At 41.8% G+C, this 245,113-nt stretch overlaps 9 protein-coding genes across 11 annotated transcripts; 3 read left to right on the plus strand and 6 right to left on the minus strand.

Annotated features, from left to right (window-relative positions):
• Nucleotides 1-601: 601 nt before the first annotated feature.
• On the minus strand, nt 602-10,351 carry PARP3 (poly(ADP-ribose) polymerase family member 3). Its single transcript, XM_053469799.1, is given in 12 exon segments — nt 602-1,092; nt 2,632-2,778; nt 2,926-3,103; nt 4,987-5,073; nt 5,166-5,324; nt 5,675-5,898; nt 6,455-6,581; nt 7,072-7,224; nt 7,226-7,276; nt 7,428-7,553; nt 8,052-8,284; nt 10,055-10,351. Coding segments are annotated over 11 exon segments (1,641 nt in total). The 5' UTR covers nt 8,271-8,284; nt 10,055-10,351; the 3' UTR covers nt 602-922.
• Nucleotides 10,352-12,324: 1,973 nt separating this feature from the next.
• RRP9 (ribosomal RNA processing 9, U3 small nucleolar RNA binding protein) lies at nt 12,325-18,262 on the plus strand. Its single transcript, XM_053469466.1, has 15 exons — nt 12,325-12,488; nt 13,146-13,237; nt 13,314-13,423; nt 13,516-13,577; nt 13,687-13,728; nt 13,818-13,944; nt 14,152-14,276; nt 14,440-14,532; nt 14,623-14,723; nt 14,901-15,035; nt 16,381-16,443; nt 16,598-16,743; nt 17,607-17,686; nt 17,867-17,940; nt 18,047-18,262. The coding sequence occupies exons 1-15, from the start codon at nt 12,429-12,431 to the stop codon at nt 18,135-18,137; spliced, it is 1,401 nt and encodes a 466-aa protein (XP_053325441.1). The 5' UTR covers nt 12,325-12,428; the 3' UTR covers nt 18,138-18,262.
• Nucleotides 18,263-18,333: 71 nt separating this feature from the next.
• On the minus strand, nt 18,334-26,694 carry GRM2 (glutamate metabotropic receptor 2). Its single transcript, XM_053469465.1, has 5 exons — nt 26,179-26,694; nt 23,233-24,070; nt 20,922-21,982; nt 20,255-20,420; nt 18,334-18,973 (listed from the first exon to the last, which is right to left on the minus strand). Exons 1-5 carry the CDS (start codon nt 26,629-26,631, stop codon nt 18,900-18,902), a joined length of 2,592 nt encoding a protein of 863 aa, XP_053325440.1. The 5' UTR covers nt 26,632-26,694; the 3' UTR covers nt 18,334-18,899.
• Nucleotides 26,695-54,439: 27,745 nt separating this feature from the next.
• TEX264 (testis expressed 264, ER-phagy receptor) lies at nt 54,440-67,333 on the minus strand. Its single transcript, XM_053469181.1, has 4 exons — nt 66,360-67,333; nt 65,031-65,252; nt 58,543-58,696; nt 54,440-55,010 (listed from the first exon to the last, which is right to left on the minus strand). Exons 1-4 carry the CDS (start codon nt 66,624-66,626, stop codon nt 54,751-54,753), a joined length of 903 nt encoding a protein of 300 aa, XP_053325156.1. The 5' UTR covers nt 66,627-67,333; the 3' UTR covers nt 54,440-54,750.
• A 2,224-nt stretch (nt 67,334-69,557) lies between these two features.
• Nucleotides 69,558-75,275, minus strand: NPRL2 (NPR2 like, GATOR1 complex subunit). Of its 2 annotated transcripts, none has more exons than XM_053469731.1 (12): nt 75,149-75,275; nt 74,583-74,659; nt 73,146-73,237; nt 72,868-73,036; nt 72,131-72,239; nt 71,917-72,053; nt 71,741-71,838; nt 71,013-71,049; nt 70,791-70,884; nt 70,581-70,698; nt 70,313-70,455; nt 69,558-69,756 (listed from the first exon to the last, which is right to left on the minus strand). In XM_053469731.1, exons 1-12 carry the CDS (start codon nt 75,150-75,152, stop codon nt 69,689-69,691), a joined length of 1,146 nt encoding a protein of 381 aa, XP_053325706.1. In that variant the 5' UTR covers nt 75,153-75,275; the 3' UTR covers nt 69,558-69,688. The 2 variants fall into 2 exon arrangements, with proteins under 2 accessions (XP_053325706.1, XP_053325707.1); XM_053469732.1 differs by having other exon boundaries at nt 75,182-75,252.
• A 176-nt stretch (nt 75,276-75,451) lies between these two features.
• LOC128500555 (transmembrane reductase CYB561D2) lies at nt 75,452-79,808 on the plus strand. The gene is made up of 4 exons (XM_053469733.1): nt 75,452-75,636; nt 76,273-76,407; nt 77,214-77,251; nt 79,008-79,808. The coding sequence occupies exons 2-4, from the start codon at nt 76,281-76,283 to the stop codon at nt 79,509-79,511; spliced, it is 669 nt and encodes a 222-aa protein (XP_053325708.1). The 5' UTR covers nt 75,452-75,636; nt 76,273-76,280; the 3' UTR covers nt 79,512-79,808.
• A 4,175-nt stretch (nt 79,809-83,983) lies between these two features.
• Nucleotides 83,984-86,811, minus strand: TMEM115 (transmembrane protein 115). The gene is made up of 2 exons (XM_053469592.1): nt 85,481-86,811; nt 83,984-84,753 (listed from the first exon to the last, which is right to left on the minus strand). The coding sequence occupies exons 1-2, from the start codon at nt 86,320-86,322 to the stop codon at nt 84,573-84,575; spliced, it is 1,023 nt and encodes a 340-aa protein (XP_053325567.1). The 5' UTR covers nt 86,323-86,811; the 3' UTR covers nt 83,984-84,572.
• An 8,211-nt stretch (nt 86,812-95,022) lies between these two features.
• Nucleotides 95,023-96,339, plus strand: LOC128499964 (caveolin-3-like). The gene is made up of 2 exons (XM_053468964.1): nt 95,023-95,167; nt 95,740-96,339. Exons 1-2 carry the CDS (start codon nt 95,081-95,083, stop codon nt 96,076-96,078), a joined length of 426 nt encoding a protein of 141 aa, XP_053324939.1. The 5' UTR covers nt 95,023-95,080; the 3' UTR covers nt 96,079-96,339.
• A 3,703-nt stretch (nt 96,340-100,042) lies between these two features.
• On the minus strand, nt 100,043-221,594 carry CACNA2D2 (calcium voltage-gated channel auxiliary subunit alpha2delta 2). Of its 2 annotated transcripts, XM_053470378.1 has the most exons (39): nt 221,431-221,594; nt 198,913-198,994; nt 166,666-166,782; nt 142,767-142,826; nt 128,852-128,896; nt 128,460-128,598; nt 127,636-127,767; nt 127,498-127,555; nt 123,360-123,410; nt 122,647-122,746; nt 122,242-122,400; nt 121,832-121,939; nt 121,103-121,181; nt 120,469-120,518; nt 120,029-120,118; nt 119,108-119,176; nt 118,109-118,183; nt 117,856-117,930; nt 117,500-117,571; nt 117,155-117,226; nt 116,998-117,059; nt 115,603-115,679; nt 113,137-113,154; nt 109,896-109,956; nt 109,483-109,580; nt 109,305-109,395; nt 108,967-109,029; nt 108,232-108,335; nt 107,882-107,980; nt 107,110-107,204; nt 106,148-106,195; nt 105,689-105,760; nt 104,781-104,933; nt 104,325-104,377; nt 103,940-103,995; nt 103,294-103,417; nt 103,084-103,193; nt 102,345-102,427; nt 100,043-102,066 (listed from the first exon to the last, which is right to left on the minus strand). In XM_053470378.1, the coding sequence occupies exons 1-39, from the start codon at nt 221,538-221,540 to the stop codon at nt 101,938-101,940; spliced, it is 3,339 nt and encodes a 1,112-aa protein (XP_053326353.1). In that variant the 5' UTR covers nt 221,541-221,594; the 3' UTR covers nt 100,043-101,937. The 2 variants fall into 2 exon arrangements, with proteins under 2 accessions (XP_053326353.1, XP_053326354.1); XM_053470379.1 differs by lacking the exon at nt 113,137-113,154.
• Nucleotides 221,595-245,113: the final 23,519 nt, after the last annotated feature.

Here is a 245,113-nt window from a genome sequence, read left to right on the forward strand (position 1 = left end):
ATTGATTGGTAAGATAGATTTTCTGAGAAAATATCTTAAAATGGGCTTACAAGGATCCAAGAAATGAATGCCGTAGAAGGAATACATTGTTTCGCAATTGTATTGCTACAAGTTCATTTTATATGGAGTTTGGTAAATATGCTTTCAAAGCATCAATCGTAGTTACCCCAAAATAATATAACCAGATACAGAATTAGCTCACATTAGTTCACAAGTTATAACTTCTTCATGGATAATACACCATCTAACCTGTTATTGGAAGAGACAATGAGACAAAGGCTCACCAAAATAAACTTAGATGGGTGCTGTCACCACCACAGCTTTTATTATAACTAAATTAATGTGTTACAAAAAAAATAGCTTGTGTCATTACCTATTCAATGTCATGCCTTTTGTTCTTTCCCTTCTTACTACCCTGCCTGATCAACAACAACATGATAACTTAATGGGGAGGATTTATCATACAGATCGAGAGGTTATTGTTTTGGCATATGGCATGGCATATGGAGAAAGTGGGTTTAAGTACATATATTGCCCATTAAATGTTCTGTATATTTTATAAATTGCGTTTACATCTGGAATGAAACATGCAAGGAAAAAATGCAAGCAAATCTATTTATTGAATTATTTATACATAATTATAGGCAATAGCGCAAACAAAATATTAGATCTGGCTGGACTTTCTTTATATTATTTATAGTAATAAGCTTTGTATGTATACATTATAAGGAGGGGCTATGTTTAGTAATCTTTACAGCAACAAACAGGTTTCCCAATATAATGCACATAATTGTCATTACCGCTTGCAAGACGACATGAGCCAACGCATACAGTTCTTGCTGTGCATACATGCGTACGGTCATACAGTATGTGTAATAAAGCGCCTAAAAGGATCTGTCACAGATAACAGATGTAACCGGGCTCAGAACTGCAGCAGTAGGAGATAACGGAGACGCGCCTGACTCTCCTTATACACCAAGTACTCACTCTGGGTGAAACATGAATTTTGAAATTTGGACATTTGGATGGGTTGTCCTAGTGGAACTACAATCTTCCGCCCGTTCAAAATCAGTTCACGATCCTTAGACGGATCTGCAATAGAGAAATGGAGACAAAACCCGTGAGAAAGGTTCAATGGCGAAAGACACAATTTATTTATATTCAAAATGTCCATGTTTAAAACGTTTTGATTGTTTCAAAAGTATTTCCGCTTACAATATTATATAAATGTGACGGAGCGTGTGATGGAACCGGAGAGGACTGAAAGCAAGCCTGCTACCCACAGATTATGGACCCTGTCTCCCTGCCCTGGTGAGTGGGTCTGTTGTCCTCGCCTGGGACCGGACTCCCCAGTCTTCAAGTGCACCCCAGTACTGGCCCCAGTTCAGTCTTCTTTTTAAAGGGAAGATATGTGATGGAATTACATTGCTAGGCCAGACAGAGACCCCCCTTGAACTATGCAATCTCGTGGGCACTTGCCCACATTCAGCCTGGGCATTTGGGCCGTGGTTCCTCCTGTGGGGGGTAACTTGTAAAAATGCAGGTTGAAATGTACAAAGACTATCTGCTCACATCATGGGGAGCCCCTTCCATAGTCATTGTTTCCCTGCATCTTAAGTTAGTTTTTAAATTGTTCTAGTTTAATCTTGTTTATCTTCTGTGATGTAATTCAATTATGTACTGATGCGATTGAGCCCTTTTGTTCTGTTGGTTAAAACCTAGTTGTTGTCTTGGTGTTTCTCTGTATAAATATTCTATATTCTGTTCAATAAAATGTTCATTCTTGCTGTACTCAATTGAAGGTAGTTGTGTCTATTTATTGGGTACACATGATTGTAAGCTTGCGAGCCGGGCTCTCTCCTCCTAATGTATCGGTTTGTCTTAGTCTGTCAATTCTTGTCTTGTCAGACCCCTTGAATATATGGATTGTATTAAGTGCTGCGTAAATTGTTGGCGCTATATAAATAAAAGATAATAAAAATAATAATAATGGCAGGGTTCCAAGGTGCGCATGCTGACTGGTGCTGAAAGTGATCTCGGCGAGTGACTACAGCTCTCTTGGTGAACCCCTTACAATAACCAAATAGTCTTTTGGGCCACTAACCTTAACTTCGGCTAAAGGGGAAGTGTAACCAACACAGCTTTCAGCCAAACTAGATCCAATTAACAAACCTTTTGTTTGTCAGTGTAATTGTTTTGAAGACATTTAATAGAAGTTACGGTCTTTGTCTCAGTATATGGCACAACTACCATAATCTAGTGAACTCATCATTCTGCCCTTGTGAAGATTGCTGTAACCAATTAACAATCATTAACAACTTCACAATGGGAAGGAATAATCATTTACGATACATTTCTCCAAGGTCTACACAAAATGTAGGGTTATAAATATATTTTTTTCCATCTGTATACCATTACTTGGCTTCATTTAGGGCATAAAATGGACAATTAGGAAAACGTGACTTCTTCCTTGAAATGTCGAGCTATACCACTGACAACCGTAAACATTTTTTTATTTTAAAATATATTTTTGCTACTTTGCGCAGTACTGTAGTGGTGAACTATGTTCTTATATTTAAATCAGAGAATAGATTTATTTCCCTTTATTCTATTTTTCCCTGTAGCTCTTACCTGGTTCGGTAAGTCCACGCGCCACTACGCTGTCGTAGCCCTTAGGGGGGGCACGTAGAGAGGGGTTATTTTGGGTGATGTAATGCTCCTTACCCAGGGCCACTTCATTTAAAAACATGATCCCCAGGTTCTTAGACGTCCGTCCAACTGTAAGGCAACAAAATTCACATCAATGCCTTTAAGATAAGAAACCGCACAGCACACAGTTTACAGTAGCAGAGGCTACATTTCCACATTCACATCTCACATTTCAACCCAAATCCCCAAATAAGTACCCCGCAGCGATAACCTTACCATAACCTGCTGATTTACTGTTCTCCGAGGCGAAGTATATACCCCGTCCCACACGGCCTCCTGAATGGGGCATTATGCGGAGGCCAGTTTTCAGAATTGCAGCTACCACCGCTATGTTTGTGCCGTGCCAGAGAAGACGACGGTTGTCAATTTCTCGATGAGCGCTTATTCTCTCTTCCTGTGGAGAAAGGGCCAGGATTTACAGTAGCGCAATAATAGTATTACCATTGAGTTATATGATGGTTATTAACTGAATAGGAAGCTGGCGGAGTGACGTAGTTTCCTCACTCATTTCATTTTACAGTATGAAGGGCCAATCCATTCTTCTGCTCCAAGAACAGCTTGGACAGCCTGTATGTAGCATACTTTAACCAGCGAGAGATCTTAAAAGTTACATTACTGATTCAACTATGCATTATGCAGGGCCAGTTTAACCCTTCTTGCAGATACATGTGCCAGGGATGTCCCTTTGTAATGCATAATTTGTTCAGAGCATTGAGTCTATTGTGGACAATATAATGAACAGGAGATCAGCATTACGAGAGAGTACAATGGGGAGCAAAGCTTAAAATATAGTATGGGATGGGGCATCTAGTGTTTCATCTGGGCATAGCATCAGTGTGTGTGGGAAGAGACCTTAAAGGTATGTTAAATCTGTATAAGCCAAAATAAAGATGAGCTGTATTCCGTGATGATACAGTTTATATAATTAGACACCACTATACGATATGAGAAGATATAACATCACAGAGTGACATCAGAATGATGCAAGGCAGCAAACCCTAACAGATCTGGTTATTATAGAGTCGCCCCAGACTGGTCTCAGGGGTGGTCTACACAGCAGCATATTGGGGATAGCGGTTTAACTTCATTGCAACTGGGATAGCAAAATATCAGGCCACTAATCTACCCGTCAGGACTTTCTTGGTAAACCTGGACAAAAGGTATAAACCATATGCAATAAGCCTAAATCACCCTGTGAGTATGTAAAACTATATGGTTGCTTAATTTGTATACAGATTGTTGCCATGACTACCATGCTTTAGCATAGAAGCCTGTTTCCAGGTTACCTTTGATCATAAAGACATCGTAGCAAAGACGCGAGATGTGAAACAAGCTTCTTGTCAGTCGTATTCAGCTATCATATAATAATTTATGCAAAAAAATAATCATTAATTATGTAAAAAAAAGTGGGGGGATCATGAAAAAAAACTGCTCTGTAACCAAAGTGCATCATTAAAAGTAGTATCTATAAAGGCTGCTAATTACGCGATACATTAATGGTACCTTTATATTCAGGGTCAGAAAGAAGTAAAATATGATAAACTGATTTTAATGGGGACAAACCTCAGGCCCCAGGCTACCGCTGTGTTGAAATACAACTATAGAACAATTTAGGAATACAACTATATTCGTCTGGGTCTGAGATTGAAATAAAAGCTGGACAAGAATGCAGGAATGAAATGATCATCTTGTGACCATGAAAATAAATTTAGCATCTTGAACCATCCTAACCCTAAGGGAATTATTTAAGCAAGAGAGCTGCGATTTCACAACCCTCCGAATGTATTATACAGGACCAAACCCAGAGATCCTTTCTTGCAACGAGAGCTTGGCAGCAAAATATTTTGAGCCCTCACTTATTAAACTATTCATTATGCAGGGCCAGCTCAGGTAATACACACAAGGGTCGGCCCTATTATAGGGAAATCATTGGGTAGAAACTGCTGCTCACTTGCAAACTAAAACTGTGATCTCACACATCAGCGAATAAAAACCTGAAAACCTGTTTAAAATGGCCTGCCTATATTACCACTGTATAGGCTCATATGGAATATTTCACCAAATATATATTTTCTCAGGATTAATTCATTTTATGAAAATATATATTTGGCAAAATGTACCGTGATTATAAAGCAGAAGATCAAACAAATATGACATGTTTCCTGCAAATTAAGCATGTAACGTTGTTTAATTATATATGAGGGGTGATTAAAATACAGAAACACAAATTGCCTTCTAAGTAAGGGAAGAAGTATATAAAGGAGTCGTACTGCTCACCTCAGTCTCTCTGTTAACACACCACACATTCAGAATCTTCAGCCGATAATAACTGCAGCTCGTATTCTCCACATAGGTTTGAATGATCTAATGGAGACACAAGAAACAGTGTATATACACATAATATTCATCTGCACACATCCCGGCATAGACTTTTGCTAATGGGGCTTAAGTTTCACCTTGTATTCCTCCACTGATGGATCCAGGAGACTGAGTTCGCATTTCAGGAGCTGGTAGTCAACGTCCAAAGGATGTGGGACTTCAGTGATCTCTGCTTCCTGTTCCTGCTTTAATTTATCTGCCTGCAAAGTCTGAGCCAACTCAATGTCTGCAAGGACCTGCCAGAAAAAAAAACCGAGGAAATAGAGAGAATGAAAGGGAGATCCGGTCTGCATAAAACTGGAAGGCAGAAAACATTAATGTGACATTAATGGGGCTTTGTAAGAAGGTATAGGTTGAAACTTGGAGAAGCATGTCCAGCAATTAGTGGACTACTAACATTAAGCCAGGCTCCTTTTTCCTCCCTAAAAAGCACCCCATAAAGCAAATGATTTGCCTGGCTTTACGGGAGACCCAGCAGTGAGGACTGGCATAAAAAAATACATGTGAAAAAGTTATGGAGAGTAAATAAGATGCACAGAAACAAAGAACATATAGCAGGTATTCACTTAGAACAAAGATATGGTACCAGTAGCATGTCCTTCTTGGCCTGTAGCACATCCAGGCTGTCAATGACTGGTGGAGTCTTCCTTCCGAAGTTATGTGGTATGATGGTGTAGAATTTGGAGGTCAGCTCGCTCAGCTTTTGTTTGCTTTCATTTCTATCCAATGCCGCCTGGAGCTCTTCCAGAGCCTCAAAGCCCTTGGCTATCTGTGCCTTACTCAGCTTGCCCAATGGCATCTTCTTTATATCTGCAAGAATTAGCAGTCTCATTTGGCCCTGGGTCATACTGTCATTCTATATATATATCTCAATTAATTCTTCAATCCACTACTCTTTATCTTGGTCCCGTGTGAATGTGGACAGTGTTATTCCAAGACATATTACTGATTAAACTAAACACAACACAAGGCCTGAACAAACCTTGCAAGAAACTCTCACTGGGTTTGACCCTTCATATTGCATGTCGACATGTTCAGCTCCGAGGTTACTGATTCATGTTGTTTTCTAACATCCTTCTGTTGTCTTATATTACTGTTTCTTTACATACTCTCATTGTGTCCTGAGTAACCCTACCTAAAGGTTGTAACTTGTCCTTCAATGTGTACAGAAAGACTCTTTATGTTGCATCTCAAACTGTCTTATCTCCTGTTAATCCTCTCATATAAATTCTCAATTCTCTTCAGATTCATTGTATTGTCACTGCCCTTTAATCCATAAAATCTATTTGTTTAATATTATTGGTCCCCCCTCATCATCTTCTGGTCTCTCTGGCTAACTTGTTTTTTCCTCAACCATCGTCTGTACCTAGATTCATAGTCTGCATGGCATCCTTGAACATGTCAGAGCTAAAAATCAGTGTCATCAGGTCTTGAGTTGGCTTGTCCAGGGAGCAGGGTTTCACTTTCTTACATACTCCATCCACTATGTCAACCTGTCGAGTAGATGCAAGCAAAAAAGAAAGTGAGAGGGCCGAGGTTAAATTGGGATTCACAATATTTGCGTGTATAAAATATCCTTTAACCCTGAATGAATTGATATGTAATTATTACGATGGTTCTGTTGACTATTCCATATCTAGAAATGTTACAAATAATCTAAATTGAAGATAACCTCCTTTTCTAATAAATATATTCATCAACACCAGGAAACCTCATGCTGCTTTCATCTATCATTGGGCCATAACTCAGAATGTATTCTGGATTTAGATATCAGAACAAGTCATTGTGCATGTGTTAGATCACTACACATGTGAAGTTATAATAATATCATGGAACAAACACCGGGGTTTTTTAATCAAAAGTTATAATAATGTAAATCAAAAAGTGGCATAACTACTCTGGCTGGTCCCCTAAAACATCATTATTCCACAGGTGGCCTTCATCAGTAAATCCAATGATCTGCTTAAGGTCCAACCATGGTACCTCCTGTGCTCTGACAACAGCTTCCCCTGCCTCAGTATCGTCATCAGGCTCCACCTCGATCATTGTGTACTTCCCAGGGTGGGGCGTAAAATCCCCTCGCTGTGACCACAAATTCTTTGTTTTGTCCTTAAACTTCTTCTCAAAATCTTTTTTTAGCATCATCCAGGTTTGCGAATGAAGTCAACTTGGACTGACCAACCTCTCCCTAAAGATAACATAGAAAAATAAACATTAAAATTTAAGACATTCAGTACAAGATCAGATCCTCCTGAAACCTGGTGGAACAGTTCCAGTATCAGTTAATTCAGTAAGTAGAAGTATATGTATATAGAGTATAAATGCTAAGAAATACTTACAACGCGACCCCAGCGAGTCCAGCAATGGTAATTTCCATTCTGAGCGATGAGTTGGATTATGTAAAATTTGTTGTTATTGCTTCCGATATTAGTCTGGTTCAACATACAATCATAATCCTCAAACACCTGTTGTATAGAACATTGTATTTAGACAACAGTACATTGTGAGAGACAGCAATAGAGACAGCACTATTTATGCCTCTCGTTACATGTTTACATACATGATTAGCCTTTGATGACTATGTTATGGAGTTACATCTTTTCCACTTTCTGGCCAGCATCATGGTTTTAATACAACCGCCTCAGCTCTGTTATCTAGGTACCTCTGCAAAAAGTCGGTTGGGGAGGAGGTGCCGCTGATCTGAGGTCTGAATAAATGACGACCTCAAATATATGATGAGGTGGTTTTTTCAGATGACCTTTTCTTAAAAAAAATCTCTTCTTATAGTCGAGCAAATAGGGTATATCTTGTATACGTTGCGAATAACCTCGCATTAGGTAAAATATTGTACTGTCTGAGTCTTTCCTAACAGTTTGATGTCAACATAAACAAACACATTTCTCCTACCGCTGGTCTAGTATACACTGGATCTGTGCGTAGGCACCACTGGTTTCCATACCTACCTGGCAGTCACCAACATGGCTTAAAGAACAGGCTGAGTCAACCTTGGCCTTTGCTTTCTTCCCAGAGGAGGCCTTCAAGGCGTGAATGGTACTTTGAAAGCGATCTGGGGCCTGGATGACTTCTTCATTCACCTCCTCCTTAACCTCTGCTTTCACCTTGGCTTTCTTGTTTTTTCCTGCACTTTGGGTCTTGGCTGCTGCTTTTCTTTTAGGAGCCATTCGGTGCCCTTATTCTGGAGATGGTGAAATCAGGTATTATTAAAATAAGAGAGGGGTGCATCAACACCTATATATCACCTATCCAGAAGTAAACAGGTACACATGGCAGGACAGTCAGTATAGATGATTCTGTATAGAGTGTTGTAAAGCTGTTACAGAATAAAAAAACATAAATGTGAATTGATGATGAGGGAACACATGCTTGGACCTTGGAGCTTTGAAGAGCACATGTGTTGTATGTATTCCCCAGCTTACATTTCATTCCAGGTGAACACGCCATCCCGTCACTGAACCGTCTTGATTGCCTGACAAAGGAGCTGTGGCTCAAAGACATCAATGCAACTAACTTGTTGACATGGTAACTGAGCAGGTTGTAAGTGTTTTGAACAAACATTCAAAGAAGCTACCTTCTTGGAAGTCAGATTGTACAAAATCTACTATGATACTCTAATATCAATGTGATGTAGCCATATAGACATAAAAGGGTCCGCAGCTTGGGAAACTGATTGGGCAGATCACCGCACACCAATTATAATTGTAAATCAAGTTAATGATGGCAAGGTGGTAGAAATGACTCTATGGCCAATAATGATCCTATAGAACCCTGTTAACCAGTAACGTCCCATTCAACCACTCTTGACACAGTAATGTGCCTGGTACCCTAGGTGTTGCCCTGGCACTATTTATGCCCTCTCATCTTTGTGATGCTGAATCCTCAAAGCATGTTTGCTAATTTTTTTGTCAGCTTTTAAGGAATGGCTTCCGTTAGGTTACCACTTGGGCCATTCTGTCACTAGATCAGGTGCCACTAAAAAAACCTTCACACACAAAATATTGATATTTTGGACTATGGCTGTCAATGGGGAAAGGGAGGCATAGCTCAGGTACCTGATGAAGGCTGTGTACCTGGGCCATTGGGTACCTGGGTTTCACATTAACGGGTGTATTTCGACCTTTTTCAATCCATTTTTTTTTCTTGTTATTTATTGTAGGCCAGGGGTGTCCAACCTGTGGCCCTCCAGCTGCTGCAGGGCTACATCTCCCATAATGCTCTTTTAGCTAAGAATCTGGCAGAGGAGTATAGGAGATGTAGTCCTGCAACAGCTGGAGGGCCGCAGGTTGGACACCCCTGTTGTAGGGTCTATTGTCTACAATGGTGAAAATGTTTACCAGCTTGAATATAAGACACCTTAGGTTAACAGGGTCAACACAAAACTTCCTGAGCTTAGCTCTCTAAAAGTCATTATACTTCTCTGCGTCTGTTTTACACGAGACTGAACGAGATTGTCCAGAGGTAGACCCTGTTTAGTCTCACCAATTGGTGGTCTAGCCACAGCAACAGAAGGTGGTGGAACATGTATCCTACTAACACCTGAAGTGTCCAAGGTGGCTGTTGTTGGATACACTATACAGACCTGCAAGGCACTACGGTTCACCATGTACACACAAATTAACACTATTCTTTCTCATGCCCTGTGGTTGCTTATGAGATCATCCATATATTTGCATCTCTGGCCTTAGTCTGTTAGTTTGTGCAGAACAGTGAGTCAGATCATTAACATCTCTAACATTCTCAATTCCCAACTTAACCTAACTCCCAGCACATGCAAGTAATGTACGCCAAACTTCCCAAGCACAGAAAAGCCTCTTTACTGCCAAGTTTCCATAACGCACTTCTCTTTCAGACCTTCAGACAGAGGGGGGTTGGGACGATACGACACAGAAAAAGATCGCTTCTATTACACTCGCAGTGCAATTATAATGTGTGATCACTGATCTGTTACCATATAATCTGTGCCAGGGATCCTCCGGTACAATGTAATTCTGTTCTGCAAATCCTTGTTCTCTGTTTTTTTTTCCATCTGCTCATATCTCATTCTGCTTGAGATTGTTTGTGTTCTATTTCAGAAGACAGGCAACCAATACTCACCTGCCTCTGTGTCAGTGCAAAGTCCCCGGCTTCTGTGGCGGTGACACACAGGCCCTACGGCACAATGTTCTATAAGGAACAGAACAAGCCACAGCAAGTCTAACGCCTGATCGCCACTCCTCCAAACCCCTCCCTGTGTCCAGCTCTGCCTCCTACATGACTGTGAATTACACCCATCCCAGGCAAAGATGTACAACAAATGGTTTTAAAGGGATATTGTCACGCATACATACTGTATTTATATATGAGAACAAAACATTGACATAATAAACTGTATTTTACTTCATTAATCTTGTTGTGAAATCCCACAGGCCCGCTTTTCGATTTATTTGTATTGTTAGCCTTTGTAGCACCAGTGTACTGAGATACAAGGTGGGTTTTCAGAGAGCTTTTGAAATTTGCAGATAAGGGAGAATTTTCTGTACTGTTTGACCTGGCTTTGTGCCCACTCACACTCATACCTGGGAACTTCTGAGTTCCGGCTACCCGGAGCCTTCCCTTGCGGGACGCAGGCAAGACTGTCCGCTGACGTCAGCGGGCAGTCCCGATATCGTCCGTGGGCGGTCCCACTGATGTCGCTGGGTGTTCCCGCTGACGTTGATGGGTGTTCCCACTGACATCAGCGGGAAACAACCCCCAAGTAAAGGGAAAATGGGCGGAGGATTTGGGTCCTGACCCGGAGAACTGGTGAGGCGGTGCTTCACCTGGAGATCTCTGGGTCAAACCAGACATGCTCACACTGCTTGCGTTTTGTGGCCTGTAAGACTGTGTTTAAAAGTGTTTGCATTCCCTGCAAGTGGACTCCACTAACAGACTGTGGACAGGGCCGGCGCCACCTACAGGCAAAGTAGGCCCCTATTCAGTAAGCTCGCGGTCACTATGGGGCTTGTGGGGGTGGAGCCAGGGGGCGACAAAATAATGTTTTGCCTAGGGTGGCAAAAATCCTTGCACCAGCCTTGACTGTGGGACCCTGACTGCTTTTGAGTCCTTGTCTCTGTGTCTCCTGCAGCTCCGCTTCTTCTCTTACCTCTTCTTCTTCTGTCTTCTTTCTTTGTCCGCTTCTCCCTGGTATCAGCTCTGTTGATAGCTCTTCTCGGAGCACTTCTGCAAAAGGGTGCAGCCTCTGTGCACCGCGTGGACTGCCTCTCCCCCGTTTTAATAAATGAGGTAGAGTCTGCCCACGTGGTGCGTGCCATGGCTTTGCCCCTTTGAAGAAGTACTTTGAGAAGCATGGTCAATGGAGCTGATACCGGGGAGAAGCAGATGAAGAAAGACGAGACAAGAGAAGAAGCAGAACTGTGGGAGAGGAGACAGGGACACGAAAGTGGCTGGTGGAGAAAGTTGGGAGACATTGTGAGGGAATTTGTGGGAGACTTGAGACCTCTGTGCGCCAGTGTATCATCGGGGAGGAGGGGGGACTAGTCCCTTTTTGGCTTGTACATGAATCGCACATTTAATGTGTAGCATTTCCAAGGTAAAAATAATGAGCCTGAAAAAGCTGTTTTGTCTCATTGCTCCAAGTATGCAGCAGCAGCGGTTACATACCTCCCAAATGCTGCTGTTTAAGAGGGTCCAAATCCATATGTCCATTTTTCCTCCTCCGATGCTAGAAACTCAGAATGATTGCTGGTCATAAGGATGGGATACACTAAAAATAGAGGGTCAGAGGCTTAGATGTCATGTAAGGACATTTTACTTTACTTAGAGGCTTTATAGATAAGTGGAATAGCCTCCCAGCTGAAGTGGTAGAGGTTACTGTATGGGATTTGCATGTGGCTATCCCAAATATAAAGCAAGACTGAGGACTGATTAGGGTCTGACACCCGGAAAAAAGGGCAGCCTAGATGAGCTGAATGTCTTATCCGCCATCAAATTCTTTTTTTAAATGACGTACTTTAATTCCATAAACATTCTTGGTTATATTCTTGGAATATGTGGCACAGGTGTTTTCACACAGCGATGCTGTTGCCTAGAAACCAGCAGCAAGCAACACGGGCCTTTTATTACCATGGAAACGCAACCTTCCATCCGACGAAGTGACGACAGCAGCGGGCGGTCCATTCGAATTATTCCTGTCCAATAGCGAAATACGTACTAGAACAGCGGTAACATCCAATAGGCTTTCATGGGGCGGGCACTTTGAAGCAGCAGCAGCTAATGGGTGTACGGTGGGGTTGACCGGAAGGAACTTGAATATCTACACGTGGGTCCGGTGCTGTCTGCCGAGCATGTCTGGCCTGTTTATTAAGAAAGGAACGGAGGGTCCCGGGAGGAGACGTCGTGCGGAGGTTAGAAGGATATTATGAATGAATGTTGAATACGTGCCCTAGTAGAGAGGGATCATGCGCGATCTCGTCACTTTACGAAAGTTAATGTTATCCCCGTTATACAGTAAGGGGTCCGTGGTCCGTGACCATGCAGGGGTTAATATTCCGTTAATTGGGTTATAATAGATTGCACAATATGTACTAGGGAGTTAAACTCGTTTTGGGCTAGTTGAGTTGATTATCCTATTCCTGGCCGATGAGTAGAGGTGTGTGAATGAGAGGGTCTAACTTAGTGCCTTGGGATCTGGCTCTGGGCCTTCTGTGGTGTCGCTTTGTGGTGTTTATGTATCTCTAAATCCGCCCTTAGACGAGTCTATATTTACAGTCCACTCTAGAGTTTAAAATGTTAGTTAATTCAACACTATGCTGTAAAGCAGTCTATGGTGCTTTAATTAGACTAACCCATTGATAAAAGTTGCCACAGACGCCTATGTTAGGGTTATATTGCTTTAGTGGAAATAAGGAAACTTTAACTTCATGGATTTGCATGATTTCGCCAAAATAAATAGTTGCTGGAGTTGAAATAAGAATTTTAAGCAGTCTTCCCAATGTTTGGATCTGAGTAGAGTGTTTTTTATTTGAGCTTAAGTACACTCTTGACATATGTCTCCATTACAGGCTGGGGATACAGAAGCCGCATCCCAAAAGAGAAAGAAGAGGAAAGGAGTAAACTTAAGAGAAGAGATAGAGAGTGACTCTGATACTGAGAGGTATGTTCTCTCCGCTTCGTTCCAACATCCAAAATCTGTTTTTATCATGATCTAAATATTTTCCGTTCCTACTTAGTGCACCAGTGCGAGCAAAGCCTCACGAAGATGAAGAAGATCTGGAGGAGACCGCTCAGGAGAAAAAGTTACGGCTAGCCAAAGAATATTTGCAGCAATTGCAGGAACAAGGTTAGATATAGTTGGCAGCGTGGTTGTGGTTTCATGCATATGTCACGTGTGTCTGATGTTTCTGTTTTAATTAAATGCTTTGTGTTCTTCAGAGGAGGAGCAGCTAGAAGATGAGAGCCAAGATGTCATTGCAAGTAGACTTCAGGAGGATGTGGTACGTTGGCAATGAAGAAGAAGAAAAAGCTTTTGTGGCCCTCGTGGTCACTGGAGGGGTGTCTTTATACAATCTTTGCAGCTAATGATATTTTCTTTTCTTTCGTTAGTTGGAGCAACGTGGGAAACTTCAGCGTCCCTTAGCCAAAGAGGTATTACGTTTTGTTTTCGCCTCTCCTCCATCCCACTGACTTTTCAGTCTGTGCTTCAGTTTATTATATTATCATTTTTTGTCTCCCAGTTAATACCCCCAGAACCATCAGAGATTCGCCTATTCCGTGGCCACCAAGGACCCATCACCTGCCTTGTGATTACTCCTGATGACAGATACGTGTTTTCTGGCTCTAAAGACTGTTCCATCATCAAATGTGAGCGATGAAAGTGGGGTGTAACGTGGGTTCAATCTTGTGCTGCATGTTAAGTCGGTTTGATTTCTCATAAATGACCAGTTCCATATAAAGCACGTTAAGCATTATTCTTTGGTCTTCATGCACCTTGTCAGTCTCAAGAATAACATGCGTAGTCTATTCTGTTTTCTCCTATGTGCTAAATCATGCGTGTTTGTTTATATCCAGGGTCTGTGTGTGATGGGAAGAAGGTCCACAAGATCCCAGGTGGTAGAAAGGGTTGTGAAGACAAACATGTTGGACACACTAGACATATTCTGTGCATGGCAGTGTCCTCGGATGGAAAATATTTGGTAAGGAGACGGGTTGTCTTTACATATCCAAGCTCTGTACTTACGGAAATTGACATATATAGGCATACACCGAGGGTACATAAGCATTGTTCTCCATATCCCCCAGGCTTGATGGTGCTTTGTGAATGATGACATTACTGATCGCTTTTTTTTATCTACACAGGCATCGGGTGACCAGAACAAACTTATCTTTATTTGGAACGCTGAAACATGTCAAAACCTTCATAAATTTCAAGGACACAGAGATGCAATATCTGTACGTGATTTACCTCCCTCCTTATCTTTCCCTTTTTATCTTTCCTTCCACCGTTTTTCTAATTTGTTCCTTCTCCCACCCACATTATAGGGGCTTTCTTTTCAGAAAGGAACTCACCAGCTGTTCAGTGCTTCACACGATCGCTCTGTCAAAGTCTGGAATGTATCAGAGAATTCCTACATTGAAACATTGTGAGTTGTGTGTTGTTTGACTAAGCTGAATTGGCTCAGGTTGTAATAACGTAATATATTTATGTACAGATTATTTTACCAAGCACTTTCAAACTATATATGGTACTAAAACCCCTAACCATAACTAAAAATGTAAGTAAACTTCATAATGATAAATGCTAAATATTATTTTTCCAGGTTTGGCCACCAGGATACAATCACAGGCCTGGACAGCTTGAGCAGGGAGAGATGTGTGACCTCAGGTGGTAGAGATGGGACTGTAAGAGTTTGGAAGATTGCCGAGGAGACCCAACTTGTGTTCAGTGGCCATGAGTGAGTAGGGGCCTAAAAGAAAGGCTATATAGAATTTTTGTTTAAAAAAAAAAAAAAGCATAAGGATCTATTGCTCAATTTCCCCAGGGCTGTATAAATTTATATAGAAGTAAGGAGCCAGATTGATATTTCTTTATGAGCCAGCAGAAGGTACGGCAATAGAGATAACTATACAATGGCTGCTGTCTCATGGTAAACTATTCGAGCCCTGAGTTAGCCATATTCATTACTGGAAATCTGTATGCATTTAAGTTATTCTAATATGTGCTGGGTTTGTGCGGCTTTACGTCTTTGACCCAAGTGCGCTGAAAGCTTATGCTAGTTTCTCATTTTTGAGTATAGACGAGTGTTAAGTTTTTCTTCAGAAATGAAGATGGATTCTAAATCTCTCGCAAATTTTGGGGGTTTTAAATACACAGTGTCCTGAAGAGCCACACATAAATGTATACTTGTAACCAATTGAAATGCAAAACCTTGCTACAGAACCAAAAAAGTACACGAAGCTTAAGAGAGGCACAGGCAAATTGACATTGGGTTGTCCAAAAGTATTTGTTCATGAAAATAAGTTTGAGAACTTGATTTTAACATCTCTGGTATGATGGCACCAGTCATCACTAGTATTCATATTGCACAACTAGAGCTGTAGGTCTTGGTGCAGAGAAGATCCAGCTAATTCTGAGAGCGGTATAAACCAATGGAGGCCATAATATAAAAAATACAATTTACAATGTCAGGGAAATACTGGGAATTACAATGCTTGGTTAAGTTGAAGGAGACTCTACAATCTACCTAAAATAAGACTTTCGATGCCTGCATCAGCCTCAAATGTGTTCTTATTTACTAACCGTTAACTAGACTTGGCCTAATGGTATCTACCTTAAGACTTAAACATCAAAATGTACATGACATCCTAGAAGGTCTACTGTTATACCAAGGATCCTACTTGGCAAGGAAATAAGCTTTCTAGGCTATTGCGCGTTGGAAGACAAAGCAGGTTGCATTACTTCTGATTGCAAGCAGGTGTCTCACTTTCACCACTTTAAGATGTCCAGCACAGAGCTTTCCCAACCTTGGTGTGAACGACTGCTTTCTAATCTCAGATTGTGTAGTGAGCACTAATCTATGATCTGCGAACTAGAGGGTGCACTTAGGGTTTTGTCTGAAGGCTACTTGGCGGATGCTGGAATCTGCTTAAGCTCCTGCCCCCACCTTGATATTCTACAGAAGGTTCTAAGCAGATCAACATTTAAATCTCCCAGTTGATAGAAGAGGAGGGGGGGGGGTCACTCTGGAAAGGCTTTGATATAAAAAAAAAACACCTCAATTTACCTTGTTTTGTTTTTAGAGGATCAATTGACTGCATAAGGCTAATAAATGAGGAACACATGGTTTCCGGAGCTGATGATGGGTGAGTAGTTTCACTCTATGCCTAGGTCAGGTATGGCATTCTCGCTGTCATGTGACATGTCACCCGCAAATTCCACGTGCCCTTTATTATGTACAATATACATACTTGCTTGCTAGCTACACTTAATACAACATACTATTCTGTTATCCTCCAGATCCTTGGCTCTATGGAGTGTATCCAAGAAGAAGCCACTTACAAGGGTGAGGTGTGCTCATGGTCAACATGGAGATACTGGTCTGGAGCAACCATACTGGATTTCTGCAGTGTCTGCTGCTCTCAACAGTGATGTGGTTGCCTCTGGTATGTGTCTAAGTTTGTGTGTTTGGTGGATGTGACTGACTGAATAAATGTAAGGGCCACCAGCTCTACTATTCTGTTCCTCAGTCATGATCTAACCCTTCTGTATCATTTGAAGAGATTTGTGAGGTTTTTTTCTTCCTTTCTTCTCTCTTTAGCTCTTCTTGTCCAATAATTTCCCTCTTCTGTCTTCTATATTCTACCTTAAATAGAATTTGAAAAGCTCTCCATTGTTCTGGGGCTTTTGTTTGTCCAAGCAAGGACAAATTTTACATTGCTGCTAGAATCTACATATTTTAACATAACTTCTTGTCTTTGTCTTAGTGTATTGCTTAATGAAGTCTGTCATTGCAAGCTATTCCTAGAATGCCGGGTTTGTGTCTTCATAAGATGTGCAGAAGGAGTCTTAGTTTCCTTTGCTGTTAGGCCCGATGGGCAATGGTATACTTTGGTGATACAAGCAGTGTACCTTAGGCAAGAAGCAAGCATCCTTATATGCATTTTTCAGATGCCTAAGGAAGTAAACATACCACCGAAGCAGCAGTTACAAGAGAAATCCAGAAAAAAGCAAAAAATGGACTTGTATTAAATGTACTGGTTAATTCAGGATACCGGGAACAAAAGAACAGCCTAGGGGTGTAAAATTACTTAAAGATATTGGCAATTTTAAGAGGGCTGTAGAGTGCGGCTCGGATGCAGAATGGGATTCTAGCAGATTTTAGACTTAAGAAATGCAGCTTTTATTTTTTTTATCACATTTAATTTTAAAAATGTATATAGGCTTTTTTTTGTTTTTTCATCTGTTAAGAATTTTAATTTTTTATTTATTACATTTTTTTAAAAAATATGTTTTGGTTTTGCTCCAGGTTCTAATGATGGCTTCTTGCGACTTTGGCGTTGTGGAGAAGGGTTCAGAGGCCTGCATCCTCTATTTACCGTTCCCCTGGTGAGTGTTAGATTTTCCATCAATAGGGAGGGAGTCCTTTTTGTTTTTTTATCCTTCTACTTTTTATTTTTATATATATATATATATATATATATATATATATATATATATATATATATATATTGTATTATATTATATTATATTATATTATGTATGTATATAATGTTCCTCATGTTTCAGATTGGGTCTGTGAACAGCCTGCAGTTTTCCAGCACAGCTGATTTCCTGGTGGCTGGAGTAGGACAGGAACACCGGTGAGTACAATGAAAATATATACACCCCTGTTCCTATTGTAAGCATCACCTCCTAGCATAAAGTGGAATTAATAATTGTTTTGATCAAATATTCCTTTTATTTTAGGCTTGGGCGCTGGTGGAGGATAAAGGAAGCCAAGAATGGCCTGTATATAATTCCTTTCAAGAGGAAATTGCCTCTCAGCGATGGATCATGATCCTGCATTGATTCTTTTTTTTCCACCCCTTTCGTACATCAGTACCGCAGTTCTCCTGTATTTGCGCCCCCCCAATGTTTCAGAAACTAAATATAAACATTTAATTATATAAACGTTTTGTTTCACGGCTTGTGTTTTTTTTGTAGGAACTAGCTTTTCCAAAAGGCTTAATTCAAAATGGGTTTGTTCGGAAAAATCAAACTACAAACAGATGTTTTATTTACATAATACCACTGTTAGCAGTTCTTATCACAGTAATGGTAATTGCTGCCCAGTAACATCTACTAATCTAAAGAAAATACTGTTTGCAGTGATGGCCCTCAGCTGTGCCTTTATTTTTTCTTCTAATGAAGCTTGCGCTGTTCGTCCTGGGCTAGCACCACATTCCAGGTCTACCTACTTCTGAATGAGATGGAACAGCCTAATTTAACCCTCTCATAGTCCCCCTCTCCACCCTGTAACCGATAAACTCAAAGTATCTCTTGATTGTGCTCTTTGTCAACAAAGTCCTGGAGTCAGATTACCCACAATCCACCTTCCTCCGATAGCTGTCTCATGGATTGTTCATCATATGTTGTGCTGGATCCTGGTCTTGTCAATCTTCTGTTTCCTGGAGCTGGGTGATGGACATCACCATCACTTGTAGTCTCTTCCCCTCAGCTGGACACAATGTGACATTTGTGGTCATTGTGCTTGCTTTGCTTTGCGGTGGGGAAGTGTCATCCTATATGTCCCATCCCACCCACTTGGAGCTAGGCTTTATCAGAGGGATGAGGTTGTAGAGTCCACGACTTCACGCCCGTTACACACAGTCGGCACATACTGCACAGCTGTCCCTGGAAAGAGAATTTGTTATATGTTGGAATTAATTGCACCGACAATGTCTTCTATACATTGGTAGCTTTATGACGAGCACCATGGATGATCAGCAGTAGGGGGTGATATGTTCTTGGAGGAATGGGTGATGTCTCTGTGTTTTGTATAACAGTAGGAGGGTGTATTAATGAGACGTTTGTTAACTCCCTTGTTAGTAAGATTGTTGATTCTGTGCAGGTTAATGGGCAGCCGGAGGCTCCTGTAGGGACATGAATTTCAATCAACCCATTAAAATAATCCCTGGGGCATCACGGGCAGGGGGTTAAAACGGAGATGACAAAAGGAATGGCGTGTGGAGGGGAGAGCATTCAAACTGCATTTCTTCACATTAAGTGCAGCAGATGCTTCGTTTTAATGTATGCGATTCCATTCCTCTCTTTTTAGGCTTTTTTTTTTTTTTATAGCTTAACCCTTTCAGTACCTGCTGGATTGCAAAATATTTGCAGATGTGTGGTTTATCAAGGTGACCATGTGTTATGAAGTTGGCCAACTTCAAGTTTCTATTACCCCTAGAATTAAACCTGCGTACCTCGGTTACTACCCGTAATGATTCATGTCCAAGTCCAATTTGTCGTTTCCGAAACTGTGCTAGACATGAAAAGCATCTTTGGCAATCCAAATTCTTCTATGCTTTGTGTGACGCCGCATTAATGTAGGGAAGGATTACGGAAGAACGTGAATAAACATTTGGTTGGGATCGATTGATGTCTACAGCAGTCTGACGCATCCAGCTAATTAAAGTTCCTGAAAACCTGCATGGGTAGCTTTTGAGAGGAGGATTGGAACGAAGAGTAGGATATTAAGCAGCTTGAACCATGGCTTAAGGGGTTTCTAATCATCCCTTTTTAGGAAAGAATGAATCAGACCAAGATTTGCTTCCCTCTCTCCGCTCTGCTCCTGTCCGGTCTTATGATCGTACCTTCAGTGAATGAATGTGGTCGGTCGGGCAAACTGAGTATGTGCGCATGCATCACAGCCTCAGCCGTGTGTAGTGCATTCACCCTTGCGGCTACAGCCATAAATTAAGCATGTGAGCTTGTTTTACTGTGCCTCATAAATGTGAAATATAGTCCTGGGATTGTTGGAGAACTATTGAAATGCATTACTTTGTAATATTTCACTTATCCATCAACACGGAATTCTCTGTTCCTTTAATTTGCTTTACCTACGGGTCTTTGCTAAACACATTCATGTGTAATATAGATCTGTATATTGCTGGGTTGCATTATCTTGTGACTAACCTTGTGACCCTGCTCCGGTGGCGCTGAATCGGTTGGTGGCAGTGCGATGGCTGGTGACGTTTTTCTGTGGCTGAAATATAATGATGTGCAGTTTTGGAGTGAACAGGCAACCAAGGACCACGGAGCCGCTGAGACTGACAGAGACGCATAGTGTGGTAGTCTGAACCTGGAACGGGAAAGAGAGTGTGAAGTAAGACTATGGGATTATGTAAAGATAAATGCATTTTCTGGAAGACGGACATTCGGGAGATAAACTTGTATATCTACCCTGAACAGATTATTAGTATTTATGAAAACTGTATTCACTATGCGTGAAAGCGTTCTCGGTGGAATCCTACGGCATAATTGAAAGTGATTTGGATGGGCTTCCAATATGGGCCAGACCTGAACTGCTTTATAACACTCAAGCTGAAACACACCAACAAAATTATCCTAAAACAAAACGACTGCAGGGCTGTTATAAAACCCTTGCGTTGGCTGAATTCATGATGCAAATCAGAATTGACGATCATACTGCATTTTCGACATTGGCTGTGGCACACAATGTGGTGGGCCGTGTACCACGAGATAAATATTTATATTGTGTAATGAACAGATATGTTAATGATGACCATCATAGTCAGGGCTCCAGACCTAGTGGCTAATGACAAAGCATAATGGCTCTCACCCGGTAATCGCTCGAGGTCACGTAGAAGATGGGCAGGAATGCCAGCCAGATGATACACGTAGTATACATGGTGAAGCCAATGAATTTGGCTTCGTTAAAATTCTCAGGGCATTTGCGAGTCTTAAATGCATAGAGCGTGCAGAGCAGGACAAGCAGTACATTGTACGATAGGGATACCAGCATGCTGCCATCACCGCTGTTACACTTCAAGGTCACTATGTATCGCTTGTCTGGGGCAGTGTCCTTTCGGGTCCCTGGTGGCTCCATAAGCAGCCAGACTACCACCACAATCAGCTGGAAGGAGATGAGTGCCAGGCAGATGCCCACTTGCGATGCAGGGCTGATAAAACGAGGCCGTTGGACCCCCTCTCGCGCCCCGCTAAAGATGCGCGCAATACGATTGGTCTTTGTAAGCAAGGCTGAGTAGCAAATGGCAAAAGAGGTGCCAAGGCCAAGGCGGCGAAGCGTGCAGACAGAAGGTGACGGCTTGGCAATGAAAATGAAAGTCATGGCATAGCAGAGGAGTACTCCGCTCAACAAGATGTAGCAGAGTTCACGTCCCGAAGCTTTTACAATTGGTGTGTTGTTGTGTTGCACAAACACCACAAATATAAAGAGGGTAGAAAGTAGCCCCAGGCAGGACAGGCACACCGGCCCCAGTGCCCAAGCATCTCTCCAGCGTATATACTCCTGGGGGAGATCATAACAGCCGTTCAGCTCCTCGTTCGGCCATTGTCCCAGTTCACAAGCCATGCATGTGAACTCATCTAGCAGAAACTCGTATGGCTGACAAGGGATGCAGATCCAACAGCACACATCTCCCGGCTGCATGCTCTTTACCTCGTTCTTCTTACAAGGGTCGCTGCACTGAGACACGGGTACTGCACTACGCGCCCACGGGATCAGGTTGGTGTTGAGCGTCAGCTCTTCACCCCAGTAGCCCACTTTCTTGTAGTGAAACCCATCGGTGTTCTGAAAGTTGAAGATATTATAACGTCCTATTCCATCACCAAATTTGTCAAATCGCACTATGCTATGAGTGTCCGGAGGTGGAAATGGAGCTACAAAAAAAGAGAAAAAAAATATTCAAAATAAATACATCATGCATAGGCCTACCCTAAACATATTTGGCATCGTGGGTATGAAAACTTGGTATAAAACGGTTCCAATTGTTATATGTCTCTATTACTTGACATATAAGTGATGATCCCAGTGTAAAACCTGCCACTGGCCACTAGCCACTGGCCACTAGAATAACATAAACATATTTGTGCGCATGTTGAGCTGTCTTTGTTGCGGCTGTGTTTTTGTGTGTACTCTGTTTTTGCGTCTACCTCGTTGCTTCTACATCTCCCTCTCAACCAGCATTCCAATTGAGTGTCAAAATTCCAAATGGTAATATCTTCACAGCGGGAAATAATATGCCGCGAGGTAAAACCTACTAAATTTTCATTCATGGCAATAAAACGCATTGTATATTTTCCCCGTGAAAGTTTTATTATAGGGTAAGTAGTGCCACTACAATAAGCTTATGATATTGGGGCAAAGTTTAAATGCAGAGAATAAAGCCGACTTCAAAAAGCCTCTCGGATTTAAATGAAATGTTACTAATTCCAAAATTACTAAACCGTGAGAGCACAAATACATTAATCCAATTGGTTAGGATATTCTATGTGCAGTATGACCTCAAAATACTAAAGATGCTGTTCCACGTAAACATTAAATGCACTCTCTAGTATTGTGCTTGACAGACACAACTAAAGCAGAATGCATGTTAATGCAAATAAAAGACATATCTGGGGTCAAAACTGCAGCCTTGCAGCTGTAGCTGCCATCCTCCTCCATGGTCTAGCCATGCCAATCCAATCAGTGACAAGGACACATGGCAGTAAGAATATCATAAGCTTTAAGACACAGAATGTCGGGACATGATGTCATATCCCGGCATTCTGTTTATTAAAGGGGTACAGTGCTATTACCGGGCCTGGACCCTAACCATGGAGAGAGAGGCCAATGGGAGAGCTGCCCTTGGTCGGCCCCAAAGGTAATTACATCACTGATGACATCAAAGTGCTCCCAGTAGTTACAGGGCACGTTTTTTTGTACAAGTGCACTTTACTAAGTTTCAGAACTACCCATTTTATCTTCTTGAGATGTTTCTTAACACGTTTGGCAACTGGGGGTTTGGCACAGGAGATTGCACCCCCCATAGAATGAACAAGGGTCAAGTAGGGCCTACAAGAGCAAATTCGATTGAGTCAGAGCTCTGCATGTTAGAAAAGTCCCCATAGATGAACTTCTCAATACTTACCGTTGAATTTTACATTGAGGATGTAGTCACGGTAGAAGCGGCGCCCATTTATTGGATTCATGGCAGGACATGGTTGAGAGGTATTGGGGCAGAGGGCCTGGTACATATTGTGCATTGCATGAGCCATAGCATACACTGCATTCACCACAAACATGATCTTGGACTCCTGTTCAAATTTCACATTTTTCAAAGAATGCTCAGCACATCCTGGCGATGTTAGGCGACACTGGAACTTGTTCTCCCAGAATTCTCGGAACCAAGGGTTGCGTGTATTATTGTCAGGGTGCAACGACTGGAAATAATTGGAAAATTCCCACAATGGGTAAGATGCCAGTTCCATGGTGATGGCACCTTCAGCCACATCTTCACTGCCAAGCACCACACTCTCCAAAGCTCCCCAGCCATCACTGGCCACCCACATAAAGGAAACATTGAGTCTTTGAGCCGCAGCTAAAAGTTCCCTAGCATCCTCGATTTTCGTGAACAGAACAACCACTCGAGCACTAGGTTTCTGCTGCAGTGCTCGGATGACACCCTCGAAGGTCTTTTTGTTCATGGACCGTCCAACCTTCTCCGAGGTGGCAATGCAGATGTTACGAGCTCGTGCCTCCTGCTCAAAGGCTTCAATCCCTGTTTCGCCATAGTCACCCTCAGATGCCACGGTAGATACATATGTCCAGTTGAAGAATCTCAGGATCTCTGCCATGGCTTTGGCTTGGTAAAAGTCCGGGGGCACAGTTCGGGCAAAGAAGTCATAACGAGACTTGTCACTTAATTTGGCACTTGTTGAGGCGTAACTGATTTGTGGAATCTGGAAGAGCCTTAAAAGGTTGGCAACCTGTTTTAGATAGAAATAAATCAATAATTTTAGAGATGATATTATAAACATGATGGGGAAGAACAGAACAAGAAGTTGGAAGACAAACGTGTATTGCATAAGGAGATCTAACATGGAACTGCCATAAAGGTCTGCTCAGAGGATGGGCGTTGTGGTCCTACAACATTGTTCATAGATGTATGAACCTATGCAGGATACAATATGCAAAAGCCCATAACGGAGCACAGGAAATGTCCCATCAGAGAGTAAATGCCATAAAAAATCTTTGTTACTCAACATTCATACTGGCTGTAAGTGGAAATGCAAACAAGAGACCCAGAAAGGTTTCTGGCAGTGGTACAAAATCTATGGAGGATCTCAGAATCTTAATTGCCCCCTTTCCAACTCTCCATATAGATGCAACTGGATTCTGGAGGTTCAAATGGGAAGTAGGCCCAAAAGTTCTTGGGACATGGAGTTGTGCAACCCTTCATTATGCCACCTAAAAGCATGGATTGTCATAGTAATGTCGGGTGACATTGTCCCAACTTTCTTGAGGTTGAAGGGGAATTGTCTTGAAGTGCTATGCTAAAAGTATTGAAATAAATGTGCGATAGAGCTGGATCCTAAACCAGTGAATGGGGTCAGTTTCCTTCATTGTAAAGAGTGCTACAGCTTAAGCCCATATGTTGATTGGCTTTGCAGTAGCTTAGCACTTAGCATTATTAGAGGATCCCTTTATATATACCTCTTTAATACGCTGAGCAGATTTTTACAATTAAATCTGTGATTTTATTTATAATGGTAAGAGACGGGGTGGAGGTCACGAAATGCAAGAAGATTACAACCATATGTTTTACATTGAGAGATCTAACTCTAATTCTCACATTTTAAGTAACTGATATTGTATGTAACTAAGGAGAAAACCAATAAAAATGATTAAATAATAAAAATAGTATAGATTTGTATAACGGCACAGGTTTTAGCTGAAGGAGTTATACTGGTGGAACCATTCCATTCCATGAAAAGAACATTTTATATTATGGAAACAAAGGTCTTAAAGGGACAGTTCTGTGAAAATGACTTTTCCATAGCCATCTATTCATATATAAATATATATATATATACACATATATATGTACAAAAATTACAAATACAGCTGCCTAGTGCACTACCAACATAAATATGTGAGCCCATGGTGCCCTGTGCAGAACCAAAATAAATTTACACAATCAGACAGTATTGTGGGGACATCCTGGACCCGGAAGTTGTGCCGTTTCTATCAACAGGCTAAGCTATCTGTTACCTTTTTTGGGCCAGAGTGCCGGGATATGATGTTGTATGTTGTCTCTCCACAATCAGGGAGATTAAAGTTAATGGGATCCCAGTCAAGCATCTGCTTGTGGAGCCCCTATCACATCTCCAAACACCCAGTCTCTAGACTCTCCTTCCACCGTTCTCTCTCTATCTAGGTAGTTCTCCATCAGAACACCCCTTCCTTTTTCTCCCATAAAGCAGATTTGTCTGTTTCAAATTATGTAAACATGTTGCATTGATTTAAACAAAACACATCAATCAAGAATAAGGAATATACGTAACATCGGCTGCTCCTGTAAATTACCTAATCCCTTGCAAACTAAATAAAAATGTTTAGTAACTATTTCTCGTACTGATTTTTTTCACTTGACATATTTTCAGACCGGTAATCTAATGCCAATGAGTATTGGAGAAAATACTATACATTGGTCACCATTCGTTGAACAGGAATTTCTCCAATGGTTTACTATTGGGAATAGCAACTAGTGAAAGATATGAAAAAGGCACTATCCTCTAGATTGTAAACTCATTTGGGCAGGGCCCTCCTCACCTGTTTTCTCTTTAAGTCAAATTGTTATGTAACATACTACTTGTTATGTCCTGTCTACCCATTGTACAGAGCTACGGAATTTGATGGCGCTATATAAAACAATAAATAATAATATTAATGCTGTCTGGAATGAATCAGTATATGAGCAAATGTTACCAAAAGTAATTTTTTCAAGAAGGTGATAGATTATGGTAGCATAGAATGGTAGCATAAAAAACATTCTACTCCAACCCACATAAAATATTAATTCTTCCAAAATCACCTGGATAGACACGTCACTATAGGATCCCCCGATGACACCACTGATGGCCGTTGGGGCTTCCTCATGAATAGCATATGATCCATCGGGACACAGATGTTGGGGTCCATCTCCTCGTGTTAGGGAACCTCTGACCAACTCTAGGGCCTGCTCCAGAGCATATGTGTCTTTGGAACATGTATCAAGTATGTGTGCCCCCAGCCGTAGTCCAGGAAGCAGTTTGGGGTCTCTATTTATTGAATCCAATGCAAAAAGCATGGCTTCCAGGCGCTGCAGGCCACGGTGCTCATTCATCCTCCCGCACTCAGCTCCAGGACCCCCTTTCTCGTGCACTGGGAAGAGGCCCCCAATAACCAGATCTCCATCCACTCGTATCTCTGGTCTAGGGGGTGATCCACTTCCAGTTCCACTGGTCAAGACCGGGAATAGAAGAAAGGTCCAAAGCATAGTAGCCATCAGAGCAGACTGTCAGCGGAAATCCAATCCAAAGTAGGTAGCCACCAGTTACACAAAAGGCAACTAACAGAAGAAGTGGGGAGAACTAGAACCAAGTCACTTTCATAAAGTGGCCTCCACTCTTGGACAATGAAAATGCTGGGGGTCCTGCACTGAAACGAGAGGGTACAAAAAGGTCATGTCACAAACCAGTGTAACACAAACAGATAACAAAAAAGAGGAAAGATTCTGGAGAAGAGAAAGTATGGAAAAATATGAACATGAGGGGACTGAAGATAGTGAGATGGGTAGAAATGCTCTTACTAGTCTGCCATATGCAAAACTGTACACTCACAATAATATATTAATGGACAACCTGCCATCGAATGTTGACTATTCCACCCAAACAAAAGTGTTATTCCTTGCTACGAAAGAACACGCTCTCATGGTGCATATAAAAAGATTACGCAATTGCTTAGGGTTCCCACTGGGTTCCCAATGGTCTATGTGGCTCTCTACAGGATGAATGGTGATACCTATACAAGGATATATTTAATTCCCTTGTTATTGTCTTAAAGATGTGGCCGCTAATACATTTTTACAATTAGGAACCCCAAAATCCAGAACTGCCCCTGCACATTCACACAATACATAGTGTGGAATACTAATTTTTAGAACCATAGATACTGTACCTATATACACACACAGAAGACATACATATCTGGAGGCATATATATAATTCATGCAACAATTGTAATCATGATGATGACATTGGAAAATATAAAACGTACATCATTTTATAAACAAAGTGAATATAAACATTACCAATTTGCAGAAGTTGTTACATTATTGACAAATTGTGACAATTACAACTTCAAAATAATATACTTAGAAATTCACATAATTTCCTTTTTACTGCATAATCACAAAAAAATTGTTAGCATGATAATTCTCTCGAATGCTATATTCATGCTTTACTCTTTCACAGGAGTTATCACAGGGAGGTCTGGAAAGAGAGATTGATGGGTCCACACTGCACATCCTTCTCCGGGGGCTTCGGGGCAGGGGGGGCAATTGCCCCCCTACGGGGTCCAAATTCTTCAAAAAGGGGCAGTCTGCCTGTCCACAGAGACAGGGCTCAATGGAGTCACTGCGTGTGCTTGTTACAGTGGGGGTAATTAGCTTTACATTTCCCCAAGGCCAAAAGATGACAGCCCTCCCCTGTCCCATGTTTTATTCCTCCATTACTGGATTCATTTAGGTGTTGGACTGGATTATATACTAGTATTAAGTGTACTGTCTGCCAAGTGTGTTTTAGCACCACCATATCCATTAGACTGGGTATGGCGCCCGTGCTGAAAGCTGTTAGCCCTCATCTGCTTTATCGGGTCCCAACAATGAGCTGCTTAAAACCTAAAATACCGACCCACTGGTGATGAAGCTTCAATCAACAGCATTACCCAGATCTACCAACACATCGGCAGCATAGTAAAGGCTGTACATGATTAAAGTTTTTAAGAGTTATTTACTCTTCCCTTTCAATGGTTCTCAGTCTCACTATGTAGAGTAGAGAGCGAAGGTTCTCATTCAATGCCATAATGTTCTCTACTTTTTGCCATACATGCTGAGCTGACGTCAGGCTTGCCAACTAGACCAGAAAGCTAGACACATTCCACAGCGCTGTATTTTATCTGCAGTAACACCTGAGCAATGATCCCAAATAGGGCCCATTTCACCCAATCTAGGGCTACTGTTGTATGCATCATAGCCAAGGGCTAAATCCATTCCGAAAGAATAAGTGATGAAGGCGATGTAGAAGAAGAAAATGTAGAAGAAGGAGATGTAGAAGAAGAAAAAAACATGTTTTTATGTCCCTGAAACAGTGCATATTATAGGAAACGCTAACATGATTAAAGGGCTATGTTCACTAAATGGAAAGTGCAGTTAGGATGGCCCCATATAAATCAAATTTAAAGTCAACGAGACTCACCTCACTGACTGAACCATACATTTTGCAGGGCTAGCTCAGCTCTTGTTATAAAGAAATTTGCCAGGGATGTCCCTTTTGTCAATCACAAAATTCTAAAAATGACCCCAGTGCAAAATTTGCATATTAATACCTTGAAGCAAAATGTTAAGTTCTTTTTTTATGTATCCACTGATGTATCAAACGCAGAACAAATGCTAAAATCAGAAACAGCTTTTAAAATAGTTTGAAAACAGCTACAGATGACCTTTATTTTCTTCATTCTTCATTGTATTCATTATATTTCGAAATATTACAATTTTAAAGTGCACAAAATATTTTTGTAGTAATATTCTATCTATTAAGATGGTGGTATACTAATAAGCCACCGGCAACTGGTGTGAAAAATCAAACTTGCGCGAAGAAGAAACAGCTTCACATATGGCCCGCATTAAATGATGTACAGGTTGCTGAATGATGCCTATAATTCTTTCACTCACAAGGCTTTGAGCGAATTACGTGGACTGTGAATTTTCCAGACATGATCGGTCAAACATGTAATGCGCTCATTAATGAGAAATCTTGCGCGGATGAAGGAAGTGAAGTACAGAACCATTATTTATTTAAATTAACCCTTTCCGTGGGTTAATACAAAATAAATGATGTGTGTAATTATAAATATGATCTGCCCGCCACTAATCATCCTTACTTTTACAAAGCGTAATGGGTTAATTCTGTTATACGTTTGGCGTTAATAGATTAAAAGGATGTGGGATCTTGGGGCAACATTTCTCCAATAAATTAATGTGTATTTACATAAAAACCTGGCTGGACAAATCCTAGAACCCATATAGCCATGCAGGTCCGTATTTGACGCTAATGGGACCCTAGACCAGAATCCTCCTAGGGCCCCCCAGCCTTATGGTGTTTGCTACACTGTCTTGTATATTAATTTTTGTATTAAGTTGCCCTTTTATTGCATCTACCTGCATCTTTTGTATTGTATTGTACTATAGGAGTTCACCAACAACACCTTTAACTCACCCCTTGATTCATAAAGTTGTTTCCGAACGATATCGCCTTTCAATTTGTTATAACGGCTTTATAAATGTAGCTAGGGGCCTCGTAAAACTCAGCTCTGAATATCAAACAGGTTTTATGCGTCTTTTTTTTGTCTTTTATTGAAACGCATTTAATAGCCAGCTTTTTACTTTCCATTAGCAGCAAATGCTTGCATCCACTTTCATTAAAACAGAATCAGTTTTTTTTCACACTAGTGATTTATTTGCAATACGTCAGTATTATTTCACAGCACCCGTACACATTAGGACTATCTGAAGCATTTTTTAGTAATACTTTTAATGAGTGGCTTTTCATTATAGAATCAATTCTAGCTCAAAAACCGAATACAATTGTGTTTCTTTGCTTTAACAAAGTCAAAGATTAAAATACTTAAAACAGGCCAATGAAAATCAAACGGGGTGGATATAATTTCAGTAAATTCACGGAATTGAATGGCAACAGTTTAACATTGATAAATATAAGCTAACGCACTTGGGGTTTGGTTGTAAAACTAGGAGCTTGGGTGTAAGGTGAGAATGTGCTGCCTCACTAATGTTGGTTACATGGAATAGCCTTCCAGCTAATAGTGGTGGTTACAAGGAACATCCATCCAGTAGAAGAGTCTAAAACCTATCCATGTCCCATGACAAGGGCCAAGGGATAAGTAAGGCTTGAGGATTTACAACGGGTTGAAAAGACAGTCTTTACAGTTTACAGATAGTATATAGGCTTTATAGTTCTTCTCCATTATCAAACTCTTAGAGTCAATAAAAACAAAGAACAAAGTCTTATTTATAAATTGCAGTCTCTATGGAAACCAATGGCTTATTCCTGTTGATTGCTCCACATTAGTTCTGTATCAGTGTGAAACTACGTTTCCATGGAATATGTTCAACATTCTGAAGTTTTCAGGTTTAAAATACAAATGTTCTGACTAATGTAAGAGGAAACCATTTAATTGAGAGAAAAATAAATGAAATGTTGTTACCTGGTTACATTAAAGGTGCTGTTTCACTTAGACATAACTTTATGTGCGCTTGAATATTTTATGCAAAAGTCTTTCCTCGGAAGGTTTAATCACAAAAACAACTCTTCTTAACACTTTATTTTCAGTTTCTATGGCAACAACCTATGTGTGGGGCTGGTTTTGTGTCACATGGCAATTTTCCCCAGCAAAATTCTGAATAAACCAGAATTTCATCTCCCAACTCCCTTCGCCCCGCTAACCCTAAGCTCACCCCTGGCACACTTTACCACCATACACTTACACACACACATGCACATTCTAACACCATACACACTCACTCACTCTTTCTTTCCACCACTATCCCTGCAACTCACACAGTTCTCCCTCCCTGTGCTTCCCCTCCCTTTTATCTCACATGGAGCCTATGATCACTGCAGCTGCCTCCCTACTACCGCAGGGTCATGTAAGACATGACCCCACTGGATGCCTTGGTTACCGGGCCCCTGGGTGCCATGCATTAGTGCGTCCCCGGGTCTGGACATTCAATGGTACCAGGAATAACATTTCAAAATACGCATTCATTTACAAAAGGGTTAAATTTAGTAGGTGGACCAGCGACGCTCAGGAAAATAAAGTGTTGAGCAAGAAAGTGATCTCTTCGGACACAAGTCCACAAATGGTAACATGCAATTCAGCCATCACTGGAGATTGTCTAGAACACACAGGCCTTCTTCACCGTAATATCGAGAACCCATTTTGTTTCGAGGCAGTAAAGGCTGACGGTTTATGCGTGCTGGTTTCATAACATGTAATCATACGTTCCCTGATATTTATTTCCCCCGTCCGCATTGTGGCAAGAAATTTCTCATTAAACTGCACATTACATGTTTGACCGACCATGTTGTCTTCACGATTTATGTCCACACAGCTTGTTTATATCTTCAAGACCCATCTCTCCTTGAAATAAAGAATTGGGTGATATTGTTCAGCAAACCGTACAATTACATATCGCCATTTTTTTTTTTATATATAAATGTGGGGGAATCAGACTATTTAAATATATCCGTCAAATGTGTGCCGTTTTTTCCAATGAATTATGGCTTGGAGATATTTAAATTAACACTTTGAAAAGTGGAATGCTTGATAAGAACATTTATATAATAATTCTTCAAATACTTAAATCATTTGCTCCTTTGGTTTAAGTATTGTTGAGGCAATGATGCTTTGGTTCATTTAAGATTCACAGATACTGAATTCTCTGAGAAATCATCAAATCTCTGGTCTGAATGGTAAGTACACTTGGGTCAAGATATGTGTAATATCTTTGTATGCATATTTTTTAGGAATATTTCCCAATAACAATTACAAAGAAAGAATGCGACAACAGGTAAGACCCATTAGGCTCATCTAGCTTGCCAATTATTTCGCTATAAAAATAATAACCATATTGCATGTTAATATTATTGAGATGCCCGAAGCCATCAACATCATTGTGGGGCATAACTCCTGACCATGCCAATGGTTCCAAGACCCCCAGTTACGGCAACTGTAGATCTCTGTGGAAGCCGGCCATGTGGAGAAGGGTTCCAGATCCCTTGGGAAATTTACAGGTGCATAATAGGCATACTATATCATTACTATATCATTACAAGGGGCCGCTTTCCATCACATGGACCTCTATGCACAAACATAAGGCTGTGCGGGCAGTATAAACCAGATTTTATAGTCACACCAACGACACGGATCGATCTACATACCCGGATATGTAACTAGTATATATATTAACACCTAGTTAATATATATCTAAAACTGTCCTAACATTTGTACAGCAACCCAGGGGTCCTTACGGTGGTCTAGCTATGCTACACACTTTCATAGAACAACATCCTTATAGGCACTAAGGGCCTAAACTATATATATATATATATATATATATATATATATATATATATCATGGAATAGCTATGTTAGTCCACGCTCTTGAAAGCTTATCCTTAAAATGGAATTTTAGTCCAATAAACAGGGTATTATTTCATATGGCCATAATCATTTATTTTTCATATATATGTATATATATATATATATATATATATATATATATACATACCCCTACAAATACACTAAACACATACTATATATGCACGAGCGCATCAAATGATTTAGTAAGTCTAGCACCACCTCTGCATGTACAGTTGTATATGTGTGTATGTATACATTTTTTATACATCTACACACATGGCTTGGATAACTGTCTAAAGAAAGGGGGGGTAGAAATCACAGGGTAACCATGGAAACCAGATCATAAGAGCAACAGGCAAGGGGGTGCAGCAGGCGCTTCTCTGCTCCAGTGAAAGACAACCAAGGGGTCAGGAAGGGTTGCTGGAATCTATAATATATACATATATAAATATACATATGGGACTTCATCAACTCACAGCATGAAGACAAGTGACGTCGCCACTACATAGCTATACATAGATATACGGCAAGGGTATGATATGTGAGAGAGAAAGCGAGGAATCATAGATGTAACTCATACCGCATACACACAATCACACCACATACACACAATCACACCACATACACACAATCACACCAACATTGTGTCTGGCAAGTGACAATGACAGATGAGGGGGAAACGGTCGCTTACAAGCCAACAATAAAAGGGAGAGACAGGACTACTGATCATTTTAGTTTTTGTAGAGCAAAGTTCTGAATAGTGTGAGCAATGCTAGTTAAATCAACTGAGCCACGTTACATGCAGCAAGTGTTGCCTTTAATTTACGAGTGACCAGAGACCCACATTACATAATTAATAAAGGACCTGTGTAATGTAGTAACATAACTGGGCCACATTATCAATCTATCTATCTATCTATCCATCCATCCATCCATCCATCTATCAGTATCTATCTATCTATCTATCTATCTATCTATCCATCCATCTATCTATCTATCTATCTATCTATCTATCTATCCACCCATCTATCTATCAATCTATCTATCTATCTATCCATCTATCAGTATCGATCTATCTATCCATCCATCCATCTCAGTATCTATCTATCTATCTATCTATCTATCTATCTATCTATCTATCTATCTATCTATCTATCTATCTGTATCCATCTATCTGTATCTATCTCTATCTATCTATCTATCTATCTACCCATCTATCAGTATCTATCTATCTATCTATCTATCTATCTATCTATCTATCTATCTATCTATCTATCTATCTATCTATCTATCTCTCTATTTATCCACCTATCTATCAGTATCTATGTATCTAGATATATATATATGAATGTGTGATGACTAAAACATAAAATATGTATGAGCCTCTGCACTCGCGTTACCTTAGTCAGTCGTACAATAAAAACCAAACCGTAGTTAAACACTAGTAATTCTGGTATAGAGAAGGAATCAAAGTACCAATTGTTCCAAGAAGCTTCTAATGGTTCTGATAACCACAGAGATGCGCTTAGTTACTAATTTCTTTATTTAACAAGAGACCAGAAGTAGTTAACCCCAGTTACACCAACTCCCCATCATACTCACATGGGAAATGTAATGCTGGACTACCCCAACTTCCACTGAACCCAAAGCCACCTGTCTGGGTATAATGAGACAACCAGGAGACCTTCCTAGTCTCTCAGCCTACAGGGAACAGGGGGCAAGAGATTACCCGATACAGCGTGAAGGAATCATTTCTAACAGGGTACGACAGACACATCTTCTCTATGGGAAAGAGAGTAATTAATAGCACATACTATTTGACAGCAGACAGAATTAATGGGCCGTTTACCCTGACCTTCTCTAATAGAGGAGTAGGTGCAACACAGAGATAAAAAGGCAAAGTTGGATAATAGAGAAAGTCGGAGGCTGGATAATAAGGCGACTGAAATATGATTCTAATATGGTGATTAAAATTATTCTAACGGACAGAAACAGCCATTGTCTCTTCTAATAAAGAGATATGAGCAACCCCCTCCCAAAAGCTAGAGCCCTAACACTGGGGTAAAAGAGTTGATCAAGGCTCCTCTTTTGTTATAATCCTTCTGAAATACAAAGATATGGTAAACAGATTTATTTCAAATAGACAGATATAGCAGCATAGCCTCCTTAGAGAGATTCTAGGGTTTATTCACTACAGTGAAAGCAGCCTGGCTAGCCCTTATGAATGCTTAATTATCACTAATAACTCCATATTGCATGATCTATTATGCACGGCCAGGTAGGCAATATTCAGAGGGAGAATTAGGAGGGATGGATCCTCGAAATGCATTATTATTGCAGTGACTTAAAGCTTCCACTCCTTTCCATTCACCTGCAGTTTAAATTTAAGTGACTAAACCCCATGGTAACCGATGATTGAATAGAGAGAGGTAACAAGAGTTTTAACGATAATAATAACTAGTGTGGTGTCTTTTAATACAGGAAGATCGTAGCACAATCTCTGTGATAGTCAGGGATAGCGATACACTGAACCACGGTATGAATATGTAGAGATCATGCGTTGTTATTCATAAAGAGGCCATTCTTTGCAAATCCCATTAACATACAAGTCAATAAGTGCAAGAAGAAGACATAGAATGATCTTTTCCTTCCAGTATTAGGACAGAATGAGTGTCTCTTATATGAGTCAGACATAGATGAAAATATAAGGCAATACGGTACATTTCTTCATTACAGTTAGATATGGCGGCAAACGTAATATACAAATTAAAAACAAAGGCGATAGACCACGTCTGTAAGCTTATACGGCTCACAGCATACATTTTATACTGGGTCACTAACAAAATGAAATGCCCTGTGGGGACTGTAAACAGTGCCTGATGTGTGGTTTGGGAGCATTCCTACTGGGAACAGACCAGTCCTGGGTTTGTATGTTGTCCTCATATGACACATAATTAGTAGACCCAATCCAAATTACTTCTGTCCTACTTCCCTTCAACCATTAAGTCCATCCATTCCACTCAAAACATGGTCCCTGCACAGTATAACTGCATTTTACCCACGACCACTCTACACATTATCCACATACCATGAGATTTAGTTGTTGGTCTATATAGTATTGCACACCTCCAGTCAAAAGCTGCAAAAACACGCCAGGAATTCTGTGTGTTATTGCCTAGAAACCAGTATTTTAAGCAAATTTTCATTGCGATGCCTGTACTAAAGCTGGGTGGCCTATTTGCAGCCCTGATCTACACCCCTCTGTCTCTCAAGTTCCTTTGCACGTCTTAAACATGACAAGTTGACATAATGAATGTTCTTACAAGAAGCTATAGAAGTCTGTAAGGTGAAAGGCTGGCAAAGAGAATAAAATTAGAAAATCACACAATAGGTGATATATGTACCTTTCTTTCTCCTATAATAGTATACCCCGCTCCAGGCTTTATCTAATAGCCCCAAACAATCTATACATAACGTTTACTCCAAACAATCTGAATTCTGCTTGTATTCTTCTCCTTGCTTTAGCCAACAAATCCATGTACACAATACACATACATTGTATGCATAAACACCCATACAACATACACACAAACTCACCAGAGAATTGTTAGTGTGTCTTTAATCTCTTTACTCCTCAGTACTTTCTTAATCCTCCAAATAACCTCCATTCCCACCCTGCTCATCCTCAGCTCTAATTACTCTTCCCATGTATCTATGTATCTGCCCCACTTTCTCCCCTCTCATTTTCCATCTTTATCTATTTCCCCAACCTATTCTAAGTATCTAAACCTTTCTTATCTATCCCCTTTATTAAACCATATTTCCATTTTAACCATTTCCATTTGTTTTTCTGCATTACTCTTTTCTAAACAAATACCCCATCTCTTTTCCTCTTGTACCTCTTCTTCTCCTTCTCTTCTGCAAGTCTTTCCTTCTGCCCCAGACCCTCTCTTTCTCCGATGCTCCTCACCTTGATGCTGCTGTCCAGGGTGCTGAAGATGATTCCTTTTCTTTTTTTATATGAAGCAGAGAGGAGGTGCGAGTCTAAGTATGGACAGGGGGTCTCTGTCTCATTAGGCAGTCTAATATGGAGTGGGGGGGGGCTCAGGATAACAAGTACTCTGTCATATAGGGGTATCTGTAATTCCTTTGTTTATAAGTGTAAGACAAGCCCGAATCTCTCCCTATATTATCACCCTATTCGATATTAGAACGATCTATATGTGATGTATCTATTGTAAGTGTCTCTGTGTTGGGGTAGATGGATTCAGTGCATCTCTTGTCTTTGTTCTGTGTCTGCACCTTCTGTCTAGGAATCCCTGCACTCTAAGTGTGATGATCTTACTCTGTAAGGGTTCAGGGCAGTTTAATGTCTCATACTTTGTAGAATGCTCTGCACAGCTTTATATAGGGGTATGTTCTCTCTTTGAAAGAATCCATGCTCTGCTCTCTATATTGGACGTTAGCTCTCTGGATTGGGCTACCTACAATAGACTGGCTGTCTCTTTCTAAACGTGGGTCTCTTGCTCTGGATTTAATGCCCGTGCTGTGAAAGTGTATATGCTTTGAGTTGCCCCACAGTGCATGCAGGGGGGTATATTGGTAAGTGCAGTTGTACTCTGTATAGAGTGAGTGTAACTGTTGTAGGAATAATGTGATTCTCTCTCTCTGATGTGTGTTGGTATGGGGGTCCTTGCAGGGCACTAATGGTGTAAGGGTCCGTGGAGTGCAGTCCTCAAGCTCCAGGCATTAGGTGGTTGGGCTGCCAGTCGATGCCCCCTGCCTCAGCTCCCTGCCAGCTCTCCTCTTCTCCGTGATACATCTCCGGAATGTAGATGCTTCTGTACGAATCTCTGTCTCAGGCTGGGCTTCCATGGGAAGTTTCTTCCTCCGCCCCCGTCTCACTCCTTCTCAAACCGCTTCAGAGTCTGCCCCTAGGTTTCCTCCTTACAAATATCCTCGGAATATTTTCCTTCTCTCCCCCCTCTTTCTTTATATAATGCCCATTTCTCCACCCCCCTCTCTTTATATAATTCCCATTTCTCCCCCTTTCTTTACATATTTCTCTTCTCCCCTTTCTTTACAGATGTCCCTTCTCTCTCCCCTCTTTCTTTACATATTTCTCTTTTCCCCTTTTTTCCATATGTCCCTTCTCTCCCCCTCTTTCTTTACAGATTTCCTTTCTCTCCCCCCTCTTTCTTTATATATTTCCCTTCTCTCCCCCCACCCACTTTATATATTTTCCTGTCTCTGCCTTTCATCTTACTCTGTTCCACACTTTCCTGCTTCTCTGCAATCCCCCTCCTTCCAAATCATCTTCCTTTTCACTATATTCATTCCCCCTTTTTCTACCACATTCTTCAATATGATACAAAGTTGTATTCTTTCTAAGCCATTTTCTTTTCCCTCTCTTATTCTATTTTTCTTGACTCTCCCTTTTTGTAACTTTTCCTTTTTACATATCTTTCTTAATGTATTCACGCCATGACTTCTTTCTTTTCAATAAATTGCAATATCTATATATTTGCACCTCTCTGCCATAGCAGGATTTCCATCTCTAGCTGTGCCCCTTCATCTATCTTACCTTTTGTCGACGTGTCTCTTCCCATCCATCTGTCCATCACTCAGCTGCACATCTCTGTGTCTCCTGCTGTCCCCTCTGTCACAGCTTTAGTGACAGGATGTCCTCAGCTCCCTAGCTGGGAGATTGGGGCTCTTGTTATATTTAGCTCCCTGTACTAAGTGTTAATGAATTTGGGAATTACTGAAGCCCAAAGCTATGGGGTGTTGGGGGCCAGGAGCTGGGACAGGCCAGGACATGGTGTCTATGGCGTACGAGTGGTAGATAATTGTTGTGGCTCGTCAAGTGGAAAGCCCCTGCAGTGGCTTCAAATCAGGAATTAATATTTGCCCATGACTGTGAAAATATGTCGCCTTTTGGTGCAGCAATTTAGATCATTTAAGCCTCAAGCCGAGACCATTAGTGTCTTAAAATGTACATTTTCCCCCATTTAAGAAAATGGGGATTTTTAACATTCTTTCTTACAAAAGTTTTAGCGTTATCAGCCAAAACCTTAATAATGTGAAGAAATTGAAAATTAAACTAAATTATGACAGTCTGTACATAATAAAATGATATTATATAATTCATAAGGTCGGAATCCTAATAACATTATTAGGTAGAGACCCAAGGCATTATTAGATGAGTTACCCCAGTGCAAACCAACTCAGTTTTAAGGACTAGCCAGTAGGTTTTGGGTTTTTTTCCATTCCAACCAGGAATTAATTTCTTCCTCAATATATTTATATATGCAGGTTTTTTGGGAGAAAAAAACTGAAAATGGCAAGTGATACTCTCCAATCTTTCTCCTAAAGTTCCATGAAGTATGGATATATAATAATAATAATAATCAGTAAAAATCAGTAGCCAAATCATGTAATTTCCATACTTTTTATGGTACCACTGTCCAAAGTAAGGTTGACGAATGGAAAAAATATCTGCAACAACCCAGCAGTCCAAGAAACATAGACTTCTTAGAACACCAAGAGACATTGGCCTGGACCTTATTTTAAGTCCAAAACAAAGATAATTATGGCAGAACCATTTCAGCATTATGACATTGCACGAAGGGCCACTTTGACATCTCATACTTCTCCAAGCATAGAACCTTCAGCAACCCTTTCATCTTCTTTACCTGTAATAGACCCCTAAACGCAAGTCTTATAGGCTCATACCAATATATGGTTGGCAAATTGGTAGATGGGAAACACTTTCATCATATTTGACAGTTTACAAATGGGTCGCACAATTAGTATAATTAACACTGATCATTTCCACTCCATTTTTTCAAGAGCTTGGTGCAATAGCATTTCAATAATATTGACTCAGATTTTGATTCTGTTGCAGACAAAAACATTTTTCAAACACAACTCTATCTAAGGCAGGCGGCTTTTCCGCTACACCTACTCAATGAGCTGTAGTGTCTGTCTGTTCTAGCTTCATGATGGATAACATTAGTGGGAACATCTTATTACAACTGAAGTTATAAGCATACTATGCTGAAATATACAGTACTGATAGAAGGATAATGCATTACCTGCATGGACACATTTGGCAGAGTTGGGCAGATGGCATTACTAGGTCATATCCCCTTATGTTCTCCTTTTTCTCCTCCCTCCTTCCAATTTTTGCTTGGATTTACAGTATTGTTTCCAAGACTCAGGGGACACCATGATGTATAAGAGGCTGCACATTTAGCCACGTAAAAAGCCATTGAGCTTGTGTAATCCTGTAAAAGTAAATGAAATATAGCCATTGCTGTAAGCGGCCCCGTTGTAATTTGTATACAGAAAATTGAGCACAAAATAAGCATACAAGGATCTGAGCACCTCGGTAACAGGACAAGTGAGACAGGTGAGCCCATCGCAAGGAGTAGTAGTACATTATGGCAAAAGAGGCAATTGCCTTACTGCGGCCTTTGACCTTGGAGACACCTCATATGTAGACACAGCATTATTGAGGAGAAATGCAAACCAAGAGATCACCTACACAGATACAAATCATTCTTATGTATAAGTTCAATGTTACATTCCAATTTCTGCCTATTGTATTATCTGAGATTTAAACCTTAATAGTTCTACATGCACACCTCTAATCTACAAAGATGAATTCACATCCACATGGAGAGTTCTATGTTGGAACAACCATGGATCCAGCTCAGGTCCTATAGGTCCAAATATTCCCCAAGATAAAAATCCCCTATATTGTTACCCCAGTACACTTCATGACATATTTTATTATTTTAGAATACCGGCATTGACAGATCTCTTGTGTATGTCTCCCACACATGTTCATCGCTGACTTCTACGTATTGTCTGGGATGACCGTTGGTGTCCTCCTGGTCCAGGCACTCCACGCGTCTGTCACTAAGACTACAGATTGTGGAAAAATCTTGACATTATTTATATTACTACTACCTTAACCAGATCCAATTCTCACCCCATGGGCTTCACACTCATCTTTTAAAAGTCAAAACACATACACGGGGAGACTTATGGGCTGTGAAGCCGACATAGTTATACTAACACATGCAATATTTTCAGCATATTTTTGCATTATTTTTTTCTACGCATGAGTCAGAGAAGTATCACTGTGTAGGTTTTACACATTTTGGATGTAAGAACAGAATCATAGGTGAAATACTAAATGTGAATGGATTAGACAGAGAAAAATAAATTATATAAAAGAGTATTCTATTTACCGGTATTTATTGGAATACATACAAAATATGTATATATATATATATATATATATATATATATAATAGTCCAATTCTCCTGCGCTCCAACACAGCATAAATAACTGCCTGTGAGCCATTTCACCAATATATAGAAGTCTATATAGAAAAAACACGCTCGCCATTTCTAATGGCAGATATGAAACCATCAATTTTTCAGACCTTACCAAGATCATTTGTCAATATGTTTTAATACTTACCATTGAAATGTGATATTGTGATTTTATATCCAAGACCTGTGAGTGTGTTTTTTCTATATCGACCAAGCATATCCAGTCATTGGCTGCACCTAAATCATCAGACAGCCACTGATTTAAAGTACCAGGACCTACTCATCACAAGCCCTGATATATATATATATATATATATATATACAGTATCTCACAAAAGTAGACCCCTCACATTTTTGTGTGGCCACCATTATTTTCCAGCACTGCCTTAACCCTCTTGGGCATGGAGTTCACCAGAGCTTCACAGGTTGCCACTGGAGTCCTCTTCCACTCCTCCATGATGACATCGCGGAGACCTTGCGCTCCCCCACCTTCCATTGGAGGATGCTCCACAGATGCTCAGTAGGGTTAAGGTCTGGAGACATGCTTGGTCAGTCCATCACCTTTACCCTCAGCTTCTTTAGCAAGGCAGTGGTCGTCTTTGAGTTGTGTTTGGGGTTGTTATGTTGGAATACTGCCATGCGGCCCAGTCTCAGAAGGGAGGGGATCATGCTCTGCTTCAGTATGTCACAGTACATGTTGGCATTCATGGTTCCCTCAATGAACTGTAGCTCCCCAGTGCCGGCAGCACTCATGCAGGCCCAGACCATGACGCTCCCACTACCATGCTTGACTGTAGGCAAGGCACACTTGTCTTTGTACTCTTCACCTGGTTGCCGCCACAAACACTTGACACCATCTGAACCAAATAAGTTTATCTTGGTCTCATCGGACCACAGGACATGGTTCCAGTAATCCATGTCCTTAGTCTGCTTGTCTTCAGCAAACTGTTTGCAGGCTTTCTTGTGCATCATCTTTAGAAGAGGCTTCCTTCTGGACATGACGCTGAGCATGTGCACTCAAGTTCTTTGGTCGACCATGGCGAGGCCTGTTCTGAGTGGAGCCTGTCCTGTGAAACCGCTGTATGGTTTTGCCCACCGTGCTGCAGCTCAGTTACAGGGTCTTGGCAATCTTCTTATAGCCTAGGCCATCTTTATGTAGAGCAACAATTTTTTTTCCAGATCCTCAGAGAGTTCTTTGCCATGAGGTGCCATGTTGAGCTTCCAGTGACCAGTATGAGAGAGTGTGAGAGCGATAACACCAAATGTAACACACCTGCTCCCCATTCACGCCTGAGACCTTGTAACACTAACGAGTCACATGACACAGGGGAGGGGAAATGGCTAATTGGGCCCAATTTGGACATTTCCACTTAGGGGTATACTCACTTTTGTTGCCAAGGTTTAGACATTAATGGCTGTGTGTTTACTTATTTACACTGTTATACAGGCTGTACACTCACTACTACACATTGTAGCAGAGTGTCATTTCTTCAGTGTTATCACATGAAAAGATATAATAAAATATTTACAAAAATGTGAGGGGTGTACTCACTTTTGTGAGATACTGTATTTATATTCATACATATGTACACACGCACAGCGAATGCTAATTTGAAACAATTGCAATGACCTACCAAAGCAGATTTTTGTTAGAAAAACAAAGCATGAAATAATAAACATTACAGATGTATCATACCCAAGGGCAAGTTATTGCTAAAAACAGCCCCATGAGGGTTCCCAGAGACAGACAATATAGCTCACGCGTACAAGGATTTGTTCAAGGGTCATTTCAGGCCTGAAACATTTCAACACAGAGAAAGCATTAAAGAACAAATGTTATGGCATTCCGTATCGGCAGGTAGGTATATTTTATTTTTCGTGAGGGCGAGCGTTATTAAGTGCAATAGTTATCTAACGTAAGGGGTTATGCAGAAATATGGCACCATTGTGAGACTAGTGGACCTCCCAGCATATGTAATAGCAGAAGAGCAGCCATTTTTGTTTAGGGGGTGTGGTCAGAGGCCTGGCTGGGGGCAGGGCTTAGTCGAGAGTATTTTTATGCAGCTGTAGAAAACATTCATAACCTACAAACATCCTTTGATGTCCTTGAGGGACTTAGGTGCTAAAGAAGGGCACTTGGGAGGTAAATGCCTAATATATTCCCACCAATTGTTTCCTTATTTATGTATAGGGTTCTATAGCAGGGTCATATAGTTTATGTAGGATTTTTTTTTTTTAAAGTAGAGGCAGCCATGTGTATGAAAGCATTACCACCAGAAAAAAAGTTGCTTTGCATCATTGGCGCCAAAATGTTGCCTGTTTTTTCAGTGACCTCATTGCACTAGAAATCTCAGTTTGGTCTATGTTCTATAGATCTCATCACAGCAACTAGTAAAATAGTCCAGTCGGAAGGTATATAGTTGCAAGATCAGTTTCCTATGAGTCCCAGGGACCCCCCTGAACCATAAATCCAATAACTGAAATAAATGAAATAACTCTGTAATAAGAAGGACCCCTACATGGTCCCATTTTTCTTGGCATTGATCAGATTGAAATCAATAGGAGTGCTTTTGGCGCATGGGGTCTCATTACGTTATGGAGCTGACTGATGGTAAGTATATTGTACGTCCTTCAAATAGCTGCGAAGTGGGGAAAGGAGCAAATACAGTTGGGAGAATTCTGCAGAACCTCCAACGAATTTGCAAGAAGAACTCCACAGAAATGTAAAGAGACTTTTCAGCTACAATATGGACTGAAGTGCGTACGATGGCTGGCGTGTCCCTTTAAAAAAGGTTTGACTAGGAGATTGGCGAAGTGTATGTAAGGATGTAGCGTGAGCTCATAGAGGTCTGGCACCAAGATGGCTGAAGAAGCTGACTTGGACCTCAGTGAGCCCAACTATTGGGAGGTGAAGGAATGTATGGCACTTTATTTTAGTCTCAGTATGTTTATATTTGTGGTAATTTGATTAATTAAAAAAAGCCTTGACTATAGAAAACATCCAACCCAATGATCTTCTTTATGAAATTTATTTTCTTGTCTATAACCCATTCTCCGCAAGGCAGGGTGATCAATGCAATGATGGACAATGTGCTCATTACCAGTCTGCTACCGAAACAAGATTGAAAGAAAGGTTGTAAAGACAGGAAGGCCGGTTCGTTTTAACTACACTCTGTTCTTTCTACCACGCTGTTATCTTATCAATTATTACTCTGCGGCACTTGCACAGAAAGGGCATTGTAAGAAATGCAGAGGAAGTGTCTCAGTGGTCTCTAATGGTTAGCTGTGCATATTAGCTGCTGTACATCATTTTGTAAGTGATAGTAAATCGCATAATTTATTAGATTAATTTGCTTTGTTATCAGTCCTGTTAATACTTAAGTATAACTGCTCTTCTATATTACAGATCATCCCCTTCTTTGTGAATCTTTGTGCGGTGGTTTCGCTTCCCTGTTTTCTCCTGGCGATACTTTATGCTGCTCAGCAGGCAAGCAGGTTTCTACCCTGGGATGACGAGGCAGCTCTGGCACTTTAAGGCCAGCAGTCGCCAAATGCAGAACCCCATCTCCCGCAGGAGCAGCAGTACGGGTGAGTATGTGGCCCTATCAGCAAGTGCCAGGTGACCAGTCCAGGTGTACTCTGAGCCCTTCCATCAGGGGCTACTAAAATGGGAGCATCCAAATACACACCCAAAACGCTACATTATTGTATAAAGTAGATAAAGCACTACTGCCTGGCTGGAGACGCAGAGCAGCCAACAAAAGTGGGGCATCAGGAAACAGACTGTTTGTTGGTGGGGCCAATTACCATTCAAAATAGTTTTTGTCCCAGTCCTGCTGTACTCATGAACAGCTGTGAGAAACCCAAAAACGGGACACGTCTTAGCATCAGGCACCTGTCTGGCATGCCAGGAACCGGGGGACACCAGTAATGACCCCAGAAAATGCCTCTACTGATACCAACATAAATCGGACAGGTACTTGACAGGGGTGCATCACAAAACCCCACAATGTGTGAGGCACGTGCACAAGAGATATATGCCGACATCTACATGTATATATAAAAAAGACATGGTGTGCGTGGGGTGACAAGGAGGGTTCTTGCCTGAGGCAGGGCCGGCCCGACAATGGAGCCGAGTGGGGCAACCGCTCCAGGCGGCACTTTTGAAGGGGCGGCACTTTGGAGGGAGAGGAAGGGTAGATATGGGGGGGGGCCTGAGGCTCTATCTAGTTAAGGCCGACCATTCCTATACATTTCAGATACTGGAGCATTTGCCATTGAATGCGTATGTTTATATAATTATTATTAAAGAGCTTTATATCATTGAGTGGGGCACTGAATGAAAGAGGTGTGAACTCTTACTACGCCAAATGGGTGCAGTGTGTTGATAGCTGTATCACAGAACGATATCTGTACATTATCACCATACAACACATTGGGGATTTTCACGATAAGTACAATAAAGAACAAGTTACTGCATGTCTGCAGCATCCTAAATCTGTGCGGGTTACAGGGAGCCTTAAAATATTCCATCTGTGTTCATTTGATAAATGCGAGCTGCAATGAAGATGAGCCACATACAGTAAGAGGAACAGTCTCCCAGCAGAAGTGGTAGAGGCTAATACAGTAAGAGAATTTAAACATGGATACACAGATGGCTATCCTACATCTACGAGATCAAGGACTTAATACGGTCTAAATCTATACAGTGAGAAAATTGGGGAGACTAGATGGGTCGCAGGGTTCTTATCTGTTGTCAAGTTCTATGTTTCTATATCTCCACTCCTTGCATTATTTTTTTCTTTGTCTTTCCAAAGCTTCTCACTCCACATCAAAAGGAAGAAAGAAAATAGTGTTTCCTAGGAACTTCCATTTAAATACACGCCTATCGTGTTGGAGAATATGGGGGGCAGGAGTATTAGCCTCTTAGAATATTCAGTATTTTGAGGAAGGTCGAGTAGATGAAGGAATAGGCTTTATCTTGCGGTAGGCATGCAATAAACCACCAATTATTAGAATCAGATCATGCATTTTCCTGAAAATGCTGATATGGAACATTATTTGTGGGGTAAACATAATTAAAGAGTGCTTGAGTTTAAAAATTCAAGGGTGATCAGCAGACGAGACAGAAATGTTTTTGAGAACACAAGATTAGAGGTGTTATGGAAATAGGATGGTCGGTACAATGTAAGATGGCCTGGGTAGTGACATGGATTAAGAAGATTACATTGGAAATAAATAATGCTTTTGTATGATGATCTAGGTGGGGGCAGAAGCTGATTCCAAAGGCAGCTTAAGGGAACAGCAGTTCTTGGTGTGAAAGGCCAAAGGGGAGGATTAACATGGTGGTCGCTTTGCGCTGTCTGCGTGCGTTTCTCTATCGAACGTTTAGCTCTATTGCTCTATATGTCATCCACACCAGGATCTGTATTTATCGCTTTGGCTTTTTACTAGTGCTCTATCATATGAGCCTCAGGGCTCAGGGTTTACAAATCTGCAGGCCAGGACTGGTCAACTGGCATACCGGCCAAAGAAGCAGATCGGGGGGGTTCCGGGGCGCAGGCAGCGGCTGGATATTCCTGGCATAAGAAGCGTAGTGAGCGGCCGTCCATATCCAGCACATGCGGTTGCTGGATTTAAAGAGCCAAGGCCGACTCATCATTGCCAATCCAGCCCTGGCATATTTCAGTCAAAATGCCAGTTTCCCCACATTTGTGGTCATGTCACGAAGCAACGTTAAAAGGAGTTAAGAAAACAGGTGCGTAATAAAGGATGCATCTCATAGCTCTTATTGTAGAAACAGTTTATTTCCCAATCCCCCATCGTTTTCACAGCCCCCTTGCATTTTCCTCCGTCCCGCTCTGTTATGGCTGCCCGCACCCTCTGCACCGCCTCATTGTATTTTCAATATGTGAAATATTGCTTTATTTGTCGCCCACTACAAATTCTCTCCTGCTTCGCTAATACTTCAGTAGTACAAAATTAATTAACACAAGCTTTCTTCTACTCACTAAGCATCTGGACATCTATATATACACGCCAGTAAAGTAGTTAGAGTCTAGAACATACTGCATACTGCTAAAATGTTCTGTATATGAAATATACAGTGCTGTGCAAAGGTTGTAGGCAGGTGTGAAAAAATGCTGTAAGAATGCCTTCAAAAATAGACATGCTAATAGTTAATTTTTATAATTTAACAAAATGCAATGTAAGTGAACAGAAGAAACATCTAAATCAAATCAGTATTTGGTGAGACCACCCTTTGCCTTCAAAACATCATCAGTTCTAGGTACACTTGCAGAAAGTCAGGGATTTTGCAGGCATATAGTTAGGTTTATGATTAAACAATTATACCCAACAGGTGCTAATGATCATCCACCTAATATGTAGGTTAAAACACAATCATTAACTGAAACAGACACAGCTGTGTATGAGGGATAAAACTGGCGAGGTTGCTGAAGACAATTTAATGTCAAAAGCCATAGACCATGGCAAGACTGATCACTTCAACAAGACACCAGGTAGTTATACTCATCAGCAATGTCTCTCACAGGCAGATGGGGATTTTCCAGATGCTCTGTTTAAACTCTTTTGAAGAAGCACAAAGAAACGGGCAATACTGAGAACTATAGAGGCAGCGGTTGGCCAAGGAAACTGGAAGGAACTGCAGCAGATGAAAAACACATCATGCCTACTTCCTTTCACAATCGGAACACGTTCAGCAGTGCAATCAGCTCAGTTTTCAGCACTGACAGAAAACAGTGGGACCCCGGGACACCCATCTACTGTCCAGAGAAGTCTGGTTAGAAGTGGTCCTCATTCAAGACTTGCATCCAAAAACCCATACCTCTGACAAGGCCAAGCGACTCAACTATTCATGAAAACAAAGGAACTGGGGTGCAGCAGGTGCTCTGGACTGATGAGTCAAAACTGAAATATTTGGCTGTGGCAAAAGGCAGTTTGTTCGCTGAAAGGCTAAAAGGCGGTACAACAATGAAGGAGGATCCTTGCAAGTTTGGGACAGCCTTTCTCCAAACTGAGTTGGTCTCTTCAATGCTGAGAGGTACAGGCAGATACTTAACCATCATTCAATACCATCAGGAAGGCGTCTGATTGACCCCAAATGACCCCTAAAATACAGCCAAAGTCACTAAGAACTATCTGCAGCGTAAGGAAGAACAAGGAGTCCTGGAAGTGATGGTGTGGCCTCCACAGATCCCTGATCTCAACATTACAGAGTCTGACTGTCATTACACGAAGATAGAGAAGCAACTGGCGCTGCCTAAATCCACATAAAAGCTGTGATAAGTTCTCCAAGATGTTTGGAACAACTTACCTTCAGAGTTCCTTAATTTGTGTGTGAGTGTACCTAGAAGAATTGATGCTGTTTTGAAGGCAAAGGGTGGCCACACCAAGTATTGATTTGATTTATTTATATTTTTTCTTCACGCATTTTGGTAAATGATAAAAAAATGAATTCTTACTTTACAGCATTTTTCCCCACCTGCCTGAAACTTTTGCAGAGTACTGTACATCTGCAGGCTTGAAAGACTGCTCTATAACAGAAAAGGACAGCCGTACATGCTGGGTGTGATGGATTGTAACTCTAATTTTTGCCACAAGTTCGGCTAAGCATCATAGGAGTTTAGTTCACATCAACTGGAGGTTCCCATTCCTCTACTCTACACTAGTCTAAGAAATATCAAACTGCTTTATTACAGAGATCACCTTCATTCAGTCGTAATTGGTGACATCATCAATAATACATTATGTCATATGTGGAGGAGTAGGAGAGAGTAACACATGGTTGCTATGGTAACGGGGACCCACACTATAGAAGAATTTCATGAATTAAAAAAAAAGGCTGTTGGAAAAGATGCTGGGTTATTTGAAAATGATTGAAAGCAAAGGGAATAAAGAAGACAAGTTTCAAATCACACAAAACTCAATATTCCGCAACCCGATCTTTGACATATAAAGGATAAAAGATATAGTCATATGTCATGGCATTCACAGCAAAATGACATTGGATTTCAAGTCCATATGATTAACAGTAGAGACCATATACAGGACCAATGATCAGTGTATACGGGATAAACTCAGAAGTACCAATGGGAGGCCATGCTAATTTCCATAGGTTTGTTATAGTTTATATATTTAGGTGACAACTTTATAGACATGTCACAAATTACCAAGAGAAGACTATTTATATACATATATTTTAAGACAAGTAAAGCACAGTATAAGGTAAGCCATGCATCATCCTACATGATCCTATTACAAATGCAATAATAAATAAAAGTAAACCATTTTTATTATATGCCATGAGACCCTCATCCTTTTTAAGTTTGTCATATGTGTGCAGTTGTACATACATGTAGATTTTACACAAAGTGTATGCAGAGGGCAGTATTTAGCAATAGATTCAGTCAGAATGATTTACAGTAAGCTGGAAACCTGCAGCTATTTGAAGTAGTCTGTGCCATACACACTTGTCAGCTGCATGTAGGTAGGGATTGGATCTCCTTGGGTTTTACCAGATCATGCTAATTAGTCATTGACCAGGGTTCCTTCTTCGCCGACTGTCCCTTTGTGTTGGATCTAAAACACAAGGCTAAAGTATCACGTCTCAGGTGAGAGATCAAACCACATGAGACCATCAAGGGACATAGAGAGTTCCCACTCAACAATAGAAGCTTAGATGGAAACTGTTTTTTTGACATGTTAAAGATTGATGACGTACATGGTTGATATCAAGATGGTCCTTTTCAGTTTTGATGTAGCAAATCTTTGTAGAGCGCCTAATTACACAAGCATGAGTATCGTTGGAGCATCCGTTTAGTTCATTAGTAGTTGCACACTGACCAAAAGCCTTACGTGGGGGTAATTAATCCGGTAAGGTAATTATTCATTCTGCCAGAGCTGCTTGGGAAAGATTTTGACAGAAGAGATGTCCAATGAATGGTCTTTTAAGGTCTGTAGCCTTTGATAAAGAACCGGGCCCAATATACAATGAGCCAGGCACAAAACAACAATGAGGTCTGGGCTTAGACAACATCTTAACGAGCTTATGAGGCCCAGGTGTGATCATTAGAAACTCATGTAAGCTGATGTTCTCAAATAGCCAGGCAACAGCAATCAAGTGGTTTGCCAACAGATCAGTAGAGAAGGTGCTAACCCATAGCATTCAACCCTGGATTCAACCCACAGAGCATGTCAAAGGACGGAGAAGAGGTAATGATTGTGATAGACAAAGGCAATGAAGCCCATGGGGCTCAGAATGGTCCAGAGCGGGCCCTTGATTGGGTGCTGGGTAGGGCTAGGCCTGGCGGCATTTGTTGACAAGTTAGGGGCAGGGTTAATGGAGGGTATTTAAGGGGTGAATGCCACTAGGTTTGGCGCGTTTTTCCCGCCCTCCATCCCTGTTGTGCTGGGTTTTCATGGGGAATGTGTTTTTTGTAACGGTCGTTTGGAAGCTTACCAGGTATCTGGTGGGTTAATGCTGCTGGGAGAGTATTTGGTGGTACTTGTGGTGGGAGGTTTCCTGGCAGGTGGAGCTGGGAACCTCAGGTCTGGGTTTGGACATCCCAGTATGTCCTTCCCTGTGCGGTGTGGTACCTGGATAACCTGGTAAGCGTAGGGTGGTTTCCGTTCTGTTAAATGGTTAATTATTTATGTCATTTATTGGTTTCCGTGTGTTGGTCAATGTCCTGTTAACGCACCTATTTTGGTTTAGGTCTGCGTGGCAATGGTTAGCGTTAAAATAAAACGGCTGTGGCCTTTTCTAACCCAACCTTGGTTGTTGTGTCTTTCTTGGGTTATGCGGTTCTTGGAAGGCCTAGCATGGGAGTCGAGGCTACTACGGTCATAATTGGCAAGAATTCATCTTTTGTTTGCAAGGAAAATGGACACTGGACATAAAAATACAAAGTCGAACATCATGAAAAGCTGCATTAACGAGCATTGCCAGAGAGGAAGCAAAAAGTTTGGCAAGTAAGCATTATCGAGGTGCATCAGAGACCCAAAGATGCAAAAATAATAGAGAAATACTGAAACAAGGCATAAATGTAACCTTTATTACCCCTGGGATCTTGCATTTACTAGAAGGGTATCTACCATTATTTGAAAAGTATCGCATTCCGCATCTTAACTGTCCTGACTGTAAAATGAAAAAAAAACTTTCCTTGTGAAATCTGAAATGTATTTTCCTTTCACTTTAAGTAATGCCCCCCCGTTGCCTCTAAAGTTCTTCGAGTGAAAAGATCCCCAGAGTTTATTTTTATATTGTCCTTGCACGTAATTGTATATGGTAATCTAACCCCCACACAGATGCCTTTTCTCTACAGTAATCAAGCTGAATTTGGAAAGTCCGCCTTCATGGCTAGTTCAGGACTTATAAATATGGGAGAATATCACGACTGTCGGATAGTATTGTGCCTTTAAGGTCCCATTAAGGCAGATGACAAAATCATTAAATGCTGTAAGGGCTGGAGGGCAGCTTGAGATCATCACACATCCTATAAATTTAATTCTAGAATATAATTACTCTGCCATGGTACGCAGTGCGGAGGGGACAATTATTTTTGTGATATCCGTATCAGAATCTTCGTCCTTTGGACACAGCAGAGAGGACAGACTTTCTGGTAGATCTGGTCTTTCAGAAGCCGTGTCGAGTTCTATCCAGACTATCATTTGTCATCGGGTTCATAGATGTTTCAGGGACACGGGTCTGGCAGATGTGACATTTAAACGACCAACACAAAAGCAATCTTTGGATTATAGAACGCTAACAAATTAATAAAGGGGGCAGATCTGGATAGAGGTTCATTGCTTGCTTATATTACTGGGCAACCGGATGGGGTTTCTTATGAATTTATACGTTTAGACGACTATTTATTTACACTGTATATCTAAGATCTGTCTCATCAACCTCTATGAAAAGTCTCTACCAGAAAATAGAAACGGTTCTCATAGCTAGAGAACAAGGAATAGAACATAGAACTTTAATTTCACTACCTAATACATAACTGTATTTTATTGTTTTTATATGTTATCGCAATGCTTTTTAAAGGTACAACTAATGGGTAGGATCCAACACTTTAAACTTTTCAAATGCCAAAATGTGAATAATTGCATTTTCACGCAGAGCAATTTTACTTCTACTTTGAGTTAAAGTAAGAATAATTTTGCCGAAAAATCTTCAGCAAGCGTGCCATGGGGATTTTATTCCTGTTAGTAAGTGTGAAATGTGGAACTAGTGATGCAAGCGATGTACGGAAATAACATAACTTAATATATGTGGTGCTGTGAGCAACAAGAAATCCGTCTGACCTGTTTTGCAAAACCCAGAGCTGCTGTAACGTATTGAATCCCGAGCAGATATTCATCTTTTCCAATAATCAATCTATTTAGCATTTGTTGTTTTTGGTAATTTGAGTCTGAATGAACTTAGCGGAAACTCTTCTTCACCTGGGTCCCTGCAGAGTGGCCGAGGCTTGAACAACAAAAATAAATTAGCGTAGGTTCAGCCACTGAAGTCAGCAGGGCGATATACATATATATATACATATATATATATATATATATTACGCACTCAGTGGCCACTTTATTAGGTACACCCGTTCAATTGCTTGTTTACATAAATAGCTAATCAGCCAATCACATGGCAGCAACTCAATGTATTTAGGCATGTAGATGTGGTCAAGACAACTTGCTGAAGTTCAAACCGAGCATCAGAATGGGGAAGAAAGGGGGTTTAAGTGACTTTGAACGTGGCATGGTTGTTGGTGGCTGACAGGCTGGTCTGAGTATTTCAGAAACTGCTTATCTACTGGGATTTTCACAGACAACCATCTCTAGGATTTACAGAGAATGGCCCGAAAAAGAGAACATATCCAGTGAGTATATCCATATCAGAGGTTAGACTAAAATGGGCAGACTGGTCGAAATGACAGAAAGGCAACAGTAACTCAAATAACCGCTCGTTACAACCAAGGTATGCAGAATACCATCTCTGAACGCACAACACATCGAACCTTGGAGCAGATGGGCTACAGCAGCAGAAGACCACACCGGGTGCCACTCCTGTCAGCTAAGAACCGGAACCTGAGGCTACAATTCGCACAGGCTCACCAAACATGGACAATGGAAGATTGGACGAACGTTGCCCGGTCTGATGAGTCTCGATTCCAGCTGCAATATTCAGTTTAGCCTAAACATGAAAGCATGGATCTATCCTGCCTTGTATCGGTTCAGGGTGGTGGTGTAATGGCATGGGGGACATTTTCTTGGCACACTTTTATGGATGTTGTATAAAAGTATGCACTAAATAGGCAAATAGAAAAAAAAAGTTTTCTAGATTTTCAGTATGTTTAGAATGGGCTAGTAAGTTAGCCCCGACTAGTAAAGCTCAGAGCTATTTTTAAAAGGACTGTATAGAGATCCCCCTCCCTTTCTAACAGCTCCAGTAGCTAAACAGAAATAATTATGGTAGTCAGTCTCATCTCTCAACATATCTGCCTTCCACCTACTTCTTTTTTTCTCCTAGCAGTAAATATACTAAAATAGCGGATTCTCCCTTCCCCCCCCCATCGGCTGGGGTTGCTTTAGATTTGGATGCTCATACATTTGATTATATGCTCAGCTTGCTTGCTTAATCTTATTTATGCAATTTTTCTCAATTTAAGGAGAGCTCTAAACCCATAAGCTGTCCCTTCGTTTTCGTCCTTAATACCTTCCCCCTCCCCCGAGAACCATATTGCCTTTTCTTCCTATTAGCAGTGAGTTTGATGGAAAGGTCTCCGGCTTTTAAAATTGTCCTAGTTGGTCCCACATCTCCCGATCTCCACTCAGCAACATCCACCTTGCAAAATAACCTTTTAAACGTTTTCCCTTAGGAGAAAAAAAGAAGGACCTTCTAAAGTCCAATAAGCTTTTGTGGTGATCCCCGTGATGGAAAATGCTGCCCAAAATGTTTAATTGAACGTATGTTTATTCTTATTATAAATATTTCCAGTCAGCTGTACCTAGGGTCACCTTACAGTGGTATACATGTATTGAGGGTAAAAGTCATTTTAATTCATTGTTGTGTCTAATAACATTTGTATTTCTTCACGGCATTAATTTTAAATCTTTTGAAATGGTCAAAAAGGTTTGTATCATGTTAGCCACGGAGAGACAGGAAAAAAATAAGTAAGAGTTATAATGATACTATTTATTGGCAAACAGAGTTTGATTGCAAGCTTTTGAGACCTTCAGGTCTCTCCCTCGGGCATTAGTGAGGCTAAATTGGTTGAATTTTATAATTCACGTGGCACATGTTTTAGCCTAAATAATGCCTGGGGAAGGGACCTAACAACTTGATCTTGAAAGCTCACAATTAAACTCTTACTGAATCAAGGATTTCTGGAAAAAGTATGATATGCTGGGGTGTTTATCTAAAATGCTGATATGCATAAAGTAAAAAAAAAAAAAAAACACATTTAAATGTTCTAGCTTAATCGACAAGATGCAAAATAAAGAATCTATTCAATTTTCAAGTATTTATTTATAAATACCAGGCCTATTTACCAGATTGCACAGAACCTTATTGTAGACCATTATTCAAGTAAGTGGCAGTGTTTCTAGAAAGATGAAAACATAAAAATGTTATAAACACGAGAACGGGTTAAAATAAGGCGACTAACGCGGGACACATAGGCAAAAGAGACATGAAAGGAAGAGCTGGAAAATACAACACGTAGCAGAAATAAAGCGCTGGGTGGATAAAGACAGATCTGTGCATTAACTCTACTGCACAGTATTAAGGAGATGAGACCCAAGGGACAAGAGTGACCCGTCACTTCTCATCTGTGGTCTTTTCCCATGACTCGTGCGCTTCACTCCATTTGCTTTTAGCGTCTGTCTGACCCTGTGCCCCCGACCCACTGCCATCCAACTCCAGTTCTTCAAAAGAGGAAGCGCTTGCGCCAGACTCGCTGGGACTCTTCTCGCTATCGGGGTGCTCTTTCTTCTGGGAACTTTCTCCTTCAATCTCTTCGGGGCTCTCAGACACCATCTCCAAGCTCATTAATTCCTCTGGCAAGAGGGGGTCAAGCTCTGCATAGAAAAAGGTGAAATCATGAGGGAGAAGAATGGTAATACAATAACATTACATAGAACATCACATGCATATGAATAAACCAAATGGTACAAATGTCCATATGTGGATGGACAGGGATCACATAATCAGTTGAAATCAATGGAAATAATTGTATAAAGCAGGAAGAGGAAAGCCTCATCCATTCTTGTACACCTTTGATCAGATCATACTCATGGATCTACCCGGTTTGCCATGAAGAAAAGCCTACGGCCATATTTCTACACAACTTTGTATCGTGAACATTTCTTGCTCTCCTCTTCATTCTTTAGTCTTCTCTTAAGCACCTCTTACAACTACCATCTTCAATTCTAATCTGCTGGCAACGAGCCACGGTCACAACACAAAGATTAAAGGACCTTTCGGGCCAACCTTCTTTTTAATGGTCAGAGAAATGCTTTGTTTTTGCTGTGTAGCAATCTTGACAATATATCGGCCAAATGTATTGCACACGCAATCACTGCCGGTCAGCTCCGGTGTTGGCACGTGCATTCATTTTAGGGGTTCTAATCCTCCCGCAGCTCTTGAGGGACAGTGTTCATTCACCAGGTAAGTGTTTTATTTATTTCTGACAGGTAAAGAAACAATATTTATTGAAATGCTTAGAAAATGGGGCATTATATTGCCTTTAAGGTAAAACGATGCATTAAGAAGATTTATTGTGTGAAAAACACAAACATAGGTAATGTAATATGACCAGCAGTGTATATGGAGTTTTCCTGTATTTGCATGAGAAAATATTTTAAACCTCCGTAATCAAAAAAGGAGAACGGGCCACAGAGACCTAATTAAAATTTTTACTCACAAAAGTTGAACAGAAGTGGCAGAGGAAAATTACATAAGGGGATCCCAAACCATACTTAAATAGTAGAGCGTTTATATTTAGGCACTTGGTAGCCATGGTGGCTATGATTTGGTTGGGTTTTACTTGTTTAACATTAATTAACTTTATACAGAGAAAGGCTGTCTATTCAGCTGGCTTTCTGGCTTTCTACGCACAGCTGGGAGATGGAAGCTCAGCAGGGTCACATGACAAGTCACATGACAGACTCCCCTTTCCTGCTATTAATGCCTCTCGCTATACAACTCGGCACCATGAGTGCTTTTTCCAATGTTTTATTGCATGGTCTGCTTACATTTAAGTCATCAGGATTAATTACTCCCAAGTCCCTCTCTTCCAGGGTCACTGACAAAACAGTGTGCCCAAAGCTATATTATTCCCTGGGATTCTTTATGTCCCAAGTGCATCATTTTACATTTATCAACAATAAACTGCAGCTGCCGCGCTCGCCATTCTTCTGATTTAGTTGTCATTTGAATTGTGCAAATCGGAAAGTCTACCTTGAGGTACACCTTTCTATCATCTGCAAAAAAGACATGCCATACCATTAAGACTCCTGTCATATTACGTAAAAAAATTAAATTAAAATGCACGGGTCCCGATACCTTATGTATCCCACTAACAAGTACTTTCTCTAAATACACCATTAAATACAACCTTCTGCCTCTTGTCACACTATGGGACAATGTCAAAAACCTTACTGAACTATATATTTGATTGATGTTACTAAAAGTATTCGAGGGTCCGTTATTCATTTCAAGGGACCAGGAAGGGTCAGCAGAGCCCCCCTGATACCACTGTTTTTTTTTTTTTTTGGCATTGTGGGCAACTATTCTAAGGCGAGTGCACCACTGATATATACACCACTCTTTATACAATTGTTTTTTTAAAATCCATGCCAATAATTTCTTCATTCCAGATGTCTTATTCCGTGTGCCTCCTCCAGTCTGTGTATATTTATCTGTCCTTGTCCAATTTCTCTGTTTAATCTGCCGAGTTCTTTCCTCCCTTTCTCCAACCAGCCTGTTAACTGGTGTCGTTCTGTCTCAGACATCCCCCCCTTAATTATAACAGTCTTTTAACGTCCTCCTCCTTTTGTACATCTCAGTTTTCTGTCTCTTTTTCGCACACCCACTTTCTCACAGGTGTGCCCCCTGCCCAGCAGATTATAACATGCCATTTATTTTGTGGGCCCCCCCAGCGCTCATGGCGTGCGTCAGCTCCCAGCTGCTTAATAACACACAAAGATAATAATATAGGGAGAGGAAGAGGGGCGGCAGATCACTGTCCTGCCCTCCGCCTGCAAGTTTGAGCAAATATAGGCCTCACGCTCTCCGTCACTATAAGGACACGTATCGACCTTGGCTGCCAATGAGTGCCCGGAGCTGGGGGCAGAGGGCATCATCACACGACGAGGTGATAGTGACAGCTGGTGGTGCCCATGGCTGGTGAGGAAGCTCCAGGGAATCATTAACTGCAAAATAATGTTAATTGTGGCTGACACAGCTTGAGGATGGGGTCACCCGGCCTGCCAGTGCCATGTCCCAGACCTCTCGTCACGAGGGCAAGCGATGCTTCTCAGCATACACTCTGGAAAGCAGAGAAATGTTCCAACTTGCACTGTGGGAGACATGGAGAAATTCAGCTCCCTGTATATAGTGTGAGAGCCAGACCACAAATGAGCCTTAGGTGGAAGGAGAACTGTCAATTTTGCAGCGTGCGCGAAGAGGTAGGGACGTGATGCTAAACAGCATGCAATTCTTTAAACAGAACCCCACGGTCCTAATAAGGCCAGTAGCCAAACAAGATGGAAGTGGGTGCAGGGGTGTGGAATTTTTTTTATTAAAAATCTACTTGTCCAAGGGACCAAAATGGTAGCCCAATATACTTGTCCCTCATGACAATATTCGTCTTAATACAAAAAATAATGGCCTATGGTGTTCACCCAAATAAAGCACATATACATGGGCTCTGTATACGCAGCGATAAATAACTAAGTCATCTGAAAGAGAAGCTTGCAGAATGCAATGCTGGCTGCAAAGGTAATAGCGTGAAGTATGTGCTACCGGTGGAGATACCTGAGGAGGCTCTCACACTGCTCTATGGGAAGATAAAAAGACCTCTGAGTAGTAAAATTAAAAAAGGTTTTAAGATCTGGAATCCTGATTTTTTTTAACCATCTTAAACATGTCTGCCATAGAGTATTTACTCAACATAAAGACTACCATTATCGATGCAGGATCACAAACCGTTCACCAGGCATCATGAGACCTATTCACAAAACTGTGAGTTTGAAGCAGAAAGCTTCCACGAGTTGGAGAAAGTCCAAACTGCTAATTCAATTACAACTCGTATACCCTCCCAGGAGCTGAGGGGATTATAGTAAAAAAAAAACCCCAAGAAACAAGATTTGAACTCATGGGTTTAAGACTTAAGAGTCGGAGCTAAGGTCCAACTCGCCAACATCACTTCGAGGTGACTTATGAGTCCACCACCACCCCAGGAAAAACACAAGGATCAGGGGCGACAAGTTATGCCTTAACTCGACTGATCTCTTTACTTCGTAGCAACGTTTTTCAATGGCAGAACGTAGGTTTTAGGATGCCTGGAAGAGGATCAAGAGCAAAACTTTTACTGCTGGGAAGCCATACCTGACTCTGGCAGACTCGGCTGTCCTTTCTCTTTCCTTATAAGTTCTTTCATCTCAGGAACATAGAAGTCATCCTGGCGAGACAGTGGGCACATGAAGATAATCTTATCCCCTTTGTAAATCTCTACATAGGGATGAGCGCACAGTTTTCTTTCCTGCAAGAAAAAACACAATTTCCATTATACAAAAAAATGTAAAAAAAATAAAAAAATCTAACAAATATACAACATACTTCCAGCCTGTTTTGGGAGAAAATGTTGTGTGGGGTTAGAAGTCTAATGCAGACTAATATGAGATTCCAGAACATGAGTACTCCTTGTGGCCAAGAAGTAGGGATCATATTAAATATCAGATTTGTTGGTGAGGAAAAATAATCTGATTTCAAGAAGGTCTAATTAATAGAGTCGGCTATCCTGCTGACTCACCACAGGAGAGCTCTTCCCATCTGAAGCCCCCCTCCAATCTCTCATAAACTGTAATAAAAAGTAAGGTATTCTTTAAATATAACATCAGATGGGACCTTTAAGGGAAAGTCACTTGGGGTAAAAAAATATATATATTTCTCCTTGAGCATAGAATAAGGAGCTATATGCAATAATGTAGGTCAGCATGGAAGCAGTCATTGTTGTCAATCATGCAATATTTTGGGTGTCTCTCCCTCCGTAAACACCACCCTTCATAATGCATTGTTAATGCAGTGAAATACGCTAAATCCAGGGTTCAGGATGACCTCATATTTCTGTACCTGTGCAAAAGTAGAATTTATTGGTCGTATGTGCAGTAAATTCTTGTAAAGATGTACGCTAAAGAGGTTGGAATTGGGAAATCCAATGAATGTGTGTGTATGTGAGAATGGATTTCACATCTTTAGTGGTTCACACTACTGTAGTATTGTAATACATAATTTACACAATTAGTGTGTAGAATTCCTTTTTTTTTTTTTTAAACACATGCACACTTAACATGTTTAATCCAGACGAAAATGGGTGGTGGTGGGGGGTCAGGCTGCAGCTGTTCTCCCCTTGGTGCCAGAGACACCACAACTCACAGCAAACTCATTAAAATTTCATTCCCAGCTGGATCTGACTCATTAAAATACATGTTGGATCCTGACAGTCTGAGGGGAGGCGCGGAGAGTCCGGTGCTGCCTGGGGGGAGTGTGGAGGAAGCCTCTGGAAGAGATGGGTGGGGGGCAAAGAGAGGAGCTGCAGACAACATATTGAGATGTAGTGTAGAATATGGAGGGGGTAGTGTGGAAGTAACCCACCAAGTGGAGTGAAAAGAGCAGGAAGAGGTGTTATGCAGAGCAGAAAATTGAAAAGTTGAGACACATTGCACGCATCATATACGCTTTAGAGACTGATGACATCATACGTCTGGTAGCACATGCTGCACATGAGTTCTTGTCCCAAACACCTGCTGCGGAGAAGCGGCAGAAGTAATAAGAAGAGGAAAGGTGGAAAAAAAACATTCCTTTGGAGAGTGGAGGCAGCTTATCTTCAGAAAAGCCAGTGAAGAGGAGAATGGAAATGAAGGAATATAAAGAGGAAAAGGGGATATGCATCAAAAAAGAGCGATGGGGTTCCAGCTTGCAATGGAGACAGCATGGTATAGACTCCCCCAGAAGGCAGAGCATTGCTGGCAAGAGAGTCATGTGATGCTTCGCTGGACTCTATCAGGAACAGAACATTAAGTACTGAACTTGTCCAGAACGTCCCCTAAAGGAAAGTGAGAGGGATTTAAAAAGACCCCCCTTCCCCTTTTCCCTTGAGGAGAGCTCCTCAAACATAACCTCCTCCCGCTCTCTATCCATGGAGAGGAAAAGAGTAAAACACAGACATGGAGAGAGGAGAAAGAAGATTTAAAAGACAAGAAAAAGAAAATAATCTGGGCAAACACAGGGGGCAAAGACGAGGGGGATAACGGTGCACGAAAAAAAAAGATAGGGGGGGCTGGATTGCCTGAGAAGATTATGTGTATCTGTGAAAGTCAGAGGAACAAAGAGAATGACGTGAAGAAGAGAAATAAAAAAATGACAAAGAGGAATATATAAAGAGGAAGGAGATAATTATGAGATGAAAGGCTGATCAGACTGCTGGACAACCCAGCTCCCTCAATAAAGTCTCCTCCACCCCACGTGCCTCTCATAAGACTGCTGGATAACCCCCATACATTTTTGATGCCCCCCCCAACATGGTCATCTTCTCCTGCACCCCCACACTCTTTTCCCTTTCCTGATGAGAATGCTGGACAGCCCCCATACAGAACCGATTGTCGGCCCAGACGCAATCCTTTTTCCTGCACCCCCTCCTTGTTTTTCTGTTCCCCTGGCTTGTCTTTCATTCTCCGTCTCAGATCTCATTTTCGCCTGACTACAAACAACAGGCACCAATTTACACTTCCCTCACCAGAGCCGGCAAGCGGAAAAGGGGGGAAAAAAAAAATACAAAAAACAAAAAAAAACAACATATACACAAACAGCCATTATTAAATAAACGACAACCTCACAGAATCATTGAAATATTATACAGGGCAAAACTTCACCCTATTTACAGGAGACGCTCCCTGCGATTAGCCTTTCAAAATGCACCAATAAACCAGGGAGATGAAAAGTTTCATCACACCTCAATTCATCCACTACCCTTGGTTCAGTGAACTAAGCCACTGCTTGAATAAAAGGTTTGATGCAGCATAAACGGTAGTCCTAGGTAATGTTTCTGTTTCCCTTGCATTTCAGTAGTTTATATTAAGCCGGTAACTTTAGCTTTTTAATTACAATTAAATATACAGATGGGCAATAATGAGATGGGGCCGGGGAAATGCGTTGGGAAAGATCACAATAAGAGCTCTCATTATTTTGGTCAGGCTCATCACAGACAGCTTGGGTATGATTATTATTATGCCGCATACTACCAGCGTAATGCTGTTTAATGTATTTTCCTAAAGCAAGCCCAAGAAAAAGAAGGAAGGTATTTAACAGAATACAGAACAAGCAGTAAGTGCTTGCATTGGTAGGGGACAAGCAGTCACTCTGGTGTCCGGAGGCTGCTTGCTTGGGACGGCTGCAAGGTACAGCTGCGGACAGTAAGCTTAAACCAACCCTACAAGATCAAATCACTACAGAATGTGACAGAAATGTTATGGAAAGTCAGTATCGCCCTCAGGTCTGCCATTCATACAGCAGAGCTAAAATGCCAAGCTTAACCGCTGACCGTTACCATCCTTTTATTGCCTATACACATGCCTGCCGTGTACGAGACACACGGGCTGAGAAGGGAGCAACAAAGTTAGTGGCGGGTATGGAAACAGCCCTGTGTACCGTATGGATTTCTTTAAAAAAAATAAAAAATAAAAGCTATGGAAGGGAGGATGGTGGAATATAACGGCCTGGGAGCTCATTTAAAAACTGATGCGTTAGCCGATACAAAACATTTGCTGTAAATGCGCCCGAGATTGTCTCACTCGTGATGACCCTGCCATATGTTTCTCTCCTTTCATAACAAGCCCCTAATAACCAGCCCTTATGTTCACACCTCCCCTGCTGATAATAAAAGCCAGGCCGGGACAAATGTCCTGGGGTAAAGGCTTTAAGGAAGGCTTTAAACAACAGGTTAAACCGACAATCTGCGTCACATGCTTATATTGATTCCGAGACCATCGTTCCTTTCAGTAGGGGTCTCTCTTTACCTGTTATACGGTGCTGCGGGATAAGGCGGCGCTATATAATGCAATAAGTAATAATGTGGAAGGCTGCACAGCTTTGCTTGGCATATCTTAACAACCAGGGCGTCCTTAAGAAGAGCAAATACCGTATTTGCTCGATTATAAGACGAGGTTTTTTCCAGAGCAAATGCTCTGAAAAATACCCCTCGTCTTATAATCGGGGTCGTCTTCTAATCAGACCCCAAAAAAATGCTGGCGCCATGCTGCTTACCGGTCGCGAGCAGCGTCTCTTCTGTTAGAAGCAGGGCAGGAAGCTTGCAGCGTCCTCACAGAACTCTATCTCCCCCCTCCCTCCTCTGAGGGCGGGGCCAGAGAAGTTGCTACAGCCGGTCCCCTGCAGAAGTCTGCGAGTTGGAGATCTGCAGTTCAGGTGAGGGGGTGGGGGAGGGTTTTTTGAGTATGTGTGAAGTGTGTGTGATTAAGGGAATGAATGAGTATTTAAATGTTTGTGAATGAGTGTGAGTGTGTGTGTGATAGCATGGATGTGTAAGGGGGGTGGGGGTTGTAGCATGGCATATGGAGGCTGTAATCCCACTGCTATCATCCCCAGGTTCCAGCATGTACTGGCTGCCTTGGCTTGATAGGAGTGTGATTGCTGTTAGCAGTTTGATATATATATATATATATCAAACTGCTAACAGCAATCACACTCCTATCAAGCCAAGGCAGCCAGTACATGCTGGGTTAAAAGGCATATCATGGGGCTGAGTGGCATATAGGGGGTTAAAATGCATTTCTGGACCTCCAGAAATGCATTTTAACCCCCTATATGCCACTCAGCCCCATGATATGCCTATATACCTCCAGAAATGCTTTATACCCCCCTATATGCCACTCAGCCCCATGATATGCCTTTTAACCCCCTATATGCCAGAGTGGCATACAGGGGTATAAGGCATATCATGGGGCAGAGTGGCAAATAGGGGGGTATAAAGCATTTCTGGGGGCAGAGTGGCATAACTGGGGGGGGGCAGGTTGGCAAATAAAAGGAAATTTAAAAAATATATTTTTCTCAATCATAGCTTTTATTAAACATGAAAATAATTTACATTAATTAATATTTACTGGTAAAACTTTTTCCCTATAGGGTAGTCTTATATTCAGGCTTTTTGTTTTTTTCCTAAATTAATATTTTGATTTTGGGGGGTCGTCTTATAATCGGGGTCGTCTTATAATCGAGCAAATACGGTATGTAACAATAAGTGTTCATTTTTGGAGAAACTGGTGGGATCATCCCATGGTTTCAAATTTGTCACTTTGTCTTAGAACCGGGCTGTACAAATCTGACGTAAAATAAGTGCAGTCGCAGAGAAATGCTCTTTAAACATAAACATTAATGCGCATCTCCATCATGTGGGATCTCTACAAATTCCTACGGAACATAGACCTATAGATAGTTAAAAGTGCTCGGCCATATAATGTAATGCAAAACCATTTGCGCCTGGAACAGGATGGGTAGTTACAACGCAACGCCTTTCTAGCGAACGTTTGGAAGATTGTGCATAGTTACTAACTTATACTGGCGTAGCGAGCATTCTGAGATATATATATATATATATATATATATATAATATATGTATTTGAATACAAAGCCTTCTTCGCAGCACTCCTTTCTCCTCTCAGTGTGGCCACGCAAGGCTGGGAAACCGTTCTCGCTGCTGGTTTTCTTCTTGCTATATTACTAAAATCCCAGCGTGGGCCGAATCACTGGTGTATCGCTCTGTAACAGCAATATAACTATAGGAGCTGCTGTGGCTACAAGCAAAACCGAGCTACATGTTGGAATAGACACAATGCAGACCCATGCTATCGGTGGCCGGGGGGCTTATTCGCTAAACTGCGAACTGCAGGCAAGTAGAGGTCAGATTAAATATTTACAATTAGCAATTTAAAGAGGAACCGTCACCTATCACTTCTTTTAGGGAGACTAAATTCATTCCAACTTCTTACTGTCTTTTGGTTTCCAATCAATTAAATCCCTTTTCTGGATATTTAGTTTAGCTGTGATCTGTGGCAAAAAACTTGGAATAAATATATTGTCTCAAAGGTCTCATCTACCGGTAAGCAACTGCCAGAGCCAATCGGATTCCACCAAAGGGAGGTAATGTCTTAACAAAAGGGAAAATAACTGGCTGACTGGTTACACTGGTCCATTGTAGCATACCAGGAACCGATTGCGCAATGGGGCAATCTACACTCAGTAATGCCGCAGAGGGGTGTAGGACAGAATACGCCGCTGTTAATAGCATATACGGTACTTAAATCAGGGAGAAGGAAGGTTTCAACCAAATATCTCCTAAAGTTCACCGTTTTGTGAATAAACCATTAACATATCCCAGCAGATAAATATGAAGATGAAAGAATAAAAAAATCTATGTGACTGATGCCAGTCATGTTGGGCCACCAAGGGCTGATTATCTGTATCACTCATGACAAGCTTGGAAACAGGGCCCCAGGTGGCCCAACACAAGGCATCAGTTACGCCGATCATTCATGTTGGGACATCAAGGGCTGATGATATGCATCTGTCAGGACAAGTATGGAAACAGCATAGCATAGCACATACACAGAGGGGTATTGGCAGCCAGGTTATGCTGCTCCTTAATAGGTTCTGGATAAACTTTCTGCTGTTTATGGTTTGTTGGAAGAAAAAAAATGTGGCCCTTTTGCAGCTCTGTTACATCCCCCCAGATGGAGGAAAACACACTTACACATACTCTTTGTCCTGCTTCGCAAACTAAAGTATACTTGGATGACGTTTTTTACCTTGACGTATTTCTCCAGCGCTGGGTGAACTCTGGTGGTCGCCAGCTGTATTGAGAAAGGGGTGGTATAAGGAAAGGTGGCCATAACAGCATGGTTCACTTCAGGCAGGACACAGAACTTGAAGCCGTGTTTCCGAAATATTCTGACGTGATCAGGTACAGGCTTTTCATCTCCCTCGCTGAGTATACTGCCCACCATGTACCTACAAAACTCCACCGGTACCTGTGAACAGACAGTTGACATATGAACTACAAAGAACTTGTAATATTGCAGCAAAAACAACACTCTAAAGAATCTGTTTATCCCACAACGCTTGACAAAGCAATGCAAATAAACAAACATGCGTATATGTATACGCCACTTACTATTTATATATAAATACTACCAAAGAGCCTTGGAGTTTTAAAAAAAAGACTAAAATGACCTTTTAATGTAACTAAAAGCATGTGGAGCTAAAATGATTCTAAAGTTCTGAAAATACGTACAGTTATATGTAAACGTATAAAAAGCCCAGAAAGTTGGCCACCAGCAGTCACAATTTCCTGGTTTCAGAGGCTTACCAACTCTGGTAACCAGAAATATAACATATATACACACACACATAAATATATTATGCTTTCTTATGCACCTGGGCTCCAGTACCAAAGTACCTAACCCATTCCTTTGGGATGCCCTACCTGCTTCTCGAGGGCAACTTTGCTGCTATAAGCAAGTCTCTTTCCCCAGAGAAGGTGCTGCTATATTTATCCATACCTCCTGCTCCGTACACTCAATATACTTAAATCTCCCACTTTACTTACCAAATACATTTGTGGTTTCAAACATGATTCATTTTGGGCACTTTACCGTAAAGTGCCTGCTTCTGTCAAGTTAACCATATAATGCTTCATTTCTTTCATAACTTCCTAAAGGTGCCCCTTTTACTTACACAATGTTTCCCCATATGACACAGTGAGATGCCCCTCGCTTTTTGGATTTTAAGAGTCCTTGGATACATTTCCAAAAGAAACAACAAAGACTGTGTGTGGTGAGTGGCCGCTTATTTTAAACCGTGCGATTCTCAACCCAGATTCAATAACTTGATGACATTCCCATCTTGTTACCTTTATTGCGCATTATATGTATTTATCATATACCTACAGCTTGCCTTTTAGCAACCGTTATATCTCTGTGGGCCCTGAGTAGTATAGTAACCCTAAGATCAGGCGATGAGATCACCCAGTTGTGGTCATCGTTATATATACAAATTTTAATGAAATTTATTTCAGCATCTGGTAAAAAAAACATTGCTTTGTCCCCGTAAGGCAGCTCAGCATTTTTCAGACTCACCTTCATCGGATTGTCATAGTAAACACCAATGGAAACCAACTTCGGCGCAAGACTGACGCTCTCTGTGTACAAGTTCCCACTCTCATCATACGGTCCAATGCGAAACTTATAAGCCACGACCACACCGCGGATGGGCGGTGGTCCGGCTCGTACCTCCACCTCTGTAAGCAAACCTGAGTATACAGCCACTCCAAACAAAGTAAGAAGTAAAAGTGCAATCAAAGCAGCAATCAAGGACAACAGCACCCAGTCTGGGATAGAACTCATCTTAATAAAATAGAAGGTATTACTGGCTGTGGCGCAATGGGTTCACGACACTGGAAAGGGTCAAGTCAAATGTCCAGTTTAGAAGAATTGCGCGTCCGGTTCTTTAATCTCAACCAGTATATATAAAAAAAATCCCTACCTAGTAGATAATATAATAAAAAATATGAACTAAACAAACCGTCTCTCTTCCACTCCAAGGAGAATGCAGTCTTAAGCTGATGGATGACACACAGCTCTCCCTACTGAGCTCTTAGTCTCATAGACTTCTACATTAACATTACAGCAGGATGGTCTCTTCCGGGTACGATGGGCGATACCAAGCTTAAGGCAACACGGGGAGAACACGAAAGGTTGGCTGAGATTCAGTAGCGTTACTCCTGGAAAAAAAATACTCAAAATATCAATAAAACGCGGGCTCTATTTATTCATTATGAAAAGTGACCCTTAAACAACCCAGTAGGTGATGTAATTAAAAACGTGTAATTCTTCGCTGTGTACTTGGTGCGCTCCGACCAGGATGAGAGTCTCTGGTTACCATGGAAACGTGATACTCGGTTTTTCTATTAGCGCTGGCTGTTTAGTGAAGGGGAATATCGTCAGTCTCTGAGATGGCTTCTCTCTTCTGCTAGCGATCTCCCATCGGCCCGCTAGAGCTTCGTACATAGCCGCTTTCTAAGCTTATCCAGTTGAAACAGCGTTGCGTGTCACACGGAGAGCAGGTATCGGGAATGGGCGGGCCTAAAGGTGCAGTCTTATGATTGGCTGGCGATATTGAGCGGGAAACCCAAGGGAATGTCACCTTGAGGGAAAAGATGCAGGTTACAGCTGATGACATTTCACATCAACATAGTGTAATATTCATAGCAAATGACAACACTCCAGCCCAAAGTACCAGGGTAATTTAGTTATATGCAGCATGATGGAAAAAAAAAGTCAAAAGGAATTTGTTGTTACTTATTTACTTATTTGTAAGGCATTAAATTTGAATACAATAGCAATCACTGATATTATATAATAAAAGAATACCAAAACTAATGACAGATATCCAATGTAGATAGAAATGAATTGTGAAAAATGTGCACTACAACCAAATACTTGTTATGGTGCATAACAAATTTTAAGTGGCTATATTTGTGATATGTGGTGGGTGAGCAAACCAGCTGGTCTGCCTCCAACCCACCTGAAGTAGAGGAGCTCAGATTGTTCCCTGGGTACGCACCACGGCTTTTGGCCGGCTGATGGTGGTTCCATTTCTGTAATATCAGCCACGGACTGGGCCCATAGACTGCCTGCACCGAAAATGCCACAGTGGAACTGTGTCGGTGAAGACTTGGCTCTTTGACGGGGGAAATGGGTTGACCTTGTGGCTCCCACTTCGACTTAAATAATTCAGCACTAAGAAGATCCTGCCCTCCCTTGGCTTTACCAGGGAGGGAAGTTAAGTGGCTACATATCCCTTGAAGAAGTGTGGCCCCAGAAGAAGATTGGGGAACCAGTTTCCGCGGCCTTACCCCAGTACAGGCACCTTCCCCATCTTCAGCGATGTGGTCAAAGCATGGCACCTCTTTGAGGTTCTACAGTCCTAAAAGTAACCATAACGTGCTTATAAATCCAAAGCTGTACTCAGTTAAAAGATATTAACGGGTAAGAAGGCTACATAAATAGTCTTGGTTAAGCTCCACCCCTTGACAATTTTGTAGCCACACCCCTTAAAAGAAATCTATTCAGTTTATATGTTGGGAGATATTTTTTAGTCGTGTGATGAGCCATAGCTAGTGGGCAGCCCACCCCAAAAACAAAACAAAATCCCAGATAAAATACATTAAAAACACTGCAGTGAGAAACTCAAAGAATGTGCCGTGATACAAAGAGGTTAATGCACAAACGCAGCTTCTTGTTTCATTTCTAAAACGTGATTTCTAAGGTATAAATCCCATCAGCTGCCGAGATGTTTTACAACAAGATATCTAGGGATATTTGCCTAATTCCCTTAAGTCAGAGAACTTCAGCTACCTGCAGACTTCACACCCCAAGTGAAAATTATTTTGGATAATACTCAGCCCGTCTCACACCGCTCCTTGCATCTTGTTCTCCCCAGGCGTTGATACCTAGGTGATCACAAACACTACAAACCCAAAAAGCTTAAAGTGAGACTACAAGCCAAATGCATTTTCAGTATTGTTGGAGGTTGAGACATGGCTGACTTGGCTGAGTTTGTGTTGGCTTTAGTCAAACCTTACTCATCAGGAGTGATCAAGACCTCAACACACTAAAAACTGCCCTTTCTTGTTTCATTTTTGAATCTTGGGGTCTATTCACTAAAAAGATAGTTGTGTCTCAACCCTTTAACTATACATTATAGAGGAACCAACCCAGTAAGCTTCTGCTGCAGGAAGACCAAAAAAGTTCTTGAAAGTCTTAAAGTGTCGGAAAGGATGCTTGTGGGGATCTGGGTGTCCCAGGGCAAGTAGAGCTCAGACTGTGGGAGGGTTGCCAAGATGCCGTGAAGTTTCGCTTGTATTCTGTCATATAAGTATAAGCCACCTCTTCTGCAAAGGGGCATTTGGCGAACAAAGTTAGCAACATTCTAAAACATGGAAAAACTTGTTTTGTCTTTTCCCAGGAAAAATAATTATAAAGCGGATCTGATTTAAGGTCAGCCTAGGTTTGTTTTCAAAGTATTCTAAGGGTCTTGTACAAGAAAAGTATGTTTATTTTGTGATATTTTTTCAGATCCATGCTTTGGAGAAGGTACAAACTTTGGGATGGTCAGAGATGTCTGCTCTTTCATCACTTATTCAATTGGTTTGTGATTTTCTATTGACATATATAGATTGCTTTGACTTTACATGCAGCAGGTATAAACATAAAGAGGTAGCGACAATTCAAAAAATTGTGGAATACAAAACAAAGATCTCGGCATACAACAAATGGTTGTTACAATTTTAATTGTATTTTATGTACATAAAGAATTTTCATAAACCATATTTATTTCTTTTCCATCAAAAAAGGCGTAACTGAACATGTCACGCTTCCCTGAGCAGATCAATGTCCTCAGATCATCACTTCAAACATACAATGATATTAGGATCGCTGTCCAGCCTCTCATCGAGTTCCCGATAACTCATCCCTGTGAAAAGCATGTAAAAGTCACTGTACGACTCCCAGCACCACCCCCCCGCTCCAAAACATGCGCAGGAACAATGCAGTAAAGTGTTTACAGGGTAACAAAGGATGCAGATATACAGCACTTAAGGAATTGATCACAAAAGATTAAATAATTTGTGCTCTGGACCACTGAACCAAATACGAACAGGATTCATGTGTGTGAGTTTCACACAATTGGCCCCTATTATCAATGGATTCTGCATGGGACCATAAGCTCTAAGCCGTCAGCTTATGGCAAGAAATCTACAGCTTTTGGTCAGTGACCATTTACCTTGGGCCTTACCTTGACCCCCCCCCCCGAGATCTCCCTTTGTGCAGTGGGACACCAGGAGGACCTGATTGCCCAAGAGGGAGATTTGCCCCTGATTTTGCCTAGTCCAGAATATGTCACTGGTCTTGGTTGGTGAAATAACCCCCTTTAAAACCTCACTGAACTTGACTGTAAGGGACAACTCATGCATTCAAGTAGAATAAATACACAAAATAGAATGAACAGTGGGTTACAAATGATCCCTCACCTGTTTTGCAGCAGATCTCATCATAGCTATGGCTTCCAGTGTAGAGACGGGCCGGTGGGCTGCGCTCGTCACGCGACACCTTCACTGGGTATTTCTGTAGCCGTCTGATGAGCTTCTTCATCAGTCCAAACTGGATCAGCTTCCTATTTTGACAGAAATAGCAGCAGTTCTACATATTATAGCAGGCAGAAAACAAGGCGGTCTTAAAGTTGAATTATTATACACAAGCTTTACAACGGCAACAGAAAAGGATTAGGTGATCTCTGACCTTTCATCCACCCTCTGAAGCTGCTGGCCGTATCTGGCAATAAGGTCTCTCACTGTAGTTCCCGGGCTTAGGCCACAATACAACTGGAATACATCACGGAGACTAGGCCGCTTGTGCCCTGCGCAGAGGAAGCAAAACTCCTTGGTTTCTATAAAACGATCGAGATCTTTGTCAACCGGTTGTACGGCAAACAGTGTCAGGGAACTCTACCTGGTTTGCAGATATAAGACATGCATTCCTCCTGTAAAGCTTTGTCATGTATCAGTTCCTGGACGCGGGGGGTGGTGCAGTACACGTTGGAATACTATAGGTAAGATAGAGGGGTTTGCTATCATTGATCTGGGAGATAACAACAATGAGGCAGTAGACAATCACTGTACACTGTCAAACACACCATCTACTTCGGAGAAACAGAACAAAGAGTGACCTTACCTGAAATATCGAAACCAAAGTTACTACACCATAGTACCTACAGAGAAGGAACATTAAATACCAATGAGAAGGAAGATTAAGAACTGATCTGGTCAAGGACCAAGCAGCACAAACACATGACCTTAAACAAGGTCATCATCATCACCCTGATCACTGCTTTTAGCATGAATCCACTAAATGTATTGAAACTACCTATAGGTTGTGCATTTTGCTTGCCAATCATGGGTTGTGTTTTTTATATACATAGGTTAAAGGTTCATCTCATAGAAGTTGAGACTGGTGGCAGCATGTGGCAGGAGCAGCATTATCTAATCAATTACCTGCACAGACGTCCTCTTACCTATCCTTACAAAGGCTGCCTGAACCAGTCAACAATAAATTAACAATGGGGGATATACAGTATATAATAATTGGAAGGAATAACCATGTAGATACTCAGAAAAGAAAAGGATACCTTTCAAAAAAAAAACTAATATATAGATAGTGACTTGCTTATTTTCATCATCATCATCACATTGGCTTTTTTTAATGTCTAGAATGGTATATATAGTACTTGGCTTGGCACAGCTTGTCAAAAACGGCCAGGCGCAAGCCTGGGTTAAGGTGGCTCGAAGTGTCTGTATGGACTACGGTGTCACCTCTCGCCCATGCCCGCTTACCCACTTATCTCACATGCTTTCCTATGATACGCTTATTTACTTTAGAGATTTCCTTTCCCACACACTCACATCAAGTTCTGGATTGCGATCCGCACGAGATTCAGCTCCACGTCTGCCTCCGCAGAGATCTTCTGGATGTGCCGAAACCCATCGATGTAGGGGAGTATCTGAAGAGCAGTAAGAGAGGTTAGCATCTAAGACGCCTGAGGCGCTCAGTCGGTAGCGATACAGCATTCCCTCGTCACCTGCTGCGTTGTCAAGTCCCACTGTTCATTACAGAAATCATCCTTATCTTCTGTGAAGACCGGAACGTCATATTCCTGCGCGGCAGGCGGTTCTGGACGCAGATCGATCACCTTCAAGTGCATGGTGTTACTTTCGTCTGCGAAAAAACATAAGCTAATCACAAAGAGTTGCTGATAAACCTGTGCTTAAAAAAACAGATTTAGTTCGGAATACCTATGCGAAGAGAACATTCTCCTGTAGAGTTCAGTTCTTCCAGCAAGGTGCTCATTATAGGCACCAGTCTCTGCTTGCTATCCTCATTCGAGATAAAGCCCGATTCCAACTACACGGGAATAAAACACAATATTTATCAGCGTATGAGCCTTAAATACAGACAAGGACGCACAAAGGAGGAACTTTTTCTATAGTACTAGAACACATCTATATATTGTACTAGATTGTAAGATCTTGATTATATCACAGTTCCAGATATATTTTTATTATATACCAGATATATATATTATATACATTAACCATTTTTGTAACTAAATATTTGTGTACAAATTCCCTCTATTAAAGAAATATTATAAGACCTGCGGTACATGGTGTGGAACGGTGACAGTTCCCATAAAGCTCTCATGGTTCAACATATCAGATCATTTTAATACTTGTGTACCTGCACGTTAACACTAATTCAAGGATCACTTGGCAACGAAATCATCTAATTTGCACAATATACCCTAGAGATCTGGAAATAACCAAAAATAAGGGTAATTCTGTAAAAATTACAGCTGGTATTGAGCAGTTCTTGTTATTAAAGATGAGCGTCCTAAAATGTATACTAATAACCTGATGTTTAACCCACATGATATGGGGGAAAATGCTTGTTTTGCAGTAAATGGCCAGCTACACCAGAGAGAAGACTAGATTGCGATCTAAGTGTCAGGATTCTGTCTGCTATCAGAAGTAACCTCTAATGTGGTGAGATATCCCGCCAGCTTCTTCACGATGGGCTCCAAAGCACACGTCTTGGCCCGAGCGTCGCACACAAACCCCAGGTTAAAAAGCAGAGCGTTGCGACTGTACTTCTTGTTTTCAATGCAGACAGGGCAGCCGATCAGCTTCTTGTCCATAGCAGTGCTGCAAAACGCAGAGATCAGTAGGTGATGTTAGGGTGGGTAGTAGATTCAGAAAGCGTAATACTTCCCTGTCATTAGGAATACGTAGTAGGACATTCCTGTATACTCACACAGTGATCAGCTTGTTCTGTAGCTCAGGCTTGGTTATGATATACACCTGCACGGTATCAAAGAGCTCCCGAGAAATGTACTCCTCCGGCACCTGAGAATATAGATCACAGTCATATAACTTACCGCAGGAGTACGGCGCAGACCACTGACGCGCGGCAAAACCACTAGAAATTCCGTAAGTTACGTCCCACATTCCCTTTGCTCCAAAGAAGACCATCCCCTGATCCCACAGACTTTACCAAAGGTTAGAAATTTATATAGACAAAAAAACCCTCTAAGCTCTGGATATGTTAGTGTGTGTGACTATGTGTATCTGCAGGGTATGTGTGTGCATGTTAGTATTTGTACGTTAGTGTTTGGGTATGTTAATGTGAGTGTATAGACGTGTGTTAGTATGGATTTCTGTATGCACGTCTGGGGCTGTCTGGTGCGAGTGCCTGGGGCTGTCTGGTGCGAGTGCCTGGGGCTGTCTGGTGCGAGTGCCTGGGGCTGTCTGGTGCGAGTGCCTGGGGCTGTCTGGTGCGAGTGCCTGGGGCTGTCTGGTGCGAGTGCCTGGGGCTGTCTGGTGCGAGTGCCTGGGGCTGTCTGGGGCGAGTGCCTGGGGCTGTCTGGGGCGAGTGCCTGGGGCTGTCTGGGGCGAGTGCCTGGGGCTGTCTGGGGCGAGTGCCTGGGGCTGTCTGGGGCGAGTGCCTGGGGCTGTCTGGGGCGAGTGCCTGGGGCTGTCTGGGGCGAGTGCCTGGGGCTGTCTGGGGCGAGTGCCTGGGGCTGTCTGGCGCGAGTGCCTGGGGCTGCCTGGGGCGAGTGCCTGGGGCTGCCTGGGGCGAGTGCCTGGGGCTGCCTGGGGCGAGTGCCTGGGGCTGCCTGGGGCGAGTGCCTGGGGCTGCCTGGGGCGAGTGCCTGGGGCTGTCTGGGGCGAGTGCCTGGGGCTGCCTGGGGCGAGTGCCTGGGGCTGTCTGGGGCGAGTGCCTGGGGCTGCCTGGGGCGAGTGCCTGGGGCTGCCTGGGGCGAGTGCCTGGGGCTGCCTGGGGCGAGTGCCTGGGGCTGCCTGGGGCGAGTGCCTGGGGCTGCCTGGGGCGAGTGCCTGGGGCTGCCTGGCGCGAGTGCCTGGGGCTGCCTGGCGCGAGTGCCTGGGGCTGCCTGGCGCGAGTGCCTGGGGCTGCCTGGCGCGAGTGCCTGGGGCTGCCTGGCGCGAGTGCCTGGGGCTGTGTCCCCTGAGAACGAGCTCTAGATCTGCCCCAGACTCCAATCTGTTATTTGAATTTTGTGAATGATTAAAGAACTCCTAATAGATATATATTGTTTATGTTAATGTCATTTATACGGAATATAGAATTTTAAAAGAAATTCATTCTAAACCACATCCAGTGATAAAACACAGATAATAATGAAATTATGAGCCACCTTCTATTCCCAATAAGAACACAGAGGCTTCTCACCTGGTAACTTATCTTGGGCCCAAGGGTTGGGTGGAACTCGCTGAAAAAAATACACTCAATCCTGCGACTAGACATCACTGCAAAACCACAAACATAACAACAACGTGTCTTTTACAGAAGCGATATGGGTTCTACATATTCCAGGGCAGCACCATCGATATGGATACACAAGGCAACCGAGTACAGACACCAAGCTATAACAAGTCTGTCATTCTGCTTTTAGCATTTTAAATATTAACTTACCATTCTGCCAGCTGACAGCTCGTTTAATTATTGTTTTAATTATAATAATTATGTATAAAATAATATAATTTTAGCATGTAAAATCTATAGGTGTCTAGTTTTGCTAGCTTACCTTAGATCACAACCTAATTAGAACACATAATACATGCAAACATACACTATACATATCCATCCATGTATGTATGTATGTATATATATATATATATATATATATATATATATATATATATATATATATATATATATATATATATATATATATATATATATATATATATATATATAGTATATACAGTATACAGTCATATCCCAGATCCACTTACTCATGATAAATCTTCCTGTTCAAAGATTCTCACCCTATACATATACTGGGCCACCTATAACGCATCCCACTGTTTATTGTCAACCAGAACGACCATGTGAGCGTTCCAAGCCTCTCTCCCGTGCAATACCCCGCCCTCATCTATAGATTCCAAAGTTCATTGGCTGATGCCCCAGCTATTTCAAAACTATGAGCTGCGAAGTCTCAAAGCCACAAACCCGGAAATAGCTGCCACAGAGCGAGCCCGATAGTGATTGACAGGGGTTTTGTCCAATGATCGTAGCTTAGAGGGCTGGTTGGTAATTCATGGGCAGAAGAAGGAAAGCTGTATAGATATAGACAGGAAGAGTATATATGTATATGTATATATGGTGAGATATCAGGAGGAAGTAAACACATACATTATAACAGGAAGTTGCTAGACGGGAAGGGGGGCTTTCAAAGTGACAGCATATAGACACCTACAGCCAGAGAGGACCCTCGCCTCAGGTCTGTGTCACAGTGTGGGACACTCTGCGTGGGTAATTTGCGTGGAACCAAATGACACTATTTTCTGTTACTGTGTATTGAGGCTGTGCTGCTTCCTCTGGTAATGAATGGGTCTTACCTTTTAGAGATACTGGGTTTCAATAGCAATGGAGCAAATGCTGTGTGTTGCTTTGTGTGATTATTGTCGGTTCTGTGTGTGGGTTGTGTTAGTAGAATTCCTAGAATGTAAAAATCTGTGTTCATTAATACCGTTTGATGTTTGTGGAGCTGTTACTTTTTCTGGTTAAAACCAAATATTTAATATTTCAATTTGATTTTATTATTAGATACCAAAGTTCAGTAGTTTATAATAATGCAATGTAATAATATTTAGAGGTTTTAGAGCTGTAGGTGAAAAAAGTATTATTTATGATTATCTCACAAGAGGAAAACAAGCGTTAGAGACTCAGGGGTTGTGATGATGATGATGACGGTTGTACCGTATTGTCCCTGGGATATAACCTTCCGAAATAAGTCTGGCAATTGTATTAATTGTAAAGTAATTAATATGAAACAATATAATGTGTTCTAATTAATATGATTGGGTTGTGTAAGTGTTTTGCCTGGAGCTATAATGTATGCATTTTTTTTGGGCAGGTATTATCATGTCTCAGAGCTCTGACAGTGACTCGCGTGTACATCGCACTCTGCGTACGTTATCAGGGGCCGCAGCTCATCTGGCTACTATTACCTTCACGGTGTACGTGATTTGCGTGTCCCAGCCCGGCACAAGTGAGTATTCCTTCAGACGGAAGGGTGTGATGTCTCCTACAAGAATGGCTTTGGTTGGTCCATCATAACGCATAACTATACATTCTTGAGTCTTCTCATTGATTTAATTCTGCATTAAGCAGGGTAAACTCACCCCTTCTTGCTGTAGAACCTTGCCAGTGTTGGCTCTTCATAAAGATCTTCAAAGTCAGTGAATGAAACGGCAAACACCTCCAAAATCTTGCTTTGGTGAATAAACCCCAAAGAATAATGCATATTAAAGTACTTTTTGAGTACTTTAATGTGAATAACTGTGAAAAAAGAAAAAAAAAGTACTTGCCTTAGGTAGAAACTGCATCTCCCCACGTCCTCCATGGTCCAGTGATTTTTGGCACTGATTGGTTGCTTCAAGCAACCAATCAGTGGCTGGAGAGTGTGCAGAGGTTCTTTAGAACCATTGCTTGAGGTTTTGCGCAACTATTAGCCACATTGAATGTCCCATATGGAAAATATCTTTGGGTGGGAAAAGGGGCAAATGAATATGGGGATTCTGAATTTGCAAGTGGCAAAACCATGAAAATATATAATATAAAGGGACTTTTCAGTTAAGTGTAATGCAGAAATAGTCATAAACCTCCAAAATATTTGTATATTTAATTTGTATTTCTAAAAACAATGCTCGGTGCACTGAATTGCCCTGAACAATTAATTTGTGTTTGTGGGGCGTTGTTCTATAGCATAATACTGGCGTTTGGGTGACATCCCAGTGTTTACCCAAATCTCATGATGTCTTGTATTATTCATAATATTATTTTTTTTCCCCCCAGCTCTTTTCTCATGGCACCCGTTCCTTATGACTCTCGCAGTGAGTATTGGAAACAAGGCAGAATTAAGTGCTTATGTTCTGTATACTGTTTTTGCGGTGGGGTGATTGTGGTTCCAACCTCAATGCTGTTGCGCTATTAAGCAGAGAGAATATGCTGCTGAGTAAATGTTAATTATGAATATGATTCTCCAAGGAGTACTGTATTTGCTCGATTGTAAGACGAGGTTTTTTTTAGAGCAAATGCTCTGAAAAATACCCCTCGTCTCAAATAGGTCTGACTATGAGACTAAGATCCAGATGCCCCGCAGCGCAGCAGGGGACCTGGATCCTCCTGTCCCCCCCCCCCAACTTACCGGTGCTTCTGAGTCCCAGGTGTGTAGCCGGGGCAGCGTGCAGACATCTGCGCGATTCACGTAGACAACTTCCGCTGCAACCGCAAGAAGGTGCGGTTAGCAGTGGGGGTTGTCTGCTTCGCGCAGATCTTCCCTGGCTGTCAGAGATCAGAGTTCCCTTCCCCGGGGAATTCTCTCTGACAGCCGGGGAAGGTCTGCGCGATGGACGCACCTCCTTCCGGCTGCAGCGGAAGTTGCCTACACGCTGCCCGGACAACACATCGGGAGTCAGAAGCACCAGTAAGTTTTTTTTTTGTTTTGGGGGGGGTTAAATGGGGGCCATAAGGCATTTCTGTAGGCAGAGTGCTCTGCCTGTTAACCCCCATAATGCCACTCTGCCTCCAGGAATGCCTTTTAACCCTCTGTATGCCACTCTGCCTCCTGAAATGCTTTATACCTCCCTGGGGCACAGTGGCATTTAGAGGGTTAAAAGGCATATCATGGGCCACAGTGGCATATAGGGGGTTTAAGGCATTTATGGGGCAGAGTGGCAAGCCTGGGGCAGATGTGCATAACTGCGGGGCAGGTTGGAAAATAAAAGGAATTAAAAACAAAATGTTTTTCTCAATCATAGCTTTCATTAAAAAAATAGTTTACATAGTTTACTTGAATTAACATTTACTGGTAAAACTTTTTTCCTATAGGGCCGTCTTATATTCAGGCTTTTTTTTTTTCTTTCCTAATTAATATTCAGATTTTGGGGGGGGTCGTCTTATAATGGAGCAAATATGGTAATTGTCAAGTTGTAGGGAGGGCTCTATTCAGTTGAATATATTGGTTAATATCTTGATTAAGAGATCCTTCTTGACAGTAGTGAGCATTAGAGATATGTTTCTATGAAACATTATTTTCTGCTGTTTTGTTAGCGAAACCTTCATGCATCTGGGTGTAATCAACAGCGAGCCCACCCAACCATAAAGAGACAAATAAGGTCTATTTACTAAAACTAAGTTGGCATTAGAAATGCCTCACCATGACGTGCCAGTGTACGGACCCACCTGGCCCTTCTCGCATGGGAGATTCATGTTGTCATCCCAGGGATGCAGGTCCATTCCACGTACTCATCCTATTATAACAGCAGGGGACACACAGCTAACAGTAATATAAGGACAGATTCTACTGAAAATCTACATGGGCCATTGTAAACCATTCTGCTTTCACAGATTTGATAGTTTGTGCTATAATAGGGAACATAAATGTTCTTTTATTTTTAGATATTGCAAGCAGTGTTCCTTCTAAGCAGTGCAGTCCGGAGCTGAAAGTGTTAAGCTGGGGTTTGTTGTAAAAGCCACAGCCCCCAGCACAATGGATTTTAATATGGAGTATTTTTATTGATAACTGTCTCCATACCGTTACTTTGTAATTGAATGTGTGAAGTATTTCTCATATACGTGTCTCCGCAGTTCTCCTTCCTGATGACAGAGGCGATCCTGGTTTTCTCTCCAGACACTTCTCTCTTCCGTTCCTTCTCTCGCAAAGCTAAAGTGCGAGTGCACTGGGCTCTTCAACTACTGTCTGTGCTCTGTGCATTGCTAGGCTTTGGAATCATTTATGCCAACAAAGTTCTACAGGACAAGCCGCACTTCTCAACGTGGCATGGGCTTCTAGGAGGTCTGACCGTGCTGTGGGCTTTGGTTCAGAGCCTTGGAGGGGTGTCTTTACTCTATCCCAAGCTGCTGCAACGTTGGACTTTGGCCACCCGCAAGCTCTATCATGCCACAGCTGGCCTGCTGGGCTATCAACTTGGCTGTGCTAGTCTCCTTTTGGGCATGTGCTCTCTATGGTTCACGGCTTCAGTAACTGGTTTGTCCTGGTATTTATGTGCCTTGTGTCCCATTTTTACTGGTTTGGTGATTATGAGCCAGGTAAGCAATGCGTATCTCTATCGCAAGAGAAGCCAGCCTTAAGAACAGACGGCAGAGCATTCATCAGCTACCCCCCCTCATGACATTGCTGGAGATCAGACATGGCTGTCTTTTATGAACAAACATACATAGTATAAGGTCCAATACTATCCTATGTATGCTATCCGATGACTGGCACGCAAGAACTTATGGAGAGTGGAGTTACTGTGGGTAAAAGTAACATTTTTGTGTTTTGTTGGTTGAAATACGCAGCCTGGCCATGCCTCACTCGTTACAGAATTTTACTGGATTTTATTGTATTATCCGTGGTTTAAAATAAAATATTTTTTTATATTTAAATTGGCTTGTTGTGAACTGTATTAATATGTTCTATATGTTCTTTGCTATTATGAGATTAGTTTAATACCAATAATGTTGAAAGGCGCCTCAGTATGTTTTCTCTCCTATAGGGGATTTATACTGCTAATCTCAGCATTCTCGGACATTTTGCCGAGTTTACTGGGATTTAAAGCCCACAATAGTAGCTGGGTTACAACTGTTGTCCGAGGACAGCTACTATCAGTGGCGGTGTTTTCCACAGGTGAAAGAAGGGCTGCTTCAGATTGTGGCTCCCATGATTCTCAGCCAAAGCCTTCACTGACTGATGATGCTGGCATTGTTACTGAAGAGTCTGTAGAGTTCATGGTTAATCTGGTGAGTGTGCCTGGTTCTACTTATCAAAAGCAAAAATAAAGCTTGGATCATAAAAACCCATTGCCTTCCTACGTATCTCTTTTACCCTTAGTCATGTTAAATTCTGCACAGCAGCAGCCACGACGCTGAGCCAGAACCTTATAAAGTGTCCATTAAACTTTTTAAAATTTATTTATATACTTGTCAATGTGTAACACAAAAGGTAGGCCTAATAACATAATTCCACTTGTACATTTTCAGATTCTCACTGTATGTTGTGGAAGAGAGCTTCTTTGTTAGAACTTGGGAGAACATGTTATACCTTATCTAGGTCTGAATTTATTCTGGATACGATTGCATGTCTACACTGGCTCTTTCACGCCGTGGTTCACGCTACAGTCCACAATTTAGAATATGTGTTAAAAGCACAAAACATATCACTAATGCTGTATGTAATCCTGTTTATGATAACCTACTTTTTTTTATATACTATGTCCATTTTTAGAGGTTCCTGACGCATCTTTAAGTATACAGTTTGTATTAGGCCAGTCCCAATACACACAGTAAATGGAAATCAAATCACATGATTATTAATTCCTAGAGACAGACCCGGACCACCGCTCTCCCTGACGTAGGTACATAGACTGCTTTAAAATGTTCGAGTGCTGCTGGCGTTGATCCTTCTTGCTGGGTGTAGAACCTGACCACACCAGAGCATGAGTTTGGAGTTGCTCCCGTTAATCATTATACCTTGGGGTCTTTTACTGCAATTAATAAGGTAGAAGTCTAAGATACGATCTCAGATCCCATGCCAAGCAGGAGAGCGCTCTATGAAGACTGGCTGAAGCACTCATCTAAGCCACAGGTGGGTTAAAGGGATGGTTTCCCAAAAATGTAATGATGTGGATGTTAGAGAAAAGGGTACGGGGGGCTCCTGCCACCTGGTGCAGTAGTATCACATATATACCATGTACCGTATGCACATGTAACATACACGCATGTTTACAGAAGAGGGCAGCTAAGTAGCCCAGTAACACAGTGGTGTCTGAAGCACATGAGGAATATGATTTTTGTATTTCATATATAAATTATAGTGTCTAATGTTACTTTACATTATAAATATATGCAGGGCCAATATAGCGAGCTCTTCAGTGACCCTCTGAGACTGGAAGAGCGGATATTTCATAGACGACAAAGGAAGGGATTCTTTACAGTGAGGACAATAAAGGTATGAAATTCACTGCCAAGGGAGGTGGTGTTATCAAATACATTAGATGCCTTCAAAAGGGGTCTGGATATTTTTTTTTAGAAAGGCATGACATACAGGGCTATAAGTAGAATAAAATTAATATTTTAGAGCTTCTTGATCCAAGGAGAAATCCGATTGCCTCTTGGAGTCAAGAAGGAATTTTTTTTCCCCCTGATGGCAGAATTTGAAGTACGGTAGCTTAATTACCGTATTTGCTCGATTATAAGACGACCCTGATTATAAGACGACCCCCCAAAATCTGAATATTAACTTAGGAAAAAAAGAAAAAGCCTGAATATAAGACGACCCCAAAGGAAAAAAGTTTTACCAGTAAATGTTAATTCATGTAAACTATTTTTTTTAATAAAAGCTATGATTGAGAAAAAGATTTTTTTTGTTTTTATTTCTTGTATTTTCCAACCTGTCCCCCAGTTACGCACATCTGCCCCCAGGCTTGCCACTCCAATATGGCACTGTGGCCCATGATATGCCTTTTAACCCTCTATATGCCACTGTGCCCCATGGTATGCCTTTTGACCCCCTATGTGCCACTCTGCCTCCAGAAATGCCTTATACCCCTATATCCCATTCTGGCATTTAGGGGGTTAAAATGCATATTATGGGGCAGAGTGGCATATAGGGAGGTATAAGGCATTTCAGGAGGCAGAGTGACATTATGGGAGTTAAAAGGCATTGTATAGAGCACTCTGCCTCCAGAAATGCCTTATACCCCTATATGCCACTCTGCCATTTAGGGGGTTAAAAGGCATATTATGGGGCAGAGTGGCATATAGGGAGGTATAAGGCATTTCAGGAGGCAGAGTGCGCTATTAAATCCCCCCTTAACGCCACTCCAGAAATGCCCTATGCCCCCATTTAACACACACACACACCCTATACCCCCATTTAACTAACTAACACACACACACACACACACACTCTCTCTCTCTCTCTCTCTCTATCCCCCCCTCTCTCACCCCCCTTCCCCCGCTCCCCCCCCTCTCTCACCCCCCTTCCCCCGCTCTCCCCCCTCTCTTACCGGTGCTTCCAGCCGGGGCAGCGGGTTGACGTCGCCTTCTGCTGCAGCCGGAAGGATGTGTGGCTAGCAGCGGGGGTTTGTATGCGTCCGTCGCGTATACTTTCCCCGGCTGTCAGAGATCAAAGTTCCCCGCACCGGTGCGGGGAACTCTAATCTCTGACAGTCGGGGAAGGTCTATGCGACGGACGCAGACAACCCCCGCTGCTAGCCACACCTCCTTCCGGCTGCAGCGGACGTTGTCTACGCGGATCGCGTAGACGTCAACCCGCTGCCCCGGCAACGCAGTAGGAAGCAAGGAAGCACCGGTAAGTGTGTGTATGATGGGGGGGGGGGGTGAGACAGGAGGATCCAGGTCCCCTGCAGCAGTGCGGGGGATCTGGATCTTAGTCTCCTAATCAGACCTCTATTTGAGGTCTGATTAGAAGACGACCCCGATTAGAAGACGAGGGGTATTTTTCAGAGCATTTGCTCTGAAAAAAACCTCGTCTTATAATCGAGCAAATACGGTAGTTTCTTTTGGATCAAGAATAGGAAGGTTAGGTAGAAGGGTTGAACTTGACGGACTTAGGTCTTTTTTCAACCGTATGAACTATGCAACTATTATACGTCAAGCTGCTCTTCCCATTGGTTGGCCCAATTAAACGCATAGTTATCACAGGTAAATACAACTTTAGATTTCTTTAGTGAATAAATCCTAGAGACTTTATATGAGGAATGACATCTGATCACTTACCTACAATTTAATCAAAGTGTGCAACAAATCTTTTATATACCGTAGTTTAAATTCACACTTTATTGCTATTTTGAATATTCAACAACTTTATTTGCCTGCTACACTAATTGCTGGGTAATAAAAGATATGAAGAATTGGGAATTTGTATAAAAAAAAAATTCTCATGCAACATTTGTAAGGTTTTTTTTTTTTTTAATCACTACAACAATAACCAGAATGGTCCTTTAGATCACTTCACTGGCTGCTAGGGTGATAAGGACAATTTCTCAATTCGGCTAGTTTTTTGATACATCGCCCACCCGCATGTGTCTTCTTTTCCAGTTCTAAAAGCACAAAGCATGGTTTTACCTTATACCAGAGAACCGAATGAAGTGTGATACTGTGGTCTGGCTCAATATACAAACTTATGTATGACTGCTGGGGGGGGGCAATCCCCAATGTGTATCTTATATTTAAAAAAAGTAATAACCTATAAAATATTAGACTGATAATATGATGAAACTTATAACAACGCCATATAAATAAGCCACTAGAATACTATTATAGGCCATTCATTGCAAAACCAGACTCGTCAAGTAATTGACCCATAATGTGTTACGTTGGTGGTTGTGCTGTAATAAACCAGTGGGACGCATAAACATAACACTGCTTAATACGCTATGTTTGTGCATTCTGGGGGCTGATCGGAATATGCAACATTTGAAATTATTTTCACAGGTCACACCAATACAATAGTAGCCAATCTCAAAAAGGTTTAATTCAGACAGTAAAATCAACATTTAGAATTCCCCTTTCCCCTCTTCAAGAAAAATATACTAAAACAGAAGAAAAGACCCTTTTATTTCCACTCCCAGCTGCCTCCCACTCCCATGCAGTGCAGCTTGAGAACTCAAATCACAAGAACCTCACAGATACTTTTTTAATGAGAAAGACCCCAGTACTGGTAGCCGGTAAAAGAACCAGCTGTCCACTTTGGGCGCTGGGCACACGTTGCCACCGAGGGGCATTTAACTGTTCTCCTTTCTGAACGTTACTGTCCACGTGTAGGTGTTTTGCAGATGGAGAGTTTCCAGTTGCGGTTACAGAGTGCTAAAAAGCAGAAAGCGACAGACATGAGCAGTGGGGAAGCTCATTTTGTGGACAGACTGTAGCAGAAGCCTTCACTAAATCGAAGGGGAGTGTTGGTGAGCACAGATTATGCCTTTCTGGAAGAGCGTGGTCCCCACTTGTAACAGATCCACTGTGCAAATGTGTTAATATGAGTCGACAGGGAGATGAAGGGACCCTGTGAGGTGTAGTCTTTACATGGGAGAGCACCTCCATACCAAGCACAGATCTGTGAGAACCATCAACCACTTGCGCTGTGGCTGGACAAGGCTGGTCAATAGCACAACGGTGCCTGGTGGGACATTACACTGGGGGTGATGCTGTTACGTTTGGCTCTTGACTTGAAGTATCTGGGGTACCCACGCTAAAGAAGGAGCTTTCCTTTTGACTACCATCTTCATCCTCCTCATCCTCCATACTTGGCCAAGAGGTTTGATCTTCTACTTTTTTCAATCGTTCATTCAGAGCCTTGAGCGCCAGTTGTCTGTAGAAACAGAATGAGGATATGGTAACATTTTTACTGCATGTATTGTTAAATATGTACTAATGTGACAGAATTTAACTGCTTAACAAAAAATATGAAATCTTGTAACAACAAACTTGCCAGTAAACACAACATATATGACCCATTTGCAGTAAAGCTTCTTGAAAGTGGGGGGATGGTAGGGGAAGTGTTTGGATGCATATGTGCAGGGGTAATGGAGCTATGATGAGTTATAAACAGCCCAAGGCCGGTGCTTTTCTTCCACTGCTTTTCCTCCTTCCTTTCAAGGTCCCTTTCATTCTTCTGTCCAGCGGGTGTTTAGCTGATGAGAAGCTGTCTCCCCTCCCCTGACAGGCTGCTCTCTGACTGGGACACTCTAACAGAGCACAGTCTGCCACAGGGGACAATGCCAAAACATATTAACATCTCCACAACGGCATTATGAACAAGAAAAGATCAGTCGGACCGTGAACCAGAGAACTCCAGGGCTTCCAGAATGGCAATAGCTTGACGTCATCTCGTACTCACACAAAAATACACACCAGCTATACCGAGGCACGCTTCATCGTCAACATACATGTTATTAATTTTGTGTAGGTTAAAAGCAATTGAGTGTTTTTCACCGTCAACACACAAGCAAAAGAGAAAATTACCCTAAAACACAAAATTATTTAATAGAGGTACTCAGTATCAGTTCTTAGAAGTATAGTTCTTCCTGGAAAGTTACCTTCTCCTCTCTGCATCCTGAGGGTCTGTACCCGGTAAGCTGATGGTAATGGAAGAAGGAGCTCCCACGTCGTATCTCTTGACCGCACGCGGGCACAAACGCAGCTTCACCAGGGCAGCATGCGTGAGATTGCCAAGCAGCGCAGTAGCTGGTTGAATGGGACCCGGGAAGAAGCTGGTGAACGAGAAATGTTCAGACATGTCTCCTCTGCCCCGGCTGTGTCGTTGGTAGAAGCGCAGGTACACCCAGCCTGACAGCATTCCGATAGTGTATCCCACCAGCATTCGGCTTGGGACCAGACCAACCGCACTCAAAACTGTTACTGCCAGTAGGACAATTTGGGGCATCGCACGCACCCAGCGCCGTGGCTCCAGTTGCCCGTCTCCAACTGTCTGCTTATGGGCCACCAGAACAGCTCCTGCAAATCCTGGGAATCCATGGATGCGAGCCGAGAAAAGGAAATGCAGGTCCGACGTTGCAGCGTATGCCAGTAGAAACCAGAGTGCACTCAGGACCCCCACAGCTACACTCACCACACCATAAAACAGAAGCAGTTCAGGAGCCCCCCAAAGCGGCTCCAGACGACGGCCGGCTCCTAGTGTCAGGAGAAGGTTGGCAATGACATCCCAAACGTGCACTTCCACGAGTCCATGGGTGACCACAGTCCAAAGCCACAGATTAGGGGGCAAAAGCAAACCAGGGGTGACAGCAAGTACCCGCGCGGTGTCAACCCAAAACGAAATGAGGTAAAGAAGCAACACAGCTCCCCACAGGCACTTCACCAGCACACTGCTTCCAGAGAGGGCAGAAACTAGGCGAGTGGTAGGGAAGGAGCGCAGCATGGCAGCAAAAGGGGGGGTAACCTCACCGGCCTCTGATTCTGGGGCAACCCTGGACACCGGCCTCTAAGCACCCTACTATTACCTGTACTAGGCCCCAGTGGATACTGTTTTGGCAAAAAAAATATAAAAAAGAGCCTTTCCCTATCAGGCTGAATGGCCAACAGACCCCTGAGATCTCACTGTCATCCAGCTCCAGCAGACTGTGACCCTTGACCCCAGCTGTCACTCACCCCCCCTCTAACTCGATTGATCAATAAATGTCCAATCCCCTTCACCTCCCAACTTTAAACATACACTGATCTCTTTACATACAGCGACATAAGCGAACCCCCCCCTGATGCCGCCACTCTGCCAATGCCTCCTCCGCTCACAAAGTTCAAGGCAGGCCGCAGCCTCGGCCTTTCCCACAGTGTATGTGGGCACTAGGGCCGCGTCTTCCGGAAAAGGCCTGGCACTTCCACCCATCAACGTCAACGCCAGCGAAACGACACACACATAGAGCGCATGCGCCTCAGCACAATGTATCCTGGGAGATGCAGTTCAGGTCTGGTTTATCCGGCTGATCTGCGTTTTCTCGCACAGACTTCTGGGAGAAGTAGTCCTCCGTGTGTGGCGAATACACACTCTCCAACAAGCTTAAGTTTTTAGGGACGGTTCCTGCGTTTCGTTCTGTTTTGTTCGATGTTCTGTAACAAACACTTGGAATAGTAAAAATTAAAAAAAAAGCTATTTAGCTTTAAAATAATAGTTGATACTATGAAAGGCTCTTATATGGTGGTTAGTAGTAATTTGAAACGTATAATAGAGTAACAATTAGTCTTTGTCTCTGGAAAACCTTAAGATATCTTATGACAAAAAATTGTTTAAAACATGTTTTATTTGCGAACAGCGCCAGTACAGCACCGAGAATTCTGGCAGCGCACCTGACTGACCGGCTTTGGTCCCCGCAGAATATTATGATCTCAGATGATCTCAGGCCTCTCTCCACGCGTAATATCCTTCTAACACATACGCTATATCAGCATGCATGGTGCAGTCTGCCGCCACATTTTCTATGGCACATTATGACCACTAAATCTAAAGTAGCATTCAAGCTAAAAATAAAGCTAACAAAATCATAACCGTAACAAAATCATAACCGTAACAAAACAAAATCGTACCTAACAAAATCATAACGCTAACAAAATAATAACTAACAAAATCATAACCGTAACAAAATCATAACCCTAACAAAATAATAACTAACAAAATCATAACCCTAACAAAATCATAACCCTAACAAAATAATAACTAACAAAATTATAACCGTAACAAAATCATAACCCTGACAAAATAATAACAAAATCATAACGCTAACAAAATGATAACTAACAAAATCATAACCCTAACAAAATAATAACTAACAAAATCATAACCCTAACAAAATAATAACTAACAAAATCATAACTAACAAAATCGTAACGCTAACAAAATCAGAACTCTAACAAAATTGTAACTAACAAAATCATAACCCTTACTAAATCATAACGCTAACAAAATCGTAACACTATTGCTATTCCAAGTTCTGTATTGCCATAATTATAAGCATACCTGGGAAGTCTCTGAGTTTTGGCGGGAGACTCCGGGAAAGTCTGTTGTTCAATGGATTCAGCAGCAGGGGGCGCTGCGTGAATATAACTTCACTGTTGTAAATACTTTTTTGTACCTACTATACAGCGTGTTTGGTGAATTTAGTTGCTATAAGTTAAAGGCTGTTAAAGGTTGATGTCATGCATATGTTAACGGTAACCATCTGGGTGCAAATGATTAGAAGAACAGAGAAAAATAGCTAGGTTAATGCAATGTGAAATAACACAAATCAGAGCTCCACTAATGTATGTGAGGTGCAGTGAAACATTTCTCCCACTTACGTCACTATGCATTATGAAGGGTCTACCCGAGAGTAGGGCTGATTTTGGCTAGAGTGTATGCCCCTCTCCAACATACACGCTGGCACATAAATATAAAACACACAAATTTATACATGCTAACACACACTTACCCATACTCACTAACACATGTGCACACTCATTCTGACACACACACACTACCTCACACCACTCACGTTAACACACACTTCATCTTACACTCCTTACACATCCATGCTCACACACAAACACTTATACATACACATCCATGCTCACACACAAACACTTATACATACACATCCATGCTCACACACAGTTATGCATTACATAGTTACATAATTACAAGACATTAATGCTCACAAACACTAATACATACACATCCATGCTCACACACAAACACTTATACATACACATCCATGCTCACACACAAACACTTATACATACACATCCATGCTCACACACAAACACTTATACATACACATCCATGCTCACACACAAGCACTTATACATACACATCCATGCTCACACATATATATAAGTTGCATGAGGAGACAGGAATGCAGCAGCATCACATTATGTTACGTGACCCCACAGTTGTTGATTAGTATATCGCGCATGCGCTTCTATAAGTGAAGGTGCTGAGAGTGTCTCCAAAAGCCAGAATATTGCAGAGGGATTCACAAAGAAAACGTTAAAACTCAGAGGTGTTTTAAAAAATAAAATTTGGTGAAAAAGTGAAGAAGAAAAAAAAACACCTTTTCTGACTTATTTGAAAAATCCTTTACTCATCTACAAAAGCTAATAAAAAACATACCAGAAAGGTTCTAATATTTGTCCTGAGTTTAGAAATGTAAAAAAGCTTGTGTTTTTTTTGTTTTTTTCCAAGTTATAGGTCAATAAGCACACATAGCTTATTGCTATTTTATGTGGATGTAAAATGCCCACTTTTTTAATGTATATTTCTATTTTTTTTTGTATTTGTAGATGTGATATTTACAGGGCTCCATTACCCTGCATTGCACTGTGTTCAACCAGTAGGTGGAGCTCAGAGGTCTCAGGAGGGTCCGGACAGACCCTCTTCGAACCTTTTCACTTTCGTTGTCTTTTGCCAGCGAAAGGGCGCCGCTTCTCTGGTTCTCCAAATTAACGCCCCAATTCCTCCGGGTTGCAGGAGCAGGGTCTTAACACGTACCACTCCCCACCAATTTCACATTTAAATGGGGGTGATGACCAAGGTCAGCGGGACCACCCACTGATGTCAGCGGGACCACCCACTGCTTTGGTGCGGGCACACCCAGGAGGAACAACCTGGGTGAAAAAAGAGTTTCCTTGCACAGTGTGCCAGCTACACAGTAGTAAGCTGCGGGCCCCCCTTAGGCAGCCATCCTGGTAGGTGGCACCCCCCTGATAGTTGCACCTGGGACAGACCGCAGCCCCCTGCCCCCCATTAGGTACGCTATCGCCAATCCCGTGCATGTTTAAATTCCTTTACTGTGCTATCCTCTACCACTTCTGCTGGGAGGCAGTTTTAGATTGTGACCTCCTGTCCTTTGTTAAATCCATTTATGTATTGAAACGTTCCTCTCCTCCAAGCTATACGCATGCAGGTATAATCTACTTTTATATCAGAAGTAGGTTTTAAGTGCGTTGTTTCCCCAGCGACACCTCGATGGTTAATAGGCGTGACTTTAAAGCCACAATTCAAACGTATCACTGATGGCTTGTTTTTCTTCCCTCTCTGTTTGCCGTTGTGACGCTCCAGGAATGCGCGGCTTCAATTCCTGTGTTTATTCTGTCTAACAAGCACCTTGGAAAGGTAGATTGTAAACAAATTGCTGGAAGGCGATAATGGGAGTCAGAGTGTAACAGAATCCAGCACTTTCCTACACCGGGCTCCGTTCTATTACCGGTAATAAAATGTATCACTGACTTTATCTTCACATTCTCCCATGGACCGTAATGGAAAATGGGTAGATAACAACGAACGATAACGTTTTCAGGGGTATTACAATCTAGCTGAATATAAAGTCTCAGTTGTTAGCTTTGTTCCTCGATATCGGAAGCGTCGAATGACGAGTAAAACACTCAACCTTTCGGAAAACTCTATTCATTAAAGACACAATATAGACTTTTTAGTCATTGCCTCTAAAATATGGATTTTTTTCTTCTCCTCCCTGTAGCTAAGTGCAGTGTTTCTATGCAGAACCCTACGCGCATGTTTAAAGGTGCTGTTCCACTTACTCGAAGAATTGCACTCTCTAGTGTGTTGAGCAGGTAAACCGTAACAGATCTGTCATTTTATTCTAACTTCTTAAAGCTTAGACACAGAGACGTTTAATAAGTCTATTCGGTTTCTATGGCAACAGCCTATCAGCGTCACATGACAACCTGGCAAAATAATGAATGAGTCAAATGTTTACCTGATTAAAGCATTATTTCTGGTAAAGAATGGGGAATTCAACATTACTAGAGTTGATGTTTGTAACGATTTAGTTACAAAAGTGCAGCAACCTTACTGCTTCCACTGCCACCCCGAGCCTTTCCAGCTGTGTAGTGCGCCGATGGCACAGAAGGGGGAGCCACTGAGCTCAGATAGATGTCAGCCACTAATAAAAGCACCAGCTGCCTGGGCACAGCGACGAAAGGCAGCCGCCCTGTGAGTAACCCAACATTAGTAACTTAATGTTCGGAATGGAAGATGGCAAAGACAGGGGAGCAAGCAAAGTTTGAAAAGTGGTCTTACAACTGTGGCAACCAATGTAATGGTCCTGTCCAGTACATTAATGGCTACAGAGGTCATATCTCTTTTCCATCTATGCACCGGTATCAATGTTTATACATAATTGTAATGATTTTGTTTGATGGATCATGTTTGAGTGAAACCCATAAGGTGTGAGGAATGACTGCAGTTGAGCCCGAATCACAGGGAGTTTTGGTGTTTTGTACTCCTTGTGTCCTGGTGGATTAATGCACGGGGGCAAAGAAACCTGTGTCCCTCTCCATGGTGGCCGGAAGTAATGCAACCTAGAATGAGAGATAGTGTCTCATATCAGTGACCTCTGCTAGCTCCAAACCAGATCTTTGGGAACACCAATCTATGAGACCCCCCTGCTAAGACCAACAAGGCAGTGGTGCATTTACCTTGGGCACTGCCCTAGGCTCGACCCAGGGCAGCACCCCCAGCCGCCGCTCTACAGTCGACATCCTGAATGCATTGAAAGGCCATTCACGGCACACTGGGATATGATCTTATATCCTGGCACGCCATGTTTTAGAGGCATGCAGGGCCTTTCAATGCAATTTATGGAGGCTGTGCTGAGCTGGCATACATTCCATAGCATATGTAGGCTAGTTGGTGAGCCCATTGTATGGTGGGACAATGGGGGCTTTATTGCCCATTTTGTAGCAGCGGGACTGAATCCCCCCTAGGCTTGGATTCATCACTTCACCAAGAACTGCAATCAATCCCATATCTCTATTTTTTTAAAAAAAGATGCCAAATGTTATTTTAATGTTTACTTTAATGTCACTTTAAAGACTGGAATGTCCCTTAAAGTTTTACATACATATGTTTAAGCACTTAGTGGTGATTCATACAATTCATTCCACGAGCCTGCATGCCATGCACAGTTTCTCTCTAACCTCTGCTCTATTTGTTTTTGACTGTTGCTACCTGTGTTAGCGTGTGTCTCCGACTAATTGTCTTAGCAACAGGGGACAATACCTGCTTCTCTCCTGCCGCCACGACCAACCCATCCATTCACCCAACCTTTAACTTATACTAATAAACACAATATAACAGAACCTCAGGGCCATCAACAACACTAGTGAAGGGGATGGAAAAACAAGATTTTCCTGATAAGATTTTAAAATGTCAACATCATGGACAATGTTAGAGGGGGGACAGGGGTTCCAAATATCTTGATTTTCTTCATTATGAAAAGCCATAAATCAGGGAGAATCAAGAGATATCTATGATCATATGTGCACGTAACATATGAAACACTTAAAGGACACCGTAGATATCATTAACTTTAATGCATATAATAGCTGAGTGGCCTCTTAAAGTTTTTATGTGGTCTCTGTTGCAAATGGATTGGAGGGTTCTGCAGGATCTCATTCGCGTTTGCCCCTTTCCCTGTATCCAGCTATTTGCTCAGGAGACACGTTAAGCCGAAGACATCGCTCAACTCCAGCGCTGCCACAGTGGGCATTCTGGGGGGTCTGACAAGTGCACATACGCAGAAAGCATCCCCATAGGTTTCAATAGGAGTGCCAAGCTGCCAGGCTTCCGGCAAAGTACTTTGATATTTATTCTTTGTTGATGATCCTGTCTGGGACACTGGATAGTCCCCTTGGCTTCCAGTGAAGCGATATGGTCTAAAGCCCCAGGTATTATTTACCAATAACCCCTGGTTAAGCTTTTCACTTCTTTGGGGTTAAAATGGGTGGTGGACAAGCAGTTAATGCAGTGAAAAAAGGAAGCATGAATGGGATAAGCACCAAACGAAGCTTAACATAAGACAAGGCCTCGAGAACACATTAGGAAGTGTTGGACTGCAATATGTTATGCACCATAATAGTTTCAATCAGTATTCGCTGGCTGAAGAGGAATCTAATTATATTGCATACGGTTTCTAAAACATTATCAAATACCTTTATATGAAAGTGTGCGTGATATTTCACAGATGTGACAGATGTGTGAATGGTCAGTGGAATGGTTTCAAATATCCTAAATAGAATTCTGAGATATTGGAAACTTAACAGGTCACTGTCCACCGTCCTTAATTGTCAGCGGTGTGTGCAATATACTGTAACGGGGTCTTATGGGAATATAAACCTTCTGGGCACCACGGCAAATGCTGAACTTTTTACAAATCCAACTTTTCTTAGAAAGTTCCGCAATATCTACTTATATTCTCATCCCAATGATAAAGTAGGTTGGAGGAAGATATGCAAGAGTGCATCATTTTAGGTTTGTCTTATAAACATACCTGGGAACTTTCCAAATGAACCAACCCTGAGACTCACCAGACGGGTCTAATACCTATCCTCACTCATACATTACTTTGTCATTATTTCAAGATACACTGAAGTCACCTGCTTTCAAGCAGGGATATCAACCTGTTAGGAAATTGGAACCAATTGGGAGTCTTATATATGATCACAGTGGTGTATAGGAAGGAGTCAGCTTCAGACTGTGTGACCCTGAAAATCTGCCCCTTCACCCTGAGACCCAAGGTTTGGGGCAAAAACCCCGATACTTGGGGTAAAACCCTGAGAGTTCCCAGGCATTCCTATAACAAGAGTTTTGTTAAGAAACTCATTTATACATTCAACTTCACAACAATTTATTTTCTTTTTAGGAGAACTAAGTTCTTACATTTCACAGAGCTTTCTTGACTCTCTTTACTGTTTCTAAGTGTGTGACTTGCATGTATCGTGTTTCTATGTCTCATTATGAGGCGTGGATTGATCCTATAATGACTGATGAGTACCTGTCATTAGCGATGTATGTGAACGCGTCTGCACTACAGCCACATACCAATAAGAACAATATAGGTGTGTGAGGCTGTCTGTGTACCGTCGCTCGTTACCATGTCCACAGCACTAAAACTAAAGGTTAGTTAAGGTTTATGGTTACTGGTCACATTGCAACTAACAGGAATCACCATTGAGAATTTCTGCTTCTATACTTGGAATCAGAGGCAATTTTTATTTTGTTTTATCTTACCTACTCGCTCTTCAATGCTTTCTATGCATTGAGACTGTTTAATCATCACCCCCTCCATGCAATAATAAAGCGATCAGAGGACTCCCCACTTTTGAATTTTTTCTGGGTGCAGTTTATATCAACAACCGCAACTACACATATATCCATCTGTACGTAAATGTATACGTAAATGTATCCTGACATGTTGTCCACGAGTTACATTCCAAATCTAGCAGCAAATCTATACAGTACAATTACGGCAGCATTGTAAAGGGAGATTGTGCGTGTATAATAATTATTGATCTCTTTGCACCAATATTTGCTGTACTGATAGCACCCAAATCTACTTGTGGCTTATAAAGCTACTTATAGCGTTTACTCTTGGTAAGTTGATAATTGTGATTGTTTTGGAGATACTTATCTCTGAGACCTTTTGTGAGGATGAGGTGCTCAGAGAACTAAGAAAGGGAACTAATTCGACACACCAGTTGGCCACCTTATGCCACCGATCCAAGTTGGCTAATGTAATATATTTTCTTACTTTAATGAAAGTGTGCATGATATTTCACAGATGTGACTGATGTGTGAATGGTCAGTGGAATGGTTTCAAATATCTTACATAGAATTATGAGATGTTGGAACCTTAGCAGGTCACTGTCCACCTTCCCTTATTGTCAGCGGTGTGTGCAATATACTGTAACGGGGTCTTATGGGAATATAAACCTTCTGGGTACATAACAAAGTGTTACAGTTAAGGAACATTTGAGGCAAATGTTACAAAAAGGTCCAATCATCACAAACATTTCATTGGTTGCTTGGGTGGGAAAACAACTTTTTATTTTTGATCTGCACCAAAATCACTTTTCATAGCAGATTCCATTTTGCATTCCTTGGTAGACTGCCGACCCACGGTGTAAAGCTTGCAACTCTGTGTCCAACATGGAAACTTTCTAATTCTGCCTGTACTCACAATGGTTTCCATAACACAATGGAGAAGAGTAACTATGGGCTGGAGGCTGTGATGTTTGATGCTTCGTCCCATGGAAACCTTGAGACACCAGGTATAAATATGATGCTGAGAGGCAAGTAGAAGCAGAGACAGGCCTTGCTTGACCACAGGACATCGCTCCCCTACACCATGGCTGAACCAAGATCCATGCACAGTGAACCCATGCCATTGGACATGGAGAACCGTGACCCCAACAACATGAATGAGCATGTCAGGGTGAGTAATGAACAAAAGGGGATCAGATATAATATAACCGTGTTTTTAACATATAATTTTATAGAATGTTTGATCTTTCGTAAATGTGTAGCACATTCCTACATTTTAAAATAATTAAAAGTATTTGAACCTAGATTTCCAGTTCTCCATCCTGACTGGAGACACCAGTAACATCCACTGCAAAGAACCCTCACTGAACGTTTTAATATACATTTAATATAATGTATTTGGACAGTGTTCCATGCGTATGGTGTGTGTTGCAGAATGTCCTTTCATGTATCATTTTTCTTTTTTTAAAGGATGTTCACGATTGCAACTGCTGAGTGTTAGAAATCTGTGCGATGGTTACTTTACATGCACCGTATACTTGGATTGTTAAGTTAAGAATATCGTAACAGATACAGTCTGTATCCGCAAATTAGGTGTCACCCATTCACATTACAAAAATGGGGCACTAAAAAAACACCTAAAGGTGACAATACAACTTTAAACCCCATTATTTTGCATTATTGTATAAAATCTGTGTGTTTAGTCGAGCAGAGCCCCTTCATACCCTCTCGCTGTCTCACCAGGTGCTGTTTGAAGATGCTTTTGGTGAGCCTGAAGGGTCTCATAGCATCCCTGGAGTATGGGGGATGTCCTTCAAGACCTTCAATGGGGTGAAGAACTGCTGCTACCTAGTGCTGTCCATACTGTGTGGATGTCCCCTGGCCTTCTGCTGGGCTCTGGATTTCGCTTGCATTCAGTGCTGTCACATCTGGATGGTGGGACCCTGCGTGCACATGTGGAAGATGAACGTGTCCTGCTTGAAGATGTTCTGGAGCTCCTGCGTACACTGCCTCTGTGACCCATGTTGGGAAGCCTGTGGCCTGTGCCTAAGCCTCATCCGTGTGCAAAACAAGAATGGATAATAAGCAGATGCCCTGCTCTATACATCCCCTTAAGTGCCAGCGAAACTCTTCTCATAGACATTTCTGAGTTCCCTCAGAAACCAGAACCAGTGCACTAGCGCAAGTAAAATACCTCATCAACCATGTTAACCTCATCAACCTAGGACCAGCCACTAGCATAAGCAACTATGTGGCTGCTACATGCTTCGTATACTTAATGTAAACTCTATATTATACCATCGTGTCTTTATTTCTAATAAAGAGTTTTCTGTGCCAGCCTCAGACTTACATCATAATTACATGCATATGTATTTTCTTAAAGATAAAAACAGAGGTCTTGGGGGTGCAAAAACGAATTCTTTGGTACCAGGCCCAAATGGGTCAGATCACAAAACGCAATGACATCATCACACCACACAGACACACACATTCTTAAACCTGCACTTCTACCAATATTCAACATCTAATAACTAAAAAACTACAGCGTGTAACTTGACCCACAATATAACCGGGTGCCATCGCATGTTCCTTCAGTTTTATGTTACCGCATGTAACCTTATCAGTGAACCTTATCAGAACTGTCAGTTTATTCTTTTGCCAAAAAGGCAAAATTTTACTTAACTGATTATTGCCGAGGAAGGCTCTGTATATTAAATAATCATAGGATTGATGTTTCTCTTGCTGGATTTAGATATAATATCTGCAGAGTAAATGGAACAGCAGTTTTAATCCTCTTTTCCTCTTGTTTCTATAAGTCAAATTGTTATGTTATATGCTACATGTGTCCTGTTTACTCATTGTACAGAGCTACGGAATATGATGGTGCTATATAAAATAATAATTAATAATAATTAATAATAATAAAAATAATGTAGACTGGGGAGCTATTCGTAGAATATGTAGTCTGTCTGTTTTTCTTGATGTAAAGACGCAAACCTTAAATCAGTCTTAGATTTAGGATAACTACATGCGACTTCTGCTGGGAGGCTGTTCCACCTATCTATGACCCTCTACCCCACCAACTTTGCCCATGTTCCATTCATGTCCCACCTCACACGCATATACAAGCACAATCTCTCTACACCTTATAAAAGAAGACAAAAAAAGCAAAAAGACAATTTGTTGTTGAAGTGAAAATATGCACATTATTTAATAACTGATTCTTTGTAATAAACCATTTGAAAATATTTTACAAGTAAATCACACACGCACAATATCTTACAAACTTTCTGTCACTTGTTGAACTTTTCTGTACAAATAAATAAATAAACTTTGCTCCATTTAACAGAAAAAGCCACCAAATGATGGAGAGAAATTTGAGCAGCGATGACCCTCGAGCCTCCAAGAGATATATATATATTTATATATATTTATACGTATTTATATTTTATTTTTCTTGTAATGGAGGTTCTGGCACAAACAAGAGCGGACAGACGCCTGGCATACACATACAACCCACCCCTCTTAGCACAGTCATGTTCCCGAAACAAAGCTCAAACACACGCAAAAGCTACAAGCAAAATGACCATCGATTTAGGGGTTATGAGTATTTATTCCACCCTGAAACCCTCCCCTTTCCCCCAAGCCCCCCAATAAAGGTTAGTCTGCAACGTCTCTTGGCAGAGTGGTGAGGGTAACATCAAATGGGGAGACTTCACCTTCACTGTAGGATACGTATGGAGAGTCGCTAGTGCAGGTTGGTCATGGTTCAGACCGATATAGTGAGTATGCCATACGTGTCCCACCTTAAAGGGAAGGTTCAGTTACTTTAGGTTGATGAGTAAATGGTGTCTGGGTGACCATGGGGTTAACAATGTCTTCAGGAGGTTGCTTTAGAGGACCACATATGACCACGGTGAGCTCCAGAGACACAAACGAGCATAATGGGGAACTGAAACATGGTTACAGACCAACAAGAGCATGGAAGAAGAGGAACACAAGTTGGGCGGACAACAAAGTAAGTGAAATATACAGTAATGGATGACGAGGAGAATGTAGAGCCATAAACTATGAGGATGGTCAAACTATGACTATCAGGCATTTAATAGCGGTTATCGACAGCTAAAGAGACTGTAGGCAAGAGCAAGGCCCTATTTTCCCCTTGTACCAGTATGTCTTATATCTGTTCATTTTGTATAGTAGTTTTTGGACTAGCGTCACAGAATCTGCTGATGCTCTATAAATAAAATGTCATAATAGTAGGATATTCTAAAGAAGACATTTTTTTTAAGTAATCCAGAAAGAATCGATTGGTTCCACTGGGGGGCTTTTGTTGATTACTTAAATGTGCACCAGGTCTTCTAAAGGCGGAGGGATCTGTAAAGGGTTATTCTAATACAGAGTACTAAAGGTCAGGTAAAGTTATAGGGACTTTATATATGGAAACTATATTGAGCAATAGGATACGGTTTATAGGGAACAGGTGGGAGATTGATAAAGAAATACAGTTTATTGGGGTATCTGGAAGAACTACATAGAAATACACAATGAACCCATTCTCAAAATAACCGGCGTGTTGAAATGAAATTAATTTGATCGTCAACCCATTATAATAAATTCAGAAATCAAACACCAAAGGAAAAAAATGGGGTGCGAGAAAAAAAGTTCCACACCTTTTTGGCAATGGGGGACCTAAATAGGCTATCCCCTCATTCTGGCACAAGATGTAGAGCAATGTAACTAATGTCGGGTCAATCCCCCCCTTTCTAACACCCTACTCTTTCCAATTTCTCCTCATAGCTCCCGCTATCTGACACTTGAGGAACAGTAGATCTCCTTCTAGACCAAATCCACAGGTAAACATCATTTACTGCTTTTTTCTTGTGATAGGTCTCAGTTATGATATTGTGCTACTACAGTTTGGCACTTCATAAGCAGAAGAAGAATGCTATGTTTTGATATGTTTTTAGCAGATATGAATGAGATGATAAATCCTGATCATACCTCGTTACAAACAGCATTCAGTTTTAGACTCACAATGGCAGATATGTGAGCAGATATGAAAGAAGGTATTCTTGGATTTTTTCCATTGGTATTATATTATCTAATTCATTGGCCAGGAGATTGAGTTCTAAGAATCAAAAGAAGATCTGGGAAGAAGTGTATATGTATCTATATATATATATGTCTCTCTCTCTATATATATATATATAGCTGGACCTACTTGACCACAAAAGATACTAAAGTTCTAAGGATCCAGATGAACAGTCTACCACTCTCCCACCATTTACGGTGGTGTTTGTGGCGTCACTCAAGCAAATTTAGAAATGATTGTAAATGCCACCTGTTGCGTGCTATCTTGGCAGTTGTTCCATGACAAAGATAAAGCATAATGTATGGAGATTGTGGGGTATTGTGTGTTTTAAATTCCAGCTATCTCTCGGCACATTGATCACCGGGTCTTCATGCATAAAAATGGGGTTGTAGCAGTAACATGGGCATAAGATAGACAGTGTCTAAACGTGAAATGAGAAGCAAGTAAGGTGCAGATGGGAGCAAGTGAGACTACCAAAAAACAGAAAATCCCAATAACATAGCAGAAGAACCACATTATGAAGTTTGCCTTTGTTGGAAATCTGGAACCTGTAAGCAAAGTTTCTACCTAACTGGTGTTAAACCAGTAAGAAACCAATAACATGGCAGGTATTTCTCCAGAAAAGGTGCCATTGGTAAGGGTATATCTTCAGAAGGAGACACGTGTGGTGCCTCTGGCTTAGTAGGGTAATTGGGGAGCGATCGGAGCCGTTACTGGACTCAACAATTAAACTATCTGCGCTTTCTCGAGACAACAACGGGTCATTCTGGGTTATAATTGTGCTTATACGGTCCTTTTGGCACTAAGTAACATTTGTAGAATTACAGAAAGTACAAAGGGCAGATTGTAGAGCGATAATACAAAAATGTTATATGGAGACGTAATACTTTACAACAGGAATAACAATAAGGGGTGGATATTTAAAAGAAATTTTTTTTTTTAAAGTCAGTGTTATTTAAAAGGGAGCTTTAGGTGGATGGACGCAGATATGATATCACTGCAGGAAAATACGACAAAAACAGTAAAAGCAATAGTGATAATGTGATATTTAAAGTAGTAGAAAAAAATATTTTAAGTAACAGGGTGGGTTTTTAGGCTGAAAGGGGCAGTAAAAAGGCTTATGGAACCAAACAGTATGAGTTACAATGAGCAGAAGGAGATATTTGGGCTGACGAAAATAATAATCTGATGGGGTTATGTAAATCATTTAGGATACTAGATGCTGACATGCTGGATTATTCCTTTTTTTACAAGGAGAACAGGTGCATTTAGGATTCTGTGCGCTGGACTCATAAAGCAGAGCCTTAGGTCAATCATTCATTGATCAGCGCTGATCGGAACGCAGTGCAGCAGCAATATCGATATTGTGCTTTTGTGGGGTAAATCGGGAAGAGCAGGGAGAAAACATTTGTATGTTTGCTGAGTGCTGAATCCTATGTGCTTCTGTGGGCTGGATCATCCCTTTGCTTAGACGTGATTGTGCTCTGTTCTAGGAAAGGTTCTCAGAAATAATTATATTCTATATAGCATCACCTAACATATGATTTGGATTGACAATAAAGTTAGTCTATGGAGAGAGGATATGCCAACTGGGACCATACGGCCTTTGCTAGGCTACATATCCATAACCACTGGCTAAGGGTAATTGGAGCTGCAGTCTTGCTACAACCAGCATCCAACGCGTTTTCAGCATTGCAGTGTCTTGGATGCGTGAAAGCACAAACAGTAATCCAGACAAGTCATTTTCACACAAATTGGTCTGCAGAGGGCTGCGCTGCCTTAAAATCGGGTTGGACTATGAATTGTGTTGCTATTTTGGAGAAGGCAGACGGGTCATTTATTCTGCATACCACTTGCAGACTCTCTATGAAAATGTATACGGCGGTATACTGCACTCCAGAGTCCCCACTGTTGGCCGTGTAGATCTGGTAGGAGAAGTCACAGACCTGTTTCTTTGGTATAATACCATTTGATGAGGAGGCTACTGGTGGCCTATGCGGATACAGCCCCTGCAGAGACGTGGACACCTATATGTGTGCAGAGCAAGCCTCTGCTCCGGGATGCTGTGCAGTGTGATCAAAAAACACAGCACAGAACACAGAAATATGGAGAAGTGATATGAAACACTTAGAACACACAGCTGAAGCTGTGAACTGGCACACTGCACGGGAGAACTACGCTCTGTACGGAAAACGGACTCGAACTCTGCTCAACAATGTGTTGCCCAGCATATAGATATGATTTGCTGTAACAGTGTCTCTCTGTCACCTTCCTGGTGACTTTGGCCAAGCGCACATTCCAAGATAAGAAGCCCAATTTCTAAGGTAAGCAATATGACAATTACATGATGACATGAGGATGTATATGTGTGATGTCATTACCGTGTTACCCCTGTTTCCCAAGCGGTAAAAAAACAACAGGGAAGGGGTCCCCCTACATATTTTAGGTAAGATAGCAAAGGGTCACAGTGAGTTCTTTGACCCCACCTTGGAGACCAGGTGTTACCACACAGAATTTCAGGGCAATGCACAGGTACCATGGAGACAGACAATTAACAGGAAGTTCTCAGAATTGCCTTTTGTTACAATGGCTAGAGAACAGGAAGTTCGTCTCATTGCCATGGTAATTACTCCCACTATCCTCGATGTAGTTGTCCTGATTGACATGATAGCTATATGTGGCATTGAAAGGTCTCCTTGTTGTCACGGTAAAATCATCCAAAATAAGTGGTGGTTGTCGTGGTAACTCAGCCCAACGCGCGGAAGAGGCGCTTGCCTGGTTGTCATGGTAACCACATCAGGCAACAAGAAGTGGCCTCAGGAAGGTGGGAGGGGATTAGGGCAGGTCTAGAGGCCCCGATTGGAGGTGGAATTGGAAAAGCTGGGGATGACACAGAGAAGCAACACCTGAAGTAGCGCCAACAAGAGCCACGACGGCCGGAAGAGGTTGCCTCTGCCACAGTCTGACGTATCCTCCTGGCGGGAGAAAGAGAAATCAGTAATATTAGACACATGAGAGTAGACATGGAGGCCTAGACTTTCCAAGGAGATTTCAAACTAAATTTGGAGTGTGCAAGGCTGGTGTGCCCAGCGTGTAAGAAAAATCTACAGCTATATTTAAAAACAACCAAAAACTTGAAGTTTTCTTTGTTCTTTGTGATAAATTCCAATAAGGTTTTATCTCCTCGCTTCTAAGGTTATATCTCCCCTCTGAAGCTTATCTGAGCCAAGTTGTATAAGGTGTCACCATTTACCATGACGTTGTAATCAAAGCAGACATGAGGACCTTTGCGATAACGAGGCATCTGCACCAGCTCACACTGTTCAGGTCCTTCGGCTGGCTAACGGTTAAGGAGCATTTAGAACGTACGCTGGACATCACTAAATCCCAAAATTTCCTTTGATGGTTACAACCTACAGCCTATCAGTGGTCACCAACCCAACAAATACCTCCCCGTAGTTCAGAGTTAGACATGTGGAGCTAACCACAGATCAAACAGAGCGGGTTTGGAAATTAGTAATTGTGATGAGACACAGAAATAGCGAGTGGCCTTCTTTGATATCCCATTGTTTCGATTAAATAGAATAGCGAGAAATAGAACCTTTTTGTCGGCAGACTCGGTAGGTTCACATTATGAAGTTCTCCTCTATATTAGTGCAAAAGTATAAATGTTAGTGACTTTTACTTTTAGCCTTGTGTTTATAAGATTATGATCAAGGATGCTTTAATCTGGCCATTAAATAATAAGAGCTAAAAATATATACAATTTACCATTGTGTCAAAATAGCACTGAAAGCTTTCATTACCCAACATCTTATCCGGCCTTGAATTGGCCCACTAAAATGTATCACCATTTAAAGGTTTTAGTATAATAAGGTAGTGCCACCCGTCTAACCCGAAACGACGTATTTGTTAAGCAAACACTCATTCAGCCTTTACTCAACATAGACGCCTAATCTATCCTGTGTTCTCAGTTACTGGTTAGAGGATACATCGTGTCTCTGCTTGGTCCAGCTTCATGGAATCGCACTGACTGCAGAGCATCTTTTCAGCCACCACAAAGAGCAGATTGGTGTTTGAGATTCTCTGAGCGTGAAAATACCTGCGTATAAGAGAAGTGGTAAATACACGGGGAAGACACAAGCCCTATGAACTGAACTTTGCAAATACTTTTCATACAAAGCTTCCAGACCACTACTGACCGAGAGCAAGGTCCGCAGTCAATGACGGCAGAGTACGTGGAGTTGATGGTGCTGAAATAATACTGTGTCTGCTTCATGATGCAGCTAGCTTCTCTGGGCTCCATGTTCTCCGCTGTGACATCATCTGCAATGAAACATTATGGAGGAGATCATTCTAAGGAACATTCCTGCTGTTAGAAGGGGGGGCTCCATAATGGTATAAAAGTTCATGTTTAATGTACCTTAAAATTTATCATAATTTTCATGGAAGAGTGTACTGGTTTTGAGGTGGCACAAACTAAAACCTGTTTCAAATGGCAGTTTTTAATGACATTGCAGTTGTTATTCCAATTAAAGCTGCCACTAATAGCGAAATCCTGATGCTCTCACTATTAAGATATCCTTAAAGAGGAAGCCCCTTGAGCATAAAATCCAGTGCTGTATACAGTTATGTAGGTCGGCATTGGCAAAACCTGGTTTTATCTCCTTTTGTTCCAATAAACTTCCCTTTTACACAGACTTGGAGGCCACCATTGCTGTCAGACATGTGCTTTTTGGGTGCGTTTCCAGGTACAGTCACCCCACTAAGTGTAAACTCCTCTCATGCAACTATGTTCCTATCTACTATCTCTCCGACTATCTCTCCTATGTCAAAAGTGTTTCTTACCTGCCTGCATCCAGCTGCCGTAGGTGAAACTCAAGAGGAGATGCTGGAACAAAGACCTTCAGAGGCAAAAAAGTGCGTAAGAGCAATAGAAAGGCTGTTTTGAACGCTAATAATGTAATTCAGCATCTGCCAGATTGCTACAGGCTTGTGTTCTCGTGTCAGAAGATCATGGAAGCTGTGGTTCATACCTAATGTGGGCATTTGCCGTTACCCATAGCTGAGCAATGCATTTTACTAAACTTGTAAACCATCCTTGGTGAAAGAGTAACTTTCACTCTCTCAAATAGAAAAAAATTACTTTGAAGAATCTAAGCCATAAAGAAAGAGCAGTAACATGTAGATGCCATCACACATGCTTGTTGACATGCACACATATTGATCTCACCAGGCTGCTGCTGAAGATAGCCAGGCCAGATTCAGAATATCTGCAATGGTTGGCTGAGAATGGAGAAATATATTTTAGCAAGAACTTTACCAATAAAAATAAAACTTTTTAAAACTACTCAACCATCTACAACATCATTTATAGCAGGAAATCCATCTCTCTATGGTAATGCTACCTGGTTTTGGAGAAAGGACCACATGTAGGTAGTGTGGTGGCCCATTATATTAACCTAACCCATGGACTTCCAACTGGGCATAAACGGTCAACTGAAAGAGTAAAGCCAGATCTGAAGAGATGGCCAAAGCTTACACAGTCATCCATTCTTAAATACAGCGGGCTTCTTGTGAACATCTAGTGGGCCAAAATTAAATGGCTTGATCTACGCCAATCTGCTTCTGAGCTATATTTACATTTTTTTATTAGAAGGAAAGAGTATCTTGTGTATAATAAACTCACCACAAAGATGCCACGAGGGGCTGCTCCCTTGTTGCTTTCAGTTTTAGGTGCACAAACAGACTGATAATCGTAGGACTCTTTTCGTGCGAAGAAGGAATTATTATACAGAGCAGACATGAGGTTAGGGTCAACTTCACTGAAGAACTTCCCCACCTGAACAAGACAACAAACGAGCAGGTAAAGACATTGGAGGACAGACATCTGTACGTGGGAACGGCAAAGGAAAGAAGAAAGCTAAAGGATCAGGGAAAAAGATGACGGTTCACAAAGTGTGACAAGGAAAAATTTGGTTTTGGAGGGAAACTGTAGAGATAACGTCCAGCCTTAAAACTGGAAACCACATTTTATTCAACACACATTCACTGCCAGCGGGTATTAAGGTGATCCAAGAAACTGTTCTTCAGGGGCTCTTTTGTCCATTAGCCACCTCAGTGGATTTGAGCTTGAGTGGTCAGTAGCATTGTTGAAATGTCTATGTATCAAATGTACTTTTGGGCTACCATAAACTAGGCCATATGGATTTGACTGCTTCTTGTTCTGAAACTGTTAGCCCGCTCCCACGTGTTACAACAGACATTGTAAGCTGAGATGTAGCGGGCAAGTTACTATTGTATTACTGTAATAATGTACATATATTTCACATTTTGTCTTTGAAAGTCTTCTAAAGTGAAAAATACAAATGGAGTTATTTACTCTACACACAGGGTGACTACAAACTATACATGTTTATGTGGGTGCAGGGATAGACAAATACCTATTTGATCACAGAGGGGAATGTATATTGGAGACACTTTTAACAACCTGTTACAGGTAAGTCTGAAATATGTAGAACAATTACACAGCTGGAACAGACCCCCATTCCCCAAAACACGAGAAACGAAGCATGTAAAATATCTGCGTATGATCACCTGGCTCCATTGGTCCTGTTGGTTGGACATGACGAGGAATCCTCCATCATCGATCAGCACACACAGTAGGTCCTGGGAGCAGATATACATTTAATTATCCTTATGCATGCTGGAGTTATCTTTGCAAAACCTGAGGAGTGCTACGTAATGGCAAGTAAATGTATAAGACAGATTAGGGAAATCTATACCGGTGTAGATATATACAGGGACATTTTAATATTAAGGTAGTGAAGCTTAAGGATTTTTTTTATTTGGGGTTATGATAGAAGATTAATTGCCTTGGTTAAGCAATTTACTTCTGGTGGCACAGAAGGATTACATATAGAATGATGAGAATGAGAGGGTCTGTGCCACGGCAATGAAGGTGATTTTGAGGAGGATGGAGCACAATGGAAGAGACTGGGGCGATTATATTTACGAAGTAGTGAGATCATTTTGGAAATTAGCGACTGATATTACCTCGTTGTTGACATCACAGTCCATCTCACAGCTAGCAGTGGGGCTGCACTATAAGGGGACAGCAAGCGTATAAATAAAAAGAAATGGAACATATAATAAGTGCCTGAAAGCAATTACTTCATCATAAAGCTCGAGGTCATAAATTAACACTCCAGCTGCGTAAGGTATACACATTAATATGAAGCACGGAATGAACTTCAATTTTAAAATGTATGGCGTCACCTCGCTGTACAAACTAAAATAATGTTTGCTCAGAGAGGACATCAGCCTTATTATTTACATGCAAAACAGAAATTAATCAGAAACGTGGCAGCTCGGAAATCAAAGTTGAGTTCAGGCTATTATAATTCAGCAGCGAGGCAGTACTAGGCATAGTACATGTGTTTGGTGAGCGGTGGAATTACTTACCGACTCATTGTCTGTATTTATTACAGAACAGGCTAGCAGAGGATTTGCAAGGTGGCACTGTGATGAATTCCATCTCTTAAATATGTGCATATGCTGACACAACTCAGTATTAGTTCATTAATGGCATTTTGTAAAATTGCGACTTTGCATATTTTGAGTGACAAGATGTTTTTTTCTGTTGGCCAGTGATGAGGCTTTAAGGTTATGCCAAAGCCATGTTTTGAAACCTCAGGAGAAATGCTTAGATCGGTGGGTCCCAACCCAATCCTCATGGCACGCCAATGGTCCGGGTTTTTTGAATCTCCCTACTGGAATGGAAGTTCGCCTTGATGACTGCGTTGGGAACCACTGGCTTAGACTTTAAAACCGCTGACGCGTTCTCAGATACTGAAATAATAATACTGAATGGAATCACAACCCACCATTCACAGGCAACTTACAAAGAGTTTTTATTTTTTATGATGGAGAAAAAAATAATTCCACTTTTGTGCCAGAAAGGGGCCATTAGCAATTGTATGGGTCTACAGGACCATCCAAAAATATAGGAGACTGACCTTACGTGGTCCTTGTGGGTTGTTCACGGACTGGTTACTTGCCAGGACTTTGAATTTTTCTACCCACGATTCAAGGTCTAACTTCACTCCAACAACTAGAAAGAGATGGCACAAGCAATATACGGTATATGTATGAGGGATAATGAAAGAACAATGTATGTGAGTCTCAATTCTAAAGCCAACAGACACATTTTTAATTATTACATTGAAAATTGGTTATTATTGGTACTTGATTAGGAACACTGCAGCCAATGGACTGTGCAAAGAGCATGGACAACGTAAACAGTTCCTAGAAGATACTGTCAGTCCCCTGTTTTTACCCCAAATAACTATTTGCCTTTTCAACTTATTACATTTAGAGGGCTATTGTCCTTTGGGCTGCTGTGATTTGTATTGAGCAAGAAGCACCAGGGTTTTTTGTGGGTTAAGGGGCAATATACCGGTAGATATGATTTTGGGTTATTTATAGACTGGATTCCTTGTGTGCTTATTTATGTGGAGTGAGGAAAAAGTGGCAAATGCATGATGGACACGAATGGTCTACTTTTCATATGCTATGTGTTCTAAGCTGCTATATCTGGCAATTCAGCTGGACTGGATCCCCATGTCCAGCATGTCCCTTGTTCACCAAGTCATCCAACACGGGTGACCGTGTCACACTTTGTGCATAACTCATAGACCCTGCTCACTTCCATGGAGTCTTTTAACACTGCATTCCCTGTCCCTGCATTCATACTCAATACTCATCCCCTTCTCAAGCTCCTTGGGTTACCTGCTGGTTTCAGCCTCTTGCCTTCAATCTCAATCTCCACGGCGGTGCTCACCAGGATTCCAACCGTGTTGTTCTCAAGCTCTGTAGGGTGATATCCAGCTGTTGGGTAAGAGGAGCACAGTGAGTGTTTATGTGCCACAGGAGAGAGTCCACTGGGAACAGAGTATATGATGCACCAAACAAATTTAGTATCATCTCCCCTTTAAACATGTAGATGAATAATTGTGCTCTGATCCATCTGCACTATTTAAGGGGTAACATGAAAATCAAGTTTACATTCCCATTTTCAATGCTGCCTGTAAATGTACACATGCGGTCATCAAACTACACTCCTGTTAAGTGCTACTCACACTCCCTATAGGGTGCTCGGAAGATGTAGCCCTTATTGTCCAGGCTGCGTCGGTAGTAAGTGGAGTTGTGTGGCTCCATGTCCTCCATCCAATCGTCAGCAGCTCTGTATGTCCAAAAAGAAGCTCAGTAAGCATAAGTTAAGAAGGCGTTTCAACCATAGGGGAGAAGATATTCAGTAATTGTACTGTACGTGAAATTAAAAGGACAGCTTGGACCTATTTTTTGCACAAGCGAGTGAAAAATATTATATATCATCAGTAAAGATATACATTATGTGTAGGGTTCTCCAGAAAGCCTCCTATCGGGAGTGTTGGAGGAAGATCAATTGTTGACAAAGTAAAACATGAATGATCAAAAAAAAAGTATATGAATAACTGTTCATTCATTGTAACGATAGATCTGGAAATCTGAACATTATTATAACTTGTGGTATATCAGTTTTGTTGATGTATACAAACTTCACGGTGCAGAGATTTGGAGCATTCTTAGAACTTTGGAAACTTGTGTTAAAACGGAAAGCCTATCTATAATGCTGAATAGAAAATCCCCATATGTATGGAATCAAGAAACATCCTTAGGAAGAACAAGAATACATATGATCTGTTTCATAGAAAAAGGAGAACATATCTTCCAGGTCACACCAACAAAGAGTATATGTCCTTCAAGGCAATTAAGGGGCCAGAGTGGCTATTGTGTGGTAACATTCCCCATGCCAGTAGACCCATTAAACCTACTTGTTGGGGAACACTCTGGTAATCCCTCCATCCGTGGCAGCGAAGACAGCAAGAAGGCCGTGCCTGTAAAACAGTAGGGAAAGAGTGATGCAGATCATGACAAAATATTGAGAAATGCCTTTGCTACTTGTGTTTATGGGGTCGGACCCTCTGATATGTGGACTGTGTGTTTCATATGTGTGATTCCTGGGGTTTTATTGGGAACTCTGTTGCGTATTGCTGTTTATGAGGTTTGTGTCCACCAGACTTGAGTTGTTCCATGTGCATCTCTTGTAGCATTTGATATATTTCACTTGTATTTCCTATTTTATATTTAAGGACTAATGGCTTTATCTCACGTTAGTAAGTCTTTGTCTTTCCAAGCACGGTCTGCCAGATCACGGGTGATCCCAGTGTCCAAAATAAGGTTGTGTAAGAGAAAACTGTCACCTGCAAGAAGACAATTGACACTGTTAGGTACCAACATCATTTACCCCTCACCAATATCCTCCATAACAACGCTCCAAACAAACTCACACAGCTTAGAGTCTGGTGTCACTTTCTCCATCAATGAGATGAAATTCAGTAGGAACTCTGTGTTGTTCTCAGATTGTTCCAGGTCCCGACAGTACTTCCTGTGAAGCAACAACAGGCGTCAGAGCTACTTGATGTGAGGGCAATGGAAGCTGGTAGGTGAAGACGCTGAGTTAAGACAAAGACCACATGCCTTTAGATTTAGAGGCGAAGACGGACGACTAAATTAGGGGTTCATACCAAATCAGGAGATGGTCATAACTAGACTAGGTTTCATTGGGGTCTAAGAGAAATGGGAATGATTTGGATCATTTAACAATCTTTTAATAATCATAAGTGATAGGAATTAAGGAATGTTGAGAATGGGAACAAGGAAAGAAAAGAGACCCTGACTTAACCTAGCAAGTTCACATTACCTTGGAGCAAGGAAAACCCGACCATCAGACTCAAAGTGGTTGGGCATCAAAGACTCAAAATCTGTAACAGAGAAAAATAGTTATTTAGCAAGCGAGAGTGAGTTGTTAGCGTTAAGAGTACAGAAGAGGGAGTCACCTCTTGGGTGTGTGGGTACTAAGGTTATATGTGAAGACTATGCTGGCTGTGTTTGGGTGTAGTTAAAGGGTATACTTGGTGGTACTCTAGGAGGGGGTCTCAGTGTGCTTGTATGCTTTATGATAGGAAGGAGTCTTAGTGTGCTATAAGGGGTAATGTAGGAAAAGTTCTCAGTAGGCCTGTATGGGGTAAAGCAGGAAGAGGTCTCAATGTGTCTTTTCCCCCCATGTCATGTTTTGTTGATGTCATCCCTTGGAATGCTCAATGTTTCCAGCCCATCCTTTTTAACCCATTTTCAATTAATGAACAGCACAGCACTATAGTCCTACATGGCAGCTGTGACCTAATATCAGTCTCTGCCATAGCCTGGTACCCTGGTCCATATCCTGATCAGTTTAGAACTCTATGGGTTGACAAATCCTGTCACCTGCAGACATATTAATGGGAAGAGCGCACGATGTTACAGGGCTCCTTATCCGCATCTGAAGCCCAGACATAATAAAGAGAACTGTGTCAGCGACAGGTGAGCAGGCAAGAAAAATAACAGTTTCTAGTCGGGACAAAATGTAGAATCCTTCTTCCTTTTACCTCCGAATTATCAGATGGTTTCAAAACTAGAATGGATTCTTGTAGATAGCCTTATGTGTATCAGATTATTCCATGGTGAGTCCTCTTACTTAACCTTTTCAGTGCTGCAGTGGTCAATGCGTTTGAGTTAGTGTGGATGAGAGTGGTCAGTGTAATTGAGTCAGTGTCAGTGTGGCCAAGCAATGTCAGTATGAGTAAGAATCCTATCAAGAGGTTATATAGTATAATGAAGGCGTTGGGGTATAATGTTGGTTGTTTTTGGTTTAGACCCCAGAAATAAGTGCTGTACAATGATGTCACTATGAAATATGGGCTGGTGGTCAATCATTTCCGATCCTGCCTCTTCATACTGCATGTGGTAGTTTAACGTAGGTCTGAAATGAAAGAATTTCACAAACACACTTCCGCGTGGTCCTTTGAGAATAGGTGGCTTTATGGTTTTGTGTGTAAACTTTATATTTGTTTTATGTGTATTAAAAAGACAGAATAAACGAGGACATGCATTAATATGGAATATATATACACAACAATTAAAAATGTGTATCTGTGTAATGTCCTCATGGTCAGATATAACTTCAAGATGTAGCTGTTGTGTATGTGAGTGTTTGGTGCTTCCTTTCAGAAATAACACGTGCTCTCACTTTTTCGGTTGTAGACAAACAGATCCCAAGAGATCTTAGTGGAACCCTTCAGGACAAGCATGCTCTGCTTCATGTGGAAAGACTCAAGTGGACCATTCAGGGTTAACAAAAAGTACGGTGTTCAGGCACCTGCACAGCCAGACTGGGGAGTCCCAGCAAAACAGTCCAAGCACACTCCAGCCCCCCGGACAGGAGGCACAGTGCATTGTGGGGGATTACTGAGAGGTTGAGCGCACTACTGTACTGATAATCTTGGGGATCCAATACTTATTAACGAACATAGAAACAACTTGGCACTAATCATGTGTCTTCTAATTCAAGGTAGGTATTGTTTTGGCATCTTTCTTGCTACCTCAGGATTACCACCCACAATGCACTGGGGTGCACAGCTGTGGGGTGGGCCAGGAACACGCGATTAGTTGGACTTTTACCTTCTGATCAGACGGTCAAGGTGGGAGAGGGTCAAGCGATGACAGGAGGGTGGGGAGGTTTACAGGACAATATCATTGTGTCATTAGCATTGCCAATACAGGGTCACTGGGAGTTGAAAAGAAGCTACAGGGGTCAGTGCTGGCCATGGACAACCTCACCCAGATACCTCCAACTCAAAATAATGTTCTCCAACCCCCTTCCACATACACACTGCCCTCCCAGCGGTCCCCATCACTGCCTGCTCTGGCTCAGCACTGTCCCCTTCCAGCTTGTTTAGTGAAGGATTAGGGAAGGAAAAGGGCAAAGAAGGGTGTGGGAACATAACAGCATCAGTTACTAATCCCCGTTTATGGCCAATAGAAACAGACCACATTTCCTATTATATGGTGGCCATAATAGGTAGGGAGGCAGCTGTGGTGGAGAGGAGGCACAGGTTAACAATAGCATTAGTTGTTAGGACACGGCAAGGTGAAAGGGAGAGGTACTTAGGGAAGAAGTAAGAAAGGGGGAATTGTTGCAGAAAGGGAGCAGGGAAGAAGTAGGAAAATGAGCTGGAATAAGCTAATAGGAGTTAGGCAGGAAGGTAAAAGGGTAAGAAGGGTTAAAAGGGGAGAGTTATAAAAGGATAGGTTAGTCGTAGGAACCAAAAGGTAAAGGAAAGCTGTAAGAAAGTAGGTTGGGGAAGGAGAGAGAAATGTAGCCGAGGAAATGCAAGATCAGGGAAGGAGGCCGGATGGCTTTTAGGATAAGGAACAGAGGGTAGGGTTAAGGGGAAGGGTGAGTGCGTGGATAACTGGCTTTATAGAGAATAACCTTTGGGAATGGGAAGGAACAGAATGTGTGGAGGAGGGATGTGAATTTTAGAAATCGGAGGTTTGGGAGATATAGAGCTGTGTGTGGGCCAGAGGGTAGGATACTTGGCTTAGAAGGAGGAAGATGATCTGGAGAGGATGAAATGGGAGGAGGTAGACAGCGGTACCTGGGGTAATTGGGGAAAATTGCCTAGGGGAAATTATAAGTTTGTTTCAACTGCTTCATCAGAGGGGCTACAATACATTTTGGCACACACAAGAATATATCTGTATACATATGTATATATATATCTGTATACATATATATATATTGCTTCTGCTGGCTGCTCTGGAGGCTGTTTTTCATTAGGGGATCAGAAAAGGAAGGATGGATGCAGGTGGAATAAGGGAAGACAGGTAAGAAGGGGAAGTAAGACGGACAAGATCTCACATGGCTGCAAAGTTAGCCCACGTGAGGAGTGTCAGATTACAGAGGATCTTCTGGGAAGGTGACAAAGGGACACAGACAGAAGGAATTTGTGGGACGTTCTGTGAAGTGGAAGTAGGCATTACGGGCAGGGTGACGGGCAGGCAGGCGGGAGAAGGTGGAAGGTTGTCGGGGGCAGGAAGATCTATTGCTGGAATATACTTGCCCTTAGTTTTCTTTAGATCTGTGAAAATCCACCAGAGAGCCAGAAAAACAACACAAAGAAAAAGAACACAAAAGAAAAAGAAGGAGGAACGGGTGGAGAGGAGGAGCCATTACAAACAATATTTTATTCAAGAGCAGATTGAATAAAAATATTGTATTTCATAATTGTACTGAAACCAAACAGAATATAAAATAAATCTTGGCAAGAAACACCATGAAACATAAGCAGCAAGATAGAAATGAAAAGCTAGAAAGAAAGATAGAAAGAAAAAGAGATAAGATCAGAGGAAAAAAGAGAAGAAAATGAATAGAGGATTTGTGTGGTAGGGGGTATGGAAAACAATGGTGGAAGATGCCAGATGAAGCAAGATGGCGATAAACAGAAGGGTATGTGCAGAAAAGTTGCCCGGTGAGGGAAGAACGTGAAAAGGGACAACAGAAGAATAAGGGATTATACTGAGGAGGAAAACAGAAAGAGGCAGAAAACTAAAAAGCTCAGAATAAAAAGCAAGAAAAGGGACACGAGATACGAGGAAAGGAAAAACCTTTAGCTAAATTACTAGGATCGGGCATGTTCAACAGGCCACTATCAGCTTGAAATTGTCAAAATGTACTGTAGTCATGTTGGCTACATAATTACTAAAAAAAACTACACAAATCAAACATGACAATTCAAGATGATGTAAATAACAAAAACTCATATAAAGTTTTGACTCTAAACTACTTAGTAATGCTCTGAAAGCATCCAACTATCTACTTCATCTGGCACATATTAAATATAAATATATTATCTCTGATTGAACATAAAAACTGCATCTCTTAGGTGCAAGCTACATTTTAAATGGATCCATTATCTTTAACCCCTTAATGACAAAGCCCGTACATGTACGGGCTCAAAATGCATTGTTTTCAATGGGTTTAGGGACCGCCCATTGTCCTTAAGGGGTTAATATTCACTGGCAGAACTACCGCACCTGTTTCTGAGCAGATTTTAAACGATTGTAAAATAGTTTTTCCTTAAATAGGAGAAAAGAGTAATACACAAAAAAAAGCAGAAGAGAGAGGGCTAAATATGACGATGACAAGAGCGCAGGAAGGTGGAGAGAAATGTTCGAGAAAGAATTGAGAAATTAACTAAAAGGAAAAAGATGCAAGAGGTAATGAAGGGATATGGAAAGATAATGATCAGGAGACTTATTTAATACAGTAGTGGTTGTGAAGAGTAAAAAGTAGACAACAAAATAGGAATGAAGGAGAGGTTCTTAGAAAGGCTGAATAAGTAAAATGAGTGGAAATTAGAATTTGGAAAGACCAAATAGTAACAGTTTATAGGGAAATAAAAATGAAATCATGTGTGTTGTAAAGACAGATTACCTGGAGACTAGGAAGACAGAGTGAGAAAAGAATACATATTTGCAGTAAGAAAGGGTAAGATCATGTAGAAATAGAGGAGAATCAAAATGGGGATTAGGACGATAGAAAAGAAGGAGAAGAAAGATACGGTGTCAAGAGTGGAGCGGAGAGTGAAGCAGAACAGAAATCTAAAGAGTGAGGCAGAGTGAATGAATGAAGATAGTGGACAGAAAAAGAGGTGACATAAAATGCACATCGAAAGAACAATGTAAAGATGTCAGATGCTATAAATTCTGTGATGACTATGCATTGAGGTAGAAAACATACATCAGAAGTTAAAGGGTTAGGTGTGGAGGAAACTGTAGAAAAATAAAATGAATGAAAAAATGAGTGAGGGCAAGAGGAATGAACAAACACTTATAAGAGAGCAGGGTGATTTGTCACATAAGAATAAACAGCGTCGAGTCTGGGAAGACCAAAGACAGGATGATTAAAGAAGAGAATGTTTGCAAAAACAAGGGGCTAGTGAAGAAAGACAAGAGAATAAGAATAAGGGAATACAACCTGTAAGAGGAAAGGTTAGTATGAAAGAGTGAAGTACATAAAGGGAAATAAAGAGTTGGAAACATGAGATAAGGGACAATCTCCAAGCTGTGGTTGTGAACAAGAACAGAGGGAGAGATGGCATAATGCAGACAGAGTTATGGAGTGTGAAGAAAAAGTGCAAAATGGTGATGACAAAATAGGAAAGCAAGCAAGAGAGAGACAGAGTAAGAGATGTGAAAACAGAGAGAAGCTAATGGACCAGAGACAGAGAGAAGCAGGAAGGAAGAATAGACAGAAGCAGTATCTGATCCAGAGATTAATCTGAATGAATCAAACTAAAAGACACTCATCATGATTTAGATGAAAGGAGAAGTCTCATGCAATCCTCACAGGCAACAAGTGTCTGAGAGGCTCGGCTGGGCTCTGCATGCTGCATCAACTCTTGCCATTGCCCCACGACTAGCCCCACTCAAATGTGTCACATCTGGTGGGTGGTCAGGGGTAGGCGTGAGCTGGGGAAGGGCAGGGAAAGGGACAGTTGGGGACTCACAAGCATAGGGAAACTTACACTGCACCTGTAGGATCTGATCACTCAGATTAGCACGAAGGTAATAGGAGCTGTACAGAGGTAACACCAGACCCAGGCTGCAGGGAGAGCAGGAATCCGAGAGGAGAGAAAATGGAAAGAAAGGGCGGAACATAAGGTGGGAGAAAAGAGACAAGGAAAGACAGGTGGGAGGAGGGTACAGAGTGGGTTGTGGAGTGGAGAAAAGGGTGAGGGTAAACGACAGCATGAGATAGAAGACAGACGGTAGGTTTGGGAAGCAAGAAGCAAGAGGGAAAGGGAGAAAGAAAATGTTACTATAACTTTACAAGCAAGGAGCCAGCTATCATATTTGTGCATGCAGCGACCAATTATCCATGATCTATCGTACGGAATACTGTAAAAGTATATAAACTCATATTTAATACAATATTTCAGTGGATGTCTATTACATACATGTACAGTAAAACATAACAAGTCATAACAAAATTTTCTGCAACTGGAAAATGTAACTACAAATGAACAGTACAAAGCAAAAATGTTCTTACTCCATTCAAAGGCAAAACACACTCAAAATATATAAAACACATAAACAATATTAAGCATTTTCCTATGCATATTTTATGTATATTTTAATTGGCAGAAGGGAACTCTGAACAAACTGCTTATTATCTATTGTAAGCTCTTTGGGTTAATGCCTGCCATCCTTTAATCTACATAGCATCACACCTTACTGAGGACATCCATGAAGTAGAAGCCTACATGGGCATCCACAGTAGAGGGCAAGAGGTGGCCTTTGCGCCCCTCCACAAATGTCTTCACATGGCCACCCTAGTCTGCAATGCCCCCTGAATAGGGCTAATATTTTACCCCCCCAACACTTCTGTGAATGTAATGTGACTACCCCAAATCAGCCTTGCAGCCTGCAATCATGCCTTGTGACTGCTTTATGTTTTAAATGTGGGGTTCCCCCTTTTTATGGATCCTAGAAGGTTTTGTTTCTAATAAATATTTATTTTATCCTTTATATAATATTCTGCAGAGAACAGAATTCTTGGGAATGGCGGGAGCTGGCAGTGAATACAGAAGGTTGAGATTGAATTACTGGAACCTGAATCTCAAGAGAAGTCGTGAGTTGAAACAAATGACCCCACTCACTATAAAATTATGAAGGACCCCTTTACTATGATGCAGTTACAGCATCTTACCACAAGGTGGCATCTGCATACAGCATCTAGAAAGAAGGAGCGTATTGATGGCGTGGGTCTAAGTGGCTTTCTCCCTGGTGGGTTTCTTCCCCTTCATTTGTGTCTATCTGACCTCTTGGAGTTATTCTCCAGATCCTCAAAGCCAACAACAAACTCTTTAGCCATTTGAACTGCCTTCTTGTCGCTTACTGCGTAACCTCTGCCCACTCACCTGTAATTTGTACTGTGTATTGGAGCCCAAGTGTAAGTTCTTTCAGCTTCATCAATATATCTCTGCAACCGTAAAACAAGTGAATTAAATGCACACATCTCCTAAGCCAGTCCCTATGATACTCATGAACAAAACACATCAATTTCATCAATTTTACCTCGTCTAGTGATTTCACCAAGGTTCGGATTAATTGGTGGCCCCCCTTCCCATCAATCATATTCCTACGTATCTGAAAAACACAGGAGGCGAGGGACATATAAACTGACGTAAAAGAAAGTTGAAGAGCAACGTGAAGAGACGATAGCAGCAGAAGGAGGAACAAGGGGCAGAAAAAAGGGTGTGAGAGGGTTTGGTGGTCCAGGCAGAAAGACAACACGGGAACTTGACACACAGAACGAATAACAATAAAGCGTCATAGAATAATAAAGAGAGAAGAGAAAGAAAACTGTAATAATTACTAGTCTATACACCTAATATATACCAACTCAGAGCACAAACTCACCTCCTCCTTATTTTCATCTTCCAGTTCAGCATCCAGAAAGTCCAGCGTGACAGGTTCCTGGAAATTAATAATCTGGAACGACAGATTGGGGCTAGTTAGGAGGGCACAGCATCAAAACCAAAATCAATTAAAAAGAATTAGTAAAACAACTTTGACATCACTGGGAAGTTTTAGTGACTGTCCGTGGTATGTTTGGGGCAAGAAAGGTATGCCCTTTATTGAGGTAATTATGAATTAAGAGAGTTTTAGGCGTGTTACTGGTTAGGAAGTTGGACATGCAGTGGAACCAGTGTGCTGGGGACTGGGGGAGTATACAGGTAAATCTCCTATCGTGTCTTGGATTGTGTTGGTCTCACTTGTGGCTTCAGGTTGGGATGTAGTAGGACATATCCATTCAGATCAATGGCAAACATGTAGCCGTTGGCCCCCAGCTGAGAAAACAAGAATAAGCACAGTCAATCCCTCCATTCTTTATATTTGCTAAATTTTTGCACTTTAAGCCACAACCAACAACTGTTCATGTTATTATACACATGTTCTTTTTATTAAAATTACCACAATTCATTTTCCAGCACCACCAGTTTAAAGTAACACAACACTCATACTCACGCTGTATCGTGGCATCAATCTGTGTATATCATCCAAAGCAACATCAATGCCCATCACACCGAGAATCAGCTGGTTCTAAACACAAGGCATCACGGTAACAAAGGATGGCAGGCATGAAAAAGAAAAGGGAGTGTAAGCAGGTGGGGTTTTCAACATAATATTTAACAGAATGTACATTTTCATTGTTAATGTCAAGGTATGATATATTCATGTAACAGTCGGTGTCGGTTTTGTTCTTGGATCCATTATAGATTCCTAATAGAATTTTGCCTTTGGGTCACTGAGAAGCGGGCAATTCTTTTAAGGTATAAACAGATACACATCTAGGAGTTTACTATTCCTAACGGCAAGCATTCATCTAACAGGGACTCAACTCAGCAGCTGGAATCTTTGTGAACTCCCATATTTAGTGAGTTCCTCACAAGTTAAGCTGTACCCTGAGCCCCGAATTTTAGTTTGAATTGCATTGCATTGTTTTTTCACTCATTTTTACTCACGCTCTCTCACTCTCTCTAACACTCCTCTGGATGCACTTCTGCAAAAGGGAGGAGCCATGGGGACAGGCTCTCCCCTGTTCCTCCAATTGGGAGACGTGTGTGTTTGGAAGCTCCGCCCTTTTGCAGAAGTTCACCGGGATGCCAGGTTCATGGAGAAGCAGAAGAAGAAAGAAGACATGGGGAGGAGCGAACTAGGGAAGAAGACAGAAGAACAAGTAGAGGCAAAAGAAGAAGCTGAGCTGCGGGAAAGGAGATGGGGACACAGAACCGGTCTGCAGAGAACGCAGGGAGACATTGAATGAGAGTTTGAGAGAGTGTGAGGGAGTCAATGTTGGTGACAACCAATTCCGTCTGAACTGGTAGGGCAGGAAACTAAGTTTGTTGTCCGAAAAACGAATGGACCCAAAAGAAATGAAATCTTTGTCTGGAACGTTTTTTGGTCACGGTTTACAGCCTGAATGATAACGGTTGGCTTCTGTGTATTCCTCACTTGGGGTCTCACCTTCCCACTCCCAGGGTCCTCAGTCAGGTTAAACACAGGCAGTGTCCCTGTAACCACCAATCCAAGACCCTACAAAGAAATACAGACATAAGAAGAGGGCACAGGATGAGTAAATAAAACTTAAAAGACGGAAGAGAAAAAGGCGTGACGGAAGATGGGTGGGAGTAAATGTTATGAGGAACATAAGCGAAATGCCAAGGGTAACAACAGGTCGAAGAAACAAAACAAAAACAAAGGTGGAAAGATGAGCAAAGCATGAGATTAAAGAGGAGAACAGAGCAAACAGAGAAAAAAAGAGCAGAAACAGATGGAGGATTGAAGAGGGTGATAAAGAGAAATAGGGACAGATTGAAGAAAGGCAAGAGGAAGAAGGAGGGAGAGGAAAATGAAGGCAATAGAAGCAGGAAGTTGCTGAAGCCAAACAGAGGAGGTCTGTTTAATTTGGCACGGATACAGTACAGAATTCAATCCCCCTCTGTTTAATTCTGGTAGACACGGTGCTACCGGCAAATACGACTGGTGTGCAGGTATACAGAATCCTACACGGAGTTGCATGTTGTGCAAATTTACGTTTGGGGGAGATACCTAAATAATAGTCAAATGTTTATATAACAGCTGGTGTGAAAGAGGCCAGTTTGTGACAAGTAGCAAAGTTTTCTGCAAGGACAACAAGTCCATGGGACAAAGCGTCCATCGTTTGTGTGTGTTGTTGTGTGAGAGGGAGTAAAACACAATGTTCTGGGTGAATAATATATTTGGAGTGTTAAAGTGGTCATAATAAAGGATTCCAGTGGGATTATCATTTTATAGAAGTGTATGACAAGTGTGAGCGTACAGTAACATAGTAATTGTCCATTAATTATGGGAATTGGGAGTGTTTTGGCAGAAAGCCCGCAGTATGACGTAGGTTTTCCTCCTTACCAGAGCATCCTGATAAACATTCGTCCATTGAACCTGTTTGGCTTCATTTCCAGCTAGAACCATAGGACGGCCGAGAACATCAAGGTACTCCTGAGACAACAAAGGGAGATGATCAGAAAGAAAGAACAGTAAAAAGTGAGACCCCCGGGTAGGAGGAGAGTCTTCCCAATACATGCTGCCATGGAAGACACCCGCTTCCCCCCAAAAAATCAAACTGTAGTAGATTCTCGGAATTATGGACAAGTAGAAGAAATACCCTCACATTCGAGTATAAACCCAAGACAGAAAGATCACAACTCTAGAGATAGCCTGGAAGTACTAGATCCACACCCACCAACCCCGAGAAATGTTAGCATTCTACAAGGGAGGTCAAACATAAAAGCCATTACTTATTTTTAATGGTATAAGAGCCTACATTATATATGTCTTGATTACATTACCTGGGTATTTATGCGAATCGCGCCGATAGATGGGATTTCAAAATAATAACCTGGAAAATGTAACAACAGGGGAGAGATTCTGTAAGTGCATTTCTTGGCACATGCTGCCCACACACAACATGCAATAAAAACATTCTATACATTGAGATCACATACATATTATATATACACATATATGTGAAAAAGAAAGAACACACTCTTTGAATTCTATGGTTATACATATCAGGACATAATAACAATCATCTGTTCCTTAGCAGGTCTAAAAATTAGGTAAGTACACTTTATTTTTCACACGACTGTACATTTAAGGCATTAATGAAAAGGGTATACATCATGCCTTCCTCAAGGTTTCAGTATGTAACTAAATTGAAAAAACAGCCAATCCGTCGATCAGATTTTGGAAATGAATTACTGGTTTTTTTTTTTTAGATCGTTGGCGTTGAGGAGGTTTTTTACTGGTCTTTTCTGGATCTACATTTAGGGCATGCATCAGCCCTTATTACTGCACAGACACAAAACGCAATACTTAACAAAGTACAAAGACAGCAGAGAATGAGGAAGCACGATGGCAAATATTACACGTTCGAAATATGCAAACACTGCTTGATACACATATATCCAATCTCATTGTCACCTTTGTTGGCACAAGCCATCCATTGCAGTGGAGTAACATCGTAATTATGCTGCCCAACTGAGAATGTGAAAACTCGTACCTGAGAAAAAGAAACGTGTGAGAGAGATAAGACCCAGGGACAGAGATTAAGACATTCTCCATGAACGCTCTGACCCCTATCGGACTTCATTAATAAAGCATCTACACAAGGCATTCCATCAACGTAGTTACTTCTTTGAGACTATGTTACTGAACTAAACCAGGGCTTTACAGTGGGGTGATTTTACTTTATAACACAGATTAGTTAGCGGTAATGGTAATATTAAAAGTGTTTATTCGCTAAACAGTGTGTTGTAGGTGATGTGCGGACATATGAAAAAATTGCCCCTTTATTGTCTCGTTTTCTTGGTGGCTGACAAAGCCTCTTCCCCTCCTTCTGCCATTAGTGGCATATTCTGGGTGAGGACGACCAGATCTGAGAAGAAGGTCCGGCCGGGGTCAGCAGCACATGACAGACTAGAAAGATCTGATATCTGCCTTGAAACAAATCCAATTATATTGTGGAGGTCTGTGCATCCATATGTAGTACAGGGGCCTGGGCACAAAGGAGAGGACACAAAGGGCCCTGTTGAGTGACATGTCTCGGCAGAGCCTAGGGGCAGGGCACTGAACCCATGGTTAATGCTGTTGGATGCCTTGGCTTGTTTAGAATTTCTTTACCCTGCATTGCTTTTATTTGTGGCCACTTACTGTTTTGTTCGGCCAGTTGTATTTCTCAAAGACATCTTGCACTCGGTCCTCCCCACCGTCTGTAAACATCATGATCATCTTGTTACAGTTAGCACGAGTTACATTGGTCTGTAATGGAGAGAATGCAGATAAAGGGAATCAAGCATATGGAGACAGAATCTTACTCCTAAAATCTGAAAGCCCCCTTGACCACTCCATATTTAACAGCGCACTTTCTCCTAATGGCTCTTTTATGAATCTTCCCCTGCAGTCAAATTCTTCCTGATAAGAACCTCCATCCTTGCAGAGTCTGAAAGTCCTCACTCAAGAAGTATCTCTTCTATGTCTTCGTATGTTTTGCTTCAGCAACTCTGTATCCTCCGACCTTGGATCCCTGCACATAAACTTCACATCTTTTATATTTCACTCACATTTTGTAGCTGGCTGAAGGCATACTCAAACCCAGCCTTGTAATCGGTTGTTCCTCTGGCCACCATATCTTGTACAGCTTCTTTTATAACTTTCTTATTCCTCACGTTGGCCTGAACCAGCTGGCGAAAGCAGGACACGGGTTCCGCCTTCTCATGGAACTGAAGATGGGTGAAGTGGGCAAAGTCACACGAGAGATATATAATGTTAGGAAAGGGTGGCGTTATATCAATATATAGATAGGATGTGACAGGATTGGGGGACGTCAGTTCTGAGAAGATGTGGTGGGTATAGAGGATAATGGTAACATGGGGAAGGTTATTGAGAAGAAGGCAGGTGAAGGGATTTAGGATGGATGGGTTCTGTGGGATGACTGTGTGGGAATGTAGAAGGTTAGGGTAACTCACAGAGGCAACAGTCACATAGTCGTCATCAGACAGAGTGTCCAACATCTCCATGACAGATGTCTTCATGAGTTTCAGGGTCAGACCGCTCACACTGCCACTGCTGCAAAGTATACGCAAAGCTACAGTATATCCTGCCATACACTGACTTTACAATGTATATAAAGACTGCGTCTGTTGATTTGGATTCCAAATTAAGAGAAAGCACAGTAGCTGGGAGATTAGATGGCAGTGGGGGCCAGTGTGATGGCAGCGGGTAGGAAGAGATGAAAGGCATTAGGAGCAGGGTTATGAAAGTAATGGAAGTGTGATGAATTCAACAGTAGGATTAACGTTATGAATGAGATAAGAACAAATAACGGCACTGAGGGCATGTAATAAGTATCGGTCTGATACGTAAATACAAATATAATTATAAAGGAGATTGTTAAGTGCTACAGTAAAAATCTTACAGTAAATATGTGTTTTGAGAGTGAAAATGTTGCAGTATGGACAATGATGAAATTCACCAAAAGTCTTATTAATTATAGGAACATATTCATCTAACTTTCCAATCTCAGCATAAACAAATAAAATGAGGAAATTTCAAGACATGTAAATTAAATTGTACCAAGTATCAAGCCCCTGCACCCGATGGAACTCACATGAAAACTTGACATGTCCAGACAGCATACAGTATGGGTTTGTGACACGTGTACCGGTATTAAAGTACTTACACATCGACAATGATCACCATATCTTTGGGGGAAGATGCTCCTTGTATATACCTGAGAAAAGAATGCACAGGACATTAGAAGAAGGCAGTAACCCCCGAAATGTACAAAGGTCTATTTAGCAAAACATAAGTTCTAAGTGTTGGAATGTGGAGGGCAAATCCAAGCAAGGCTTTCCTGGTTGGATGGTGAGATGGAGTTCAGGAACTCTCAACTATTTAACTATGCATTGTGAACTCAACTCAACTCAACTTTTCCTGCAGGCACCTGATGACAACAATTTTAGATCTCATTTAACTTAAATACACAGGTATATGAAATGAATGGGAGAGGGGAAAGCGAGATTAGGAAAGAGAAACGGATCAGAAGAACGATCAGGAAAATCTGTAAGGCAACCAAAATACAACCACAAGTATCTTTTCCTCCCCCTTTAAAATATTCAGTTGGCTACCTGATAATGTTCCAACATCCACACCAGGAAAGAACATCCATGAATGTGGGCAGAAACAATGTTAGATTGACTTTGTAAAGGACAATACTGAAAATACGGCATATGGTTATTTTAATAGCATATGGAATAAGACTGTAAATAACATAAAATAACTCCCCTTTCCTATGAGATAAAAAAAATCACTCCCTACCACCCGTTGGGGCTACCCCAATCTTTGGCAACTTCTCATTGACATAAATGTGCCATCAAAAGCGGTTCTTGGAGGAGAAACTCACTGGGGTTGGTCCATCATAGCGTAAACTGAAGTCAGGGAGATGAAACTGCAACTCTTCTACTCTACTAGGCTTAGTGAATAAACCTCTACAGAGATCACCTAAGTGTGGGTATTATACTTTTCTAAACTACATCAAGAATGTTCATATTTTACATTTGAACAGGCGTTTGTTCCACTGGCGGATTACTAGATTTTACTAATAGCAGGTACAAAATCCATTAGCCGGTCTAAACAATGGCAGTATGGACAAAAAGTGATCCCCAGTACCAATGAGTCTTTTAACATTAATTGGAAAGATCCGGGTATTTTATGTACAAAAAGTTAAATACATCTCTAGTGTTCGCTTGTGAGTAGGACCCTCTTTACCTAATGTTTGTCTTAGTCTGTCTATTCTCATCTTGTCAGTCCCCTCGAATATATCTATTGTAAGAAGCACAGCGTAAAATAAATAAAACCTGATTCATGTTCCTCAATATCTCCTGAGTAGAATAATACCCCACAAGCATAGTTAAAAAAAAAAATGTCTTATTTTTGAACTTTGGATCGGGGCGAGATTCAGGTTTTTAAAATGTATATTTTTAGTGGAAGGGACACGAGCTTTTGACACCTATTTTTTATTTTTTTTTAAAAAATCAATGTTTTTACTTTTTCCATTTATTTTTATCATTATTCATTTATTTTTTTTACTTTTTACACTTTTTGACTGTAGGTCTATAAAGACCTCAGGGATCTCTCTCGGGAATGGGTCGGGTACCCCTCATGATGACATAATGTCATTAATGGAGTCATTCAATTTTATTTAATTTGAACTGTTTTATAAAAAACATAACAGTACATCCTAAAGCCACGAAGCGGTTAAGCAAATAAACCTTAGCAGATCTGTCATTTTAGTTTTTACCACAAAAAAAAAAAGCTTTTCGTTTCTATGGCAACGTCATTTACTGCTTTTGTGTCACATGACAATTAAATGTTCCCAAAATTATGAATGAGGCAAACTTTTCCTTGATGAAGGGTTTCTTTTCTGCTAAGAGTTTGACATCGAACAATACTGGGAATGAAGTTTTTAATGTTACATTATGTTACAAGCATTATATTTAGCCGAGTAGGTGGAACAGTGCCATTAAGTCGAAGGAAAACACTGTTTTTGAGTAGCTCCTGTACAGGTTGCCAAGCCGCTCTGTAAGCCAGGAGGCCGCTGTACATAAAGTAGCAGTTTCACAATCTATTTTTACTCTGTAGAGGGATGGGTTCAGACCACGCTCGAGTTTCATGTCACCCGTAATTAGGGGTTCCAAGGTACCTAGCCCTGCGGGTTGTAAACACGAGTATGTCGAGAGATGTGGTTCAGCTGTTTTGACAGATACGTTCGGGTGACTGGCGGAACCGTCTGTGTCTTTTTTTAGGGACACTCATTCCTAGCAAGAAGGTAGAAACGTCTTCAAGACCGGATTAAAGAGATGCAAAAACTGAAACGGGCGCACAGAAATCATAATACTATGTACCCAGTCACTGCCTGTAAACATGTTTTATTAAAAGTATAACATCTCCTCACCATGCTTTTCATGGGTGATAAGGACAATATGCAGTAATAAGAGCAAACCCGATAGGGACAGATGCATGCGGGAAGAGATAAAGAAGTGTTCTCAGATAAGGGAAAATGTTTTAGGTTTTATAACAAGTTTAATAATCAAATACTGCCCCATGAACATTTACAGCTACACGGGCATGGGCATTCAGAGAAAGAGCCAAGGTGTCAGAGTGGGAATGTTTTTATGGATATGCTGTAAGGATATGCAGGGGCCATTAATCTGTTTAGGTGGTAAACGCTGAATAACAAGAACAAGTTCTTGCAATAGTAGGGGTCGCCATACACCAGTCAGGTAACCAAAGTCCAGCTGAAGGCCAACTACTAGATTATTACAATGTTCTAGGTAGCTCTTCGTTCTAGGTAGCTCATCTGTAAATCATGCAGGATTTGTCTCTACAATTGAATAAGAGGAGCCAAAGTAAATCTGCATATTCATGTCATCGTGGCCAGTAAAAGTATAAAGGTAACCTACATTACAATCATTAAATCCATTGATCATGACTACAGTTAAGCTAGGGGACGATTACTTTTATATTCACATTAGAGTCCAGTGGGCACATAGATCAATGTAACTATCATAACAAATCCCTTCCCTGTGCTGATGTCACATCTCTTCTCATCAGGTATTTTGTTGTAAATAACCAAGGGACGTATTCGTTATAGCCCAAATTTAGTTTATGCCCAACACAGGGCGGACTAAGCTAAGGTAGAGCATCAGTAGGAATGGCCCACTAGACTCCACTTCGATTATGGATCCTGCCCAACGAAGTGCTTGCCCCTGCCCGAAAACAGCACTGCCATGGAATCTCCAGGGGATGGGGTAAATGCCCCACGTTGGACACTTCTGCACACACTAGAGGACCTATACAGTAGCTTTGTGGCTAGTAAGCCTATTTATAATCATGTCTGCCCAACACAGTAGTTTTCCAGTCTGAAATTCTCTTTGAATGCAATTCATATAACAAGCATGTAACTAAAGCTGTTGGCTACATCCGCGGTCTGGGTGGCTAAATAGCCATTGATGTGATGGAACAAATGCCTTCTTTTTCAGAATTTCTTCAGGCTTACTGAGGGCATAAATGTGTTAACCAGGCTGCTTTATTGCTGTGCTGTGGGGGGGGGGTGCTATTTACATAGAACAAACATAGCGGTCTTGTGTTATCAAAGTTCAAAAGTATCCACAGACATGTGCATAACCACCCAAACCGAAATAGTGTACACACATGTATATGCACGATCACGCAAAGTATATATACACACAGTCTTGAGGTGCCTGCTCTGTTATTTTAGACATTTTCCAGTGGCAATGATGCGTGAAATGAAAATTGGACAGAACAGCTCAGGGCTGGAATTTCAGCAAGAAAGAGTGAGAGGGGAGAGAGGAGACGGAGGATGCAGGACTGGTTGGGGGGAGACAGATACAGAGAGGAATACGATCCAGAGAAGTGGGATATTTGGGGGGGTAATGCACAGAAATATAAGGACTGATAATGAAAAGAGGATAGAGAGATAAAAAAAATGGAAAGGAAACAAACCTGTTTAAAGAAGGCATAAAAATATAGAACAACAGAACACTAACATCTTTATAGAAAGATAAAGAGGTAATGATGAGAGACCGAAGTAGACACTGTTGGAATTTGGAAGCTATGGTGTGCAAAACGATCAGAGTCCCTATGGAATCCAAACAGGACCCTGCTCAGGAGAACGGGTTCTTTTTCACACTCAGAAAACAACAGAGCATCTTGTCTTAGTGATGCAAATTACATTATCCCAATGATTTGATAGCTCACAACTGTCTAGAGAAACAGAAAATGCTATCTGTCCTTACCATGGTCTTCTTCGCACATCATAGAGGTCGATTTTGCTTGGTGCTCTCCAGGGAGTTGCTGCGCAGACAAATAAATTGGTCAGGTTGCTAGTAAAACTCAGAAGGCCTGTCCTCAAAACCTCATATGCTTAGAGATACCTGGGTAATATCGAGTGACACCAGTGGCGCTGCCAAACACCTGCCACAGCAATGTTGGATCTTCTTGCCGGTTCTGGATGAAGACATCTTCTAAGGCATCTGTCCAGTTCAGCTCATTCAGAATGACCGTAGCTGGGAGAACACGGGTTATATGATTAACAGGGGTGAGCTGGGAAACAGCTGTCAGCAAATGATCAATAGTGACCCATCCGCGCGATAGGAGAAGCCAGTGGCCTTAGGTTGACCACAGTAGTCGGCCAAGGTGGACAGTGTCAGCCAGACAACAAAACCAGAACATTTTGTGTGTTTTGGATATCAATGGAGATTGATAGAATCTTTTCAAATGCAGCGGCCTCTGTGTGAACCTAAACTAATTGTGTACATGTGATTAATTACACCCACTGACAGCTCGTTAGCAGTTACCAGCACTACAGCACTTAGCACCTACATGTCTCACACTCTGATCACTTAGCACAGCATGAAATCCCTTATTAGCAACGAAGTACCATGAGCGGTCTCACCACGACCCTGTTTACTATACCCTTATAGCATAGAAAACCATTGCAGCGCCCCCCTGCAAGTGCAATATCCAAACTCTGTTCGTCTCACAATAAATCCGATTACTGTTTCAAATCATCATTTAATTTTTTATCCTACCAATGCTGTGTGTATATGTCTAAATGATTTATGTGTAACATTTCTTTCACCTACAGCATCAAAGCCCTATAGTAGCCTGCCCCATTAAGAATAGTAATGCATTCAAATAAGTATTGAGTATACTCTACTTGCTTCACACTAGGAATGAGGCTGTGTTGGATACTCACAGCCTTTGTAGATGTCCGTTGGGATCTGTACAGCTGTATATGAGTAATTCACTTTTGTCCTGAAGTTTGGATCATCCGTGAAATCCAGTTTTAGAGAGTGTGTGATCTCTCTGGTTTCCTCCTCCCCCTCCGGGTCGTCCTGACAGTGACAGAAGGAACCAGAAAGTGGACCATAAAAGAAATAGCATTCACCAAATAACAAAGGGATAAGGGTGGAAGGGTATGGGAATATAGGTGTGACTGGCATTACCAGCAACAGTTTATAGGCTGATTGATTTAAAAATGCTGTGTTTTATCCAGAAAGAATTTGCCACTATAAAGCACCGTATCAAAGTTTGAAGAATCCATCGTAAGGGGTAATAAAGATGCACAAGAGATCACACAATACTTACATATTCAGTGTCTGCTTTGGAGTCATAATATTCAATGTCTTCTTCCTACAGAAAATCAAACAATCATAGATGCGGTCAAAGAACGGATGTTGATAGTTTGTTGCATGTGGTCTAAGATGTTCTAAGAGAAGCCATGGTGAGCGATTTCTGCGACGTGTTTACACTTATACAACACTAATCTTGGTTGACATACAAACACCAATTAAGATGTGTAAGGCATTGCTGTAAAGGTGGCTAAGGTCCCATTTCTCGAAGAATATATATATATATATTCTGAAGAGAGTTTAGAGAAAAAGTATTAAAATGGTGAATGGTTTGCAGGACACAAATTACCAGACTGAAGGTTTGCAATATGTGTAGCTTGTAGAGAGAGTGGATATGATAGAAACCTTTAAAAACAAGTATTCTTCAAAGGAGGGAAAAGTGTTAGAACAAGAGACCATAGTCTAAAGCTAGAGGTTCAGGGGCCTGGGCGCATGGGTGGAAAGTCAACGGAGGCTAGGGAAAAAGATGAAAGAAATGCATAGGGCCACAAATAAAACTCACCCTTGACTCATACATTGGCCCTCTAAGCACAAACATAGGGGGCATCCATGAGAAGTATAATCAGGGCACAACTGAGAGCCAGAAACATTATACCCAGTGTTGCAGGTGGCATACCCAAGATCAGATCTTGGCCTTCAAGGGACATAATGGCTCAGTACTCTCTGAGAAACTTCTCTCTTTAGTCTAATGCTCGTGTCCTTGTGGGGCAAAGACCTGCCAGGGTCTCTGTTTTCCCTAATTAAAAGTTTAAAAAAAGTGAAAGAAACAACTGGACACCGCAGCCTTATCGTGAGATTAGCAATAACAATGGTCCCGGCTCATATCAATGATGAGCCATGTAATATGCAATCACAAACGGATTGCTCTCGCTCACACAGACTGGTTGGGCTGGGCATGAAAAAAGATAACGGCGTAGAAGAGTTTTGCCAGGGTATGAGGTCACACTTTAGTACTTTAAATATTTGATCAGACCAATTGTGTTTTCAAATGCACAGCTACAGGCATAGCGCTTTCTAAGTAACTGTTTTCCAAGTTATTTCACTGTGATAAATCTTATAAGCAAATCCTGTTAAGTCGGGTTTTTTAATTACTTAACGAAGAAGTGCTGCAGAAAATTAAAATGCTTTGGAACAGTAAGCAGAGCAGCATCTGTACGTTTAATATTTGAAAATGGCTACTTAAGTTGCAAAATCATATGTATCTCTCCAAACAACCTTTTGTAAACAGTCACAAACTGATAGAAACCACACAAGCATGCTTAAGCAAATAATATGAGGTTACATAGTTACACAGATACTTATGATGGAAAAAAAAGCTATACAGTCCATAACGTTTCCCTTCTAACCAAGAACCCGTACCCGTTGATCTACTAAATGGAAAAAGATAAAGACTTATATTGAATACAGAGGTATAATAAGATGCTTTCTGGCTTCAGCGGCAGGCAGATTTTTCCCCTGATGGCAAAGGTCAACTGTTATAACAAACTTCAATGGGCAGCGAATTCCGCATCTTAACTGCCCTGACTGTACAGAATAAAAAAGCAAATTCCTCCAGCTTTAAAAGATGTTCCTATGTTGCCTGTAGGGTTGGATGCAACCTTTCTGGACCCTTTCCTCTTCTGTGATGTCTTTTTTTTAATGCGATATATAATTATATATAACAAAGCAACATTATATTCTCATTGTCTGAAATGGAATATATTTTGGGGGAATAAGAGGTTTCCAGGTGCCGACACACCTTCACCTAGCGGCATCACAAATGGCAAGAAAACGCTTCTTTGAAAAATGGAGGGTTTAATACTGTGATGAAGGCTGTGAAAGGCAACGCACAGGGTTACACTGGCAATAGACAGATAAATGATAATAAGAACATAATCAACTAGACTGAAACCGCAACTAGAATGTAACAAAGACTAGATTACAAAAAAAGACTAATATTTGTTCAAATATTTTCACAAATCTTCAACATACAGATATTTTCACGTGTCTGTAACTGTTCGGCAGACTGTTTCTTCTGTAAATATCAGTCTATTTTACGTCTATTGCCCAGTCTCCATAAGGTTATAAATAGTATTCTATAGTATTTCTTTAGGTGGCCATCACCTGTCTTCCCAGTAAGCATGGTACATCTGGTATAAGCCAAACGTTCCTTAGCAAGACCAATTTATTGGTACTCCTTCTACACCGATAATGACTGCAATATTCCATGTATTTAATAACAAGATTTTATCATGCTCCCTGAGGTGCCTGGCATTGTCTACAAGCTATACATTGTCCACACTTGTTCTATATACTCATTCCCCATTTAATACAATAGAACAACGCGCTTGCGTTTCCACCAACTGCCTCTTTTTCTTCCCCAAATGCATAACGTTGGGTTTTTCTACGTTGAAACACATCTGCTGTTTAGCTGCCCAGTCTTGTCCTAATCTCTCTATAGGGAGATGCCATCCATTCCAGATTGTATTACTTATTATATAAAATTTTGTTATCCACAAATATGATTAAGGAACAGATGAGACCAAGGACAAACCCCGGGGGTACTCCACTCAAACGTTTTGTCTAACTGGAAAATGTTCCATTAACTAAATGCATAGAATTCGGGAGAATATTATTGTATTTGGACAGAGAATTTTTTGAAACACAGATTGCAGGAGGACATTAACAAACATTTTCTCCCGAATTCTATGCATTTACACTTATTCTAGTAACCTAGCATGTTATTATACACCAAGGCTTGATAAATCTTATCTCCAAATTAAAGAAAAACATGAGTTTATTTTATACTGGATGGGGGGTTATAATGCTGATAACACACGGAAAGCGAAAATAATGCAGGTGTCCAATTGTTATCTAATTTTACGAATACATTTATATATCAAACCGATTAAAAATGTTATTTACGTGGTTATTTAAACGGCAACGTTACATCTACCACTGACTCATTAAAAGGTCAAATGTGATTACTGCACCAGCAATAAAAGCCACGGGGTTAATCTTGATGATATTCATCCATGGGGTGTTTCGATGTTGACCTTTATGTGTTTACTGAGCCCATGAAGGTCACTTGTGAGCTACTTCAAAGGAAGGGCAACCAAAATGGGACACAATATACCGACAAAACATACAAGAAGATTACAAATCAGGACACACCCTGTAATGGAGATAAGTCATTATGGCACCGGTGCTCCACTCCATGCCTCAAATGCCACAACCTGGTCACCATTTTTGAGTCCAGTTAAAAGTTCATCTACTTGCTTTCAGCCCAGAAGAGAGAGAATCCCTGACTTGTATGATGCCCTTGGGGACTGGAGTTGTGGAGCGCCGAAACAGGGCTGAGGACCGCTGTTTAACACCAGTACATGCAACAGATAAACGGCAGAGCCAGCCATCGACAGTACACACGCCAGCAGTAGCTCCAACCCGCTGCCAGGTCCTCAGTTTTGACAGAGCCGACAGCGATAGTACTGTCGACGACCAGATCTCCCCATCTGAATAGTGAGAAGAATGTAGGAAGGTAGGTAGGAAAGCAAGATACTTTAAATACAAGTAAGCTTTGTATAGTATTTTTGTTGAGGGAAGAAAACCAGGTTTACTGGCACTTCAATAACTTGTAACTCCCTATCAGTAGAAGCTCATTTGTTTTATTTCTTGACACCTGGGATAACCCAGTTTTGGAAAGCCACCGGGCAACAACTTTTTTCATGTGCACCTATTATATTCTAAAACACATCATAACGGTGCTAAAGTTATGTCTGTTTATCTCTAGCAAAACCTTAGTAGAATTATTCAGTATAATGAATAAAAAATAAACATTCCAGCAGTAACTAAGTCTATGTGTCCTGAGCCAGACCACAATATCACAACAGATTAAGTCAATGCTTTGCAATAAACAGGTTTTTAATCTAAAGCCCCCAAAGCTGGATAATAAAGCAATATTTAGTTATCACCACATTTTATTCTAGCATAGTGATGAATAAAACCTGGACTGTTGGTGTGCCTTGAGGACTTGGTCGGAAACCTCTGGCCTGATGCAACGTCAAAAGCATAAATAAAGTATATAAAAAAATGAAATACCAAACCAAATCATTGATGATTATTTATAATGGAGAAATCAGCAGGAGGATTGCATTAGTTGCTATGGTGACTATTCTACTTTTATCATTTTGCTCCAGAATTGCTCTTTTTAGTAAATTGGACCCATAATCCACCTTTAGCACACACACATATATATATATATATATATATATATATATATATATATATATATATATATATATATATATATATATATATATAGTGAACATCACGGTTCAATATTGTGCTGGGTATTACAGAGGAATGGTTGCGTCCGTTACACCCCAGTAGTGTTGTATACCGTGAATTAAAATTCTAAATGTGCTGAGCATGTCGTATACTACCAAGAACATTTCCTGGCTTCTAAAAAAAAGTGTGCCAGTTGCAGGTGGGATTTTGACTCATGAGAAACATAATTCCTTCTATTTTCTGCTCCCTTTGATAAATCTAGGTCACAGATATCAAAAACGGAAACATTACCGAAGTGGCACGTACAGGGACATTAACATAAAGCTACCCCTGTAAAAGGAGAGGAACCCGCTAAATAAAACGGCAATTTCTGAGCTATAACCCCAATTCTCCCAGCAAGCCCATGTTTGCTGTGAGTGATTGGATTTAAAGGCCAGCAAGAAAGAAACACATAGAGAAAAGCAGATGTGAAACAGCGGAATACTTAAATTAGACAACAATTTATAAAATAAAAAAAATGACTAAATGTAAGCCTTGGGGGCAAGGCCATTGATTCCGCAATATATAGCACTGATCAGCGGCAATTTTTGGGGGTTTTTTTTCGATTAAAGCTTAATCAAATCAAATAAAAATAAAATACTTAAGATACATGCAATAGGACGCCTGCAGCATCTTTTATTTATGGGATGATCCTAATAGTATATACCACATAATGATTATGATCCACCGCTGCCATAAATATTGCATGACCTCAACTAACTTCCAAGTCAGGCAAACCTGGGGTCTTCGGGCTACACTCGCTTATGGAAGCAAAATCCATAGCTGAAGGCAAGTTAAAAAAAATAAAATGATAGCCGGGGATACAAAGGTGATGAGAATGAGGATATTTACTGCTACATATTAACTGCAAAATAGAATGGATGCAGGCTTTGAACCGTGACAAAATCAAGGGCTTAAGGCTTGATTATGGGAGAGATCCAAGCTTCCCCTAGAACCCTGTTATTAGGGCGAATCACAATCAATACTCTTCATATTATGGTTAAAAAACACAGGACTCATTCAGTGCATAAGTCCTAAGCCACGATAGAGATAGAAGAAGAACGCAAACACTGAAATTCAATGAGGTTCAATGTTGTGTAGCTTAAAAATAAAGGATAAGGAGTGGGGGGGGGGTATTGTGGGGCATTTCAATGAGAAACACATAGCCGTTTTCTTATCATTGATAGGGGACGTATTACTCGCTAAGATGGACCTGTAGCGAAATGAAAAATGTCATCATGTTTGCTGGGAATTAATGTATCACTGGGTTCTACAGCCTTAAAAGTCCCAATAATGTGTATAGAAACAGCAGAAATTCATTTATAAATTGCATTTTGTCAACACTATACGTTATTGTTATTCTAAATTCCTCAGTTGTATAAATAGAACACAAAAATAATCTTGCGGTGGCTTTGCCTCCTCGTTGCATCTCCAGCCGCACCCCATGAAACAAGCCTCCTTCTTTAGACAAGAATGAGAGATTAAACCGGGAATAGCTTTTGTCTTGTGTTGGAAGGTATAGACTTGTAAGGGAGAGATCGCTGTAATAGGCGAAAAGTACCACTTTTACAACAGGTATAAAGCGCTGGGGAATATGGTGGCGCTATATAAATAATAATGTGCATTTGCATGAATTTTAATGAAATTTGCCAATTTTGGCAATTCATATGAATCCCTGAAAACGAGGAGGGACCACAACTACACAAATGAAAAAGAAGAATTTCATTGGTACTTTCATTCACACACTCACCCACTCTCTCATTCACGCTCTCTCACACTCTCATTCACTCTCTGTCGGAATATCTCCCTACTTTTTCTACAGACTGTTTTCGTTTCCCTGTCTTTGTCTCACACAGCTCTGCTACTTATTGTACATCTGCATTCTTCTTTCCTCTGTATTTTTTTCTTTCCTCGCAGCATCTCCAAAAGTGTTCTTTCTTCGTCCGCTTCTCCATGGGCAACCAGACATGACCTCCAGGTGAACTTCGGCAAAATGGTGCAGCTTTCGGGCACACTCTCTTCCCGACGATTGGAGGAATGGACATATCCCCTCTCACATTTCTCCAATCAGAAGAGAGGATGTGCCTGGAAGCCTCGCCATTTTGGGGAAGTTAACCATGGGGCAGAATGTAAAAAAAACCCTGATTTTCATATGAAACAAATGGATCAAACATGAAACCAAACAAAAAATGTATCCAAATAGTTTGTCCAGTTTGCAAAAGTCTAGTGGTCACACAAAACGTTGACATGCATATTCCAATGGTACATACAATGCCGTGGTGTTTTGGTGAGCAGTGGTTTTCACCTTGCAACTCTCCCATGGATGCCATTTTTGGTAGGCTGATCACCCCTGGAAAGGTTCATCACTGTTCCAAGTTTTCTCCAATTGTAGATAATGGCTCTCATGGTGGTTCGCTGAGGAACCAGAGTCTTAGAAATGGATTGTAACCCTTTCCAGACCGATAGATGCCAATGACTTTGTTTCTCATCTGTTGATGATCACGGCATCATGTGCTGCTTTTTGGGACCTTATAGCCGACTTCCCTTTGCAAGGCAGGTTCTGTGTAATTGACGTTTAGATTCAACAGGGCTGTCAGTAATCATGCCTGGGAAAGTCTAGTGAAATTTAACCCAATTATCAATGAAATTTGTTTAACCAGTTGATTTAGTAACTAAAGGGGCAATTACTTTTTCACACAGGGTCAGGTAGGGTTGGATACATGAAATCATCATTTAAAAACTGCATTTTATGTTTACTCGGGTTATCTTTCTTTAACATTAAAATTCGTTTGATGATCTCAAACATTTAATCGTGACAGATATGGAAAAATAGAAGAAATGAGGAACGGGGCAAACACTTTTTCACAGCGCTGTAGCATCTCCTTAAATGAAGTGGGTGATCACATAAAAACTTTGACATGTATATTATTATTTGTTTGGCTCATTAAAGTGGGTTTCGGTTTCTACGTGCAATATGTGAGGTAGAAAAAAACACTTTTAATGTGTTTTCTAGCTCTGCTTCGGAACGGCTCCCAGCATCCGCTCTTTCTTGCTGTGTTAGGTAACAGGCCTAGTTTTCTAATATGTTGGGTGAACTGCCCTTACTGCTTGTCATCCTTGGTGGGGAGCGCTTACTGCAATAAAAGTCACAGTAAGGAGACACGCTTACCCATCAATTCATGCAGCCTTATCTCTCCCAGCAGCTATAGCCCCTGACCTTTCTCAAAGCTAGAAGCCAACAAGGGGAGTGAAGGTGTAATCTGCAGTCTCGTTCCCCTCCTGGCTCCAGTGTTCGATTTTTTTTCCTCCCCAGCGTATTTTCCTACTTGATATGTATGTTACCTTCTGTTTCTCCCCTGGAAAAAAAACACCCATGGAAGCTGCCATTCAGCAGCACATAGTTTAAACATTTCATTGCAATTATAGTTTATGAAGCTATATTTATACTGTATGTATGGGAACAAGAGTATGTGAGTCTATATCTATGACACCGGACAAGGACATTCTGGAGAGAGTCCAGAAGAAGGCTACTAAAATGGTCAATGGTTTGCAGGATAAACAAATAATATTAAATCTAGTGTAAGGAAGTTTTACTTTACTGAGAGGGTGGCAGATAAGTGGAACAGCCTCCCAGCAAAAATGGTAGAGGTTAACATAGTCATTGTCCTGAATCTAAGGCAAGACCAATGACTGATTAAGGTCTTAGTCTACATTAGCTTTTATGAAGCAGCTTTTGGCCTCCATCAGAAGTCGAAAATTCCTAAAAATTGTCTTAGAAGCAATTATCATCTTTTCTCATACTAGCCCTAATTGGATATTCTTCTTATGTGTAAATACCCAAGCAGCACTTCATTTTGTATCAGCATACATTATCACGTTATGTTCAATATTAATTCCCATGTTCGCTGTACCTGTAGACAGTGCTCTGGAATACGCTGCCACTTTATGAAAATAACAGAGCATCTTGAAGAACAGAACCAAGTCTCTCGAAAAATGTTAGTCTAACGCATTTCATTTAGCCAATAAAAGTGTGATTGTTACAAAATATGCCACTTGTTACATTACTAATACAGAGACACACTGTACCAATAATATACTCGTACATCGACTTCTTTTTATGAAAATGAAGGGGTTTATACAGTCTTGTGTAATCTGGGAAGATTTTGCATGCTTGATAAAACATGTTGTGAAAAGAATATGAAATCTATAGATGGATTATAACTCCAATTTTCCTTGATCAACTCCCAGTGCTGGCAGAAGATTATGGGAGAGGGAAAGGTTCGGATATTTCTTTAAGTGCCCAATCACAAAAAAGCAGGTTCCTCCTCACTAACGCATTTGTGTCCTATCTCATTGCCACTCTTTCCATAGCTTCCTACCTTGGTGTCCCCCACCCCCACTATATTCTCTACCCCCCCTCTCCTGTACTGTGCCTCAGCCCTCCCCACCTTCTCTTCTCCTCGCCCTGGAGCGTAATGAAAGCTGACATTATATCAAACATTATAAAGACTCTCATTTGATGAAGATCATTCGTCAGCATACAAACCTATTAACCAGCAGAAAAATATACCCGTGTGCATCCTTCACGGCAGATGCAAGGTAGGTTGGTGAAGGAAGCATCTCCAGCCAGAGACTACCCCCGACCATCACATGCTCCTTTCGCAAGTTTTCTGTGACCTATTACTGATGGTCAAGGTCAAGGGCAGATGAGCAAGGCGGACACAAAATAATAAATAATGATAAAGCTCTGTAGGATTCCAAGTTTTAAATAGTTGATCGTTTTTCTTAATATAAGGTGAACCTCAATACTACATCAGATTCATTCAGCTCCTAGGGGTACACCACGACAAAGTTTGTGGCAGATACTATACTAAATGCCACATAGGCACCAAAGACCAAGCCCCGTCGTGTCACTGTGTAATTCCTTGGGGATGAATTGTGTGATGTACATTCCAGACATTGTCCACTACATCTCGCTACAGTTCCTCCTTTGCTGTATCCATTCCTGGATTTCCTTGTGCTCTGCGGTTTACTTCTGTAATTCAGTAGGCAGGGTTTAGTGTTAGGACCGACCGAATACTGGAGTACTACTGGCGTAGTGGTGGGCTAAGCATAAAATGTGGCCATAAGATGTGACTGAATCTCCAATTGTTATCATATAAGCCTAGGCTAGTTCCTATATTTATGTGTGTCAGTCTTTTATGTATCTTTGCCCTCTTTTCCCTGAATCATCTGAGGATCTTGGTTCCTCTCTTCTCTCCCCATGTCCCAGTTTAAGATTTCCTATCCTTGCCTAAAAGAGAAGCGTCTGAGGATCTCGGCTCCTCACTCCATCCCTTGTGTTCCTTGCCTTGTTTCCCTGTCCTCAGTTGTGTCCTGTACCATGTATGTCTTGTATGTTTCTTTCTCGGTCTCCCTGTTTCTTGCTCTGTCCCCCTTGCTTGCTATGTTTCTGCTTTTACTCTGCTTAGCATCCCTACTCCCAGCTTACAGCATCCTGCACCTTTCTCTGTTGAGCTATGTCTCATGCCTGCTCCAGGGTGCCTGCAGGATATCACTTTGTTTTGTTCTGGACAACATCCGCTGCTATGTCAGGGCCCTGGTATGTGGCCGCACAACCCTAGGTGCTCAACACCCTGGAGAGTGCAGTCTCCCTGCACCAGGCCCTGTCCGACTCCGCTACTGCGCAATATCTCCTGAACACCATCATTGGGTGCTCTGGGTCATTTCAGTCGTCTGTATGGACCAGTCCTTGACAGCCAAGGTGTAGCAAACCAGCAAAAACTTTCATAAGAATGAAACAAAGCCATTTAAGAATGAACTGAATGTATATAAGTAATGGGCATGTCATCCCAGAGCAGACTGATGCCATTAATGTAATTATCTGAATGTCACATCTACAGGAAATGAGACATCTCATTTCTACGAGAGAAGAGGATAATGAGATAGCTTTACCCCACAATGAGCCTGAGGCTGACGGCACCATCATTCAGATAATGCCATCCTGTGGTGTCTATCAGTCCGGCAGCCCACAGGAGCACATTGTAATGCACATCTGCTCAAAGCTATGTAGGGCTGTCTGCATTGTGAGGCAAGTAGATCAATTCAGAGGCGCAGACAGAATGAAGAGCATGACACGGCAAAGCAAATGTGTGCAAAAAGAAAGGCTCGGAACAGCATCAGGAGGCATGAGGGTCCCTTCATCCTTGGATGTGGATTATTCAAGCTGATGGCTTCAAGAGGGTCCCATCATAAACCAACACTGACCTTTATCCTTTTCCCCCATATTAAGAACTGACAACACAACTAATACTATATTATGAGAAGGCATACGTCCCAACGTTTGAGATGGCTAAAGAGGGACACTTTTAATTAAGGAGGGTGCTCAGTAGCATTTCTAATACACATGGCTTTACCAGCTGATATTGTCATCTGTTGGTAGCTGTTAATATAACCGAGCAGAGGATTTATTTAAACATATTTTTATTTATATAATTTAATTTACAAACACTTGCATTTCTATTTCTATACACATTATTACTGCTTTTAGAACTGTATAACATACCCGGGAAACATTCTGTAGTAGTACCGAGTACAATACAATCCCTCTAGATTGTAAACTCGTTTGAGCAGGGCCCTCCTCACCTGTTGTCTCTGTAAGTCAATTTGTTATGTTACGTACTACTTGTTTTGTCCTGTCTACCCATTGTACAGCGCTACGGAATTTGATAGCACTATATAAAACAATAAATAATAATAATACCCCAAATAGATGTTTTTAGCACACAGAAGGCTGGTTAAGTGTCTCTCAGCCCACTATTAAAGGTTAGATGCAATCTCTGGAGGGCATGTGCGGGCGCCGGCCTATCCATCATCTAGAGCTAAAGTGAAAATGCAGACAAGATGGGTGAAGTAAGGGCAGTAGGATGAGTGAGCAGATTCCAATTCTGCAGCAACTGTTTACTGTCTGGTTACCGCATACTGGTCTTTGTCTGTTCTTTACTTAGTTTACTCAAAACAAATGCAGGTAGCATGACAGACCATATGTCCCTATAATGGTGTTTTTGACACCCTCAGAGAACTCCCTTGGGAAACCGCAACACAAGGAAGCCGGGAACAACTGTGCATTCCGTCACCGCCAGCAGCCGAGCAATCAGAATGATTAGGACTAGTCATATAGGGGGTGCAATCAGCGAGATGGGTAAAAGCCAGGGAGGGGGTGAGTTTGTGTCTCGGAGCTTTGTCACGCCTCGCACCTCTCAGCCATCTGTCTGTGCCGGGCAGTGAGGGATCACAGGGGCTGCTCTCGCAATGCTGCATTATGACTGAAGAGGTGGAGAGGGGAACTGGACATCTGGATGAGGACACAATCAGTGTTTGGGAGGGAGGGAAAGGCAGCCGCACAAGCAAACTACACAATTAATGCTCAGACTGTCTACAGTTACTGCACTGCAGGACGCGGACGCACTCAGAGGGTCTGCATTTCTTCTAGCATATGTAGAAGCAGAATAAGCCACGTGGGAGCTGCTGTGATTGATGTGCACGTGTAGGCACACAGAAGCTCAATCCACAGGGCCTTATATTTGTGCCTGAGAACATAGAATGAATCCCATTTAGGAGGACACGCCACAAACATACCAACGTCATTCTGAGAAACATACAGGAAACATAACATATACTCCTCTGCACTAACAATGATTGCGCGGCCAATGGAAGACCTTGTTTCAAGACTGTTTTAAAGCCCTGTGTTTAATGGGCATTTTATATCTACGTGAGTACGGCATACATCTGCTGACGCGGTCTTAAAAACGGGAGGCCAGCTAATTGGCAGCAATTTATCAGTTATAGCCGAGGAGTCATTGTTGTGGAGAGACTCGCAGGTGCTCTTGATATTTCCAAGAACATCTGTACATTAACTCTTAACATGCCAAGCAGGAGTTGGCCGCAGCTACATTGCACCGAGAATTTGTGAAGGCAGATGGAACAGATTTCAACCAAGCATGGCCACCTCATACCCACACTCAGATAAACAACCCATCATATACACCCTTCAGCTGTGGCACCAATGCAGACTCCACCGACCACACACACACCGACCTCAAGAGAGGGCAAATGACCCTGAAAGAACACACCATGACTGCCTGGAATGGGCACATTCTACACAACAGTTCACGAATCTCTCAAAATAAGGTTTTGGGCATGACTGCTCCTTCAATAAATAGAGCTGGCGAGTCTCCTTGGCTTTCTTTTACATCTCCTATGGCAAACTTTAGTATCAGGCAGTCAGTTAATACAATGGGGCCCTCAACCTTTTGTTCCCCTCTTCTTTGTATCTATGATTTCTCCTACTTTCCTCTCTCTGTTTCATGATTTTTCTCCTGTCTGCTCTCCCCACTCTCTCTCTCTCACCGGCACACCTAGGCTGTGCATGTCACATTCTGCCAGCGAGGGGCCTGTGCTCCTGAGTGCCCTTCACCTCCTGTTTGTTATTATGTCTGCGCGTTGACATTGGGCAACCGAAAATGAGATCAAAATTACCTCATTCACTTTCATTAGGGCTGGCAGCAGCAAAAGCGAGAGAGGAAGAGAGGGAAAGAGAGAGCACAGGAAAAGAGAGAAAGAGAGACAGACAGAGAAGGAAAAAAAGAGCAAAGGCCAGAGGAGGAGAAAAGTGTGAAAGCATTAAAGAGAATAGAAAAAGTGAGAAAGAAAGAGAAGGAAGTAAAATGAGACAAAGAGAACAGCGGGAAACAGAATTAAGACCCAGAAAGAGGGCAAAAAACGGAGAGGAATGATTGGAGCAGAGAGGAGCTATAGGTGGAAGCATAACACATAAACATAGCTCCTGGGTGGGATATCACTGTAACAAAATGTCACGTAAGAATGAAACTAAGAAATGCGACAAACAGAACATTTATAGTACACGGGGTCTGAAAAGGCAAACTCGGCTGGTCCAGCAGCTGCTTACTACACCTCCTAGAATGCTCAGCCGGCCAGCATGTACAGTCCACACTAAACAGTCGGTCTGGCCCCGTGGCAGGGTACATCATTTTTTTTAGGGGTGCATCTTCTGAACATTGCCTTTGTTATTCACTATACGACAGTTACAAAAATGGCTGGAATTTTATCAGAATCGGGGAAAACAATACTGTGCTATTTATCGTGTCCCATGTCTGTGATCAGCCAGACCACGGTATTACATACTTGGATTAGGGAACACAACGTGCCATTGTAACACAAGAGTAACACAAGAGTAATGGGAGGGATAGAGGGCCATTTCCAGCTACAATAGTGATTTACAATATTAACCCCGTCTGTGCTGTATGTCTGATCCATTTCATGTTATTTTAATGGAGTGAATGTAGAGTAATGCGTATCACTGAAAGAAATGTAAAGACGCCAAGTGTTTGAAATAACTGAAATTGTGACCCACCTATATGTTATGGCGGCTTTTTTATTTAATGTTATACTGTGAAGGGTCTGTGTGTCGTCGGAGCAGCCGGACAGATGGACACAGAAGGTTAGGACTGGAAGGGCAGCGGAGAGGGGATGGTCGATGCACTCACCCTGATGTTGTCCTGCCAGCGGTGGGCTTTCTGAAACTTCTCTGCGGCGTCAGCCAATCTCTATAAAATAATAAGTAAATAATTATTATACAAAATTGTATTATTATACAAAAAGATCAATACACAGTTATTACCAGCTGATCACATCAAGCCTGTACAATGGTGGCCAAGAAGCCATGTTTTTTCTCTGTAATGATGGGTTTTCTCTGTGGCACACAGGATTTTTGGGGTATATATTATATACACCTTTCCCAAACATAAGAGGCTGTTTTTTTTATATATAAACGTTTATTTTTCTCAAAAGGTTTTACGCCAATCTTATTTAATAGAGGGTGTACGGGACGGGCTGGTCCTTTTTCTTTAACCCGATAGTCAGGACCCTGTAACATGTTTTAGGACGTACTGCTTTAGGACAGGTTTATCACATTTGCTAAGCTGCCTTGTCTCTTTCCTCGTAATATAATAATGGAAACACATGTTATCATACCTGGGAACTGTCCCGTTTTGACCTGGAATCTTTCCTCTTTTTACGGGCACTTGGCCACACCCACTTGCACTAATGTCCCCTCCTACTCCCAGCCCACTTAAGGCTGCCCGGGTCTAGCCACTCCCATACATGTAGCTTCCTCCCCTTTATGAAGCGACTCAACCAGAAGAGGGAGAGCTCTTGGTAGCCCACCGCATAGATTTCTCAGACCCATGCATTACCGATGGCCAACTGATACCATCGACGTGCCTTTAAATGGTCTTCATAGCATATGGATGGTAATGTTTACAAAAATTACATAAATGGAAGCACACCCTTAAACGCATATCCAATCTGTTGGGCTTTTTAGCACCCTCCACCTATCACACAGATGCCTCATTAATGGTGTCTACAGTCTCAGTGGGTTAAAGGGCAGTCCCACTGATTCAGCTCCATTGTAAGCACTAGAGTCATGTTGGCATTAGAGAGGACTCGCCAAACTTGGGTTACTCTAATTTAGTGGGGACTAAGCCGATATATGGCTATAGTGTGACGGAATCCCCAATATTTATGCCTCAGGAAGGTGTTTTTAGATAGCATGTGTCAATTTGTTGCTTTGGGTAAAGTTTAGCTACTGGTCCATCTAGCCCCGAGAACTAGAACTGCATCATGTGACTTATCTCCTTCAGAATACAGAACAGACACAAATTTTATACTTTGAACAAAAACAGGCCGCGTCATTTCACTTTGGTAAAAAAATCTAGTAAAGACAATTTCCCTCCATTTTGCGTCTGCACGATGCAATTTCATTTTGAGAAGTACAGAATTCTGGGTTTGTGCATACTTTTTATTTTCCAAAATAAGTGAAATAGCCTACTCCACCTCAAATAATACCTATTTAAATATAAAATAACATGAATAAAATGTTTGTGTAACACAGTACATCCCCAGGTAATACCGAGCTACGTATACTCGTGAAGGTACATTTTCTTTGCCATTTTCTAGCATGGAACTCTAACATAATTTCCCAACCAAGTAACCCTGTAGTAATACCGGCAACAATAAGTAACCCATCTGACACTAAATTGTATACAATTGTATCTAAACACAGATAGATTTCATACGCCCACAGACGTGACTCTATTGACATCAGACATTGATGCAACCCCAACCCGATCGTTAAAGGAGCTCTCTACCCTATTTTCATTTTATATGCCGACTGGAGTCGATGTTTGTATGGATTACATGCATTTTATTCCATGCACATCAGGGCAGGCATTCTTTAGTTATTGGAGTGAGTGAATGAGTCTTAGCTCCTCCCCCAGCTGCTTGTACTAAAAGCAGAGAGCATACCTCAGTATGCTTCTTCCATACCAGTTAATGGAAGCTGAGCTAACATTTTTACTCCAATAACTAAACAATGCACGGCCCAATTTACATGCAAGAAAATGTATTGGAGTCTATGCAAAATGGAGCCCAATATGCATTAAAAACTAAAAATCCAATTTGGAGGATGGGCTGTTTCGTTAACATTATCTGTGCTTTGTTTTAACGAGAACCACTGGTTTTATGGGGTACATAAATGATATGAAGTATATAGATATCCTTTGCAGAACGTGTAATTCTTATAAAGAGCACCAATAAATTGTAGCTGATTTGTTCTAGATATATAATATCAGATCCCTCGTCACCCCCATCAGATATCATATACATTATTTAGCATTAGAGGATACTATAGGATTATTTGTAAGGACCCATTGCGGTATAATGTTTTAAAAAGTGGTTTTATCAGCATAGCAACCAATAGAACAAGGATGCTTATTGGATCGTGCCACTGGTTGCTATGACGACAAGACAACATTTATACATTTGCACCAGGATTATTCTTCATACACAATCCCCCTATACTCTTGTCTCTATCCCGGTTGTAAGGTCCCCTCCCTTTATGGTTTCTTGTGTCTAATGAAACTTGATTTCATCGATAGTTAATTATTTATGACGTAGCGTAATAAATATTGCAGGGAGTATCTCTATACGCTGGGAAATATTGTAAGCATGCACAGCCATAAACAAACATTTCCCAAAGATACCCTGATATTACTGATTTGCCCCAGCTAGACATTCATCTACAGCACAGACAATCCTTCCCCGTTAGTGCTGAACATTTGATAATTGAGCAGCACTAGCAGAGCTGTACCTGAGAGGCGGATACTCTGTGGGCGTAATAAGTGATGGCGCTCAGCAGGCGCTGGCAGTGAGTGATGGGGGCAAAGCATGTAACCCTGAACAGCCAGAGCAGCGCCGGCGCAGCCCGCAGATAAGGGGCGCAGAACACCTGCATCGTGTACACACGTCCCTCTGCTCTGTAATTGGGGAGGAGTTCCACGAGCCTATTATTCTGCAGAAATACTCCAATATTTCTCTGCTGCACACACGTTCTGCTCTGCGGGGAACACAATATTTTTTTCTAGGCTTATATAATACCCTGATTGTGCTGGAAGCATTCGCACATTTAGCTTTGTAGGGTACTAGATGAAAGCAAAAACATCACTCTGCAGACAGACATTGCTCTGCAGTATTACTGGGACACACATATATTGCTCTGCAGTATTACTGTGACAAACATACATTGCTCTGCAGTATTACTGGGACACACATACATCACTCTGCAGTATTACTGGGACACACATACATTGCTCTGCAGTATTAGTGGGACACACATATATTGCTCTGCAGTATTACTGGGATACACATACATTGCTCTGCAGTATTACTGTGACACACATACATCGCTCTGCAGTAATACTGTGACACACATATTGCTCTGCAGTATTACTGGGACACATACATGACTCTGCAGTATTGCTGGGACACACATTTATTGTTCTGCAGTGTTACTGCTACACACATACATCGCTCTGCAGTATTACTGGGACACATACTTTGCTCTGCAGTATTACTGGGACACACATACATTGCTCTGCACTGTCTGCAGTATTACTGGGACACACATACATCGCTTTGCAGTATTACTGGGACACACATACATTGCTCTGCAGTATTACTGGGACACACATACATTGCTCTGCAGTAATACTGGGACACACATACATTGCTCTGCAGTATTACCAGGACACACATACATTGCTCTGCAGTAATACTGGGACAAACACATTACTCTGCAGTATTACTGGGACACACATACATTACTCTGCAGTATTACTGGGACAGACATACATCGCTCTGCAGTATTACTGGGACACACATACATCGCTCTGCAGTATTACTGGGACACGCATACATTGCTCTGCAGTATTACTCGGAAACACATATATTGCTCTGCAGTATTACTGGGACACACATACATCGCTCTGCAGTATTACTGGGACACACATACATCACTCTGCAGTATTACTGGGACACACATACATCGCTCTCCAGTATTACTGGGACACACATACATCGCTCTGCAGTATTACTGGGACACACATATATTGCTCTGCAGTATTACTGGGACACACATACATCACTCTGCAGTATTACTGGGACACACATACATTGCTCTGCAGTATTACTGGGACAGACATACATCGCTCTGCAGTATTACTGGGACACACATACATCGCTCTGCAGTATTACTGGAACACACATACATCGCTCTGCAGTATTACTGGGACACACATACATTGCTCTGCAGTATTACTGGGACACACATATATTGCTCTGCAGTATTACTGGGACACACATACATCGCTCTGCAGTATTACTGGGACACACATATTGTTCTGCAGCATTACTAGTATACGTCTGTAGAGCATGTCCCCATGTCAAATGTTCGGCTGCTGTTTTACGGCATTTAAGAAAGATCAGCGATGAGGTTAGCCGTCTTAACACAGCAAGGTATATACGCATGCCGCTCTGCAGACGGTACATGGTACATTGCAGATAATATTCTTAATCCAAATAAAAAAAATAAAAATCATACAAACAGCCTGAGGGAAAAACCATCAACTAAGCCGCATTTCTGCAGTTACACAGAGTCTGACCTTTCCAGCCCAATCTACTATGTTCCGTTGGCCCGGCTGATGGAAAAAATTAATACAATGGATTTTATTTAAAGGGAAAAAGGTCAGAGAGTGTAAGAGAAAAAAAATCTAATTTCAGGTTGTAAAAACCAGGCCTTCCAGAAGCGTAATTCCATCCCTTCCACAAACCCCCACCCTTAGCTAAGCATATTACCAGTTCCTCCTGGGTTTGCGGAGATGGACGACAATTTGCATTGCTACATGATTGCGGGTCCCTGGAAAGGAAAGCATAATAACATTTGTGTGTTTTGGCTTATGAGCTGTTCTGGGGACTCCAAACCATACACGCAAAACCACACACAGTCACAAAAGGTCAGCTGAACCCAAAAAGGCCTGAAAGCCCCATCTCACCTTATGCTCAGTTGGGTACCCTAAATTGTCACTGTCACAATCACCCTTCACAATCTTCTTGGGCAAACATTTCATGTTGGAAAAGGATTTTCCAAATAATCTACAGCTACATGTCAGACTAGTTCATTAGAAGTGAAGCGACCAGTCATCCCTGGGTTGACCAAGTCAGTCCAATAACCATCAACAAACACAACTCACCCCATGGAGCCACAGTGTAAATGGAATTTAATCTGGGCTTTAAAATGTAACTCGGTTGGATTCCTCAGGAACTCCAATCATTCCAATGTGGATTTTAAGTCCACGGATGCAGAGTGCTGATGGTCCTGGTGGAAATGCATTGTCAAGTCCTCCCTGAAGTCATGGTATGGTCATTTTTGGCATAGAGTGAATTTACTGTGTTATCTCCAAGGTGTTTCTCCAAACCCTCAATTCAACAGATAAAACTATAGTATGTGGTTAAAGAAATAGAGCACAGAGCAAACCCCATAGTCCAAAGTTGCTCCTGCTTTCGAGATAAATCACGACTATGGTCACCACAGCAACGTTCCCGGAGGTTGAATGCTGATACATTTTGTATGACATAACAGAGGACATTCTTCAAGATAAATTGCTAAGAAAAAATAATGTTGTACATTGGACTATAATCTCCACTACAATTAAAAGGCCATTTGAGGGGAAAAAAACCCACTAATTATTATTATTTATATACTGTGGGTTCCAATGGCTTCCAGGGACAGATGTGAAAATAAACAGCTATCTTGATGCAACAAGCAGAGCGTGAAATATTAGCCTACAATTTATGTGCCCAGATTAGTAGTAAACTGCCTGAAAATCAACACCATGTTGATGAACTAAAGTTGTCAACATCAGGACTTGGATGGGCAGGAGAGGAAAGGAAAATATATCTGAGCAGGCAAAGAACGTTGAAGAGACATTAGAAGCATGTCAGCATCTTCCCAAGAGCTTGCATATTACATAGAGTAATACGCAGCTTTCCATGTATTGCAGACATGTCTAGAAAAAAATCACTCCCTGGTTTCCAACCTGTCTTGGAAATAAATAAAACCTGTTCAAATAGTTTTCTACATTTTTAAGCACGATGTGGGAGTTTCAGCACCACGGCCAGGGGCATCCACCATCTCTGAGATAGCCCTGTCCAGGGTGCTGAAACACGAACCAGCACCTTATTAACACTCTCAGCCTCACCGGGCGCTCCTAGATTGTTGCGTAGCTGGTATTGTCCGCAAAGAGTTCCGAAGCCGCAGACAGACTAATGTCCCTACCATCCAAATACAGACGTTACTGTCAAAATAACAGCTGGTCATAATTCCAAGACAGCAACACATCAGTTTTGTATGCTGTGAGACAAATAAAAAGACGTTAAGCCCCTTCTTGTAAATAACACCCTTTAGTGCATTTAATAAAAAAGATTTTTGCCACTAAAGCTGATGTTCCACTTAAAATGACCACTCTAGCATACTAAGAAAATCAACATTAGCAGATATGTTACTTATTCTTTCTTCTGCAGAACCGCGTTGCTAAGGGATGTCCTATTAACATATGGAAAGCAATCCACTTCTTGAGATTGTGTGCTTCAGAATCTCAGCTCCGCCAAATTGATGTCTGATACCGACACTATACAAATAGCTCAATGTACATATGTATGACAGCAAGAAAGGAACACTTTCAAATGTACTTGTGACCAATATATTCCAGTATGACCACAATCGTTCCAGGCAGGGAAGCTCATTTTAACCTATGCATGAGCTAGCCAAATCCCTAGCAGATGTATAGATAAATGCATTTAATTTAATGATAAAAACTACCCCCACCAAAGCTGTCAAAAGTTTTCAGCTTTTGTGATTCAATCTATTCCATGGAGAGAAGTAAAAAATAAATACACCGCATACCCCGCATTCTTTACTTGCAATATAATTTTACAAGGAACCCCACATGTAGAAAACAAGGTTGGTTGATTCACGTAACCTTATTCTGATCATTTCCCAACATTAAGGGAGCTATATATTAGGATAGCAGCTGATTTTGGTGATAAAAAATAAAAAAAAAATCAAAGAAAACTAATCTGTCTCTGAAATCAGATTGTGCTACAATGTAAAAGACATTTCTATGTCAGTAGATCAAACAAAAGTGTTTATTTTCAGTTTATGGTTTCTTTTTTCTCTTATACCATCTTTTTCAGAGAATTCAGAAAGGCTTTTGATAGTTATGTGAAATGAAAAAGGGTAGCCGTTTTATCTTAAAAAATATTCTTGTTGTAACAAGCCTTCGTCTTTTCAAGGTTCCGTTGGCAAAGGTATTCAAACTGCATGGTGTCCTTTAACGAGGACTCGTTGTCCTTGATGCTACAAAAGAGGACGAATGAATGGACCCACATACAGAAAGCTCTCTTGGGATACGGTAACTTGTGTCCTGTGCCCTATATAAAATCCCACAGGGAGCCCCTCTCCTAAAATATCCTGCACGAGAGTCTCCTTGACTAGATTAACATTAGAAGTCTAATCAGCAATCAGACATCTCATAATTTTCTGATTAGCTTTGATTAAACTCATAGCTTTGCCAGAGCAAGAGGAAAAACTCAGGAAGCAGAAACACAAACAAGGAAACCTGCTCCCCAAACAGATCTAAAGGTACAATGTACTGAAGGAGGAGTGGAGAAGGAGTGGGCGCCCGGAGAAGAGGGGGAGCTCGTATAGCAGTGGGTGGAGATCGAAAGGAGGGAGAGAAAAGAACAGAGGAGGCAGGTGGAGACTCTGCCATGGAGGTAGAGAAAGGTCACAGATAGATGACTGGTGGGAAGGAACGAGATACACTGCAGTACTTCCATAATGACTCCATAATGACACCTATAGATGATGCACAATTATGGCCACAATGCCTTTACCAAACAATGCCAACTCCAAAGGACTAAGTGCATACGCTGCATACTCTCACTCCCAAAATCCCAGGGATGGACATTGTATAACCTCAAAATCCCAAAACTGCTGCTACATACCCCAAAAACCCAAAACTGCTGCTACATACACAAAAATCCCAGGACTGCTGCTACATGCCCCCAAAATCCCAGGACTCCTGCTACATGCCCCCAATATCCAATCATACACAGTGCATGCCACCAAAATCAGAGGACTTCATACTGCATACGCCCCAAACCAAAGGGCTCCATACTATATAACCCCAAAACCTCAGGGCTGGACACTATATAAACCCCAAATCCTAAGGCTGTATGTTGCATCCACCCCAAAAACAGTATACTTCATAGTAAGAAAACAAGCAAATTTAAGTTTATCTGTTTTATATGAACCCCCGAGAACATACTACAGACAAAACACTGTGACACAAACATACACAGGCCACAAACGGAAAACGGGCTCAACACTCAAGAACATGTGAAGATCACACCTCACATTTGGGCAAAACACACCGTACTGCCCTACGACTTTTATCTGTGCACACAAAATGAAAGCAACACGCTGGGATATACACAATAGGCACTCACGTGCACGAACATACAACTGAAAGCGCACACTTACACATAACATACCCCAGGAACACAGTAATCAGTCCATATTTATGCATCCCTGGTATACAAATGCTGCACAGTTTGATACACAGGTCCTATTGTACATACTAAAGCCCTCGTTGTGATGCTGGGTGTGTAATTAGCTGAGGGTGACCTCTAACAAAAAACACTTCAATGTTAGCGAGAAAATCTCTCCTAATGTTATGCAAATTGCCAGAGAGGCAATCAGACTGCGCAGCCCGTTAGTGAGGCTAGCTACTGCTGCTCCACAGCAATTTGCATACAATTACCCAGAGTGCCCTGAGAGTGCCCCTCCCAGACCCTAGAAAGGGACCTTGCAATCCCACGCATGGGATATCGGAGCTGCCTTTTGTTACACCACGCTTGCAGAGGGAGATATGTGGATTAGACCTATCTTTGGGTTGAACGGGTCACTGACAGGTCAGTCGGTTAAGTATGATACTGATCTCTCATTGACTGTAGCAGGTGTCTTCACCGATTATGTACCGTTCATGTTCTTCTTGTCTCATAAAATTAACTTCAAAGATTTTTCGGTGTGAGACTACAGTGTATGACAAAATAGTACAAATTTCTATTTTAATATAATTATTATTTTAAGTCCTATCCTTATCCATACACCTTCCACTAACCTTCTCTTACCATGCCATGTTTTTAGAATCTAGTTTTCTCTTCTAAACTACAAGCCATTTAAAAAGGATTGGTGAACCTCATATGTTCAATATGTAGTGTAGTTCATAAATAATTTCATTTTCTTTTTATTATGTCTGATCAATTTCCAATCCTGTAGTTATTTCCTTTCCGCTCCACCTACTCTTGCAAACGCTTAACCGAGCGATAATTAATAACTAAACAGGAGATCGGCAATACTTCAATAGGGAGGAATAAAAATACAGATCCTAAAAACAGATGGTTAAGGTGGGAGCGCCCAAAAGTATTTTAAAAAACTTTGTTTCTATTACATATATTGTATACATTGTAATCTGTAGATACATTATAGGGGCCTGTTTAGTGTCCTGAAAAGTAAAATGTAGAATTTGGGACAGATCTTCTGTTCTTATCTTATTAGTTGTAAGTGATATTGACAGAGAAGTTGTCATTAGGATAATTATTTTATATTCTAAATCTGTTAAGGTTAAAGGAAAGCTCACATACAATAACCTTAAGGAGCGCATAGCGGGGTATAGGCAATAACTGTAAGAAGCAGGGGTAGTCATTTGGAGCAAGAGGTGAACTATAGCGTGGTCACTGCCCTGAAGTTTTACTTGGATTGGGGATGGAAATACTTACGGAGCAGCCTTGCTGGTTGGGAGGGATAAGAGTTGTACGAAATCTTAAGGGAGACCGGTTGTCTGACCCTCTTGAAAATGGAGGCTTTATTGAACAAAAGAATGAAGAGCTCAGTGGGAAGGGTGGGTGACAGTCCACGCCTGTGTTCATTCCGTGTATACGGCAGCGTACGCTGTGAGTTCTCTGCCCTTCACCTTCATGCAGTTTAATGTGCTTCTATTCAGCCAAGCTCCTCTGATCTTGTAATTATCTTCCATTTCCAAAAGAGCAGCATAAGTGACACAAATAACCCCCCCATCCGATCAATATCTCACTTCAGGCCCTCGGCTATTGTATGAAGGGGTCGGACGATTTCGATCCAGCCACAAGGAAAAAGAAAAGAGATCAGACGTGCAGGACTGGGTGACATTTCTGCAGTCATTATCCCTCCATCACTATCAGATGTATTGCCTCTTGTAGCTACGGGCTGTATCCACCCCACCACTGCCATCAGTGTCACCCCATCACTACCAGCTGTGTCTACCCCTTCACTGCCTGGTATGTCACCCCATTAATTATACCCGCTGTATGTGCCCCATTACTGCCTGGTATGCCACTCCATCACTGATCGATGTGTAGCACTGTATCTACCCCACCCCTGCCTAGTATGTCAGACGCCTCAGTTCGCTATGAGTGATATCCAATCCTTTACTGCCTGGTATATCACCACATTATTGCCAACACCTATCTGTCACCCTATCAATTGCACCAGTGATGTCTACTCTATCACTGTCTGCTGTGTCACCCCACAACTACAAACTATGTCAACCTCATCATTGTCTACTGTGTCACCTCATCACTGCCAGGTAAATGAATCACTTTTTGTCACCTTGTTCGTACTTTCCATGGAAAAGTCAATTGCCTGCCATGTTACTCTGTTGTAAAACTCGCTGATAACTTTTTCCTTTCAATGAAAAAACCCTACAGTCACATTATCCCTTTAATCGGGTCTACCCACTGCAGACCATTGTGAAGAGAGTCAGCGAGAGAGATCACTGTCCCACAACTGCCTCCCCTTGGCTTTGTGGCAATCATATATTAATTAGAACAGCCATTGTTTTCAACTCATACCATCAGCTAAAGATAGCCAATGATTGTGATGTGGGACACTCAACACCACTAGCCAGGTTGACATATTCTGAGTCTATATTTTGATTTAACTAAACTGGATCATTTGCACGAAATGCATCATTGTCATTAGTTACATCTTCTGTATCAAACCTATATATATCCCCTCCAACCAAATCCAACTGCTTCACCAATTGCTGCTTGAAGTGTCCCCAAATCAATGCCAGCTGTCACTGTTTTGAATTTGCTTGTATTGCTTTTTCCAGCTGTCCATCCACAATCAACACCAGTTGTCCCTCTCCCCAATGCCAGGAGTACTTCTTGCAAACATGTCTGTGCTTCTGTCCAAGTAATGCTTAGCTCTCTAACTGTGTATGATCTTAACCCGAAACCCGTGGCACTGAAACAAAACTGACACTCTCCTCACCGCAAGCTGTATTATCTACTAATACTGCTGGTATTACCACCTTAACTACAGCTGACTTTCACTTTCTTTGCTTGTGTTTCTTTCCAACACTACCAGCTGTGATTCCCAGATCACTGCCATCTGTTCCCCAACCTGACAAGTATTTACCCCTGGGGATGCCATTTGAGTCAACCAAATCATTGCCAGATGTCTCCCTCTCTAGGGGTCCAAAGGTATAACTGCTTGACACTGCCAGCTGTGCCATCCAAATCTATACCAGCTGTCTCCCCAAACCACTTGTGATCTAGACACTTCACAATGCCAGCTTCACCACCCAAATTCATATCACATGTGGTTCTCCTCCATGCCAGGAGACGTCAGCTCCCAAAATAGCAGCTATGTTCAGCTACCAAGGTTTCAGTTTCACTATTCTCAATCACCAATATACCACATCCCCATGTATCATCCAAATTAATACAAACTTTTTCTCAGCTCTTTGCCAGATGCATCACCACCTGTCTAAAAACCAACCAGAAGGTCTACCAAAATCACAGCTACAGCTCATTTCCGCAACCCAACTCTCCCATGAGTAGTTAGCACTAATCAGTACCAGATGCCAACACTCTCCACATCACACATACTTACTTTCACCACCACTTTATCATGAATATCCATGCCAGCTCCTTGTGTCCTCCATGACAATAGGGTCACCTCCAGCTTCCGTTCACTTTGTGTACACTAGTGCCAAGGTAATCACTACCAGATGTCACACCCAGGTTGGTATCAGCTCCTTTACCTTCCAATACTTTACCATCCATTCATGCCAGGCGGAATATTACCATCTGTATCACACCTTTCGTTTAGCAGGTATCAACTAATTAAAACTCAATGTCCCCATCATCGGCAGCCCCCTTACAGCCATCTGTGTCAATACACATCACTGCCAGTCACTTTAACAATACTACTACTACCAATTACCCACATACTCATCAATGCCAACTGGTGCCAGTCATACTGGTGACTGTCTCAATACACAGTCTAGGAAGCTCCAGTGTCAGGTTTCATGGTCACTCATGAGAAAACTATACAAACAGATGGTATCTGTTACAGAGAAAAGACACAGTCTAATGTGTCTACCAGAAATAAAAACCCCATCATAGGCAAGGAATTATACATCCCCAAGCACTAAGTGTGCCAAAAAAAAGTCATTCGCAGTATATCTCAATCAAAGGCAGCCCACTGCTAATACATACCTTACTTAACAGGTAGCAGCCTCGCTCAGAGGAAAAATCCAACCAACTATGCTTCTAGTAATTGAATGCTTACTGCCAACTAACATCAATCAACTAAACCAGAGGCCGCCATTATTCAGATCCATGACGCATTCATAGAAACATAGAAACATAGAAAGTGACGGCAGATAAGAGCCAGAAGGCCCATCCAGTCTGCCCAACCTCTGAGTACTCTCCTTTAGTACTTGCCCTTATCCTATATCTAGCTTGGCATTATGCCTATCCCATGCTTGCTTAAATGACTTTACTGTATTAACATCTACCACTTCCACTGGGAGGCTATTCCATGCGTCCACTACCCTTTCCGTAAAGTAATATTTTCTGATGTTACCATTAAACCTTTGCCCCTCTAGTTTATGCTTGTGTCCTCTTGTTGCGGTTTTATTTCTTCTTTTAAATAAACTTTCTTCCTTTACTTTGTTGATTCCCTTTAAGTATTTAAATGTTTCTATCATATCCCCCCTGTCCCGTCTTTTTTCCAGGCTATATAGGTTAAGATCCTTTAACCTGTCCTGGTAAGGTTTATTTTGTAATCCATAAACCATTTTAGTAGCCCTTCTCTGCACTTTCTCCAACATATCTATATCCTTCTGGAGATATGGTCTCCAGTACTGTACACAATACTCCAAGTGAGGTCTCACCAGTGATCTGTACAGCGGCATGAGCACTTCCCTCTTCCTACTGCTAATACCTCTCGCTATACAACCAAGCATTCTGCTAGCATTACCTGCTGCTCTACTGCATTGTCTACCTACCTTTAAATCCTCAGAAATAATTACCCCTAAATCCCTTTCCTCACACGTTGAGGTTAGGACAGTACCAAATAGTCTATACTCTGCCCTTGGGTTTTTATGCCCCAGGTGCATTACTTTGCATTTATCCACGTTAAATGCCAATTGCCACAGCTCTGACCATTTTTCCAGCTTACCTAGATCGTTTGCCATTTGGCTTCTTCCTCCAGGAACATCAACCCTGTTGCAAATTTTTGTGTCGTCGGCAAATAAACATACCTTTCCATCAACACCATCTGCAATATCACTAATGAAAATATTAAAGAGAATGGGTCCAAGTACAGATCCCTGAGGTATCCCACTGGTAACAAGACCTTGTTCTGAATATACGCCATTGACTACAAACCCATTCTTCTAATAAGCGACAATAGGGGCCAGTTACCCTAATAATAAGGAACGCCTCTCTCGTGGCACAGCGTTTTACCTGGCCTACATGTGGTCTCTATGCCTGTCATACAAAAAAGGACACAAGAAAATGTCATGTATCAGTAGTATTTGACATTGTGTTATAGTGGAACACACGTCTCCTGTCATTCTACCAGTCTGCGATTTATTTGCATGTCTTGGGGTCCCCGTGTCCTTGTATAGTCTTTATTAGTAGAGGGGCAAGTGTCCATCACTTGACAGTCCATCCCATGTGAGGAGACAGCTATGAGACCTTTCGGTGGCTTCTGTCATCCAAGATTTTCGCTGGCATGGATCCACTGACACTTTCACTTTTAGTTAAAATAGAGTAAACCTCAAGAGGAATATATATATATATATATATATATATATATATACGGTATATATGTAATAGCTACTGTCTGAACATAGCACGCAAAGTACATGTTTCTCCCAGGATGTCTACATCACCGCACAGACACCGCTGCTAAACAGACGAGGGTAAGTACCGTCACGTTAAAGCATGCAGAGTCATTGGCTGCCCCTGCTGGTTCGATGACAGCTGACGGATCCAGGTAAATGTGCGTACTTCAAAGGGTTAAGAGAAGTGAAATATTTATGTCGCCACCTGAAAGCCTCCATACAGCCGCAATCTTGCGGGATCTGTATTGTCAGAGCTGTATTAGGAGGTGGCATATAAAATGCATCGTCCTGCTGCGCTTCTTCATAAACAAGGCACGCGTACAAGCATTTCTCTACTCGTGCACACAGACGCTTCGGTCCGGTACCTTCTACAGGCTTGCATACGCAGCTGTACATAAACAGAGGAGGTCTGCCTGTATCTCTGCCAAAAGGAAAGGGTTAATGTGTGTTTCAGAGCCTTTAATGCCTCCGAGGGAATTACTCACTGCCATATTAACCCCCCTCCACCTTCTTCCCCTCTATTCTGAACACAATAAATACAGTGATTTGCAGCACTCTCCCTCCTGTTTCACACTCAGCCCCCCACTGCCACACACCCCCTTCTCCAAATAGCTCATACGCATAACTCCCAGAATCCTCCGGATAGAGAAAATTCAGCGAGGAATGTAAAAGGGCACTAATCAGCGAATGTGAGATTGAGGAACAGTGACTGGAGGCAAGAGAAGGCTGGGGGGGGGGTAGAGCTGTCCGAGTAGAGGAGGCGAGAGGCTTAGAGGCAGGGAAGCAGGGAAAGGAAGAATGTTGCATGTATATTGGAGATATTCAAGGAGGGAAATGATGAGAGAGAGCTAGAGGTGGATAAAAGCTGAAAAGGGCATATAAGGAGAATATGGAGAGAGAGAGAGTCGGAAAGAAGTAAAAGGGACTCCGCTGGAAGAGGATGTGGTGAGGTATAGAGGTACATTTGGCTCCATTCAAGTGGTCAGTAGAGTAAAGGGTTAACTCCACCAACTAGACTCAACTGAGGATGCAAACCCTCACATGCCAACATATTTGACATATTTACTAAAGCTGCATGTTTGCAAAGGCACGTGAGAGCACAAAACAGAGAGTCCCTACCCCCGCAGAGTAATTTTAGAGATAATAAAATAAGAAATATATTAAAGGAAATAAATGTGCACAGTGTGGGGCTAATAAAATAAGCCCAGGTTATAGTCCCAAACTATGGTGGATGCAAGTGAAATACTGTTTTCCCCTGCAGGTTGTACCCTTTTTGTGGAGCAGATGAGTTCCAAGCACCTTTTGGGACTTTCTCTCTCGCTCACATACCTGGCAGACTTGGAGATGGGGAGGTTATTTTTTATTTTTTTGTTTGATTTTCTTCTCCAAAGGGTTTTTAGCATGTAGTCCTCACCATTTTATGTTTATTATTATCATTTATTATCTGATGTTTGTCCAGGGAAGGTAGGGGGTTGACTCATGAGTCAACTTGCCATCCTCTGGGGAAGCAAGGGGAAGTTGCAATTTGGAACCAAGTTCCCGTTTTAGCTAACACACGTGCGCTTGCAATTTAGTGAATAGATGAAGGTTATGCAGAGTGCAATGCTGGTGCAAACGTAGAGCAATCAGCAAAAATATTTCACTGGTTCCTAGTTTAAGGTAACTAAATTACTTTGGCCATAATTGTTCAAACCCTCAAGCAAGAGACACAGAGGGCATTGCCCCAAAGCGGGATACAGCCTACTCCCTACTAAACTAGTTAATGTATATATTGTCAGGAGTTGGAGTCCTGTTCCCAGTCCAGATTATCAATAGGAACACAGCAGACTGATGACTTGGCTCCTCATAGGTATAGTTTTTCAGAGGAAACATCTGAAGGACATGAATGTGTTTCCATATGAATTGTGCATGGGATAGAGACCCACACGACACTGATTGACAGCCACTGAGGTGACCTGGGACCTTCAGACGATGCCACCAAGGCAAACTTCAGCCGGAATAATTCCCGTCTGTTATAGTCACCCTCAGAGGCTGACAGACATTCATATAAATTACGAGCCAATATTTTGCTATAAAGAGCCCGGGGAGAAAGGTGCATCCATACATTTCTTTAGAGATTACTCAGAAAAAGTAAGATGCCAGCAGATCCATGATTTGTTGAGCCATGGTTTATAAGACATCGTACTCACCGCTTTGTGAGATATTGTTCTGGTCTTCAATGAATCACTGTAAATTTCCCCTGTCCCAGAATACGATTTATGACCACCACAGGCATATATAAGTATACAGACAATGGTATTATAATAGGAGGGTGACGGGCTCATTGGGGCACCAAATATTGTAATCTATACAGTAAATACATTTTCCAATTGTTTCTGGTTCTTACTTGCACAACACATTGAAACTAAGAATCCCGTTATCCCTTCTGTTCTAGTGTCGTTCCAAGACTGTTAATCGTTGATTGTCCTGTACCTTTGTAGAGTTGCTTGGTTGCTCCTGTCACATCTCTAGCCATAGTGACATCCAGGCATCTAAAGAGTTTCTTGCTAGGAAAACATTTTCAGCCAAGGATCTGCATTCCCTTAAAGAGGCTTTCCATACCCTCCAACAGAGTGAGACCCAGCAAGGAGTAAATGCCCCTTGCCCTGCATGATACTTTATATGGTCTCCCAGAAGAACCTGCTTTCGGAATATTTGCTCGTCTTACTCTTTTGTCACTTTACAGGGCACTCCTGGTAACCACGTAAAATTTTGTTAGTCCCCTCCTCCACATACTTGCGCCTTCAAGATGCTATAACAGATGGTGTTGACACATACACAATCTCACTCACCGCTGCACCAGACGGTATTGTGGGTAAACCCTGGGAAAGGTGCCCTCCTCCCGCGTCTGGCACATGCAGAGCCTGAACTCCAAGAGAGAGAGAAGCATTTGGCAACGAGATGACTTGGCAGCCAGCAGGGAAGTGTTATCAGCTTCATACCGACTACTCTGTGTTACAGCTAAGACCAACCGCATGGTATGCACGTTATGGGTAGAGGCAGAGACTTGGTGCCAACACAGGAACATTAACTCTTCATCTCAGTTCTTAGCATAAAAAGAAATTAGTCTGCAAGTGGTTTCTGCGGGCGATGTGCATTAATTTGTTAATTGCAACAGACAATGAAGTGGGAGATCAAAGAGACACACGGAATGTAGTCAATGAGATGAAGGGTTAGAGCTCAATCCAGTGAATAGCTCGAGATGAGCCTTTAAGATTCATTTTCATTCCATGGTGCAACACTAATAAAATCATATATAATCATTTTATGGGCTTATTTGCAAAATTAGAGGTACTTAGAATATTCTTGTCATTAGGTTCTGCTCATCTCAAGAGCAGGGGGGATTATATTGACCCTTTCAAGGGCAACCAAAGAGCAAAATACAGTAATAATGTCCTTGCTAAAGACGGCCATTTAAAACAGTAATAATCCCCTTTTAATAGCACACAATAGGCCTTTAGCTCTTGGTGGGGTCAATGCAGTTAATTTACCAACAGAATGCATTAGGATATGATTTCACCACATGGACCTTTTCTGGTCCAGAGGAGGAGAAAATTAAGTCAAACCATGAAGCTTTAAGCATTCAACAATGGCCTGCCAGACATTAATGGATTATTACCATGGAGCCAAGGCAGCCTCTGGGTGCTGCTGTGGACCCACAATAGTTTATGCATATACAGTACAGCATCAAAGATACTTTAATGAGGTCTTCACTAAGCTGGTCACTAGTGGCAGAAGATCCAAGAGACAATACTTAGGGTGGCTGTATTATTGCCTTAACCAAGTTGATAGAGATCACGTTTATGAAGGATCTGACAACATCTGCCTGCTTTGGGCAAACAGAGATGTGCTGAGCCCCTCATGGTATGGATGAGGAAGAGGTACTGCGTGAAGAGTGAAGCTTCTGTTCTGTTATCATAGTGGTAGTGCATCAACAGGAGGTAGGGAGCAGCAGGAACAAAGTAATCAGCCTTAACTAGAAGCATTCAGAGCAGAAATGCCTTTACAATACAGCCTCATCTTTGAGATTCACTCCTAATTGGCTCTTAGAGCATCACTTCTTCCTCCGAGGAGACAAATGATTGGTCAAGATCTTCTAATGAACATAATGGGTCTAATGTTCCCAAAAACACATTTACAAAGCCAGAGAGAGGAATGTGCTCCTCATGAAATGGAAAGAGAAAAAAGAAGCCAGAGGGGAAATAGAGAGGGAGGAATGAGCATGTTGGAAGACGGGCTGAGTTTGAGTAAGGAACAGTGGTCAGTAGTTACAACTGGATGAAGCAAGGAGACATGAAATCAAAAGAGCACATTCTCCATCAACTGTGTTCCTCTACCAAATCCAGGAAAATGTTACATTTCAGTGCAAAACAAATTAGATCCAGAATAATTCTGTGCTCTGAGGGTTATCTCTTGACCTCTTTCTGACAGGGCGCTTGATTCATGTTCTCAAATAGCATAGGCTTTATTTTAACCCTTTTTCCAGTTTCCTTAACAACTCTGTAAATAAATCTCTTAAAGCTAATGATTTAGATAATGCCGCTTACTTTGGGGTAACCCAACCAGTCTCCTATCACTGCTCCATAAAGCAACATCTTATTCCATGCCTTGTCTATAGCAAGTCATTATCCTGAGCATGACCCTACGGCACTTGCTTTTATTTTAATAGAAGCCAATAGGTAGCTGTCCGGCAAAGCCCCATGATGCTCCAACGGCCACAGACGAGCTCTTTATCCCCTATCTGCCAGTCTATATATCACCCATCTGTCACTTTGTTTTCCTATACAGGTAAACAACTCTCTTCAGATGTCCTGTGGCAGCCCTAAAAATGGCCGAAAGAAAGAATAAGCATCTCTGAAATAATAAAAAAAAAAAAAACTTTAAGAACGTGACCAAATACTTAAAGTAAAGGTTCGAGGACTGATAAACTCTATAAGGGTTTTTTTTGTCTACATTGTTCTAGCCGCATCTCGGAGCATACAGAGAGGCTGGTGGGCAGCTCACAGCCTCTGGGCACGCTGCCAGTCCCCTCTTATTCCCTAAAAAGGCTAGATTTCTGGTGTCTGTGATCCGAATACACACAAGGACACTAACATAGAAGGTGCGATATGACAAGTGCTGTGCTCACAAACCTTTAGGACAAAGTGATGGAGCTCAAATTGGATTACTGGATGAACTGAGAATAGTAAGATACTAAGACGTGCATGAAAGGACAAAAAGAATAGAAGAAAGGCAAAGGGGAATGAACGGGTGAATGAATGAACAAACATGAATTGGAAGCAAACACTGGGACACGTGCTGGGAGAACAGAGGACAGATTTAGGGGATTAATAATTGGAGGGGTAAGAACAGGGACATGGATTAAAACAGACAAAAGAAGAATGGAGGTTTAGCGTTAGTACAGGGATAACAAACTTTTGCAGTCTTGAGAAGCTAGATGGACCAAATGATGAGACAATCCCTTTCCTATGAGTCAGAATAAGATAACCCAGCATACATTTTGGGGAACAGCACAAGATTCACAGATTCCTGGCCTTTGGATCGGACTGATGGAGCAGGGAACAGGACCAGGATATAGATGGAGAAGGGGGTACCATATTAAACACATCAGCACTTACTGTATCAACTAATTGACAGAGGTGCAGTAACTACGCAGAACCCTACATGACATGCGGTGGAAAGAAGGAAGGATTAGGAATTGGAGGGGAAAAACGTGTTAGATTGAGAGAGCTGGGTACAAGGACAAGAGTGATAAAGGGACGACAAAGTTGGGCTTAATAAACAGGGGGAAGATATCATTTAGTAGATTGAATAAGTAAGTAAAGGAGAGGCAGAGATATAAAAAGCAGCTTGCTCGGTATTCCCGCCACCTCTCTTCTTATTGCATTGTTTTCCAGCACTCTAATTTGGTCTCGCTCTTCCTTTACAATAGACACGCAGCTTCCAAACACACACAAAGCAAATAAATAAAACAAGTCTGGATTTGATTATAAAAGAATTAAAATTATAATTAAAACAAAGCTACTAACCAGTAATTAGCGAGGCAGGGAGAGAAGGGGCCGCATTGTCATTATTAATTAACATGCACAGAGATTAAACCTGTGAGGGATTTGCTGAACTTCCCTCCTCTGGAGCCTGTTATGGATTTGTCAAAAGGGAAAAACACCCCCAAACCTCCCCGGCAGATGGGGGGGGTAGGACCACAACTCGCTATGGAATCACATACTAAACACGACTCGCTACAAGCAGCGGCACTGGGGATGCAAGCACAGTGTGGGCCTGGGTGCCCTGAGACAACACATGTGGGCATCAGGGCATTAATATACCACTATATGTGGGTCTGGGCATTTAACACACCTGCCGCTATGACACAACATCTCAACAAACTCACTCCAACAGAAATGCTTAAACAATTACAACCACCACCTTATCATACATGCGCGCCAAAGAAACATCTCACAGCCTTACATTTGCTTGCAATTGACTAAAGAAGAGACCATAGTAGTCTTAAAGGCTAGCAATCTAATGCATTGCAGCTACCCAATAATGGTATGATCGCTACCAAATTTGCTTGTACACGCGTGTTACAATACATCTCACAGATAAACACTCCAGGTCACACATACATATACACCATCTGACAGACACACACAGGTGCCATACGCACCAAACTCTAATATACACGCGGCGGCTCTCCTGGACACATCACACAGATCTGGCCAGCGTACCGTTTACCTCCCGTGTACATCCCCCTCCATTAGACTTTTCCCCTTGGTATTAATGCATTAGTTGGCTAATCTGTTTTGCTACTGTATTTTTCATCTAATTAAAACTGTCAGCCCAAAGTGATTGAGATCAAAAGCTTTCCAGAAAGAGGTAGACAGATTAAAAGGACACTCCAGCCATCACATTAACGTTAATGCAGAAGATTGCTGTGTCCCCTTTAAGTTAACATTTTTTTTCCCTGCATGGAGGAATGCATCAGAATACCGCTAGGCATTAGTCCTCTTTCCCTGTCCCTCAAGCTCCTGGGCTTGCTGAGGATGTGTTCAGATGAACACTTTTCCTGCTTACCAGTGAGCATGTACACTATATTTACCGCCAACCAGCCCTGGCTAGTGGAAGAGTCCCAGCGGGTCCAACAAGACCTTCTTTAATCGCATGCACAGAAAGTGCTCCTATTGATTTCAATGGTAACTCTTTCCTGCCAGTGATTGACTGCTTCGAGCAGTCAAAACTAGTTTGAAGATGGGACAAAAAAGGGGGCAGTGCAGCACTTAAGGATGATGAGTAGTTTATTTTATTGTTCTTTAGTTAAATAATGTATTCTAAAGTACTTTAATAGCCATTCTTTGCAGGGGGTACTGTGGTACTGGAGTGTACCTTTAACTAACAAGGCACAAATGTGCTTTCCATTAATCCAGAGGAGGGCCAATTGATGACTTGTGTCACAAATCCATATGTGTGTATTATATATATACATACAGACATATATATATATATAAAATACATATATATTTTTGTTGAATTCTGTATAATGCACTCAATGCACCGAATAACTTAGCAATACTGTGAATTCAGTGGCCCACTCACACTCAGCAACTGTGAATTCAGTGCTCATTATTCTCTCTTGGGTGCTCCGTGATAACATGTATAACTCAAATCACCTGTTTATTGTTTGCAGATAGGAATATCAATAAGAAACAGCTCTCAGCAGACTGCCAGTGATACGGAGTACCAGAAACATCTTCTATTGTGTTTGAGCAGGAGTACCGGCGAGATAAGACTCGTAAACGTAAATGTATGGCGAATCTTCTTCTTGGAATACATCAGGCCACAAAGGGTTAACCATAGATGCAAGCGTAAAGCTTTTTGGAAAAAAAGCTTTTTTTTGGAGAGTTGTTTTTTCCTTTAAAGCGATTCGATTCTGATCAATACACTTGCCGACCATTGTGCTAACACAATGTGTGGCAATTTCTCCGGTTTACGCACACGTCCCAAACACAAAGGGGAAGGTTCAGCGGAAGACGCGGCTATACATTAAAGGGACATTGATACCTAAAAATAAGACATGTTCTTGTTTACTTCCAGAAAGTAAGCACAGAATAAAAATGTTTATTGATGTAGAGAAAATAGAACCAGGTGTAAATGCAATGGTAAAGTCTCATGAATAGTAAATATAAAAGGCTTTGTAATGCACGGCTCAGCTTTGATCCTACCACTTCTAATCGTCACGATGTAGCGTGAAAATTATACACGGAGGTAGAATGTCCAGACAAAAATAAATGATACAGAGGGGTGCAACGCTTTAGGGACTATGTCTACCCCCCTGTCCACTGATGTGGGTTAAAAATTCTTTAAAAATAAAAAGCCTCAGAGGGGCAGTTAAAAAAAAAAAGGACCTTGGGGGCATCTAAGTCCACCGGCCTTAATGGCGTTGGATTTGATCACACGGGCCAGCTTTCGCCCCTCCACGGCCTCTCATGACCTTGTCATCGGTTCACCGCTTATTCTTCCTTGGACCACTCTTGATAGGCACTGACCTCCGCAGACCTGGGACACCCTACAAGAGCTGCCGTTTTGGAGAGGTGCTGACCCAGTCTAACAATCACAATCTGGCCCTTGTCAAAGCTGCTCAGATCCTTACGCTTTTCATGCTTCTGACACATCAACTTTGTGCCTAATACTGTATATCCTACCCACTGATAGGTGCCATGATAGGTGCCATGATAACAATGTTATTGACTTCACGTGTCAGTTATCATAATGTTATGGCTAATCGGTGTGTATGTACATATATATATATATAAATATATATATATATATATATATATATATATATATATATAATGTACTGGAAGGGGTGGTGGATAAGCACATTTTCACGGATGGGTGGCAGGATTTCATTCAGTTTGCATGCCCTCGCCTGAACATTGCAAAATATAAAGTATGCTTCTCACAAGCTAGTTATTTTGGAAGTGGTAATATGCGATGGAATGCCACTCAGTCGAATCTGGTCTGTCGAGTTAACCCTTAACTCAACTAATCACTTAAGTACTTACTTAAGTGAATAGACCCAACTGTCTTACAACTGAAAGATAGTGAATGGAGGGCTTATGCATCCTAAGAAGCATTATATTGATCTATTAGTTAGGGATACAGAATATTTATATTAAATGGTTAGTCCACCCCTTTAGTATACATACCAGTCCATTTTGTTGCATCAGTTCATGCATTCTAAAAGCTACCGTGTATGTTCTATCTGTATATATGTTCACTTTGAACATATGCAAGTCTTGACAAGTTGAGCACCTATTGGCAGAGAAAACTCCCATCCGTACTTAACTGGCCAATATGGACTTTTTAATATACTCCCATGGAAAAACTGCAGAAAGAAACACAGGTCTGATCTTTTATTCTTGTATGTGTGTTTGTGAACGTTCATAAACTTGATTTGTATTATGCGTGCCTTGGTAAGCACTGGAAAAAAGATATCACATAAGTTCTTGTAACCTCAGGGGTCTCTTCTTCATTTTGTTGAGAGCTTATTTGGCCTTGCGTGTCCCTCTGTGTTTCTTAAATAAACTACTTCATCTTTTCTTGGACTGACACAGCCATATGAATTCTCCTTACTCATGTGTCAGCCCAGATTTTTGGTATACTTAAACAACTCACTGTTAATGTGCAGGGTCGTTTGCTTGCTTACCTTCAGAGCTCGCACTTTCTTTGCAAGGAGGGTCTCGATGTCACCTGCTACTTTCTCCACCAGTTTGCGCGGGACATTCTCCTCCACTTGAAACAGGTTCCGCTTATCTCTATAGAGCTGCAACGAAAGAACAGGGTGAGTTGGTACAATATTCTGTAGAAATATGCTATGGAACATATATTATTCACGGAGACTCCATCTGTGCATCATACGGCGACCAGGCTCTTGTTTTTTACATCTCTTCTATGGTTTTTACCCCTCTTCTATTCAGATCTCACATCACATTACCAGGTTTCTCATTTTCACACTTTTTTTCTTAAATTCTAAGATCGTTTTTCCTACGCACACTCCTCCTTTCTGATATAACCTTTCCAGGTGTGTATTTCTTTCTCTCCTCTTCCACTTTGACATTTATTACCCCTCCTTCCCCCAGACTCTGCAACCCTACTACATCTCTCTCCGCCCAGCCCGTATTGCTGAACTCAGCGATCTGACTCCCATCGGATCCCCTGCTTACCTACAGCTGAGACTACAGAGATCAGTAACAATCATAAGATTATGTAAAGGAGGTTCTGCTATCGCTGCAACACCGTCTCGCTGACTCTGCACTTAACAGCCAAGATCTTCTTTCAAACACGAAGTTACATTTGGTCTTGTCGACTAAATAGTGTTTAACACGGTGTACGATGAACCAGAATGAAATAACTTTTATGACACCACATTGTAACTTTCTAAGAAAATTACATTTTTCCCAAATGAAATTCTATTCATTTGCATATTAGAGGAGCATTTTTCTTTAAAAAATATTTTTTCATCTATATCCAACGATGGTTACAATGTGCATACAATAATTACAAAAGCAAATTTTTAATTTGCTTTTGTAAAAAAAAAAAAATGTTATTTCTTAACTTATAGAAAACCACTAAGTTCTGCCGTGCTGTATGGTAAGTAAACATATAAGTAACATAACAATTTAGTTGACCAGACAATTATCCGCTAGTTTATTGCCGACAGGCAGAAAGAACACGAGTCCATACGTCTGTAACCTTATCGCTTCTTCTCCATTCTCCTCCACTCATCATTCATTAATGGCTCTTCTTACCTCCTCTATCACTTTTGTTAAAAAGCCAGATTTTGACTTCTGCCTGACAATTATATTAAGGATTTAGAAGACGGACGTATGTTTGTCAGTGGAAGTTTTCCCAAGCGGGTAAAAGTCACAAAACAGAGGGATAAGTCGATTAGTGAATTTATTACCCCATTCTGTCCTTAGATAAAAGTATTAACAAACAACTGAATAGGCAGAGTTGGCCTTATAATTTAAGAGAACTATGCAGCTGCCTAGGGTACCAAGCTGGAAGATGGTTCTTGCCTATGTTAGATGTTAAAAGCATGCCGGAAGGATTGCGGAAGACATAAGTTTGCCACCATGTAAAATGGAATAGAAAATACGCAAAAAAAAGGCAACTTTCATCTTTGTCTGCAAGATATTTAAGGGGTCAAAGAAACACATGAAGCGCATGGACTGCTGATCAGAATCCAAAAAGGTATGGTAAGTCCGAGATAAGCTCTGCTTCCAACCACCCCCTAAAAGAAAGCATCTCGCTTTGGCACTTTCAAATGTTGACAGATATGTCCATCAGAGCAGTGAATTAAGCACTTTTGGTAAAAGTGTCAAAAAGCATGACTGCGTTAAGTAGCCTTTTTTGAACAATTACACTAAAAACATAATTTGCGTTTTTTGAATCATTGCCATAGCGCCTCCTCGCATCAATAGGGTTAAAGCCCAATTTCTGACCACATTGTTTCGAATGTGGAATTTGCAATGCGATTTACAATTTTTATGGAGAGTATTTACGGCACGACGGACCCCTTTGCAGGATGTGCAGGAATTTTGAGAATTAGTCGCTTTGCCCCTGTGACCTTCTCTTTGATGTTCCTCAGCAGTGGTATGAAACGCTGGCGTAGACCTCCCCACAGAGAGCGTTTGCCGCGGGAGAAAAATGACATTTCAAAATCAAAAGTATTTCCGCCTGCAGCCCCCTGAGCCGGTAATTAGCATCATTCTGTACAGCAGCACTGGACTGCAGAGACCCCGACTGCTTAAAAGGAGACCAGACAGGGGGGCTTGTTCCATCATCTCAACAGAGACATTAGAAAATAAACGTGTTAATTTCAGGCAGCCCCGGGAAACCCATTCCTCCAGAGGGTGCCTGGTGCTCAGCAGAGCAGGCAAAAGACCATATCCCAGGCGGATAATGAGGAGAGACGAGGGACGCCGAGGGCAAACAAACCCCACAGGGCACCGGCAAGAGGGGAGGGTAGCAGTGTATACGCTACAGACCCTCCCCTGTAAAAAAACACCACTTTCCCCCATGGTCCCGTGTTTGGAAAACTCTCCCTCTTCTTCCAGCTCCCCAATATGAAATAACTAGAGCCCCCCAAAGCTGTGTGGATGTGGGGACACTACAGCACCCCCCGGAGACTTCCATGCAGTCGTACCATGGTGGCTTTGGTCGTAAGTAAGTGGCTGTTTATTAAAATGTCGGGCTTTGACCACTCAAATACATACCTCCCAAAACGTCCCCGTTTAGGAAAGTCCTTTGAAGGACTCAAATTCTAACTACACCTAAAACAACTTTTTAGCCACTTAAAATGTGCGTAGGAGGTAAGTATGAATGTGGTTAAAGCGCGTGGGCTAAGGACGCACCATTTGTACCTATGTTACCCGATGTCCGCGATTGCCTGCTCGTGTAAGCAGCGGCGTCTGACTGGTCACTTCAATGCAAATTAATGATACAAGCGCCTGCACTATGTTTTAGGCGCAGACACATAGTCAGTAGAACCAAGATATAATAATTTTGTGTTTAACAGGCGTGATAGATACCTCCTATAATGATTATGGGAAAGTGCTATCTACGGCAAAAGGCCATTTCAGTTATCATATTTAAATGAATTCTTTAATAATAATTCAGCGTCTGTGTGAGCGAAAAGAGGGAATGAGAAACAGAGAGAACCAAAACGGAGGGGGTTGGAGGACCCCAAATCTGCAGGCTTCTGGATGCACCTCCACTAAATGTGCGCAGAGACAGAAATTATAATGCAGCAAAATGGACCAAATTATAGCTTCCAGCACGGTATATAATAAGCAGAGGCTTCAATCTGCAATCTGCCCCACTCTGGATCTACATTAATTGCTTCATAACTGACCCCAGACAGCTGGAGATCACAAGAACACTGCACACATGGGGCGAGACTGAGAGAACGAAAGAGAGATTGAGAGAGAGCGTTAGAAATGGAAGCTGAAAATGATTGAGAGATAATAAGAGGGACAGAAGGAATCTGAGAGAAAACATTCAATGGGCAAGAGAAAATGTCACAGGTTGGGTGTAAAACAGAGGGGGGCGAGCCAGCCATATAGTGTCATCTGCATAGTCCGAGCCATAGAAGACCCTGGCCAGAGCCCACTTGCCCACTGCCGATTTGGGTCCCAGTGTGTGTCCAGAGAGACACTACCAGAGGAAGAAATGGTGTCTCATCTGGTAACTGTATTGGCTCGGCACTCCTCATCAAACCACCTAGGCTGGTCTGCCCAGCCATTGAGAAGAATTCACTAACAAAAAAAGGTTGAGAGAGCGTGGAGCATTTCAGCTCCCTGACACCACCATTTATGATGAAGCCAGCCCCAGTGTGCTTCCATGACAAGGAAGGTTGAGCTGGGCCTGCATAACGTAAGGTTAATGTAGGGAGATTTCCTTCCCAGCTCACTGGGATCAGCCCTTCATAATGCATAGTGAAGTCAGGGACCCAGAATGTTGGATTATTTAACCGTGCATATACTGGGGACCACAACAACCATTTTCTTGCATGTTCCTGACCAACACATGTAGAGAGCTCCTCACAGCATGTGGGTGGTTTAACGAAGTAACTGGTTGACTTCTGTAAGTCATAGTGTACTAAAGCCTTACAGGTAACCGGTGGCCTCAGCTATCTCAGTTATCACAAATGGATTAGACAAAAGGAAGCATTGTATGGACAAACAGATCCTATACCCCAGGCATGGGGCTGGAGGGGCAGGGGTACAACTGCCTGCCTTCCTTACCTGAAGAGCCACCAAAGCTTGACCGTGTCACAAGGTGGCCACCTCTGTCCCAGTGAGCTGGCCTCAATAATGTATAGTTAATCTGCAATGGAGGTCTGGGCTGCAACAGATCAGACCTCCATAGATTCTACATCTCCTTGGGCCGGTTAGGGAAGGTCACAGGATGTTCCCAACAGGCACATAAAAAACACTCCCTAGGCAGGACTGTACCTAAAAATCAGGACTGCCTCACAACAAGCAGGAGTTGGTAGGTATGGGATGATGTTATGTGCATTGGATTTATAGACCACCAAGGAATGATATAAAGAGGAGGTTTTACAAAGCAAAAGATAAACCCATTTTGAGAAGATTAGGTGGAAAAATAAGTGAGGTTACACTAAGGGCTTGTAAATGGAAAAGGTTACTTAGTTATATTTAGCAAAAGGAGGTCCAATTATTGTGCACGGCACTTAAATATTTCCAGAGTTTGGGGATTTCTTTAATTAACATGTTCTCAGAAAAATTAATTTTGAGTGGCACATTATCCTGAAACCACAGTGTGACCGAAGCCCTTGGAGAATGGAGGTCAGCATCTCTGAGCTACACGGGTCAGTGAATGAAGAATGAGAAGCAGCGGTCATATGAGGAAACCGCAAGTGACACAAACTAGGTTAAATGTTACGGGCCGTAGTTAAAGGGAAGGGTCACTGCCACCGTCTTTATAATTTAATTAATATACTGAAACCACCTAGACGTTCTGCTTTTTGTTTGGAAAAAAGTATAATCGTTTTGGAGACTTTTAGTTAAAAATTAACCTCTTAGAAGGCGACAGCCTTTGGCCGAGCCAGCATTATCTATTCAATTTCAAGTCTCTTCACCCCTCTTTCACAGACAGCCTGAACCAATCAACAACAATCAGCGACTCTACAACGGGGAGATAACGGGATAAGATTATGAGGAGAAGGGCAAGTCACCAGTTGAAGTATGAATTACACAAGGTCATCTCAGGGTTCACCATTCACAATGCTGAAACAAATCAACAGACAATACTGCAAGCTCCAGCCATGTTAAATTAACCCCGAAACAAATATCAGGAGCCCATATCAAAGTTATATATGTAGAGAATTCCCAGCACATTTTCCTTGATTTTATTCTACGAATAACAAATAATCAAAGGTGCGATAGAATATTCACAAACGGAGATATCTGATTCTTGCGCCCCGATGTCCCATGGATATTGACACCAGAGGAGAAAAACATTAAAAGGCAACAAACAGGTAGGTTCGCTACAAGAGAATTCAAAGAGAGTCAACAACCGAACATATTAAACTTAATGCTTTTTCTGCCAGAGGGATCAGCTTGGATTTACTGCATAGTATATTGCTGTCCTCGAGGTAGGGTTTTAAAAGAAAAGAAAAAAAAAAAGAAAATGAATCTGAAAAGGGGTAAGACACAATAGGGAACAATAAATAAAGAGTGAGGTTAAAGAAAAAGACTACTTTGTGACAAAGTATGCCAGGCAGAGGTAAAGGACGTGCTTCAGTTTTGCCACCTGGGTGAGTATATATGCCCAAGCACCCCAGTTCCTACCAGTCAGCCAACTGGTTCCAAATGTATATAGCACCTCGATTTAAAAAGATTGTGTTCGCACACTTAATGTTGTTGCAGATGGATTTGCGTTCTTGTACCAACTAATCAATATAAATTATTGGCAGACACATAAATATACTAAATGACACGGCAGCCATCGGGCCGCAAATAATTCCCTACAATCTGGTCGACGAGAGTGTACACAGGGATCCACTTAAGGTCTGATTCACTAAACAGGGATTATAGTGAAATGATACACTCTTTAATTCACAACGTTGACCAATCATTATGAACAAGACTGGATTCTTTGTAAGACAGAACAGGTACATACGGTGCCTATAAGCCGGGTTTTTTAAACGGGGCTGTTGATGGTACATGTGAAAGGGGTTAATATTCACAGTGCTTGCTCTGCCCATTTACCACCCATTACCTTCTTACAACTTATTTAAACATTTTAAGTGCATGAGATTTTTGGTGCCTACGGGAGCAATAAATTAAAGTCCAGAGCTCATTAAGAAGGGTTAAAATCCGCAGGTTTCACTTCCATAGAGGGCCCAGCTGGACGCACAAAAACGCATCGAAAATCAGATGAAATGTTTGATCTTACATCTACATACCCAAAACTGCTAATCAATGCCATCGTTTTTACCCCTAGGACATCATTTCTACTACCTTCGTCTTGGTATCCACATGAAGCTAAAGTAAAGAATATATCTTTTAGCCAAGCTTATAAATATGCATAATACAGGGTAGCAATGATTAATGTATAAAATCCATAGTTAAAGGGAGAATCGTGTCACTGTATGACAGGCTGATGGTTTATGGGTCACTGGGTACCCAGGAATAATTAAATGTGGCAAAGCATATGACCCCGGCCCTATCTGCAGAGCCCCGTAGGTGGCCTTTAAGCAGCCTCCAATTCTGAAATCAGATGCGTACTCACGCTAAACTTTTTATGATATAGACGATAAACATATCTTAAGTGATCTTAACTGCCTGCTCTCAGGATCTGCATGAATATACATTTGAAGTTACCGTTCCTCTTACTCGTTGTTGTTGAGTTGTTATGGCTGCATTTGTAGGGATGGATGTGAAGAAAGGAGGAAACTTCAGGAAATTGTTCTAATTGTGCTACTTCTGCCCCCCTTTAGTCACAAATCTCAGCTTCCTTGAGATAAAACTATGTTTTCCCATAGAAATTCTATAGTGCCGGGGATTCCGCGTAGGTATATGCAAATCATTTCAACAATGACCTATCTGGCTCTGATTGTTGAGTCTAACAAAGACTGAATGTTTGACTCCTTATAACAGCTTTAAGATTTCATATAAGTGACAGGTCAGACTTTTATTAGTTTATGGATCCTAGGCCTTGACTTCAAAATGAGGAGCCATGGAATAATATTCTAGTTATTCTCCAGTCGGAGGGAAGACCTTTCTCTTTGTAGAGTCTCGTCACTGTAGACTCTGGTCGGCATAAACTTTAGGCAAGCAAATGGAATAGCTATCTATGTACCTATGCCACCACTTGACTCAAAAAGTATTTGGGGAAATGGAGTCGCTATCTCTTGGAATGCCAAAGGTTGACTTCAAAGAGACCGAACACACTGCAATTACATTTTGAGTGTTACAAGTTCCCTCCTTTTTACCCAACGTTACATCTACTAAAATGGAACTAAAACGAAGACTATATCAAGTGCACAGCATTCAAAGATCCTACCACGGCTTCTCCAAACCCAATCTTAGCATCCCTACACATCGTAATCTATCGTAAAAAACGGCTGATCAAATCCTTTGCCGTAGAGATGCGACTAGGAATGGAGGGACGTAATGTCTGAGCGCTTGGCGCGGGAAGTATCATCGTTAACTGTTTTAATCTGTTATCATGGGTTCATCTAAGAGGATTTCACTGTGTGGACGAGATTTGCACAAATTCGCTCTGCGATAAATATATTCATTTAATGGGTTTATCTCCCTGTGGAGAACTCATTCAGCCTAGAACATATTGTCTGCAAACACATACAGAAATAAATAAACAGCCTCTGTCTCGGTTAGAGAAGGGAATGGGCTGAGACTAAAGAGGCTGGGAGTCAAGGAGACATGTATGTTTTAGGCATGCTTTCAATGCAAAACTGCCTACCTAACATGTTCTTGAGTTAGGGGAGCAAACATTGCGCATATCCCATGCCTAAACCGAGATCCTTGGATGAATATACAAGAAGCTTCAGTGTCCATAACTGTCTGCGGCCAGGGCCGGCGTTGCTGCAGTGGACTTCTGTGATGGTCATCTACATGACATGCTGACCATTACACCGACCACAATATATCATCAGAAGAGCCAATGTTCATGTCCCATGTGCAGAGGTACATATCTCCTTGGGCCACCACTAGATCACCAAAAATAGTGCTCCCTGGAACTCCTTTCCTTAATCATTGAAGCCAGGAGGGGTAGGTAGTTAAGCGGTGATTAAGGCCTAGTCTAGAACAAGGTGCATGCAGATAGGGTAACAATAGGGAAACAGAACTGTATTGATTAGAAGATTATGACCGATCCAAATAGGAAGAAATAGGAAAGGCAATAAGATAGTATCTGTTAACAATTTTGACCCAAGTGACATGCGCATATAATGCCCTGAGGAAGGCAATAAAAGGAAAAGGGCTGATAAAGACTCCACATTCTCCCATCCTCATGTCTGTGATGTGGTCCTTCATGTGTCATTAAACACCCAATAACCAGCTCTAACTCATTGCTAATTTAATAGTGCCACATTGCAACTTCTAGACAAGTGAATTTGTTCACATTCAGAGACCTAAGAATTGCAGCGAGAATCTCATATCTCAGCATTGTTGGATGTAGTAGTTTGTGAAACCAGTTTTATTTTTTAGTTAACAAAAGCAATCTGCTTTTTGTTTGCATGCTTTTAAGAAGCAGCCGTGCCCTTTATTCAGGAATCATCGCTGGCTTCGCTGTCCTTGTCTAAGTGAGAACTGAGCAGCATTTCAATGTGAGACGCCGCTTGGTTTCTTATTACCCTGTCCATCAAAAGAACTGGGTATCTGAGCATGCATGGACGCGAAGAAAGGTTTACTCATGCTCCCTCTGCATTCTCCCCATGCGGCAGGGCTTGGCGCTGAAGCCAACGGCATCATGTCCGTGCCACCAAACAGTTTTGGGTGATAATCTCTGCAAATTGGAGGACATTTACAGCCAATATCGCATGGGATTGCTAATAGGCACATGGAGAATGGTGGGGACTACTCATACAATAAAATGTTATTTTAGGAAAATAACTATTCCATCAAAAACTGTAACTCAATTCGCTTTTAAAATCAACAATTCATTATTACACACACATGCATATAATATATACATATACACTCACACTGTATATATATACCCATATATACACCGTTACATCATTGTTTCATCATTATCCTGTCTTTAGATTTCCCTGTTACATGGAAATTTCATTAATGAATAAGAAATTTCACAGATAAAGCCGTTTCTGGACATATTCCATATATTAACTACTTAATACCGAAGTACTTAAAGATCATATGCTTCACCTACCCAACTCTCTGTTTCGTCACCATCACTGACTTCCAGGACTTAGTCCTTACCTACAGTAGGTCACCAGACAGGGAATGGGGAGCTTCAATGTTCTCAGATCACTAATTAATACAAGTTTTCAATTTATAGGGGTCACAAAGCAGCTTTAACTATATTTACTAATCCGCTGCTCTTAGTAAATAGAGCCTACAGAATTGCATGCCAAAAAAGAATCAATCAGACATGCTAGTCTTCATAATTAGCTCCCAACATTAAAGCTTCGGACTGGTTTAATCCCTAAAGCTGGATGTTCATTCTGAATGATTCCAATGCTATGGTTCCAAATTAAGACTAGCAGTACCATAGAATAATTATGTCATGTACAAACGAGACGAGACCATGACATCTGTATACAATGGGTCACCAGGCTCCTTTTAGGACCATCTTGGAGTCTAAAAATGAAATGTGACGATCCGATCAAAGACTGCCCTTGAGAGTATGCCTGCAGTTCACAGGGGGGCATCACAGTTACCCCTTCCTAAGAGCTATTATTGGATGTACTTGTGAAGGAACGTGTGTACATGTATGTATGATTGGCCACCAGAGCAGGGCTGTCATGGAAGCCCTCATCTTGAGGTTCATGGGAGACAAAGTTTGCTGATGTGTGTTCAGCCCAGCCTTGGGCTAGAATGCTTTAGAAAAATGTATACACCTCCCAGATATGTATTTGTAATACACTGTGAGTGGCCCAATCCAGAATACCCACTGAAAAGCGCTGCCCCATACAATGCATACAAACAACCAGAAATATCGAAAGGAAAGAGCAGCGGCTCCCATGCAGACAACATACTGCCAAAGCTTGCCGCTGAATGATTAAATTACACATTACCGAGACTATTTATTTAGTAATTACGAAGTAAAGTGTGAGATTTAAAGCAATCTCCATAGAAACCACACTTGTTTTTTTGCCGATTGCTTCAAATTTGGCATTTTGCCTTGGTTTTTGCCTAAATACATCCTTGGTTTCTGTAGGAATAAAATAACGCAAGCACTGCTAACGCACACCGAAGAGCGAACACTAGGGGACAGAGCTTGATAATCCAGGGCTATCTTGGTCAACGGCAGATTATGAAGTCACCAAAAAAATTCCTAATATAAATTTGCTTCTTCTAGCCATCCGAACAGCAAGGAGCCAAGATACAAGAAAATGATCGGGTCATTTGGCACGTTAACACTTTGTTGGCCGGCCAACGGAGGCCGAGGAATTTAATAGGAGAAAACAAGCAGAATTTGCCTTCTTTTCTGCAAGTAGCTGCAATAATAATTCCAGGGACATTTTGCCTCTGCGCTGTCACACTGCGACATGTCACCAGGCGCCCGCAGAACAGCATACAGTGGAGCTAACGGAAAATCATGCATAGCCGCTATTAGGAGGCTCTTGTGAAGCAGAAGAAACAATGTCACACAAATGCTACATTTAATCACAGCAAGGCATGACAAATAAACCGCATTAAACATTAAATCATGAAAAGGGACCTTTAAAGGGCTCCTAACGGAGGACCTTCACACTCACCGCTCTTATCACAACATGACTTTATTAAAACTATAGGGTATGCCTTCTGTCCAATCGGTGGGTTTGTAACAATTTACCAAGAAACTAAATAGTTTTGAAAGGTACAAAAATACAAATTCACCACAATAGACTTTTGTATTGTTTGATCATGTTACCCACCGGAAGGCATCAATAAATCAATTACTTCTCCTGTGCTATGCATACGTTTGAAATTCCGCCAACATAATGTATAGATCGTCTGCCGTACAGCTACTATTAGCTAATATGTCCAATTTAATGACAATGTTTAGATTAAAACCCTAAGCTAAGACAAATAAAGGGTAAAAGGGTAAGAATCACACCAAACACTGAAAATCTAAGACAGTTGGTAAGTATGAAATGGTTTATTTGCATCAATCCATCTTGGAAGTGTGTATAGTGTTCTTTCTGAGTTATTGTTCCACATTCTGGATCAGAATTATTCAGATTTGGTTCAATTCACTTGCCCATTCCCATCGCTGTCAGTGGAAGTTAACAGCCCAAAACAGCTAGATCTACTTTCCTCCTCGTATAGAAAAAGACCCAGGGGGTATTAATGTATATGAGGAGAAACGCAAAGCTGTCTGTTTTCTCCCGTTAACATTCATTGACAGTGGTGGGATTTAAACGGAGATGACTGCCAGATTTGCTTATTCTTCATATAAAATAAGGCCCACAGTCTCCCCTTAACTCAACACGGCCCTGGAAAGCAGACATGATAAATTGGTTGCTCTACAGACGGTTTCCTAGAAGAGGTGACAATCTCCGAGCTCTCGGGCTGTTTCTGGATAACAAATCCCATCAAGCTAAGATGGCAACCATTTGTCACAGGCAATTTATTGTGACATTTTGAATGTCACATACAAACAGTACTCCCCCTGGGGTGGGCAGTCCAGCATGACAATAGTTAAAAAAATACTGCTTATGTTATTTCCAAAGTAGCTTGACTCCATTCAACTAGATAACATGGCGCCAGTCTTATGGGGTTAGTGTTTCTATACAAACTGCAGGATGGGGATTGTGCACCATAGAGGTAAAATGGTAAAAAAAATGTATGTGATTTTGATTTATTAAGGATTTAACAATTTACACAATTTACAATACACACCCTGCGGGTCACACTTTTTAAAAGCCCTGTCCTGATCTAGAAAGGTGTTTGTACTATCTGTCCCTTTACGCTGTTATTCCAACACTGGACAACAGTGTCCTTTCAGCTGATGGTGGACTACAACCATGATGCTTGGCTAGTCTTGGATGCACAAGACAAACTAAGAATTCAGCGCATACCCAGCGAATACCATTCAAAAAAACACCTATCCAAAGCATAATATTGGGGATTCCGTCACACTATATGGCCATATAATGCTTAGCCATATATTTATGCTCCATGGAAGCAGACGTCTAGAACCACCTAGAGGGGGCTACTCTTGTCTATACCAACGTTATCTTCTCTACTGTAGTCATAACTTTCTTCAGCTCCCATCCACCCATACAAAGCACCCCTGCTTGCATCCATTTCCTCTCGGTCACGTTTGAATGACTTCCCCTCCTCTTATTAGCAAAGGAAACAGTCTGTCTCCTTCTTAATAGCTTCGTCCATCTTTCTGAGGGACCCGGCAGAATATTTATCCATGTTCGAACCTCACGCCTCAGAAGACGATGTGAAATCAATACACAGCTTATGGAAAAGGAAATAACATCCATTCCCTATCTATCTTAAAAACAGTTACGTCCACAGATGGGACCAAACACCCGTTCCATCTCACTGGTGACACTTGGACATCAAACCGAGAAGTTCAGAGAAGGCGAGTGTTATGCTACAGTGGTGACTACTCCATAAACTCGGTTTGCATGGATGCTGTAATTGTGAATATTTTCAACTTGCAATGCCAGGAAAACAATTACAGGGAATTGCTGAAACACAGGGGTCTTCTGAAACATATCCTGACAGGTGCAACGATAAAAAGGGATAATTCCAGAAATGTGTTTACAGAGTGTTCCTAAGCCAACATTTATTAGAATAAGTCTAGACTTGGTGTTCGATGGCATTTGATTGTGAAGCATGTACAGAGAGGTACACCTGTAGACATCTCCATGCCTGGAGTCATCTGTATGGCACAAGTGAAGAACAATTTCTTTTTATGGTGTCCATGTGACACAAAGGCTTGCAATCTAGTGATGGTGCGTGTGAACCCTAATTACAGTCACAGATACAGTTGTGAATCACAACCATTACACAATAAAAGCCAATAAAATGCCATCCAGGAATCCACACTATAATCTAAGGCTTGGATGTATATGGTGCCTGTTAACTCCACTCATGGTAACAGGTGCAGATGTTGAGGAATGAAGGAAAGAAACCATTACACAGCAATTATTTACTGACAGAAATGTCACATTCTGCAAGAGCTCAGTCTTAATGACCTGAGGACATGCCTCAGCTGCCCCAAGTGCTCTCCAGTTCCTTGCGTTCCCCCAAGGGCCAGCTAGCTCATAAAAATAGGAACCGTAGCAGTATGAAGAAACTAAGATTTACTGAGCTCTAAGAACCTGACACAGCTAAAGAATGACTGCCAAGCACCCCAGAGAGCAGCCAGCGGACAGCCGGTTACTGTGCATGCTCCCGAAGCAATGAATCTCTTCTCAAGTACTGGGCAGATGTATGGAGAACGACAGCAGATAAGAGAGTGTGAGTGAAGGGGAAAGGAGGAGAGAGAGTGCACGGAATGGTATCTAAAAAGACAAATGACACGGGGGACACATTGGGGCAGAGGGGCAATTATCCTGAGCTGCCATGATTTAATATTTTGGGCCACTACATAGTAAATAGAGGGGGGGGAAACAAGTGGGGTAAACTGCAATTCCCATTAGCACCACCTCCCCTGCTTCTACTACCCTCGACCAGCTGAGAACGCTCTACCTTAGGGTTAGGGAACAGACCATCTATATTTACCAAAGCCACCATGACCCTTAGCCAACAGCTGGATGGACAAGAAATTTGGGAGAGGCATTTCATCAACCCAAAGGGTGGTATAATTCTCAATATACCCAGCCATCCAAAGAGTGGAGTTGTATTTTAACTAAAACCTAAGACTGGGTCCTGGTTCTTGTAGCACAACAATGTGTGTTTGGCAGGAAGCCACGGGAGTTGTAGTCCAACAATCAATTAATTGTCATCCAATTGAGGTAAGGCAGCACAGAAAGGTAACTAGCAGGCAAAGGAAAACGGAATTAATAAAGCTTAATATGCTCATATATTCTGAAAACACATTGCTATCTGTGGCACTTGGAATCTTACATCTTCTCTCTGCCCTTCCATGAATCCCATATGTATCATCAGGAGAGAGAGCCAATGAACGTACAAACTTGGCTTAGTTTAGTGGTGGGTACTCAAAAATAACTATGCCCAATCTCAATAATCACGGAGAGTTGTTTGCTCACGTTCCCATTAATGCCCACTGAAAACCTCTAGCACTCCAGCTGGCTGAGCATCCTGGGAGTCATAGTCCACAGCAGATGTGCAGTAATTAGGCGACTAATGTGCTGGCTTGGCTTGAATGGCTGCTGTTCAGTGATCTGATATTAAGGAAACACTCTCCTGACTAATTAACTCTAAGCTTTGATGTGTCTCGTTCACCGAATGTTTCTCTCTCTTCAGTCACTGAGCTGTAGATGGTGATTTGCGAAGTGGGCAGATGTGGCGCAATTTACCCGTCACGGGCAACAATAGTGCTTAATAAGAAAACAAACAGAAGGGTTGACGTTAGGAGACAGTTTATAGCCTATGTCAAACCGGCAGACACCAGATATTGCACTCAGTAATAGCTCTGTATATGTAAAAAAAAACTGCATACCACTCAAGTGTCCCGCTTTCGTTGGGACAGTCCCTCTTACCAACCCAAATCCTGCTTTCTACCCCCCCGACGACCTGATTTTACGACCAAATCTGCCGAGAGTCAAGACTAATGTTATTCATCAACCATGTGTAAAAGTTAGTAATTTGATACACATCATTATGGCGCACACCTGGTTTTTGTACTTTTTATATATTGTGCATATTATATATATATATATATTTTTTACCCCAGTGTTAGACAAATATTGTAACTACCTGTATTAAACACACATTATATACCAGCACGATACACAAAAACATATCCAGTAATAGAAAAACAATTGTGATTGTAGAGAAGCATGTTAAAAACCCCTAAATCCTCCCGACTTAATGTGTCATTTTCTCGCACTAGCATAGTGTTAATTGATTTTTGAGGAGAGAGAGAATTAGGACAATTCATAGGAATGAATCCTTTGAGGTTTTTCCAGCACTAATTTGTTGTGTATGGTTTTTAGTTTGTAAAAGCATGAAAGCACATCATTTTTGTAGTCATTTGTGTAATAAATTTTGGACTGCCTTGAAAAAAAAAACCTATTCCAAACAGAATGTAAATGAAATCTCTCTATTCAATAGGTGGGAACGGGGGGAAAAAGCTAATGCAGTGGACCCCAGAAATGGCCTGCGGGGAGGGGGGTGGAATAATTTTAAGGTTTATTCAGCAGCCATCAAATTCGAAAGAACCAGGCTAAGCATTCTCTGAAAAACATTAAACAGCCATGCTAGACCCAAACCACTTGCTTACCCTGGGACATAAGGGACTCCGCTAGTTTGCTTAATGTTCCCAGTTGCATGGGGGAAGGCATTGGGAGCGCGCAAACTAGGGTGACTACATCGGCCATGTTTTCCAGGACACATATAGTTTATACATATTGCTGACCGGCCCAGATAATATGCTGCAATATATGGGATGTATAGATTTATGGAAAAGAACCAATTCGTTTTCCATGTGTCCTGGAAAACATGGCCGATGTGGTACAAATACACACACACGATTGCCTGCGCATGCACACGTGGCAGCAGAAGCTTATTCAATTTCCTGAAAGGCAGGGACGGTGAAGCAAACATAATTTGTTTCACTGATCCCTGAAGAAAGAAAAATGGGCATAACTGTCACTTTAAAATGAATTGGTGCCATATGCACTCAATCAATTTATAGGAGTCCACGATAGATATAGTTTTGAGATAATAAAAGGGTCTTCATGCTCCGGGGGGCTGGGGAGGGGTGGGCAGAATTTCCTTTTCCGCCATGCTGAAAATATGGAGGGTATAAAGTACAGGACAAAATCGCTGTTATAACGCTTAAGACAAACATGGTGCTTCCTGGGGGGAAACAGTAGGTTAGTCCTTATCAGCTATGTCATTTCGGAAGAAATAAATTAAAAAAGCAACACTCATTATCGTTATAATGTTTCCATATCTGTGATGCACAGTATCGCTGTGTGGGTAACGTCTAAAAAGTGAGCCTGGCGTAAATTTATAAAAGCAGTCTTATCACCATAGCAACTAATGACTTGCCCTGGTTGCCATGGCAATAGGATCTGCAAAATCTGCTCCAGTATCAGTGAAGCATACGATCCAAAAAGCATTGTATGCACACTCTATGCATGCATATCTCCAGGTCTTCAGTATGTACATAATGATATATATCCCCCGGCGTACATAATGATAGAAAATGTGGCTGAGGCGTCTTCAGAAGAAGTCCGCCGCGCACTTCCTCCATCACAGACACTAATTGTCCACACACGGCCCATTGTGTTTGTGTCTTTGTGTTCATACAGAAGAGCTCCGCATGACCGGATTACAACAGCAAAACCTGAAAAATCCATTTCAGGCAGTGAAGTGCGAGACGCGGGTGAAATGCCCCATCATGGAGCAAGGGACACCGCGGGAAAGACACCTGCCACCTCGTCATGGCGCACACAAAGGACACTCGCTGCCACACCACGCACAAGGCTGGACGACAAGTCTTTCAGACCGACAACTTGCTGTAAAATGCCGTATTTACTGTATACACGATGTACATACAGAAACGTACCTGTTCAAGTTCAAACGTTTCTTAATTAGCACAACTACATCAAATGCACCGGAAAAAAAAACATGGCTGTGCCAACCCTACCTATCTGCCACCCCAACTTCTAAGGGAACGCAGACAAGCCGATACCCATGAGCAATACATTACATGCTTTAAAAGAGGCTGCATGCCATCTAGGAATACCATGAAGCAGGCATAGGCTGCCATGGGTGGCGCAGGGACGACGCCAGGCAGCACAAGTGGCCCTGCCATGTAAATGTTAACCTATCACACAATGAAGCTGGAGATACCTATAGAAAACATACATTGGCAACAGGTTTATTACAACAGCTAGTGACTTTTTTGCAGAATTTTTTTTCTGGCATTTTGAGCAACAGGTTCACTTTATGGTAACAATGAATGTTATCCGCTAGGTGAGAGAGTAGCCCCGTTTCGTGCCACAATGCAGCAGGCGTGGCAGAGAATGGCAATGTGTATGTATATAGTACTGTATATCACGAAGTATAAAGTGAATGACGTTTATTCTTCTTACTGTTTACATCGCAAGTAGAATGCCCATTCTTTAAATTATAATGCAAGGAAGGATTCATACTGGATTGGAGCAAATGCCACATCAATTTACTTCTGTAGAGTGCGGAATTGAAGGGTGTCTTGTAGTATATGTCTGTGGGAATCGTAAGAGCGGTATTCGTTGAAATTGTGTAATTTTATCAGATATGGCTTCTCTTACCCAGGTGCTCCCTGGAAAGCCCAGCATTGCTTAATACACCAAGCAGCGGACGAATTAAGTACCAAGGCGCAGTGCTATAAAAATTGGTACCTCTTTCTACCGAGTCTTCCGCGCTTTAACCCGTTCATTGCCGCGCAGCTGCATAAAACTCATTTTGGACAAGAAACTCCAAGCCAATGGAACCGCAAATAAAAAAAACTACCAACTTTCATGTCATTAGCTGTACTGCCAGACTACTATTCCCATTACCCAAAGCCAACCAGGGATAGTGGTAGCTGCCGTCCAACAGTGCCAATGTAATTATAGGAGTTTGGTATACAGGTATTCTCTGCTGTCGAATGTATATGAAAATATCCATGTTTGTTGAACAGGATAGCTGTGTACATGCAGGGTATGTGCAATTATGTTTCAGAATATATCCAGAGATCCGCTTCCCTCCCTCGCCCGTTCCCTGGCTCGCTGCTTGCAATCACATGCAGTCTGTGCAGACAGACTAGGAGGAGGCAATTTTCCGCGGTTCCACACTGCGCTCGGCTCTCATGTCCCAGGATCCTCGGCTCGGCAGATTAGTGTCTGGCAGATGGGATTGTGGGGTTGCGAGGATTTGGGGGGGGAGCGATTATTATTCAAATTCAGCCTTATCTCCTTTAGATATAGAGAGCGCAACGATATAAACTAAAGAACACTCAAGGGTGAGAAATATGGGTCCGGGACGCAGAGCAATCTTCACGCGTGGCTGTGCGGTCACTGCAAGGTATCCGAGGGGCTCCGCGATATAATGAATGTGCTATATTCCATTGCATGGCACTATTCATATTTACTTTATACAGAGCACATCTTCGGCTGTAATAAACAGTGAGGCTCTATTGCACTGCTTTCCGAGTCTACAACAATGTCTTTTGTTTTTTAGGTGATGTGCCTAGAGACGTGGCCACAACGCGGGGCTTTACGAAGAATTTTTTATATGACTTTGGAACCTATTGTAACTGAGTTGGGCGTTTTATTTAAAATATTAAATATACAAAGCCATTTTCTGCTGTTTCTAAACACATAATTGCTTTACAGCCGTAGAACACTGATACCCAGCAAACATTCTAGACATCTTCTAGAAAAGAGGAGAGAGGGATTTGGGGTCCAGAGAGGGACTGTCCCTCACAAAAAAGTGGCACTTGGAACGTATGACTGAGCAGCATACGCTTGTGAATACTGCATTAGTAGTACTGTCCCAACAGTATTCCTCTGGGCCATTTTTCAGCCCATTGTGCTTTCATTCTACATGCAGAACAGGTTCTGATGAAATAATATGGAGAGCAGTTTCTCTGTAGCGCTGTTTGTATGAACGCAAAGCACTCGCTGCAGAGCTCCATGTCTGACTACGGTATGGAGGTCACCGTATGTATAGAGTACATGCATTGTATTATGGATGAGAGCAGCAGCGGCGAGCGAGTGTCCGCCCCACACTGACGTGGTCTGTCTTTCTCCAGGCTGCATAAAAATGATGAGCAGGATTGTGGCCGAAGCTCCATCAGGAGCTAAAAGCCCAGCGACATCCTAATGAAAAATAAATGTATTTACACAGAGACGTCAAAACAGCAGCTAGAGCAGCTCTCTCTCCACCATCCATCCAGTGCCACGGGCCTTGGGCAGACCACGCACCGAGGAGATAAATATTTTAAATAGCGACACTCCGGCAACACACGGTTCTGCCAGACAAGGAATAATTAGAAAATAAATTACATTTTTTTTCCTCTGCCCCACTGGATGAATTAGATTAGTGGGAAAAGTGTGGGCTCGGCACCCCCCCCTTCATAGTCGGAGAACCTGCAGATAACAGCGTGTGTGTTTGTGGGGAGCGAGAGAGAGACAGCACACACCACTTCAAGCCACTTTCATATATCTACAAGACGCATGGGCAAATGTGTCAGGCTAAGAATAGACTGTCGTCTCGCAGGCAGCAAAGGAGGGAGGCCCTGAGCGTACGCGAAGCCCAAGTAGCAAGGGCATCGCAAGTGTGTCTATGTCTGAATACTTATACACTGGGGCCGATGCAAGCGATATATCATTCAGCATTGAACAATTTATACATATCATGAAAAGAAACCTTATTAACGTAGGTAAATTCTCCAAATTATATCTCCTCCTCCTTATAATACAGGAGGAACGTCAATGAGTTTCCATCTCTTTACCTGCCCCCCCAGCCCAGATACCGTGAAACGTTTCTGACGAGAACCCTGCAAAAAGCACATTTATTGATTTCCTTAATAATAATACCGTAATTCCTAAATATCCATGTCTTGGCTTTGTGAACAGAGTCCCCCTTTATGCTTTCTACTTCAGTATCTATCTTTACCCAGAGGGAAATATATTTATTATATATAAATATATTATTATTAGTATTACTAATTATTATTATTACTAATCTCTGAGCACCTACAGGAAGTATGTCCAGAATATTTTTCTAATCATTTTTTTGTTTACTGAAGCAATTACAGAAATAGCCCCAAAGTCCCTAGATGGCCTTAGTCACCCCACAACCTGTGGCCTGGTACAACGATAGAAGATATGATAGCCATCCGTCTCATCTGTGCTTAACTCCCTTTAGACTGTATGCTCAGCCAAGAAGAGCACTTGTTACATCTTAATAAGAGGAGGCTTTCTTTGGGGGGTTGGTTACTAAATTACTTGATTTTGGGCCATCACTCAAAATTACTTTATAGTGCTCACTTTCTTTTAATCTGAAACCCCTTCCTTTAGCACTGTAATATGCTATATGCTATTATACAATAGCAAATAATCGAAACAAAATGCCATTTGTTGTCTCGTCACCCTATGTGTCATTCATGTTTCCTCTGTGTATAATTAAGATTCTGCGTAGTGGTCAACATAGAAATACTGAGTTATCTGAAAAAGAAGATAATAAAAAAATTCCAACAACCCAACCTCAACTTCCAAGCTTCTTTACTTCCTGATCCTATTATGCTTTAATTTGTGTTTCTTCTTCTTTCCCACCTACATTAAGACTCTTCATTCTTCCCTCACCTGTCTTTCAGTCTACCCATTTATTCCCTCTCTTTTCTTCTTTCTACCCTCCCTTTTTACTCACCTCCCTACCCTGAAATTTTACCTCCCTCCATCTAATTACATCTACCCGCCTATATCCTCTTTCTCTTTCCATCATCGTTTCTCTCACCCTTCTCTAGTCTCTCTTCTCCATCTCCTAATCTCGGAAAACAAATAACTCATCTGTTTTCATCCTGCTTGACCCAGATGGCAAAGAACATCCCTCCTTTTATTTCACACACATTTACTCATCTGTCTCTATCTCTGCCCCAGCCTCTCTAATCTGTTATCCTCTACTCTGCTCATTCACCCATCCTTAATGGCACCTGAGGGCTATGGACTTTCCTGTCTCTGGCTTGTGCTCCTAAATGCTGGAAACCAATGAATGGCTTTCCATTTAAAGCTGAATATCTCAAGCTGTCGGCTTCCACCTGACCCCATACAACGGCCAACCCACTACTTGCCATCACACTTTCTCTCCTATCTGGGCTCAGACACCAAAGTATCAATCTCTCTCCAAAATACCCACTTCTTCCCATCTGCGGCTCCTTAACATTATCTCACCACTCTTTTCTTTCTTCATCTTCGTCCCCCTATATAGCTATCCAGCCTCATGATACTATCTGCTCTCCCTTTATCTCTTCATCATAACCAGAGACATCAAGGTGTCTTTTTCACCCATTCTACCCATCGCATTTCAACCAACTCCTCTCCCATTTACCCTCCATTTCTCAACCTTGCTCTGCTAACCCGAGCTACCAATCTCGCTCTACTTACGCCATCTATAGAAAGCAAGATGTCCCTTACATACTACCTGTCTATCCCTAAGAACCCAACCCTCCGTTCCTCTTCTAGTTGATCATCCCTCTATCTGCATGTATTACTGTATCCTTAAATCTCACCGTTTTATCTTAACCCATCCACCCAGGAACCCACATCTCACTTACCTACATCTAAAACCCGTATCTAATTTACACCATCTCCTCCTCTCCTTCTTCCTGACCCCACACATCAAGGAACTTTTCTTTCTTTCCATTTTCTCACACAGCTGCGGAATGAAGCTCTAAATAATTAAAGTTGATCAATATTTCACGCGCTGTGTCTGAACCTAATTATCTTGCACAAAGAAGGAGCTGATCTGAGGTGCCTCCCTAGCTCGCTCCGTGCCCTGTCCAGAGTGTCACCTTGTATGTATTCCCATAGGAGGGGGAGTGCATGATGGTTCTCCTTACTGGGAATGAGCATGATAGTTAAGGGAAGGGAACACGAGTGATCCCATGATACCGCGATAAAAATACTTGCCAGTATATATTTAATTGGGGGGAGTAAAAATCATCATCTTCACCAAATTCTATATAATTCATATTAAACATTGTATAAACTATAACACTATAACATCGGCTTCCTCTCCCAGTTATTGTTGGGTTCTGTTATCTGTGCAAAATATATCATTTGATTTATTTTTATTTCAAGATGTTCTAAGGCACTCCACGTACAAATCAGAAAACACAGAGATACATTTATCATGGGCAAGAGAATTTACTAATTGTCTGACAAATGCACTCTGTGACTGGGGGTGTCACAAGGCTGAGTGCCTGCCATTTCCATGCCCTCTGCTGTGCACAGCTAATGTTTCAAAGGCTATATTTCGCTCTTATAATGTACATGCTTTTAATGCCGTATCTGTAAGGCGCAGACTTCTGTAAGTTCAGATAACAAGCAGGTAGCAACCATATTTCAAGATCAGACATCCCCGAAATGGTAAAAATGTAACATTCCAGAAACCTAAACGTTATAATTATTAGCTCGTATATGTACGGAGATTTATAATTTACTATGCTCCCTCTAAAACCCGCAGTTTAACCCTCTGAGGGCCGCAGAGCTAGAAATACATTGTTCTGCGCAAGACATCCGTCTGTTGGGCAAATTTGAACGTCAGTAACTTGGCCTGCAGATGAGGCGCAGGTTCTAAGTGAATTTAATAGTGGGTAGTATTGCTGTGTAGGATGCTCCGTTTGGTAATGACAGAGTTAATGAGATGTCAGTCTGGCCATGCTGCTAATACATTGTGTTTTAGATGTCATCTGGTGAGCAAAGATGCCTGCAGTTAACCAGCAAAATCTTCATCTCACTTGGGAACCGCCAATGACTTATTTTAAATCTCTCGCCAGTGATGGATTCTGACACAGCATGCTGCCGGGAGAATAGAGATAATTCCCTCTTATTGGTGGACCATGTATTTACAGAGAGAAATCACTGTATAACCCTTAACCCCTTAAGTACCACAACAAAACATAAAAACACCACACCGTGCTATGCCGGGCTACCAAATCCATAGTCAACATTTCATTCTGTAGCCCACTGGCCTTTAAAGATTTGATAAATTAGAGCCAGAGCTTCCTTCCTTTCTTCTATAGGCACACATGGCGAAGGGGAGCCGGCATTTAATACGCCGAGGATAAGCAAGTCCCCTGTCTCTATGGGAAAGGAGGTGGGCGGCTGCTGACAGGAACACAAATGTGTAGATTTTACACCTTCTTCAAAGTGTTACTATAAAGAGTGATCAGCGTGTGGCAGAAACGTGCCAACCGAGAAAGGGAAGCGGGGGGATTGAGGAATAAATGAGGGAGTGCATTGGCTATTTCTTTTAGTATTTCGGATTAGAGATGTGGAATGGTGGAGTGGGATTAAATTAACAGAAACTGGTCCTGGTAAAATGTAATGGTTTTTTTGTACTATTTTATGGTAATATAAATTTGGTGCTATTCCAATGTGCAACACCCCAGTGTATGGTACTACAAAGCACCGTCTCTCCAAGATTTGCAATTTGCCCTTCTGGCACATGAAGTGTTAACCCAACATACCAAATTTGCTCGAATATAGAAGGTTTTTTCAGAGCAAATGCTGTGAAAAAAACCCTTGTCTTATATTCAAGGTCGTCTTATAATTAAACCTCAAATAGAGGTCTGACTATAAGACGAAGATCCAGATCCCCCGCAGCGCTGCAGGGGACCTGGATCCTCCTCTCAGAGCGCCGGTGTGACAAGGCCTTCCGGCGCTCAGTTATAAAAGCCCACAGCGGAAGTGCCAGACAGCAGTAGAGGATGTCGCATCGACGTGCAAGTCTGGGGATGCATTGGTAAGTCTGGGGGGCAGAGTGGCATATCAGGGGGCAGAGTGGCATATCTGGGGGGCAGAGTGGCAACCCTGGGGTCAGATGTGCATAACTGGGGTGCAGGTTGGCAAATAAAAGGAAATAAAAACAAGAAATGTTCACGATCATAGTTTATATTAAATATGAAAAAATAGTTTACATGTGAATTAGTATTTACTTGTAAAACTTTTTTTCCTATAGGGTAGTCTTATATTCTTTTTTCCCTAAATTAATATTCAAATTTTATAGGTGTTAACACCCATCAAAGCCCCTGAAGATTACTATAAATATTAAATAAAGGGATTTTTGTTCTTTTCTCAGTAACAATGAATATTTAAAGCAAACCATTCCATTTCTACACCTACTTTGGGGAGAACAAAAGGTTATCTAATCCTCCTAAACTGTAGATCGTCATGACAACCCGCGCATCCGTCAATAATTATTACATCACATCAATAAACATTGAATACGGATCCTCATATGGCCAAAGCATGGCGCTGAGTGTTTGATGGCTGTAATTTTACAGGAATAGATTTAAAAAAAAATGTATTTTGCAGCAAAAATAATTCCTGCATCACACTCTAAAGATTAAGATTTCAAACAAGAAGTATTTAAAGTGACGGTAACCCCTAAAAATGGAGATACTCCGAGTATTATTTTTTAAAATGTATGTATCAAGCAAAAAATCATTCTTTTTATATGAAGGCAGCAATAAGTGGCTACATTTTCTTAACACGCACAATAAAAAGAAACTGTATAAAAACGAAAAATATACAATTGCTCTGAGAGCTCTCGGAATGTTCCAGACTGTTTCCTCTTATATATTTCTTGACAGTTTCCATCAATTATTGAATGCATTACTGTCACTATTCACTTTGGAGGAACATTGTTGGAAAGGATAACACCACCACCCTTGTACCAGATTGCCAAGGAAACTGGAAATAAGTAATACTGATGTTAAGTAGGTAAATGCCAGGTTAAGAACCCAGTTCCAACGCTCTCGACGGGTTGTGAAGGACAACAGTACATTTTCCTACAGCCCAGCTAGACTCAAGTGTGCTCCTTACATGTATCAGACCTAAGTGGACGCGTGGAATCAACAAGTGGGGAACCCAAGTCTATGCTGAGATTAACAATGGCCCGAAATCACATGGCCTGGTGTTTTTATTCTAGAAACGGGCACAATCTTGCAAAAAGCCATGTATGGTGACTACATTCCCACTCAGCCCAGGGTGGGGAACAAGTGCAGCCAAATGCCCAGCAATAAAACCGCTCAAAACACACCAGAGAACACACTCCATGTGCGCTCTCCAGTCCTGTCCAAAACATACTTACAGAAAGAGAATTTATCGCAAGCCTATAAAAAGTACAGGAGGATCCAGTCATCATGGAAAAGCCACCAAAGGTCTTCCTTGCTCCATACTCCTATCTCCGACATGTATGCCTTAGGTGTTTTTTGAACGGTATTCACTGGGTATGCACCAAATTCTTGCTTTGTTTTGTGTACTTATAGGTGATTATTATTCTAGCAGCAACCCGGGAATCTGAATGTGTATGCCTTTTATGCTTTTTAAATGCACTCCCCTTTCTGGATGCTATAAATATTTGTAGGTTCATCCCCACAGATGCCCCATTAATGGTGTCCAGACAAGGCGTTACATTGCATGAGAGTCTCTTTTGGGTTAAAATGCAGTGCAGCTCCACGGTTAGCAATATATCCCCGAAAAATCTGACAGGACTTGTCAAACTTGGGGTATTTTGACATAGTGGGGGGCTATAGCACTACATGGCTATATATCGTGACGGAATCTTCAATATTTATACTTTAGATAGATTTTTTGCTGGGTATGCACTGAATCCAAATATGTATGCCTTTTATGCTTTTTTAGATCGTCAGAAGAGGCCCTATGAAGGAGATTTTAGTAATACTTCTAAAAGAACAATAATCTGTAGAATTCTTGAGCACTTGCTATTTAATGCTACATACATTTGTTTTTGTTCCTCTTTTTTTTTGTTTTTAAAGAAAATCTTTGGGCAGAAAGGATTAAAAAAGGGGGCCTTGGATCAATCTGGATCTGAGGTTTCGCATTATGAGGAAAACAATGAGGGTAGCTGACAAGTGATTATCTGTCATTAAATTCTGGTTTTCTTTAGATGAGACAACAAAAGCAGAGCTGGTGGAAATCTTACGAATGTGCCTCTGGACAGCCGACTGTAAGCAGCGACTGTTAAATACTGAGGGTCACAGGTCAACCAAGCTATCTGTGCAAAGCAGCTGCTCTTAATTTTAGGCCCTCTAATGGAGAAGATACTCAGTACTATTATACAAAACACATTCAGTTGCTAGGAAGCCAGTCATACTGAACGATTAACAAGAGGATAATATGTTGCCTCTCCCTACGCCCGCTCCAAGTTCCAGCACTGAAGTGGTGGCTCGGAATTTGCACGCCTCGCACTAATCTCAGATCTGCTATTTATGTGCCCCAAATTAGAAGCTGCTGGATAAATTTAGCTGCCCACCTGCATGTCACGTGAGAGGAAAGAGCGGGAGGGTGGGCACATACATAAGCCAGACGCACGGCATTCCGTCAGTACCACGCTGAGTGTCAGTCATGGGAGAGCTCTTCTTCTTCCACCCTGGGGAGCGACGCTTTAGGAAAACCAATTAATTCCTTTGCGAAGAGTGTTTGAAGATTCAGACTCCCACCAGCACATTAGACCCACTCAGCTATGAATCTTCCAAGACTCTGTCTTTTAAAGAAGACTTGTGTATATACAGAGGCCTACATGAGAAACCATTCCTACGTCCGGCATCCACTCTCCATAGCTTGTCTCATTGACCTGTATGATTGTATTTCCTTTTGACCACACAAACGCCAGGTATTAGAGATCAGCCCGTGCACTGATCCCACTGATCCGCCTGAGCATCATTCTCCATCGCTACCGGACTGCAGCTACGTCTCGGTTTGCCGTAATACAAGCAGCCAAGACACCAGCCACAACCTCCAATCCAATAAAAAAAAGTATACATTAGTCAGCTCTGAAACATTTCACCAACTTGTTTCACATTCACAGAATAAACTTGACATGACCAACGGTTATATGTAGTGTTAATGGTGCCATTCTTCCGATTCCATTGAATTTAACACAAAACGTAGCATCGAAAACATCAAGTACTGTTGGATCCCCAACCCTATCCCAGAAATAATTCCTTAATTAACGTATTTGCTCAAATACAAAATTAGGTTTTTTCAGAGCAAATGCTCTGAAAAATACCCCTCGTCTTATATTTGAAGTCGTCTTACCATCCAACCTCAAATAGAGGACTGACTAAAAGAGTAAGATCCAGATCCCCCGCAGCGCTGCAGGGGACCTGGATCCTCCTCTCTCGCAGCAGGTGGACGTCTGCGCGGTGCGTGTAGACAACCTCTGCTGCTGCCCGGCAGAAGTGGCACGAAGCAGCAGAGGTTGTCTACACGCATCACGCAGATCTCCACCTGCTGCACCCTCTAGACATGGAGAAAAAACTCTTAAAGGTTTCTATGTTCTTTTTAACTGATTAGCCCTACAGAGGAAAGAGTGAATGACGAAAGGTTATTTGCTTAACATGCCACAGAATGTATATAAGATCTTGTTTAACTGGAGCAGCACCTCTAAAACACAATCCTTTCCTTATATCATATTCCAGCTCATCTGTTCTGGCCACATAGTTATTATCTGGGATCAAAGCATACGTATCCATACAGAGAGATAGTCCCCAATAACGGTAGTTTTGATTTTTTGTAACTCTTCTCTGATAAAGTGATACGGTGGCTGAGGTGACACCACCATGATCTTGTGACATTTTATGGCTTACAACTTTTAAAATAATTTTTTTCCCCCCAAAGAGTAAGTGGGCTGATTTTCTAAAACCAGGTCACCTCATTTTGTATATTAATGACTCTTAATTTGTCATAGGGAAGTGCAGTGAGATTGTAAGCTCATTTGATCAGGACCCTCCTTAACTTTTCCCTCTGAAAGTTCAAGTTGTTATTCATTGTACAGCGCCGCTTAATATGATGGTGCTATATAAATCTATTGATAATACTATCCTTAACACATATCTGGACTGCCAACCCGATATGACCCTGAAAAAAACATCATTACAAAGGGAACGACAAATGGAAAAAATATAGTTTACAATATTATAAAAAATAGATACTCCAGTAAAACCGCTGGTCTTTTTCTACTGTTCAGTGAAATTAGTTATAGAAAGAGCCCCCCACAGGCACTAGGGGATTCTAATTTTGCTGAGAATGCATTCTTATACACCGGCTTTATTACATTTGCTACTGGCAGCATTTTAAGACTCAGGTTAGATCGCTTGCTAAAAAATAAATAAATAAAAAAAGTGATGTACAGTGCATTTATATACCCAGAAAAATACACCTAGATAGGAAAAAGCTGGGTGGAAGAACCCATCATCGTTTCATTGTCTAATAAACATCTTGATCTGGTCTGACATGGGCTTCTCCGCACATTAGCAGATGGTCTCTGACTGTCTAAAGTAGTAGAAGACCACCACAGCAGGAAAATAAATAGCGATTTAAACACATTTCTTTCCCCTAAGCTTTCTACGAGAGCCATCTTTAACATGGGACAATAGAGCAGGCTGTCATGGGCCCAGGATTACCTTAGGGGTCCATGGCAGATGACTCTTGGGACCCTTAACAGCCACCATAGCTTGCATGTGGAGGTCTGTGAAACCAGCTCTACAGATTCGTGGCAGTACCCCATGCTGGTGCGGAGCGCCGGTATATGACATCATATGGCAGCACTCAGCAGGCAGCATGCAGACTATGATGGAGGAAGCGTTTGTGGAGAGGTCTGTCATGGCAGCTACATAGACCTCTACCTCACGCTCATGTATGGGGAGTCCATGGGGGAAAGCTTGCCCCCTGACATATAAAGCCAGCCCAGAAGAAATTTAACATCTCTACAGCTGTTTGACTCGAACGCCCATCATCTACTAAGACCTCCTCTCTCGTAGTCATTAGAGCTGTACTGCCGACAATTGTAGAATATCACGTCTGCTCAAAGGTAAAACGCGGTCCAGAAAATGATCTTGGAATGATTTCACAGAATGCATAATGTGTTTTCTTTGTATCTACACAGGGACAGCCCCGTTGCCTTTAACCCCATCAATGCTGGACATTGTCCTGAGAAGGATCTTCCGTTATCTCGTCGAGCGCCTCGATCTGTCCAATAGGTGAACGTTATCATCCAATCGCAGCTTGCAGCTTGTCTGATTAATGGCGTGTCCGTAAGGGGCTGTGGAGTCAGAACAGGTCTGCCAAGGTTTTGGCAGATTACACACTCAGCCAAGCATTGTGACAGCGACGCACGGACAAAAAGAGCCATAATAAAACCACAGTAGAAATGGTAAAAATAGAAAAAATGACGGTGATGAGAAAGGGAACTGCACTGCTAAATGAGGCTAATACTACGGGAGACTGTGATGGCACAAGAGAGTGAGTGTGAGTGATAAATAACAGATGGGAAGTGAGTGATGCTATGAGAGGGGTTGAGGAGAGTACGCAAACGAGGGAAGCAAATGATACTGCAGGTGAGGAAGATTGACAGCTACTACGAGGGAGAAGGAGCATTACTCCAACTGAGGGAGAGTGATACCCCCTCTCAAAAATAGTAAATGATACTCCAGATGAGACGGAATGAACACTACAACTAACGGAGAATGAGGTTAAACAAAGAACCTCGTTTATTAAGTCATCTGCAATGTCATCACATTATAGCACATTGAGTGAAACAGAATTATGCAAAATTGGGCCCTAGACATCTACCATTTTGCCCTGCTTATGACGCGAGAATCTCACAGAAACCTACTATTTAGTGAATAAATTCCCAAACAGCATGTGTCTTACTGAGTGCTCTAATACAGAAGAAAAGCACTTTGCATTTAGTATATTCCATCCAAAGACTCTCTCGCGCATAATGTTCCTCTCTGCACCACATGCAGCTCATGATCTCTCCCCATTCCCGCTGATCCCTAGGAGACTAAGATTCTGTTAAATGTCCTGTTGCGTCTGCCACATTTCTCAGTCTAATATGGCTAGAAGATACAGCCGAGTAGCCGGTGGTCCCGGCCCCTTAAGGAACGCAAACGCCTATAAATAATTCCATTCCTCACCCATAATCCCATGCGGCTCTCCCGCTAACCATGTCTGATGTTGCCCTGTGGTGTCAGCAACAGAATTTTCAATGATTCAGCATCTACGTCAGATTTAAGAAACACACAAAGAATGCAGGGGAAAAAAAACAAGAAAAATACAACATGGGGAAAATCAGGTTTTCAATGCCCCAGCTCCACGGACGTGTGAAACGCAAACACCGACCGCTCCCTTTATTAAGATAAAACACTTAAGACGTAAGGGGCAGGCAGCGCGGGGTATAGGCGAAGGAATAAGGAGATTTCTTAATACAAATAAGGCCAAATATCCAATAATTTTATAAGCTTTTTCAGCAGGAAAGAAACAATAATGCACTGTTTTTAACCGCCCTGTAATTCTGTGTATAGCATTAATCAAGGGATTAGACAAACTCTCTCCCACCCCACCCTCTGCCACCCAGAAGAGGGACCTCCAGGGACATGAAATCCAATCAAGATCTGCCTCCATCCCGATGAAGCTTGCAGACTAACGCAGGACGTACACTGCCGAAGATGCCGCTACCAGCGCCCGGCGCACATTAATCACCACCTGGGGGGACAGGCCACAGCCAGCTTCATTTGTCAGAGCCCGCAATGCATACGTTATTGCAGGCACATTAACATCTCATTTGCATGTCATTAGCGGGCAGAGCGCTATGAATGTGCGGGGCGTGAGCAGGGTATGTATGTGCCTCGTGCCGAGACGGGCAGAGAGGTCTGGAACGCAACTAGAAATTCCACATCGCTGCGTGCCTGATGTGGTGGACCAATCGCCCACTGTGAAAGGGTTAATTCCATGCTGTGTGTTGACACGAGTCCATAGTAACAAATCTCTCATTATTGATAGGCATATATACAAAGTGCATTAGATGTGTTTATAAACCCATTATACTGGCTGTGAGATATATAAACATTTATATAGACGCTACATGGTCACTCATCAGTTGAGTTGAGTTGATCCATTGATTAAACTTTTCATGACACATATCTTCTACCCACAATTACGTCTGCTTGTCCATAAGGGACCCTGGAAATGTCCAGATCTAGAGTGCAAACCAAGATCAGGGGTCATTGTGGGGTTAAAACGTGAGATTAGGAGGCCCTTGAACCAAGCCGTTAAGAAGACATTATAAGGATGTAACGTGTTCATCCCAAGAAGAAGAGGAGCTTGTCGTCGAAGTGAAGGAGAGCACAGCCCTGGCGTGACACGAAGATGCTCCTCTTAATTAAAATAATAAACAATGTATCCGTGACAGTGTGACACCATCTACAGGAGGCCACCGCAGGCAGGACACCGATACATTATTCATGAGAGGCGTCCTCATTATGCAAATATATTAAAAGACAAAACATATGTTTTCCTGGGGTAGTGGGGAGGTGGGGGCAGTTTGGAGATGGAAGGAGAGAAAGCCAGGAATAGGAGCCAGAGGATTTCTTCAAGTGTCACAATGTATATTTTTTTAAGATGGCAGCTTTGGCAGTAATGGTTTACACGAGAGTGATAAAAGCTCCCCATCTTCATAATTCCCATACAATAGCTCACGACAATCATAGATCAATCTTATAACCAGCTACTGTCACAATATATCAATCAAAGTAAAATATAGAACGTAGAGGTTATGTGGGTTACGCATACAAGTGATTTGGGTGTAAAGTCTTTTAGAATGTACAGCGGGGCCCTTATAAGCCCACCATTACAAGAACTTTGTACAAAAGTCCTTAACCCCTGGTGTATCCGCATGCGTAGGTGCATATTTGTTAATCACTGTATATTGAAATTATACAGTGCTGATAAATAAGTTAGCACTTAATAAATAATAATAATAGTAAAGAGTCTGAAAAGTGGATTTATCACCATGGCAACCACTGTAACCCTCTATATCAGCAGGAACAATCCATTGGTTGCTATAGTGGTACGGTCACTTTTCAAACTTTGCACCATAATTGCTTTTTTTTTTTTTTACAAATAACTCTTATATGTGACAAATATGCCACAACATTACAAAAACGCCTATTTATTCCAGACACTGGGCGGATGAGTAACATTCCCCATCCAACTAAAAGCTTTTTCTGTGGGCTGGTAAAGCTTAGTAATATTTTAAGTCATCGTGACTGAGGACGGAGAGCTATTTGCTAACTCGAATGAGGCCGAAATCTAACGGATAATACTACAGATTGTATGTAACGGTATTTAACGGCGTCTGCCGTATCTCTGTGACCCACCAAATGCTGCTCCCGAACCAAAGACAACCCAAAATATTACCCTCACACCTTGAGTATATATATATATATACATATATGAAAGAGAGGGGATATTGAGCAGAGAAGAGAAGCAAAACGCTCTATAAAATAAAGGACTTACCCCTCGGAGCTGCTGGACCCCACCGAAGTTTCTCATAACCTGTTCGAACTCATGTTCCAGCCTTTTTGCCCAGAATTGCATCCTGCGGGAGATAAGCGGCAAAGATAGCTTTGAGGCAGTGAAAACATTTAAAAACAAAATGTGCGAGTAAAGGGAACATGTAAAAACTAGGCGATGCTGGCTCTCTACAGTATATTAGTACATAATAATCATTTGTGCGATGCGCCCCTACCCCCATTAATGATTAACCTCTGGACTTCTTACAATGTGATTTTTTTACATGAAAAATGACTCGTGACGGGACATTTGTCACTTGGTAGGGCCTGTGCTGGGGATAAAACCCACAGACAAAGACAGGCATCCCTATTAGGCAAAGTTGCTGTAGCCTCATTAAACACCAAGCACAGACCTGTCCCCATCGCGCCTCCTTTATCAATTTAAACGAGGATGTCAAGTTAAATCAATAGGGTATTATCAGTGTGTAACGAAGGCATCCGTGCCACGGGGCAGCGTGCGGCCCGTGTCCCTATCACTAGGCAAGGTGTGGTGTTAACCCCTCGGAGGCCACTGGAGCTGAAAGCTATAGAATGGAGATGGCGTAGACTTGAGAATACGGCGATGGTGCAAGGCATTTCAATTTTCAAGAATGAAACTCATCATCATGGATATAAAAGGTCAGTTTAATGTGGCATACAGCCCGACAAATGAAGAGAGCATACCAAAGTACTTTTTAGGTATTTAATATGCATTCTTTACCTGTATGGAAAACCAAGTAAATTTACTTTGTGAAAATGCTGCAGCGCACCCCCTACACTGTTTTAGGCCGTTGAAGAAGGCTATCTCTGGCAGGAATGCGTCCATATTGAAGTTAGTGGGAGAGGTTTCAGTTCAGATGAATGGGGGTCTCAGACAGCGAGTATACCACGCGTGCGCACTGCTAAACGAGGGTCCGCTTGCTGAACACATAACCTGAATGCCAAGGAGCTGACGGGCAGGGAAAGACGGCATGGAGGGGCTCCTGATCAATCTTTGGCATTTGGAAGGGGAAAAAAACTGCGATCCTGTGTATTAAAGAGCCTACGATGGCTGGCTGTCCTAACTCTTTTTTCGTAGACCTGTTGGGACAGCCCAGCCATCATAGGAACATTAATGCACATGATAGCTGCCTGGCCATTGTTGGATGGAAGTTTCAAACATTCATGAACAGAGGGTCGAACAAAAGGAATAGAACTCCATTTCAAACCCTGCCTTAAACCATAGAGGATATGAAACTTCCCATGTCTACCATGCGCTGCATTGCTACGGTATATTAATACCCAGTACCATCATAGACTACAGCATATTGGCACCACTGACACAGAAAATATGTTTTCGCTCCTTCCATGTCTGTAGGACCTAAGTGTACAGGGACATTGTTACATTTATTAGAGCAGTGCTAGAAATATCTGACCCAGATTGTTATATGTAGGACAGATATGGTCCCTTTTATTAACCGGTTCTGTGCTGGCAGGTCCGACGCTTGGTTATGAAAGCGTTAAGGAATCGGGTGACATCACAGTCTCTTTTCTACTTAGAATAATGGCTTCTTTCACAGGCCGACAGATTGGAAATTACCTGTGAAATATATTTCCCTAGGCACAGCCTCGGCAGCCATATAAATTACCCAGTGTAATGGCCTTTAGAATTTTTCTCCCACTTCTTCATAAAGCTAGGTTTGCCTTCACGGTTTGGTCTACCCCCACCCATTTTATGTATGTCCCTCAAAATACTGAGTATGCTAAAATGGGACATATTGGGTTATTGTGACCTCTTAAGTTACAGAAGAACCAGGAAAAGCGATAAGCACCTGCATTATGGGAGCGACCTGAAAGCGGTCATCTCAGATGACTTGCACAAAACTTAAAAGATACGCCCTATATTATAACTGAGGCAGTGCCTCTTCTATAACTGTGTCAGGCCATATAATGTGGTATGGGAAAGTGAAATTTAGTAGGGGCAATAATCACCCTGTCGAAGCAATCCCAAGCACAGGGACAGTCTTAGCACCAGGTGCCCCAGGTATCGGTCTGGGATATCTGAATTAGGGGGGTTCCTGGCAGTGGGATATTCTTCGTCGGTTGAGAGGTCTGAAGTAGTGGCAGCTCCTGGCAAGATTTACTTGAGTGCTTTACAGATCTCTCTATCGCGACCCAAATCTCTGTGCCCTTCTTTTCTCCCCAATGTCCCTCCTTTCCAAGAGTTTGAAATGTTTGGTGTGTAGGAGTATATTAAAGCATTCTACAGCCTTAAAAGTCACAATAATGATCAAATAAAACAACAAGGCAAAGATGAAACAATTTGTTTATAAATGAAATGGGGTAAACCAGCCCTGCCAATGCAGATGGCCTCTTTAGGTTAAATAGAATGGTATATGGGGTTATGGGCAGTGTTCCCTCTAAGCTGTGCGCCTGTGCGCGCGCACATAGCTTTTTAAGAGAGCGCACACGTCCAAAAATTGTGCGCACAACTGTTTTTCTCCAAAAAAGAAAAAAATAGTAATTTTTTTGAAACTTTATGCGGCGCAGATATTGTGCGCACAAAATTTTTGCTCTGAAAAGAGAAATTTTATGCGCACACCAACTAAGAAAAATTAGATGGAACATTGGTTATGGGTGCAGGTTATATATAGTGGTATATGGGGTTAGGGGTATAGGTTATATAGCGTGGTATATGAGGTTATGGCTATAAGTTATATAGAGTGGTATATGGAGATTGGATAAGGATGGGATAGAGGGAGAGGATTTGTAGAAGTGTCATGGATTCAAAGAAGGGACCAGGTACAGGGGCAAGTAAAATAGAGTAGGTCTTAGAGAATCAACATAATGAGGGCAGGAGAATTTCTAGACAGGGTTGATACAGGGGATATGTTATTGTGGGAGTTATATAGAAGGATAAAAGGCGTTCTATGGGGATGTTTTAGAGCACAGAAGGATTATATATATATATATATATATATATATATATATATATATATATAATGCCCAGGCAATTGGAGCTAGTGTAGGGTCACAATTGCAATTTCCTGTTATAGTCCATTTCCAGGGGCAGTTGCCAACTCTGATATAGAGTACGGGGCGTGGAAGTGGAAAGGAGCTGCATACGGCCAGAGTCCCGATATGTACATACTTATTACGAGTTGTTTTCTGTATTCATGACATTAAGTTCGCCAGCCATAAAGCAGATTTTCTCGTCATGTGGCAGTCTACCAGCGGGTGCAGGAAATCACTTTGCAGCGTTGATGGCGTTAGCTTGTTACACTCACCCTGGGACATCAAGGGAAATCTGCTTGTCTTTTACACCCCCCCCCAACTCCCAGCTTTCATTACCAAAGGATAATAGTAAAAGGGAGCCTCGCTCAACACAAAACCATCAAAGAACCAACTTCAGCCGTCAGACTCAACCCTTGTGTGTTCCTCCGCTATAATGAGAATGTCCTCAAAACCTTTAAGTCCCATCAAAAGGCAAGCTTAAAAATATTATAAGAAGCCAAGAACCATTTCATTTAACTGTAAATAGGAAATGAAGATAATACGATGAAAATTTACTTCCCCAATTCTTGGAAAAAAATTGCTTTAGCAATGTATCCCTTTTTTTATAACATTTCTCTGTCTGTAGTGTTTCTGAATACCTAGTACCAACCCTGCTGGGTATTTTATCCACAAATGTAATACTTTTATTCCTAAAGTATTGGCCCTTATAGGCAGCCAATGGGCCGATAAATTCCCCTTATGCATTTTCCCCGTTCCCCACCCACCATCTTCATGCCATGCAGGAGATATGTTCAGTCAGCACTGGCTCTGCGAATGGTGCGTGGGGGGGGTCTGTTTAGGCCTCCGTGTACATGCGCCGCAAGCATTTCCGATGATTTGAAAAGAGAACACGTAGCTGCCACTGATTGGCTGCTTTAAGCATCCAATCAGTGGCAACAAATGTCAGACCATGCAGGAAGGAGGGCTGCTGCAGCATGGCTGGAACAATGCATATTAAAGTACTTACAGAGTATTCTTCTTCTTTAGAAAGGGGTGTCAGGTAAATTAACCTAAAACTGTCACTTTAACGTCCAAATCCTTCCCAGAAATTATTCATTAATCCCTTAAAACTTTGCTGGGAACACTAAAAGTCATGTGACACCAAAGCAGGCACTGACTGGATGCAACTGATTTTATGTGATCAAATTGCTTATGTTTAACATACCAGAAAGTGACATTAATGTTCTGTCTCAGTGGAACAGCACCTTTAAGGTTTCTATATTAGGATGCTACACATAGGGAGGGTTTCTCTTTTATCTTGAATACAGTTAAATGCTTCTAGAATTATACAAGAAATGAGTGTCAATTGTAAGATGTATTATGTGTATCCATACATTATATGGCCAAAAGTATTTGGACACCTAACCATCACACTTATATGAGCACCGGAAGGGCTTCTATGACGGAGCGATGGCGTGACATAACCTTCCGGTGCCCCACCATAGAATCCTCAGCGGAAGTACTGGCCAGAAGCAGACATCCACCGGCTGCCCCAGCTTGGCACCAGGGAGTCTTGGGATGCATTGGTAAGTCAGGGGGGGGCATATCAGGGGAGCAGAGTGGCAAACCAGGGGAGCAGAGTAGCATATCTGGGGGGCATAAAGCATATCAGGGGGCAGAGTGGTATATCTATAAGTAGGGTGCATTATAAATTAAGGGGGGACACACCTTAAAATGGCTATTGGTTTCCTGTTTGCATATAACATATGCTGACAAACTGTATAATAGATACCAAAAATGTTAAAATACATGTATTCCTGTTTATCAGATAAAATACTGTTTTACCATTCCACTCATGTGTATTTTTTCTTTAAAAATATTTTTTTCTTTAATACAGCACCAAACTGTAAGGGTGCGGCCTATAATCCGGCCAATATATGTGGGCTTTTTTGGTTTTATTAGAATAAAAGAGACAGACAGAGCGTTCGATGCCTTGAAATCGATTATTGCTCCATGCATGACGCATTTTATAAGTATTTATTTTTAAAAAGCTTTCCACCTATAGCAATTGTTGTAATTTTACACAGAATTACGTGGCTCTGCATTTTAAAACAATTTAAACTGTCATGTTATAGATAAACAGCTGCGTAATAAAGCTCTGCCACATTAGAGGGATATTTGGTTCTGCATGCCGGAGTAACATATTGCTCTGCATGTCAGTGATATTTAGCTCGGCACTCGGCGTGATAAATAGCTCTGTGTGCTACGGTGATAGATAGCTCTGCGGATATTAGCAGGCAGTCCATAATTTGCTGCATGCAGCACTGTATTGGTTAAATGACAAATTCCTAGGTGTGGAGACCCCAATCAGACAGACAGGGGTCCGACGCAGACTATTAGCAGCCGCATTGTGTAAACATGCCATCACTATAGAACTTTATGCCAAATCAATAGGCCGCGGACGGACCCCAGGGAGAGGGGCTGTAACTGGTTCCTTGCCAATGCACTCAGCCCAGGGGGACAAGCCTGGCCAAATAGTTAATAATATAGTGGCCCAAGCTCACAGCGTAATATCCAGCCCTGTCTAATGCACATTTACCAGTAGGAACTGCGCTGAAAACCAATAAAAAGGATCACAGTACGGAATCAGCCAGGGTGTAAATACTGCCTTAAATTTCTCTGGACATCTTCTGATCTCCCTTGACCAGCCCAGGGAACTGTAAAGTAATGGAGTTTGCAGCACAGACCTCCATTGCAGCTCGCATGTGGCTACCCCATGACTCTCTATTTAGCTGAAGAAAAATGCATTTTATTTATACAACATAATCTATAAACACCCTTGTGTTTGTATAAAAAAACAGCTGTTTATATACAAACCTTTGGAAATGTTTAGATCCATCCTAGAAATGAAAACGTTAGAGAAAGATTAAGATCCCAAACAGGGACTGTCCTACTTATAGGGGGACACTTGGCACCCCCCATTACCAGCCCTCTGTGAACAGATGCCCTATGACTCAACTGCCTCCACTATGTAAATGTCTTAAACGAGACTAATAACCTTTATTCTGCTGTCCTCTATACTTAGTTTACCAAATGTTTGGGTATTCTTAGCCTGAATATTATGGTGTCTCGATGACTTGCACCAATTTAGATGTCCACATTTGCAGAGATGTACAAATAAAGATATTATTTCCATAACTTAACATGAGCCTCTGTTCCTAAAAAAAATCCTAAATGTCATTTATACAAATAAACCTAAATGGACACTCCTACATAATCAGGGTTGTCACGGTTTTCTTCTTATAATGGGGTTTATTCACAAAAAGTCTCATTACCATAATGTACATAAAAGTATTCATGGTACAGCACCTTTAACTATATACATACACTGAGATTATATATATATATATATATATACATACATATACACACACACATACATATACTGTACATACACACACACACTCTCTATACATTATACACAGTCTATATATATATATACACACACACATATATACACACACATACATATACTGTACATACACACACTCTCTCTATACATTATACACAGTCATACGCAAAACACTAAGAGGCATTTTTGATTGAACAGTTATGGTTTATTACAACAGTCAATGTATAACCCAATATGATGCTTCAAGCCACCTACTGAGGATTAAAAAAGCATTCCACTGAGACTTAATTTGCTTTTTATATATAAAAAAAAACCTACTTTCTAAAAAGACTTGTGAGTGCTGTATTAGTTTTTTATCTGCCATCTATTTGTTATTTTACAGATGATGCTTTTATTCGGTAGATTAAAGTTTTGTGAGCTTGTATGTCAGAGTTCCAAATTAGAACGCAGATAAAAAGCAAAGATTCCATCACACTGGATGGAGAAGGTCTCTTAGTGTTTCAACATTTCCCTTTCAAGTATTCTTACAACCTTGTTACAGTAATCAAGTACCCCAAAGTACACCTGTTTTCTATCAAATTTGAATACATTTTAAAACTGGTCCATCAGAAGTGTAGTACAAATAGTAAATGTACCCCGGGTTAAGAAACACGGATCTAAAGAATCTTCTTTCCCAGTCTGTTACATGTAACGTAAGAGACCCTGGTCAAAAAACATAATTATTATTGCAAAATAAAAAAAATAAAAAAACTTGGAGTTTGGTTGGTTAAAATGAGAGTTGATTTAAATGTCAATCAACCATGCAAACTAGTTTTCCCTTAATCAATGGCACTCATGTTTGCGCTATAATTTATATAGTAAAATTGATAACAGGCATAAAAAATCCCCCCAAAATATAAAACACAATATATGCCAATGTCATAATACAATAATACATTTATTAAAGTTAATATAATAATTGTATATTAAAATACTTGGTGGAGAGCTGCAGTGTAACGCCCCCTCTGCTCTGGCAGGAAACTGTTCCCATTCAAATAAATGGGGTCTGTTTTTGCACAGATGCTGCTGGCTGGTGGAGAGTTTCAAAAAAACTTCAATGTCCCTAAAACCCGTTCTATAGAAGAATGCAAACGAAAGTAATTTGTGAGTAACCCTAACCCTCTGTAATTATTTTAAGATCCCAAATTCCTTGCCACTGATTGGCCGCTTAAGATATCAATCAGTGGCATGAAAGACATCAATGAGAGTACGTTCTTGTCACTGACTGACAGGTTAAGCAGCCAATCAGTGAGAGGAAAGTGCTCCTCTTGAAACCAATGGGAAGACTTTACACATACACACTGGGGCCTATACACGCCCCTGCACGTGGTGCTCCCGTCCTTGCTTGACTCGAACAATCCCGAAAAATAGAGGTAAGTCCCTAGTCCTTCACTTGTGTGAGTGTCGGGGTATGTGTGTGTCCGTGTGAGTATCAGTAGCTATGTGTTGGTGTGGATCTGTGTGACTGTCAGGCTGTGTGTGTGTGTGTGTGTAGGTCAGTGTGTCTCTGTTAATGTCAGTGTCAGGGTATTCTTGTGTGTTTGTGTGAGTGTCAGTGTCTGTCTTTGTTAGTGTGAGTGGCAGACTGTGTGTGTGTGAGTGTAAATTCGTTAGGGTCTGTGTCTTCTTTCTTCCCCTAGTGTGAGTGTCTGGGTATCTGTGTTAGTGTGTCTGTGTTAGTTAAATGTGCTGGTATGTTTGTTTGTGTGTTGTGAGTGTCAATGTCTGGGTGGATGTGAGAGTGCCAGTCTGTGTGTTAGTAAGAGTGTCTGCGTGCAGGTGTCTCATCTGTCTCACCTCCCATTTTTATTCTACTTTGTTTCTCTCTCTTCTCTTCTTCTCACTCATCCCACCCCTTTCTCTATTCTTTCTCTTCTTTCCCTTCTCTCCTTTACTTATCTCCCTCTTTTCTCTTTTGCGTCTCCTTTTCTTTCTATGACCCAGGAGCACCCCTTCAAAAATTGATCACGAAATAACTCAGTAAAAGGCATTAACCCTTGACTGGAGGTGGGTACATCACATGCAGGGAGATGCATTCAGCCCAATGCATCACGTGCAGGGCATTTAGCTGGGGGTGATAAAAGGGGCAAATGCATTTGGGAGAGTCTGCAGAATCCCCCCTCCCCATGCATTAGGGTGTATAAGGTATCTGGAGTGCCCCTTTAAGTAAGTACCCTGTTGCAGTTTTAAGCTAATAGTTCTGCAGCTGATGTTTTCTGCCAACTGTCTCATCACATAAATTATACAAGCATTATATCTAGTCGTATTTAGTAAACAAGAACGAAATACACAAATCGCTTGTTTATCATTTATATTTAAATGACCCTTATCAAGGTCTTTTTTCATAAATCTACGTTCATGCATATTAGGTGTTACTTAGCTAAATAGTATACAATAGTATATATATAGCCGAATTTCAGTCTATGCCCATGTTGCGTACATGGTCCTAGGGGTATTGAGTCTGCCAGTCTGCTCCTGGCTTAAGTCAGGTTTCCATTAACCCACGGTTGACCTCTCAGTTTATATCACGAGGGGTGGGGGGGGCATCTGCATTCTCAGTATGCGATAGTGATCTGCTGAACCTGATTAGCAGTTTATGGACCAGGACAGCAGATTGTACAGAGCTTTCATCTCTCCGCTGCTACAATTGTCAAGAGGGAAAAAGCTGAAATGATGGTGGGGAGGGCGGCAGAGAAAGAAAAAGGTGGGGGTGGAGAGAGTGGAGTACGTGGAAGAAAGTTCTGCAGAAGCAGAGATAAAGCCAAGAAGCGGTGTTTCGAAATTAACCTACTTCTGAGCTGAAAAGGAAATCAAGGACCTTGTTATGAAATGAGGTCCTCTTTAAGATGAGGCAGATACTGCACAAAAAGAAGGCACAAAAGGCGATTTCAAGCACAACAGTCCGAGCCAAAGGATTATCAGCTCTGGGTAATTCTCTGGACATGGGATCTGTGATTGGAGTGGGAGCTGGGGAGAGATGTCTCTGATTCTCGGTGACGCCAGAGACGTACGCGCAAGTCTATACCTCCTGCGCTGGGACCTCGGTGGCTACATCCAGCTGCACAACATCTGGCTCTGGCCAGACTCCCAATGATCTTGCATCTCTGGATAATATCTCTTTATCCGCCATGAAACACGCCGAACAGTAACAGGTCCAACCTGGGCTTTGTATAAATCCTCAACTCACAAGAGAGATACTGAAGCACTGAATTAGACAGCAGATAAGAACCAATTGGCCCTTCTACTCTCTTTCCTATCTAAAAAGAACAGGCTTTCTTGTTTGATCTCCATTCTTACACGTTTGCCCGTACCATCCCTGCTAAAAGACTGGCACATGCATCCTCTGACTTGTATCAACGTACAGTATACTGATTAAAAAATCACTTTAGGTGCATACCAAGGGAGTAGCTTAATGTTCTGTCCATGGGATCTGTATTATTATTCCTCCCCATCTAATGCCCCTCCTGGGCAGCAAACTTGGCAGGAGTACTATGTATCCCGGCCTATATAGTTAATGTTTTAACTATTTATTGGACCAACACTCAAAAAAAGATATAAAGTTACATATGATTTCAGGACCTCAGTCGTCTCTTCTTTATCTGAAGAGGAGACCTCCAACTTCCCGAATGTTTTCTTCTATAATGAGACCTAAATTTCTCTTTCTCCCAGAACGTTTGCCGACTATGAGTGCATCAAAGAGCTCCGCAGCAGTAAAAGTGACAATAATGTGTGCAGAAACATCTGAAAATGTTCATAAATGATGTTGCGTAAATAAAATAGATCAGTCGTCTGCTAAATGCAGTTACATAAATATCCATAGGCAGATCGCAAAGTCTCAGAATTCTTTGTAAAGCCCCAAACCTAGTCATTCCTTCAACCACACTCACTAAAACAAGTGCGACTTGGGACATTAAATATGTTGGGATGAAGGTCACTACCAGTGATGCCTCAGACTTTCTAACTAGATGATAATAAGTAAAATAAGATGAACGTGGTTGTGGTGTCTAGGTGTATCTACCCATCAATCTATGGTCTACTCAGTGATGGTGAAGAAGATAGCTTCATGACCATCACTGGAGAGCAGCACTTTTTCAAAATGTATATTAAATTGGATTTCAAGACCTTGACATGAATAATGGGTCATTTAAATTAGAATTTTGCATATCCCCTTTTTTATTTTGTGCAGAAGCTAATTAAACCGCTCTTTCATTGATCGTGCCAGCAACCATGTACTGACCGTATGATATGGAAAATGCATTCAGTGAGAGGGATAGGCTGTCAAGATAAGAAAGATAAAAGAAGATAGGAGCCTTAGTGAAAAGAAAGGGATGAAACTAATCTCGTAACAAATTATCTGCTTCGCATCCCAACACCTCTGTAATCCTTATGATTACATGACGCTTGTATAAGCAGCTAGTGGCCCAGTAGCCGTAAATGGCTAACTTTCACAAAAACTGTGGGCCATATTGGGAAACTATTACACTGAAAAGCTTTCAGACTGCGTCTATGTGTACGTAATCTAATGTCACATCCGTAAGACCGGTCAACTCCAGCAAGAGTCTTGGGGCACCAATTATGGGTGGGCAACCTTAACAGTTGATATAGAGCCACAGCACCTGCTATCCTCCGCTATTTAAGGGCTGTACAAAATCATATATATCTTGTGATAGATGAGCAAAATGAATAAAATCAAGAAGAGCAAATTACTGGAGCTCCAACCCAAACCTACAATTCTATATGTGAGATAACCGAGGCTTTAGTGTCATATATCACAAGCTCATCTGCCAAATAAAGGGGGGCTTTATATAATATCTAGAGGCAGGGCTAGTCACTTTCCCCCCTCCTGTTACCGCCCTCTTAGCGCAGTCAGGGGCTAGCCCCACCCCCATGTGCATCTAGCCCCACCTCTTCATCCCAGGTATGTATATAAGGCCTGCCCCGTCTTCTGTTTTGTTCTCGTGGCAGACGAGCTTGTGTGCTTTGGCTAAATACAGTGCTAAAGCTTCATGATTATTTAATGCACACATTTGCAGGTTTGCACTGCTAATTCCTTCTTAGTTGTTGTTTTCTTTCATGTAGCTAAATTAATATAATTGACTCAAAACCTACACTGGAATGGCTGCCCTTATATTTTAAAATTTTCTAAGAAAACAATCTGCTTTCCATTTCAGTTGATCATTGTGATACTTGGTGCTGGGTGATTTATCAGATTATAGAGCTTATTGTTCACAGTGAACTATTACATCACTATTACATCACAAATACTTAAATGCATTGCAAGGGTGAAAATGTGATATGCGGACGGATATGGGATATGGGCAAAAAGTGTGGTGTAAAGCCCCTGAAAGTGTATAGCTCAAACAGGGGCACGCGTTCAGGTTAATTATAAAGATTTAATAGAACACCGAGATAGATGGGGACAGCACAGGGACAAAAGATACAGACTCCAGGGGGGCAAGTAGTTGCCGCAGGAGAAGGATTGCTGCAGTCAGTAGACACAGTTACGGTCAGAGAGAGCATCGCGAGAAGAGTAATGCTAAGAGTCGGAATAGGAAACATGTTTAGCTAGGAGAGGAGAAATGTTATATAATCGGGAGGTAGAAAAATGGTCAGACATGATGGTCTGAAAAAGTGACTGCAACCCAAAGAGATAGGAAGGAGAGATGCAGAGAAAGGAGACAAAAGGCAATACTCGGCACAGCTTCAGACAACAAATGGAACGTCTTGCAGAGCAGAGAGGCCCGACGTTAAAGAGAAAGACTTGGAAATAAAGGGGTTACTGCCAGGAGTCACAAAATCTTAACAACCGACATATCTGTCATCTCCTATATAATATATACTGTATAATATATATACACATACAGTACAGCATTAAGAGCAGCGTAGGCCGTGGGCTTCCATACCCAGGGCAGGGTTATGCGCACAGCTCTCTCGCTATTCTCGGCGACTCTTGTTTTTGTCGGGAACGCGCAGCACAGGTGGCGGGAATAATAAGAGGGAGCTGAGCGGCTGACACACAGCTAAGCAGATCTTTGCACTCAATTAAAATGGAGGCATCGGCTGGCACTTTATAGCCTAATGCCGCTCATCCACAAGGCGTCTGGAAAGATAACGTATCACCTTGTAAAACAGGCTGTCATCATTAGGAGAACACACACGGCTCTTAAGGAAATCTCCATCAAACAGAGGCCTTTGCTGTGTCCCTGCACTGTCACTGCTGCATGGGGGGTGGTAGAGGCAATAATGATGTCATAAGATTAAGTACAGCACAATCCCAGCAAATTACGCACATTAAAGAAGCACAAGGTAATAAATACAAATAATGGCATCTTCTGCCTATAAATCACGAAGTGTCCAATTACAGCAAGTGCTAAGGCAAACATGTCTGTCTGAGTCCACAAATTGTCATTCTGCTAGAAAATCCAATTAACGGTCAAAGTTTGCTGTGCATTAAAAACCAGCGTCACGGCGCACTCTGAAGCGGTGCCCATCATGCAGGCAATGTCACACCCCAACAGTATGCCACGTCTCGAAATATTCAAAGAGCATCCATCAGATAAGCGTAACGTGATCTCTTTCAATTTCAATTGTGTCCCTTTTGCAAATGCATGGGGGGATTCTGTAGTACATTTGCCCCTCTGCTCACCCCCTAGCCATTTTCCATCTCCGTGCACGTGATATACTGCCAGGTAGCTCCGGCTCGGCCAAAGCCATGGCCAAGTCTGCTCAGGCACCCGTGCACATGTTCTTTAATAGGCATCCTTCTTTAGCGGGGGGGCAAACGTTTCCCTTTTGAGTTGCACAGCTGACATGTAACGTGACGATCGAGTAACTCCCAGCATCTGTATGAATTGGATCTATGAACTCCTATAGTCATCCAGACTAAGCCATCGGTACAACCATAACCACCGTACAGCCCAAGGAAACGCCAACCTTCAAAGGTCCATGAATTTACATCCTATAACCAGAATATACCATGGCTTACACAGTGTAGCTATCATGAGTGAAAGCCACTCTCACCAACCTGGAGTATATGCCTTAATAACAGTACCCTCACCATGTTGGAGCGAGGGTGTGTGTAGTGGCACAGCCAATATGGAGGAGTGCGCATGGCTGTCAAACACTCGCACTGCCAGCATGGTTCTACCCAGTGAAGTGCCCTCTTAATATGCATGGCAGGATGCTGTGTTGCTCCGCTGTACAGACTATTATAATTCAGCAGACTAAGGAGATAAAAGGCAAATTAAATTGTAGCAGTGGAGACCTCCCCCACCTGTGTCCCCTCCTGCATCCAAGCGATAAAACGAAGCCGCTTTCTGTTTAATAGCCCACTAAAGCGTATGGCGACCCGGCTCGCGTGCCAGCCTCCTGCTTTATCTCTCCCGGACGTGGAGCCGGCTGTCCATGTATGTTGAGCAGCGTCCACTTAATCCCGCACTAAAAAAATCTTGCTGGATAATAAAAGGCAAATCTTCATTATATCTGGTCCAAGGGCTCGTATTCTCTGCCTCTATTACCGACGCAGAAACCCCCAGGATTGTTGTATGTATCATGTATGTGCATCGTACACGTGAGTAAAATACACCGAATAAATATGGGAGGTGTGAAATTCTCAGCGCTTTGGAGTGGAGAAAATACTTTTTTTCTTTCGGGAAAATGAAATGAAAATCCATTTTATTATTTGAGTTATAATTGTTGATCGTAAAATATTTCATTACATTATTATACTTTTCAACATAAAAAATTTCACAATTTTTTGTTTTATTTCCAACCCTTTATATCCCTAACTAAAATCTATTTATTATTAAAAAGAATACTCCTGTGCAGAAGTAATAAAGCGTTGCACAATATCTTGTGTGTTATCTGGAGTGCAAGTCAAAACCAACACAACCATCCAAACCCACAGCCTGATCCGCTGATTTTTTCCCAACCACCTCAATCTTAAAAGACGAGTAACACTCAATGAGTCCACGCTGCACCTGGAAGATTCTTTTATCTTTTTATTATTATTTTATTACTATTTTGGTCGATAATTGCAATTTCCACATCATCCCCATTATCTCAACGTCAACGTAGGTTTCCTTCCTTAAAAAGCCACCATCGGCCGTTAGCCTCCTCCTTCCCTACAGAGTTTTTGTATGCGAGATACTCTGCAGGCAGCCCAAACCCAACACTCTTGAGGTCGGTGACGCGCCAGCCTGTTTAAGAGGTTGGAGCGCTTTTTGGTTGATATGTGAGCTCAGGGTCCAACGTTGGATCTGCCATTAGGGAAGAAGGCATCGGAAGGAGATAAATGGATGTCCAGATGCCTCGGCATACAGCAATTTATAAATCAGATAGATTATTATTGATTACTTTATATAGCGCCTTCATATTCCATAGCACTGTACAATGGGAATGGAGAGGCAAAATGGGCATGATGCCCCCATAAAATACCCGGGCTATTCAATGTGGATAGTTTAAACAATTCATCTATACTTGTTTTCTAAAGTGCATATAAAAGTACAGTAAAAATGACAAAATAAATAACTTTAACCACCTCTGAGCAGAGTGGGTATTTTTGGTTTTTAACAGAAACGGGGCTAAACTGGTATTATGGATATTACAAATATAATAGGTGAATGGTATTGATGGTTTTTGTTCCACGTTCTCGAGATGTGACAGATTTCAGTGACTCTTATTTTTTAAAAGGCAATTCATATCGCACCATTTATTCTCTCTGCAGCTTTTATATCGGGGAGGGGGGGGGTCCTTGCTTTTTGTGATGAAGAAGGGTTTTTCTTGATTGAATTTCTGTAAGTGACTGGGCTACACAATGAATAGTTTGTATCTTTTGGCCACCGGCAAAGATTTTATTAAAGGGCCCAAAGCATAGGTGATGGGGAGGTGAGGGGGGGGGGTGTAGCCCAGTCCCTGCACTGTTATTATCTCTGATGTTAAAATGTGCGAACTGTCAGTGTAACTCAAACACACAATGGCAGAATGCATCTGCAATCCATAAACACACCGCGTCTCCCTCCCATCCACGCTAATGTTAGCCGCTGCCCCAGTAATGCCATTAAACCTTCAGCCAGGGCACTAGAGAAAGACAATTTGCCAGGGGAACAATGCAAGGAGAAAGCTGCCTATTTGAGAATGCTTTTTATCGCAGGGGCGCATAGCATCCCCATCTAAATAGGGATACACATCATCCCTGAATGTCAGCGGCTATTCACGGATTAGATATAAATTTACCAGTTGATGAAATACAGCTAAATCAAAGTCCTCAGCACCTGGGGGCCAGAGACGAGTATGAAGAGGAGAGAGCGCTGTGCCTGTATACAAGATAGACATTTAATCTTCTGCGGTCACCTGATGGGGTGCGTTAGACAATCCCATGTCATATTTGTACCCAAGTCTCCCCAATCTCAACTCTTATTCTTTCTCCCATTTCCCGAATAATGCCCCCTTTAACTAATTCCAGCAAATCAAATCTCCACAAGACACATAGTATTCTGAAAATCCTCTTTTCCCCCCCAAAGACGGATACATTCCAGGAGAAAGGTATCTTGGCTCGTAACATTTTACTTAAGGCTCACTCCGCTTCCCCATTGCTTTTGTGGGCAGCGAGGCTCATGGGACGGTTGGGGAGATCGAAGTCCATGGAGCTGTTAGAGCAGAGGAGCTCTCTGCGTGTATCTCCCACATGGTCACCGCTCAATGCTGAGCCCTGCGAGATCAGATAGATGACCATACCACTGGCCCCACCCACCTCTGGTGCTAGCACCACCCCTTTCCACCTCTTGCCACACCTCCCAACACAGGTGTCTCGATTTGGACACCTGCAATGTTGAGTGGCATCTACTCTATCAAAATCTTTTCTCTTCACTTAGGATTTGCCTTTTCCATTTGCTTTTACCCCAAATGTTCCTCTTTGCCCTACTACAAAAAAAGCCTAATTCGACCTTTCAAATGCACTGATTTTCTCCCATTTTGTGACACTTCCCTTTACTTTCTAACAGCTTATCAAACAAATGTTCCTCTTGCCAGCATCCTCTTCTCAAATCCTTGTGTTGACAAACCCACACACTATGTGTTCCCAAAAAATGTTCCCCCCATTTTCCCCCAAACAGCTGTTTTTTCATCTTACATTTCCCAAATTCAGGTCCCATAAACCATCATTAATATCACAAAATATTCGCTTGGCACTTTTAGAAATTGAGAAGATTCAGGCTATTTATTTGTTCAGATGCAAACCATAACATGACCTTCTACATTCAAACAATGACCTTCCCTACCGTTTCAAATACACTCTATACCTTCTCCTCTATTCTAAACATAGTTTTTGTAGCCTAAATATTATCAATTAAGAACCTTAAAGAAACATAAAGCTTTTTACACACATAAACACAGAGTTTTAAAAAAAAAACAAATACATAAAACATAGAAGAATTTTTTTAAGAAAAAACAAATACCAAATAAATGCCATGTTCCAAAATTTTAAACTCAAAACTACTTATCTTGCACGTAAATGTTAGATACATTTTATAAAAAAAAAATACAGAAGCTTGCTCGTACTTTCTGAAACAATTTGGAAAATAAAAATAATTAAGAAAGGACAAAAAGTATCTCAAGGGGAAAGCTTAAAATATGGCCAATATAATCGCTACAGTAAAGAAAAGTCACATTTCTTCACTTAAAATTAGTCGTTCCAAGACATAACCCCCCTTTGAATATTTTGTAATATTATTGATGTTTTATGGGACCTGAATATGTGAAACGTTAGATGAAAAAGCAAACTGTTTGGGGAAAATGGGGAACCTTTTTTGGGGGAACACATAGTTTGTGGGGTTGACAGCCTAGCCTAGGAAGGAACTGTAGTCGGAGCTCCAGGTCACCTATTGCTGCTAAATTCGGCTTCCAGGTACCGACTCCGCAGCGGAGTCTGGCACCTACCTCTGGCGCTCGCCCCATCCAGCTCCCTTATGGCTACTTAGTCTCGTACAAGGTGTGGAACAGCTTGAGCTAAGCAATGCTGTCACCGTGCAGTCACTAACAGATCAGCCCCTGCTCTCTGGAGCGTGCACCGTCAGAATAAAGACGCAGACGCGGTGCACACAAAAATATGCATTTAATATGGATTGCTCCTGGAGGATCAGACTCATGGAGGACCTGCGAAGGATTGCACATTCTCCGAGCCGGGTTTGGGAAGCTTTTGTTTTGGGACAAAAAGAAGGCTGGATAAAAGCATATACTGAAAATGCATGGGTCAAATGAAAAGCTACACGCAAAGTTCCACGGAAGTTAGCAGAAGGTTTTCTACTAAGTGCTCAAGATCTAGAACAAATGTTCATTCTGACAGCATGCTGAGCCCATACAGAGGCATGTATTAAAGGGAATGATATTCAATTTGCTGCTTTCCAAAAACTTCTATATATTTTATACTCTTCTGTTCTTCTAACCTGAGTTAGACGTTCTTCCAACACCTATACAAACCTAGCCTCGTGATGCACATATAGAATTGTTAATAGCAATATAGTTACAGTAGACCTTGTAATGGTTCACTTTCCCCTGTATCACACATATTGGCCCCCCCATAACCAACGCAGCATTTGCAAAGCTACTAGAAATCACAACGTTGATCCATGCATTGTGCTAGACCCCTGTTTTGTGACCTACCCCATTATAGTGGAGACTAGTCGATTTGCATATAGTGTTTCACAGTGATGTCACAGACGGCTGAGCTGACAAATAAATAACTTTATCTTTATATACAGGTATACATTGCATAGTGGGGTTTATTCACTAAAGAAGACGTTTGTGTGGTGGATAAGTGGAATGGCCTTTCCAGAAGAAGAGGTTAAGGATTAGTGGATACATAAGACCAAGGCCCAAATAAGGTTTAGGGTTTTGCAACTGGAAGCAAAACGGCCAAACTAAATGCATTGGATAGTTCTTATGCGCTGACGAGCTGAGCTAACCCTGTACAATGCATAGTTAAATAAGTGAGACCTAACAGTTTGAACTATGCATCCTGTATGGTCAGCAGCAACTCTTCACCAAACTCATATGCAGGTTCACGCTTTAGTGAATAAACCCTGAAGTGAACGCTATTACTGTTTAGGTTACTTTGCCTTTGAAACGGTCACTGGCGGTATATAAATTCAGTATAAAAGAGAGAAGTGTTATAGCTCTAGGAAAGCGAACGCATACGGCTTAATGCAATGACAAGCAGTAATAAGTGCTCCTTGAAGCCACCACCAATGCAATCAGCCTTTTGCTAAAATTCTAAACGTGATATTCACGCACCCTTTATGACAAACCGTAGAATGTGGGAGTTATTCACAAATCAATAGACTTCACTTAAGGCCAAATTCACTAAATTGCACGCTAGAAGAACGTCACCATTCACTAGACAAATCTGCTGAAGGGCTACACTATGGGGAACTCGCTGAAACCAAGCAGGGAGTCGAGTGTCGTAACAGCTGCTGACCCATGAGGTCTCCACATTGCCTACGCGCTATGCAGAGCCAACTGGGGCGATCCTGCAGGAGACGCGTGCAGGGCTTTGCCGGTGATTGTCTATACCAATATCAAGCAGATTAAGTGTCAAACCCCCCAGCAAACCCCCACTTTAGTGAATAGATGCCTTAGTCTATTATCATAAGGAGATGGGTTAGATGCCTTCTAAAGAGACCATATCTTATTTCTAGAGCCGTCTCTTATTATTTAATTGTGTTCTTCTTTGACGACAGAGATGCTCAACTAGACAAGGGCCGACCTTATCTAAGGAAAGCCTATAAGATTCTCGCATAGCAGATGCATTTCATGTGATCTTGGGACCATCGGGCATTTCAAAGACATCAGCCCTGCCGACGGTATGAGAAATCCTCTATGGTAATGGTTCAGGATAAATCAACATCTCCTTACAGCATAAAGTACAAATCATTCATCATTCCCGCTATCGGCTCTGCGATCCTAACGCTCCAGTCTTCGTTTCTAATTGTTTGTTGTAAAGATTGTATTTTCCAATGAACATTGTTATCGTTTTACAGAAACCAAATAAAGATTTGCTTTTTTGAATCATGGAGCCTTAGATTTTGTGATAAGGTTGGAGCTCCAGCAGCTGTCTGTCTCGATCTCCAGACCGTGACCTCCGTGCTGTTAAAGCCGTTGTTGCCACCGGGACGGCCGTTTAATGCGTTCGCTGCAGAGTTGGGATTCAAGCTGTTTTCTCACGCGGAATGGTTTGAGTTCATCTGGTTACAACGTTACCGCGTTTCAGAACCCTACCACCCGATACATTTACAGCCATGACACTCCGGCTTCTGCCACCCGTCTTCCAGACCCAGACACCATTAAAAAAAAACGGTGTCAATGCCCGCGCTTTTGGGAAATTCTCCACTGGAGATAAAAAAAAGTTTGTAGATCTATGACATCATCACACACACTCATGCATCATATACATAGACCATCCAAGTCTTATGTTGTAAAGACCTTTATCAGTCCTTAACTTTGTCTTAGATTCAGGAAGCTTTATTTATGCCCATGCCATGCATGTTTAAATTCCCTCAATGTATTAGCCTCTGCCAGCTCTGATAGGAGGCTGTTCCATTTATCTACCACCCTCTCAGTGAAGTAAAACTTCTGTACATTACATCTAAAACGTCCACGTAGATTGTATAGGTGGAAGGTTCTTCACTATTTGGCACGCACATTCTAACCCGAGTGCGCGCATGTATCCTAAGCATGTACACGCATCACAACGCTGCGCACTGGGCTGTGAGCTGGGCTCTGCACGCAGACTTCCATTATCGCAGTCTGCAGGATGCAGGAGCGTTTCGGTCCTCCAGAGAGCGGCTCCAGATAATTATCTTAATTGACTTTAATATTTCCCTTTGTAGTGTTATGTTTTTTGTAATTAGCCACGATTTCTGCGCAGACATCCCCAAGCACCCTCCGCTCCGTACCGAGAGGAACGCCATTCCGTGTTAAGGTCCGAGAGCTCTCTGTGGTCTCGGTATCTGATGTGTGATGTGAGAGCTCGGCGCCGCTCTACCCCGAGACAGCCGGATTGTTATCTGCTCCTGGAGCACCTGTCACCCCTTGCTGAGTAGGGACAGCAGCTGAGTGGGGGCTTCTAAAAATTGCACTAAATGTGGGTGTTACACAACCCTTTCACTGCTCACAAGGCTGTCGATACATACAGCAACCGGACATGTAGACACATGTACACTCGGCACACACGGCTCTGCGCGTGCAACAACAACAACTGCCCTGCGAAAGCGAAGGAGACTAGGCACCGATAAGTTATATCGCACCCAGACCGCATCGCTCATACAATTGGGGCCATACCTAATACTTTGATGGGCAATTCATTTGTGTGTTAGTGTGTGTTAGGGTAAGTGTGTGTGTTAGCGTGTGTGTTACGGTTAGTGTGTGTGTTAGTGTGTGTGTTAGGGTTAGCGTGTGTGTTAGGGTTAGTGTGTGTGTTAGCGTGTGTGTTTGGGTTAGTGTGTGTGTTAGGGTTAGTGTGTGTGTTAGCGTGTGTGTTAGGGTTAGTGTGTGTGTTAGTGTGTATGTTAGGGTTAGCGTGTGTGTTAGGGTTAGTGTGTGTGTTACGGTTAGTGTGTGTGTTAGTGTGTATGTTAGGGTTAGCGTGTGTGTTAGGGTTAGTGTGTGTGTTAGCGTGTGTGTTTGGGTTAGTGTGTGTGTTAGGGTTAGTGTGTGTGTTAGCGTGTGTGTTAGGGTTAGTGTGTGTGTTAGCGTGTGTGTTAGGGTTAGTGTGTGTGTTAGGGTTAGTGTGTGTGTTACGGTTAGTGTGTGTGTTAGTGTGTGTGTTAGGGTTAGTGTGTGTGTTAGTGTGTGTGTTAGGATTAGTGTGTGTGTTAGTATGTGTGTTAGGGTTAGTGTGTGTGTTAGTGTGTGTGTTAGGATTAGTGTGTGTGTTAGTGTGTGTGTGGGGGTGTAGGGGGTGGAATGAATGTGGTGATAATTCATATAGGTGAACGGCATAAAGACATACACTATGAGACTGACAGGTTGGGGAAGGATGACCAGATAACCCACTAACCACGGAATCATCCACTACAGGGCTGAATGAAAAGAGCTGCTGCCCTGCATGATGCATTTGTAATAAGTGGAAGGAGTTAAAGTGGACATCTGGTCACCCTAGAGCAGATAAGTCATCTTGGAAAGTATACAAAGCAAGAAGCGAAAGAATGAAAGAACAGACGAGACCATAAGGGGTAGATATCAGGCGTAAGATACCAATAACCGCTTATCTGCAAATACAACAGGTGCAACGGAAGACATATATACTCATATATACATATAGAAAGAAGACGGCATATAGGAACCATCTAGTCTGTTTATTTTATAAGATGTAAAGATTCAGCCCTTAATCGGTCATTAGTCTTATTTCAGATACAGTATAGCTTATCCCATGCATGTTTAAATGTCCCCACTGTATCGGCCTCTACCACTTCTGCTGGAAAGCTTTTCCACTCATCAACTACCCTCTACCTAACCAAGAAGCAGCTTTACAAGAGGTATAGATAAATAGAGGCTGGAGGGCAGAGTAAGCATTAACATGATTAGGACTGACAAAAAAGGGGGTGAAAGCAAACCTTGGTAAATAACAGCGGGGGGTATAAACGGATGGGTGAAGGGCTAGATAGAAGGGTTTAGATTTATTTGCACTAATAGGGACTGATAGAGGATACTTAAGGGTTAAAGTAATGCCCAGGGCAGTAGAACGAGCGAATAACAGGGTTAATACATTTATCAAAGAGTTATCCCCGTGTCACGAATCCCATCCCCGGCACCGGATCGTTACTGTCTGTATTATTATTATTATTATTATGTATTATTATTCTCGTTGTTAGCATCATCAACATCGCCAAGATTATTGGGCGCATTATTCCCCGTACCAGAAGCTTCATTCCCGGTATATGATTTATTATTTATTCAGGAGCAGTAATCCCGGTACGATCAGCGCTATCCGCTATACACCATTCATTATTCCCGGTTTCACGTTAATCTCTAGCTATAATCCTAGTTATAATGCCCGGTACTCACGTGTGCTGCTGCGGGAAGCTGAAGCCATCGGTCCCTGATAAGAGGAGGCCGGTTTGTATGAGGCACAGAAGCGGTAGAAGCGGGCACCGGGTACCGAGCACCATCATCATCCTCCTGCGGAGACCGGAGAGGAGAAGAACAGAGCCGGAGAGAGAAGCTCAGCACTGCCGGAGACCGGGGGAGGGAGGAGGGAGAAGATGGGAGCTGAGCTAGTTCTATATGGACGGACAGCCCCCTACCCAGCCCACCTCGCACAGAGACTGCCCACCTCGGCACCCAGGAACTGCCCACCCTACCCAATGAGCTGCCCACCTCATCCAAGGAGCTGCCCACCTTACCCAAGGAGCTGCCCACCTAACCCCCCCTTTGGAACCGCCTACCTCACCTAAGCATCTGCCCACCTTGCCCTAGGAACCGCCCATCGTACAAAGGAGCTGCCCACCCCTCAGATAGAACGCGTTTTAACTACCATCAGACTCTGCCCACCTCTGCCCCAGCACCAGCCCACTTTACCCCTAGGAACTGCCCACCTAACGCTTGGACCTCCCCACTCCTGTATATATTTCTTACTTTGCACACAGACCGTTTCTCGCTGAGACTGCCCACTCTGATGCTAGGACCGGCCCACCCTACCCACAGCATCCCTGCCCCGATCCTGCCTTATAAGCAGACCACCTCTCCCGGGGGGCATCTCCATACTGACCAGTTTATTCAGAATAACCCACACGGTCTGCTCTATAAACAGCCCACTTCTCGCAGAGCCTGCCCACTTTATCCCACAGAACAGGGCATTTCCTCTACAGCCTTCCAATGTAATAATTACTGGAATTATGATTTCATATTCATAACATGCTTTAAGAGCAGCCCCCCTAAGATCAGAATCAGCCCCCTTTCCTACTAGGAACCCCGCCTCCTGCCCCAGCATCCAGGGCTCTGCCAATCATATATGGAGATAGGACTAAGGAGGAGAATATTATTATTAATAATATTTATTGTATATGAATAATTATATGTAAAGATATTTTTTTGTTGATATCCAACATGCAGACTGAAACCAACATCATTTAATAAATAAAACCTAATAATAATAATAATAGTAATAATTTAAAGGCATCTACCCCGCCAACCACACAAAAAATTGTCAGCTTTCCCAATAACATCTCAACCTGTTGCCTACCTAATGCGTATGTACTGACCATCAAACTCCCAACCCTATACATAAAACGTATACTTAAGGGACAGTTTAGCGTCTCATGTGGCTGCACCAACAAACAATCCAGGTTAAAGTACGGTACTTTGTAAGTAAAAAAAAAACAGCAGAGGGGAAAATTGCTAACCATAGGTAGAAGCTGCAGCTGCAGAACTTCTGCTGCCCTGATCCATAGTCTGGTGATTCTTGCCACTGATTGCCCAGAGTGGGGTAAATAAGCCACAGCTCCAAGGTCCACGCGCCGCGGGGTTATGAATGCTGAATAGCAGAGTTGGCGATGAGTTTTTGAATGTTGACATTTTTTTTATGTGGTTGGCGGGGGAAAAGCCTTTAAATTATTACTATTATTATTATAACGTTTTGTTTATTAAATGGTGTTTTTTGGTTGGTTTCAGTCTGCATGTTGGACATCAACAAAAAAATATCTTTCCAGATTAATTTTGAGACTAAAAGCTCAATAATGAGCACATGTGGAGGGTGCCCATCGAGTACTATCTAGTCTGATCTAAAACAAATTAACAGAAAGGGAATACATAAAACACATAAACGGAGCACAGAAGGGATACAGTCGTTGAGTAAATTCACCCTGTTACTTTAGACATCATAGTGGCTGTATGTGGAATTACAAGTAAACACAGAATGAAGCTTTAGAGTAATATGCAAATCAGAGCAGCCCTGGGGGCAATTGCCCCTGTGCCCCCCGTTCCCCTGGAGAGGCAGTCATTTTCCATACTGAGTTCATCGTATAATAGCAGTGCCGCCAAATACCCCAGGAATCATACGTGGTAATAATTACATGTTAAATCTAATTTATTTTTTATTTAATTTATTAACTTTAAGTAAAAAATGGTTTGATGACTTTAAATCTGTTCCAAGAAATCAGGGGTTTGGATGTATTTATATTTTTCAAGTCATTTGACATAGATTTTGTAATATATTTATATATATTTGATTTTGGCAAATACACCTAGTTGCTTTCTTTGATAACATTTTATCATTCAGGTAATTTGTAATGTAGACTCTATATTTATTACCATCAACCCCCCCCCCCCCCCAAACCACAGCAGCCTCCAATCATTATCGTTTCCCAACTGGCAGGAAAGTTGCACCCATGTCCTCTGCTTCATATTTTAAGGGGGGTTTCTAAGTTAATATTTCTTCCCATGGCCCTCTGAAACAACATAACATGTAACATATCTGGTATCCATAGTGACATACTGGCACGGTGCAACTCCCCAAATATTAAGTGGAACAGTCTCCCAGCAGATGTGGTAGAGGCTAACACAATGAGGGGATTTATCCCCTTTGCGATTGGGCTTTTTCATAACCTAAGGACCAGAGGTTTTTTTTTCATTTTTACCATATGTTAGTTAAACCATGATTCCTCTTTTCCAGTTTGGACGGACCCGTACAAACGATACATGGTTACACGAAAAAGGACATGCGTCCATCAAGTTCAGCCTTTCCCAGATCTGTTTCATTTTTGCTGTAGATCCAAAAGAAGGCAAAAAAAACCCAGTTGTGGTTCTTTCCAATTTTGCCCAAACTAGGGGAAAAAAATTCCTTCTTGACCCCAGAATGGCCGGCAGATCTCTCCTTGGATCAAGAAACTGTTTCCCCATAATTTAAAAATTATATTCCTGTATATTATGTTTTTGCAAGTATTCATCCAATTGTTGTTTAAATGTCTGTACAGCATTCTGTTCTGTGAAGTACTTCTCATAAAATCATAGAAATACATAAATCATAATGATTATTAGTGATAATAGATAAAAAAAGTTTTGTAAAACCCAATTTATGTTCAGTAACATCTCCTGATTACAATCATACTACACATATATATTTTATTTATGTTCAAGAGGGCCACATCCATCCTTTATATATTACCTTATATTACATATCTTTAATACTATTGGCTTAAGGGGTTTAGGGTGAGGGGCATTAAAAAAAAACACCAACAATGTTTATTTAATTAATTATTTTTCTTTTTTTGTTTGTTTGTTTTTGCAGAGTTCCCAGTTCAGTATGGCTCAATATCCCTTTGGGTGCCTATCATATATTTTTGATAGCCAGAGAAATTCATCTGTCGGTGCTGATCACACAGATCAGCAAGCAGGGCTCCATAACCCCGCATAGCGATCAGCCTGCACGGGGAGCAATCAGAGACCCCCGCCTTCCTGTGAACTTCAGGTGGGTGTTAGCACTGACACCTACCAGAAGGGAACGCCTGATCGCGTGATCAGGCATTCTTTGTATAGCGGTATTCCTTGTACATCGGTATTACACACAATCGGTAGGAAGCCTGCAATGCTAGACACCCTGATCTCCTGTGTAACGACAGGAGGTGTTCCTGCTGTGCTACGAAGTCAAGATGTCCCGGTGCATCCTAAAGGGCGTCTTGGCTCAGCTTTTAAGGACTTACCGGACTTACGGGGATGCAATGGGTTAAACATGCACGGACAGGCATAACATTATCCTGAATTTAAGACTAGACCAAGGACTGAATGGTCCTTTTCTTCCATCAAATTCTATGTTTCTATGTAATAGGCTTTAAGACACCAATACAGAAACATCAAGCTTCACTCTTGGTACACACAGTCTGGCCACAAAAACACACAGTGTGTACCTATTTACACACAGTTATTATACCTAGTATTACAGATATACTTCGCTACATAATGCAGCAGTCTGGAGATTTTGGTTCTACAGTCAGGTGATACAATGTCATTATTAAGCTCTGCATAATATATTGAGCTGTCGCCGGCATTGTAAGACGTGAATGGCGCCTCTCTCTCTGTAGATGTGGACTAGCATTGTAATTGAGCGCACTCCGTCTCCGTAAACGGAGCGATCGCCATGGACGTGGAATAAGCGAGTGCGTACTGCAGGTGCATTGGGTTTGGATTTAATATACAGTCCCAGAATATAGCTGCTTAATAGAGTTTTACTGTCTCCAGCAGCACCACTGAACCTGCTACTGGGAGGTAGAAGGAGGGGATGATGTGTAGGGCCATTTCTAGAGCAGTTAGCCATGTAATCACACGGAGAGCTGCTGCCCGGAGGGAGATCGGATCATTGGGCACCTCACAGAAATAGCAGTGGCTTTATGGCATCCCAAGCTATATCCATAGTGTTTTTTGTCGTGGACGCAAGCGGCATTTTTGCTAGATTTCTGGAAGTGTGGCTATATATATATTTTATTATTATTATTATTATTTTACAATCAGCAGTATCTGTGATAATTTGCAATCAATAATACAGAGGTTAATATAAGATGGGATATTAGATGGGATCATAGGGGTAACCCAGTCAATGGCAAAGAAAAAAATATAACTCGGGGATGGTCCAGTTATGGTCCTATATGTATGAGCTGGCCTGGCTCTGATGAGGTCTAATTCTTGCTTCACCAATACTCTATTTGGCCTTCCTAATGTTTGGAGGTAATTATTAATATACTGCCCAGGGTAGAGTCAGTGAAATACTGTAGGGTGGGAGGATAGATTGCAAAATTGCCATTGATGTATTGATGATGAGTGCAACATAGATGTAAAACTCTAGAACTGCCGGTGAGTGGCCATTGCTTTCTTGAATGGCAACCGGCACACTGTGGATCCACATTGACCCGTACAAGTTGGGTCCACTAGAAACACCTTTACATAAGGATATTATTTGATCTATGTATTTGATTCTGATGTGGCCCCCACATTGTATTGATGCATACACACCTCAAATGTAATTACACATGTAGTAACTGTAACCACAAATGAGCAAGCAGTATGACAGCCTACACTGCCTCTGGAGTCCATCATTGTCAGAAGAAAGGTGATGATCTAATACAGCATAACTGGAATATATGGAAGGAGATCAGGGCTGGACTGAGGACAACTAAGCAGCCCTGGTACTTTAACACAAGCGGCTGCCAGATCGTGAATGTTTTTATACACATGCAGTGTACAGGTGGGCCTATATAGCCTGCAGGTAAATGGCGGGGAGATATCGGCCGGCAACCGACTGGACATGTCTGGTGTGCCAGATGAAAACAGGTGCATGCAATGGCATGCTCATCACGAATGTCAGACGTCCTTTCGTTATGTTCAGATGATCAGCCATTTGCTACAGAGCCTGGTATGTAGACTAAGCAAACCTACTGTCAAGAGCAGTCTTGTCTGGGAATGATCCCCAAAGCGGGAGTTGGCAGGAGAGTTATGGTCCAGCTTGCTGCTTTCACTATGTGTTAGGAAGGGTCATTCTCTTGCAAGGAGAGACTGAGCTGGCCCTTCATCATACAGGAGCCTCATTACCTGTTTATTATTGTTTCTTATTGTTATCACATTACTGAAGCCCCTTCTAAATCCCCTCTAATATTCCTTTCTGGAATAATAACATTTCCAAGAGTGCTGCTGCCAGACATCAGGAACACACAACTGCTTCTCTTGACATGTTATTTAAATTTCAATTTGCTATTAAGCTGATTTAAAATCAGAAAGTTGATTGGTTCTCTTCCAACGCTTTATATACTCTATAAATATATATAATAGATAAATATATTAAAATAATACAACTGTGCAGTGAGCCTCCCAGTGCCTCTAGTCTCTATCCCATCAGAGTGCATATGCTGTAGTTACTTGGCCACGGACTGCTCTTCCCTCTATCCAATCTAAATCTAAAAATGACTCAAAGATGCCCCATCCCTAAAATACTCTAAGAGAGGAGACACTGATCATGTGACAGAGAATACTGCGGATTGGTCACTGACCAATCAGCAGCTCCTCTTACTCAGTGAAACAAATTTGATCCTAGGGAGTTTGCATGGAACAGGTAGCCTAATTTGTGTCTACATGCTGGCAGCTGATCTGTTGTTAGATAAGTTGGACGGCACTCTGTGATCAATCGATTAGCAGGGATCAGAGTTGGTGCTACACCAAACGCTTAATGATTGTCACAATTCCCCCTCAAACAAACAAATCATAAATATATAACAATAAAACACACATACATTTATAAAAAAATTTGCAAAAACAGTGGCATACTTTGTTTTTCCTCCCCATTTTGCGTTTCTGTAGTGTATGTTTGGCTCCTGGCGTGCCATATGTTGTGTACAGCCATCTAAGTGGGCTTGGTGTGTATCCTGCATGTATTTACAATTACAATATGCTAAATTCACTAAAAAGGATCCAAGGCTTTTACATTATGTTAATTATTTCTTTTGGCATACATGGGAAGAGTGTTTTTTCTATTTTTCATATCATGTGATGCATGTTTATTAGACCGTACGTATATGAATAAAGCCCTATACTGATCTGTTACACAATGTGTGTGGGTACAGGGTACACTAAAACTAAAAAGACTTTTGGTTCCATGTTTGGTTCCATTTGGTTCCATGTTTCGTTAAATGTTCCAGTTGGTATTGAGGGATTAAAATGATACTCTAGTTTTGACCGAACTATTCTATATATTCTATATATTCTGTATTGGGTTAAACAGAGTAAGTAAATGCGGAAATATGGGTTCTATCACATTGTGAAGTCCCAATCCATTCTTATCCTGGTCACCGTATACAACGAGGGCTTCCTGAACCGAAATACCACATAATACGCTAAGCCCTTTGGCTTCTGTTTTTGCAAAAGAGTGCCTAAAACCAAAATGAGAGTGTTTGTCTGATTTTTGTCCCGCTGACGTACAAATGGTGGATGTTCAGAATGATGTTGGAAACACGAGAGCCATGAAACTTCCCCAGGAAGATGAAGAGGAGGGCCCTGCGATAACTGAAAGGAGGAAGATCGATAGCTTGGAGGAAACCGGGAATGAAATTGTAACACCTACCAAAAAGGCAAAGCGCTTGGGAGAAGCCCCGGCTCCTGTGAAGCGTCCCAGGGATGGAGAAGAAGCGCAAAGTAGAGGAGAGCGTGTAAACTTCCGAGCCCAGCTTTGTTTTCATGATATTCAGTAAAATGTTTGATTTTGTTCGCTTCTATCTATTTGTATTTTTCACGTTGCTCTGTGGAGTAATAGATTTGGGGATATCATTATTTGGTACATAATAATAATAATAACAGAAGGACAGCTTTTTTTCTCAGAAGATATATTAGTTATTTGTACAGTGATTCGAATGATCCATTTATTGCCCCCTAGTAGAACTCTACAGACTACACAATAAGAAGGCCTGAAAAAAAGTGGCTGCATATGTGTGGGAACTATGGGCATACAATACCTGGGAACTCTCCGGGTTGCGTCTGGAGACCCCTTCCGCGTCCATTTCCCCTTAAACAGGGGGACTTCCTGCCCACATCCCGCGAGGAAGAGCTCCTGGTAGCCTCAAAGTTTCCAGGTATGTCTATGGATCTATATGTATGTAATAAATAAGAAACCATGTTGACCATCTCCTAAAGACGGGGCACAAGGCATGATGCCCAGTTTATTCACACTAAAGGCTGTCTGGTGTTAGCCCCACCCCTATGCATGGCTAGCCCTGTCCCTTCATAAAGCCACTCCCCCAAAGAGCACAGTGGGTTCTTTTTAATGATGCACGACTATATATATATACCGTATATACACTGTATGTATATATATATATATATATAATTTGTATGGGAAAATATTTGTGAATGTCTAAATTGGGATACAATCTACAACAATCAGTCATTTCATTCTGAATTTCTTCTTTGCAGATAACATTTCACACCGCTTAATTAATCAAAATCAGTCTGTTAATTAACAGAGCACATGCTTTATGCGTTTCAAAACCGTCAACAACGCTTTCGCACCGTACATTGTGTAATGACACCAGAAACATTGATTTTAAGTGATTGGAAAAGATGCATATATTCTTCTATACATTCCAGGCACGCATAACAACCACACAAAGCAATTTTCATAGAAGGACACGTTTCTCATATTCCTGGTTATCATACAGTCTGCGCGGCCACTCACGGCTACTAACGAAAACGTTTACTTTAATAAATGGCAATATTAAGGGCCCTGATTCCATATCACTCCCTAACTAGTAATACATTTACAAACGTAGAATGTGATTCTAGATAAGACCCATTCAGACCATCTAGTCTGCCCATTTTTCCTGATGTAGAAAGGTTCAAGATAATTTTATGCATTTCCCATGTAACTTTAAGTTAGCTCACCGTATCAACCTCTACCACTTCTGCCGAGAAGCTGTTCCATTTACCTACCGCCCTCTCGATAAAGTAACATTTCTTTACAGTACCTCTGGCCTTTCGGGTTTAGACTATGGCCCCTGGTTCTAACATTTCTCCTCTGAAATAAATTCCTCTCCTGTATTTTGATGATTAATTTAACAAATCAATAACTTTATCTCTCTGCCTCCATTCATTATTCTCTGTGTATTCACATATGCCATATAGCGCGGTGTATCGGTGTATCGGTAGCAATCATTAAGAGCGATTTACTATGGAAGAGGTTATATTTAAGTCACAGCATCTTAAAAATAGCGTTTAAGTTGTAGGGCTATCTACTGACGCATTTGCAGCTGCCGGTGCCAGAAGACCAGAAGACATTCTTTTCTTAAACGGACACCAGCCATATCCACACGGTTACTGCGCTCTTTACCCCTAAAGCTGCTATTATGGAGACATAATTAAAAGGTATTCATTAAAAATAAATGCCATTAATACAATTATGTTCAATACACGTGTAAGAGAAATGTATCATGACTATAGCTTATTGTTAGCATTATATACTGTATATATATATATATATATTACGGTATATATATATATGCACTGTGTTTCCTAGTTTGTTGGAGAATTAGAGAAGTCCCCAAAATGTTTGCTCCTAGTGACTTCAAAAAGAGATCGCAGCATGCTAGTCATCTACTACGATCCTCCTCTCTTACTATGGCTTCACACCGTTGACTTGGACCAGTGACCTGTCAACTCACGGATCACAATCCAAAATATGATTACTAACTGCTCCAGTACACATGCGCCTTTAGTGAGCCTCATAATCACATCCCATCGGGCGCTGATTCCATATCTGAGACACTGTGCGCTTGACAAGAAAGAAAAACCGTAATTGATCTTAGTACAGGTTGCTGCCACAGCTGAAGCTCATTGCAGCAAATGTGGTAATTTTAGCAGTGCGAGCACTTTTATGTCTGCAGATGTTTGTGTTGATGTCTGTATAACCCTTGTGTTAAATTAATATATGATTTGTGCTTTCCAATGCAATAATATGTATTAACATCCTACCACATGCAAACACCAGTCTCCAGTACCTGCTCAGAGAGCCAGATAGTCTGCTCGAAGGTGCGATGTGCCTACTTATCATATCTATTTCGATGGGCCATTTATTCATTCAGTAGGCACTGCATCGTCACTGCGAGTCAGGTAATTGCCCCCTGGGCAGCTCTGGATCTGCGATAATGGGTCAGTAAAAGATGTTTTTTATTCTTGCAGTTCCGCATATAACCAGCAGGGGTTGCAGTGTATCAAATCGTTTACACATTGACCGTATCCTTTCTATGCTCCTTTTTTAGAATTTTCTATACATTACCCATTGGTGACTGCATGTTAGACAGGCTAGATAGCACACCGTCAATGTGTTCTTTATCAAGTACCTTCAGCAGCTATAATAGTGAACCATTTATCCGGGGTTACCCCCGCCCCGGGCCATTGGTTGCCAGGCCTTCTTTTGCAAGGCGCCACTATGCGCATGCATGTCTGTATAATTCAAACTCCTCATATCGTATCTGTGGCTCTGAAATGACCGTTTGCTAAACCCTTCAGAAATTGCGAAGCCTCCTGTCCTCCCCTTACCTAGAAGCGCATGCACGGATATACATGAACCAGGTGTATAGAGTGTTCGCTATCACTAATAGCTCCGCCAAATGGCTTAATTATGTAAACATAAACATAAACCCGAAGCTAATCAGCAGCCACGTATAATCATCCAAAAGGTCTCCATTTAGATGTCATAATAAAATAACAGGTTAACCTGCCAAACTCGAGCACATGAAGCCCAGGAGCACATCCTATTCTCTCTGGACCATTTCAATGCAGAGATCTCTACTCTTATCCCCCTCCGCTAGCCTCGCCGTACCTCCAGTAACTGCCCCGCGCTATCCGATGCGTCAAGACATTCTAGGTGCCTCTCGGGACAGAGGCTTCTGGCTCCGTCAATGTGGGAGAATAACCAAAATGTGTATAAGGAGTCGTAAGCCACTATTAAAATGCTCCTACTTTTCCTCCCCATTGTCTGTAACATAGTGTATTCCTTTACCTTCCATGTACACTTTATTATAACTAATTAAATGAGTGTTTCTTCACCTATGTACAGGTGCCCCTCGCTCTACCTGATGAGTCTGATGTGTACACTCTGTACTTTTTTAAAGATAAAAAATATGTTTCTTTGTGGTTTAAATACTGATCACCATCCTTTATGGCGATGTAAATGAAGTCCTGCTTATGTTAATGATGTCACTTTCCCTATTGATCCTGATTAATCAGAGAGTCCCTCTAGGTGATAAGGACCGAGATATTCTATTCTTTACCACAAGGAAGTATCATAAGGACTTAGTATGTTCGTCTAGTAAGATTGTAAGCTTGCGAGCCGGGCTCTCTCCACCTAATGTATCGGTCTGTCTTAGTCTGTCAATTCTCGTCTTGTCAGACCCCTTGAATATATGTATTGTATTAAGCGCTGCATAAACTGTTGGCGCTATATAAATAAAAGATAATAGTAATAATAATAATAATAATAATAGATTGGGCAAGATAACAAACCAAAACACACAAAAAGCCTTCATAAGACATTGTAATTTCTAAACTGTGGTTAATTGATACTAGGATTAGAACAAAAAACATGTAACTATGGCTGAAGTTCCACTTTAATCATATTTGATTTAAAATATAGCCATAAATATATGTATAAAAAATGTTAAATAAGCTCTGCATCAAAGAGACAGGTTGGAGGCTTCTTATCACGAGATAGCATGTTCTGGCCAAGAACAAACCTGCTATGGCAACATCTGAAGCCAAACAAGATAAGAAGCTGCAGACTCATTTCTATGAGGCTTAGAACCTGATTGTCCGAGTGGCCTAAGGTCGTCAGGCCAAAGGGGCAGAAGCGGGGCAGCTGCCCGAGACAGGACAAAATCAGGACTATTATGCAAAAACTGGGACTGTTGGGAGGAATGTATTCATATTAATATTAAGGAGGTTCAAATGTTTATCTTTTCAACTTTAAAATTTCAATTTTAAAATTTCAATTTTCAACAGGAAATTAAGAAATAAGAGACATAAATATTGAATATTTATTGACAATAAGTATAATATATATATTGGGGACATTACTTCCTAATATTATTTTTAATATTACCGTTACATATGGGGCTGCACAAATCCAAAGTACTTAAAGCTTCTAAAATGTTAGCCTTTGATCATTTTAAACTCTCCTGGACCTCCTAAAGTTACTCTTCCACCCAATCACAGCATTAGAAACATACTTCTTCATACTGCTGAACACCCAAACGCTTCCTCCAATCAATGAGTTAACTTTGTGAAATTGTGTCTCGTATTTCATATTTTTTCAGGGAATGCTTAATTGTCATGTGACACAAAGGCAGGCACTGATAGGTTGCCATGGAAACAAAATGGAAACATTCTCTTTTTTTTGTCCAAGGGTGAGGATAACCCCAGATAGTACTGAATTATTTGGGACTGGGAGGGGGAATTGCGTGAGGAGTGGACTAAAAGCTGCTCCCAGCCATGGCGGAGGAGCAGAGCGCCCCGGAGACCCCGGTGAAGCAACGTTTCACCCGGAGACTCTGAGTGAAACCCAGAGAGGGTTATCAGAGAAAAATGCCATTTCAAAAACACCCTGTGCACCTGAAACAGAAATATTTTTATTTTTTTATTATTTGTGACTAAATATATACATTCGGAAATATTTTGAGCCTCGAAACCCACATAAAATTGAACATAATTTATTTACCATTTCAATTTTTTTTTTTTAACAAAAATAGGGTGAATTTATGTCTGATCCAAAAATGAATACTTTAGAATTTCTCCACTGATTGCTTATAAATTGCGATTCTACTCTTTTTTTGCATTATCTTTCTACGTCGCATCCATCCTTATTCTTATATAAAATAAATGCACATAAATGCTGTATGGATCCGAACATAAACATCTTTTACTGAATAATCACAGCTTGGGTTATTTTCACATTTTTTCTGGAAGTTTGCGCTCAGTTCCCCCCTCCGGGAAGGACGATTTGTGTCTGGGAATGCGCACAAAGATTTCCTTCCTTATCTTATTAATTACTCCAGCAAGACTGCTACACACGGGCTCACACGCCTCAGACCTCACTCACAGGCGCAGCCAGGCGGGTAAAGAGAGGGGGCATGCGCCAACCACACAGGGGCAATCCTAAAATAGCAAAGAATAAATCTCAGGGAAATGTCACTCAGGAAATATCAACCTCATTCAGATTTATATGCGCCGATGTCTCTTATATCACGCACCTCTCTCTGCATGATAAAGCTCTCGCTCCAACCCTCTCTCTGTATGATAAAGCTCTAGCTCCCACTCTGTCCCTCTCTCTGTATGATAAAGCTCTAGCTCCCACTCTGTCCCTCTCTCTATGATAAAGCTCTAGCTCCCACTCTGTCCCTCTCTCTGTATGATAAAGCTTTAGCTCCCACTCTGTCCCTCTCTCTGTATGATAAAGCTCTAGCACCCGGGACCCCCCCATTTAAGGGGAAATGGTCGGGGAGTGGGGCGTATCAAGACTCCACTCCTGTGACCGAGAGGATTCAGGTGTCGACCCAGAGAACCGGGGCTTCTCGTGGCATCACCAGGCAAAACCCGGCGAGTTCCCAGGTATCCTCCAAGCTGTAGGAGATCTAACAGTACTAATCTTAAGGAACGAACATGGCCAAGGAACCTTAACATTGAATTATATCAATATTTTAAACTCTATTATAAAACAATGTCTGCGCTGCCCATCGTACCTATCAGTGCAGACTAAGCCCCTTCTTAGCAGTAATCCTGTGTCTTTGACTGTCTGATGGATCAACATCTATTAACGATGGCCAATCACCTTACATTAATCCTGCTAACCCCCAGCTCCAGGCATCTTTACTTTAATGTTCTACGGGGGTTTTCTACACAGAGCACATTTGCTGAAAACTGGTAAAATTCATTTTCTAATATATATCAAATATATCACATATAAGACCCCCAATTGGTGCTTTTGCTACCAGTATGTTAGTTGATATCCCTACCTGAATGCAGGTGACTAGATTCAATGAGCACCTGTATTAAAGTTACTTGGTTATTAGATTTGGTGAGAAACTACATAGAATCTTCACTGAGGCCATTACGGAGTTAATTTTAATTAATTGATTTCAAGGGTCTCAGGGTCAGCTCATTTAGAAAGCGCCCAGGTATTTGCCCATCAGTGAGCTGCGTTGGGCCTCTGCTGGAAGACAGATCACAACATTTTCCTCATTTTCCATTCATGTGCGTTTATTGCAGAAACAAACCCGTTTCCCCTGTTGGTGACAGCTGTCCTTTAACAATCTAGGATCCCTGCCAAGAGTTACGAAAAGGCTGTTTTAAAAAAAAAAAAAAATAGTTTGAAAAGTGGTCTTATCGCTATAGTAACCAAAGGAATCGTCCAATCAGCACAAAACCCCCACTGGCTACCACTGCAACGAGATCGTTTTTTGGAATGCTTGCTGGATATATTCACATCGGAAGCCTACTTGTCACAATACTTTGTTTCCCCGTCACTCTAACGCAGTCACCTTTCCTCCAACAACATGAAGCTGTCATTTTCGTCAACCAAATATTATCCTCTCGATATCTTTCCTGCGTAAAACACGGGATTGCAGAAAAGATCCGTGTTGCTGTCACTGTCCCTTGTTCCAAGTGTGATCCCCCCCCCCCCGCCATCACCACCCAACTCTCTGCGTCTGCTGCCTCCTACCCTGCAGGATAAACAGAAGAAGCCGTCAAACTGAAGTGTCTCCATCCCCCTGGGGAGCCAGTAGAGTTATGGTGGCACCATCTTATAATGCCAACTCCGGCACTGGAAGGGACCTGATTAGACAGTGAGAGAACGGAAAAAGTGTAGTGAAAAACATGGCAGGGGCAACACGGCTGGGGTATAAATAATATGTGTTGATATATATATAGAAAGATAGATAGATATCTTTGTTATGACTCTGATCCACACAAAATCTGTCCAGTCTTATAGGCAGCAAATGATTTGAAGCCCTCTTCTTCTAGCCACTTCTATACAGTGCTGCAGAATGTGTGAGTGCCTTACCTGGGACAGAACATCTTGCAGAATGTCACTGATCGCTATTGACAGATTGTGACGCTCTTTTGTGTAAGAGCGTTCCCCAAGCGAACAAACAATTGATCGAGCTCGGAGCTACAGAATTACAATAATAATATCCAACCGTGGGAGGCAGGCGCTTGGAAGGTGGGGGTATTACCTGGCCAATGCGCAGTCAGCAGCTGGTGCGCTGGGAGATCACACCAGGATGGGGTTATCAGTTAATTACTCGGCTGGTGATCAAATATATAAATCCTGTCTATTTACTTATATTTTTACATTACTTTTAAGTCCATTGCCAGAATCAGGGCTGTATATTAGGAGGACATTTTAGGGTTACCTCCACTGGCCCTGGATGTATCCAGGGTTAGCAGCAACCACAATCATCCTGTTTGGTTGACCTGTCTGCAATCTACCATTGATCTCCAGGATTTCTTATGGATTCCTGCCCCGATCTGTATCTCAGTCATCTCTTATCTGTTTCACAATCACAGTTCTTCCATATCTCTCTTATGGCCTTCATTCATGTAACCAGTCGTGCCGGTACACCCCCCTCAAGATAGCTTTTGCCTTTAGAAGTAATGCCCAAGGTGGTTGTTTGAAGTGGTGGGAATGCATTCAGAGCCTACGATTCGATGGTTTAAATGATGGAAATAAGCTTGAAATAGTCAGGGCTGGAAAGAAAGGAACGATTATTGTCAGGTATGGAATGGAAGCGAAGGAGCGGCAACTTCTTCTGCATCTCCATGAGGTTCTTCCTTTTCTGATCAGTCACGTTCAGGAGCAACATGGCACACACATGGTTGGCCTGAGGCACAAGAAACCCTAGAACCGTGGTTGTCTACAACCCCCTAACTAGATACATTTTTGTGGACGGTCACTGTGGCCTTCACATCTGCCCCATATAACTGCACGTTTGCCTTTACACCCATTTATTCCGTCTTCCCCGTGTCTGGTTCACTCTAACTCTATCTCCCTGTTTCTATTTTTGTTCAGTTGACAGATAACAGAGGAATGCAACTTTCTAAACTAGATTTCTATGCACATATTTTCCCCTCCCCTCCTCCTTTTCCCAAAAGTCTCCTCTTCCCAGAGCTGTCACTGCTAATAAACAGGCAGACATCTTTATCTAACCCTGGAGCTGCCTGCCCTCTCGGGCTAATGGTTTATGGGAACCTTCCATTGATTTGGGTTAATAGAGAATAAAATTGCCTCTTAACGGCATCTTGGTCCTGTTTTTTAAATCACCCAAAATGTTCACCCCCCCTCTGCTCACCATGCAGGGTTCAGAGAAATTGAGCATTATGGGTAAATCAAAGATGAAAATTGACCCTGTGACAATCTAGATTAGATAACGAGATCTTTCAGGAATGCAAAATAAATGTATTTTTCAGTAAATCGATTTGGTGTCATCAATAAAAGAATGTATAGAAAACGGACAGATTTTTTCTGGATTTTACTGTATTATCCCTTTTTTGGTATCAATTAAACATGAGGCTGCATTGGAGGGTAAGTTGATTAAACCTGGGATATACGATTACATAGAACTGGTAGATTTTGCAGCTGTTTCCATTGATATTCTAAGCAGGTCCGGCCCCACAATGGAGCCGACTGGGGCAATTGCCCCAGGCGGCACTTTAGAAGGGCTGGCACTTTGCCGCCCCAAGCGCTTTTTTTTTTTTTTTTTTTTGAAGCGGAGGAGAGAGAGAGGGGCACAGAGTGGTTTTCGCTTACCCGCTCGGCGCCCCTCTCTCTCTCCTCTGCGGCGAGTCTCCCTGTTCGGTCCCGGTGCCGGCTTGTAATGCAGAGCGCCGGAAGTGACGTCAATTTCCGGCGCTCAGCATTACAAGCCGGCACCGTGGCAGAGCAGGGAGCCTTGCCGCAGGACTGTTTAAAGGTAAGTACCGGCGGGGGGGGGGGGTGGTCGCCATTTTAAACTTCGCCCCAGGCGGCGTTAAGTCTTCGGCCGGCCCTGATTCTAAGGATACGTAGAACTCTTAAAGGGAAGTCACATGTACTTTTTCTTTATTTTTCTTTGAGTATGAAATATATCATGGGTTATACACTACATGGGACACCTGCCCATTACGCCAACAGGGGCTATTATGACATCGCATTCTAAATACATAGACATTAATATGTAGTTTGACCCCCCTTTGCAGCTTCCACTCTTCTGGGGAAGCTTTCCACAAGATTTTGGAGCATCCCTGTGAGACTTTTTGCCCATTCATCCAGTAGAGCATTTGTGAGGTCAGGCTCTGATGTTGGACGTGAAGGCCTGGCTTGTTCCAGTTCATCCCAAAGGTGTTCAATGGAGTTGAGGTCATGGCTCTGTGCGGCCGGCCAAGTTCTTCCACATCAAACCCATCCCACCATGTCTTTATGGACCTTACTGTGTGCGCTGCGGCACAGTCATGCTGAAAGTTGAAAAGCATTGCATTGTCCTAAGTGTCTACGTGAAAACCTGAGCCCCCCAAAATCCATACAAAAGAGTTTCAGTTACTGGTTTAGGCAGCCAGCCCCTCCAGCTGCCATTTGACTCCAGATCCCATTATCACTGACCATTTGGATGGTTGAAGGTAATAGGAGTTGATGTCCAACCTTAGCTAGAGGGCCACAGGTTATATAAACCTGGTTACAGGGTAATTGGAATTGCAGGCGCTCAAATGAAGTAGATTTAAACTCTAATCATGCTTTTGTTAGGAGTGAAAAAGAGTACGGCTACAATTCATGGAAAGGTCAGATGCTGGAAGCTTTCGTGTAAACAAACATGGTCATTATTGTCGGAGACTGATGAGATCAGTAGAGCTTACGAAAAGGTTAAAGGAAAATGTAACTAAACATTTCTATAGACTGTCCCTATAACAACATTTAATATTGATAAGGGGAAATTAAATAATATTGCCAAAAGAAGATGTAAAATGAAATCCAAATGAAATCACAGTTTATGTGGGTACTTGGAACAGCAGTAGCTCCATTTGCATTAATCCTGGAGGCTTTTTTTAGAAAGGTCTAAACACAATGGGGTAGTTAAATTTATGCCCCTTCTTCGAAAGAATATTGCTCTTTTCCTGATAAGTTTGTTCTGGATTGTCAATGGTCCAGAGGCTTTAACTCATACATTTTATATTGGATTCAAGTCATTAATTTTACTGGCCCACTCAAGGACATTAATTTTGCTTTTTTTTTTCTATCACGCCAGAGGGCTTCTCTTTGTGCTTCAGGTTACGGCTGCTCAAATGTTAATATTATTCTGGGTTATGGCTGATGGTGGTCCTTCCAAGGATAGGTCTGTATCTGGCAATTTTGTATTTCCCCCCTCTTTTCTGACAGTCTTCAGACAAGTTTGGGCATCAACAGAGAAGGAACCTTGTCCACCAAGAGCAGAAATGTCCTTGGTGGGCCATGTCAAGTTGTTAGGGTCATGGCTGTCTGCCCAAACGTCCCTGTGTGGGAAGCATAACAAAATCTAACCTCCAGTTTAATTACTTCCTTCATTTGCCCTTGGTTTGGAGGCATAGGGGCCGCTGCTCTGGACATAGGCCTATACAGCCTAGGTCACTATAATCGGGCAGGACACAGGTCATGGAAATTGCCACCAATGATTATTTTTTTTAAAAAAGGGGTTAAAACAAATCCAAGTGACATTAAGGACATACACCATTACTGCGTATAAAAGTAAGTGGAAGTGAATTGACTACAAAGTAAATCCTTAACATAAATGTAGTTTTTCTTTTTAACAGCCTACAGACGTCCTACACTTCACAAGACGAGACGTATTCCGAGTTAATGATGTGAACCTGGAAGGTGGCACCTCCGATCATATGTTCTTCTTACTAGTACTGATCATAACTGTGGATCCATGGAATAACATTTAAGGAAATAAAATACTAAGAACAATAAAAATGCTTAGGAGAGTTACGATGTCATCTTGAATATAAAATCAACCCAAGTCTTAAACTGCTCTTGAGGACTAACAGCTGGCATTAAAAAAAAAAGACGACTGGATGGGAACCACAGAAGAAGACACTTTGCATGGGATATTTTCAGAGCAGATGCAATCATAGTGGATTTTATTAGTCTCACCCTGGCAGGACACGCAGCGCATGCTGATGGATGCAGCAGCGAGAGTTTTAAATTAGCAGTGCAAGGGGTGAGGAAAATATGCTGCGTAGAGCTTCACAAGGCAGGAAAAGTGAAACTTGGCAATGCAGCATTTGATCAATCCCATTATTATCTGCGGATCATGTTTCTGTTCCTACAGTATTCACCAGACTGCTAGCGACGCTGCCAGGAACAGGGCTGCTGGAAAGAGAGACTGGCAGTAGATTCTCATTATAAGCCTGACCATGGCAAGCTTGCAATATGGCCGTTTGCACAAACACAAACATGTATATATATATATATAGAAATATATATATACATACCGGTATTTATATATGATTGCAAGCTCCTGAGAACAGTCTCCAATGCAGCTCAGACTCACAATTAAATCTTTGTGTCACTGTACACCATGCACAAGAACAAGTCTAAAATTCCAATATGGCAGACTAGGCACTTACCCAAGATTCCAATGGTTTTTGGCCAAGAACAGGGGTAGATTGTACATTTCCAAATTATGTTGAGGGCTATGTCAGTCCAAATCATTAGCTTTTTCTTTTATAATGGAGCCAGCGTTGGAATGACAATGAAATAAAAAAAAAAATCTGTATTTGGCAATTTTATACACATTCAGCAGCGAGTTCACAACTTAGCACATGCTTCTATGAACTCTACAAATACATACATGTATATGTATAGAAATCATGGGTATCTACAGTCAGATGGAGTTTGGGACATTGAGTTCAATGGGAGTAGCAGCTGCCAATCACGTTTGCTTCCTGATACTTACGTATGCTTCCTGCTTTCAGTAGAGACAGGGTGGGAGGAACGTAACGCTCTTATTTTTACCGTTCCTAGGTATAAATGTGCATTTTTATTTAGGAACTACACTGCCCCTATAGAACATGTCACAATGGGGCAGAATGTTTGTAAGTATGTCTCCTCCAATCCAGGAATCCATAGTGCTGGCCATCTATTTATTTTGACACCTGCAATGTTTCTAGGGCTGGTCCAAGACATCGTGCTGCCTGGGTCCAAGGATAAAATGCTGCCCGCCCACAACCACGCCCACCAAACCACACCCACATTAATTATGTTATAGCGTGATTAAAAAAATTCACTCTCTCACGCTCCCTCACACTCTCACTCATGCTCTCCCACACTCACTCTCACAATGTCTTCCTACATTCTTGGCCACCTGCTTCTGTGTCCCTGTCTCCTTTCCCATAGGGCTCCTTCTTCTCTTTGCCTCATCTTGTTCTTCTTTCTTTCTTGCTTTTTTTCTTTCTGTCGTTGTGTGCTTCTCCCCATGTCTTCTTCATGAAAATGGCCTCTCAGATCCTATATTTTGCCCTTACCCCTCAGTAACTCACATACACACTGAAACATACACACATACATGTCCATGCTTACACAAAACCATTTACACATCCATGATCACACACACACACATACACATCCATGCTCACACACTTACACAACCATGCTCACATGCAAAGACTTACACATACACACTCATGCTCACACATACACATCCATGCTCACATACAAACACTTACACAACCATGCTCACACGCAAACACTTACATATACACACCCATGCTCACAAACATTTATACATACATTCTCATACACACTTACACATACACATCTATGCTGACACATTTACCTGAATACATTCATGCTCACACACACTTATACATACATATCCATATTCACACCCACACTTACACATGCATATTCATGCTGACACACACAGCAGAGTTTCCAGGCCCACCCTCTCCCTTGATTGAAAGAAGCGGGGCAGAAGCTGCCCCTGTCAAAGTGCCCCCAGGGTCTCATGGACCATGGCTGGCTCTTTTTCAAAATCGGGGTACTTGCGGCAAGAGGCGGGATGGGCAGGTTCAGCAACAAAGGCGGGCAGGGCTACTGACAGAATTGGCCTGATGAAGCATGGCCATTGGTCCACCTTACTGGAAGAGCCACGTTGTGGAGCTCAGCTTCAGAGTGTTGCAAGGTGGGCATGGGGAAGATACCAAAAAATTAAAACTGTACCCAGGACTGTTGGAGGTATGTGCTTGTGCACGGGCCAAGGGGTGCCCAGGAACATTCCAGTTCTTCATTTTAATATAAGTAATTCATTGTGTTTTATTTCTTCTCTCTTATCCCTCTCTCTCTATATATATATATATATTTAACATTATGATATAATTATTTTCCTAATCACTGCCTCCATCAAGGGGAAAGGGTTCTACAAGGTGCCAAATTAGTAAGTAAACAAAACAATCCAAAAACTGATGTTTTAGTATTACACAAATAAACAGAGACGTGATCTACAGTAATTAAAAATTAAAACCCACCAGAAGCACAGTTTAACAAACGACAAGAAACTGAATAAAAATAAAACAATTAATGCAGATGTAAAGGTGAAAAAAGTCTGCGGCAAATGGATCCATTATAGAACAATAATGAAATCGCACAACCTCATTTTACATTGTCAAACCATTTTGATTAAGTGTTAAATGCATCTCTCTGAACCTGGCACATGGGGAGAAAGCAGCAATTTTACTCTTTGGTGCTTCAAGTCCTTTTGTCTAACCGTGGAAGGTGTGCGCAGAGAAGGGAGGAGAAAGGCAGCGAGAGAGAAGGATGATGGAAGAGTGATGGGTAGAGAACATAGAGGGATGGAGGAAATATGATGGATGGGAAGGATAAAAAAGACTGAAAGAGAAAGAGTGGAAGAAAAGAGAAGAAGAGTGTAGAAGAGATGAGTAGGGAGGGAAAGAGAGTTGTTGAGGGTAGTGGGTGGTGGGATGAGAGAGTAATATGAAGTCATTTTTAGGTCTTCTTGCTCCACATTGTCCCCTTGGATTTTTTTATGCCCCACCCACATTCCTTTTAGTTTTTAACCCCCTAATGACAATGGGCGGTCCCTAAACCCATTAAAAACAATGCATTTTGAGCCTGTACATGTACGGGCTTTGTCATTAAGGGGTTAAACTTCCTCTGTCCAACTTATACCCACATGGGGTTTTTTGCCCCTCATTTCTCCCCTTGTGCTTTGTCGCCCCTACCTCATTCTGTTTTTTTGTTCCCCCACAATACCCACATGCTCCTTAATTGCTCTTCTCTAACCTGGTTCCCCTTCTCCATGTATTTTGTTCCACCTGCCCTCATCTTCAGCTTTCTTGCTTTTCCTTTAGCAATCCCCAATGACCCTACTGTTATTGCATGGGAACTATACAATTATTAACCCATTAGTAGCCCAACACAAAGATTACAGTGACTCACTAATGGCGGCAACTAAATTGCTCTGATAATGATCCAATAGATATAGGATTTCTGTACAATGTGATGCACGACTTACTAAATCCTGTTTACCCATTACTGTGGAATACGATGGCGCTATATAAATTGATAAATAATAATAAAATGAAAGGAGTTGGACAGATAAGAGTAATTGGGTGATCTATGAGTCCAGTGCGGACCAGCGTTCCGCTGATAGTATATAACTATAGAATATATTATGTAAGTACTTATTCCCATAGACAACATCAGAGTGCTACAACCCAGTGGGGAGGGTGATGCGCGGAAAGTGTCCAAAGAAGCAATTAAAGGCAATTAGAAGCTTTACGTGTTGAAGTATATCTTGGAGGTACCCAATTTCAGAAGTGATTAATCATGCATCACTTCAGCAGTTTAAGTACTAGAAAGGAGGAATGAGTTAAAGGACAGTCGTAGTTACACACAGACCAATTCCCAAACTGGTAGAAGCAAGAACTGAATTTGCCCAACTCCCCTTGTTTCTGACGCGTGACAGCTCGGCTCTGCTCTTTATTAAAGTGCTCTAGTGGCAATTAGTGACGTGTAATGACAACTAATTATCCAGGTAACTCGTCAGAGGCCAACAGGAGGCATCAACATTTGTCACATTTAATGATTGCAATAATTAGTGTTCTTCAACAGATGAAGTACCAGGTGCACAGCTATCTCTCCTAGCACTCCGAATATACACGGTTATCTCTCACAGCACTCCTAGTGTACACAATTATCTCTCACAGCACTCCTAGTGTACACGGTTATCTCTCACAGCACTCCGAATATACACGGTTATCTCTCACAGCACTCATAGTGTACACGGTTATCTCTCACAGCATTCCTAGTGTATACGGCTGTCTCTCACAGCACTCCTAGTGTACACGGTTATCTCTCACAGCACTCCGAATATACACGGTTATCTCTCACAGCACTCCTAGTGTACACGGTTATCTCTCACAGCACTCCTAATATACACGGTTATCTCTCACAGCACTCCTAGTGTACACGGCTGTCTCCCACGTCACTCCTAACACACACACGGCTATCTCGCTGTACTATTATTCCTACATGTCTGCCATGGCACCCATAATATACACAGCTACACCTTCCAACACTATATACGTCTGTGTATATATATATATATATATATATATATACATACAACTATCTCTCAATACTGTATACCATCTGATCTACCCTGCTGCTTCTCACTGTACCGCTGCTAGGGCCTGTGGCGATATGAATGCAAGGTCAGAGCAAACAGCACAGGGTCACATATTTTAGTCCCTGCCACCATTAATTGAAAGCATTTTAGAACGGGCAGTGATCGAAGCATCAGTAATGGCTCCCCACCTAGGGAACCTAAATCAGAATCAGGTTTAGGTGACTGTGGGGGTTATCTATAAAGAGTAATGCCTGTGGTAAAAGTGGTGCAGTTACCATAACAACCAATGGACTATTTCTGCTGATTACTCCACTTGCACCACCATAATTATGCTCTATACAAAACCTAATGTGTCAGACGTGTCACTGTAGCATATCTCGCTCCTTCGCCTCGTCCTCGACTTCCCATAGAAGGCACGTTTGTGATGCGGTAAAAGTATCTATTTTAATTCAGATGCATTGGGAGCCCTAAATCAGGGTTAGCATCTTAACTTGAGCCAAAAAGCTTCACCGTAGGCTGCGAGGCTGTTATTTCATTGATACCGTGAAGGAACATTGACATTTTCAGAC

The sequence above is a fragment of the Spea bombifrons genome, chromosome 6, assembly GCF_027358695.1.
Source record: "Spea bombifrons isolate aSpeBom1 chromosome 6, aSpeBom1.2.pri, whole genome shotgun sequence".
Taxonomy (NCBI): Eukaryota; Metazoa; Chordata; class Amphibia; order Anura; family Pelobatidae; genus Spea; species Spea bombifrons.

Coding starts and splice junctions, on each gene's coding strand:
- CACNA2D2 (XM_053470378.1), bottom strand. CDS start 221,540: ATGATGATGGTGCTCGGTACCCGGTGCCCGCTTCTACCGCTTCTGTGC. Junction 117,060..117,154: donor TGGTGAAATCACTAGACGAG/GTAAAATTGATG, acceptor TTACGGTTGCAG/AGATATATTGATGAAGCTGA. Junction 109,030..109,304: donor AAAGACAAAGACTTACTAAC/GTGAGATAAAGC, acceptor ACTGTTTTACAG/GCACGGCCTTCTTGCTGTCT.
- NPRL2 (XM_053469731.1), bottom strand. Junction 72,240..72,867: donor GATATCTCACCACATTAGAG/GTTACTTCTGAT, acceptor ATTCCCGTGTAG/TTGGAATCGGGCTTTATCTC. Junction 70,885..71,012: donor CTTTGGTTTCGATATTTCAG/GTAAGGTCACTC, acceptor TCTTACCTATAG/TATTCCAACGTGTACTGCAC.
- LOC128500555 (XM_053469733.1), top strand. CDS start 76,281: ATGTCTCAGAGCTCTGACAGTGACTCGCGTGTACATCGCACTCTGCGT. Junction 76,408..77,213: donor CGTGTCCCAGCCCGGCACAA/GTGAGTATTCCT, acceptor TTTTCCCCCCAG/CTCTTTTCTCATGGCACCCG. Junction 77,252..79,007: donor CGTTCCTTATGACTCTCGCA/GTGAGTATTGGA, acceptor GTGTCTCCGCAG/TTCTCCTTCCTGATGACAGA.
- TEX264 (XM_053469181.1), bottom strand. CDS start 66,626: ATGAGTTCTATCCCAGACTGGGTGCTGTTGTCCTTGATTGCTGCTTTG. Junction 65,253..66,359: donor ACTATGACAATCCGATGAAG/GTGAGTCTGAAA, acceptor GTCTGTTCACAG/GTACCGGTGGAGTTTTGTAG. Junction 55,011..58,542: donor GCCGAGTCTGCCAGAGTCAG/GTATGGCTTCCC, acceptor TTTTCTATGCAG/AGCTTGACCCCCTCTTGCCA.
- TMEM115 (XM_053469592.1), bottom strand. CDS start 86,322: ATGCTGCGCTCCTTCCCTACCACTCGCCTAGTTTCTGCCCTCTCTGGA. Junction 84,754..85,480: donor CAGGATGCAGAGAGGAGAAG/GTAACTTTCCAG, acceptor CTGTTTCTACAG/ACAACTGGCGCTCAAGGCTC.
- RRP9 (XM_053469466.1), top strand. CDS start 12,429: ATGTCTGGCCTGTTTATTAAGAAAGGAACGGAGGGTCCCGGGAGGAGA. Junction 12,489..13,145: donor GGAGGAGACGTCGTGCGGAG/GTTAGAAGGATA, acceptor TCTCCATTACAG/GCTGGGGATACAGAAGCCGC. Junction 13,578..13,686: donor GTAGACTTCAGGAGGATGTG/GTACGTTGGCAA, acceptor TTCTTTCGTTAG/TTGGAGCAACGTGGGAAACT.
- GRM2 (XM_053469465.1), bottom strand. CDS start 26,631: ATGGCTACTATGCTTTGGACCTTTCTTCTATTCCCGGTCTTGACCAGT. Junction 24,071..26,178: donor ATAGTGACGTGTCTATCCAG/GTGATTTTGGAA, acceptor TATCTAAAACAG/GTTGCCAACCTTTTAAGGCT. Junction 18,974..20,254: donor CACCGGAGCAGGGTCACAAG/GTTAGTCACAAG, acceptor TTCTCTTTCCAG/GGACAGCTGTGCAGTATGTG.
- LOC128499964 (XM_053468964.1), top strand. CDS start 95,081: ATGGCTGAACCAAGATCCATGCACAGTGAACCCATGCCATTGGACATG. Junction 95,168..95,739: donor ACATGAATGAGCATGTCAGG/GTGAGTAATGAA, acceptor CTGTCTCACCAG/GTGCTGTTTGAAGATGCTTT.